We start from the raw sequence: 288,358 nt of genomic DNA on the forward strand, positions 1-288,358 counted from the left end.
TATAGTACCCAAAAAATCCATTTGCAACCTGGCTGCTCAAGTGTCCCGACAAAAACCTCATTTCTCTGGACTATTAGGCCTATACTCTGTTAATGACAGCTTTGAGTAGCTTCATAATAACTTTGTAAACAACTTTCTAAAGTCATGGAGTTTTAAGTGATTTTCGAAATAAGGTTTTATGTTAAATTTAAGGTAATCCTTATGTGTTAAATCCTATTATTAGTTTAATACATTTAAATTTTGATATTAAAATAAACTTACAATTTGTTTTTCCTCCTTTCCAACAATTCTAAAGAAAAAAGGATCTTCTTGGAATTTCGTATTTGGTACACGTAGTTTACAAGTGATGAGAATTAATAAAAATTGAACCAGCCCCGAGTAAAATTGCGAAGTTTTAGAAGTTGCCAATATACGATAAATATACAGGGCACGGTTGTCTGCTTCCCTCTTAATCGAGTCGGCAGCAGATTTCTTGACCCTGAAGCAAAACGGGGATTGGAAATCATCCTCCGTGGCGGAAGGTTATATTAAAAGCTCTATGCGCACAAACTGATATCGCAAATCACATATTTAAACCAGACAGTAACATTAAATTTTTGTGAAACGGATAAATCGTAGAAATATATAAATAATATTAGTACAGTTACTGAAGGTTTTCACCTCCGATTTCGTTGAACCTCCATCGATTTTTATGAAAATTGGTGAATAGTTAGAGGATACCTCAAGAAACAAACGTGATATGATGCTAACTTACGCTTTTACCCTGGGGATGGATGCCACCCCTTCTCGGGGGTGAAAATTATTTTAAAAATAATACAATAAATCGATAGAAGGACAAGTTCTAAGTAAAATTTGTTATATAAAGTTATTAATATAAATCAATACTTTTTGTGTTACTAAAGATCAAATATTTTATTTTTCGAAAAAAAAAATATATGTTTTAAAGCTGTTTTTCACGTATAACTCAAAAACTATAAGTTTGTGGCCGGTTTGCGGGATGCAAAGTAGTCGGGGCACACTTTAAACTATTTTATTAGTTTATTTACAACAGACTACACACTAAAACAATTAAGAAAATTATGACAGTTCTTTTCGGAGTTTCTAAAATGTCTTCTGACAGACGTCCGTTAATCCGTCTTCTCTTCTTTCCCCAGCCGGTCAACACATATGTGGTCGTAGGTTAACTGTCAATCTGCCACAGGGCTCCCCTCCAGTGAGGAACCTACTGGTTTCGAACGGCAATGTTGACCTGTGTTACTCATCAGACGGTTGGTATATACATGTTCTTCCTGCACCTGTTGGGCCGCTGGAAAATATGCTGGTTTGAGTCGGTCCATGGAAATTCGCTGAGGAATATTTTTGACATCTACAGTTAGAAACTTGTCACTGCGTTCCAACACTCTGAACGGGCCGGTATAGTGAGGTGTAAGCGGAGGCTTTACTTTATCAGTCCGCACAAAGACATGACTCGTAGTCTGCAGATCCGGATGGACAAAGGCAGTGCGGACTGAATGATTGCTCGTCGGTACAGGCCGCAATGCTCCCATGGTCTGACGTAGTCGTTGGACAAAACTATGCTCGTCGGGTGTAGCAGCACTAGGGATAAGCAGCTGTCGAGGGAGACATATTGGGGTACCATACACTAACTCGGAGGCTGTACACGCAATGTCCTGTTTGAAAGTGTTTCGAAGGCTTAGCATGACCAGAGGGAGGGCCTCAACCCACGATACTGTGTCCGCGGCGATGAGAGCAGCCTTGAGCGTTCAGTGGAAATGTTCAATACATCCGTTTGACTGTGGGTGGTGGGCAGTGGTTTTAATATGTTGTACACCTAGCAATTTATTGAGCTGGCGAAATAAGTGGCTCTCAAATTGCCTACCTCGATCCGTTGTTATGGTTGCTGGCACACCAAACCGAGATATCCATCCCTCAAGGAGCTTCTGCGCAACAACTTCGGCTGTAATTTCCGAGATAGGTATGGCCTCGGGCCATCTCGTGAAACGATCGATGATTGTAAGCAGGTATCGAAAGTTCTGATTTTTTGGAAGTGGGCAACACTGTCGACATGTATGTGTGCGAAGCAATCGTCTGGCATTCCTATAGATGTCACAGGTGTAACAGTGTGACGTCAAATTTTGGCACGTTGGCATTGGATGCGCTCTCGTGACCACTGCTTGACTTGGCGATTCATGTTATGCCACACAAAGCGTTCGGCAATCATTCGTAATGTAGCAGCATGTTCTGGGTGGGACTGCGTGTGGAACTTTAGGAAAACACCTCTCTGGAACACAGCTGGCACATAAACTCGTATACGACCATCTTGGACTGAGCAATAAATAGGTCGTTGGCTATCTGGTAGAACTATGCGCTGAAGTTGTAACAAGCTAGCTGGATCGTTCAGGATCTGTTGAAGAGCCTCATCTGTAGTCTGAGCTTCGGATAGCCGGTTATAGCCAATGGTAATGGGTGTTGTGACAGCGTCTACTTCGGGTCGTGAGAGACAATCGGCAACGATATTGGCTGCACCCTGAATGTGTCGAATATAGGTCGAGAATTGTCCAATAAATTCTAGTTGGCGTATCTGTCGTGAAAACTGCCGCTCATGTCGCTGTTGGAAGGCAAACGTTAAAGGCTTGTGGTCAGTATAAATGGTAAACGGCATGCCCTCAAGAAAATGGCAGAAGTGATGTATGCCACTGAATATTGCAAGCAGCTCTTGGTCATAAGTGCTATAGTTTCGCGCCGTCTTAGAAAGCTTTCGGGAGAAGAAAGCGATGATGGGCTGTAGGTGTTCACCTAAAAGCTGTTGCAAAACACCGCCGATGGCAGCATCTGAGGCATCAACTGATATGTTCAATTGGGCATTCGGTGCTGGGAAAACCAATTTAGTCGACGCGGCCAAGAGTTCTTTGACTTTGGAGAAAGCTGCTGCAGCTGCTGCTGTTAATGTCAGTTAGTCAGTTCTTGCTTCTTTTTCTTTTGCTGAGACAATAAGTCCGTTAATGGCATTAGTTCATTCGCAGCATTTGGTAACCAACGTCTGTAGAAATTGAGCATACCCATAAACCTTCGTAGCTATCGATAGGTCGTAGATTGTGCAAAGTTGCGAATTGCGCCTACTTTAGCCGGCAATGGACGAACGCCAGTTGGGGAGACCGTGGCACCCAGGAAGTTTACTTCACTTTCACGGAATTTTTGATTTATCCTTGTTGATTTGAAGTCCATTTGCTTCCAGAATCCGAAGTACTGATGCCAGGTGTTTCCCATGCTCGGTATCAGTCTCCGAGGCAAAAAAAAATCGTCGATGTATACATACACATATGGGCATTCTCGAAAAAGGTGATCGAGGTACCTCTGGAACGTCTGGGCAGCATTTCGCAAACCGAATGGCATTCGGAGAAACTCGTAAAGCTTAAAGGGGGTTATTACAGCCGTCTTTTGTACATCCTTCGGGTGGACTGGAATTTGGTAAAAAGCACGTACCAAATCAATACAAGAGGAAATTCTCTTTCCTTGTAGCTGGTTAGCAAAATCCTGGATGTGCGGTATTGGGTAGCTATCTGGTTTGGTCATGGCATTTAGACGGCAGAAATCTCCACAGGCTCGCCATCGTCCATTGGACTTCTTAATTAAGTGAAGCGGACTAGCCCAATATTATTTTGATGGTCGGATAATGCCTGCCTGCATCAGCTCGTTGAAATCTACTCGTGCAGCTTGAAAACGATCTGGTGGAAGTCTTCGTGGTTTAAAAAATACTGGTGTACCTCGAGTCTCAATATAGTGCTGGGCCCTTTCAATATCCTCTGGTATAGTGGCTGCCGGACGATCGTAAGGATGGGCAGTGGATAGGACTACTTCTGGTACTTTAACACGACGAGACACACAGGTAATACTGCTTGACATATTTGAGCTTACTAGTCGTTTGTTTCTCATATCAACACTAATGCCATAATGTGTCAGAAAATCGGCTCCTAGTATGGGTGTGGTGACATCTGCGACTACAAAAGTCCATGTTACAGGTTGGTCTAGACCAAGGTTTAGTGAAAGTTGTCTCTGCCCATACGTTTGGATGCACGATCCGGTGGCAGAATATAGGCATACAGTGCTGGGCCGAGTCGCAGTGCAGATTTTACGTGGAAGCACACTCAGGTCTGCCCCTGTATCAATAAGGAACTGAAGTTGGAGAACACCATCGGTAATAAAGAGGCGGCGTGGTATGTGAGGGGCTGCAGTTGCCGCCATTAATGCGCCCTTTCGTCGTTTTTTGTAAAACTGCACGGTGGTCTACATTTCTTTGCTTGTGCACCAAATCTTCGATGGTAGTAACACTGCTCGTCAGATGATGACTTGGTACTCTTGACCATTTGAATCTGTTGCCGTTCTTCATCTACAGCTAATCTGTTGGATAAACCGCTCACTTGGTCATTCAATGCAGCCACTGCTTTGTCTAAGGTAGGGCTTTCGGTAACAGCCATGACTGGAAAACTGGAACATCGGAGGTACCTATCGGCTTTCTTAGCAAGCTCTTCTAGATCTCCATCAAGAACAGATATAACACTTCGCACCGAAGGTGGTACGCGGTCCAACCAAAAATTTTTTAGAACTTGTGTACTAATGCTATCCGTGGCCAGAGCTTGCATTCTGTATAGTAGTTGGGTGGGTTTTAAGTCACCCAGAGTGAGCTCCATTAATCTGTAGATCCTTTTATCTGAGCTAATGCCATACCTTTCGAGAAGGCGAGCTTTCAGTTGTGTATAGGCACTGTCAGCAGTTGGATTCTTTACAATATCCGCCACTTCTATTAGTATGTCACTGTTTAAACTAGCAACAGTATGGTCGAACTTGCAGTTGTCAGATATGATTTTGGCTTGTCGGAACTGCGCCTCCAGCCGAAGAAACCATAGTTCTGGTTCATTGCGCCAAAAACTCTGGAACTTTTATGCCTACCCGTGCAATTATTGGGTGATCATTGCCTTCGTATGGTGTAGCATTATCGTTTGGCATTGTTTGGTCGTTTTTTTTCTCGGTGTCACCAATGTGGCCGGTTTGCGGGATGCAAAGTAGTCGGGGCACACTTTAAACTATTTTATTAGTTTATTTACAACAAACTACATACTAAAACAAGTAAGAAAACTATGAAAGTTCTTTTCGGAGTTTCTAAAATGTCTTCTGACAGACGTCCGTTAATCCGTCTCCCCTTCTTTCCCCAGCCGGTCAACACATATGTGGTCGTAGGTTAACTGTCAATCTGCCACAAGTTTTTACAAAAAAATTAATATTATCAAAATTGAACATAATAAAAAATTAAATACACTTCTCATTCAAAAAAGTAAACTAATGCTAATTCAAAGTGAGTTAGGGGTAATTGAATGTATATTTTTTTAAAACGAGCTTTTTAAAAATGCTTTTTTTCAAAATAACTTACAAATTTTTAGAGATACCAAAAATCTTGAACAATAAAAAAAGTCGGCTTCACTTTTCTAAATATTTTGTATTTTTTTGTTTTTCTGTAAGACAAAAATTGTTTAAGATTCGGTGTTTTTAATTTGCATATACCCGTGATAAGTGACTCGTTCAAGCCTTTTTAACTACAGCTCTTTCAAAAGTAAGGACTTTGAACCGATGAAACTTACAAATCATATGAACAATAGATACACGAGTAAAAAACTTGTGAATTGGTAAGAATTAATTTCATATGAAATGCTAATTAGGGGGCGGTTTTCCCGATTTCTTACCAAAAAAAGGGACCAACTTTATTTTAAGCGTAACTTATTTACTTTTGATGCTAAAAAATTTTTTTACAAAACAAATATAAGCATTTTTAAACACTTTAAAAAAGTTAAAATATGTTTTCCCCAAAAAAGTGCTTCGATTTTTGGTTATGGCACGTTAAATTTTTCGATTTGGAATTTGACGAATTTGAACCTATTTTTCATTCGCTATAACTCTGCTTCTACGAGGTATAGTGACATATTAGGTTTGCACCATGTTTTTCACTTTTTTGCGTGCTATATTTTTGATAAAAATTTTTTTCTACTAAATACTTACTTTTTGAGTTATTTGCGAAAAACCGTCTGAAAACGTGGTTATTTTGTAGAAAAATTAACATATTCTATTTTTGTAAATCGTGGTTGCCATTATGCTAAAATGCACTTAATATGGTAAAATCAACTAATATGTATTTTGTGTACAAAGCACGTCAGGTTTTGAACTGGTAATCGGCGCGCCTGCTGTAGAATTAAAGAATTACCACCCAAGAATATAGGTAGTAACTTCATTATTATAAGTTGGGTGCTATATAGTGGAGGAAATGAAGCATTTTGGCTCGCAATTTTTTCGTCCACCGTGGATTTACTTGAAATTTTCACAGAAAGTAGGGCATAGTCCAAGGATCATTTTGTATATCATGCCGCTGTACGCTAAATTCTTGGGGGTGGTTGCCACCCCATCTCGTGGGCGAGAATTTTTTAATATATTTTAACTATGTAAATCGATGTAAAAACTTATTCTAAGAAAAAGTGTTTTGTACATTTCCTTTGTAAAACAAATATTTTTCGAGTTATTCGCGCTTAAAAGTAACAGTTTTTCGATGAAAGAATCGACATTTTTAGAGGGTTTTTTGAGAATACCTCGAAAAATATGCATTTAATCAAAGAAACGGTAAATATCAAAATTGTATCTTTTAGTAACATAAACAAAATTCTTTTTCTGTAATATCTTTAAGACTAATACAAACCGAGATACGGCGTGTTAAAAGATAGCTTTTTTAGTCAAATGCATAATTTGAAATATTCGGAAATATACGGAATAACGGAAAAACTAGCATTTCTCGAGGAAAACTTAAATAATCTTTTTTCGAGTATACAGCTAGGCCTCTCAAAAAATAATAATAAAAAGTTTGTAGCCTAAAAGTTAGGCGACTTATGATCAAAAAAAATACGGTACCTGCTTTTCTTTATGAAAAAATCAGTGAAAACAACCCCCTAACTACCCTCCTAATTAAAAATGGGTCTTCACCTCTCGGTAATTCCTTTTATATTGGTATTTTCAATACACCCAAGATGTTTGACCTATTTAAAAGGCCCATTTTTCACCTTTAACTTCAAAATATCTCCGAAAATACTGGAAATACGAAAAAAATTATAGACTAATAAATTGTGGCCTTTTAATAGTTAAAATTCCCACAGATTTTCATTATAGTGAACAGTTAGCGAGATATAGCTGTTTTAAACCTCTATTTACGGGCACACCCCCTTATTCGAGCCCTTTAAACCCACCCTAATTAAAAACTATGGGATCTTAGGAATTTAGTTTACACAGTCTTATAACTCTTCAAAAATCCTACAAAGTCATTTTTGAATAAACTTTTTATCGCCAAAAATGAAGGAGGTATGTTTATAAAACCAATTTTTTTTTCAAAAAATTCGGATAGTCCGCTTATAGATAATTTTCAATGTATGTATATTACCACAGAACCGCTTCATATACTGGACGACGACTAAAAAACTATTTGTATTTGTATTTGGACATATTTGTAAATTCGTATTTTTGTGTAAATAAATGTTTTTGTAATTCTTAATTTCTACTTTTTTTTCTATATACAGGGTGTCCAGAAACTCTACCGACAAACGAAGACAGGAGATTCTTCAGATAATTTTAAGTTATTTTAACCCAATTCACTTAGTCCGAAAATGCTTCCTAAGGGAGCTAGAGCTCTTTGAAGATGGCGTCTTGTAATTAGTTTTTCTTAAATACCTCCAGAACGCTTCCATTTAGAAAAACAAAAGTTGGTACGCGTATTTATCTTCAATATATAAATCTAATCCATCCATTACAAATTTCTAGTACCGATCATAGACTTCCGTTTTGGGTAGGGCAAGGGTTACTTTATCACATAACTTTTTTATCTTTAACTTTTATGTATTTCTGACACTGGATTATTAAATTATGGAGTATTCTAGTACTAAAATATACTCTTGTTTTAAATCTGTAGGACACACCGTTTTCTAGAAAAATCAATTTGAAAATTTTTCGCTCTTTGAATTAAAAAAACTTTTTTCAAAAAAAAACTGGTTAGAAAGACCAAAACTGGTACATTTACTTATATTCCAGAGATAAATCGATTTCATTAATTGCGAATTTCTAGTACTGGTCATAGGCGTCCGTTTTGGGTAGGTCAACAGTTATTTTATAGCATAACTTTTTATCTTGAATTTTTGAGCATTTTTGACACTAGATTATTAAATTATGAGGTATTCAAGTACTAAAAGTTACTCTTACTTTATGTTGGTAAAATACTTCGTTTTTTGTTGAAAAGTTCTTTTTATTTTTTTTTTTTCAAATTCCAAAAATGAAAAATTCCAAATCGATTTTTCTAGAAAACGGTGTGTCCTACCGACTTAAAGCAAGAGTACCTTTTAGTACTAGAATACCTCATAATTTAATAATACGGTGTCAAAAATGCATAAAAGTTAAGAACAAAAGAGTTATGCGGTAAAATGCCCGTTGCTCTACCCAAAACGGACGCCCATGACCGGTACTAGAATTTTGCGATAGATGGAGTCGATTCATCTCTGAAAACTAAATATGCATACCAATTTTCGTTTTTCTAAAGCTAAGCGTTCTGGAGGTATTTAAGAAAAACTAATTTCATGACGCCATCTTCAAAGAGCTCTAGCTCCCTTAAGAAGCATTTTCGGACTAGGTGAATTGGGTTAAATTGTCTTAAAATTATCTGAGGAATCTCCTGTCTTCGTTTGTCGGTAAAGTTTCTGGACACCCTGTATATCTATTAAAATATCTACTTATAAAAACTGTAATGTTATTAAGGGTGGTTTTTCAGGGTTGAAATATTATGATATTATATCCTAAAGTAAAAAAATCATTGTTTAACCAATCAAAACCAAATTTTGCCCATATTAAACTTTACAATGTTTTTATATAATTTTTGATAATAAGGGGTAGTTTACATCCCTAAAAATAATCAACGCCCTTAAGCATAATATAGAATATGAAGTACAGGGTGAGATGATCCTAATCCCAAATTTTTATATAAATCGATGCAAGCCGAAATTATTCTTTTAGAATAAGTAAATTTTTTATATATAGCTCCACCAAGGGTGGTTTTAAGGGTTGAAATTTTATGATAGTATATCTTAAAGCATAAAACAATACAATACATAAGAACCAAATGTTGACAATATTAAAGTTTAAAATGTTATTTTATAATTTTTTACAATTAGTGGTAGTTTTCACCCTTAAAAAGCCAAAAGCGTACAACGGCTCAATATAGAAAATGAACTAGAGGGTGAAATAAGCCTAATTCCAAATTTTCGTACAAGTTTTGCCATTTTTTCAGCTTCATTTCGTCGACAAATATTGTTACAAACTTTAAACGCTACTTGAAACAATGTTGATAACAAAAATTATTCGACAATCTCGTCTATCTACATTACAAAACACAAAATAAACTAAATCGTCAAATCACATATTATGTATCACTTATATTCCGATTTTTAATAAATTAAAACAAAAAAATACAAAAGCAAAGAACAAAATAAGAAAAATTGCGAAGTTTACAAATTATTGAACACTACGTTATTTTTATACTTCAGAATTTGGACTACGTGCATATATTCAGGGTTAATTTTGAAATTTAACGCAACACAATAGAGTACCTAGCCTTATTCATACAAATAATGCATTAACATTAAATAATTAAAATTGACTCTGAAATAGGTAAAGGACTTTTAGTCATTCTAAAAATTCCCAGCTAATTTGCCTTATTTTATAGTTTCGCCGAAACAGGGACTGCTCCATACCATTAATATAGCCATTGCAATAGAAGAAGTTCAGATTTAAATAGTTTTACTTTGTAGAGGTATGTACCGGGTGTCCCAATAAGAATGGCTCTCGGCCATATCTCAGGAACCGTTTATAGTACAACTTTGAGAAAAAAATATTTATAACAAAAGCTGCCTCGGGAAAAGCCTGAAAATTATTTTCATAATTGTAGGTTCGCCGCTAGAGGGCGTAATTGAATATCAAAAATTAAAAAATCAAAATTTTACAAAACTTGCTTAACGAAATGGCACTGGAAATCCGATCATCGTATTCTTCATAAAATTTTGCGCCTATTTGATTTCACAAGTTTAATTCTACCTTTGCAAATAAAATGTGGGGGCGAGTGGGAACCTTGTTATGAAAAAATGGCTTGTAAGTCCGGTTCTGCTAAATCGAATTTTGCAAACTTGGTTTTGCTGAAAACAGCTCTTTTCGTCAATGTAAGAGTTATAATTTCGAAACAGCCTGTTAAGCAATATGCCAGCTAGAAAGCGTTATTAAATTATTTTCAGAAATCTAGTTTTTTTTTGGAAAATTTTAAATACAAGCATGCATTTTTAATCCTGTATTACAAAATTAGATCAAATTAGCAACAGAATAGCGAAAACCGCCTGTCGATACCCTTTTTTTTTATCTCGAGATATCTTAACAAACGTGTAAATTTTAAACATAACTGTTACTGTCACCGGTAAAAGAAGTTAAGGAAAGGTAGTGTGCTGTGGAAAAAAACAAAGAAACATTTTCCTGATCTCAACATATACAGGGTGTAACAAAAATACAGGTCATAAATTTAATCTCATTTTCTGGGACCAAAAATAGTTCGATTAAACCTAACTTACCCTAGTACAAATATGTACATAAAAAAAGTTACAGCCCTTTGAAGTTACAAAATAAAAATCGATTTTTTCCAATCAATCGAAAACTATTCGAGATATTTTATTGAAAATGGATACGTGGCATTTTTATGGCAGTAGTATCTTAAGAAAAAAGTATAGTGAATTTTAGACACCCCATAAAAGTTTTATGGGGGTTTGGTTCCTTTAAACCCCCCCCCAAACTTTTGTGTACGTTCCAATTTAATTATTACTGTAGTACCATTAGTTAAACACAATGTTTTAAAAACTTTTTTGCCTCTAATAGGTCTGGATCCCGCGTATGAAAAAAAAGTTGATTAATAGCAAGCTGAAAATTTGTTAATAGCTTAAGGGTGTCTAGTGGGATAAACTTTGATATATGGGAACACTGGAACAGGGGCAGTTTTAATTGTGGAACAGCTTAAAAATTTGGAACGGTCACACCACGAAAACGGCACATTTCTTTTGTCCGACAGAATAGACTTAAACTCTCCGAACAAAGATTAAACTCTCATGCAAAAATCAGAGTTTAATCTCTGTTCGAAGAGTTTAAGTCTGTTCTGTCGGACAAAATAAATGTGCCGTTTTCGTGGTGTGACCGTTCCAAATTTTTAACCTGTTCCACAATTAAAACTGCCCCTGTTCCAGTGTTCCCATACATCAAAGTTTATCCGACTAGACACCCTTAAGCTATTAACAAATTTTCAGCTTGCTATTAATCAACTTTTTTTCATACGCGGGATCCAGACCTATAAGTATTTTTTCGAAAAGTCGAGTTTTTATCGAGATATTTTGAATATTTTTCAAATCCACCACATATTTGTATATGGTTAAGTACGATTATGGAGACTTAGTAATATATGAAAATTTATTTATGATTTACATCTTTAGGTATATTTTGAACCATATTAAAGAAGAAGCCCCATCTCGATAAAAGGTAGTCGTAAAAATACAAAGAGGCAAAAAAGTTTTAAAAACACTGTGTTTAATTAATGGTATCGCAGTAATAGTTTAATTGGAACATACACAAACATTTGGGGGGTTTAAAAGAACAAAACCCCCATAAAATTTTTATGTAAACATATTAAAAAAGAAGCCACAACTCGATAAAAACTGCCTGATCGAAAACATACTAAGAGCCAAAAAAGTTTTAAAATTATTGAATTTAACTAATGGTACCACAATAATAATTTAATTGGAACATACACAAAAGTTTGGGGGGGGTTTTAAGGGAACAAAACCCCCATTAAATTTTTATGGGGTGCACAAATTTCACTATAATTTTTCTTTAAAAAGTTCCTGCCATAAGATTGCCACATGTCCATTTTCTTTTAAAAATCTCTAATAGTTTTCGATATATTTTAAAAAATCGATTTTCATTTTGTAACTTCTTTTATGTGCATATTAGTACTAAGGTAAGTTAGGTTCATTCGAACTATTTTTGTTCCTAGAATATGTGATTTAATTTATGACCTGTATTTTTGTTACACCCCGTATAATTAATTAAAACAACAATAGGACAAACAACACTATAAAATTTAACAAAGAAATAAAAACAACTACTTAATGATGTCTTAAATGTTCAAATTATGGCCCATAATTTTCGATGCAAGTATTTACTCTTTAAGAGTATATGAACAGCAGTCTCAATTTCTGCTCTCGCAATGCTTTGCTTGGCGTTTCCTACCCCCTGGTCATGGTTTCTCGAATAGTGGGTCTAGCCGCAAAAAAGTCTTTAATCCGCCTCCATAAATAAACGTCTAAAACAGTTAAATTTGGTAATATGGCTAGCCAAAAAATAGGCTTCCACGTTCTATCCATCTATCAGCGAATGACTCATCTAAAAAATCTCTTGCTACTCTGGAAAAATGCGCAGGACAACCATCGTACTCAAACAACATGGACCTACAAACTGCTAGCGGGACACCTTCCAGAAAAAGAGGTAATTCATTCCTTAAAAAAATTAGATAGCGTTTACCAATAATAGCATTATAGTGAAGAAAGGATCCAATTATCGTCTATCACCAGATTTAACTGTTTGGTGTGGGGACAGTTTGGTAGTTCACTTTTATTTAGGTATGGGGAAGGATTAAAAACCTTGTTTTTGCAGCTAGGCTTACTCGAGAAAAAATAATCCAGAGAATACGAAACCACATTCAAAGCATTTCGACAGCAGAAATTAGGACTGCTGTTTAATCTACTCCTGAAAGAGTAAATGCTTGAATAAAAAATGAAGGGCAATAATTTGAACATTTAAGTCGTCACTAATTAGTTGTTTTTATTTCTTTGCTATATTTTTTAGTGTTGTTTGTATTATTGTTGTTTTAATTAATTATATATGTTGAGATCAGGAAAATGTTTCTTTGTTTTTTTCCACAGCACACTACCTTTCCTTAACTTCGTTTACCGGTGACAGAATTCCTGATCCATTGTGGGAAATTTTCAAAAACCTAGTTGTCTAAATTCTATACAGATATACTCAAAACAGGTAACCTACCAAACATCTTTAAACAAACAAAAATCATAGCCATTCTAAAACCTGGAAAACCAACAGACAACCCAGCGAGTTACCGCCCCATCGCTTTACTCAGTTCAGCTTACAAGCTCCTCGAAAGACTGATCCTGAACAGAATCGGCCCAAAGCTACTTCAAAAAATACCAATTGAACAAGCAGGATTCAGGCCTCAACGAAGCACCACTGACCAAGTGCTCTCTATAACTACCTACATAGAGGCAGGTTACCAAAGAAAACTGAAGACGTCTGTGGCATTCATCGATTTATCGGCTGCATATGACACGGTTTGGAAAGATGGCCTCATCTATAAGCTCCTGAAAATAATCCCCTGCAAAGCAACCGCCCGACTCATAAATACTATGCTGAGCAGTAGAAACTTTCGTGTAACCATGGGAACTACAGTGAGCAAACAGAGAACGCTTAACAACGGCCTCCCCCAGGGCTCCGTACTTGCACCGCTGCTATTTAGTATGTATATAGCTGATATGCCCCCTACCAGATCTAAAAAATTTTGATATGCAGACGACTGGGCACTTGCAACTCAAAACTCCTTAATACAAAACTCCGAGGCAATCCTAACGGAAGATCTGGAATGCCTGGTTAAGTACTTTAAACAATGGAGACTTAAACCTAACCCCAAAAAAAAAAACCGAGGTTAGCTGTTTTCACCTGAACAAAAATATGGCCCACACAAAACTTAAAGTGTACATTGATAACCAACTGCTCACGCACAACTATAATCCCAAGTACCTCGGCGTCACCCTGGACAGAACACTCTCCTTTAAGAAACATCTTGAGAACATCATACAGAAGCTTTGCTGGACTACATGGGGCTCAACAGCAAGTACACTTCGGTGTTCAGCCCTTGGACTCGTATACTCCGCAGCTGAATACTGCTCCCCTGTTTGGCTGAACAGCGTTCTCACAAAAATTATAGATACTCAGCTCAATGTCGCCATGCGTCTCATATCTGGAACGATTAAGTCTACACCTGTGGAGTGGCTTCCACTACTGAGCCACATACCTCCACCTAACCTTCGTCGTCAGCATGCTCTGCTTAGAGAATTCCAAAAGCTGCTTAACAACCCGCAGTTACCTATACACACATATGTCGCCGACGCTAACTCACATCGATTGCGCTCTAGAAAACCTCCGACTAGAGATGCAATAAACTTGAGTTCCAACAACTTCCAAATGAACTCCCAGTGGAAGAACATGCAGAGCGACAGACCGAACCTAATAATGAGAAACACACCATGCATCACAGAAACTCCACCAGGTTTTGACCTCCCCCAAAAATCATGGTCAACTCTTAACAGGATAAGAACGGATCACGGAGTCTGCGCAGATTCCCTTTATAAATGGAAAATGAGAACCTCTGCTGAGTGCGACTGCGGCGCCGAGAAACAGACCATCCAGCATATGATTGCCGAATGCCCTCGCAGAAAGTATGATGGAGATCCTCTGGACTTCGCCTCTGCAACAACAGCGTCGATTGAATATATTAATACATTAGATGTTAGACTATAACATATGTGTGATAATGTTGTGTATCAAATTGCCATATGCTAAATAAAAATAAAATAACCGGTGACAGTAACGGTTAGGTTTAAAATTTACACGTTTCTTAAGATATCTCGAGGTAGAAAAAAGGTATCGACATGCAGTTTTCGCTATTCTGTTGCTAATTTGAACTTATTTTGCAATACAGGATTAAAAATGCATACATACTTGTAATCAGTATTTTCCAAAGAAAACTAGATTTTTGGAAATAATTTAATATACGACTCCTGGCTGGCATATTGATGAAAACTCTTACATTGATGAAAAGGAACTGTTTTCAACAAGACCAAGTTTACTAAATTCGATTTAGCAGAACCGGACTTACAGCCATTTTTTCATAACAAGGTTCCCGCTCACCCCCACCTCTTATTTGCAAAGGAGACTGAAACTTGTAAAATCAAGTATGCGCAGAATTTTATGAAGAATACGACGATCGGATTTCCAGTGCCCTTTCATTGGGCAAATTTTGTAAAATTTTGATTTTTTAATTTTTTATATTCAATTACGCCCTCTAGCGGTGAACCTATAATTGTGAAAATAATTTCCAGGCTTTTCCCGAGGCAACTTTTGTTATAAATATTTTTTTCTCAAAGCTGTGCTATAAACGATTCCTGAGATATGGGCGAGAGCCATTCTTATTGGGAAACCCGGTACATACAATTCACGAGCGAATCCGAAGATATACCAGTCCACACCATAATTGAACCCCTATGTACTTAAAAACTTACCCTTTGACTAAAATTGCACTCCGCATATCGTTCATAAGCGTTTCTCCAGACTTTTTCGCGGCCATCCCGTGAACGTAGGCAAAATCTAGACTCATCGGTAAACATTACATTTCTCTAGTCGTCTGAATTCTAATCGCGATATTCCCTAGCGAAATGCAATCTAGCTCACGATGTTCCTTGAAAAGTTCGGATCCTGTAGCGGATCTTCGAGGAGTCATATCACAAGTATACATTTTTTTTCACGAAAAAGTGTTGAGTTTTATAGGTCCTATAATAAATGGGGTGTTCTGATCACTAATCTGTGCTTAGTTTGTTTACCGCACGTCAGATTTTCAAGAGAAGTGTGTTTGAAATGTTTCATAGAAACTGCCAAAAACACTGAGAAAAAATTTATTGAAACTATATTTTATACCAAATTAGACCGCAGAATTAAGTTTTTGTCAAGGTTGGCCAAGGAAAGTAGTCCACCTCGATATTTGGCAGTAGTTATTAAATTTTAAGGAAATGCCTAAACAGGTCGATTTTTATTTTTAAATTAAAGCGTTTATTTGAAAAACAACACATGTCCAATTATACGCAAATTAGACTTTATGTATTCTTCTCAGAGAATAGTAGTTTCTTTATCCATCTGACATATTCAGTTGTGTAAAAATCTCAGATGTCCGGAGTAAATTGCATAGAACTTTTGGATAGTATTAGAAAAACAACAGATGTATGGAAATTTTTTCTGGAATTGGCAAACTTTTAAAATTTTTGGACAAGTGTTGTTTTCTAAATAAGAGCTTCAATTGAAACTTTTTGACATATATTTCATACTAGTAATATTATCCATCTGGTCGTGATGACGTAATCGATGATTTTTGTAAATGGGAATAGGAGTCGTGTGGCAGCTTATTTGAAATGGTGTTCAAGTCTCTATTCAGTAATATAAACATTAATATTATTATTTATACAGGGTGGCCAAAAAATAATATTCGAATTAAATTTATTGACGCAAAAAGAAGAATGTATGTAATTTATTTAACTCAAAATACATTGTGCTGCTGTCAGAAAATAGAAAAAAATGAATCTCACAAATAAACATTTTATTTCGCTTGAATATAGCCTTATGGATTATAGCCTTAAATATATCCTTGATGGGTAATGAACTAAGGACGACAACGCCCTGGGAGGATGCACAATGCGTCCATTGTGACCTAAGTGCTGTGGGACTTGACTCACCCTCCCTACTCTACAGATACCCAGATAGATACATAACCTACTTAGTTCACACTTTGATGACATTGATTTTTTCAATAAAAATAAAATCGTTAATTAAACCGTATTATAGATTATACAATTTTGATAATAATTCTCTGGTAGAATTCTCATGTTTTGATCATTCAAAAATTATATTGTTTAATTCTCCCAGTGAAGTGTTAATACACTGACAAGTAAGAGTTCCCTAATATTCCTATTTTAAAAAGATATGAAGCAAAAAATCCATCGGTCATTTTTATTGTAATATTTGCAGAATAAGAATTAATGGCGAATAGGTCAGACCAGGAATGCTCTGAGGCAGATTTAGATGAAGGGAATAGTAGTGCGGCAGATTCGTGCAAATATTATAAGAATCATTTAATGATAGAAACATATAATTTGTACCACATATAACCGTATAAAGGTTCAAATTTAGATAAGAGGCCATCTTCAGATTTTGCCTTTTACAAAAATGGCGGGGATTCAAATTGGCGACTATACATATGTGACTAATAGCACCATAACTTTTGAACGAGACTTCAGATTTCAACCAAATTTGATTTAGAGTTTCTTTTCTTGATGTATAAGATCGAGTTCTTGAACTGGAAGAATTGGTTTACCAACATTTGCGTGTTTACTGTTTTTTTTATGTAAAACTATGTTGTTTTTTTTTTAATTCTTTCACTCTGTATATATTAATTTTTCAAAAAGGTGGTACCGGCGTTGAAAAGAGCGTACAAATATTTTTTAGGAAATATTTTGAACTCTTTAGTTATATTAATTACCATTTAATACATCCATAATAGACCAGGGCGCATCTGTAAAAATATTAGTACATTTGGACGTTGAGAGGTGACTCAAATTTTTTTGCAGAAATTGCTTGAAAATAAATTAAATAATAATATTTGAGTTATCCTCCCTCTCAAAAAGGTCCGGAACATTGTTTAAATAATCAAAATGTCAAAAAATAAGGAAAAATTCGATTTTTTTCTTGGTTTTTTGATTATAACTTTAAAAGTATTCATTTTCGAGAAAAGTTGTACTGACATAAAAGTTGCGTAATTAAATTTTCTACAATATAGAATTGGTTAAAAATTTAAGAAATAGTCACACTGGTTGCAAAATAGCAATAATTGTGAAAAAAACATACAAAAACAAGTATTCGAATTTTACGTTTTTCAACCATTTGTGCTACACTTAGGACCTTCATATTTCACCCTAAAAAATTATATGATACATTAAAACAATATTGTAAATTTCATTAAGATTGGTTCAATAGATTTTGCAAAATAAATTTTGCAATCCAGCTTTCGTAAAAAAAATTCATTTTTTCAAAATGTTACAGGACTGAAAATAAAGCAGATAGCAAGTTAAAAATTTTTTTGCATATAGAAGTGTACTGTACCTTTCATTTGCAATTTTGCAAAATGAAATCGCTTAACACCACGGCGTCAGGAATTTTTTTTAAATAAACATTAATTATTGGTGCTACGCGCAGGACAGCGGATAGGTTGCTCTGATTGGGCATTCCAATGACCTTTGATAGTGATTGATACATTTTAATTTTTATGACATTTCGATATAAATAAATAAATTTGTTTATTGCAAAATAAAAACACGTACTCTATCCTTTGAAATAACACTTTTATTAGCAAAAACTTTCTTTGTTCATATATTTTAACTTAAATAATAACAGTTTATTATTTTTAAACATATGCAATTGTTTAAACAATATTTCACAAACAATAATAAAATTAGTTTGATTTTTGTGGAATTAAAAAATTAAAATATAACAAAATATAGAGTAAGAAAATAATATATTAGATAAAGACTTGAAGAAATTTTGGTGGAAATCAGCCTGTGTAAATCGAACACCGCTGTCCTGCGCGTAGCACCAAAAATTATTGTTTATTTCAAAAATTTTCTGACGCCGTGGTAATTAATCGATTTTAATTTTGAAAATTGCAAATGAAAGGTACAGTACACTTCTATAAGCAAAAAAAAAATTCGACTTGACATATGCTTTATTTTCAGTCCTGTAACATTTTGAAAAAATTATTTTTTTTCTGCAAAAGCTGTATTGCAAAATTTATTTTGCAAAATCTGTTGAACCGATCTTAATGAAATTTACAGTATTGTTTTACTGTATCATATAGTTTTTCTGGGTGAAATATGAAGGTTCTAAGTGTAGCATAAATGGTTGAAAGACGTAAAATGCGAATACTTGTTTTTGTATGGTTTTTTCGCAATTATTGCTATTTTGCAACTAGGGTGACTATTTTTTAAATTTTTAACCAATTCTATATTGTAGTAAATTGAATTACGCAACTTTTATGTCAGTACAACTTTTCTCGGAAATGAATACTTTTAAAGTTATAATCAAAAAACGAAGAAAATAATCGAATTTTTCCTTCAATTCTTGACATTTTGATTATTTAAACAATGTTCCGGACCTTTTTGAGAGGGAGGATAACTCAAATATTATTATTTGATTTATTTTCAAGCAATTTCTGCAAAAAAATTTGAGTCACCTCTCAACGTCCATCTCAAAACAGATCCGCCCTGGACTATAACGTATCTTCACATGTAGGTACCAATGTACGGCAGATTCGTGCAAATAATAATATAAGAATTATTGTGCATTTAATGGTAAAAGCATATAATTTGGACCACACATACTACACATACAAAGATTCAAATTTCGATAGGAGGCCATCTCAGATTTAGTCTTTTACAAAAATGGCGGGCATTCAAAATGAATCTGACGCCCATAGGTACATGTGAACATAGGTTATGAATTTATTAAACATTAATTAACACAACTGAGAAGTTCAAAATATTTCCTAAAAAATATATTTACACTATTTTCAATGGCGTTATTACCTTTTTGTAAAATTTATATATACAGGGTGAAAGAATTGAAAAAGAACCAACATATTATTACTTAAAAAAAAAAACAGAAAAAACACAAATTTCGGTAAACAGATTCTTCCAGTTCAAGACCTAATACCTAATATTAGCTAAGACCTAAGACCTAATATTATTTATTAAATAAAGAACATATATACCAAATTTGGTTAAAATCTGACGTTTCGTTCAAAAGTTATCGTGCTATTAGTCACATATGTATAGACGCCATATTGAAGGCACACCATTTTTGTAAAAGGAACAAAAACTGAGATGGCCTCTTATCTAAATTTGAACCTTTTTATGTGTAGTATATGTGGCATCATTAAATGAACAATAATTCTTATAATATTTACACTAATCTGCCGCATATAGGTACATGTGAAGATAGGTTTTGCATTTATTAAATGGCAATTAACATAACTAAAAAGTTAAAAATATTTCCTAAAAAATATTTTTACGCTCTTTTCAACGGTAGTATTAACTTTTTAAAAAATTAATACATACAGGGTGAAAGAATTGAAAAAAAACAGCATATTTTTATATAAAAACCAGGAAAACACAACTTACGATAAACCGATTCTTCCGATTGAAGATCTCGAATATTGTACATCAAAAAAATAACCTACAGAACAAATCTGGTTGAAATCTAAAGTCTCGTTCAAAAGTTATCGTGCTATTAGTCACATATGTCTAGTCGCCATTTTGAATCCCCGCCTTTTTGTAAAAGGCAAAATCTGAGATGGCCTCCTATCTAAGTTTTAACCTTTATATGTGTAGTATATGTGGTCCAAATTATATGCTTCTATCATTAAATGCACAATTGTTTCACATGTCGGCTGCACTAATAGTTAGTAGGGACCAATATGAACTTTGGAGTAATATTTTTATATAACGTTTACCATCTTTCCATGACCGTTTAATCTTTAATAATGGCAAAACATCATAATTATTCTCTCTCTCTATGTGTGTGTGTTCACAAAGAGGGGATGGCGTTAGATAAACTTTTTGCCACAGATATAATTCTCTCTATGATTGGGGTTAATGAGCGAAATTACTTGACATAAAACGTGCAAATCATTCCATTTGTTCGAAATATTATCCCGTAGGTTCAAAAATACGATGATTGACGATCATTTTTTGACATTCTACTCGAATCGAGTCCGTAATCACTTTTTGGCTTCGATACGTATTCGCATCGAGTTTGCCTACGGTTCGTTTTGTCACTTCGCATCGAGTGTTGGTAATCCCGCTGCAGATCTTTACACTACGACAAATCCTCGAAAAAGTGTAATAGTTTAACATACATTTGTACCATATTTTTGTCGATTTTAAAGCGACATATGACAGTGTCTTAAGTCCAAGCCTTTACAGCGCTATGAATAAGTTAGGAATTCCAAAAAACTCATATATAATAAAAGTGACAATGGCGAAGATGCTATCAGCAGTAAAAATTCAAAACGACTCGTCAACCCCATTTGAAATGCATAGGTGTTTAAGGCAGGGAGATGCGCTGGCGTGTTAGCTTTTTAGTGTAGCCTTAGAAAAAGTCATACGAGACGCTAATTTATATAGCAGGGGAACAGTAGATCAGTCCAAATTCTAGAGTATGCAGACGACGTGAACATTATAACAAGAACCAGGGCGAGAACTGCGGAAATCCTAACCGAGCTAGTAGCAGCAGTAGAACGAATGGGGCTACATATAAAGCAAAATAAAATCACATTCAGGACTATCACAAACACAAGAGTTTGAAATATTGACGCAGATCTAATCATCAATGACCAAAACTTCGAAGCGGTCAGAGACTTCATATATCTAGCGACATCGGTTAATCCCAATAATAACAGATCAGGGGATATAAAAAGGCGAATAATAATTGCAAACAGGTTTTATCATGGTCTATCAAAGTACTTAGCTAACAAACGTCTGTCTCAAAAAACTCGCATAAGACTGTATAGAACATTGATATTCCCCGTTCTCACATATGGATCAGAGGCATGGACGCTAACTAAAACAGATGAATCCGCTCTATCGATTTTTGAAAGAAAGGTGCTAAGCAAGATAGTCGGAGCGGTCTCTGAGAACGGAATGGAGGCGTAGATATAAGTTTGAACTGCAGAATATCTACAAACATACGGTTGGTGGAAAAATATTACCAATATAATTAAGCGAAACCGCCTGTAATGGGTAGGACATATAGCCCGGGCCCCTGAATCGCACATGATAAAAAATATTCTAACAGCGCAACCTGTGGGAATATATATTCCCTGTCCATCCACATCTGAGGTGGATGGACAGGGAAATACAAGATGCCGAGAAGATCGGAGTCAGCAACTAGCCGCTTAACGTACACATTTATTTGCAAGAATACGTCAAAAAATTACCTATTTATTTTATTACAGTAAAATAAACTACGAACAAAACTATTGTCACTAGATATAACCTAAAGCAAAAAATCGCATATTTTTTTAGAAAAATACAAAATATCAAATACCCTCATGCGCTCACCCGAGTTAACTCGGTCGTAACTTTTTACATACAAAATACTACAAGTAAGAAGAAAATCGCAATTATTCAAGTATAATAATGTTAAATATTCCTAACAGTGTGATACACTCTAAAACAAGGGTTTACACACAGAGGTACGTCACAGTCAGGGCAGATCGTGACAGATCGTGAATAAAATAGAATTCTACTCATCGTGATCCGACCCCAGTCGGCAGTCGATCGTAGAAAGTTTAGAATTAGAAACGAAAAAACAAGTGGGCACGGGCGCCCATATAAAAATTTTTAGGGGTGGGGCCAGACGTGAATATGTTGCAGATTACATTTCGTATACTTTGGATAACCATATATAGTTTAAAGCACCCGAAAAGCTAGGGGGGCCACGCCCCCCCCTTCCCATAGGTATGGCAGCCCATTCAAGTGGGGATACCGTTATTTAGCGGTGGAGGAGTTAAAACATGTAGGCGCCTTTATATATCGTACAAATATTTTAAACACGAGTTAACTCGGTTAAGCGAAAATAGAAACGTAGTTTAAAACCGAGTTAACTCGGGTAAGCACGTTAAGCGGCTACAAAATGCAAGAAATGGACAGAACAAAATGCCGTAGGAAGCTTGAGAAAGTCGAGGCCCTCTAAGGGCTGTAACACCAAGATGATGATGATGATCAACGTACTCGTATTAGCTAAGAATACTTGTCAACTTCAAAACACCAAAAATCATGTCAGCCTGTGTATTAGCTTCATGTAACCTTCTGATAACGGTTCGTTTACTAATATTTACATTTCTGACATTTTAAGGACTATTTATTATATCCTCTCGAGAAGTTTAATAACAATTTCATAGTACTGAAGATACGATAAAACGGTCGTCCCGATGAGTAGTTCTTCTTTGGTAACCTCTTACAGGATGTTGGGTGTAAGATCCTGTCTCTATAAAATGTACACACTCTATAAAACGTAAAAAACAAACACACATTGCACTGTGCTGCGTGAAACTCCGATCTATTAGATACGTAATCTTAACTTCTTCCATCCTGAATAAGAGCAACATTAGTTGCAACAATGTATGCACTCAAAGACATCTTCAAATAATTGCACAAGAATTGACACAAACACGATCATAGTAGACACTTTTGACATCAATAAACAGTCATAAATTCATAATAAAAACAATGTGCAACAAACAAGTGCACATCCTTCTTGTAGAACACTTTCTAACACTGAAGTAAGAGTAAGACGATAAGTTCAGTATCGTTGAGAATTTTTAACAATAGTATATGGAAAACTTTCATTTAAAAGAGAACATCAGCGCTCGGAAAATGCGTTCCAAGATTGCAGTTTTAATTTTGAATATTTTGTCGAGATATTTGACACACATATTCGTAATGTAGTAGAATGTGGCGGCACAGAGCCCAATATGAGAAATAGATATGTGGACATTGGACGAGCTAATGTAGCCTCTTAAAAAACATTTCTCGTTAAAAACTGTCCTTATTAATTTTTGCTAAACTGTGTTCATTGTTTGTCTTTGTAAAAATAACCCAAAAATAAATAAAGATTTCAGGCTATTTCGTCAGTAATTATTAGGATACCCATTTTTAGTGCTCGTGAGTGTATACTGGATCTAAAAACTGAATAAAAATATATTTTTTTATTTATCAACCAGCAATTTTCCGGATTTTAGTGTTAGGTAACACGTTTAAATCCATAAACTAAGAAAAATTCACTCATAAAACAGGTATTATAACGATGACGCCCGCTCTTTGGTAAGTCGCTTTTTTAATATCAATAAACTAACCTTTTTTATATCGAGAGTATAACCACGACAGCGCGATTAACCAGACAATAGAAAATATAAAACTTTTCGCACAAAAGAGCCGATTGGCCAATAGACACAAAACACAGAGCCCTTAAAAAGACAAAGTGCATTGTTCGGGACATTCATTTGACTTTATTGAGTTGGTTTTTCGTAAAAATATAAAATTGCCCCGGTCAAAGCAGAAAGCGAACTCTTTGAACAAATATATAAATCTAGTTTTTGTTACAATCTCTTCTATTCTCTTTAAGTCGCCAGTGGAAGTAAGAAAATCGAATTCAATTCAGATTTTTCCGGTGAAAGAAAAGCCCTCTTGAAGATTTGTAATAAGTTACGGAAATAGAGCAAACAAGATATATTTATTACGTTAGAAACATCAAAGGAGATTGTTTTTCAAGACAATGAAAAGGTAGATGGTTTGTCTAATATTGTTTTGTTAAATAGAAATGAATTTTCTTTTCTACAAACAAAAACTTTATTAAATTTTGGGACACAAGTATCATCCATATTACTAAAAACATTGCTTTGCAGGGAAAGTTTGTTTGAAATATTTCATAGAAACACAAATTATTGAGATAATATTTATTGAAACTATATTTAATATAAAATTGTACTGCAAAATTGAGTTGTTCATACAGAAAAAAAAAACAGTGCAGTATAATCCACGTTAGACAATCGTGGGTTTTTTTGAAGAAATCGGTCTCTTGTACCGTGAAAACTGCAACCACTATAAACTCTATTCTGTGGTTTTCGTTTTGTTGAATTTTATAAGGAACTCAACGTGAGAATCAAGAAAATAACGTTTGACGCTCTTATTGCATCCAGTTTTTTATACGTACTTTTCCACCATATTGTCTACAATTTCTTTATTGTTTGGAGACTTGTTGTTTCCAAAGAAACCATATATGACATCCTGAGTCATTGTCTTCTGAAATATTCTGTCCGATTTTAAGATTCAAATTTGAGGGCTTACAAAATTTCTTTCTTTAAGTTAGCTCCAGAATATTTTTTTACATCCATCTTATTGTGATCTATTTTACAAAAAACAATAGACAATAGGATGTGAGTATTCAGAAAGTGACATAGTCAGTATTCACCCATTGATGAATACAATAAAAGTGTAAAATTATAATTGAATTAATTTAGTTATTAATTAGTTGAATTGATTTGAAGAGTACAGTAATATGTAATTGAAATAATTAGTTAATTTCTATTGCTAAGTTGAACGCGGACAGTGTCTGGTCTTTTAAGTCTTCGGTTCTGTAGGATTGTCAGGAAATTGGTGATCGGTATGTTTGTATGAACCTGCAGTATTGAAGTGCTTGAACCAGAGAGAAATAATTTCGTCTTTGTCGGTTTGGACTGGGAAATCGCTTATAGTATTGTTAAAAATGTACCAAGGAGCTTTGCAAAATTGCCTTATAACTTTTGATTGAAAGCGCTGAATCTTGTTTAGATATGTTTTAGTGGCAATGCCCCAGATTTGGATGTCATACAGACAGATGGGACTCAGTACACATTTGTAAATAAGCAGTTTGTTATCAAGATTTATGCGTGATTTTTTATTCATGAACCAGTAAATATCTCTATATACGAATCACAGTTGCAGTCGTTTGTTCCAAATGTGCTTATGCCATGTTAAGCGGCTATTTAGGTAAATCCCCAAGTATTTGACGACACTTTTTATTGGTAGAGGAGTGTTGTAAACTGGAGGTACAGTGTGGGTCCAAGGATACTTCTTTGGAGTAGGCCAGAGTGGATGCGATGTATGTAGTGGATGCGGAGTAGTGAGAGCCTCTCCAAGTTTTATCTGGAACGATCTGCCGGTCAGATATGATTATAAGAGCATGCAGATTGGATGTGGCTGTTGTCTATTTTGTTTTGCTATTAGACCTTTATGCCATAAGTACCGTATCAAAGGCTTGCAAGACATTAAGGAAGGATGTTGTACAATATTTCTTGTTCTCGGGAGCACCTCTTGTTGTTTCTGACTACCCCATGATGCTGAAAAAATTGTGCCGCGTTGTTTTTGAAAACCGAATTGGTAATGTGGTATTAGCGTTTTTTGGGTGATAACAGTGTCTATTCTTTTCAGGTGAAGCCTTTCAAATACTTTGAAGGGTAAAGGCAGTAGGCTAATATGGCGATAGGATAAAGATTGGGTCTTTGTTGGGTTTATGGATTCTAGTTGAATAAATCTAATTTTTTTATACTCTCTTCTGTTCCTTTTATGTCGCCAGTGGAAGTAAGAAAATCAAATTCAATTCAGATTTTTGCGGTGAAAGAAAAGCCCTCTTGAAGATTCGTAATAAGTTACGGAAATAGAGCAAACAAAGTATATTTTTTACGTTAGAAACATAAAAGGAGTTTGTTTTTCAAGAAAATTAAAGAAAAAAAGTAGATGGTTTCTCTAATATTGTTTTGTTAAATAGAAATACTATTTTTCTATGTACAAGCAAAAAATTTATTAAGCTTTGGTAGACAAGTATCACATTCATAGCACGAGCACCCATTTTTTTTTTCATGAAAAGTGTTTCAAGGCTATTAAGTGCCTAAGACATAATAAAGCCTACTACTCCTAAAGAGGTAACCAACGTAATCAAAAACAATATCAATCCCAAAAAGGCTCCAGGATTGGACTTAATAACAGGAGAAATACTTTACAAGAGAAAAACAATTACCTAGAAAGGCCATCGTAAAAGTCACAAACCTTATAAATGCAATATTCAAGTTGCAATATGTACCAATAACGTGTAAAACGTAAATATAATAGGCATAATTTGTTAATGTGGTTTGAAAAAATTAAAAAAAAAAATAATATAAAAAAAAACTTATAATAAAATAATAACAAAAAAATAATAAATAAAAACAAAGAAAAAAAAAATAGAAACAAAAATAAAAAAATAATAGAAAAAAAAAAGAAGTAAAAAAAGTGTTTAGCACAAATTAAAATATATATTAAAAAAACAGTAAAATAATTAAAAAAAAACAAAACAAAAAAAGCTACACAATGTACCAATGTATCTATAAAAATAATATTGTAGAATGTACTTACGTTTATAAGAAATTTATGACTATGAATCTGCAATCAATCACAAACAAGTCTGGCTAATGGGCTCTGCCAAAGCCATTTTTCAAAAAAAAAACGTGGAAAACATCTGAATTAATCATGATTCCCAAACCAGGGCAACCCATCAATAATGTAGAATCATACAGACCAATATCTCTACTACCAATTATATCGAAATTATTTGACACGATATTGCTAGCACGAATGCAACCTATACTCGACCACAGGGAAATTGTTCCTTTCCACCAATTTGGATTTCGCAATAAACATTCAACAATAGACCAAATTCATCGAATAACAGATATTATAGAGAGATCTCTGGAGGAGAGTAAAATATGCCCAGCTATTTTTCTAGACATAGCAAAAGCATATGACAAAGTGTGGCACAAAGGCTTGTTACTAAAATTAAAAAGATATCTTCCCATCTAATATGTACATCTAATACAATCATATTTGGAAGATAGAATTTTTAGAGTTAAACAGGAAGGCGAATATTCAGAATTACGACCAATTAAAGCAGGAGTCCCACAGGGCAGTGTTCTGGGGCCCATACTATATTTATTATATACTTGTTACCTACGTGTTACAGAAAATATTAAACTGGCAACATTTGCAGATGACACTGCAATACTAGCAGTCGGTAAAACATTCGAAGAAACAACTAGATACGTCCAAAATGCAGTGAACAAAATAAACACTTGGAATAATAAATAGCGCATAAAAATCAATGAAGGAAAATCTGCTCATATCGATTTCACTTGCAAAAAAATAAATAGTCACCCAGTTAGAATAAACATTAAAATCGTTCCGTACAAGAAAACAGTTAAATATCTAGGGCTACATTTGGATAGCAAATTAAAGTGGCAGGGACATATCAGAAGGAAAACTGAAGAACTAAAACTGAAGTACAAGAAGTTATATTGGTTATTAGGTAGAAGCTCACAACTTACAATCAAAAACAAAGTATTAGTTTACAAACAAATGCTCCAACCAGTATGGTCCTACTGTTTACAGTTATGGGGCTGTACTAGTGAGAGTAACTATGCTTGCCTTCAAGGAGTCCAAAACCAAATACTAAGAAACATAGTCAACGCTCCATGGTATATCCGCAACAAAGACCTACATCGGGAACTTCGTATACTAACAATCAAAGAAGAAATAAAGAAGATTGCCAAGGGTCACGAAAAACGAATTCACAGCCATACAAACAGGGAAGTGTTAGAAGACCTAGTCCGCAGGCTCAAACGCACCAAAACTTTTGAACTTGTGTGATAGTGATAAATCTATAAATGTCAGTGTCAGTTTAAATTCGGTCAGTGAACCTAGCCACAATAGTGATGTGTGCAACAATAATTATTAAACTCTAAGGTAAACCGTTGGGAATACCTAGGACAGTACATTAGTAGATTAAGTTAAATATAAAATGCTGGTTAGTCTTAGGATTAGGTGCATTGTTATTTTAATAAATAATAAAAAAAATTAAGTGCCTTATAGTAAATGAATCTCTTATATTTTTTCCAGTACATCAGTTTTTCGGGGAAAGTGAGTGTGTTTGAAATTTTTCATACAAACTGACAAAAATACTGACAACATATGAAACATGTATTGAAATTCTATTTAATAGATTATTTCATTCATAGGAGATTCTGACCAATAGAAAGCTACAGAAATCTGAATTAAATCGATAATTTTTGATAATCTCCCGTCGTTAAGTATATTACATTAGATGCCCTTCGTTGCTACGACAAAATACATTCAGTGACATTAATGACAATTAATGTTTTAAAAATTATAAAAGTGATGACTTTCAATCGTCAAATATTTATAAAAACTGTGTGTTTAATGGTACTTACATAAAAAAATTACAAAAAATTTTGGTTTTGAACAGTTTTATCCATGAAATAATCGCAACAGATTGCACTCGACCTCTGAAATTAATATAGAATTTTTGCTCTCGTGACACTTTGACATAATTTCACTCGCCTTCGGCTCGTGAAATTAAAACTGTCAAAGTGTCACTCGGGAAAAATTCAATAATTTCAGAGCTCTTGTGCAATTACTACTGAAAATTACACAGTAAAATTGAATGTTACATAAAAAAGTGTAGTATAATCTACGTTAGACAATTTTTTTTAATAAAATCGTTCCCTTTTACCGCTAAAACTACGTTTTGTAATTTACTGTTTGTGGAATTTTGTCTGTGAGTTGGTGACAGCTCCAATATTTTCGGAAAATTAGTCAACGTGTGAATCCAAAAAATGAAGTTTGACACTCCTATTGCATCCCTGTATAATTTTCGACCGTATTGGCTACAATTTCTTTGCAGTTTGGAAATTTGTTGTTTCTAAGGAAAACATCCTGTGTCATTGTTTTCTGGAACAATCTGTCCGATTTTAAGGTTCGAATTTGAGGGCGTACAAAGATTCCTTATCTAATTATATCTTCAGAAATTGCAGGAAATTTGTCGCACAAGTATTTAAATCAGTAACACTTGAGTCCACGTGTCTTTACCCGTGCGTCATTAATACCTGGCGACATAAAACACATACTTTTTATCTAGCATCATTCTCTTCCACGCGTGAAACTAATGACAAACCAGCTACTGCTTGTTATTAAGTAAAAACACATGTTATTTTTATGAACGATTTAGACTTAGTACATTAAAAAGAGATAGGTACCAAAAAAGATGATTGGGGATGTTTTCACATATTTCAAGTACAATTTCTGACGATATGGTTTGTTTAATTTTGTGGCTGTCATTTTGTTCAATTTTTTGCTGTTATTTTGTCGATACAAACAGTTGTTTTAGCAACTAATTTTTTATTGGAGTTTGAAATTTTTTGGTACGTTTATGTTATTTTGCGATTAATTTTGACAACGTACAAAGCTAACCTCATTGACACAGTTAAGGATGTGTTTAATTTTCCGCCCAAGTTAATAAAATAACAAACAGAAAATATGGTATTGAATGTTTTTATAAATTGTTTATTTATTTATTAATCAATGATAATAAAAGAATTTATTAAGCTACTTCAGATGTAGCTGTAATTATGCACCAAAATTTTAAAGCAAAACTTAAATTTGACATTCTTTTTATTTGATAACGTCAAATTTTATACTATAACCGTGATCGAAGTAATACCTACTTTCTGTCACTTGCTGTTGCGTTTAGTAAATTTCCGACTTATTACATAGGCTTTAAATGATGACGCATGGGTAAAGACTCGTGGACTCAACTGTATATTGGTAATATAAAGCTTTTAAAAACTTATTTAAAAACGGGAAGCCAAAGAACTCATTTTGGGCCAATAATGTAATGCATCACGCTGCACATTTTTTGTCCCGGTACAAGTCTTTCTTTAAGTGGGCATTCTTTCTTAACCTTCCGCCGGTAACGTGAATTCTTGTAACATAGTTGGTAACGTCGCTCTACGACACCGACTTTTTTAATAATGAATATCTTAGGTTGTGATTTTCTGTTAATATTTTGATGTGACTAAATGTTTAATATAACTATATTTAAATAACCATATAGTAAGAAATGATCAATATTTATTTATATTCGGAAAAAAATGCACATTAAAAAAATTGGCATCTTTTAGATACTAACAAAATTGACAAACAATTTACAAAAACATGTCAAGTTTTTGAATACAAAATATCAACACACATATCGACAAGGGTTGAAATGTCACAAAAAAAATAAAATTATTCAACAAATTTCCAACACAAACTGAAATTATTGTCCGTTTAATTCCTCATTTTTTTATACACTCCACTGCACCGCACTGTACGGTTCTGGTTCGGAATTAGCAACAATTTCGTCACAAATTTGTTGCAACCTGATTTTTTCTCTTTCATAATCAATATTCACATACAACTCCTAAAATTAATATCTGTTATTTAAACTGACTATGGACCAAAAACGACAAAAACTTACCGTTAAGTATAACATAAATGGTAACCTCGGTCTCTCACACCGTCAGGTCAAATAACATATGAACTATCTACACTTGGCCACAGATTTTTCAAGACTAAATAGTGTGATGAGAATTTGAAAGCTACCTGTCCGCGCGGACAAAAAACTATGCACATTTGAGTTTTACCGCGAAAAATCCATTACGTCGGTGTCAGGGACCGTACGTTACCACTCGAAGGTTAACATAATATCAATATCGAGTTTGAATATCTCATTCGCATAAAAAATATGGACTCTTTGGGTATCCAGACTGCTGACCCAATAGGATGGATATTTTTTGAGGTCTCCGCAGGGTTACAAACAATATTTGTATGCTTTATTTATTTTAGCAACAGCTCCGAGACCTAAGTATTACCATTGTGCAACAAAGTAGCCTTTAGACTTTTCTTAAAAAAGAATCAATAAATAATCGCCATGTTCATCATTATCAATGGCGCTACAACTCTGCGTGAATCTTTGCCACGTTTACTATTCAGTTCCATGTTTGTTGTTCTTGTGTCACTATTTTCCATTATTTCACTCCCATTTTCTCCAGACCTCCTCTGACTTCATTTGTCAACCTTTTTCTAGGTCGTCGTGCAGACCTTCTTCCATCTGGTCTTTCTCAAAATACATACATTGTTTTTAAGGCAATTATTATGGTTTGTGCATGTCATGCCCTGACCACCTTAGTTTATTGGCCTTTATGCACTAAACAGTAAAATTAACGCACCACCTTAAAAATGGGATGACATTTTTGATGTCTCGAATTTACTAAACCTGCTGTCCGATTTTAGTGATTTCTTTGGTGCGTTGAGGCCCTATTCTTTAAGAATAAGCCTTTTGTGCCTTATTTTTAAGAATATCGTTGTGTTAATATTGTTGCTGGACAGGTAAACCGGGTGTAACAATCATTCTGTATTTTTCCTTAAAGTTCGGAACAACCTGTGGAATATTCTGGCGTATGAAAATTATTGAAATGAAATCTAAATTGTAGCCTTAGGCTTTCTTAACATTCTGTTTTTTTATTGATTCGCTTATGTTGCATAATAAAAAAGTTAGGTACGTTAACAACTATACTAAATTCACAATCAAGATACAGTAGAAATAAACAAACCAAGACACTTTAATGTTACGGAAAGCGCCCTCGAATCATGATTTACAAATGTATATACATTAAAAATCATAATTTGGAAGTGCTTCTCGTAACATTGAAGTGTCTTAGTTTGTTTATTCCTACTGCATTTTGATTGTCAATTTAGTATAAAATCGTTTTTCAACAATAAATCCTCATTTTACGCTTATTTTAATAAACAAGCCTAAAGTAGGCTGTAAGAAATTAACAATTTGATAAAAGTCAAATTGTTTTGTTGTTAACGGTCAAAAAGTGTCTGGTTAGTTTTAAAAATTAGTTGATTTATTATTTAGTTTCAATTAAGTATTTGTGTTCAATTATTTAGTGCAATTTTTATTCTTGTTTGGTGTAAATGGAATGTGCTATAAATAATTTGAGCAGTGATGAATTGGTTCAAGCAGTGTCCTTAAACAGCGAATGACTATGCATGGAAGGTTTTTTGCATAATAAAAGTACAATCTTTTTTGCTTAAACCCACTCACCACGAGTCAAATTCCTTGTAGCACGTTCCATTTCCAGCAAACACGAAAAAATAATTAAGGACTTATTTGAAACTTTAAATAATAAATCTACTAATTTTCACAACAAACCAGACACTTTATGACTGTTAGTAATTTGACATCTATCAAATTGTTAAGTTCTTATAGTCTACTTTAGGCTTGTTTGTTGAACTAAGCAGAAAATATGTATTTATTGATGAAATACATGGCTTATTATTAACGTCCCTAACTTTTTCATTATCCAACATAAGCGAATGAATAAAAAAAAATATTAAGAAAGCATAAAGCTACCATTATGTTTTAATATTTTCTACAAGCTGGAATATTCCCCAAAGTGTTATGAACTTTGAGGAAAAAACACAGTATGATTGTTACACCTGGTATACAACGACGTTTACCTGTTAATCAACAATATTACTACGTCGATATTCTTAAAGAGTAAGGCTATAACATACTTAAAAAAAAAACAACAAAAACGGCCAATACCATTGAAAGGACAGAAATTAAAAAACCAAAATTTTATATAATTTTTTTGGCTTCTTAACAATAAACTGAGTAAAATAAAAGAGTTCTAGTATAATGCAATATTAGTCCTTATAAGAATAGACTAGCAAACTGTAAGAATAGTTTCCTTTACCTCTCACAGTAGGCATAGTTTCAAGTTTGAAGCAAACTGTTGCATAAAAATTTACATTCTAGTCAAGATAAAGGATGCTACGGCAAATTTATCTGATTGCACCCTTTTGTTTTGTATCTTATTGGTTTTATAATACTTTTCTGTATTTGAAAACAAAAAATTTCCAATAGAATTAAAATACTTTATATACCTACCTTTATATACCTAAAATACCTAAAATACTTTAAATATTCATCTTTTAAGTTTTTTGAGGAACGCCTATGTTCTGAACCAAAATGTAAATAAATGTAATCAATAAAACAAACTGCTTGCCTTGACAGAAAAAAGGCATCATAGAAGTGTTAAAAAATAAAATTTATTCAGTACGGTTTAGCATTCGATAAGAATTGTTTAGAGGGGAAGAAAATATTTTGCTTTCGTTAGTAATATTCCAGGCTATTTTGTTTTCACATAGTTACAAAAAGATAATATTCAAAATAAGTATAATAAATTAAAAAAAAAATATAGTTTGTTTATAAAATTTCTTGATATAATGAAATTATTTTAGATTTGTTAATTATATAAATGAAAGAGCAATACCTTTTAATTAATAGTATTAACCTTATTTGCGTGGTACGTCTTTCCAGACCATTCTCTTGCGTGCAGCCATCGTTTCTCTTTCTTTTAACGATGTTTATCTCATCGCTATCAGAACTTCCTCAAAATAATCCCCCCCCCCCTTCTCCTACTGGCAAAAAATTGCGTGTTCCAAGGATACTTACTCTAGCAATACAGCTGCGTTTTTTCGTCATTTGCCTTACTGCATTAGAACACAGTGTTATACCGTGTCTTTCATTTCGCAGTCCACATAGCCTTGACTATCCTCTTAAGATATGCTCTACATCAGGGGTCACCAATTAGTTTCCCTGAGGGTCCGTTTAGAAAACCTATGACACTTCCGGGGTCCGGATTTATGCTGCCTGTGTCTGACTCTTCTGATTCGGTTTCTTTGTGGATTATTATTAAAAAAATATCCCCTATAAACCAATCAGAAGAGTGCCGGGCGAAATTTTTGGGCAGAAATTGTTTAATATATTTTTTTAACAAATTCAAAACATCACCTTTTTTGCCAGCGAAAATGTTTTTAGCATTTTTGGGTTATCTTAAATAAAAAAGATCTGTAATTTTATTAAAACTTTCACTGAGTTTTCAAGCATCGCAAATGCGTATTTTCGCATTTTTCAGATTTTAAATCGCTTATAACTCGAAAATTATCAACTTTTCAGAAAAATGACAAGAGACCTTTACTGTTCATAATTACCCAAGAAACATAAAAATACATTTTTCGAGGCAAAAAAGTAATTTTGAATTTGCTTAAAAAATTGTTTCACCCGGCACCCTTCTGATTTGTTTAAAGGGGACATTTTTGAACAGGAATCCGCAAAGAAATCAAGTCAGAAATATTTTTCATACGAAAGTGGCCTCACACATGGACTAATATGGAAAGGAAAGCTAATATCTGATTGCTTTTTGGTTACTGTATACTTTTCTGTAAGTTTTCCTGGTAGAATAAATAAAATATAAATTCATTGTGTATTGTTTTTATGTTATTATCAGTATATTTTGAAAACAGAAGTATTATAAATTGTTACTGAGAATATTTTAAAAATTAGGAATTTATATTTTGAATCCTAATAAAGTTTTTATTAATCTTCAATTTTGTAGAAAAGAAACAGGAATTTAAAATAAATAACCATAGTACAAAATGCTAATTAACATGTTATCTTTTCTACATTAGTTTCAATGCAAGGTGTTTGTTGCAAACTTATTAAATCTGAAAATTATTTGAATTAAATGCACATCTGAAATGTACTCCTACTTAGCATATAGTAGACAGGAAATGAATATAAATAAATGCACATGACAATCTTATATTACAGCTTACTTAATTTCAAAATTAATTATTAGTAAGTATAACAATAAGGGGGAAAACTCTTTACAAAAATATCAGAGAGAAAAATGACATTTTTTTATGTACAACCTGTCTGAAGTTTGGAGTGAGTTTAGTGCAACTGAGTGTCATTAGGGAGTTGGGATATTCATCTGTTGTGTGTTAGTGAGATCTCTACCGATTTTTAATAAAGTTCATTCTTGATAAAGCGGCTTCGCACACATAAGTTGAGCCGAAAATCGTACACAATTTCATGGCCAAACATTTTCAAAATTGCCAAACACTAGGTATATTCGAATTTATTGACGGTCCGCACAAAACTAGCTCACGGTCCGGATGCGGACCGCGGTCCGCTAATTGGTGACGCGTGTCACGCCCTGCTCTACATGACGCGTGTCCCGTAAGAAATTGCGTGAAGAAGTAGATCGTGCTTTTATATTAAGGCCCAAACCAGACGGGCCACTCTGCGGCGCTACGCTGTGGATTCACAAAGCATCTTTCGATGATTTACCGTGGGTTCTTATGAGAAGTGGACGTCGCACTCCAGACGAGCGACTGTGGTCAGCCACAGTCGCCGAGCCTCACTGTTAGTGGCGTCCACTAGTGGTAAACGCCATTCAGACGGACCACTTTTGTAGCTGCCGCAGATGTTTACAAGAATTTTTCGGGTGAGCGCTTAAAATGAATTTCGATTCGGAACGGTTTTTGATTGAAGTGCAAAACAGACCGGATATATGTGATACAAGAACCCGAGGGCATATTTATAGGACATTAAAAGGAAAAGCGTGGGACGTCATCTTTGAATATTTGTTTCTGATTTTAAAGAAGGTAGCCCTATCGAAAAGAATAAATCCCATAAGCAATATTTTCTGTATTTACATTTATATTTTATTATACATTGGATGCATTTGAAATGAACAAAACAAATAGTTACAATCTTGTTTGTTTATTTATGTTAAATAGTGGGGTCCCATCCTAGGTCAAAAAAGGTTTTATTGTTTGTTGTTGAAAACAAAACGATAAGATATCAGTTAAAAGGGGATTACAAGCTAACATATTTTTCACTTTCATTAGGTTGTCAGGTTGTATCAAACTATTTTACGCCTGTAGGATACCAGATGTACTGGTTGATTTGTTATGTGCTTCTTTCTCTGATATAGCTGTTTTTCTCTGGTTCTTTTTAATTCCATTTATGTATTTTATTGGTATTTTTTCAAAAGCGTGGAAATTTTATAAAACACTTAAAACTATGGACATTACAAACGCTGATTTTCACGAACACACTTTAAAAAAATATATTAGCCGGCAAGTTTTTAATCATTTGATTAAACTTACTGGTTTCTCTCACCCATTACATTAAACGCCGCACCCTTCCAAACGATCCACTTCGCAGCGTAGTCGCCGGCGCTAGAAAATCGCCTGTTTCAGCCACTCTGTGGATGCACAGAGTAGCGCTGCAGAGTGGCCCGTCTGGTTTGGCCCTTAGTGTGCAGTCCTTCACTTGTTTACACACTATTTCTACCATTTTCTGATGGTTTCTGTTCTTTCTTCTGTCTTTTACTAATTGCTCTTACCGCATCTTGCCCGCAGGTGTATAGGGCTATCGTCAAGGTCATTGTATAAATGCATACAATCCTTACTAGATATTTTCTTTGGGACTTCTCTAATATTTGTTTGTTACTTGATGCTTCACTGGTACCGCATATATAATTGCGGAATGCACCACTTCCACCAGAATCGTACCCGGTCTTCTTCTATTTGCCATAATTTTTTTTCCAATGTTGTTACTCTCTATTCGACCTTGGTTGCAACATAATATTTGAACATGTTCGCCAAATATCTGCTTACTGTTCATCGTCCCCAAAATATCTAACCTGCTTGCCGTCATTATTTTTATTATTTCCCGGGGCCCAAGAGAAGTGTGAACGTGAACTCTTCCTCTCTAGGTCTTTTAGTATCAGTGATTTCGTTGTATGCGTATCTATTGTCAATGCTCGGTCTTACAGTCTCGTTTTCACGCTTCCCGAAAGGGTTTTCGAAAGGGTTTTAACATCTGATTTTATAAAAAAATATATTACACTACATAACCTTTACCGATTTATCAATTGACTAAGTATCAAAATATTCCAACTATACATTAATGAGTTTCAGGAATAAAAACTCAAAATTTTACGAGTATTAATGCACTTTAACCCGGCAACAGTCGCGCTCACTTATGTAACGTAAGTAGTCGCGCGTACAGAAAAATCTCACAATATAGATTTTAAATCAAATTTTTGAAGTTATACTTCTTTACGCGCGATATGAGAGTAAATTTCTATATGTTAAAACCTACGATCCGGGCGCATGCGCATTATAAATTGGATGTTCAAATGGCATGTCAAAAATTATTCAATATGGCGGCTGTGGCACAGCTGTGGTTTCATAGAGAAATAAAAAAATGTTGTTTTTATTTCTCTATGTGTGGTTTGATTATTTATGGTTGTTGCGTTTTGAAATTTGTGGGAAAAGAAACAACAAACAAAAGTTAGTTAATAGTTATACTGCCTTTTTAAATAGTTTTCATATATATTTTTGGACTTTTGGACAAGGAAAGCTCATTCTACTTTGGTAAGTAGTTTTTATTATAATCATATTGTAATTATACATTTGGATTAGGTTGGAATAAATTTATTTTCTCAAGAATGGGGATTTTAGAGAGAAATCCGAAATTAGGTCCGATTTTTATTTTTAAATTATGATTTTTTGGCGTAGATTTATTTATCTAGTAGGTATGTAATGCTTTGATTTACATACTTAATTTGATTACCAACAAAAGTTCTACCAATCTTCATCGAATATATTGTTTTCTTATTGCTTTATCATATTTTAATATTTTCTTCCACAAAAATCAAACTACATAATTTGATTAGGTAAATTCAGAAAAACTGTCAAACAGTAACACGTTCAGTTGCCCTATTTTTTCACATGACAAATAATGTGTAATTGGATGAGTGAGTCTAGGCTTCGATTACGAATCAAAGCGTCCCCAAATTCGCGGGTTCGAATCCCGATGCAAATTTTGATTTTTTTTATTTTTTATGCATTTTATGATTGTAAGTAGGTTTGTTATATAATTTTTTTTAGAAAATGCGTATTTAAAATTTTTGCCAACAATTATTATTAGTACGTACTTTGAAGGTAAAATATTGCAAAACCTCTAAATTTTAAACAACTGCTTGGATTGACAGGAAATTTGGCATACACATAGCTAATAAGTCAAAGAAATAAAGTGATATTGTGCCGATGTGTGCTTTTTTCCTAGGGGTGAGTTACACCCCCTTTTGTGGGTGAAAAATATATGTTCTAAATAAGTCCGGAAATGGATAAAATGCCTAATTCTAAGCAACTTTTGTTCTATATAGTTTTTTCACCAAGTTAATATTTTCGAGTTATTTGCGAGTAAATATGTTCATTTTTCCTAAAAAATAACTACGTTTTCAAACGGTTTTTCGCAAATAACTCAAAATGTAAGTATTTGGTGGAAAAAAAATTCTTATCAAAGATATTGCACGTAAAAAAATGAAAAACGTGGTGTATATGTTCGGTCACTGTATCTAGTAAAAGCAGAGTTATAGCTAATGAAATATAGGTTCATATTCGTCAAATTCCAAATCGTATATTTTAACGTGCCATAACCTAAGAACGAAGCACTTTTTTGGGGAAAACTCATTTTAACTTTTTTAAAGTGTTTCAAAAATGCTTATTTTTTTTTTATTTTAGCATCAAAAGTAAACAATTTACGCTCAAAATAAAGTTGGTCCCTGTTTTGCTAGATTTTTTTGGTAAGAAATCGGGAAAATCACCCCCTAATTAGCATTTCAAATGGACTTAATTGTTATCATTTCACAAATTTCTTACTCACGTATGTATTAATCATACGGTCTGCAAGTTTCATCGCTTCAAAGTCCTTATTTTTGAAAGAGCTGCAGTTAAAAGGGCTTGAAAGAGTCACTTATCACGAGTGTATGCAAATTTAGAAACACCAAATCTTAACCAATTTTTGTCTTACAGAAAAACAAAAAAATACTAAATATTCAGAAAAGTAAAGCCGACTTTTTTTGTTGATTAAAACTTTTGGTATCACTAACAATTTTCAAGTTATTTTGAAAAAAATGCATTTAATTTAAATTTGTAAATTAACATTTTTAAAAACTTTACTTTAAAATCAAATTTTATTTAAAAATAAGCACTTTGAACCGATGAAACTTACAGATCATATAAACACAACGTAAGTAAAGTAACTTGTGAAGCGGTAACGATTAATTTCATTTAAGTTTCTAATTAGGGGGTGATCTTCCTGATTTTTCTTGCCAAAACAAAAGGGACCAACTTAATTTTGAGCGTACCTTGCTTACATTTGATGCTAGAAATTTTTTTTATAAAAACAGAAATAAAGATTTTTTTAAACACTTTAAATAACTTGTAACATGTTTTTCCCAAGAATGCTTCATTATTTGGATATTTCACATTGAATTATTCTATTTGGAATTTTTCGAATATGAACCTATTTTTCATTAGCTATAACTCTGCTTTTGCTAGGAATAGGGACCTAATATATACACCATTTTTTTTTTACCTTTTTATAGGCTGCAATTTTTCTAAGAATACTTTTTTCGACAAAATGCTTAGGTTTTGAGTTATTTTCGAAAAACCGTCTAAAAGCGTGGTTATTTTGTTGAAGAATGAACATATTCACTTGCAAATAACTCGAATGTATTGATTTGGTGAAAAAACGCTATAGAACAAAAGTTGCTTAAAATTAGTCAGTTTATCCATTTCGGAACTTATCTTGAACATATATTTTTTCACCCCCGAGATGGGTTGAAACTCACCCCCAGGGCAAAAGCACACATCGGCACCATATCACTTTTTTTCTTTGATATGTTAGCTATGCGTATGCCAAATTTCATATCAATCCAAGCGGTTCTTTAAAATTTACAGCAAAAACCGTGAAAGAATGGACTATATTGTTCAGAAATCATTTTTTCTTTGTGGCATTTTTCAATGTGTTTGTGTGCGTTTTATTCTTTTATTTTTTAAAATTTTTGGTATTGTCTTAATAAAAATTTTTGGAAAGTAGCAAGTATTAAAATTCGTTTAATATTTAAACGACATATAAATAAACTGTTTAAAGTACATTATATCAATTTCGTTAAAATCACATAATATGTAATAGAAGTATAACTTCTTACGTGCGTACAAAGTACACACACATTCTTTTTTATTTTATATAGTCGAACCCGCTTATTGGAATAGTCTTCGTGCCAAGCAAAAATATTCGTATAACCAGGATATTCTATTAACCGATCATTGATAGCTAGTAGAAATGTTTCGGGACCTCAAATTTTTATTCCTTAAACCGGGATATTCTTATAACCGGTATTGTAATAAGCGGGTTCGACTGCAATATTTTTATTTACTTCTTATGTTCATCATATCTATTTCTAACAATTTTAGAGCTAATTGGTTCTCACCAAAGCCATAAATTTCACAATACGCATTACTAAGATCTTTCTCGAAGCACTTACGAGTGGAAAGCAATGTTGAAAAATGTTTCATCAAGTTATCACGAAAAAGGATAAAGTGAGATTTTTTTCCCACGGCGCGACTGCTCCCGGGTTAAGAGATTTGGCTTGGAATATGTTATTATTTGAATATGTGAATAAATTATTTCAAGACATAAGGATAATAAAAATTCTTGGTGAAATCTTCGTCAGCTTTAAGTGCCATCTCAGTGACGATGGTCGACAATCATCATAGCTGTTTGGACTTTAGAGTCCCCCCTTTTGGCTGCTCTGAAAAGCTTATTTGTTATACCAATTTCTTGGACCTTTTCCTGTATAATCAGTTTTAGCAAGATGTGTTCTCCTCTACGTCTAATATTTTTAATATATTGCCACTTCCTACTTTGATTGTACATATTTAAAATTTCCATTTCTTCGTTCGTCCTCCTCAGGGCCTCTTTGTTTGTGATGTGCTCTTCCTACGATATTTTCAGAATTTTTGAGTACGCCCACAACTCGACTGATTCCAGTTATTTTATCGATGTCGCATCGATGGTCCAAATTTCCATTCCATAAAACAAGAAAGCACCTTTGTAGAGGAAAAACGTAGTACTTCGCCAACCTAAATCTTAGCTCCAACTTTAAGTCTCGTGTACAGAACTTCATTAATAATTGTTCGTGTCAATTTTACTACTTTATCGAACACTTCACTAATATGGCTATCTTTTTGGAAGCATTTTCATAATATAGGCATTATTTGTATTGGATATTAAGCAGAACTACATCTATTCTTAAAATTCGTTTATTAGTATGGTATAACTAGATCCAAACCCAGACATCCAAAGTGAAAGTTATCCTCCAACACCAAATTGTTCTATATGGTCCACATAATGTTCAGAAAAAAGTCACACCATTTTGAGCGTCGGGTTTGGGGGGAAGAGGGGGGAGAAATCGGTAAATTCGTAGTTTTTTAAGTTTTTCGTCAATATTTCTAAAAATATGCGGTTTAGCATGAACAACCTTCTATACAAAAATGGTCTACATTAAATTTTAAACAAAAAAGGCCCTATGCATAATCCTTCTAAAATGAACGGTTCCAAAGTTACAGAGGTAGTATAGTATAATTTTGGTCCAAAAAAGGCCTAGCCCAGACATTAAAACTAAAAGTTTTCCTCCAACACCAAATTGTTCTATATGGTCCAGATATTGTTCAGTAAAAAGTTACACAATTTTGAACGTCTAGTTTGGGGGGAGATGGGGGAGAAATCGGAAAATTAGTAGTTTTTTTAGGTTTTCGTCAATATTTCTAAAAATATGCTTTAGCGTAAACAATGTTCTATACAAAAATGTTCTACATCAAATTTAAAACAAAAAAGGTCCTATACATAATTGTTATAAGATCAACGATTCCAGAGTTACGGAGGGTGAAAGTGGAGGTTTTTGATACTTTTTATATTTTTTGGGCAATTTGTAATATTTTTACTGATTGAAAGAAATTTTCTTTAACAGGATTTGCTATTTCAGTGACCAATGGTATGTTAGTGATAAGCCCTTGAAGAAACGTCAACCTCACCATCCAAAATCATCATCAATTGCCCAAAAAATATAAAAAGTACCGAAAACCTTCACATTTCACCCTCCTTAACTCTGGAACCGTTGATTTTAGAACAATGATGTAGACGGGACAACGATGGATGGGACCATTTTTGTTTTAAATTTTATGTAGAACGTTTTTTTATAGAACATTGTTTACGCTTAAACATAGTTTTAGAAATATTGACGAAAAACGTAAAGAAACTACTAATTTACCGATTTTTCCCCCATCTCCCCCCCCCCCAAACCGGACGGTCAAAATGGTGTAACCTTTTTCTGAACAATATCTGGACCATATAGAACAATTTGGTGTTGGAGGAAAATTTTTACTTTGGATGTCTGGGTTAGGCCTTTTTTTGACCAATTATACTATACTACCTCCGTAACTTTGGAACCGTTCATTTTAGAAGGATTGTGTATCGAGCCTTTTTTATTTCAAATTTAATGTAGAATAGTTTTTTATAGAAGGTTGTTCATGCTAAACCTCATAGTTTTAGAAATATTGAAGAAAAACGTAAAAAACTACGAATTTACCGAGTTCTCCCCCTCTCCCCCCCAAACCCGACGCTCAAAAAGGTGTGACTTTTTTCTGAACATTTTATTATGGACCATATAGAACAATTTGGTGTTGGAGGATAACTTTCACTGTGGATGTATGGGTTATGTCATTTTTTGAATCAACTCTATCATACTATAATTTGATGTTTCTATTTCCACTTGGAAAATCGTTCTCAAAATAGACATTTTATATTTTGTGAACGATTTCCGAAGTGGAAATGGTAGTATTTAGCACCTAGTATAGAGCGAGTTCAATTAATTATTTTTAAAATCACTTTAACCATTTAACGGATACGTCAATGCTAAACCTGATCCTTTAAAAGTTTCAGTCACCCGTGTTGAGCTGCCCCCCCCCCCCCCACTTGCAAAAATTAAAAAACAAATAGCCCTGATTTATGAGCTATTTATGAGCTCTCATATTCCGCAAACTAAAAATTTTGAGCTCGTTCCACTGAGCAGGAATTTAGTACCCTAGTGGGGGTAGTTTATGAGCTCTTGAAATTATATAGTTTCGATTTTTGAGCTCATCCCCTTCACCTCCAAACAACCCTTTAATTGATTTAACTTAAGAGAAAGATGCTGAGAAAACTTAAAATATATCGTATTGCGAATATAATTCCTATAGCTTATACACTCTAAGAATAAACTATTAAATCAAGAGCATTTCGATTATTGAGCTACAACCCCTTCGCCAGAAAACCACCCTATCTTCCCGGCTTAAGAGAAAGTTGTACTTAAAATGCGTTAAACTAATTATTTGGCGACTACAAATCATTTAATAATTTATAAGCTTCCAAATTACGCGCATTTAGATCAGTAAATTGCAATTTATTTTGTATAGTGCAGTCAGTGAAGGTAAAAATAAACGATTACCTTCAATTTCGGTGAACCTTCATCGATTTTCACGAAAATTGGTCAGTGGTTAGAGGATACGTCAAGAAACAAAGGTGACATGGTACCACCTTGCGCCTTTACCCTGAGGGTGGATACCGCCCCTTCTCGGGGGTGAAAATTATTTTATAAAAAATAACTGCACAAATCAATAAAAGAACAAATTAAAAGCAAAATTTATTATATAAAGTTAATAAAATAAGTAAATACTTTTTAAGTTATTAAAGATCAAAGATTTTAATTATTTGTGAAAAAAATGCATGTTTTGAAGAGGTTTTTTTTAATCACTGAAAAACTGTAAGTTTTTACAAAAAAGTTAATAGTAGTTTAATTCGTATAGCTTATATTCTAAGAATAAACTCTAAAATCACGCGCCTTTCGATTATTGAACTACAACCCCTTAGCAAGAAAACCATCCCATATTCCCGGCTTAAGAGAGGGTTGTACTTAAAATAATTTAAATTAATTATTTGTCGACTATATATTGTTTAATAATTTATGAGCTCGCAAAATATACGCATCTCAATTATTGAATTGCCATTTTCTTCCTATAGTGCAGTCACTGAAGGTAAAAATCAACTATGACCTTCGATTTCGGTAAATCTCCATTCATTTTCACGAAAATTGGTGAGCGGATTTTGATACTATCAACTTTTCCTGGATCTTATTTTTCATAGGTATTTCTAAGTACTTTGACAAATATTTAGTACCTAAGTGTTATAAAATGCATCTCTTTCCCGTTATTTAAGCTTGAACCCTTAGATTTGAACAGTCGCGGAAAAAAATATACATTTAATTACCAATAACTTACTTTAAATTACCATTAAGGGGTTTTTCAAGTAAGCAATTTATTATATTTTTTATTAGCTTCAATTTTAGTGATGAAAACTTTTTTGTAAAAACTTACAGTTTTTGAGTCATTTATGAAAAATCGCTCTAAAGCATGCATTTTCTTTCCAAAAATTAAAATATTTGATCTTTAATAACTCAAAAAGTATTGATTTATTTTAATCACATTATATAACAAATTCTGCTTACAATTTGTCCCTCTCTCGATTTGTGGGGTTATTTTTAATAAAGTAATTTTCACTCCCGAGAAGGGGTGATATATACCCTAGGCTAAAACCCCAAGTTGTTATTGTCAATTCGTGAAAATAAATGGCGATTTACCGAAATCGAAGGTAATAGTTGATTTTTACCTTCAGTGCACTATAGAAAGAAAATGGCAATTCAATAATTGAGATGCGTATATTTTGCAAGCTCATAAATTATTAAATGATATGTAGTCGCCAAATAATTAATTTAAATTATTTTAAGAACAACTCTCTCTTAAGCCGGGAATATGGGGTCGTTTTCTTGCGAAGGGGTTGTAGCTCTATAATCGAAAGACGCGTTATTTAAGAGTTTATTCTTAGAATATAAGCTATACGAATTAAACTACTATTAACTTTTTTGTAAAAACTTAAAGTTTTTCAGTGATTTACAAAAAACTTCTTCAAAACATGCATTTTTTTCACTAATAATTAAAATCTTTGATCTTTAATAACTTAAAAAGTATTGACTTATTTCATTAACTTTATATAATAAATTTTGCTTTTAATTTGTTCTTTTATTGATTTGTGCATTTATTTTTTATAAAATAATTTTCACCCCCGAGAAGGGGCGGTATCCACCCTCAGGGTAAAGGCGCAAGGTGGTAACATGTCACCTTTGTTTCTTGACGTATCCTCTAACTACTGACCAATTTTCGTGAAAATCGATGAAGGTTCACCGAAATTGAAGGTAATCGTTGATTTTTACCTTCAGTGACTGCACTATACAAAATAAATTGCAATTTACTGATCTAAATGCGCGTAATTTGGAAGGTTATAAATTATTAAATGATATGTAGTCGCCAAATAATTAGTTTAATGCATTTTAAGTACAACTTTCTCTTAAGCCGGGAAGATAGGGTGGTTTTCTGGCGAAGGGGTTGTAGCTCAATAATCGAAATGCTCTTGATTTAATAGTTTATTCTTAGAGTATATAAGCTATATGAATTATATCCGCAATACGATATATTTTAAGTTTTCTCAGCATCTTTCTCTTAAGTTAAATCAATTAAAGGGTTGTTTGGGGGTGAAGGGGATGAGCTCAAAAATCGAAAGTATATAATTTCAAGAGCTCATAAATAGCTCGTAATTCTGCCGCAAAAACCGATTCAATATTCCTATTTTTAAGTAGTGGGGGGGGGGCTGACTCAGCCCCCCCCCCCCCACTAGGGTATTAAATTCCTGCTCAGTGGAACGAGCTCAAAATTTTTAGTTTGCAGAATATGAGAGCTCATAAATAGATCATAAATCAGGGCTATTTGTTTTTTAATTTTTGCAAGTGGGGGGGGAGGCAGCTCAACACGGGTGTTTCAGTCATTGTGGGACTAAATTATTTTCAGAAATTCCGCCGTCTCCTACTGCCTCTTCCGGCAGATTACCAGTTAAGAGTATTATCATTATTTTTATAAAAATTTAATGTGCTTGATATAGTATCTTTTCAATGAAAGCTTTTTCCTTTATGAGTATTTTATGAATAATTTAATCTTATATGTAACATGTCAGATTATATTACAATTTTACCAATTATGTTGATTCTTAATTATACAGGGTGAGTCATAACAATAGGGACATAGACTAAGGACAGCTTATTTGGACCAAAATATGGCTATTGGGCCAAATATGCCTTAATAAAATGTTGCTGAGAAAAAAGATACAGGGTGTTAAAGTTAGTATTGGTTTTTCCTTTTGTGCTAATTGTTTCCCTGTATATTTATAAATTTCTATCAAAATTGGCACAGAAGCATAATCTTAGACAAGAAATACTATTTTATTTACAATTTTACGTTTCGTCATAGAGGGCGCCACGTGGATCATTCCTGATGATCAAATTGAGTCTAAACTTTTTCTGATGAAACTTTTTAGTAATTTTTATTAGAAAATATGACGTAAACATCATTTTTACGTAAAATTGGTACTCTTGTTTAAACACGATAATTTCAACCGTTTTCGATAAAAATGCAATTGAAGATTTCAGGAACTCAGAAGTGGCTATCAAATACCAAACTAATAAACAAAGTTGCAACTAACGTAAGGTTTCTGTTTTGACGATAAATCAAAAATTAAACACACTTTAACTTAAAAGAACTCACAAAAACTCAAACTAAATGTTCTACATGGTCTCCTCCGATTTCTATGCCTTTTCTAATTCTTTTTATAAAGGATTTTCGGACGTTAAAAAAAATATTATTCTGTCCCCTTATAAGATAAGCTGCATTTTGAATGCATCTCCAAAGTTCGTCTCGTGTATTAATTTCATTGGCATAAACTAAGGACTTCATATGTCCCCAAAAATAAAAATCTAGCGGGTTATACTCAGGACTTCTTGGTGGCCATTGAAAATCACTGCCTCTGCCAATCCATCGTTGAGGAAATACGTCATTAAGTTTATTTCTAACAGCTAATGAAAAATGACTCTAAGTAGTTCGACTGCGTTTTTATCGAAAACGGTTGAAATTATCATGTTTAAACAAGAGTACCAATTTTACGTAAAAATGATGTTTACGTCATATTTTCTAATAAAAATTACTAAAAAGTTTCATCAGAAAAAGTTTAGACTCAATTTGATCATCAGGAATGATCCACGTGGCGCTCTCTATGACAAAATGTAAAATTGTAGATAAAATACTACTTCTTGTCTAAGATTATGCCTCTGTGCCAATTTTGATAGCAATTTATAAATATATAGGGAAACTATTAGCAAAAAACGAAAAACAAAAGTTAACTTTAACACGCTGTATCTTTTTTCTCAGCAACATTTTATTAAGGCATATTTGGTCCAATAGCCATATTTTGGTCCAAATAACCTGTCCTTAGTCTATGTCTCTATAGTTATGACTCACACTGTATACATGTTACCGTTAAAACCCGATTTCAGTTAAAGCCCGAATTTACTAGAAAAAACTAGTTTTTATAGAATTGTAGTTTTAACTAGTCAAAACTAGATTTTACTGCTAAATTCAGTTAAAACTAGAAATCCCAAACAAATTTCATTTAGAGTAGTTTATACTAGTTTAAACTAGTTTTTACTGGAATTACTAGCGAATACCAGTTAAAATCGTTGCGAGAAGAGACAAATACGATTTGGCGTTTTCGGGGTAGGGATACAAACGGTAACAAACTAGTGTGTGCAACTGTTGATTTTTCTGCATCGTTTATTGGATATATTACCATTATTACACTACTGTGTATTATTCACTATGAGTAATAATGTCGAATATTAGGTTGAAAGCAGAGATATAAGAACTTGAAAAGAAGGTTTTTGGAAAAGATCTTACAAAAGGAACAGACCGAGAAGAAAGAAAGTCACTACAATGTTGTGACCAAAGCATGTATAATAAATTAATGCCCGAAGTGCAGGATGCGGAACTGTCTGCCCAGAAAAAACTAAATCGACTTAAAATTGTTGACGTTGGCGAAATAAAAAAGTTGGCTTCTAGAATTAAACACATCAAATATTATGTACCTGCTGAAGACAGTTTTGACATAATTAAAGCAGCCCACGTTGCTATTGGTCATGGAAGTTGGGATAGGTTGAAGACTGAAACCGCCAGAAAATACGCAAATATAAAATTGGTATGTTCAATAATTTTATATCAAGTTGTGAGGCCTGCCAACGGAAGAAGAGTAAAGCGAAGAGGGCTCTTGTGTCGAATTCAGAAATAAATAGGCGCTGTTGGGTAGATTTCATCGATATGGAATCACAAGAGGATCACGGCTATAAGTTTATTATGTTTTATCAAGGTCATTTAAAATTTGTTTTGTTGAGACCATTACAAAGTAAGAGGGCGGACGAAGTTGTTTATCAATAATTAACGGATATATTCTTGACTTTTTACATTCATGCATTTTACTTTCAGATAATGGCCGAGAGTTCGGTAATGCAGTTATAAATGCGATAATGTCATACTGGCCTAAGGCGAAATTAGTTCATGGAAAACCAAGGCACAACCAGAGTCAAGGTTCAGTAGAGCGAGCTAACCAAGACATCGAGAAAATGTTAGCAGTCTGGATGCAAGACAATAACAAGTGGTCAAAGGACTTGCGTTTTTTACGTTAACGATCTTGTCCAGTATTTTACGTTTTAGAGAAATTATTTACAAACAACCAGAGCAGCAAATTATTTACCGAGTTTTAGTTGAATCTAGAAATTACTGAAAAGTTTAGTAAAAATTAGTTTTGACTGAAATATGTTTAGTCTTAACTAGAATTAACTGAAAATATTTAATAGTTATAGTTTTCACTAGTAAAAAGTATAATTGTCTAAAGCTCGTAGTTGAAACTAGTTATTCCTAGTAAATTCGGGTTTTAACTGCAATCGAGTTTTTAGGGTAACATATATACGTACATTTTTAATGATTATACAGGGCTTAATACAAGAAGCGGTCTAATATTTCACACATTAAACATCGGATTGAAGAACTCAAAAAACGCGAGTTCAATATTTTTCCAACCCACGCAATCATAATCCCACTTTAGTGCGTTCTTTAACGGTAAAATATTGCAAAACCTCTAAATTTTAAAGAACCGCTTCGATTGAAATGAAATTTGGCATACACATAGCTAACACGTCACAGAAAAAAGTGATATTGTGCCCATGTGTGCTTTTACTCTGGGGGTGAATTTCACCCCTTCTTGTGGGTGAAAAATACATGTCCAAAATAAATCCGGAAATGGATAAAATAACAAATTTTAAGCAACTTTTGTTCCATAGAGATTTTTCGCCAAGTCAATACTTTTCGAGTTATTTGCGAGTGAATATATGTTCATTTTTCAACAAAATAACAACGTATTTAGACGGTTTATCGCAAATAACTCAAAAAGTAAGTATTTTCTAGAAAAAAAAAATTAACAAAAATATAGCCTGTAAAAAATTGAAACAAATGGTGTATCCGTTTGGGCTTTATACCTAGCAGAAGCAGAGTTATAGCTAATGATAAATAGGTTCATATTCATCAAATTTGAAATCGAATATTTCATTGAGAAATAATCAAAAAATGAAGCACTTTCTGGGAAAAACTCATTTCAACTTTTTTTAAATTGTATAAAAAAAGCTTTATTCTGCTTTATCAAAAAATTTTTAGCATCAAAAGTAAACAAGTTACGCTCAAAATTAAGAAGGATTTTGACGAATCACTAATCGCAAGTGTATGCAAATTTAGAAAGAACAAATCTTAACCAGAATTTGTCTTACAGAAAAACAAAAAATAAAAAATATTCAGAAAAGCATAGCTGACTTTTTTTGTTCCTTAAAATTTTTGGTATATCTGACAATTTTTAAGTTATTATGAAACAAAGAATGTTTGTAAAAATTAAAATTTTTTAAAAATTATATTTTAAAACCAAATTTTTTCAATAATAAGCACTTTGAATTAATGAAACTTACAGATCATATAAAAACAACATAAGTAAAGTAAGTTGTGAACCGGTAACGATTAATTTCATTTTAGTTGATAATTAAAGGGTGATCGTCCCGATTTTTTTTTGCCGAAACAAACTTTGTTTTGGGTCTAAATTATTTACTTTTGATGCTAGAAATTTTTTTATAAAATAAAAATAAAATTTTTTTTAACACTTTAAAAAGTTGTAATGTGTTTTCCCCAAAAAATGATTCATTTTTTTGATATTTCACGATAAAATATTCGATTTGGAATTTGACGAACATGAACCTATTTTTCATTAGCTATAACCCTGCTTCTGCTAGGTATAGAGCCCTAACATAAACACCATTTTTTTCATTTTTTTTACAGGCTATATACTTGCTACGAATATTTTTTTTAGAAAATACTTACTTTTTGAGTTATTTGCGAAAAAAACATCTAAAAACGTAGTTATTTTGTTTAGTAATGAACATATTCACTCGCAAATAACTCGAAATGTATTGACTTGGTGAAAAAACTGTATAGAATAAAAGTTGCTTAGAATTAGTCACTTTATTAATTTCCGGACTTATTTTGGACATATTATTTTTCACCCGCTATAGGTGGTGAAATTCACCCCCGTGGCAAAAGCACACATCGGCACAATCTGTGTATCACTTTTTTCTTTTACATCTTAGCTATCCGTGTGCCAAATTTCATGTCTATCCAAACGGTTCTTTAAAATTTAGAGAAAAATCCGTTAAAGAATTTACTACTTAAATAAGCAACTTTTATCACGAACATTTTTTCGAATTGTTGATAGATAGCGCTATAATGAGAAAAAAAAACGATTTATCGTGATATCTTAATAAAATTGCGGAAACGGTTTAGTATCGCGTAAAATACGCTTCCAAATAAAAACCCAAAAAACCCGTTTTTAATATTTTTCCAAAATCGGTCGCATGGCAACAAACACGACCCCACACCTCTCACATCCTTCGGGTGGAATTGGGTGCAATTTTGAAATAGTAAAAATACGAACGCCCATTTTTTTCTGCAGATTCTGTTTTTACATATCATTATTAAAAAACTGTGTTCCGTACTGTAAAAATTAGTTGGGAGACTAATCTGTACATGCTTTTCTGTGATTATAGCGCCATCTATCTCGAGTCGTAAAAAAATTCACATAAAATTTGTTCACTTTTGCACTTAGAATGCTGATCTGCAATAAAAAATGTGGTTTTCCATTTAAAGTTAAACCCCGCCCACCCACAGGGGTGAGAGAGAGAGTCGTATACCGATAACTGATTTTTTTCAATTATAGCGCCATCTATCGACAACTCGGAAAAATAGTTCTCTGTAAAAGTAACTTATTTCTTTTTTGATAACTTTAAATATGCAATAAAACATGGGGATCTATAACAAATAAAAATTAGAAAATTATAAAATACGTTTTTAAAATAAATTAAAAATCATAATATTTCACAATATTGGAAATTATTATTATGAAAAGTTATTTTCAATCATTTTTGTATATTCCAAATATTATAACTCATCCCTTCTGATAAAAAATGATAGGCAAATTTTCACAAAACAAAATACATCAAAAATGTAATGAACATTGAAGACATAATAATATCCTTCTTTCTATCGAAACGGAAGTGTTATATTTGTAATAATGGTGCAGTCACTGAAGGTTTTACCTCCGATTTCGTTGAATATTCATGGATTTTAATAAAAATTGGTGAGTAGTTAGAGGATACCTCAAGTACTTAACAAACGTGATATGGTGCCAACTTGCGCTTTTGCTCTGGGGGTGGATGCCAGTGCCTCTCGTGAAAAATTTCGTTATTAAAAGTAACCCCACAAATCGAGAGACAGATAAATTCTAAGCAAAATTTGTTAAATCAAATTATTAAAATAAATTTATATTTTTGAACTGTTAAATTTCAAAAGTTTTAATTTTTTCTTAAAAAATGCAAGGGATACACGAAAACGGAACAAATTCGAAAATAAAAGAATATACGGAACAACCACTAAAATAGAACCACGGTATGTAATCCTGCTTTTATATAGGGCTAATTTTTACGAACAGTGCCCACAACTGTTATTATGGTTAATATAGAGATTCTTTAGATACGAGGCCCATAGAAAAAAAAAGGGGTGTAAGTGACAATTTTTAAGAAATTGGGTAAAATACAAAAATGAACATGGACACATAGAAAATATGGTGGCTTCAAACTTTTTACATAAACTATCAATAAATTGATCAAAAATGACATGTCATTGAAAACATGCTAAGTAGTACCTTACCTAGATTTTTAGTCTAGAACTGTGAAAAAAAATTTCTCAAAACTTGTCACTTACACCCCTTGTGTTCTAAGGGCCTCATATGTATAATGTATACATATCTACAATACAAAATTAGAAAATTATACTTGAAAATTTTGACCTAAGCTTTCAGTCGCGTCCTTAGATTTTATCTAACATAAGTCAATTCTGCTCATATTTAGTTTCGCTGTCATTCGCATTTTTTCATCTAGTTGTCACGGAAAAGAATAAAGTGTTATATTTTTTTAAAAAACTCGACCGATTCCGGGTTAATTCAAAATGAGTTGTAGGCAATTGAATGTATATTTTTTTTCGCCGGGTACTCAAATATAAATATTCAAGCTTAAATAACGGGAAAACGATGCAATACGTATCAAATACTTAGTGTATTATACGTGTCAAAGTTTTTTGGAATACCTATCAAATTAGCTCCAAAAGAAGTTGATAACATCAAAATTAAGCAAGTTATGACGAAAATTAGATAAGTAATATCCTCAATAGACAAGGCAAAACCGGCGGGTTCGTTGGAAACAATATTCCCATGACATTTTTTTACATAATCATATTCGTGAGATATCCCAGAATAAGGTTCAAGAAGTCGCCCACGTAAAAAGTATTCCAAATTTTTTTTTTTAAATTTCTTTAATCAAATTGCAAAAATCAATATTTTCGGCCCAGACACATTTTTTTTTGTTTTGTTGGACCATTCTGGACACAAAAGTGTCTTATAATTTTTCTCTAAAGTTGCTCGATTTCGAGTTATAAGCAATTTAAAATTGAAAAAAAAAAAACGAAAAATGGCGATTTTTAAGGCTTAATAACTCGGTTAAAAGTTATTATTATGAAAGTCAGAAAATAATCAAATAAAAGTTTAAAGCCCGCCGTACAAGATCCTGAAGAAGTTTTGTCATTATTTTATCACTAAGCTGTTATTTTTAAGTAAAAATAATGAGCGCCATGCACGTACTAGGCGGCCGGCAATGATGAGTGCGAGAGAGATGCCATTCCGGCAGTCAATGGTGCATCTTACTCGCACTCACATTTACAGCCTCGTCAATACTATCTTACGGCTCATTATTAATAATTAAAAATAACAGCTTAGTAATAAATTAATGACACAAGTTTCTTCAGGATCATGTAGTGGAGGCTTTAATCTTTGATTTAGTCACTTTCTGAATTTCATAATTATAATTTTTAACCGAGTTATTAAGCCTTAAAATCGCCATTTTTCGTTTTTTTTTTCAATTTTAAATTGCTTATAACTCGAAAACGAGCAACTTTAGACAAAAATTATAAGAAACCTTTTTTGTCCAGAATGGCCCAAGAACACATAAAAAAATGTGTACGGGCCGAAAATATTGATTTTTGCAATTTGATTAAAAAACAAATAGAAAGAAAAAAAATTTGGACCACTTTTCACGTGGGCGACTTCTTGAACCTTATTTTGGTATGTCTCACGAATATGATTATGTAAAAAACCTCATGGAAATATTTTTTCCAACGAACCCGCCATCTTTGCCTTGTCTACAAACATTTTGACAGGTTTAGAATGCATATTTTGAAAAAAAAAAAAAATATGATTTAAAAAAATCAGTTTAAGTTTCCGGAAATTTCATTTTTTCTTTGGATAATAACTCCAAAAAATGATACAGAATGAACTTTGAGTTTATTCGTTAGCAACGATTTTATTTGTTTTTTTATAGTTGGTGGATAAAAAATACCCGAGATAGAAACATTTAAAACATAAATTTTACTGCGAAAACCGTGTAAGGCCCTTTAACCTTTTTCCCTACAAAAAATGAGGTGTATAAAAAATAAATTTCATTACAATTTTATAGCTATAAACAGTTATAGGATATTACCTTTCAAACGGTTTTTGGATAAACCCAATATCATAAAAAATGTCAGAGTTATTCTAAATAAATCAATACCATTTTTTTGTAAATATGTTTTGTCATAAATTATGATGCTATCAACTACTTCTAGAGCTCATTTGACAGGTATACCTGAGTAATTTCACAAGTGTTTGATAAGTATATTATGACGTTTTAATATGCATCGTTTTCCCTTTATTTAAGCTTGAGTATTTAGATTTGAGTACTCGCCGAAAAAAATTATACATTTAATTATATGTAACTCTCTTTTAGTTAACATTAAAAGTTTTTTCGAGTAAAGAGTTTGTTCAAATTTTTATTATCCTGAATTTTTTTTGTAAAACATGTACTTTTTTACGAAAAATTAAAATTTTTAATCTTTAATAACTCAAAAAGTATTGATTTATTTGAATAATCAGTTATATCTATTTTTTTTAGAATTTGTCCCTATATAGATTTATGGGTTTAAAATTAACTTTTCTCTGAGAAGGGGTGGCATCCACCCCCAGGGTGAGAGCTTAAGTCAGCACCATGTCTCTTTTATTTCTTGAGGTATCCTACTCCCTATTTTTATGTAAATCGATGGAGGTTTAATGAAATCACATAAAATAGCTCATATTCACCTTCGGTCACTGCACTATAAGATAAGTAAAAATTATGTTCAGTATTGGTACTTTGAGAAAATTTTTAATAAGAATTTCATTGTAAAATATAGTTTTTAATTCCAAACAAATTTTGCAATTTTCCATATATTATGAAATATAAAAGTACTCTACTCTTGAGGGAGATTCATATTTTTTGACATAACTTTTTCGTAAAATAATTAAAAAGTTTCCCATATTATTCTTATATAATATAATCAATATAGTAATAATATGTTATATATACGTAGTTAAAATAGAAAAATCGCTGCGTTAAAATAGTTTTACATGATATTGTTTATACATCCATTACCTATTGTTTGATCGTTTCTAAAGTTACCAGATTTTTATTTACACCATACTCTCGTTAGTTCGCTGAAGTCAAATTATCAAGCAAAAAAACACTTAGAACACAAAACATTATATAAAAAGTATGGAGGGCTGGTATGTAAATTTCCCTTTTATTTTTAAAACTTTTTTCCACGCCAATGAAAGGCCAAGTTTTAAGTCAGTACTTTTTTTTGGGTCATGTCGTTTGTGTTGGATAATGAGAACGAGCAGATAACAACGAGAAAGCCGAGGCTCAGATTTTCTCCTGTTTATCTTTAAATTTGGGTTTCAACGGATTTTTACGACATAAATAGAAATCCAATAAAACAGTTGAATATTTGGCCTCGCAACATTTCTGATATATTGTCAGTGTGTCGCTTTATAAGACAAACGTTTCATTTGCTACATTTTTGCTCCATTTTTAGATATCTGGAAAGATTTTAGATGAATTTCGGAAAGCTAGTTTATTTTATTTCCTATATGGAGGGTTTCTAATATACAGTGTGGAAGGGACTTATGGAATAAAATTATTTCTGTCGTTGTTTTAAAAAATTACAAAAAAAACTCTGAGATCAGTCGATTTTTATATATAAATATGCACTTCCTAAACATAAATTTAAATGTACAGGGTGATTCACGCAAGCCTAGCAAAGTGCATAAGCTTTATTTTTAATGGAACACCGTGTACATGTTTATATTTTTTAAAGCTGCTTAACAACCTGTTTTCAACGAACTATATTATGTAACGCGTATCCCAGAGAACGGTAGTTCTCGCCGGTAGCACACAACCCTTGTAAGTAGTTTTACTACAAAACCAAGATTACGTAGGTCAAAATTTTTGACGTATGAGCACTGTCAAAACATTTGAATATGACTTTTAATCATGGCCACGTGTATGTCATTACTTGTCAGAGATATTTTTCTTTGTTCTTGTTTACTATAAAAATAATATCTATAATTATTTATTCTAATTAATGATGTCAATTGGTTTTCATTACTTGCCAAAATATAATAAGTAGCAACAATATTATCATAGTGTAGGTATAATCATTAAAATAGATTATTTCACAGCTCACAGCACAATTGACCGCAACCAGCAACACTGAACTGTCATTTGCGTTTGAATGTATGAGTAGTGTACGAATGTCTAAAATATTTAACTAAAATTATTATTTTTTGGAATATTGAACTTAAATAATTGTTTTAGAAAATGTATATTATTGACAATAATAAGTGTTTTTGGTTATTTAATTAATATAATTCTAAAATTCTCAATGTAATCGCGATTACGTTTTTCTTAATAAAATACGCATGTGGACGCTTATACAAGATCGGGCAGTTCCCTGTTGGTGTCGTATTTTAGCTGTGCTACACAAATTTCAATTCTAGAGTTGATGTTATAGTAGAGGATACGATATAAGGTCGAACTGCACCGATCTGTTTAATGGAAAAAAATTATTTTATATGTAAATTAGTATGTTCAACATTATAAAAAACAAGGGGTGCCTGATATAATCCTGTTCTGACTATAATTAATTAATAATTAAAAAATGATTTTTTTTTTATAAATTTGACTGACGTGTTTAAAAAAAATTAACACTATCGGTAAGTGCAAAGCCTATAGGATATGTAAAAATAGGGGTGCCTGTAAAAAGCCTGTTCTAAATGGGGATTGTCTAATTTTTAAAATTTTACAGCGTCTACTTATGGATAATTGAACATGTGTAAAACTTTGTTATTACTAATTTTACGAAAAAAAAGTTATTCTTTATAAAAAGTTCTGCATGATGTAAATCCTATGATTCAACCATCAGATGTCAAATTTTGTCAATTTTATACGAGTTATGTCAAAAAATGTTTATTTCGGCCAAGAGTGATTTCGGCCTTTCGAAAATTGTTATTATAAAACGGTATTAACCCGGCACCTGCCACGTGGGGTGCTACCAGCACCCCATAACACATTTTTATCAAATATTTGGTATTTCAAGTTTGGTAACGGAGCTGTGCGTCATAGTAGCTTTCTATAATATTATATAGCATAGATGTGTTAATGTCTGAAGTGGTTATTTAGTGTCACTCTGAACTTATAGCTCTAAAATCGAATCGGGGTGTCATCATCTGGCACTTTAAGCTTTAAATTTTTTTTTGTATTCTTGATAAACCCTTTTAAGTTTACATTTTTTATTGAAATAACTGATTTAAATTATTAATATAGAAATATACTCAATAAATCTTAATTTTTTTAGATATTTTAGTTGACTTCATTTATTATGGCTTGGTACTTGCTAGTTTGCTTATAACACCATTTTCATTTTATTTTTTAACTGTTATAACATGTTAGTGGCTAATAAGTTAATAAAACATGTTTTTTTATATTCTTGTGTTACTCAACACATTATTTTGTTTTTTAAACAAGTAGATCACAGAAAATTTTTAAGGGGTGCTGTGAGCACCCCACGTGGCAGTTGGCGCCTTCCAAAGCCACGTGGAAAGTGCCGGGTTAATAATCAAAAGATATGTTTTAGTGCGGAATTACATCATTATAATTAAAAAAAAAATTGCAAATTTTTCTGAAATTAGATTCTAAACTTCATTTTTATTTTTTACAAGTATGATAACTCTTTTATTATCAATTTTACAAAAAAGCAATTGTTCATAAATAGCTTTGAATTGTCTAAAACCTAGGGTGCAGCCGTCATCAATTTTATATACTTTATACGAGGTATATAAAAAAATTTTGAATTTCGCTCCGGAGAAAAGTTATTCAGTATTAAATATATGATGCAATATAGAAGAATATCCTAATAATTTGAAATATTCTGAAATATATAAAGATATAAAAAATCTCTTAAGCGAAATTCATTAGCTAAATCGGCCAACTTGTCAAAATTGGCAAAAAGGGAAAATCACTGCCAAGAACTCGCAATATATGTATACAGTGATGAGCGTGCTAATAACCGGCTAAATAGCGCAAAAGATGGAGAACATATTAAATTGCGAGGTAAAAGGGAACAAAACTAGTAGAGTTGTTAAATTTAGCGATAGTAACTTATAGATTGACACTGTATTGATTTTTTCCCACCTTTAGACGTATCAGATGAGTATGTCAACTAAAACTATCACAAGTGCGCTCATATATTATTCATTATAAATAAAGCATTTAAATATCGTTATAAATTGCAACCAGAAAGCAACACATAGTTACTTGAAACGTTTATCATTTTCAAGGATGTAAATATAAATGAACAATATCAGTTGTCAAAAATTTCAAATTAAAAAATAAAAAATAATTATTAAAGATATTTTATTCAGTACAAGAATTTTTTTATTCAAAACCATAAGTTATGGACCATGGACGTTAAATTTGGAGACAATGAGACGACTTAACGCCTTTGAAATGTGGACCTATAGAAGAACTGTGAGGGTTTCTTGGGTAGATAGAGTTACGGACAATGAAGTACTGAGAAGAATAGGTAAACAGAAGGAAGTTGAACTTACAATTAAAAAAAGAAGGCTACAGTAAGTCGGAAATGTGATGATTTTATTTCAATTTGTTCATATAATACACCTAAAAGCACCTCAACTATTAAATTTTGAGGTTTGAACTTTTGACAAAACCGCATCCGTAGAAAAAGTACAGTGTACAACACATGAGAAAATTACATATTTCTCCCTCGCTTGATTTACGGTCCTCGCCTAGTTCCTCGGCTCGTGCCAACAAATATCTGCGCTCGTGAGAAATATGTCGTTTTCTCTTATTTGTTGTACAGTATACTATTCCTTACAGGAAATTCCTGTAAGGACATAAGATTTCCATACAGATATTTTTCGTTTCCAGGCAACAGCTAAATATATGGAAATATCGAACGTCCCTTTCAAAAAAGTTGTCAAAAATGTCTAAATTCCTGACCGATTTTAGGATTTGTATTGAAAAGTATAATATATTTTAATATTTAATGTTTACAGTTTTTTTTAATTAATCTAATGTAAATATATTTCCAAATTATTGGATATTTCATAGCGGACTGGGACGTTTCGCCGTCGCCGTTTCGCCGTCGCCGTTTCGCCGTCGAGCCACTTCGCCGTCGGCCGTTTCGCCGTCGAGCCAGTTCGCCGTGGGCCGTTTCGCCGTCGCCATCCGGGCATTGGTTAAGTTTACAAGAACGTAATAACATACTAACTTTTTTATACTAAGTGTCGCAAGAACGTGATAACATAGTAACTTTTTTTATACTAAATGTCAGTGTAAATAAAATGCTGATGTTGCTAGTAAAACCAAAAACAAATCATTAAATAGATAAATATGACTATTATCAGATTCCCGGAAATAAACAATATTGAGAAAAGGGATTTCAATTTCAATTGTTTTTACTGTATCAAAAATATAAAACTTAATTATGCAAAAGTGATAGTATATAATCGTTCGAAAACCATTCAAAACTTATATACAAGTAATGATCATCCCGAAATTATAAGTACGAAATCTAACAACGAAATGGCGACTGCGAAATGGCTCGACGGCGAAGTGGCCCGACGGCGAAACGGCGACGGCGAAATGGCTCGACGGCGAAACGGCGACGGCGAAATGGCGACGGCGAAACGGCGACGGCGAAATGTCCTAGACCCATTTCATAGTACTTGTAATTATATAAGTACCTACATATATTGCGAGCTTTTGCCAGTGATTTTCTTTTTTTGCCAATTTTGCCAATGAATTTCGCTCAAGAGTTGTTTCATACTTTTATATTTCAAAATATTCCAATTTTAAGGATATAATTCTATATTGCAACATACTTTTAATGCTGAATAACTTTTTTCCCGAGCGAAATTCCTATTTTTTGACATACCCCGTATACAATTTATAAAATTGATGATGGCTGCACCTTAGGCTTTAGACAATTCAAAGCTTTTTATGAACAATTGTTTTTTTTTTTCGCAAAATTGATAATAAAAGAGTTATCCTACTTGTAAGAAATAAAAATGAAGTTTAGAATCTAATTTCGGAAAAATTTGCAATTTTTTTTAATTATAATGATGTAATTGCGCATTAATACATATTGTTTTATTATTAATACCGCTTAATAATAACAATTTTCGAAAGGTCGAAGTCACTCTTGACCGAAATTAACATTTTTTGATATAACTCGTATAAGATTGACAAAATTTGACATCTGATCGTTGAATCATAGGATGTACATCATGCAGAACTTTTTATAAAGAATAACTTTTTTTCGTAAAATTAGTAATAACAAAGTTTTACACATGTTCAATTATTAAGTATATTTAAATGGGAAATAAGCCACAATTTTACCTAAAAATGATTTTATTAACGTTTCGACGCCCAAGTCGGGTGTCGTTGTCAAAATACAAAATAATACTAAATAAATAAAAATGTTGTTGCTTAGTAAAAAATTCTTCTAATAATTTATTTAATCTGACTCATTTATATCGGCAATTCAGACACGTATTATACATTTTAAAGTAGACGACTTTAAAATGATATTGCCAATATTGATGAGTTGCGTTCCTGGGACGACTTTACTAAAAGATAGTTCATTCGATTACATGAAATCAATCCCGACTCAAGAATATCCGCCACAAAAAATCATAGCATGTAATCTGTCTTTAAAAAGACAACCAAATGCAACGGTGGCACTGAAATTCTCGCGTTAGAGATTTCATAGTAAATCACGAGGGAAAACCAGGAAAAACCTCGTGATACTATCCCGACATCGTAAGTATTTGGGTTTACATTTAGTTTACTCTCAAAACTAATACCAAATTCTGACTTGATATTTTAAATTTTAAATAATACTAAAATACTAAATATGTACTAACTCGATATGTTACTGATTTACTAATTGTGGTATTTTCTTTCTATTGACTTCCTCCTTTATTATGGGTAACCACATCCTACTGCATTCTACCGAGGAATTTGCGACACAATTGGTTTCATTTAGCATAATTAGAGCCGCTTCTTTGATTTTTCTCTTTTTACTATCTGCTTCTTTTAGGACTATACTTGAATCTCTCCACTGAACTCTATGTTCATTATCCCATGCGTGTTGACATATTTGAGATCTATCAAATTCTCTATTTTTTATATAAGACTGATGTTCATTTACTCTAACGTCTATTGGTCTTGACGTTTCACCTATATAAAACTGTTCGCATTCACAAGGTATTTTATAAATACAATTCTTTGTTCTTTCTTGTTCACTGTTAGGTTTAGTTTTAGATAGAATAGATCTCAAAGTGTTTGATGTTTTGAGATCTATTCTATCTAAAACTAAACCTAACAGTGAACAAGAAAGAACAAAGAATTGTATTTAAAAAATACCTTGTGAATGCGAACAGTTTTATATAGGTGAAACGTCAAGACCAATAGACGTTAGAGTAAATGAACATCAGTCTTATATAAAAAATAGAGAATTTGATAGATCTCAAATATGTCAACACGCATGGGATAATGAACATAGAGTTCAGTGGAGAGATTCAAGTATAGTCCTAAAAGAAGCAGATAGTAAAAAGAGAAAAATCAAAGAAGCGGCTCTAATTATGCTAAATGAAACCAATTGTGTCGCAAATTCCTCGGTAGAATGCAGTAGGATGTGGTTACCCATATTAAAGGAGGAAGTCAATAGAAAGAAAATACCACAATTAGTAAATCAGTAACATATCGAGTTAGTACATATTTAGTATTTTAGTATTATTTAAAATTTAAAATATCAAGTCAGAATTTGGTATTAGTTTTGAGAGTAAACTAAATGTAAACCCAAATACTTACGATGTCAGGATAGTATCACGAGGTTTTTCCTGGTTTTCCCTCGTGATTTACTATGAAATCTCTAACGCGAGAATTTCAGTGCCACCGTTGCATTTGGTTGTCTTTTTAAAGACAGATTACATGCTATGATTTTTTGTGGCGGATATTCTTGAGTTGGGATTGATTTCATGTAATCGAATGAACTATCTTTTAGTAAAGTCGTCCCAGGAACGCAACTCATCAATATTGGCAATATCATTTTAAAGTCGTCTACTTTAAAATGTATAATACGTGTCTGAATTGCCGATATAAATGAGTCAGATTAAATAAATTATTAGAAGAATTTTTTACTAAGCAACAACATTTTTATTTATTTAGTATTATTTTGTATTTTGACAACGACACCCGACTTGGGCGTCGAAACGTTAATAAAATCATTTTTAGGTAAAATTGTGGCTTATTTCCCATTTAAATATACTTGATTATAAAAATGCCACAAGAAAATAGCTTCAGAACAACATGTTCAATTATTCATAAGTAGACGCTGTAAAATTTTAAAAGTTAGGCAACCCCCATTTAGAACAGACTTTTTACAGGCACCCCTATTTTTACATATCCTATAGGCTTTGCACTTACCGATAGTGTTAATTTTTTTTGTTAAACACGTCAGTCAAATTTATAAAAAAAATCAGTTTTTAATTATTAATTAATTATAGTCAGAACTGGATTATATCAGGCACCCCTTGCTCTTTATAATGTTTAACATATTAATTTATATATAAAATAATTTTTTTCCATTAAACAGATCGGTGCAGTTCGACCTTATATCGGATCTTAGACTATTATGGAATATCATTATTTTCGTTAACATTAACAAATATTTTGACACATGATTAATATATTTCGGTAATTGATGAAATCCGATTGACATCATTAATTAGAATAAAGAATTATAGATATTATTTTTATAGTAAACAAAACAAAGAAAAATATCTGACAAGTAATGACATTAACGTGGCCATGATGAAAAGTCACATTCTAATGTTTTGACAGTGCTTTTACGTCAGAAATTTGGACCTACGTAATCTTGCTTTTGCAGTAAAAATACTATACATGCGACAATATGTATATACACGAAATTTTTGATATTCTAAATCTGACTGAATTGAAGATAAGGCCAAATCCCATCTTAAAGTATAGGAAAAGACTCGCCCATCCATATATCAACCATCCAGTTTGGTCCAAGGGTGTGAATTTTACGGGTCTACCCCAAAATCCCGACAGCCAAAATCCCGACACGCCAGAATCCCGACAGGTTTGATAAGTTTCTTTTTAACATATAATTACATTTATTTTTGGTTTTTGGTTTATGGCCATTTTTTTATTTTTTGTTACTAAACAAAATTATTTATTAGGTATTTAATATGAACTAATTTTCTAAATAAAATTTGTAACATGGGTATATAAATTAAATTATTTTTTTTGCCAATGTGTAGTCCAATAATATACACTCTTGGCCAAAAAATCGGGACACCTTAAAAATGGGTCATTTTTGATGTGTCGAATCTCCTAAACCTGTTGACCGATTTTAGTGATTTGTTCAATTTGTTATAGCCATATTCTCTTAGAATATGGATGTAGTAATAGTGTTGCTGAGCAGGTAAATGTCATTCCACCCTGTGGAATATTCTAGAATTTACAAAATATTTAAATTAAAACTCATGTCTAGCCTAAGCCTTTCTTAACATTCTGCTTTTTGACTCATTCACTTATGTTGGATAATGAAAAAGTAAGGTACTTTGACAGCTAGCCATGCTCTTCATCAATACAGGGTGTTAAATACAGGGTTCTAAATAAGTGCGAAAAACTTTAAGGGTTAATTCTGCATGAAAAAATAATGACAGTTTGCTTTATAAACATATGTCCGTAAATGCTTGGTTTCCGAAATACTGGATGTTGAATTTTTTCTTACACACTGACGAGTTATTTATTGCTCTAAAACCGGTTGAGATATGCAAATGAAATTTGGTGGGTTGTAAGAGTCAGTTATTCACCATTGGCGTGCATACGGATCATATTACCCGGCCATATTACCTATATGCACGCCAATGGCGGATATAAAATTTTTAGTTGTATGTCAAAAATGTGAAATAACTACCTACTTCTCAAAACCTACCAAATTTCATTTGCATGTCTCAACCGGTTTTAGAGCAATAAATAAATCGTCAGTTTGTAAGAAAAAATTCAACATCCAGTATCTCGGAAACGAAGCATTTACGGACATATGTTTATAAAGCAAACTGTCATTAATTTTCATGCAGAATTAACCCTTAAAGTTTGTCGCACTTATTTAGAAACACCTTGTATTGATGAAGAGCATGGCTATTTGTAAAAGTACCTAACTTTTTCATTATCCAACATAGGTGAATGAGTCAAAAAGCAGAAATTTAAGAAAGGCTATGGCTACAATTGAGTTTTAATTTCAATATTTTTTAAATGCTAGAATATTCCACAGGGTGTTGGCCCTGAACTTTTAGAAAAAAAAAAACACAGTATCATTGTTACACCCGGTATACAATGACATTTACCTATTCAGCAACACTATTACTACATCCATATTCTTAGAGAATAGGGCTATAACATATTGAAAAAATCACTAAAATCGGTAAACAGGTTTAGGAGATTCGGCACATCAAAAATGCCCCATTTTTAAGGTATCCCGATTTTTTTGGCCAGGAGTGTATGTATAATCAAATCCTGAATTCAAGTTTACTTTCATATAATAGATATTATCATGTCACTTATAACCTTCCATTTCAGTAAGTATAGCTTTTATACTATAAAATGAAATTTAATATGGATTTATTAATTGCAAAGAGACAAATTAATGCTAAATATGTTTTTTGTTTAATAAGAAGACACAGATCTGGGACACACAGTATTGCCTTCCAATATAAAAATGATGAGAATGCAAATAGGACGGTGATTCGCACAGAGAAATTTAATGCTGGAGCGTACGAGCCAATATCCGAAATAAAACTCCCCAAAATGACACCAAAAACGCTTTAAGGCCTAATATAACGGGACCTCATCTATAACATCGCAAGGAATTTTATGAAATATAGTAGGTCAGATGTCAAAAATGCGGGGGTATATAAGAAACCTTCTCTCTCTCCATACCACTAAAGAATGAACTTGGTTTTAGACGTTACAGCTTTAAAGCTCTCGTTTTGCAACAATAATTTCCCTAATACAAAGTTTCCTACAGGGAATAACTTTTAAAGGGTTTCTACTTAATTGTGTTAATTTTAGATGAAAAAATTATTATATTTTCTTTATTTTTCTTCATTTGAGCTTTCAGTTCTATCTTTTATAACTTATTTCTCTATATAATAATAATTATTATTAGATTGTCTCGTTGCACTTTGGAACTATGTACATAATATATCTAAACTATGAATTTAATATATTAGAAACTGTACCAACAAAAAGCTGATTAACAGCAAGCTGAAAATTTATTAATAGCTTAACGGTATCTAGCCGGACAAACTTTGATGTATGGGAACACTTAAACAGGAAAATTCTAATTGTGAAACAGGTTAAAAATTTGGAACGTCAGACTACGAAAACGTTCCATGTATTTTGTCGGACAGAACTTCCAAATGATTTGTTACCATTTCATTAATCTCTCATGCAAAAATCAGACTGGTGTTTATCACCAACTGGGCATTTTAATGAGTCGAAGAACATGTCAAATGACAGGAATCGTGTTGGTTAGTAATAGCAGACTGATTTTTGCATGAGAGTTTAATGAAAGGGTAACAAATCAATTGGATGTTCTGTCCGACAAAATACATGGGGCGTTTTCGTAATCTGAGGTTCCACATTTTTAAACTGTTCCACAATTAAAACTTCCCCTGTTCCAGTGTTCACGTACATCAAAGTTTGTCCGACTAGACAACTTTAAGCTATTAACAAATTTTCAGCTTGTTATTAATCAATTTTTTTTTGGTACGAGGGATCCAATATATATATATTTTTAACGTTTTTCCATTGTATATTAATTACATTTCTTTAAATTATTCAAGGTTTACGCACACTACATCACTTTTGTCAAACCAGTGTTTTTTATTTCTTAATATTTGACTTTTTTCTTTTTGAAGATTTTTTAGGACTTGGAACTTGGACCTTGCTAAGACTATTCAGACTTGAAACTGTACGAAGAATTTTTCCATTATAAAAGTTAAACTCTTTGTAAATTACATTTGAAATATTGCAAACATATCTGATTATTTTCAAGTTTACTTTTTGGCACTCTTCTTTCCTAAGATTCTTTTCGGACATCTCATTGGCGATGTTCTTCATTCATGTTGTTGCTGGTCGTCCTTGTTTTCGTCTCTTTGTGCAAGTCCGTGTCTAATGTTTTTTTTTTGGAACACTGTTTTCTTTTTTCATCTGACGTGTCCGTACCAGACGACTTGCCGTTTTTCTATGTCTTTTACTTGTTTTTAACATTTAGTCTGCTTTTTTTTTATAGGTACATACCTAATATATCTAAATTTATATGTATTTTGACTGTTAGTTTTATTATTAGTTTTGTTATAAACATTTTTTGAATATCCCATAGCTTGGCGCACCCTGTATAATATATATAATATATACAGGGTGTTTCTTTGTTAATTAGAAATATTTTAACTGTAAATTCTTGGGCTCAAAATATTAAGATTTAATCCAAATCACTTAAATAAAATGTGGCTCCTTACTGAGTTACAGGGTGTTTTATTTAAAAATTGAAAAAATATTTGTACCCAGTACCTTAAAACTGTTTGACATATCCTGGTCATACTTGGCAGCAAGTGTAGGTACTGTACGCTCTACTAAATTATGTTAAACAAATGTTAATTGCTACTACCCGAGGCATACGACGGGGAAAAGTCATTTGTTTACCCTTCCCAAATTCTACGCCACTGGGGGAATATCTATTGTAGTGCAATTTTTTGATTTTCCAATATTTTTTTTTTAACTAATATACTCTTCATTCGTAACGATAAAGTCATTAGTTTTCGAGATATCTGAAGTTAAAAATGAAACGGCACAGTTATTTTGTATTATGCAACTCATTAAAGAACCACATTTTACTTAAGTGATTTGGATTAAATCTTAATATTTTGAGTCCAAAAATCTACAGTTAAAATATTTACAATTATTAAGGAAACACCCTGTATATAAGTAAGTATATGATAATTTTAAATAGTGTGACATTTTATTCAGCACTTTCACGTGCAATTAAAAATTTTCTGTTAAATGTTACCGTGGGTTTTTGTAAGGTAATATAAAAAACTCATTATGGAACAAATTGACCATGTATTTATTAATTATTATTAGTTTATTATGTCACATGGTCAAGTGATCAAACATTGTTTATATTGTAAAATAAATATCGACGAAATAACGTGGCAAATTAAATTAAATTTGAAACTTGCTTCCATCAACTTTTTAGGGGTTATTTTTAATTATTATACAATTAATACTTTGCTTTTAGCTGGTAACGAAAAGACCCTTGCAACAACGGTAGGCTTGTTATAAGGAGTCCTTGAAACTACTTTTTCTATAATATCTATCTTTATATGCACTCCTTTTTACGAAGCGCATAGACACCAGGGTATCGGGATTGATAATGTAGCAAGTATTCTTCTCTTAATTACTTTGACGATCTTGTGATCTTTTGTGACGCACGACATTATCTCTTATAGAAAGAATATGTATTAAACTGAATATTTTTTAAGAAATAAACTGTTAACATATCTATAACCAAAGTAACACTTTTTCAGTAAAGATACATATTTTTCATACCAATCCTTAACTTTTTATTATGGTAATCAAAAGTTAAAATTATCTTTTTATCCTCAGGTTTTCATCCTTGACCGACTTATAGAAGTACTTAAAAACAAGAATCTGAATATGAGGGATGTAACATTAATATTAAATGTATACTATGTACAGCCAACGATTAAACATAAAAATTGAAAGAGAAGTGTCAGAAGAAATGGAGATAGGGAGAGGGGTCAGGCAAGGTTGCATACTGTTGCCGTTATTGTTTAATGCTCATTCCGAAGAAATCATACAAGAAGCGTTGGTAAAGGAGACAGTCGTCATAAAAGAGAATGGAAGTTTAATTATTAACCTTAGGTATGCCGACGATACAGTCATAATAGCCGATAACTTGGAAGGCTTAGAAAGAGTAATGAACAAAATATTAAGATATAGTGGAGAATACGGGCTCTCTCTTAACATCAATAAAAACAAATTTATTAAAATTAGCAAGGACAACAATACAAACGAAATATTAACTGTAGGAAGATTAAGAGAGTAAAAAAATATACTTACTTGGGAACAGTAATCACAGAAAATAACGAATATACTGCAGAAATAAGAGTGAGAATTGAGCAAGCACATGTCAACTTCGTGAAAATGAAAAAAATTGTATGCAGCAAAGATTGGACATTGGTCCTCAGACTAAGACTAATTAAATGTTATGTACAAAGTGTGCTTTACTACGGAGCAGAATCATGGACATTAAATCAAAATGCAATGAATCGACTTAACGCGTTTGAAATGTGGACATTTAGAAGACTGTTACGGATTTCATGGGTCGATAGAGTCAGGAATATAGAAGTGTTAAGGAGAATCGGCAGAGAGAGGGAAATTGCAATTTTCCTCGTAAAAGAAAGGAAATTACAATATTTCGGACATGTGATAGGAGGCGAAAGAGTGAGGCTAATAATTCAAGGAAAGATAGAGTGTAGGGGAAGCGTAGGAAGGAGGTGCGTTTCTTGGTTGACGAACCTGATAGAATGGTTTGGTTGCATCTCAAGGCAACTGTTGAGAGCAGTTGCCTCCAAGGTTAAAATAGCCATGATGATTGCCAACCTTCGTCGCGGAAATGAAACTTAAAGAAGAAGAAGATATCTGGGAAAATATCCAATATCTTTCACTAAGGATAAATTAGCTTTGAGATCAGTTGTTATGTTAAGGACATTACGATTTGATTCAAACTTAAAATTGTGATCATAATTCAATAATTATATCTGTTATCTGTACTGTTATTACATAGGGGGAAACAAAAAGGCAGGTCATTATCACATATTCTGGGACCAAAAATACCTAGTTCGATTGAACCTAACTTACCTTAGTACAAAAAATGTGCACACAAAAAAACTTACAGTCCTTTGAAGTTACAAAATGAAAATCGATTTTTTACAATATATCGAAATCTACTAGAATGTTTTATTAAATATGGATATGTGGCATTTTTATGGCAGGATCATCTTAAAAAAGTGAAATTTGTGAACCTCATAAAAATTTTATGCGAGTTTTGTTCCCTTAAATAATCATATTATATTTCCATCAAGAATGAAACGATAACATTGGCAAGACTTTTTATTGACATGTAATCAAAAAAAATAATAATGTGTTTGGCGCCCCCTAGTTGAATACACTCCTGTACACGTCTAGGCATTGACAAAATGAGATGATCGATGTCTGCTTGTGGCATCTCCTTCCAAGCAACTTAAATTTCGTGAATTAACTGAGCCAGATTTTGTGGGGAAAGGTGCAAAGTGGACAGTCTCCTCCCCCTCCTATCCCACACATGTTCGATAGGATTTAAACCCAGTGAACGGGGTAGCCACAGCAAAAAATTAACGCCAGCTTCTTGGAGAAGGTCCAAAACTCGTCGAGCAATATGGGGACGCGCGTTGTCTTCCTGAAAAAGGGCGTTTCGACGGCCGTCTAGATAAGGCAGTAAAGTGGTTTGTAAGATGTCATCAACATAACGCGCATCTGTCATACTTCCTCGAAAAAACAAAAGTGGTGATGGGCTATCATATTCAATAACCCCCCAAACCATTACTACAACTTTCCTGTGTAGATACCTCTCAACAGCAAACGTGAGATCTCGTCGTTCTCCACGGTGGCGTCTTATCATCTTACGACCATCAAGCGTCTCTCTTTCTCTTGTCGTTTCCCCATTACTGAGGATCGTGATTTCTTCCAACATCCTAACAATGTTTCTCCATTGGTCTCTATCTTCAGCTGCTCTAAGAACTTCGCAGAATGAGTTTCCAGCTGAATGCTTTATTTGGTCAGATCATCCAGTTGGTGATCGTCCTCTTGATGATCTTCCTGGAACGTTTCCAGAAACAATTAATCTCTCTAAACTGTCGTCACCTCTGCGAACCACGTGACCAAATTTTTTTTAAAGAATTGCAGAATTCGTTGCAGACATATTGTGGACAGCCTTTTTTCAATAGTGAGTTGGTTTATAATGGAAACGAATGGTAACGAATCGAAACAATCAAGCATACCTAAACAAAATCTCGATTCATCGCTGAATGCTGTATTAAGCCATTTTTCCACCTAATGCCGGCGTTCTCTGGACCAGTTCAAACGTTGATGACCGTGGTCGGCAGTCAAAGGAAGCATTCGTCGTGGGCGGAATGAAACCAGTCCAAAGGCTCGAATGCTACGGTGTAGGGTACGTATAGTATCAAGTCTACCTTCTACTCCTAACCATTGGACAGCGATTTGACGCGTACTAGCAAAACGGAGTCTAAACAGGAGTCTAAAGAACCTACCTTGACGACCTGTGGTACGCCTCGGTTGACCAGTTGGTCTTTTTCGTATTTTTCTACCTTCGTTTGTTTACACATGACGCACTCGCATAACTGTCATTGTTGTACAATTAACACGAGGGCCAATTTCGCGATACGACAAACCCATATCTCTATAGGCAATAATGCTACCCCTGTCAAAATCGCTAAAATGGTGGTAATTTTGGTGTCTTCGAACTCGAGGAATATTCTTGCACTGGATACAATTAGCCTGAGGAATAATAACTAAAAATTTCTGTACCAACCGGTCTTCATAAATTGGTCTTTTCATAAATCTGCCACGGTGATTTCAATTTGGGGTTTGCCCGTAATGGACTGAACTGTACCATCTGCAGTAGATACTTGCAAGGATGAAATGGGCATAATGGGAATACTAGAACTTTTCAATAAATTTAATGAATGTGCCCCTATCAGTGAAATATTAGAGCCACTATCTAACAAAGCTAAACACGATTGTCCTAAAATTTGAATAGGAAGATATGGCCTATTATCATTTTGTTTCCTAACTAATAATGAATTAATATCCAGATCTAAAGTATTTGGTTGTCTAGAACCGTTATATGGACCTAACCTAGAGGTATCATCATCATTAACAAAACTAGAATCTAATACAGATAATGGAACTACATCACTATCACAATTATTATTGTTACGTTGAACACTACCAATCAAAGAAGAATTTGTAAATGAACATCTGTGATCATTTGAATCAAGCGAATCTAACGTATCATCTATAGAAATTAATTTCTGGTTTAATTTTGTTTTGTGGTGTGTGCTGTTTTCTTGAACGACACCCCCTTCCCTTTTCGTGAAGGTGGGTTTGGGTTGCTGGATGTGCTTGGTCCAGCAGTTTCGTTTGACGATGGGGTTGGATTCCCTGATTGGGTGTTGGACGGAGAAACGTTCAGGGGACGGACCTCCGAAGTCTCGTTTCCCGAACACTTCGAACAGTTTCTTTTAAGGGTGTTCTCTCGGCCACAACCATGGCAGAAAATACGATTTTGAGGAATCCCACAATTGTAAAACGGATGACCAGGCTGATCACAATTCCAGCAGACAAGAGAACTAACAACCGAAACATTATGATCATGGCCCTTATTTGGCCAAGAACGTTGCCTAAAGGAAGTTGGCTGAGAAGAAGAGTTAGAAGAGGATCGAGATGTGGATGGAGGTTGAGAAGACCAGGATAAAGTTTCCTCCAAACGTTTGCACTTTATAGTAAGGTCATCAATGTTCTGAATGTCCATAAGAGCTAATTGTTGATGATAAAAGGGTAATAGACATTTAAGGATGATTTTAATTTTAGCTAAATCTGACAAAGGAGTGTCTAAACGACTACACATACCTAATATATTATTAATAAACATAGTAACAGATTCCCCAGGTTTCTGCTTATGATTCTTAATTTGATCTAGTAGGTCGTCCTGGAACGAGTACGGAAGAAAATCTGACTTCAACTTTTTAATCAGATCAGACCAACAAGAAAAATTACCCCTATTATTCCTAAACCAGGTAAAAGCTGTCCCGGTGAACAGTTCAGCAGACGCAGCAAACAAATCCTCTTCAGAAACACCTCTAGATACTCGAAGACATTCAACCCTTTCCAAAAAAGACATCACATCAGTGTGCTGTTTTTCACCTGAAAAGGAAATACCCCATTTGTGTATTTGCACAGGTTTGGAGTAAGTGAAACTAGATACATTGACTGGAGCATTAGGAGTAGAGGTAGCTATGGGGTTAACTCTAGAATCAAGTTCACCCTCTAGTGTTAATATTCTAAGAGAGACAGATTTCTTGAAAGGTTCCTGTTCTTCTGTAGGACAGTGTAACAAGTGTACACGGGCAGAAATATGGCCTAGACGAGATGTTAATCGCGCATACTCTGTATCCTTTACAGTTCCCCTAAACTTTTCAATTTTTTTAGACAAGCTGTCCAATGTTTCAGTGATTCCTTTCTGTTGTTCCTCAAAAGGAATGGATACAGCTGAAATTTGGAGAAAACTCCTATTGCCTTCTTCTTGTTTCAAAGCACCCCTCAGAAGATTGCGTTTTTTATCGACAGTTGTCGACTCCTCGGGCATTATGTCCCTAATCTTTAATTTATAATCCAATTCATCCACCAGAAGATGTTCAGCTTTAAAAGCACACATGATGAGAGCAAAATTATTGACAAATAGTCCAAAGAACAGAAGTATGAAAGATACCTAAGTTTGCACGCAAAATATATATAATGTATACCGAGAAAATATTAGCAACACACCAACAAAATCAAAATGGCCAGCAAAAAAAATAATATATATATATATATATATATATATATATATATATATATATATATATATTGATGTGATCTTGATTATTTATATGAGATAATATTCTTATATTTTATATCTTATATTTATATCTTATATCTGAAATATATAATATCTGAAATATATATTTAATATATCTTATATTTGAAACAATGGGGTTACATCAAGTCATAGATCAGCCGACTAGAATTACATCTAGTACGGCAACCCTAATTGATTATATTTTAACTACAAAACGAAGAACAATTCTTGATGTTGTCGTGGAATGTGTTGATTTTAGTGACCACGAGTTGTTGATATCTAATATAAATATAGAGATTAAAAAGAAAGAAATTGTTTATAAGACTGTAAGAAACTTTAAGGCGATAAATCAGACCGTATTCTATGAGGAATTACAATCTCTACCGTGGCGAAATATTTTTGATATTGAGGGTCTTGATGATAAAGTCGAGTTTCTTACAAATAATATAATATGCTTACTGGATCGTCATGCTCCCTATGTAACCTATAAAATTTCGAAAAATTATGCACCATGGATGACTGACACCTTACGTATTATGAAAAAAGAAAGGGACAAAGTATTGAGTTTATACAAGAAATACAAAAACATCCAAACTTGGGAGGAATACAAATCAATTAGAAATATGTTTACTTTAGCTGTCAGAAGAGAAAAAAAGGCTTTCTATTCAAAAAAATTGGATAATAAAAACGGGAAGGATCTTTGGAAATCCTTAAAAGTTATAGGTCTTGGTAGGGAAACTCAAAACAATACGCAACTGTCAGAAAATTTAAGTGATATTTCGGCAATGAATGACTACTTTATAAATTGTGTTCCCAATATGAATCCTAATTTAACACTTAAAAACTTTTATAGTCATAATTGTCGTGTGGACGTGGAAGCAAATTTTTCATGTGTTGAAGAAAGTGACGTTTTAAATGTCATTAAAAGTATAAAGAGTGCTGCTACCGGATATGATAAAATAAATATACTAACAATTAATATGTGCCTTCCCTTTTTATTGCCTTATTTGACACACATTATTAATGCTTGCATTCTAAGAGCCGAGTTCCCGTCAATGTGGAAAGTTGCAAAAATTATACCGGTACCGAAAACAACTAATCCGACAGGATATAACGAAATCCGACCAATTAGTATACTGCCCACTTTCTCAAAGATACTAGAGAAAATTCTAAATCAGCAACTACAGGTTCACTTGAGTCAACATAAAGTTCTACCAGAAAATCAGTCTGGTTTCAGAAGGGATCACAGCTGTACTAGTGCCTTGTTAAAGATAACTGATGACATATTTGATGCCTGCGATAATGGTTTAATCACAGTGCTGATACTTCTGGATTACTCGAAAGCATTTGATACGCTTGATCATTCGCTATTAACTTCAATGTTTAAGTATATTGGTATGTCTCAGCGGGCATCGGATATGATATCTAGTTATCTCAGTAATAGAAGTCAAGCTGTTCATTACAACGGTAGGACATCAAACTATCTTAATACAAATAAAGGGGTACCACAGGGCTCTATTTTGGGTCCCAAATTGTTTAGTATTTACACTTCAAACTTTCCTGCAAACTTTCTCTCTTGTAACCAACACTATTTTGCTGATGATACTCAAATATATTTATCTTTTAAGCCTGATGAGTCTGAACAGGCAGTGGCAGCAATCAACTATGATTTAGAAAGAGTTTATCAGTTTTCGACTAGCCATTGTCTTCGACTTAATAACAACAAGTCGGTAGGCATAGTGTTTGGTTCAGCGGCGCGGAGAGAAATCTTTCTGAGAGACTTTGCTCACATGATCACCATCGATAATTCTTCAATAGAGTTTAAGGAAACTGTGAAAAACTTAGGTTTACATATAGATCAAAACCTAAGATTTGGTGGTCATGTGGCCAAGTGTTTGCAGAAAAGTTATTTGAACCTGAAGTTTTTATTCCAATCTCGTCATATATTTACTAAAAAATTAAAAAAATTGCTCTGTGATACTTTGGTGTTATCACACTTTAATTACTGTGATACCATTTATAATTCCTGTATCACAGAACGTGACAGTTATCGGATACAAAAAATGCAAAATTCTTGTCTGCGTTTGATACATGGTATCCGTAGATATCAAGCAATTAGTTACAAACTTAAAGAAACAGGGTGGTTAAGTATGAAACATAGAAGACATGTACATTCAGCTTGTCAATTCCAAAAAATTATTATTTTCAAAACCCCCCCGTATCTCTATAATAAAATAAAATTCCGTACTGATGTACACAATATTAACATAAGACATAAAAACACCATTTCTATTCCTTATCATCGTACACAGCAATACAAGCGGTCTTTTACATATCAAATAGCCCAAGTTATGAATAAATATACTACTGGTACTAATTTTACTCAAAACAAATTTAGAAGGTTCGTTATTGAAAAATTAGGAAATATTGCATAGGTAGAGTTGGCTGACATGGTATGAGTAGAGCTTACATTCAAAGCGCATATTGGTAAACTAAAGTTAATTAATGTTACATTTTGATTTATTTTTATTTAAATGTTAGTAGGTAACCTATTATACATAATCCTAGATATTTTTTTTTATTATTTGTTTTGCCCAGGTTAGCTGAACAGACAGGACATGTATTCTGCCCCGCATTATACATCTCCTGAACTGAAACTCGCCTGGAGCTTTTTTTTAAACTAATATTCATTATGTGAATAATATTATAGAATGAATAAAGGCCTTTATTATTATTATTATTATTATTATTATTATATGTTACTTAATTTAATCAATGTATTAATACTAATCCAATTAATTAACCAGATCACATATCAATATGTTTTCAATCTCAGGGCGAATTATAAATTAATTACTTACTTCTGTGGCTTCTAAATATTTCTTAATGGTTCCTAATCGGGATAGAAAAGAAAAGAGTAAAAAAAATACACATATGGTTTACAATTATAATCAAAATATTTTTTATTTTATTTAAAAGGCAATCAATGCTTGATATTTGCTATTTCTTATTATTCTTAAACATAACATTTACAAATGGGAATCTTATTTCCTTTTGGTTTTCAATTGAAAGTTTTTATTAACATTTAACTATTAGGAGTTATTAGGAACAACTCTATTTAAGTTTGATGAAGCTTTTCTGATATTATTGATTATGTTATTCAATTTTTTATGTGGAATTTAATACGAAAAACCCATACATTCATGTCCAAACAAATGAGACTGACCTTTTCTTGGTGAACTGAAAATGTCCTCACACAAAACCCTTTCCTGCTATCCTTGGCTGCGATCAAACCTCGTCCTGGCTTCCAGTGATGTTCTCCTTTGAAAAACTAGCTCGAATAGCTCTCGTTCCTGCTTTTGTCGTGATGCTGTGTTCTACCTTTTTCGAAACTGCTATCAGCTACCGGGACACTCTGGGCTCAAGGAGGTTCTTTTACTCTCGACCTGGCCTACTTCTCGTTCCACGATAGATACTCCACACTCACGGAACTACACCGGCTATCTCACTCCTCGAACACTACCGTCTACTACTCGACTTCACTTCTCGACAGCTCAAAACATTCTGATCTCACTTTGTCATCCATTCCCCTACTTTCTAAATATCCCTTCCAGATTCACAAATCAATCTTCCACCACCAACTCTCATTCGTAATATTCCTCAAAACCAATTTTTAATCTTTCTAAATATGCTTAATGGATTTCAAAAGAAAATATTTAATTCCCATTCTAAATTTACTTTCTAACTATTTACAAATTTTAATGACCTATTCTCTCTTTCAAATGAGTCTTATTTAGCATAGGCTAATGATCGAAACCTTCCGCGAAAAACGATAATGAACTATCATCTATTTCACTGAGTTTTATTTAGCATAGGCTAATGATCGACCTTCCGAGAAGAACGATAATGGTACGCGTCATTCACTTTGTTTATCTAAGCACATTGTTCCGAGTTTCGTACGCTTATTCTAATCACTTCTTAAAATTAAATATAACAATTTGTTGTATACAGGTTGTTCTAAATTTATATGCCCGTGGTTGAGAAAATTGAAAATATTTTATATTAAATTGAACTCTGTTTATAATTATCAAAATTTAATTTTCATATCAAATAGAAATATAACAATATATATATATATATATATATATATATATATATATATATATATATATATATATATATATATATATAATGCAGTATATAATCAAATAATAAGATCAAATAAATATATAAGATCAAATAAATGGATAAATAATCCAATAAATAATGTATACTCAAGTAAACCTACTACCTAAATACTGGAAGTAAATTTTTATTTATATGTAACTTACCACCACTCTAGAAAAAATATATATATATATCTAATAATAATAATCAACACTTAGTTGTACCTCCAACTATACCACTATTGACTGAAGAAATAAAATTACGTTATATGAATTATATTATTAACAGCAATATTAAATATAAGTTCCCAATAAAAATTCAAATTTAACCCAGAATGTAAGTTGCACAAACCTATACTAGTGAGGTCCATGAGGGACCATGAGGTCCCAAAATATAAACAAAAATCAAAACAGCGTATAAGAATACCTGATATGTATCAGAAATTAAAAATAAAATAAATAAGTAACAAGATGTGTATAGAGATACCAAACGGAAATAACAAAGAAACTTGAGATAAAAAGAGAAGAATTGACCTAAATGAATACTGTCTCAGACCAAAAATAAGGCCACCACGTTGGGAAGCCGATGTAACCAGAAAGAAGAAGATTTTCTGTTGGAGTGAATGCACAGAGAGTGATAAACTCCAACAGAAGTAGGAAAAAGGGGATCTACTTAATGTAGCCAAAGGAACAACAATATGGCTTCTGCGTTGAAGAAGCTGAAGTCTCAAATACTACTTTTTTTAAATGGGAAAGTACATCACATGACACCTCATTTCAAAGCTCTTAAAATACTGATTTCAAAAATGTATAATACTTTAATCCTGTTTGAAAGCGTAGGCGCAAAATTTCGGTCGAATTCTTTCTAAATGCAATCATTTTTTTCGAATCCTTAAAAAACTAATGAATTTTTTTGAAAAATTTAAACGCAGAATGAAAGATTAGATTATTACCGATGGCCTACAGTTCCTTAGAATAAACAAAAAGTTTCTTTTGAGTGATATATTTGAAATTAAAAATCACACTAAATTTTCTCTTTTTTCATCACTGTGACTTATTAAAATAAACATTATAGGAGTTCTCAGGGATTTTGGACCATCGAGAATGCTGTAATATTTCATTCTGCGTTTAAATTTTTCAAAAATATTTATTAGTTTTTTCAGGATTCGAAAAAATGATTGCATTTAGAAAGAATTCGGGGATTATTAACGGAGAACAAGTTCCGAAAAGCTGGAAAGAGGGCTGGATCTCTTCAATACACAAAAAGGGAAGTAAAAGTGATGTCAACAATTATAGGGGAATAACTGTAACAAGCACAATGAGCCGTTTATATGGCAGAATACTGAAAACCATTATTTGCGAAGAATATCAACCCTATGAATCCGAAGAACAGTGTGGTTTCAGGGCCGGACGATCTACGATCGATAATATATTCTGTCTAACACAGGTTATGGAAAAAAGACTAGAACGTGGACAAGACACACATATACTTTTTGTCGACCTAACGAAAGCATATGACACAGTGCCCGTGAAAAAACTGTGGGAGGTTTTGGACAATACACACATATCTGCAACTGTCATCAAAGCCATACAATGCCTCTATAAAGATTCTATGTCAAGAGTAAAGAGAGGTAACCATCTGTCATCTAGCTTCCAAGTAACAAAAGGCCTTAAACAAGGGTGCTGCTTATCTCCCATTCTTTTCAATATATATACCGACGGTGCTCTCAGACTTTGGAAACAGAAATGCAGTGGTATGGGTATACCAATCGGAGACATAACATTATACACTTTGAACTACGCAGACGACCAGGTGGTAGTTGCCCAAGATAAGGAAGACTTAGAATATATGACCAGAAAATTGATGGAAAAATACAGGAAATGGGGTTTAGAGGTAAACATAAGGAAAACACAATATCTACACATCGGTAACCAAATACAACAGGAGGACCTAGATCTTGACGGAAGTGACTACATCAGGGGTTGTACAGAGTATATATATCTAGGGATTAAATTAACAAATAGTGGAAGAACGGAACCCAGTATAGATGATAGAGTGACGAAGGCTAGAAAGGTTACTAGAGCCCTAAACCCTGTCTTATGGCAACATAACATAAATTTAAATACAAAAATGAGGATGTACGACGCTATTCTGAAACCAATTTTAACGTATGGCTCCGAAGTGTGGCAAATGACAAAAAAATCCGAAAATAAGCTGCTTACCACTGAAATGGATTTTTTTAGAAGATCTGCCAGAATATCGAGATGGGACCATGTTCGAAATGAACAGATCAGAGAAAAAGTAGGTAAGCAGAAAACAATAGTGGACGAGGTACAACGAAACCAACTTACCTGGTATGGACACGTCCAACGAATGGGAAATGAAAGATTACCAAAAATTACAATGAGATGGATACCGCCAGAAAAACGGAAAAGAGGAAGGCCACCGACCTCCTGGAAACAAGGAATTACAAAAGCCATGTCAGAAAGAAATCTTCAAGAAAATGACTGGCTAGATCGACAGGCTTGGCGATTGGGTACCGGAAGGCGTAGAACGCTATAGAACCGGTTATATATATATATATATATAAAGAAATAATTCGACCAAAATTTTGTGCCTACGCTCTCAAACATGATTAAAGTATTATACATTTTTGAAATCAGTATTTTAAGAGCTTTTAAATGAGGTGTCACATGATGTCGTTTCCTATTTAAAAAAATCAAAGTTATGGCTGTCACCTGAAGAGGATTCGCGTAAAGTTCGAAACGTTAATGGTATAATATACTATGGTTAGTTTAAAAATCGACCTGTCTGAGTGTTTTGCTTATATATTCTTAAAATAAACAAGTTAACAGGGAGGGGCAACACTTATTCCACCGCACTGTACATTTTAAATCATGATTTGGGAGTGCTCCTCGTAACATTTAAGTTTTAGTTTGTTTATTTATAGTGCATCTTTACTGTGATTTTGGTATAGATCAACCCTTCAGACACCTGATTCTAGAAATGTTAAAATTTACAAATTTTTATAGCCTTTTGATTGTCACTATTTTTAGTAATTTACACGTCTATTTTTTGTAATTCACAACCCCGTCTAAAGCTTGGTAACCAGTATCCAACTGTAGACGGGGATGTGAATTGCAACTTTTTAGAATTCCCTCTTGTCTTCAATGCAGCATCCATCTGGCTTGCAATTTTTAGAAGCCATGGAGGTGTCACCAGGAAAATGATCCAAAAAGTTTTTCAATTAAATATCTTTTAAAACTATTTAATAAATATTTTTCTTAGGTTGAAAAACTTGGACTTTCATTTAGCAGATGCCGCTACGCACCTACAACCTTCACGTCAGTTGCAATGGGGGGACTAATAAATGTCGAAAGTTTTTACCTGGAGTAGAGATAGCAGCCTATGCATTCTCTGATGAGCCTCTAAAAAGAGGTGAAATCGTCGATAAGAGTGCTGGCCGCGCTCTCTAACCTAAGTAAAAATTAAGACAGTTTTGGCTTCGCATTGCAACTGAATAAAAATGGTATACATTTTTATTTAATAATATTGGAGTTAAACAGAATGAATCAATTGCAAAATTTAAATAAATTGCAAATTGCATATTTAGTCTAGGCGCCAGAGGGGTCACCGTGTCCCTTTCAATTCTGATAGACAATCTCAACGGTTTCTTATAGATTTTTGGATGCTAATTACGAATTTCGAGGGTGGATTTCGATCCGAGTGGTCAAAAAATTGTTATAAACAATTTCATTGTTTATAAATTGTTTATAAGGCTCTGTCTCATAAACTAAAAGAGATAAAAAAGGATCTTTCAAATAAAATTTGTTCGCTAATATAAAAATAAGAAAAAAACGTTTACTAAACTTAAATCCAGCAGTTAGAACTCAAGATATTGTAAAATTTGTGCACAATTCAAATTGCAAATTGCAAAATAAATATTTTTCGAAGCTTTATCGATCCTAACTCAGCTTGTACGCATGCAAATGAGCCTTAGAAGGTTTTATTTTAAAGCTCCGTTAATAGGCTTTAAAGCAAAGTTTATTAAATTACTTTACCTTTATTTTTTTAAGTTATACCCATTTGAAGTTATAATTTTCTTAAAAAAATTGTATACTAATTTGTTTATAAGGGTTTCAAGTAAATTTGAGCTGTAAACATTTAAACTTTAAATAACAATAATGATAGAAAAACTCAAAAGGAACATTTTGAGCTTTTTAAAATGTTCGTAAGTTTATTTTTGGTCAAGGTATCGATATTTTAATGGCGCGCTATGAGGCGCAAAATGGGCTCACGGTCAAGTATGTATTTTTCGACGCTTTATCGATCGTAACTCGGCTTCTACGCATGCAAATGAGCCAATATGTGATATCCATATACAAATGCATCTAGTTCTTTTACAGCATCATCATTGCATATAAAACGAGCATTTATGTTGTGGCGGCATACCCACAATAATTGACGTGCATTGATGATGTTGCAAAAGAACTAGATCCACTTTATATGGATATCATATAGGCAATTATTAGACTCTGAAGCCCCAGAAAGTTTTAGTTTTACTGCCTATAAGAACAGACGTAGTACCACCATGTTACTGTAATAAGAACTTATGCAGATGTAAAAAATCTGAGATTCTCTGTATATCTCGATGCAGATGCATGAAAGATAATGTTTTTAAAAATAGTAATAAAAATAATATCAACTTACTTACTTTTTAGTTATATTTCTGAAATATTAGTTTTTAATGTTTTTTTTCACATTTAGTACAAAAAATAGAAGACAGAGTAAATGGAATAAAAGGTGATACGAGGTACAGTATGATGATTTAATTATAAGAATTATATGATAAAATTTTATTAGGATCTTCAAAAATGAAAAATGAAGATAACGTAAATATACATAGAAATTATAATTTGCATCGAGAAGTTAGCGCGTGAACCTTTAAGCGGTGAGCCAATCTCGCGCCTCAGAGCGCGCTATTGAAATATCGGTATCTTGCCCAAAAATAAACATAGGAAAATTTTCGTAAGCTCAAAATGTTACTTTTGAGTTCTTCTATCATTATTGTTAATTAAAGTATAAATGTTTATAGCTCAAATTTGCTTGAAACCCTTACAAACAAAATAATGTAAAATTTTTTTAAGAACATTTTAATTTCAAACAGATATAACTTTAAAACAAATGAAGACAAAGTAATTTAACAAAATTTGTTTGGAATCATATTCATAAAACTTCAAAATGAGACTTCTGAGGCTCATTTCTATGCTTAGAAGCCGAGTTACGATCTATAAAGCTTCGAAAAATACTTATTTTGCTATTTGCAATTTGCATTGTGCACTTATTTTATAATATCTAGAGTTTTAATTATTGGATTTAAGTTTAGTAAACGTTTCTTTCTTCGTTTTATACTACCGAACAAATTTTATTTGAAACATTCTTCTTTATCTTTTTTAGTTTATGAGCCAGAGCCTTATAAACAATTTATAAACAAAAAAAAATGAAATCTCATTTTTTATTTACATTTACTCTGTATGGAGTATGGAGGGAACCATTCTCGTTGGAACTTTACCGCTCTGAGCAGATGGGACGTGAATTGTAAATTGTAGAATTCCCTCATCTTCCTTAGTCTCAGTATCCGTATGGCTTGCAAATTGTAGAAGCCTCGGAGGTGTAACCAGATAAGGTTCCCATTGTTTTCATTCTGGTGGGATGTAGAATAGCATTATGTTGTTTTATATGCCATTAGAGTGAAAACTTAGTCCTTTTTTTAATTTAAAAACAATTAAATTGTTTATAACAATATTTTGACCACCGGAATTGAATTCCACCCTCGAAATTCGTAATCAGCAGCCAAAAATCCATAAGAAACCGTTGAGTTTGTCCATCAGAATTGAAAAGGACACGGTGACCTCTATTTGGCGCCTAGACTAATTCTACCTAGTAGGTACCTAATTCATAAGTCCAAAAGTTAAGCTGCTGCATATGACACACAAATATAGGTAAATTAATTATTACTTAATTATTGATCAAGAAAGTCTTCTACTGAATAATAATATGGTCTTTCAGATAGGTATTCTTTTGTCAGTTTACGGAATTTGGGGAAAGATGCTGCAGATTTAAGTTGTAGAGGAAGATGGTTGTAAAGCTTTTTTGCGGAATATAATATAGATTTCTTTACTAACTCAGAAGACGGGGTCGCTAAATAGACGTCAAAGGTAGAATTTCTCGTGAAGTAGTCATCATTAGGTCTTGGTGGAAGGACATGTAGATGTTTACGAATTAAGCATACCGTTTCTAAAATATACAAAAATGGAAGGGTTAAAATTCCTTGGTCTTTGAAGTAACTTCTGCAATGTATTGTTTTTCAGAGGCCAAACAGGTATCTTATTGCTCTTTTTTGTAATTTGAAAATAACATTGAATTGGGCAGCTGTACCAGAACCCCAAAAAGAAGACCATAACCAAGATGTGACTCTTCTTATCCTTTATCGTTAATATCTCCGTTTAATTTATGCGTTAAAGGTAGTTTGTGAAGAAAACTAGTGGATTCATTGTTATTCAAGTCGTCTGTATAACATCTCTTTGTATCTGCTTCCTTAGGCAAATTTCCAATTAATCTCATTATACAAGCAAAATTATTATTTGTAAATAGTACATGATACCCAGATATCAAAAATTTAAAGAAAACATCAAAACCTAAAAGGCAACATTAACTGCTGCTACTAAAAAAAGGGTAAATAAGCTTGGATCGAAAAGAATCCATGAATTGTGGAATTAGCAATTAAATAGCAAATGATTTCAAATTTATACGTACTATATTATTTTTTGGGTTAGTCACCTATCGATTATATTATCGGGGCGCGCTATAGCTCTTTCCGAGATGATGTTTATTTAGACTAGATTACGTTTATTTTACATATAGAGTTTTTTCTGTTTTTAGTATCACTCCATCGGTCTATAAAAATATATTTATGACAACGACTAGCAGTGTCGCTTTTTACAAATTTTACATTTAAAAAAATAGTTTCCTGGCATCAATAATATAATAATTTCCAGGGATCTCTTGGTATATCTGATTGGTTCATTTCAAGAATTGAATATATTGGGTACATAAAACGGGTAAAAAGACATACCTATACCCCATTTTATTAAAAAAACGATATGCGTCAAGATTGCCCCAAAAGTGGACAAAGCCATTCTCAAATAAATTATTTCATTAGAAGAAAAGAAAATATGCATGAATATAAGGATTGGAAGGTAATCGCTAATGAGTCAGTAAACCAACAACGTAAGTTGCTTCTGATAGACATCGAATTAAAAAAGCGAAACTAAACCATAGTATCAGAGAGGATTACAACAAATTAAGTAACTTATGTCAAAAAATGAGAAGGAAACATAGTGTGGTGGAAGATGGCCAGTATCGTTAGAGATAATTCTATCGAAATACTTGTAGAAATGTCAGGAAAGAAATTTGAAAATAATTGCAATCGGAAAAACTGTAACCATACCTATTCCCAGCGTTGATAGAGCCAAGTGAAATGCTCGAAATATTTTGGGCACCACACAAGAAAAAATGGTTGACGGTTCGTACAGAGTAGGGACAAATCACGGAACAATAAACACACTGTTTTCGAGGAATCAAATAAGATAATAGGGGAGTGCAATTAGAACGAAAACATGCATTGTTTCGGAAACATTCAAACACGCTCATATATTTCTAAAACTTTTTTTGTTAGTTTATACACATGTTAAAGTAAAAAGTTCGACTCGCAGATTTAGTCGCTAATTGTTTATTAATTGTTTAAACGATAACAATTATTTTGTATAAATAATTTTAAAAATATCGATAAATTAATTATTTTATATTATTTTGTTTCTATTTTGTTTTTGATTATGCTGACTCCGAATATGGCATTGCAATTTGAAAATTCATATACAGAAGCTCTTATACAGTGTGTCTGCGTAGCTAGGAGCCACACGGAAAGCTTTTTTATTATCAATTATACGAAAAAAATTTATTCTCAGCAAAATGCTCTGGATAGTCAAAAATCTAAAACTCAACGATCATATATCAAATTTGATCAATTTTATACGAGTTATGTCAAAAATATGAATTTCGTTAAAGAGTAAAATATCATTATATTCCAGAATATCAAAAAATGCTATTATGAAAAGTTGTTTGAAATTAGAAACTGTATCTAAATATATACGCCAGGGCAGATAAATAAAAATGAGCGATTTCAGGGTAAAAATCAATACAGGTATTTGAAGGTGCTAAATCGTAGGGGGGACATAGTTAATTCAAAATACATACAGAGGTACTCGCAAATCAACCTCAGTTTTTTATAAACAAAGGCTAAAGTCAGAAAATATTGTTTTTTGTCTGTAGCATTTTTTGTATCATGTTTACAGCAAAAGTTGTATTATGAAAGTTGTGTATCATAAAAAAACGATTAAGTTTAATTTTTATTAGTTAAAATTGATAAATAATTAACCGAGATAATTGCAAAAAACCACATTTTTTGCACTATTTTGTAAATGTTAATAACTTTTACTAAATATGCCCTAAGGAACATATTGCACCTTAATTATGAGGTTATTATGTGCCTTTATTAGAGTGCAAAGTATCAAGAAGATCGTTTTGTTAGTTTACGAGTTACGTTAATTGTTTATCCAAAACATTGAATGTTTAAACATCTATTGTTGCCCAAGGAGTATTTTCAGAGCTTTTTAGCAAAGTGAAATGAGTTTTTAAAGACTCAAACTACTAAGAAATTAAAAAAAAAACGATACATTTATTATTTAAATGTTCTTAAACAAGTCGTTTAATAAATAGTGAGTTTTTTCCTGATAAACAATTAGAATAACTTTGTTGTTTTTCACGACAAATAATTATAATTAGTTGTATCAGAAAAGTGGTAAAAAAACACACATTAAAAACTAAAAATAAACTTTCTATGACCAATAATACCCAAGGTAGACTTTTTTTTTGAAAAATCTTATCTGTATTGTTTATAAATATTAAGAGTCGAAATTTGCAAAAAATCATAATAAAATCACATTTTACATTGCAATTAATAACTACAGTATATCTTCTATTTAAAATGAGTAATAACCCTTTAAAATGAAGGTACTCGAGCTGACTTAACTGGGACCGTGTGATGGGGGAAGGATCTCTGAGTCCGGTTTCGCGCGTCGAGATTTTGGTATTGAAAGTTCAAATTGGAGCGCTTGAAAAATTTTACAATATCTCAGCTTCCAGAGAACGTAGAGCCTTAAATTTTTTTTTTGGGAGCTCGACGAAAGAATAACAACTAGCTAATTTTCATTGGCCGAAAAAATCGGAAAATTCTGGAAAATGGATTTTTTATTCAACATTCATTTACAACGTTAACACTAATATGTTTTGATAAATATTTTCATAAAATGTTATAAATTTGTGAATAAATATTAAAATATAATTATAGTATGTATACAGGGTTGTTCATTTTATTCGCATCGGTGTCTGTACGGAAAACGAATTGATTTAAAAAAATTCTTCATAGAAATATACAGGGCCATTAACACTACAATTTAAAAATAATATGAATTACACAGGGTGTTTTTTATGGGAAATAAGCCACAATTTTACTAAAAAATGAATTTATTTATTTATTTATAAGTAAAATTGTGGCTTATTTCCCATAAAAAATACGTAATTATAAAAATGCCACAAGGAAATAGCTTCAGAACAACATTACACAGGGTGCTTCAAAAAAGAGTGGTATATCAAAGATATATTTTTTATGAAACACCCTACACCTGATGAAATTTTTGAATTTGACCTTAAACAATAAGCTAGAATATACCTAAGTACAGGGTGTTTTGATTTATTTCAATTTAAAAAAAAAATGTAATGTTTTAGAAAAAAAAATAAACAGGTATTTATCGTACAATTTCAGATTTAAAAATTAATTGAAAACAAAAACGTTCTCAAATTGAAAAAAAATATGTATAGATTATAATTATTGCTCTTCGTTAATTCTACACAGTTTTTGTACAGGTTCATCAATTTCTTCCACATTATCCATAATTTCTTAAAATAAATTAATTGTACCGAGCTGTACATAAATTGCAAAGATGATACTGACGAAAAAAGATGCTACAACCTTTTGACAGTTATTATAGATGACAAAAGTGAAGTTGAAGAAGATTTGTTTAAAAAAATTAGGGATAATGTTGAAGAAATTAATAAATCTGTACATAAACTATGTAGAATTAACGAAGATCGAGAATGTTTTTGTTTCCAATTAGTTTTTAAATCTAAAAATGTACGATTAAGTAATTATAAATTTTGTTACAATAAACATCTATTTAAATATGCTAAATAGTCTATTATGAAGATTCAAGGAAAAATTTGTCACCGATTCTTAGATTCGGAAACATTTATTTTTTTCTAAAATTTTCCATTTTTCTAAAAATTTAAATAAATTAAAACACCCTGTACTTAGGTATAGTCTAGTTAGCAGCTAGCATATTGTTTAAGAGCAATTCAAAAATTTCATCGTAGGGTGTTCCATAAAAATATATATCTTTGACATACCACTCTTTTTTGAAGCACCCTGTATAATTCATATTATTTTTAGATTGTAGTGTTAATGGCTTTGTATATTTCTATGAAGAATTTTTTTTAATCAATTCGTTTTCCGTACAGACACTGAGGCGAATAAAATGAACAACCCTGTATATAACTAAATATATACATACTATAATTATATTTTAATATTTATTCACAAATTTATAATATTTTATGAAAATATTTATCAAAATATATTAGTGTTAACGTTGTAAATGAATGTTGAATAAAAAAATCCCTTTTCCAGAATTTTCCGATTTTTCCGGTCAATGAAAATTAGCTAGATGTTATTCTTTCGTCGAGTTAACCCAATTTAAAAAAAAATTGAAGGCTCTACGTTCTCTGGAAGCTGAGATATTATAAAAATTTTCAAGCGCTCCAAATTGAACTTTCTATAGCAAAATCTCGACTAGAGAAACTGAACTCAGACATTCTTCCATTTCACACGGTCCCAGCTCAGTCAGCGTGAGTAACTTGATTTTAAAGGGTTATTACTCGTTTTAAATAGAAGATATTACGTACTTATCAATTGTCATATAAAATATAGATATTTATTACCATTCTATGAAAATTTCAACTCTTAATATTTATAAACAATAGAGATGTGATTTTTCAAAAAAAAAAGTATAACTTGGCTATTATTGGTCCTAGAAAGCTTTTTTTTTAATTTTAATGTGCATTTTTTTACCAGCTTTTTGACACAACCAATTAAAATTATTTATCAGAAAAAATGGCAAAGATATTCTATTTGTTTATAAGGAAAAAATTTACCATTTTTTTATCGACTTGTTTAACAACATTTAAAAACAAATATATTATTTTTTTTTAACTTTATTAGTACTTTCATTCTTTATGTAGTCACTGCACTTTGCCAAAAAGCTCTGAAAACACTCCTTGGGCAACAATGATTGTTTAAACATTCGATGTCTGGGATAAACATTTAACATAATTTGTAAACTAACAAACAGATCTTCTTGAGATTTTGTAAACAAATAAAGGCACTTACCTTCCTCATGATCAAGGTGTAATAAGTTCCTTACGACCTATTTGGTAAAAGTTATTAACATTTCCAAAATAGTGCAAAAAACATGGTTTTTTGCAATTATCTAGGTTAATTCTTGATGGATTTTAACTTGTAAAAGTTCAAATTAATCGTTTTTTTGTGATACACAACTTTCATAAGACAACTTTTGCTGTAAATATGATACTAAAAATGCTATAGGCAAAAAACAATATTTTCTGACTTTGGCATTTTTTTTTAAAAAAAATGAGGTCGATCTACGAGTACCTCTGTATGTATTTTTAATTAACTATATCCTCCCTACGATTTAGCACCTTCAAATACCTGTATTGATTTTTTTCCCGTTTTTATTTTTCTACTCTGGTCTAATACAATTACATCATTCTACTCGAAAAAAAATTTCAATTTTTTCTCAAATTACGGATACTCATCATCATTTTATTACAATTATGATAACTATTTTATTATCACTTTTACGAAAAAAAGTTATTCTTCATAAAATGCTGTCCCTGGTGTAAGATCTAAGATACAATCATCAGATATCAAACTTTTTTAATTTTATACAAGGTACCTATGTAAAAAATATATGAATTTTTCTTAAGAGTTAAGTGCCTTTATTATTCACAATATTTTAATTAGAGGGATGTAATTGAACACTAAAACAAATTTTTTAATTCCAAACAACTTTCCTTAATAACAATTTTCGATATTGTGAAGTATAAAGATACTTTACTCTTGGGTGAAATTTATATTTTTTGACATACCTCGTATAACATTAATTAAATTTGATATTTGATGATTGCTTCTTAGATTATATACGATGCAGAGTATTTTATAAAGAATAACTTTTTTTCGTAAAACTGATAATAAAAAAGTTATCAATAGGTTCCAATTTACGAAGTATAAAAGCTAAAAAAATTTTTTATGAACATTTATTATTGTTGAAGCTTATTAATAAATATATTGTAGGTAAGTTTTACAGAAAAGGGCCGGCGTAGCCGAGTGGTAGTGTGCTAGGCTAGCGTGCCGGTGGTCTGGAGTTCAAATCCTAGTCAAAACTAGACATTTTTAAAATGTTTATAGGCCCCAGGTCGACTCAGCCTGAATAAAATGAGTACCTTGGGTAAAACCAGGGGTAATAATAGGCGGTTGAAGCGTAGCACTGGCCCTGTTACCTTCCTTGTATAACGTAGGCCCTAGATATAGCAGACTACCTAACCCTGCTATACTCCCAAAGCCACGTGAGCGGTATAAAACGGGAGACTATTATTATTAAGTTTTACAGAAAAAAGTTTTGATCACTTTGAATAAACATTTTTTTAGCTGGTAATTTTCGGTTTTTGTATTACATTTTTGTTATCTTTCTTAATTGTCTTAAAAATAAATAGTTTATTTAATTTCTAAAGTAAAATGGTTTAGTGCATATTAAAGATTACATCCTAAGCTTTAACAAAGTACTTATAAAACTGTAATAGATCTTTTCAAACTTGAGTAATACCGTCTTAAATTGGTGGTAATTTTATAAAACTACGAAGATTTCAAAAATTACAATTTTTGAGACGTCATATCATTTCAATTAAATGTTTGGGATTTTTTTAAATTAAACACCATTTAGTAAACTCATTGAAAGGTAAGCTGTGCAAAATTGAACGTTTCATAAGAAAATTTATATTAGTTACCCATTTTTAAATCATTTTTAAACAAAATGCATGTAAGGCTCATTTTCCGCCCACACCGTACTTGTGCCCATACATTTTATTTTCTTCTGTTATAAGCATAAGATAGCTTAAATATTCTTGTTTCATGTTCAATTTGTAAAATTTTATTTGATCAATTAGTTAAAGTATTACATTAAAATAACTCGACCGTGCACTTCGCCGTACGTTAGTTTACAGTGCGCCAATGTTTGTGAGAATGGTGACTTTAGCGTTATAAATAAAAAATTATAGAAAATACAGATTTAATTTTAGAAAATTCCTTATATAAGGTTTTTTTTTGTAAAATTTTTTGAATTTTTCAATGGTCTAGTCAGTTCTTTCCAAAGTTTATATTTTCGGAGTTATTTAAAAAAACATCTAATTTCGTAGTTCGTTTGTTTAATAAAAAATGAAGCACCGACTTCTCGAGTAGAACTTTTTGATATGTTGTTTATTCAACATTTCTTAGTAAAATTACAAAAAGTTCTATCTTGTTTGATTTTTTGCGAAGTGAAAATCTTTATGCACTCCCCTATAATGCAAAAATGTTTTTCTTAATTTCGAAGATGAGACCGACGAGTTGTCTCTATGAGAAATTTGTGCAAAAAGTTATAAATTTGGTGTGCAAAACTTTATAAAATTCTACTGAAATAAAATATGCTACTCAAAAGTATGTAAAAGTTGAAGGTCTAACGTATTGTGCAATTCTAAATGATACAATGCTTCACCATGTGAGAATTAAAACTAACTTTTTAATATTATTTTAATTAAGACAGTATAAAAACGTTAAATATTAAAATCTAAAAAATATTTTTACATATATTAAACCTAATCTAACAAAATATGACATTTTATTACCTCATCTGATTTTGACTGGTCAAAGGCCGATTTCATGAAATTAAGTTTCGACGTTTGTCTGACCAAATTAGTCTCTCTTAGATTTAACGAAAATTCTTTAGTCAATGGCCGAAAATGAAATTTATTTCGGACCTTTAAGTCAGACCTATATGACTAGTCAAACCTAGGAGCGCCAGCACTTCGAGTTTTAACTATAACATATTAGGTCTGGATCCCGCGTACCAAAAAAAGTTGATTAATAGCAAGGTGAAAATTTGATAATAGCTTAACGGTGTCTATTCCGACAAACTTTTATGCATGGAATCACTGGAAAAGGGGAAGTTTTAATTGTGGAACAGGTTAAAAATTTGGAACGTCAGACTACGAAAACGTCCCATGTATTTTGTTGGACAGAATTTCCAATTGATTTTTTACCCTTTCATGAAACTGTCATGCAAAAATCAGACTGCTGTTACTATCCAACATGATTCCTGTCATCTGATATATTCTTTGTGTTGCACTCATTAAAATGTCCAGTTGGAGATAAACACAAGTCTGATTTTTGTATGAGAGTTTAATGAAATGGTAACAAATCAATTGGAAGTTCTGTCCGACAAAACACATGAAACGTTTTCGTAGTCTGACGTTCCAAATTTTTAACCTGTTCCACAATTAAAACTTCCCCTGTTCCAGTGTTTCCATACATCACAATTTGTCTGACTAGACACCGTTAAGCTATTAACAAATTTTCAGCTTGCTATTAATCAAATTTTTTTTTGGTACGCGTGATCCAGGTTGATATATTATATTTGATGACCTGTAAAATCTTTATATATAGATATATTTTGCGGGAGCTCTGCTCCCCAATCCAAATATGTAACAACATCGTGCCAATTAAATGCATAGCACCGGGGAAAAATATTGCAAAGTGGTGCTCCAGATTTCTGGTAAACTTTGAAGGATATCCTTGGCACACAATAACCTCACATCGTGACAGCATTTCGTTCCCACAAGTGGGCATAAAATAGACACCTTACATAAGAAGATGGTCCAGAAGAGTACTTAGGAATGAGTGACTTTTCTATCATCATCAGTCAGCCAATCGCGTCCACTACTGGACATAGGCCTCCCTCAGTTCTTTCCAGTGTTCTCTACACTGAGCCGCTTGTAGTCAGTTTCCCGCTAATCTTTTTATGTCGTCGGTCCATCTGGTCGGTGGTCATCCTCGGCTTCTTTTGTAGTTTGTGAGCCTCCATTCCATGATTCTTTGTGTCCGCCGTCCATCTTGTGTTCTAGCTGAGTGCCCTGCCCAGTTCCACTTAAGCGTAGTAGTATTTTCAATGACATCTTGAACTCCTGATCTTTGGCTGATTTGTTGGTTTGGTCTCGAAGGCTCACGTTCAGCATTGCACGTTCCATGGCTCGTTGTGTAACTCTGAGTTTATTCGCGGATTTTTGCGTCATTGTTAAAGTCTCTGTTCCATAAGTTTGTATAGGCAAAACACATGGGTTATGAACCTATCGCTTGAGACACATGGGAATTGAACTTCTTAGAATATCCAAATCTACAGACAAAAAAGTAGAGGAAACCAAGTTAGAGGTGGCTCTCACCGTAATTCGCACTTTCGATACCGCTGCTCTAAACAGATCAGCAGAAGTGCAATTAAACCAAGCTCTCAAATTGTTTAACCAGGAGATGCGTCTTCTTCCGCGACTCCTTCTACCCTGTATTCTTTCTTGCATTATTAATTGTAACAAGTTATAACGCTCGCCCCTCATAACATGTCCCAGATATTGTAGTTTTCTGACTTTAACTGTATTTAAAACCTCTATATCTTTTCCCATTCTTCTCAACACCTCGATGTTCGTGACTCTATCCACCCAAATTATTCTTAATATTCTTCTGTAGGCCCATAACTCGAAAGCTTCTAATCTGTCCGAAACATCCTTCTTTAATGTCCAAGCCTCCAACCCATAGAACAATACGGAGAACACGTAGCATCTCAGAAGTCTTATCTTATCTTATTATTATTATTATTATTATTATCCTTAAAGAAATTGTAATGTCCCTGCTACAGAGTACTTTTTCAGCTTGTTGAAAGCATTTCTTGCCTGTCCTATTCTTGCTTTAATCTCTTCTGTGTACTCATTAGTTTCATTAATTATTGTACCCAAATATTTATATTTTTCAACCTTTTTAATTTGTTCTCCATGTATTGTTATGCTTTCTTGGCGCTGCTGAGCTTTTGTGATTACCATAAATTGTGTCTTTTTTGTGTTTAGGGACAATCCGTTTTCTTGGCTGACTTCTACCACTCTGTCAACCATTTGTTGTAAATCTTCAAGACATTCGGCTAATAAAATAGTGTCGTCGGCAAACCGTATATTATTGATTGGTCGGCCATTTACTTTTATTCCCGTGGTTAGGTCTTCTAGTGCTTCCTGGATTATTTCCTCTGAATACAAATTGAACAAAGTAGGAGACAGAACACAGCCCTGTCTGACGCCCCTCTCAATCTGTATTTCATTTGAAAAGGCGTTGTTCTCTTTTACCACAGCGATCTGATTATAATAGATAGCACTAATGATCCTGATGTCCCTCATATCTAAGTTTTTCTTTTCAAGTAATTCGATAAGGCGGTTATGTCTGACCTTATCGAAGGCTTTGTTGTAATCCAAGAAACACATATATACTGGCTGATTAACATCCATGCACCTTTGCACCAGTACATTTACAGCGAACAGGGCTTCCCTCGTTCCCATTGCATTTCTAAATCCAAATTGCGTGTCGCTTATGTCCTGCTCAAGTTTGTTATGTATTCTCCGGCGTATAATTTAATCCGTAAGCTCTGCTTCTGTGCAAATAGATTTTAATGACTCTAATCGGGGTCCTAACCCATCGTTTTACTAGCCGATGTATAACTTGTTTGTGGGTGGTGCTCGAAGAATTGTTTGATGGTATTTTGTACCTACTTGTCCGTCAGACTGAAAACTACAGTAAAACCTGTATTAACGGACACCTGTTAAAACCGGCCACCTGAACTAGCCGGCCAATTTCAAAGTTCCTCAAACCAAAATTTGTTGACTACAAAACCTGGTATTAGCAGCCACCTTTTTATATCGGCCAATAGTTCTGTCATTTTTAGTGACCGTTATTGACAGGATTTACTGTATTACATTTTAATGCATCAGTGGCCCAAAGACATGAAAATCTCAAGGCGATAAATCGGAACTATACGGTGAATGCTCTAATGTTAAATTTATTTCGTTATAGATTATTTTTACCACTTTTGCAACATAAGGCTGAGCACTATCATGTAGAATAATGACACCATGTGGGAGCTTCTTTGGATGTTTTCGTCTTATTGCTTGATGGAGCGTGTTCAAACGTTTATTATATAGGTTTACGTTTCTATACACTCTAGTTTCTGTAAACATATAAGCAGGTGTCCCGAATAGTGTTTACCGCACGTTGATTACATTTGGACGTAGGGCTAACAACATAATTATACCATTTTTAAGTCACAATACTTGAAGTCGCAATCTAATGTGAATGATAGAAATTGATCAGTGTGACGTTTACAAACATTTCAGACTATCAGTGGAGCGTCTTAATTGTTTCCAAGGCGAACCTGCGAAAAAGTGGGTTTCAACGAATTTACAATGAATATAAACAAATGAATATCATATATGGCTTCCAGTCCAAAGGATATGTAGTTACACCATTTTTACGAATGTTTGTTTAAGTTAATATCTTAAAATTTTTTCTTTCTCCCACATTTGAAATCATATATATATATATATATATATATATATATATATATATATATATGTATCGGTTTTAGAACGTCTTTCAACGTTGTCCGATGCCTAATTTCCACGTCCTTCTATCATCCCATTGGCCATCTCTAAGATCCCTTGCACTCATTGCTTTGGTTACCCCTTCTTTCCATGTCTTTTTGGGTCTTCCTCGTTTTTTGCGGTTTGGTGGTACCCACTGCATGATCTTTTTGGGCAATCTTGTGTCTTCCATTCTTTGAACATGACCATACCAAATCAACTGTTTCCTCTCAATGTCTGTTGTTAAGTAGCCATTTATTCCAATTCGTCCTCTTACTTCCCCATTTCGAACTCTTTCCCTACGGGATATACCTAACGATCTTCTAAACACATCCATTTCTACAGCTTCTAATTTTTTTCTGTTGTTCTCGGTTATTCTCCAAGTTTCTGCTCCGTAAAGTAGGCTGCTTTTAATAAGTGTTTCATAGATATTGTATTTTCGCTGTATTCCTATTTCGGAGCTCCAAAGTATTCCATTTAGGGAGCCAATTGTTCTTCTAGCTTGTGTTACCCTTTTCTTTATTTCCTCATCGTCTTTTCCCGTTCCATCGAATATTACTCCCAGGTACGTGTATTTGAAATCATACTTTGTAAAATCTCTCTACTAATAGTGTAAGATACGATATAAGGTCGACTTGCACCGATATGTTTAATGGATAAAAATTATTGGATATATAATTTAGCATAGGGGAGAGCAGGGTAAAGTGGAATAGCTATAAATTTTGAAATTAAATAAATTTTACATTTTTCGAAATAACATTTTTTAAAAAACGTATTTTATTTACGCAACGTTTAAGATCATTATCTGGAAATATAAATTAAATTAAGTAAGTAAATTTTTTGTTATGCGAGGGTTTGTCAGGCATTGTCTTTTTCCACTTTGCCCCGCACGGTTGGGTAAAGTGAAATAGTCGGTGGGGTAATGTGAGATATAACTAGATATATAAAAAGTCTTTAGAATGAAAAAATAATTAAGAAAAATAACACAAAAGTACCTATTCTAATATTAGTTGCAAATGATAATTTAAAAATAAAAAACAATTATGAAAATTTAACTATTCCATGGCGAAGTGAAGAATAATTGATGAGAATGCCTACAATTTCACTTTATAAAATTACATTGTCGTCAGGTATATCTGGAAACACAAATGAGTCCTGGTGGTTTCTGTAGTTTCTCAGGTAAGTTATGTCATATGCTTCTTCGTGAATGTCTTCTAAACACTGTTCTTTAATTTTTCCAACAAATTTCATGACTGTTCCCTTTCTTATCTCTGTTAAAGTTACCACGACATATTCATCTTTTTCAATATTCTTCTGTATTAAAGTAAATTCCCTATCTATTTGACGAAGTAACTGTTGTTTCGAGTTCATTCTCTAGTGAAATAAGATCTTCTGAATATGAATCCTGGCATATATTCGTGGACCCTTCCGAAGAGCTTTTAGATTCCATCGATTTTTTTCGGGATTTCATTTTTTTTAGCTTTACTTTTAATATTTTCTTGGCTCAAATTTCGTTTAACATTTTTTGCGGCTTTTGTATTTGGTTTTTCCAAACTTTGCTTTAGCTCTAACAAATACAAGGAAGATAATATTATAGCATGCCTACGTTTTCCACCCTTTTTTGTCAGTTTTGGTTAGGCTAGTTTTGGTGTTGCTTTTGGCAATGGAAGAATATCACTTGGAAATCGCAATTCTTTTAAAGGAGATGTGTGTGAGCTGTCGGAAGTGTTCTTTACATTATAAAATGAACGACAAGAAATTGCTAAATCACTCTTGCTCGGAGTTGTCTGGTCGTTTTCATTATTGTTACCTGCTGAAGTTTCAATATTAGGTTCAACTGTTTCTTTAGTTACCTGATTGTTTGAATCACGAGAAGCCGAAGCTTCACAACTCATTGGCTCAGGATAAATAGAAGCTATTACTGGCAAATGATCTGGGGTTTTTTCAAAAATATTTTCTCGTTCTGTTATTTGTGACGGTGCAAAATCTATATCTGAAAATTTGGTAGTATCGTATGAGACAATATCTGCTGACTTAAAACCATTTTCTGCGTTTGAGAGTGTGGCTGCCCTTGCATAAGCTTTACCAAATATTTGGCCTACATCTTGTAATTCAATAAGTTTATTCGATTTGTTTTTCTGACAGTTTCTAACCTCTTGGGTTTAATAATTGTTAAAGGATACATGAAACTTACGTCAAGTGGCTGTAGCTTGTGTGACGTATGTGGAGGAATTACTAAAATGTAAACATGGTGTTGTCTTGCTGTTTCAATTAAAGCCAAATTTTTGACGTGAAGTGCCCATCTAATATTAGCAGTACAGGATTGTTTTCAGTTAGCCCAGTCGGGTTAGCATTTGACCTTGCATTAGGAGCTGCCCCAAATTTTATTTTTCTAATCTTTAGGGAGGGTCAATATTAGTATAAATTTAAAATCTCTACTGAATTCCACCGTTGCGTTAGCCGCCATCTTGATTTAAAGCAAAAACCGTTTTTGCTCAATATCTTCGCCATTTTCAATTTTCTGACAAAAAGTGTATACACTGAAATTGTTGAAAATATGATTTTCTATAATTTCATTTATTATATTTTTTTTCATGCGGTCGATATTTTCCGAGTTATGAGGGGAAAATAGTGACAGTTGTAGCATAATTATTTAAATATTGAATTATCCCGTTTATTATTAGTTTTACAACAAATATATTTCTATACAAAAATAAAGAGAATTAAATTTTGTACAATTAAGATGCCATTTATTTTTTTGATAAAATCAATATTTAAGGTAGTGCGTATGTGGTAAAGGTGCGAGCGTAAGACCTGATTGGTTTTGTAGCAATTGTTTTTGTTCAATATCTCCGCCATTTTCAACTTTTCGACTAAAAGTGTAAGAACTGAAATTGTTGCAATTACGATTTACTACAATTTTTCGAGAGAACCAGTGGCGGGTCTACAACGGGGAAAATGGGAAAATCCCCCCAACAGGGTCCAAAATTAAAAAAAAATTATTGAAACATCACGATATATTAGCTGACATAAAACTTAAAATATCGACCGACAAATTCAACCAATAAAACCCGCTAGTTAATAAAATTAAGTGAACTTATGCATATAATGTTTTTTATGTCTTTTATACATATACTTAGTTTGGTTGATGTTTCATTGGAAGTTTCAAAAATTGTATAAAATATAATTCTCTTTATTTTTGTTTATGTACAATTATGTCGTAAAGTTAATAATAAATGAGACAATTCAATAATTATACTTCCCCTCCGCTTCCATTATTTTCCCCCTTAACTCGGAGAATATTGATCGTATAAAAAAATTGAACCAAAGAAATTGTAGGAAATTGCATTTCCAACAATTTTCTTTCCCACCATTTATGTCGAAAAGTTGAAAATGGCGGAGATATTAAGCAACAACAGTTCTCACTTTAAATCAATATGGCGGCTAATGCAACCGCGGAATTCAGTCGAGATTTTAAATTTACACTACTATTGATCTCTCCTAAAGGATATAATTATAAAATTTGGGGCAGCTCGGAAACAAAATTCAATTCAATAATTATGCTCCCCCCACAACTTTTTACTATTTTCCCATGTAACTCGGAAAATATCAACCGCATGAAAAAAATTGTTAAAAAGAAATTGTACAAAATTATATTTTGAACAATTTTAGTTGAAAATGGCGTAGATATTGAACAAAAACAATTGCTATAAAATCAATCCGGTCTTACGCCCTCGCCATTACCGCATACGTACTATCTTAAATATTAATTTTAGCAAAAAGATGAAAGAGATCAAAATTGTGTAGAATTTAATTCTCTTCATTTTTGTATAGGTACATATTTGTTGTAAAACTAATAGTAAACGAGATAATTCAATAATTAAATAATTATGCTCCAACTGTCACCATTTTCCCCTCATAACTCGGAAAATATCGACCGCACGAAAAAAAAAAACGAAAAAAATTATAATAAATGAAATTATATAAAATCGCATTTTCAACAAATTCAGTATCTACACTTTTTGTCAAAAAATTGAAAATGGCGGAGATATTGAGCAAAAACGGTTCTGGTTTAAAACCAAGATGGAATTCAGTCAGCTAACGCAACGGTGGAATTCAGTCGAGATTTTAAATTTATACTAATATTAACCCTCCCTAAAGATTAGAAAAGTAAAATATGGAGCATCTCCTAATGCAAGGTTATCCCAGTATTCGTCTAACCCGACTGGACTAAGTTGGATGTGTGTGTTTCAGAAAATGGGGGAACCAGATATTGTTTATTATTTCTGTCTGCATCCATCCAGATTTATGAAAAGTCACAATATTTCCTGGAGGCAAGTTTATCTCCTAAACAGGATTTCTTCTCTAACGAGGAATAATAAGAAGAGGTGGAACGTAATGACCTGCAGCACTAACACAAATTTCGGCTGTAATTAGGGTACCTCTCTCACCAGATGTCAAGTTTCCCACCTGCTTTTTACCCTTTACGGATATAATTTTTGTTGGCTTATCTGGGACCGTAGTTATACCAGTTTCATCACAGTTGTAGGTTCTGCTGGCAGAAAATGCATTATTTATCTTGAAGTTCAGCCAATAGAGCAAAAAATGTGTCGACAGAAACTTTATTAAAGCCAGAAGCTCTAGCTGCTGATGTGTTTTCTGGTGTTCTCAATGTCAGTTGGGGATGCCTTTTTAAAAATAGGTACAACCAGTATTTACCAGCTAAACAGTTTTGTTTATAAAAGTTGTTTAAAATTTTATTAACTTTTGCACACTGGAAAGCTAAACTTCTTAGTTCTAAATAAGAAAGACCAAAAAATAACTTATTATCCGTACCAATAAAGTGGTCAACTAATGCTTTTTCCTGTTCCGGACTGAATACGGTTTGAAATCGGGCTAGCTTCTTTCTTGACGCTTCTTCCTCATTTTTCCGGATTTGATTCTCCGATTTAACCCAGCAACATGAATTCCGTATTGCCTAGCAGCTTGGTTTTGGCTAAGGATACCCGTTCGCACAGACCTGATTGCAGCTTTCATTGACTCCACTGACCATTGTTGTTGGGTCGTTTTTCGTGTATAATTTCGCATTTAACATCTGAAAAGACCAATATATTTTTTTTAATAATGGCAATCAAGTATAATTACATGTGGGGCAAAGTGAAACGATATTTCAGTTTGCCCCATCTATTAATATTTCACATTGCCCCAAGTGGATTTAAAAGCAACACTGGTCCAATAAAAATATTTATCCTTAACCTAACAATCTATATTTTGTGTAATAGACAGTTAACTGCAATTGTTTTGTGTGTTAGTTTCAAAAATATGTTTAGTTAAACAAGATAGAAGAATTAGCAATTACACTCACCTGCAGATATTACAAATTGTCGACCAAAAATGTATAAACAGTGATATTTTCAATAACACCGACAGACGACTGCAACAAAATGGTCGACAGCACGTACTACTCCTAAACATTGACTGGATTGTAAACAGTGGCGACTCCGTTCTCGGAAGAATTTGAAAACGTGCTATTTCGCTTTACCCCACCATTTCACTTTACCCTTCCCTCCCCTACTAGTAATTACAAAAAACAAGGGTTGCCCGATCTAACCTTGTTCTAACTAGATATAATTAATTAGTAACTAAAAAATTATATTTTTTTTATAAACTAAAAGAAAAGTTTTTTGATCCGGCCGGATATTATTTCAGATTTTTTAGGTCACTCTAAACAAAAAAGCTTGTTTGTAATTTTTCTCTAAAGTTGATTGTTTTCTAGTTATAAACAATTTAAAACTGAAAAAAAAGAACAAAAGATGACGATTTTCAAGGCTCAAAAACATAAGTATAAAATATCATCTTGTTTTTTAGTTGTTAATGCCCGTCTCCCCATCAGGAACCTTCCGTATTAACAATTAAAAAAATATGTTTTAGAATAAAACATGCCTAAAATTCTTATCGAGACCCGATAGAAAAAGGTTTGAACTTGAATTTATGTACTTGATCATTACAAAAATTATATATTTTTTACTTGTGTTTTTGAGCCTTGAAACTTGTCAACTTTCTTTCTTTTTTCAGTTTTAAATCGTTTATAACTCGAAAACGATCAACTTTGGAAAAAAATTAAAAAGTCTTTTTTGTTTAAAATGATCCAAAAAATTTCATATAATTTTTGCCCAGGTCGAAAATAAAATTTTTTAATTAATTATTAATTAATTATAGTTATAACAAGATTAGATCGGGCAACCCTTGTTTTTTGTAATTGATAACATGCTAAATTACACATCCAATAATTTTTATCCATTAAAGAGATCGGTGCACATTGACCTTATATCGGATCCTCTACTATAAAGATATTAACCCTTAAACGCTCAAGGGTGGGTAAAAAATGTCCACCTAATGCGTATTCTCTTGTAACATATTTATTACGTGTTTAATTTTTTTTAAAAATATTTATTGTTAAAAAGACAGCCCATTATCGAATGTTAATTTGGTTCTACCAATATTTTTGAAAATAAAAGCAGCATCTTGAGTTAAATATGGATGGGCATAAAAAGTACACCCTTGGCAAAACTTGTTACTAAAGGTTTCTATATAATTTCTCGTTGGTAGGAAGATAATCCATATAATTATCGATGTATAATTACATAATCTACATAATTATCCGCCAATGAGGAGGCTGAAAAAAAGAATATGGAGAAAATCGACAAATCTGAATTACTGGTATGTTAATTTTGATGTACATTGTAATTTTGTTGTAAGGTTTGTAAATTGTTTATATTAATATTTTAGAAGATGCTTTGTTTATTAAGCATAAGATTCTTAAGTTTGATCCATTTTCAACAACTCTCAATAAATATATTAGCTATTTTCGAGGTGGACATTTTTTACCCACCCTTGGGCATACATGGAACCTAAAAAAGGTTGGGCGTTTAAGGGTTAATGAGCCAAACGATTTTACATTAACTATACAATTTTTGAGATTTCCGTAATGTTTATTTCACAGAACAGGTATTTTCTCCATAATTGGGTTTACTAAATTGAGTAACAAGATATAAGGGCTTTATTCCCTAAAGCGAAATGAAAAATAACTCAAAAATATTAGTATATTTTATGTTTATTAATTATTTTGTCCAATTAGGCGAGACATAAAGGAATATAATTTGCAAAATGTATACATTTAAAAATCCATATTTTGAATTTAACCTAAGCGTTTCGTCTATTAATGATAAGTAGGTTACTTGAGAAATTTAAAAGTGCTTTATAATTGCACTTACTTTTTAATTTACCCAATATGTTCATAGTCGTGTTATAGAAAATTTTAATGGGTAAAATTATATTAATTTTTCTATAACTGTGCGCTTTATTGCACGGGATATCTTCTACAATAGACTAATTTCTCTTTTTATGAAGATCTTTTAGACCAGAGGAATGAGGATTTTCTCAGGACACTCAAAGATCCAGGTATCTGACTACTTTTTTAGTTATTGTAGACCTATAGAAAGAAAACCTATCTGTTTCCTGCCTAGAGTTCGCGTCCGTTTTTTAATTATTTTAGCAATATCAATTTAGTGCAAAAATCGCGATTTTTTCGATTCTTTGTACCCCATTAAAAAGCTAAATAATTGACATAAAATTACAAAATTTGATTTTTTAAAACATTGAAAAAGCTTCAAAATACCGATTTTTGAATTTTAAAAGTCAATTTGTTGCTTCGCTAGTTGCAAAATAAATGAAATTTGATATTTGTTAATAACTTTTACTAAATTTAACTTAAAATTTTAGGGTTTCACCCAATGTTGAGTATTTTAGTACTTAACAAATCCTCAAAATTTAAGACCGATTCAATAATTAGTTTAAAAATTATTATATTTGTTTATCCCAGAGACCTTTATTTTGTAATAACATAAGACAGAAAATAATAAACATAGCGCAATTCTGAGTATGCCAAATGAAAGTAGAAGACGGATGGTATCAAAATGTATTAAAAAAAGATAAAAAAATTAATTAATATAATCACAAATCCTAATGCCATATGTTTGAAATTTTGTAGTTTATAAACATTTAGAATAACTTTAAAAATATTATCCAACCCCCTGTGTGGCTCAGTGGTAAGAGCGCCTATCTTTGGATCGAAAGGTCCGAGTGGTCATGAGTTCGAATCTCACCAGGCTTAGAAATTTATAGTTTATTATAAATTAATAAAAGAAGATACTTTCTGTCCTTGTGGGATCGGTACTCACCGGAGGGACCGCAGACGTTCGGATACAATTAGCGTCTCTTTGCAAAGACAATGACGTTGACTTTGCAAAGTACACAAGACACTTACTCAACACACACACTATACATGGCAATAGGTACCTAACTGCAAAAATTTACCGTACCTACCATGCCAATGGCCATTTTTTGTCGATGCATTAACTATATAAAAAAAATATTTTCCGTAGGAACAATCTTTTTATATATTCGAAAAGTTAATTTCAATATTTTAACACGACTATTCAAATAAAAAAAATTAGCCTGGGTTCATTTGGGAAATAGTTAGCCATGTGTATTTTTCAATTCATAGCTAATTTGTTTATAATAATTAAGGAATTTCATTGATGCCATTTTAAATAATGGGATTTGTATTTTTTGTTTAAAAATTTTTCACAAACATTGTATCTTCACAGCACCCTCTACGATTTTTCAAAAATATAGTTCAAACGGTTACTAGGTGGAACCTACGAATCCACCGAGATAAAATACCGAAGTAGTTATTTTCCTAACTAGTGCGGAAAGTGATACTTTCACGCACGAGAATGCCGTTGACCCGAACGACGCGATAGCGGAGGAGCAATAGATTAAAGGTAAAATTTGTATTTCATGAATTTTTAAATGAATCTAGAAGGGCATTAATAGAAAGAAAACAAACTTTTCACTTTTGAATTTTCATTTGCCAAGAAAAGGGTTAAAGGACGGGGCGATGACCCAAAAAATTTCAGTGTTGTGTATGTTTTATGGATGTGTCATTATTATTTCAAAACGGTTGTATAATACTTATTTTATAAAGGTTTTGACATTTCACAACAACAAGAAGAATAATTCAGGTTTTAGTGGTTGGAATAGTTTATACAGGATTTTAACAAATACAAAGTTTAACAAAATTTGTAGATTTATAAAAAAGGTTTTTTGTAAATAATATTTTTAGAACTACATCTTATTACTAAAAATAGTTATTTATGAAACAGTTCGTGAAGTAAGCTTTTTGCGAACGCACGCGATGTTTAGAGCACGAGCGACAGCGGAGCGAGTTTTGCGTAAGTTCGCAAAAATTACTCCACGCACAGTTTCATGCAATATTTTATCTACGAAAAACAAATAAAAAACTGTTCGTGACTGGAATTAATTTTTGTTTTACAATTTTTAGTACTTTGACATCTAAAAATTCTAACTTCTTTCAAACCATAAAGCTGTCAAAACTTTTGTTGTAATTTATTGCTTACATGTCATCACCATGACAACGAGAAAGATTAGGATATTTGATTATATGTAAGTGTGTCAAAAAACAGCGCGAAAAAGCAAATCCCGTTTAAAATACATTGTTACTTCACGCACCCTTTAAATCGTTCACGTACTGCTATCTATAATGACAGTTTTCACAAACTAAAAACTTATAAATAATATGATATAGAGTAGATGAAAGTTATTACGCATTAATCCAACGCGGCTTTTTCTACCGTAACTAAATACATAAAAGGTATGTAACGATTCACTTTTTTAAAAAACCTCCGGGTTAGTATGTTACTCTTCCATTTACATGTTTGTTTGTGGACTGGATTTGCATTTTACCTAGTATTTCACTTGATTTCTAGAATTGTACGTGTAAAAATTTCTGTATGAATAAAGATCAATCCCTGTTTTAAATTGTTAATTTTACCCACAGTTATGGCATTAATTTTTATTCTTGATTTTAACGTTCCGTCATGTTTAAAATATTCAACCATAAATATCTTGTTGAACATAAAGCAAACAGGGCCGTAGGTTGCCTGAATGAAACAATATGGAGAAATAAAAACATCGGAAAAGAAGTGAAAGGCAGAATTTACAAAACAGTCATCAGACCAATAATGACATACGCGGCAGAAACACGACCTGATACAAAAAGGACAAAAGGAATGCTAGAAACAGCAGAGATAAAAACATTGCCAAAAATCGATGGTAAGATGCTGTGGGATAGAGCTAGAAGTGCAGATATACGAAAGAGATGCAAGGTGGACAACATTAATAACTGGGTGAAAAGTAGAAGAGTAGAATGGAACGACCACATAAGCCGAATGACATCAAATAGAGTAGTAAGGACGGCGAGAGGCGGTTCCCCAATAGGAAGACGATCAGTGGGAAGACCACGAAAAAATGGAATGACAACTTACTGGAGGCACGTTGAAAAACAGACAGAGTAATGTCTATATAAAAAGGAGAAGAAGAAGAGAAGAAATATCTTGTTTGTTTCCGTAATAGACTAAGAGCTAGAGCCGATAAATCATCGTCATAAGCAATATGGAGTTTTTCGTGTGAAATGCGTCCATTGTACATATTATATTGTTAATTATGATCCCTTGCAGGCTGATACTTCAGTGGATACGAGTAGCAATAAGGGGCAAAAGTAGAAAATTAGTGCAGTCACTGAAGGTTTTTACCTCCAATTTCATTGAACATCCATGGATATGCATGAAAATTGGTGAGAAGTTAGTGGATACCCTAACACCGGATTACTCGCGTAGCAAAATGTTACATGAGCGCTCGCGTGGGATACACGTGTGTCCCACGAGACATCAAGTCTAAAATTTATATTAAATTGCTATTTTACTTACTTACTTAAGCCGTCCTTTTGTACCTTACGGCGTCGAGGTATTGCTGTTTTAATTTTAAACAAAATTTGTTTTAAGAAATATTTATTACCTTATACTTTTTTAAAAGCGAATAAATATATTTCAAAAATTAAAGTTAAATAAGATGGTAACCATATCACCCCCAGGGTAAAAGCGCAGGTTGGCACCATGTCACTTTTGTTTCTTGACGTTTCTCTAACTATTTACTATGTTTCATGTAAATCGATATAGTTTTAACGAAATCGGAGGGGAAAACCTTTAATGACTGCACCAATTTTCCATTTTCACCCCTTATTGCTACTTCCTGTACCCACTTATGTGTCAACATGTAAGGGATCATACTTATCAATATACAATGGACGTATTTCATAGAAAAAGCTCCATATTTCTTATGGCGATGATTTTTCGGCTCCAGCTCTCCGTCTATAATAATATCTCGCTCCTGTAATATCAAACCAGACGTAAAAATATAACGCCTTTTTAATTTTCATGGAATATCGGCAATTTAAATTGTTTTACTATAACCTTTGCGATATTGTGTGGAAGTTAAAAAACAGTATTTATTTTGCATGCGGTCAGTTATTAATAAATATGAATCTCCATCAACTAACCGTCAATTCCATACATAAATATGTACTGGTCTGTAGCAAACAATTTACAATTTACAACAGAAATTTCTGTCGGTTATATATTTTCATCAAAAAAAAAACAAACAAATTGAATTACATAATATAGTAAAAATGTGAGCGTAGAAATATTTTATGAATATAAGCGCTTCTACTATTTATACATGCTATTTCTGGCATAGTTTGAGCATTTTTGGCATATTCAACAATGAATAAAAAGTTAGTAGGTAGGTAGGTTAGTAGTCAATATTTATTTATTTAAGAAATAGTGATATTTTTCGAAAGAAAAAAATAGGTTGCTTTATAATTTGAATTACATCCTATTTTAATTTATATTTTTCAGATTTAATTGCATTACTCTTAGTGTAATTTTGTTTTGATCGGGTGAATATATTTATAGTCTTAAATATTATAGTCAGACTTATTCAATTTTAATTATTATACTCAAGTAAATGTGCTGGGTTAATATTTTAGCTTTATACGGGGTATGTCAAAAAATATGAATTTCTCTCAAGAGAAAAGTAGCTTTATTTTTCAAAATATTTAAAATTTTGAAATCACACGTAATTATGAACAGTTGTTGGAATTAAGAACTATATTCTAATATGCAATTACATCCTTTTTATTGAAAAAAAATTGAAAACTTTTCTTAAATTATGGATAACCAACAATATTTTCAGTTATTTTCACTCATTTATTATTAATTTTAGAAAAAAAAGTTATTCTTTATCAAATGTTCTGCATGGTTTAAAACCTAATATACAACCATCTTATATAAAATTTTATTAATTTTATACGCTTTCGAAATTAAACTATTAGAATAATTTTTTACTAGGCAACAACAATTTTTTAATTTATTAATATATTCTATTTTGATCACGACGTCCGAAGTGGACGTCGAAACGTTATTAACATTATTTTTTAACTTAATTTGTGGCTTGTTTACCAATAAGAACAAGTAATTGGACTTCGTAGGTCCTAGGTTTTCACCCAAAGTAATCGAAAGTAGGACTGGAAGTCGATATTTGAAGGTTTCGTGTAACTCTGCGCCGATTGATAAACGATTTTGCTAATTTTGAGTCATTTTGCTAACCTTTGGGTCATCATTGTTTTAACAAAAATGACTTCAAAATCGAAATTAAAGATTCAAACTCAACTTTTAAATAAGCTTCGATTGACGTGTTACATGTAATATTTCTGCACTTCTGGTTAGAACTTTTTAACCGGAAATGATATAAAAACCAAAATTTTACATTTGTTCTCATCTTCCTAAGACACGCCGAATGATATATCGCTTATACTATTTCGGTGACTTTAAAACAGTTCATACGGTTGCAACTCTAAAACCGGAAGTCCGATGTCAAATTTCTCATCTTTAATACCATCCTTGGGTTATAAGCTTTTATTCGACACCTCATCTGTCATTCTATCTGTATTATTAACGGAGGAGATAGACATACGGGCAGACAGTCATGAAACCGGAAGTATATATTTGTTCTCTTTTTGCGAAGTCGCGCCGAATAATATATCACTTGTATTATTCCGGTGACTCTAAAACAGTACTTCTGGTTGCATTTCTAAAACCGTCGACTTCTATGTCAAGTTTCTCAACTTTCTTGTCATTCTGCAGGTTAGCAAACAGCAGAGGACTTATATTCGCAGTCGGACGGACAGACGGACAGACAGCCTAGGTCAAATTTCTCACCTTTAGTACCATTCTTGGATTATAAGCTTTCATTTGACATCTCACTTGTCATTCTACCTGGTAAAATGACTAAGGAATTATATTCTAAGTCGGACGGACAGACGCACAGACAGCCTAGGTCAAATTTCTCATCGTTATTACCATCCTTGCATTATAAGCTTTCATTTGACACCTCATTTTTCATTCTACCTGATACAATGACGTAGGAGTTATATTAGCGGTCGGACAGACACACAGACAGACAGATGGACAGACAGCCTAGATCAAATTTCTCACCTATAGTAGCATTCTTGGATTATAAGCTTTTATTTGACACCTAATTTGTCATTCTACCTGGTATAAGGTCGGAGGAGTTATATTCGCGGTCAGACAGACCGACGGCCAGACAGTCTAGTTAAAATTTCTCACCTTTATTACTATTCTTTGGATTATAAGCTTTCATTTGACATCTCATTTGTCATTCTACCTGCTACAATGACGTAGGAGTTATATTCGCGGTCGGACAGACAGACGGACAGACAGCCTAAATCAAATTTCTCACCTTTAGTACCATCCTTGGATTATAAGCTTTAATTTGACACCTCATTTGTCATTTTAACTAGTATAAAGACGGAGGAGTTATATTCGCGGTCGGAGAGACCGAGGGAGAGACAGCTTAAGTAAAATTTCTCACCTTTAGTACCATCCTTGGATTATAAGCTTTCATTTGACACCTTATTTGTCGTCATTCTGGCTGGTATAAGGACAGATGAGTTATATTCGCGGTCGGACAGATCGACGGTCAGACAGTCTAGGTAAAATTTCTCACCCTTAATACCATCCTTGGATTATAAGCTTTCATTTGACACCTCATTTGTCATTCTAGCTGGTATATTGACGGAGGAGTTGTGATTACAGACAGACAGACAGACAGACAGACAGACAGGCAGACAGACGGACAGACGGACGTGGATAATTCGAAGTTTTAACGTTTTTTTAAAATTGGGTGAAAACAGTAGTCAATTACTACAATATTATTGGTATAAATACATAGATTTCTAAGTAGATATTCTAAAACACCTTGATGAGTAGTTCTTCTCTGTGGATCGGTTCCAGGGCATCAAAGGTAAACTACTGTCCCTTTAAAACAAGTAAAGTCACCTTAAAATATATTGCGTGAAACTCCATATCTGTCATAACTACGTAACTTGTCTTCTTCCGTCCAGAATAAGAGCAACAATAGATTCAACAATTTTTGCACTCAAAACACATTGTTACATTGTACATATTGCTTAATTTCTATTATATAGTTATTACAAAATGTGTCGTTATTTTGAATAAAATTGTAATTTTCGGAATTTTAAACTTTGCAACTTTTAGGGCAGTAATTATTAGTTTATCATGTTTGTCATCATCAGTTATCACCCGTTTGCAGCAGTAGAAAAACAATTCTACTTGCACCTTAAAAACCGCCACTGAATTTCATTCTCCGAGAATACTCGAGATAAATGTTAATTGCCTCATTTGCTCATTTATTAATCGTATTTTGAAGTAACCTTCTCCACAGTTAATTTTTTCTTGGTAGTTAAACCCGCTCAGTTTTATAAAAATAAATGACTTTAATATGTTAATAGGCCATTTAACTGTAACAGTTTAGGCTACGAAAGCAACAATGGCCCTAAACAGGGCTATTGAGACTGGTAAGTAGGAAAATATTGCCGTTTAATTTCATTCTCCTTCTATCTGAAAAAAGAAGGTAATTTAGATTAGATTTAGGACCACATTTAAATACAAGGTGGTAATGCAGTGACAGTTAAACATAATAATACTTGCTTGTTTTCGTAGTGTTTATATAATAGACCATTCCAACATGCTGTCAAGATTATGTCAATATAGCAACTGGGAGGGAAATATATGTAAATGTTATAGGTCTGGATCCCGCGTATGAAAAAAAAGTTGATTAATACCAAGCTGAAAATTTGTTAATAGCTTTAGGGTGTCTAGTCGGACAAACTTTGATATATGAGAACACTGGAACAGGGGAAGTTTTAATTGTGGAACAGGTAAAAAATTTGGAACGGTCAGACCACGAAAACGGCACATGTAATTCGTCCGACAAAACAGACTTATACTCTCCGAACAGAGATTAAACTCTCATATAAAAATCAGACTCTCATTTATTAGCCCAGGGCGCATCTGTTTTGAGATGGACGTTGAGAGGTGACTCAAATTTTTTTGCAGAAATTTCTTGGAAATAAATCAAATAATAATATTTTAGTTATCCTCCCTCTCAAAAAGGTCCGGAACATTGTTTAAATAATCAAAATGTCAAAAATTGAAGGAAAAATTCGATTTTTTTCTTCGTTTTTTGATTATAACTTTAAAAGTATTCATTTCCGAGAAAAGTTGTACTAACATAAAAGTTGCGTAATTAAATTTCCAAATTTCCTGCAATATAGAATTGGTTAAAAATTTAATAAATAGTCACCCTAGGTGCAAAATAGCAATATTTGCGAAAAAACCATACAAAAACAAGTATTCGCATTTTACGTTTTTCAACCATTTATGCTATACTTAGGACCTTCATATTTCACCCAGAAAAACTTTATGATACAGTAAAAAAAAACTGTAAATTTCTTTAAGATCGGTTTAATAGATTTTGCAAAATAAATTTTGCAATCCAGCTTTCGCAAAAAAAATCATTTTTTCGAAATGTTACAGGACCGAAAATAAAGCAGATAGCAAGTTGAATTTTTTTTTCTTATAGAAGTTTACTGTACCTTTCATTTGCAATTTTCAAAATTAAAATCGATTAATTATCACGGCGTCAGAAAATTTTTGAAATAAAAAATAATTTTTGGTGCTACGCGCAGGACAGCGGTGTTCGATTCACACAAGTTGATTTCCACCAAAATTTCTTCCAATCTTTATATAATATATTATTTTCTTACTCTATATTTTGTTGAATTTTAATATTTTAATTCCACAAAAATCAAACTAATTTTATTATTGTTTGTAAAATATTGTTTAAACAATTGCATATGTTTAAAAATAATAAACTTTTATTATTTAAGTTAAAATATATGAAAAAAGAAAGTTTTTGCTAATAAAAGTGTTATTTAAAAGGATAGAGTAGGTGTTTTTATTTTGCAATAAACAAATTTATTTATTTATATCGAAATGTAATAAAAATTAAAATGTATCAATCATTATCAAAGGTCATTGGAATGCCCAATCAGAGCAAACTATCCGCTGTCCTGCGCGTAGCACCAATAATTAATGTTTATTTAAAAAATTCCTGACGCCGTGGTGTTAATCGATTTTAATTTTTCAAAATTGCAAATGAAAGGTACAGTAGACTTCTATAAGCAAAAAAATTTCAACTTGCTATCTGCTTTATTTTCAGTCCTGTAACATTTTGAAAAAATTAATTTTTTTTACGAAAGCCGGATTGCAAAATTTATGTTGCAAAATCTATTGAACTGATCTTAATAAAATTTACAGTATTGTTTTACTGTATCATAAAGTTTTTCAGGATGAAATATGATGGTCGTAAGTGTAGCATAAATGGTTGAAAAACGTAAAATACGAATACTTGTTTTTGTATGTTTTTTTCACAATTATTGCTATTTTGCAACAAGGGTGACTATTTTTTAAATTTTTAACCAATTCTATCTTGTAGGAAATTTAATTACGCAACTTTTATGTTAGTACAACTTTTTTCGGAAATGAATACTTACTTTTAAAGTTATAATCAAATAACCAAGAAAAAAATCGAATTTTTCCTTAATTTTTTTACATTTTGATTATTTAAACAATGTTCCGGACCTTTTTGAGAGGGAGGATAACTCAAATATTATTATTTGATTTATTTTCAAGCAATTTCTGCAAAAAAATTTGAGTCACCTCTCAACGTTCAAATGTAGGTACTAATATTTTTACAGATGGGCCCTGGTCTATATCACCAAATGGTCGTTTTAATGAGAGGAACATGTAGAATATGTCAAATGACAAGAATTATGACAGGTGATAAATAGCAGTCTGATTTTTGCATGAGAGTTTAATCTCTGTTCGGACAAAATAAATGTTCCGTTTTCGTGGTCTGACCGTTCCAAATTTTTAACCTGTTCCACAATTAAAACTGCCCCTGTTCCAGTGTTCCCATATATCCTAGACACCCTTAAGCTATTAACAAATTTTCAGCTTGCTATTAATCAACTTTTTTTTCATACGCAGGATCTAGACCTTATTATTCTATCAGTTTTTAATAGGTTTTAGGTCATTTTAGTTGCATTTATTTAAAATTTTTTTTGTACAAGGAATAGTTAAACATTTTTACTGAAATAGTCGATAATATTCTTCATTTATGTTGTGTTTTGAACTGTGGAATGCTAAGTAATCCTGATAAATTTTTATCGGTTACCATCAGTGCTTTATTTTAAGCACAACTAAGCAATTGACTGAAATAAGTTATGATCTGAGAGACAAAAACAATGGTCAAATATAACAATAAATCTATAAAATCCACTATACAATGCTAAATAACCAACTACTGTACGTATAAGCAACATCTGTATTGTCGGGTCCCGGTGAATTCGTAACTATTTTAATCCCCAATCCTAATTACAGGCCAATTGGTAACTCTGGCCCTCAGGTAATTTTTCGTTAACCAATCAACTACCGGTGAATTTGTAACTAAATAAAGGTATAATCTTTTAGACTTGATATAAACATATGGAAAATATCTTTGCTTTTAAATTATCAGATGGATTTAAGTAATTTATCATTGTTAAACATCTAAATATTGAATTTACAATTACTTGATAAAAACCAAGCTCGTGTAGAGCTATACTTGATGGAAATAATTTTTATAGCACGTGTTAATGAAACAGTATAATATTGTTTGAATTATTTTATTAAGATATTTCAATTTTTGCTTTTTTATAGGTACATAATATACAAATATAATGTTTTTAAGCAAACTAAGAAACATTCGGTTTAGATTTAAGGTATTAGATTTAATCAATGGTTTCGAATTCACCTGAAGAAAGTTTCGAGTTGGCAGGTCAGGTAATAGAAAAGTTACGAATTGGCAGGTGTACATTTTGACTTTACAGTTTTTGTCATTAAAAGTTACGAGTTGGCGCGTGTCAGTATTGTCGGCCAACAACTTTCGAAAATATTCACTCGTCTTTATTTATTCACTGCTTCAAACTAAATAAAGACATTTAAGTACTTCTACAACTAAAAACTATATAAATTCAACAACAAAATGTTCGCAAAATACAACTAAAAAACCAGTAAAGAAGTAAAAAATTTAACAAACAAAATATCAAAAAATATAAACAAATAAAATAAGTTTATTCGCAGACCCTGTCGCGGAGTTTTAGTCAATTTTTTGGTAGTTCTTTCTTCCTGTCTTCAAGATTCTGCACGATACAATAAAGTATTCTTAACCCTTATCCGGGCAACACATTTTATTTAAGTAACCGGACAACTCAGGTCCGATGGACCCAACACTGTTCTTGAGTGTACTGCTCGTTGTACAGATGCTTCGTTTCCGAGATAGGGATTGTTGAAATTTTTGCTTACGAACTGACGATTTATTTATTGCTTTAAAGCAGGTTACCATATGAAAATTATATTTGGTGGGTTTTAAGACGTAGTTATTGCCCATTTTTTGACAAACAAGTAATAATTTAGTATTCACCATACTGTTAAAATGATGGCTCAAATTACCCGTATGCGCGCCAATGGTGAATATTAAATTCTTAATTGTATGTCAAAAATGTACAATAACTACGTCTCACAACCCACCAAATTTCATTTGCATATCTCAACCGGTTTTAAAGCAATAAATAAATCGTCAGTTTGTAAATACAATTTTAACACCCTCTATATCGGAAACGAAGCATTTGCGGAACTATGTTTATAAACCAAACTGTCATTATTTTTTTATGCAGAATTACGGGTGACCCCAGAATTACCCCTTAAATTTTTTAATACTTATTTAAAAATACTCTGTATTGATGAAAAACATGGCTAGTTGTTAAAGTACTTATTTTATGGTCAAACATAAGCGAATGAATAAAAAAAACAGAATGTTGAGAAAACATGAGGCTATAGTTGGGTTTTAATTTCAGTATTTTACAAACCCTTGAATAGTCCACAGTGTGATGCGAACTTTAAGAAAAAAACACAGTTTGATTGGTACTTCCATTGATTTTGATATTGATATTTTGATATAGATTCTTCTCTGGTATACAATGAAAATTTGCCTGCTTAGCAACAATATTATTACAGCGATATTGTTAAAGAATAAAGCTGTGACAGTAAAAATCACTTGATTCGGACAACAGGTTTAGGAAATTTGAGACACAAAAAATGACCCATTTTTAAGGTTGGCAGTTAATTTTGGCCCAGAGTGTATATTCCTCCTCAATGTTTAAAACACGTAATAGAGTTTTTGCACCAAAAATAATAAAACCTTCCTGATATTTTAATTTTAAAATGCTTAACATTTATAAGCTTGATTTTATACAGGGTAATACAGCTTTTGCTTATTTAATAATCTTAATAACTGTATATTTACAATATATATTCTTCGAAAATATTTTAAAAGTGAAAAGTGGTTTAAGGAAAAAAATTCTTATTAATAGTTATTTATGATATGTTTTAAAAGTACACGTTTAAGGCACGCATGTGAAAGTTTGCAGAATGAGCGATAGCGGGTTCTGCAATTCACATGAGTGCCTTAAAAATGTACTTTTTAACACGCATATCATACAATATTTTTTTACAAATACGCCAGGGCAGATAAATAAAAATGAGCGATTTCAGGGTAAAAATCAATACAGGTATTTGAAGGTGCTAAATCGTAGGGGGGACATAGTTAATTCAAAATACATACAGAGGTACTCGCAAATCAACCTCAGTTTTTTATAAACAAAGGCTAAAGTCAGAAAATATTGTTTTTTGTCTGTAGCATTTTTTGTATCATGTTTACAGCAAAAGTTGTATTATGAAAGTTGTGTATCATAAAAAAACGATTAAGTTTAATTTTTATTAGTTAAAATTGATAAATAATTAACCGAGATAATTGCAAAAAACCACATTTTTTGCACTATTTTGTAAATGTTAATAACTTTTACTAAATATGCCCTAAGGAACATATTGCACCTTAATTATGAGGTTATTATGTGCCTTTATTAGAGTGCAAAGTATCAAGAAGATCGTTTTGTTAGTTTACGAGTTACGTTAATTGTTTATCCAAAACATTGAATGTTTAAACATCTATTGTTGCCCAAGGAGTATTTTCAGAGCTTTTTAGCAAAGTGAAATGAGTTTTTAAAGACTCAAACTACTAAGAAATTAAAAAAAAAACGATACATTTATTATTTAAATGTTCTTAAACAAGTCGTTTAATAAATAGTGAGTTTTTTCCTGATAAACAATTAGAATAACTTTGTTGTTTTTCACGACAAATAATTATAATTAGTTGTATCAGAAAAGTGGTAAAAAAACACACATTAAAAACTAAAAATAAACTTTCTATGACCAATAATACCCAAGGTAGACTTTTTTTTTGAAAAATCTTATCTGTATTGTTTATAAATATTAAGAGTCGAAATTTGCAAAAAATCATAATAAAATCACATTTTACATTGCAATTAATAACTACAGTATATCTTCTATTTAAAATGAGTAATAACCCTTTAAAATGAAGGTACTCGAGCTGACTTAACTGGGACCGTGTGATGGGGGAAGGATCTCTGAGTCCGGTTTCGCGCGTCGAGATTTTGGTATTGAAAGTTCAAATTGGAGCGCTTGAAAAATTTTACAATATCTCAGCTTCCAGAGAACGTAGAGCCTTAAATTTTTTTTTTGGGAGCTCGACGAAAGAATAACAACTAGCTAATTTTCATTGGCCGAAAAAATCGGAAAATTCTGGAAAATGGATTTTTTATTCAACATTCATTTACAACGTTAACACTAATATGTTTTGATAAATATTTTCATAAAATGTTATAAATTTGTGAATAAATATTAAAATATAATTATAGTATGTATACAGGGTTGTTCATTTTATTCGCATCGGTGTCTGTACGGAAAACGAATTGATTTAAAAAAATTCTTCATAGAAATATACAGGGCCATTAACACTACAATTTAAAAATAATATGAATTACACAGGGTGTTTTTTATGGGAAATAAGCCACAATTTTACTAAAAAATGAATTTATTTATTTATTTATAAGTAAAATTGTGGCTTATTTCCCATAAAAAATACGTAATTATAAAAATGCCACAAGGAAATAGCTTCAGAACAACATTACACAGGGTGCTTCAAAAAAGAGTGGTATATCAAAGATATATTTTTTATGAAACACCCTACACCTGATGAAATTTTTGAATTTGACCTTAAACAATAAGCTAGAATATACCTAAGTACAGGGTGTTTTGATTTATTTCAATTTAAAAAAAAAATGTAATGTTTTAGAAAAAAAAATAAACAGGTATTTATCGTACAATTTCAGATTTAAAAATTAATTGAAAACAAAAACGTTCTCAAATTGAAAAAAAATATGTATAGATTATAATTATTGCTCTTCGTTAATTCTACACAGTTTTTGTACAGGTTCATCAATTTCTTCCACATTATCCATAATTTCTTAAAATAAATTAATTGTACCGAGCTGTACATAAATTGCAAAGATGATACTGACGAAAAAAGATGCTACAACCTTTTGACAGTTATTATAGATGACAAAAGTGAAGTTGAAGAAGATTTGTTTAAAAAAATTAGGGATAATGTTGAAGAAATTAATAAATCTGTACATAAACTATGTAGAATTAACGAAGATCGAGAATGTTTTTGTTTCCAATTAGTTTTTAAATCTAAAAATGTACGATTAAGTAATTATAAATTTTGTTACAATAAACATCTATTTAAATATGCTAAATAGTCTATTATGAAGATTCAAGGAAAAATTTGTCACCGATTCTTAGATTCGGAAACATTTATTTTTTTCTAAAATTTTCCATTTTTCTAAAAATTTAAATAAATTAAAACACCCTGTACTTAGGTATAGTCTAGTTAGCAGCTAGCATATTGTTTAAGAGCAATTCAAAAATTTCATCGTAGGGTGTTCCATAAAAATATATATCTTTGACATACCACTCTTTTTTGAAGCACCCTGTATAATTCATATTATTTTTAGATTGTAGTGTTAATGGCTTTGTATATTTCTATGAAGAATTTTTTTTAATCAATTCGTTTTCCGTACAGACACTGAGGCGAATAAAATGAACAACCCTGTATATAACTAAATATATACATACTATAATTATATTTTAATATTTATTCACAAATTTATAATATTTTATGAAAATATTTATCAAAATATATTAGTGTTAACGTTGTAAATGAATGTTGAATAAAAAAATCCCTTTTCCAGAATTTTCCGATTTTTCCGGTCAATGAAAATTAGCTAGATGTTATTCTTTCGTCGAGTTAACCCAATTTAAAAAAAAATTGAAGGCTCTACGTTCTCTGGAAGCTGAGATATTATAAAAATTTTCAAGCGCTCCAAATTGAACTTTCTATAGCAAAATCTCGACTAGAGAAACTGAACTCAGACATTCTTCCATTTCACACGGTCCCAGCTCAGTCAGCGTGAGTAACTTGATTTTAAAGGGTTATTACTCGTTTTAAATAGAAGATATTACGTACTTATCAATTGTCATATAAAATATAGATATTTATTACCATTCTATGAAAATTTCAACTCTTAATATTTATAAACAATAGAGATGTGATTTTTCAAAAAAAAAAGTATAACTTGGCTATTATTGGTCCTAGAAAGCTTTTTTTTTAATTTTAATGTGCATTTTTTTACCAGCTTTTTGACACAACCAATTAAAATTATTTATCAGAAAAAATGGCAAAGATATTCTATTTGTTTATAAGGAAAAAATTTACCATTTTTTTATCGACTTGTTTAACAACATTTAAAAACAAATATATTATTTTTTTTTAACTTTATTAGTACTTTCATTCTTTATGTAGTCACTGCACTTTGCCAAAAAGCTCTGAAAACACTCCTTGGGCAACAATGATTGTTTAAACATTCGATGTCTGGGATAAACATTTAACATAATTTGTAAACTAACAAACAGATCTTCTTGAGATTTTGTAAACAAATAAAGGCACTTACCTTCCTCATGATCAAGGTGTAATAAGTTCCTTACGACCTATTTGGTAAAAGTTATTAACATTTCCAAAATAGTGCAAAAAACATGGTTTTTTGCAATTATCTAGGTTAATTCTTGATGGATTTTAACTTGTAAAAGTTCAAATTAATCGTTTTTTTGTGATACACAACTTTCATAAGACAACTTTTGCTGTAAATATGATACTAAAAATGCTATAGGCAAAAAACAATATTTTCTGACTTTGGCATTTTTTTTTAAAAAAAATGAGGTCGATCTACGAGTACCTCTGTATGTATTTTTAATTAACTATATCCTCCCTACGATTTAGCACCTTCAAATACCTGTATTGATTTTTTTCCCGTTTTTATTTTTCTACTCTGGTCTAAAACGTAATTACAGGACAATATCTACAAAAACTTTTACTTGAACTTGACTGACATTCCAATTTTATATTTTTTGACATTACATCAAAATTGCCTGTACGGTCAATACGAACTGCAGTGCCATAAAAAATTTTTAAAGCACTAGTGCCTTAAAGTAGCATTTTTAACGCTCGTATGGAGTGCTAAAAATTGCATTTTTAACACGGTTGTAGAAAAAATAATTTTAGAGCAATATTTTCCTTTCACCATTGTGAGGGAGGTTGCGGTATGATTGGAAAGGTTATTGTTAAGGGATCTAGAACATCTGAGCGTCGCCGTTTGGGCGTCAAGCCAAGTGGACGTCAGCCGTTTCGGCGTCGGAATTAATTGGTAACGTTGTAGTTACTTCTGTCAGTTCAATAATAAAAAAGTTGACTTTGGACTTTAATAAAGAGGAATCGTACTTCAGGGTCAATACAAATTATTGCTGTTAGGATATATTGATTTCTCAACCCAAAGAAAGGTTTGAAAGCCTCTGTGACTTGAGTAACATATTTTGAAGTATTGCAACCCGAAAAACTTCTATAATTTCCAAAAGAAATTGTAAAAGAGTAAATCGAAAGACTAACTACTAAATTCGATCATCATCATCATCAACCCGTACTTGTCCACTACTGGACATTGGTCTCCCTCAGCTCCTTCCATCTTTCTCTGTTTTGTGCGGCTTGCATCCAGTTGCTGGCAATACGCTTCAGATCGTCAGCCCATCTGGTTGGTGGTCATCCTTTGCTCCGTAGTACTTCTTCTCGTGGACTCCACTCGACAATACGTTTTGTCCATCGGTGGTCTGACAATCTGGACACGACATTTTATACCTAAATACGATAATAGTTATTTATGAAACAGTTCGTGAAGTATGCTTTTTGCAAACGCACGCGATATTTAGAGCACGAGAGACAACGGAGCGAGTGCTATACATCGCGTAAGTTCGCAAAAAGTACTTCACGCACAGTTTCATACAATATTTTATCTACTCTTCGATAAACAAATAAAACAACTATAACTCTTCGTCACTGGAATTCATTTATATTCTACAATTTTTAGAACTTTGACATTTAAAAATCCTAACTACTTTCAAACCACAAAACTGTCAAAAATTTTGTTTTAAGTCATTGCTCATATTGTCATCACCATGACAACGCGAAAGTTAAGGATATTTGTTAAGGATTATATCAAAGTGTGCCAAAAACCCATTGAGAGTGTGCGAAAAAGTAAATCCCATTTAAAATACATTGTTACTTTACGCACACTTTAAGCCCTTCACGCACTGCTATCTCTAATAACAGTTTTCACAAACTAAAAACTGATACATAATATGACATAGAGTAGATAAAGACATTTTATTTAATCTTTATGAACAGTTACTTGCTTTACTTTATTACTTTTTAATTTATTTTAATTTATATTTGTTGAATAATTTTCGTAGGTTGGACATAAACACATAATATTATGTAATACGTGTAATACTGTATTTACAAATAAAATATTTTTTGAAGTGGTACTATTTTTTGTTTATTAAAACAACGCTGTATAATGCGTAAATCGAGTTTTTTTCTAAACCGCGCTTGTTTTAAAGTGATTATGGCATCATCAGTAACCCTAGAAACGTAAAGTCTAGAGTCAACTTTTTAATTATTGAACTGACAGAAGTTACCTATAACGTTACAATTAATTCCTACGCCGAAATGGCCGACGCCGGAACGGCTGACGTCCATTTGGCTCGACTCCCAAACGGCGTCGCCCAAATAGACCCGCCGAAACGGCCATGCCCAGATGTCCCATTGTTGAGAAATGAGCCAAAATATGAAAATTATAAATGTAATTAGTTTTGTTGATACGAGAATGTAGATTGTACTTTGTGTTTACATTTATTGCATTCGCATACACATCACATTAAACACACCAATTTTGTTTCAGGTGTCCTCTTCCATCGTGCCATTTTGATGTCAGGATCAGCACTATCACCATGGGCACTGATACAGGAGCCTTCAAGATTTGCAGCTCAAGTAGCGATCCACGCAAACTGCTCACCCGAATTGCCCCATGCTCATTTACTCAAGTGCCTTCGAGAAAAACCTGTAGAGTTATTACTGTCGACCCCAATTTTACATCAGCCAGAATTTGCCTTTGCCTTTGGCCCGAGCGTGGATGGTGTAGTTATAGATACTGGAGATCCGCCAGGTAAATTTTCAGTAGTAATTACGCGAGAGCTCTAAAATTATCGATTTGTGTCCCGAGTGACACTTTGACAGTTTTAATTTACTTGACCCGAATTTTAATCATGAGCAAATATTTAAAATGGCAGTTTTTGAATTTTGGTCCGATCATTTGTTGCTTCGGAAATTGCAAAATAAAACGAAAATTTCGGAAATAAAAAATTTGCTATAACTTTTCCAAAAATGATCTTAACCCGCGAGTGGTCGCTATAAGAAATTTTCTCTCACGGTTTCAGAAAATTGCGCACAACTTTTTTTCTGGGAAATTATACGCGCTGTAGTTCCTTCTAGTCACCTAGCTATCATCCCTCGACAATCTAATATACTCGTCCGCTCAGATAGTGACTCAGTTTATTCAGTATCAACATATTGTTGAGTCAGTGCGCTTCATGTGAGAGATTCTCTCATCAAGCGACCACCGGCGTCACCAACTGTGTATAACAATTTATTTTATTTTTCCCTTTAAAACCTAAAATAATATTCTTTCATGATGTAATAAAAGGCGCCAAAATGCGCCGTGGATATGGTCGATGATATGAAAATTCTCTATTCTGTTTCACGGGTTAGTTGTAGATGGTCACTAACCATAATATATTTTTCAATTTTAAATATTGGCGGCATAATAGTCACATTTTATCTAAAGATAATAATAATAAAACAGAAAAACGTCGTGTCTTTTTAAAGCAAATGGCTTTATCGTTGATGAAACCTAATCTTTTTTGTAAAAATTTGTAAAGAAAGGCAAAAGTTGGATATGTGAGAGAAAATCTCATGCGCGACCACTCGCGTAACAAACTACCTAGCGACCAATGCCGGGTTAAGACTTTTATATTGCACGAAAGGCTGAGTCAAAAAGTCCATACAATTCACAAAAATTTTAAGACGATTTGTCAACTAGTTTAAATTTTATTCAATTTCTTTATCCTTAAAAGCTTTTTTTTTTAAATATCATTGTTCAGAAAATAATAACGATATAGCAATACCGTGGAAACTACATGAAAGAAGAATAGTTATGTTTTCAAGGTATTTAAAAAAAATCATCAAAAAGTCATTTTTATCATTCCGAAAACATTTTACTAAAGTAGTCATTTTTAGTTCATAAACAATTTGAATTATTTCGTTAAGAGTAAACAGTAGCGATCAACAGGTAGCAATAAAATATAACTTCGGGAGATAGTATCATAAACTTTGGCAACATTGGTAATCTTTGACATTATGTAAGATTAATATTATTGACAATTTAACTCATAGGCGCGCTAAATGGAAGTAACCGAAAACAATTTTGTTATTAGTAAATAAATATTTATAAAAATAAACCCAAATGGGTGAAAATTTTATGTTAACATAGGTATTTGTACGAAAAAATAATAATAAATAATAATTTCATTGTGAAGCGAAACGAGAGCAGTCTTATTTTATTTAGTTCATAGAGCGCCAAAGGCACTCTAGAACACCCTTTAACCCTTCTTAGGGTCCCATCAGAGGTGCATATTTCATTCTCTTTGAACTACTAAAATTCGGGCTACCGTTATCGGTTCACAACGAAATGATCGCATGAATGCCGTGGCGGTATCTGCTAAAGACGAACGAAAGTTTTACTTCTAATATTAACAATATCAAAAATAAAATAAAACTTAGAACTAGTCTTCTGGTTAAACCAATCGTGGCTTGTGGCTTCTAAAATTTGCAAGCCAACGAATTGCCGGAGCTAAGAAGGCCGAGGGAAATCTACCAGGTTAAGTCGTACTTCATGGTGATTATTTATTATTTTGATTAGTTCTACTCGTAATCTGAGTATTCGGAACTAAGCTTTGTTGGAATTTTACCGTGCTGGACAGGCGGGAAGTGGGATGCAGCCTGATAGATCTTCCTCGGCATTGTTAGCTCCTGCACTTTTTATAAAAGTACACTTTTTTCAATTTTTTTATCCGATGCCTAGATTTTGTGTCATTTTGGAACTACTAATGAAATAAAAAATTTTAGTAGTTCCAAAATTACACAAAATCTAGGCATCGGATAAAAAAGTTTATTTGAAGAAATTGTATTTTTTTGTTCTTCTTAATGGCGGTACAGGCTCGTTTTTTTAATATTGTTTTTAATTACAGAGTAATTTCCACATATTAATATATTTTTCAAATTGGGCCCTGTACCGCCATTCTTTATTTTATTACGAATACGTGTGCCAAATATCTCGAAAAAATATTCAAAATTACAGCCGCAATCTTGGAACGCGTTTTTGCTACCTGTTGATCGCTACTGTATCACCTTTAGCAAAAATAAATTTTTTCGGGTTCAAAAATTGCAATTTTTCGATTTTATGTTCAACCGCGTTTATCTAGAAAACTATGCATCCTACGGAAAAACTTGTCAGAACAGTTTTTGCTTAGAATGACCCAAAAAATACAAAAAAAAAAATGTTTTGTTTTGCGAGAAATCGCTGTTATGTAATTCCTCAAGTTCTTTGTTTATAACAATCTTATCGACATCCGGATCAACTGTTACCCATCAAATTCGTGTTCTACGGGTCAAGATACATAAAAAAATCTTGGGTAAGACCATCTGAATAAAGGAGGCCGTTGTACCCCCTTGGCGACAGGACTATGAATATCTACCTAAAAAAAATTGGCATTTGTACTGTAGTCAGGATTTCTGTACCTAAACATAGATTTATTACGAATTTCATTTTCATGGGAAACAACTTTTCACACTTTTTTTATGTATGACAACAGTAGATTACTTCTCATAGGTACTTACATTGTTAAAATTTGTGGTGGCTCCAATTTCGATGTTCTCATAATTTTGGCACGGCTTTTAATGGACTTTTTCTTGGAATTATTCGCTTTATTTGTCGTTTGATTAACTTTTCCCATTTCTTTAAACTATTGATAATATGTTAAAAATAAAGTATCCTCCTAAATCTTTATACTCGCATTAGAATTCGAAATGTTTTTACGTAAAATATACTTACCTACCTACATGGAACTGAACTAAAACACAATTAACAACAATCTATTATTTCAAACAGGCCAACAACTTATACAACAACAACAAAAATATAATAAATAACTATCAATAAACACTATTTTCCTATGAAACAACTATAACGAATTCTTAAATTAACACACTACTGCACTGGACTGATATCAATAAAGATGACAGAACAAATTAGAGAAAATCTGACGCAGGTTTGTCAAAATGACACTGATAATTTCTCTATGTAGCCTAATTAGTTATTTAGTTATAATATGTTCGATTTCTTGTTAGAAATAAAAAATTTTAGTAGTTCCAAGATTACACAAAATCTAGGCATGAGATAAAAAAGTTTATTTGAAGAAAGTTTATTATTTTTTTCTTCTTAATGGCGGTACAGGCTCCTTTTTTCAATATTTTATTTAGTTATAGAGTAGTTTCCACGTACTAACATATTTCTAAAATTGGGCTCTGTACCGCCATTCTTTATTATATTACGAATATGTGTGCCAAATATCTCGACAAAATATTAAAAATTAGAGCCGCAATATTGGAACGCGTTTGCTGCTACCTGTTGCTCGCTACTGTAGCCTCTTAATATTGACTGTATAGGGCTTTTCATCGATTGTCATTTGTTTCGAGCTTTTGTCATATGTTGTATAATCTGTGTATAATATTAATATACACGGATTACACGACATGTAAAAATGGTATTTTTACACGAATTTTCAAGAGAAAACTTTTCGCTTAAGTTAATTACGGTCAAGGTTAACCACTTTTTTTTATTTAATTCGCCGCTACCTTGTTTATAACAATTAAGCAACCTAACTTGCGCCATTTTGAAGTTAAAGGTACCTATATAGTTTATATCTAAACGTTTATGTAACTTTAACAGAGTGGTTAATAAAGCTTAAAAAATTACATCCTAACGAAATCGATTCGTGGTCGGAGGAGGGGAAATATTAAAATCCGTGCACTCAAAAATGAAATTAATTCTTCAAACGTATGCTGCGATTAATATCTCCGGAAGTTGTTGATGGATTTTGATCATATTTTTTTTTAATTTGCAGGTACTCGTAGTCTTGTAGAGTACGTTGTATACACATCCCCACTAAACATTACAAAATGTTAGAGGCAACCACCCTTATCACTCAGTGATATGAAAAATAGATTACTACCGATTTTAAGACCTACCAAATATGCACATATAGTTTTATAAAAATCGGTCAAGCGGTCTCGGAGGAGTATGGGAAATAACACTGTAACAGGAGAATTTTATAGATGTAAATATATGGCTATTAAAAAATACTGATTGGGGATACACGAATGAAAATTGAGGGTTGAAAGTATTTTTAATGCTACATAATATGAAATTAAGATAGACAAGTTTGTCCAAAAAAAATTAAAAAAAATGTCAGGGGGGCAACCCCTCCTACAACGTATGGGTATGAAAAATAGGTATAAACCTATTCTCAGTCCTACAGGATATATGTGTAATATTTCATGAAAATCGGTCAAGCCGTTTCGGAGGAGTATGGTAGCTAGCACTGTTACAGCAGAATTTTAGTTATACAGAAGTAACTGTGAACTAAATAATAAAACTGGCTAACTTTGACCGTAATTAACCTAGGTAAAAAGTTTTTTTTTGTAAATTCGTGTAAAAATACTAGCTTTTTAAATCCCAAAGTAGATTTACTCTACAGTCAATATTAACAAAGTTTTTCAAATTGTTTTTAAGCCAAAAATGACTCTACTTTAGTAAAATGTTTTCGGAATGAAAAAAATGACTTTTTGTTGATTTCTCTAAACAATTTGAAAATATAAGTATTCTTCTTTCATGTGGTTTCCACAGAATTGCCGTATCAATATCATTTTCGGAACAATAATATTGAAAGAAAAGCCCTTTGGGATAAACAAATTGAATAAAATTTAAACTAATCTGGGCATTATATGTACTAGTTGAGTCAACTTTTCGTGCAATGTAAAAGTCTTAAGTTAATTTTCGCAATAGTTATTTTCCTAACAAGTACAGAAAGTCATTATTTTCCGCACGCGAATGCAGTTTGCCGAACGACGCGAAGCGGGAGTTCGGCAAGCAGTCGAGTGCGGAAAAGAGACTTTCTGCAAGAGTTAGGAAAAATATTTTTTCTACGAGTCTTTAAAAAATTACTAAATCTTAATCAATTAATTTAATTAATATGAAAATACATACACAAATTAATTCTTTGACAAGGTTGTCAAAACCAAACTTTCAATATAATTAGTTAGCATGACGACGATCTTGGTTTCCATGACGATGATTCAAAACGACTGTTATTGTCTACCGATTTGACTTTCGAATGTTATGTCAAAATATTTTATTTTATCGAATTGTCGCGTTAATTTCATTAAAACAGGAACACACTAAGGTATATTTGAAATAAATTGGTAAATAATATCTAAATATTAGTTTATTGCATGTATTATAATTACTTTAAGGCCATATTAACATATCTAAATTAACACGCGTGCGGAAAATTAAAAACCGCGTGCGGAAAAGTAACACGCGTGCGGAAAAGTAACACGCGTGCGGAAAAGTGAAACTTTCTAAACTAAAATGCGTGCGCGAAAGTAGACATTTTTGCACGCTCGTAGAGAAAAGTTATAGCAGCTTTTTTATTTTTGAAATTTTAGTCTATTTTGCAATTAGCAAAGCAACAAATGATCGGCTCAAAATTCAAAAACTGCCATTTTACACCTTTGCTCATCTACTAAAATATTAATACTATAAATAAGATATTTAATAATACTACTTTTACCGGTAGCGATTTAAATGAAAAAACTGCCATTTTGACCCTTATTTGTTAATAACTAAAATTCTCGTCCGAACTGTGACGGGCATTTTTGTATTTATAATTTATTAGATATATAGTACCCAAAAAACCCATTTGCAATCTGGCTGCTCAAGTGTCCCGACAAAAACCTTATTTCACTGGACTACTTAGAAAGCTTGCAGCAATATATGCACCTTTTTGCATATTTTCAAAATAATATCAAGAAAAAAGGCTACTATGGAAAAATGGGTTTAAATGCATAGTTGCATTTTAAAGTGCATAAAATACATCTAAAAGTGCATAAACTGTAAAGAGAAGTGTGCTAAGGGCCAAATTTTGGTAGTCTGGGGATTTTTGGCGTTGCTGAACGCAACTACGCCATCAAAACCGACCCCCCGGAGCACCTGGTACCCATGGTCACTTCTAAAGCACGTTATCTGGAAGTTCGGGGGTTACCGACACTAAATTTATGCAACCAGATTACTTGGAGGATGTTGTGGTCGCTGAACACGAATACGCCATCAGTACCTACCACCGAAGCACCTGGTGCCCAATGTCACTTCTAACACACGTCATCTCCTGGAGTTTCGACGTTTTTCATTATTGAATTGATGCAAACAGATTTCTCCATTTTCCTTTGGTATAGTGCAGACTCTCCATATATGTTTTTAGCGCTATATAGTCTATATTTGGATTCACTACTTTTTTACCGATAACTTTCATCTTTTCGATCAATGTCTTTAAACGAATATGTACTTAAATCTAAACTGTTACCATTACCTCATCATGGGACCTCAGAGCTGTGTATTAGTTATGTTATGAAATATTTACACAAAAATAATAGTTATTATTATACAGCATGTCCAAAAAGTCTCTTGACAAAGGAAGACCGGAGATTCTTCAGATAATTTTAAGATAAGGGAGCTAGAGATCTTTGAAAATGGCGAATTGTGATTAGTTTTTCTTAAATACATATAGAACGCTCTAGTTAGAACAATTAAAACAGGTACGTCTATGTATCTTCCAGAGATAAATCATTTTATATCATCAATTGCGAATTTCTAGTACCGGTTGTAGGCGTCCGTTTTGCATATGGAACAGGTAATTTCTCTCATAACTTTTTTGTCTTTAACTTTTGAGCAATTCTTGATACTAGATTTTTAAATTGTGAGGTAGTCTCGTAATAAACAGTATGTACTCTTATTTTAAGTCTGAAAAAAAGATACTGTGTATTTTACCGACTTAAGGCAAGAGTAACTTTTAGTACTAGAATACCTTATAATTAATAATCTAGTGTCAGAAATGCTTAAAAGTTAAAGACAAAAAAGTTATGCAATAAAATATCTGTTATCCTGCCCAAAACGCACGCACATGACTGGAATTAAAAATTCGCAATTTATGGAATCCATTTATCTGTAAAAGATAAATAGTCGTATCAGTTTTCCTTTTTCTAAATAGAAGCGTTCTCAGAGGCGGCTTTACCTATTTTGCGGGGTGTGCGGTGCACACGGGCGCCGGGATGTTAGGGGCGGCGAGCACCAAAGAGTCCTTTACTTTGTTTCAACATAAAATATGAAAATTTTTTAAATAGGAGGCGGAAGATAAATCTGTAACTGACGCGAAAATATATTTTAAAGTAAACTTTTACTATTACCTATTAGATACAGCAATTACTAAATTTGACAAACGCTTCGAACTTCTAAAGCAAAATAATGACACTTTTTCGTTCCTTCAAAAATTGAAACACTGGAAGGATAAAACACTGCAGTAAGTGGAGCGCCGCATACTGCAGACTTTTTATCGGCCGATAATTTAGTCGGGATGGGCTGTTAGTTCGCACACCGAGCCAACTACTTAAACAGTCGGGTTGGTGAAGAGGGCGCACCCTATCAAGAGCCGACCGAATTTTCTCGAACGATTTAGTACTAATGTTCTTATTTGACTGTTGAAGTTAGTAGTACCACAATGAAAAAATTATCCAGAAATGTTATTATCGCTCTCAAATAACGGAGGAGGAAATCCAAGCAGAGATTCCGAGAGTATTGAGTGTATCCAATTTACAGTGAAAGAAATAAGACGACGCAACGGTTAAAAGTAACAGACGTGATCCAGAAGATTGTCATGTTAAAATGGAACTGGCATGACACATAGGAAGAATGGAGAACAACCGTTGGACAAAGCAAATTCTTAAATGGCGACCAAGGACTAGCAAAATAAGTAGAGGCAGACTTCAAACAAGATGGACTGATGACATCAAGTTAATGGCTGGTAACGAATGGATGCAAAAAACAACAAACTAAAATGAATGGATACACCTAAGGAAGGCTTTCTTCTGGCGATTGATGGAAAGCTGCCAATGATGCTGGTGATGAATTCTCAGTGATAGATTATTTAGTGGAAAATTCTACACAATGTATTCTAAATTACTTGATTACCCAAAAAAGTTTTTCGCCTTTTATCGGATGATTTTTGTCACCTTCAATGAACTAGTCATGCTAATTGGGCCATGTAGGTTTCTACAATTAACGATTGTGCATTAGACGATGCCATTTTCTCGCAAAATATTTAAAAAATATTCGCATGGCACAAGTATTGGATACCAAAACTAGGAGAGAATTGAACTATCGACCGATAAACAGTCGTCGTGTCGTCGTATCGTCGGCCGATATTTGGCCGACAAATTAGTCTGGAAGCAAACTATCTGCCGATAAAAAGTCTCCAGTCTGCGGGGGCTCTTTTGGGTAGGTTGTTCTGACGCCGTGAATACCTATTGGCTCCCGACATCATTTAATATTGGACTATTTACACCTGGATTTTTGTTTACAATATAAATGTACCTAATACCCTAAGTACTAGTACTAGGAATAGGTAGGTAACTATTATTCGACTATTCCATTTTGACTGCGCGTCTACCAAAGGGCGTCAGAGCATCGACTGCACACGGGCGCTACATGAGCTAGAGCCGCCTCTGAGCGTTCTGGATGTATTTAAAAAAACTAATTACAAGGCGCCATCTTCAATGAACTCTAGCTCCATTTGGAAATATTTTCGGACGAGGTGAATTGGGTTAAATTGTCTTAAAACTATCTGAAAAATCTTCGATCTTCGTTTGTCTGGAGAGTTTGTGGACACCCTGTATACATTGCATTTACCTTACAATAATTAATAATCTACGTACTTAATAAACGTGATGTGGAGTTCTCTTTCATGAAAAATTTGCAAGTCAGAGGTTGGTGCTGTGAATTTGAATTTTTTTGGTTTTTGGATTTGAATTTTGTGAGATGTGGGTGGGGGAGTAAGTGAAGCTTGTGGATTATTTTCTGCCGACAAAGTTTTAGTGGAAACTTTCTCAATGGCAAATTTAGTTTTTCCCCATTTCAGTGGGTGGTTGCAAAATTTCTAGAGGAGAAGAAATTGAAGATGATTGTGGAATATGTGTGTGGTTTGGATTACCAAATTCAACTTGATGTAAATTAGATACCAATGAGGGTAAGAGTTTGGTGTTGAAATATGACTGGTATAGTTGATTGTTGATCTACTGTTGATGTTTGGACAATTATTTGAAACATGGCCTAATTGGTTAAACGTATAAAATATTAGATTGTCTTATTACATGAAATTCCATAATTTATTTCAATAGAATCTGGGACAGTGATACTATGTGGGCTGACCAATACTTGTTTTCTAAAGTTTCGTATGTGGTTATACTCTGGTAGAGTAGCATTAATATTTGAGAAAGTTATAGGCGAAACGAAGTTTAGGCCCATATCGTTTGGTTCCCGGATAAGTACATCATGTGGGATTGATGGAGAGACTTTGGTTAATACTATTAATACTATTCTTTTTGCTGGCGTTATAAGTTCTCTAGCTTTTAAGGCTCTTCTTTGTACTATAACAGAAAAATTATTTTTTTATAACTGAGAAGTAAGGGAGTAACTGAGAACAACAAGTAAGTTTACTGAAGATAGCCGTTCTTTACAGCACTGAAAATTGTCGCTTGATATTAAGTAAGAAACTGCTGCGGTGAGGCTGCTAAGGAATTCGCAAAATTAAATTCCGGCAGAGGGCGCTCAAAATTTCAAAGATGGACGATAACTCTAGAAAAACAATTCATTTTGTCATTTGACCTCACAGTTCTAAAACTTTAAATTAAAATCATTTACACGAGTGTTTTGCCAAAGTAACCACTAAGTTTTACCACTAAGAGACCTTATAGGGGAAAGACGGCTCAAAACTTGTTTCATCTGTAAACATTCATTAAAATTTGATGCTAACTACTGATTTCTTTTTACCTTTTTTTCATAAAAATATCTGGCCCCCGATAATCTCACAGCGTTTTAAAAATTATTAGTCTATCTTAGAATTTCTATTTTTGTTTTTAATATAGTTAATAGGTACACTACAATTTGTTTTACACCAACAGATAACAATTTTTAATTTAATAAAAACTGGAAAATAAGTAGGTGAATTTATTTTATAATAATTATGTTCTGGAAATTATGAGGTGGTCGGAATATTTTGCATAACAATGTACATTCTATGTACAGAATATATACTGCATTTTATTTATTTAATTTTTCAGAATCTTAAACATTAAAAAATACTACGTTTAATACAAACGTTTATTTTAAAAAATGTGTTATTTCTGTGATTTGGCATTGGTTAGTTTACGTCATTACGTAGAGTATAATAGGAATGAATGCTGAGGAACATTGCAATAGTATTTTTAAGTCGAAATCATTGTTAATTACAGCATAAACTGACCGCAAATATGTACACAGACTAATGACAAAGTCAATGTTTTCCTAGAGTTAGGATTTGCTCTTTTAGTCGAGGCATTGAAGCACAAAAAAGACCTTACTGTCGATTTTTGGCGCAGTAAGACGGATTTTAATGCAGTTTGGTGCGTTGGATTCGTGAGAATGTCAGGAAATTTTGTGAACTAATGTAATGAATAAGAAATCTCAAATTGCATTTGTGCATAAGAAAAATGCATTTCAAAAATGCGTTTCGCTAAATAGTGGGAAAAATTTACTCAATTTTCTTACTCGGGGGTTTTTGGGGTGGCTAAAAACGAATATGAGGTCGGCGCTAGTGTGCAAACTACCTGGTGCCTGCAGCGAGTGTAATAAAAGTCTTCCTCTGGAGTATTGTGGTAATTTATCATATAATTGGCTTAAACTCATTACTCGGGGGTTTTTGGGGTCGCTGAAAATGAATATGAGGTCAGCGAGAGTGTGCAAACTACCTGGTGCCTGCAGCGGTTGTAATAAACGTCTTCATCTAGAGTTTTATGGTAATTTGTTAAATAATTGGCTTAAACTTTTTACTCGGGGTTTTTGAGGCCGCTGAAAATGAATATGAGGTCGACGAGAGTGTGAAAACTACCTGGTGCCTGCAGCAGGTGTAATAAACGTCTCTTTCTGGACTATTATGGTAATTTGTTAAATAATTGGCCCAATCTTGTTACTCGGAGGTCTTTGGGGTCACTGAAAATAAATATCGGAACGACTAAATTCTAATTTCATATCATGTAAAGCAGTTTGAGTTAAGGCGCAAGTGGATGATTTGGTCTTGGCTTGAGAGAAAATTACTAGATACAGAATGTACTTAATGGCTATTGTCAAAAATAAAAAGATTGTAATTGGAAAAATTCTTTTGTCTGTTGATGCATTTAGCCAGCATTTAAAAAGGGTATATTTACCAACAGAAATTTGGCTGCATGGTGAGGACAGTAACATGAACCCAACCGATTGGAGGTGGGAATTACAAAATTATGTATTAATTCCAGTTAGAATGACTCAGCCACCTGGTCCTTCAAACATTTTAAATTTAATATTATGTAGTTGTCAGTCAGACTGCGGCAACTCATGCGGGTGCAGGAAGCATGGGTTAGTTTGTAATTTAGCCTGCAAAAATTGTGCAGGCTCTGATTGCACAAATATTGCATTGGACTCGAGAGAGGAAGGCAATAATGAAGAAGAAGATGATAATGATGAAGAAAATGAATTTTAAAGATAAATTACGATAAATTTTATATAATGAACTTTTTTAACCATAAATATAATATATTAATTAAAATTTATGTTTATTTATAATAAAAATACCACCCTTTTCGATCACTATAGTTACATCGAAGAAAATAGATTATCTCAAACACCCCACAGTAACTTGTTTACACTAATTATATGATAAATTACCATAATACTCCAGAGGAAGACGTTTACTACACTCGCTGCATGCACCAGTTACTTTGCACACTCTCGCCGACCTCATATTCATTTTCAGCGACCCCAAAAACCCCCTAATTACAAGTTTGCACCAGAGGAAGACGTTTATTACACCCGCTGAAAGCACCAGGTAGTTTGCACACTCTCGCCGACCTCATCTTCGTTTTCAGCGACCCCAAAAACCCCCGAGTAAGAAAATTGAGTCAATTTTTTCCACTATTTACCGAAATGCATTTTTGAAATGCATTTTCCTTATGCACAAATGCAACTTGCGATTTCTTATTCATTACATTAGTTCACAAAATTTCCTGACATTACTGCAAAAAAATCGACACTTCAATCCTTCAATGCCTCGACTATTTATAGAGACGTTCTATATAGTGACATCGGACACCATGGTAATTAATTATTTTTTGTCACAGCACATAGAAGAAAAATGCAATCCTAAGTTTGAATAATAACGAATATACAAATTTAATGTCTTATACAATCATGCAAAGGCAACTTATATCTTTCAATATTATTCGTAATTAAACACAAAATTTCAAAAGCAGGTACAAACGTACCGTTTGCCGTTGTTAAATTAATTTACCTAATAATCAATATTATCTTAGATTTTCTGATTTGCTTGAATGAATAATTATTTTTTTGTATAACTTTTATTTTTTTGAAAAGGATCAAGTATATAATTTTTTTGCCGATGCCTCAATTTTGCTTACATTTTACATTTTTACATTTTTATTCAAACAAGGTGGAATGTATTTTTTAAATTTATATGCAAAAGAGAAAAATTCAATTTACCACAGTTTTACGAGAATGAACCTAATACTTCTTTATCTTTCGTTGGACTACGCTAAAATACAAGCGTCTAAAATTTCGCATTATCGCTTTAGGGCAATAAGCTCCTTACAAGCTCAGTCCGCAGATCCATAAAATTGCAAAAGGAAAAAACCGGGTCGGATTCTCTAAGACAAGGTGATCTCCTGGTAGAGCTTAACCGAAACACATGCCGAAGAAATGGTTTTCTTTTAATAAGAAAAAAATGTTTTAGCATTAAGGGTAACATAATACCATTATCTATGTATGAAAACCGAAGTGACAAATTAAGTATATTAGGTATTTTGTGTAAAAATAAATGCTAAATAGACTATAATATGGAATAATAATGAAGGGAGGATATATAGAAAAAAACAATAAGTAATTTAGATAAAAGGCATTATATTTAATTTCGATTCAGAGATCATTACCATCTTTCTATGGACCATTTCGAACTCTTTTGTTCTCGTCAGGAAAGCATATATGCAATGATGCTCTATTAGAGATAAAGATGGTAATGATCTCTGAATCGAAATTAAATATAATGCCTTTTATCTACCCACGGTTTTACTCACGTATCGAGTACTAGGAAGTAGATTTGCTGATCTTTACCTCGGTGAATTGATATGTTGTGGAGTGCAACTATGTAGACTCCCCATGTCTCTACATTCATCACCCTTTTCCTTGCAATTTTTAGAAGGATGGGGAAAAGGTATACTATACCTTATTAAGAGAGAATATAGAGAGGTATATTATAAAGAATATAGAGAGGTATATTATACCTCTCTTATTAAGAGAGAATCTGCTTCCGAACCAAGAAATCCAAAGATTTTATTATTTTTAAACATTTAGTTGTTTAAAGATGGAGTCTTTTGGGTTTCGACAGTTTAATAATTAAATTATAAAAAAGTCTTCAAGAAGGAAAAGAATATAATGAAAAAGTAATTAAAAAATAAAGAAGAAATTGAAAGAAATTTAATATGCCAATCAATGGGGAAAAACGTGAAAAAATCATTAAAATGTATTTAGGGGTAGCTGATGACAATTCCATGAAGACGTGCAGATAATAATTTTACTTTGATTTTTTTAAACAATAATAGAGTGAAAAATATTTTGTTTTCTATAAAACGTTGCTTACCCAATTTATACAAAAATGATTTAAATAAATTTTGTAGACCATAAAAAGTTATTAGAATACAATATAGTACATTAATTTAAGCAATTCACCTCGCAATTTTAAAGGTCTTTATACAGGGTGTTTCATTAATAATTGTCCATATGGTAACTGGAGAAACGTTAGCACAAAATACGAAGATTTAATCAAAAACACTTAAATAAAATGTGGTTCCTTACTGAGTTACAGGGTGTTTTATCTAAAAATTTAAAAAATATTTTTGCTTAGCCTTTTAAAACTATTTGACATATCCTTTTCATACTTAGCAGGAAGTATAGGTACTGTAAAAACTACTAAATTATGTTAAACAAACATTTTTTGCTATTACCAGAGGCGTACGACGGGGTAAAGTGAATGGTTGACGCTTTCCAAATCCTACGCCACTGGCGGAATTGCTATTTTAGTTCAATTTTTGGATTCTCCAATACTTTCTATGAAAATAATATACTCTTCATTCGTAACGATATGGTCATTAGTTTTCGAGATCTTTGAAGTTAAAAATGAAACGACACGGATATTTTGATTAATGTATTGTGTCGCTTCATTTTTAATTTCAAATATCTCGAAAACTACCCATTTTATCGTTACGAATGAAGAGAATATTATTTACATAAAAAGTATTGGTAAATCAAAAAATTACACTAAAATAGCAATTTCGTCAGTGGCGTAGAATTTGGGAAGGGCCAACCAGCCACTATTCCCTGTCGTACGCCTCTGGTAGTAGCTAGAAACGTTTATTTATCTTAATTTAGTAGGATGTACAGTACCTACACTTTCTGCCAAGTATGATAAGGATATGCCAAATAGTTTTAAAGTACTGGGTACAAATAATTTTTAAATTTTAATCACATGAATCATATCATAAATTAATCAAAATATCTGTGCCGTTTCATATTTAACTTCAAATATCTCGAAAACTAATGACTTTATCATTACCAATGAGAGTATATTATTTACGTAGGAAATATTGGAGAATAAAAATGGCACTAAAATATTAATTCCTCCAGTGGCGTAGAATTTGAGAAGTATCAACCATTCACTATCACCTGTCGTACGCCTCTGGTAGTAGCTAGAAAAGTTTGTTTATCATAATTTAGTAGGGTGTATAGTAGTCGCACTTTCTGCCAAGTATGAAAAGGATACGTCGAATAGTTTTAAAATGCTGAGCAAAAATAGTTTTTAAATTTTTAGATAAAACACCCTGTAACTCAGTAAGGAACCACATTTTATTTAAATGTTTTACGTTAAATCTTCGTATTTTGTGCTAAGGTTTCTCCAGTTACTATATGGACAATTATTAATGAAACACCCTGTAGATTCATTTGAAATTTTGACAGTACCTCAAAATGACGCAAATAACAAACCTGGGAATTCCGGGAATTGATAGAGAATTGAACTGTATGAATAAAATGTAGAATAAATTTTTTTACTTAACTAAAGAATTTCTGAGTTATTGGCGATTGAAGATTTAAAAAAAAACACGTGTTTCAATAGTTTTTCGGGAATAATTCGAAAATTACGCATTTTCAGGAAAAAAATATTCTTATTAAAATTGAAGCTTGTAAAAAGCAAAGACACTAGTCAGATTTAATTAAATTTTTTAGGTAATGTTAAGCAACTTATGAGTCATTAAAAACGAATTTTTTTTAGTTATTTATTAGTTAGAATTTACATTAAAAAAAAAAATTGTTTTTGAAAAAACTTGTGTTAGGCGCGCGGTTATTACTGACGAGCTTAGTCGCGCGGTCTACGATTGTAGACCAAAAGTTTTTTGCCGTATAATACCAGATTTTTACAAAATTAACAAATTAATGTTTAATAGCATGTTTATTTATGTCCGTACTTTGATATTAGATAGTTTTTTTCCTTTGCTTTTCTCATTTTGACAGTGGCAAAATTAAAAACGAGGTTTTGAATTTTTGGGTCTTTATTCGCAAGTAAATGAAAATGGTCACAAATATAAGCTCAAAAACACAAATATTTTTTTATCTTTAAACTTATAGAATGACCAATAGGGATGAATAATAAAGAATAGAACTAAAAAGTAAAAAAAGAAAAACTATTAAATGGTCAAAGTGGCACAATTTTAGTCCGTCAAACATTCAGTGCAAATATCCCCAAAATGATCCTTGAATGCAAAGTTGTCACATCTTTGACATGCCCTTCTTGTTGACATATTGCTAATTCATGCACAAATACAACATTGTCTCACGTAATTTGTTGGAATATGAGGGGGAGGGGGTACGACTTCTTGAACTCCGAGCAGTATGTGAGTTCGTCTTCTAAGTTCTCTTAGCAGGGAAGGTATAGTTGATTCATATTCAATTTACCGTTTGATTAGTTCCCATGCTAAGTTTTCAATGAAGTCGCTTCTTGAATTATATTTTCGTTTATGTTATTAGCTTTATATTCAAACGGATATACTTAAAACAGATTCTAGATTGGTCACCACATGGAAAGAGAAAAAGGGGCCGACCCAGAAAGAGCTGGAGAGAAAGAATAGACAGAGAGATCCGAGAGAGAGGTTTAGACGAAGACCTTTGGGAAGATAGAGATGCATGGAGATTGGGCATCGGAAGACGTCGGAGGACGTTTTAAACTGATTATATATATTAGCTTTATATGCACAATTAGCGTATATAGGCTATATATTAGCTTTATATATACAACTAAAAACTGGGACGCGCTTAGTCGCGCGGTCTACGATTGTAGACCAGTGCTCTTTGAATAATGGTAAAAAAATAATGCAAACAGATCGGCGGCGTTTAGCAAACTGAAGAGTAAGTTGGAAGTATTAGTGCCAGCTACTAAGCGGGATGGGGGCGTATGTGCAGTTTTTTGCAATTGGCGACCACTTAAAGGAGAGTGGTCTACGATTGTAGACCGCGCGACTAACGGAGGGTTAAGTAAATTTCTTTTTTTTTCGATTTTTCAAAAAATACGTTATTTTTTAAATTGTCACAAAAACTATGGGATTTATGAAAAAAAGTGTTCTATCCAAAAAAACTTAGATTTTTTTATACTGAAAACTTTGCTTTTTCTATAACTCACGTAGCTTATAAATTCAGCGAGATATAAGCGTTTAAAATATGATTTCAATGCAAATGAAGCGTCTTTTTAGCCCCTTAACATTAAAATTCTGTGAACAGAAGGGTTAAGAAGGATTGCAGCTCTCATGATCTTATAGCTTTTGAAATTTCCTACGAGATGATGTGAGAGTGAGTGCAAAGAGCTTAAACGGAAGCCGAGTTATTGTTAAAAAACCAAATACGTTTTTCTAGAGGTAATGTTTGAAAATTACAGAGCGGCTAAATTTTGATGTTTCTAGAGTATTTATTCTTTTATACATGCAGTGTCTGTTTGTATTTACGTATCAGGCAACAAAACTCTCAATTTTACTGATAGGGGATAGGCAAAAGTGAATGGCATCTTGGTACCAAACAAAATGACGGATGTTCCTGCACCATAAGAAGACTTTAAACGATATTTTGCAATTGCAAAAAAGGATGTGGCTCAACTTGTGGATGTCGCAAATTTGGAATATATTGCAATCAATCTTGCGGTGGTTACTCTGGTGATAGCGGTCAAAATTGTCCTCCTGTCGACCAAGAAGAAAAGGAAGTTGATGCAGAAGGAATAGACGAAATTGGAAGTTGAAGTTAAGTTATTTTAAAAATCATATTAATTTTATACTTAGTTTAATGTTGTAAAATAAATATTTATCTTTATCATCAAAATGTGAAGTTTAAAAAGTTTAATTTCCCTCAAGTATATTTTTATGAGATACAAATTTTTGAAATATATCATTATATCATAAGCAACAATAATTCATTTTCATTTTCTTAAGGAATTCCATTACCTCAAGCTTTCAAAAAGTTTTTTTGTCCAATTTTTATGAGAAGGGGTAGTTTTCAGGGGTCGATTCAAATTAAAAACTTGAATCAGGTTTTTTTTTATTTATATAATATATATTTTTTCTATTTAAGATCCAAAAATAAAATGATTTCATAATCTCAGCCATTTTTTTAATAACTATATGAGGGGTAGTTTTTAAGGGTAGTTATATATAAAAATATCGAACTATTAGTTGCATTGTAAAAAAACAACAAAAATTAATATGTTTAAACAGCCTCATTGTTAGGGGTGTTATTTGGTGGTTGCATTATTAAAAAATTAACGGTCAGATTTGTTGTACTTGAAGGAAAAAAATTCTCCTATTACGATCCAAAATAAAAAAAATTCATGTTTCTTGAACATATTATTGAAATAATCTTTGTTTGAGGGATTATTTTTAAGGGTTGTTAGAGCTGTAAAATATCATAATATTAAAGTCATGTATTTTTTATGGGAAATAAGCCACAATTTTACTAAAAAATGAATTTATTAACGTTTCTAAGCCCAAATCGGGTTTCGTTGTCAAAATACAAAATACTATTAAAATAAAACAAACATGTTGTTGCTAAGTAAAAAAATTCTTCTAATAATTTATTTAATCTGACTCATTTATATTGGCAATTCAGACGTATATTATACATTTTAAAGTAGAAGACTTTAAAATGATATCGCCAATATTTATGAGTTGCGTTCCTGGAACGACTTTACTTAAAGATAGTTCATTCGATTACATGAAATCAATCCCAACTCAAGAATATCCGTCGCAAAAAAATTATAGCATGTGATCTGTCTTTAAAAAGACAACCAAATGCAACGATGACCGTAAAATTCTCGCGTTAGAGATTCCATAGTAAATCACGAGGGAAAACCAGGAAAAAACCTCGTGATACTATAAATTCATTTTTTAGTAAAATTGTGGCTTATTTCCCATAAAAAATACGTAATTATAAAAATGCCACAAGGAAATAGCTTCAGAACAACATTAAAGTCATGATTAAAAACAATTAACATTTAATATATTTGAACATAATTATAGCCCATTTCCGCTTTAATTCATTAGTTTTAAATTTATTGGAGTAAGGGGTAGTGTTTACCCCTTAAAAATAAAAAGTATACTTTGCGATCAAGTCAGGTTTGAAGAGGAGGGAAATACGAACTTAATGCCAAATTTTCAAGAAGATCAATGAAGGTAATTAGAATTGCGAGGTTTGGATCCATTTTAAGCTTGAATGATTGTACATACTAATAGTAGGGTGGTTCGAAAAAAACTTTTTTTATTTCAAATCGCTATAGTGCGCAAAAATTTCCATTGGTATAGACTTGAAAAAAGCACTAATTATTATTTTTTTATTAATTTGTCTTCCGGTCGCGCAATGCCATCAAAATTAGCAAAAATTGTGAAAAACCTTAATTTTTCATATATTTTTTTTAACAGGCCAGATGGTTTTAATTGCATCCTATACCATGAATTAACTACTAAAAGTATGTAAAATCAATATAAAAGCACTTATTATACATTTGTTTCATATCTTCCGGTCGCGAAATATAATACAAAATGAGTAAAATTAGTAGTTTTTGCAAAATTTCAAAGTTGGACTGTTTGGTACGATTTAATCAAACGACTTTTAGAGATGGTAGAGTTTAATTTAATTACAATAATATATTTAAAATCCAAGCATATAAGATAAATTTTGATATTCAAGTGGAATTCGGTCGCGCAGCTTCGTCAAAACAGCAGACTACCGAGAGACGAGGCGCAAGTGACGAATGCCAGCGAAGCGCGCGCTGCCACAAATAAAGATACATGTGGGAATACCTCTACAATGGAGTATTTCTCTTCTCCATTACAACGAACGGCCATTCCACCACCTTTTCCAATACTTAGATGAAAATATAACAGGCCCAATAGGATATTCCGGACCGATTGGAAAGGCCCTACCTGATTGTGAAAGACTACCACTTGTTGATTAAAATCCTATTGATTGTGAGATTCCAAAAGTTGACAAACGTATTCTTAGCAAGCACCAATAATTGTACTTGCTTGAGATATCAGAAGTCATCAAGTCAGGACATTGTTCAGAAGCCTTTGTAGTGGGTACGTGATCCTATCCCAACGTCACATTCAAGATGGCTAACTAATAACTGCAAACCGAGTTTTGCGTTTCTATATCAGTGTGTCCAACCCTTCTGAAAATCTGAGAGAGATTGTCACATTCATTCTCAAATGTTATAATATGCCTATGTGGTTTGCCACAAAAATAAACCACAAATTTACAAATGAGCCTAGACATGATTACAAAATCATTGAATATTCAAGGTACTTACCGTTTTAAAACGGAATGCTTACTTTGCCCATCCCGAAAATTTACTTTTGGCTATAGTAACTGCTGACAGAAACCATATCCGAGAGCTGGGCTTTAGGCGTATCATGAAGAAAAAGCAAGCAATATCTGAAAGTGACTCTATCAGAATCTTTAAACCGCCAAACTTAAACATTGAAGCTAAATAGTATTACGAAATTATAAAATCGAACACCAGTACACTGACTCTCCTCTACTGCTAAGAACATTGACTAATGAAGAGATAAAACAGTATGTGAGCAATGACTTCAAGCCTGTTATGAGTATAGATACTTTGTCATGCCATACACATGCAGTTGAAAGATGCATTAAGCTAGTGACCGTAGCTTCAAGTAAAGTGTGTGGACACAGTTCCAGAGACTGCTATATTAGAACCACATTGTTGAACCGCTCAGAGATGCCAACGATTAAAATCAACAACTGGTAGTCTTTCACAATCAGGTAGGGCCTTTCCAATCAGTCCGGATATCTTATAGTGCCTGTTGTATTTCCATCTAAGTATTGGAAAAGGTGGCGGAATGGCAGTTCGTTGTAATGGAGAAGACAAATACTCCATTGTAGAGGTCTTTCCACATGTATCTCTATTTGTGGCTGCGCGAACTTCGCTGGCATTCGTCACTTTCGCCTCGCCTCTCGGTAGTCTGCTATTTTTGACGAAGCTGCGCGACCTAATTCCACTTGAATATCAAAATGTATCTTAGATTCTTGGATTTTAAATATATTATTGTAATTAAATTAAACTATATCATCTCTAAAAGATGCATGTCTAAAACTTCAAGGTAAAGTGCATGGGAAAAGAGGTCCAGGACGAAGAAGAGTATCCTGGCTGCATAACCTGCGAAAATGGTTTAACTTAACCACTACCGGACTTTTCAGGGCAGCAGTCAACAAAGTCAGAATAGCAATGTTAGTGTCCAACATCCGTAACGGATAGGCACCATAAGAAGAAGAAGATCTCTAAAAGTCATATGATTAAATTGTACTAAACAGTCAAACTTTGAAATTTTGCAAAAACTACTAATTTTGCTCATTTTGTATTACGTTGCGCGACCGGAAGATATGAAACAAATGTATAATAAGTGCATTTATATTGATTTTACATACTTTTAGTAGTTAATTCATGGTATGGGAACGCAATTAATACCATCTGGCCTGTTTAAAAAAAATTTGAAAAATTAAGGTTTTTCACAATTTTTGCTAACTTTGATGGAATTGCGCGACCGGAAGACAAATTAATAAAAAAATAATAATAAGTGCTTTTTTCAAGTCTATACCAATGACAACTCTTGCGCACTATAGCGATCTGGAATAAGAAAAAAAGTATTTTTCGAACCACCCTAACTAATAGTATAGAAATAAATATGCTTTATTGTCGTTGAAAATTGTATAGTTTTATAGACTAAGCTTACAAACGGCCAGAAAACAAAACAATAACAAATACAATTTACTAAAATTATTACATAAATCGTCAATATAAATAAGAATAATATAGAAGTAAAACAAAAACAATATATTTCAAAATTTAAATAAATTGAAAATAATCAACCGTAGGAACTAATAAGTTTAATAAGTTAAGCTGCTACATATTTTTTCTATTCTCATACTATAATATATCAATTATTATGATTTCATTACCTGTATCATAATGAACTTCATTATGATACAGATTTTCATTACGATTCTGATTTTTAACCAATAGAATCGAGATAATAATATGGCATTCGCGATGAAGGTGGCACAAGCGCAGTGACCAATGGTAAGTAAAATACATACGCTTTGACAGTTCGCAATATCGCCGGTCTGGAATAAGAATGACGCAACTGCAAATTTTGTCAATTCCTGTTTATTGCGTAACTGACTTCTAAAATACTTGATACAGGTGATACAAAAGCGACAGAACTGTAACTATGTTCTGAGCCACCACAGGGTAGTAGCGTCATTATTAAAATATGCACCATTTTAGACCTTGTTTCAGATGAAGAATGACGCAACTGTAAATAAGGTTGAAAATGGGGGGACTAAATTAAGATAACGAAATTCGGACCAATATAGGGATGAAACTAAAAGCCATCGCTCTAAGAATAAAACGGCATAATAAATATATAAAAATAGTTTTTATCTACTCTACGTCATATATTATGTATAAGTTTTTAGTTTGTGAAAACTGTCATTATAGATAGCAGTGCGTGAAGGGTTTAAAGTGTGCGTAAAGTAACAATGTATTTTAAATAGGATTTACTTTTTCGCACTGATTTTGATACGCTTTCTTATAATCAAATATCCTTAACTTTCGCGTTGTCATGGTGATGACATATGAGCAATAAATTAGAACAAAACTTTTGACAGTTTTGTGGTTTGATAGAAGTTAGAATTTTTAAATGTCAAAGTTTTAAAAATTGTACAATAGAAATGAATTCCAGTGACGAAGGGTTACAGTTTTTTTATTTGTTTATCGTAGATAAAATATTGTATGAAACTGTGCGTGCAGTAATTTTTGCGAATTTACGCGATGTATAGCACTCGCTCCGATGTCGCTCGTGCTCTAAACATCGCATGCGTTCGCAAAAAGCATACTTCACGAACTGTTTCATAAATAACTATTTTGTACAGAAAAATTTTCAGATCAAGAATGACGCAACTGTATGTGTGTGTGTGTGTGTGTGTGTGTGTGTGTGTGTGTGTGTGTGTGTGTGTGTGTGTGTGTGTGTGTGAAAAAATGGCTTGGATGCGGGTCCGTTAGCCACAGATTTTTATTTTATTTTTACCTCAATTTATTAGTATTGTTATATTCCCACCTATCTGACTCAAATGACTATATTTGTTTCTTTCAAGTAGTTTATGAGTAATTTAAATATTTCCATTTTATGACAACTTAGTAGATATTCTATACTAATTGGAAAATGAACTTGTGTTTGTCGTAAATTGTAATACAATTGATTTATATATCTCTCGTTAATTTTGCATTCAAAGAAAATATGGTTCAAATCTCTAATCGAAACCTTATCACAAAAACAGACTGATGAATTAACTATTCCTAATTTGTGCAGATGTGCCTCATATTTTCCGTGTCGAGTTTTTAATCTGACGATAGTAGAAATATCTTGCTTTGGCAGGTTATACTTAAATATGTATTCAGGTGGCGGAGGAAGTTCTTGATGTAAAGAAAAATATAAATTTTTTGATATGCTTGAAATATTTTTCCATTGTTTTTTCCATATTTTATTTATTCTATCTTTGACGTCATTTATTGCATGTGTCGATAAGATCTGAGTTAGAATCTCACCATTTTTTATTGCATGTTGGGCCAACACATCCACTTTCTCATTACCCAGTATACCAACTCTAGATCAGGTTGAAAATGGGGGAATTAAATTGAAATAATGAAATTCGACAAACTGTCGAAACCCAAAAGACTCTATCTTTAAACAAATAAATGTTTAAAAATAATAAAATCCTTGAATTTTTTGGTTCGGAAGCAGATTATCTCTTATACCTATTCCCCATCCTTCTAAAAATTGCAAGGAAAATGGTGATGAATGTAGAGACATGGGGAGTCTACATAGTTGCACTCCACAACATATCAATTCACCGAGGTAAAGATCAACAAATCTGCTTCCTAGTACTCGATACGTGAGTAAAACCGTGGGTAGATAAAAGGCATTATATTTAATTTCGATTCAGAGATCATTACCATCTTTCTATGGACCATTTCGAACTCTTTTGTTCTCGTCATGAAAGCATATGCAATGATGCTCTGAATCGAAAAATAAATATCTTTGCTATTCATGCCAATTACAAAATATAATTAACATTTAGACGCTATAGCGACCTCTATTAGCAAAATGTCGAAACCCAAAAGACTCCATCTTTAACTAAATGTTAATTATATTTTGTAATTGACATGAATGGCAAAGATATTTATTTTTCGATTCAGAGCATCATTGCATATGCTTTCCTGACGAGAACAAAAGAGTTCGAAATGATCCATAGAAATATGGTAATGATCTCTGAATCGAAATTAAATATAATGCCTTTTATCTACCCACGGTTTTACTCACGTATCGAGTACTAGGAAGCAGATTTGTTGATCTTTACCTCGGTGAATTGATATGTTGTGGAGTGCAACTATGTAGACTCCCCATGTCTCTACATTCATCACCCTTTTCTTTGCAATTTTTAGAAGGATGGGAAATAGGTATAAGAGAGAATCTGCTTCCGAACCAAGAAATCCAAGGATTTTATTATTTTTAAACATATTTGTTTAAATATGGAGTCTTTTTGGTTTCGACGGTTTGTTAAAAGAGGTCGCTAGAGCGTCTAAATGTTAATTATATTTTGTAATTGACATGAATGGCAAAGATATTTATTTTCCGATTCAGAGCATCATTGCATATGCTTTCCTGACGAGAACAAGTGAGTTCGAAATGGTCCATAGAAAGATGGTAATGATTTCTGAATCGAAATTAAATATAATGCCTTTTATCTAATGAAATTCGGACAAATGGGTATGATACTAAAAGCCATCATTGTAAGAATAAACGCCATACCGATGACCCGGATGACCTCTTTATTTAATCACTATTTTAAATATTTAAAGCTTTTTAGATGAAGAATGACGCAACTGTAAAAAGGGTTGAAATGGGAAGATTAAATTAAGATATTGAAATTCGAACCATTTGTGATAAAAATAAAAGCCATAATTGTAACAATAAACGTGATTCTTATTATGGACCGGCGATATGTAAACACACTGACAAACTACTTAATTTATTTGCGTTACAAAATGAATAAATTTAAATATATTTTTTGTTGTAAATGATCATAGAAAAATCGTGTATACAATTGGCATTTAATTATCATTATGAAGCTCGTAATCTGTACGAAACTTGCCGCTAGGCTGCTCGTTTCGTATCCCTCATACTCGCTTAATAATGACCATAATTAAATGCTCGTTGTATAATATACTATTATGATACTCTAATATAGATAAAAATACTACTTGTACGTAAGGGTAAATTATTATTCTTTTACTGAATAATATGGTCTTTAAGATAGCTGGTGTTTGTCATTTTAGGGAACTTGGGGAGAGATGTTGCCGATTTAAGTTGCAGAGGAAGATGGTTGTATAGTTTCTTTGCAGAATATAATATACCCAGATTTCTTTACTAACTCAGTGGGCGGGATAGGTAAATAGACATCAAAGGTAGAGTTTCTGGTGGAATATATATGATTAGATCTTGCTGGAAAGACATGTAAATGTTTACGAATTAAGCAAACAGTTTCTAAAATATATAAATAAAGAAGGGTTAAAATCCCGTGATCTTTGGAGTAGCTTCTGCAATGTGTTGTTCTTCTGAGGCTAAGCAGATATCTTACTGCTCTTTTTTGTAATTTAAAAATAACATCAGACTTGGCTGCTGTACCAGTGAAACCATAGCGACGATGCGACTCTAACAAAGAAAAATATGTTATTTTGAAAGAGGCTAAATTTATTTCCTTTAAAACAGATATTATTTCATAACAAACTGGAGACAGTTTCTTATTTAACACATCGGTATGAAGGGACCATTAAAATTTTCTATCTAAAAAAATACCGAGAGATTTTATAGAATCAACGATACTGATCTGGCTGCTATTAAGAGGTAAGGGTTGAAGAGCTCCTTTGTAGGATAATGCTACTGTTTTAGCTACGCTAAAAGAGATTAAATTAGAATCGGACCAGGTTTTTATTGTGAATAGATCAGAAGTTATAGTAACATGAAGAGTTGCAATGTTTAAGTTGCTTTAGGTAATACTGGTATCATCAGCAAGAAGAAAAATTGTTCCATCTATTTTTAAACTAGTGATGTCATTAATAAGGATAAGAAAAAGTAGAGGACCCAATACTTAACCTTATGTTCCACACATGCAATTTTTTTTGAGACTAGAGTCTATATCATTTGCTCTAACCAGTTGTTTCTTATTATCCAAGTAAGATTAAAACCAAATCAAAGAAATATCTGGAATTTCGTAGAAATATAGTTTTTTTTTATTAAAATATGATTTACACAAAAAAATGACAGTGTGAGGATTATTTTTCAGTTCTTGATAGACCTCATGTAGTACAGAAAACCTGCGATCAGTGGTGCATTTGTATGACCCAACAAAATGTTGTTTTCAACAAAAAAGCACAAAAGTCGGGCTTTTGTGAGTCTCAATAATTTTGAAGGGTACCTACCGATATTAGTGCAATGGGTTTATAATTGCAGATATTAGATTTTTCACCACCCTTATGAAGAGCAATAATGATGACTGTTTTTAGGCACTCTGGGAATTTACCTTTCTCAATAGAATCATTAATTAGTGAGATGAGGACTTCCAATACATCCTCTGGGAGATTTGAGAAAATTATTTTGGATAGTCCATCAGGACTACAGGAAGAGCTTCTTTTTATACTATTGATTGTTTGGATCAGTTCAGATTTATCAACTGGTCTTATAATAAAAAATGAATTTGAGACATTTCTTAAATAATTAGGGAGATAGGAAATGGGATCTTGTTGTGGAAAAATAGTTCATGTTATATTTTTTTCATATTAACATAGTATTAATTTAGATTTTTAGGGTCTGAAATGGAAATGTTTTAGCTGTATGTGTTTTATTTCGAAGATCGTTTATTATGGACCAAGTTTATTTTGCAACACTTTTAGAGCTTCTCAGACGATTTTGGTAGTACAATTTTTTAGTTGATTTTATAAGTTTTAGTTAGGTTGCCCTGTACTTGGTGATATATTCAGTGACATGGACGTTGGTAGTAAATTTCTTGATGTACAGTAGTGAACGCATATTCTTGGCTGATATGCTTGGTAGTCCAGGGTTTGCGATGTTTTGGCTTAACTGTAATTAAAGTAAATGCTTTACTAAAGATACAGACAAGCTTATTTAAAAAATCATTGAAATTATAGTCCACGTCCATAAAAGAAAAATGCCACTCAGAGGTAAAGAATACATTTTGGAATTTACGAAAGTTCCGAGAGGAAAAAATACTGCCTGAACGTCGGGTTTTCGAGGAGGGTTTGATGAATACGTTAAACTTCGTATAAACTGCTTCATGATTAGGTATTCCCGCAATAATAATTTTATAGCGAACATTAAAAAGTGAGAAATTTGTGAAAATATAATCAATTATGGTAGATGTAGTTTTTGTAGTCCTTGTAGGAAACTTACGTGTATTGTTAGACATTCAAATATGTTGACCAAGGACACTTGTGTAGCACAAGCAGCAGCTTAATCAATGTTGAAGTCCCCGCGTAAAGTTGCTTATATATGGCAGGTCATCTATAAAATTTAGCAGGTTCTAAACAAATAGTTCCATGGAAGATTCGGGTGATCTATAAATGCAAATGATGTAAAGATTAATATTATTATTCTAAACTAATGGAAACTGAAAGAAGGTTTCACTTAAGAGAAAGTCATATTTTGTTACCAGAGAAAAGTTATTATTTATAGAAAGAGTTAGGGTGCCCCCATGAGTTGAACTTGGACGATCATACCTAGTGATTGTGGTATATTTTTCTACAAAAAAAGGCTCGTCGACTTCAAGCCAATGCTCTATAACCACAACTATCGGGAGAAATCCTAATTGCTCTAGAAACAGAAATAATTCAACAGTTTTTATATCTTATAGAACGAATACGCTTAAGTTCTTTAATTTTAAAGTTTATAATCTAAAATACATAAATTCATTGACCGAGGTAATGGCACAAAACCTGTATTTTTGTACTTATTTATAAATTTTAATAACTTTGCTTTTCGCATAATGACTTGTAACACAACCTATCCAATTTTTGGGGCAGTTAATTAGTTATAAAATTGTTCTAAATTTCAAACACATCGACCAAATCGTTTAAAAGTAATTCAACTTGTTTATCCCGGAGAGCGATTATTTAAATTATTGTTTAAATACTGTACTTACCGAAACTACTACGAAATTAAGAACTATTTACTAGCGAAGTAGAAGATCCAAATCAACCACCCCAGGGGTAAGCAAAAATGCACCTTTAGAGCCTCCATCAATAATTGAAGAATTACGGGATGCAATAAAACACTTAAAAAATAATAAATCTCCAGGAAGTGATCATACACCCGGGATTTTGGGGTTAAAACAACTCCAAGGGTATATAAAAAATATATAAATAATAGTAGGAAAACGTAACTTGTCTTTCACAAACAATACAAAACAATTTCTGTGCCCAAGCCAACCCCCCCAGAGAAAAATTCTAGGTGCGCCACTGTATACCCGCGAAACTTATTAAATGTGGAGGTGCTACTCTGACTAATCAAATATATTATGAAATAATACTGAGAGCCAGGAATAAGGTCCAAATCCCGGAAGAGTGGTGTATTGGAGTCGTTTGCCCGCTACACAAAAAAGGTGATCAATGAGAATGTAGAAACTTTAGGGGAATAACCCTCCTTAATACAGCTTACAAAATATTTTCGAGTAACTTATATCGGCGCCCAAGTGCACATTCAGAGGAGCTTCTTGGCAAATATCAAAGTGGTTTTGGTCGATCAACAACAGACCAGATCTTTGTGCTACGGCAAATACTGGAAAAAACCAATGAATTCAATATCAACACATACCATTTTTTTCGTAGATTTTAAATTGGCCTATGATAGTGTCCTAAAAAATAAATTGTGTGAAGCCATGGATGAATTCCACATCCCCAAAAAACTGATAAAATTGATTAAGGCTACAATGCATAAAGTTGTTTGCACAGTCGAAATACAGGGCGAACAGTCACATGCGTTTGAAACGCATGTTATGCTGCGACAGTGTGATGCGCTGGCGTGTCTCCTTTTCAACATGGCTCTGGAAAAGGCGGTCAAAGATGCCCGAACAGACAACAAAAAAAAATATTTTTAATAAGTCATCCCAAATCTTGGCATATGCACCTTCTCAAATGCCTAAAAAAAGCCTGCAAGCAAACTAAGAGAAAACTAAGATGATGGCGTCAACACCCAACAATAGAGCCAGAAACGTCGGTCACCAATTCACGATAACTCTACCTTTGAAGTGGTGGACAAATTCACATAGTTGTGCTCACCAATCACCAAGAAGAACGTCATGAAAGAAGATATCAAGCGAAGGATAATCCCAGCAAACAAATGCTATTTTGGACTGAGTATGCATGTGAAAAGGAGGGACTTAGCCCAAAAAAATAACCATATACAAAACCCTTACACAACTAGTGTTAACATATGGAGTTCAGACATATACCATCTCCAAGGCAGATGAAAAACTTTTGCTTATATTAGGAAAAAGGATCCTGAGAGGAATATTCGGTGGCATATCTGAAAATGATGGTTGGAGGAGGAGGTACAACTACGAGGTATACCACCGAAATAACCATATATTTGGTAGTTAAGACGTAGTATCTCTTATAAGAATAGAAAACTATTTCAGTTGGCAAATGCAAATGATGTTGACCTAGTTGCCCGCACAGCACGCAAGCTAGAAAAAATGTATACCACCTTCTCAAATGCGTCAAACAAACTAGGAGAAAACTAAAATGATGGCGTCAACACCCAACAACAGAGCCAAAAACATCAGTCACCAATTCACAATTGATAACTCTACATTTGAAGTGGTGGACAAATTCACATACTTATGCTCCCTGATCACCAAGGAAAACGTCGTGACGGAAGAAATCAAGCGAAGGATAATCCCAGCAAACAAATACTATTTTGGACTGAGTATACATGTGAAAAGCAGGGACCTAAGCCACAAAACACAAATAACCAATAACCATATACAAAACTCTTATAAAACCATTGTTGAAATATGGAGCGGAGACAATTTTAAAAACGGTTTTTAGCTTACCAACGTTTATGATAACTTTGATGTTTTTTATTCCATATGCTTGTAAGTAAGCTCAATGGAAAGCTGCTGAAAAAACAAACTAAAAAAAAAAACAATGACCAACGACAAAAAATAAGCCGAGATATTGCAGCGGACCATTCTCACCTCCACTTTGCATTGCGGTATTTTTTCAAGTAACATCACTTTAACGGATTTTAACTATTTAGTCCTTCACTATATATTCTATAAGCTGAACCATAAAATTTAGATCTAAATTTAGTGTCCGTTCAATTTTCTGCTTTTAATTTTAGCAAACAATGGAAATACAATTTTAAATCTTAACCACTGACATGCGGTATGCCATACCATGCCATGAATGAAATATTGGCGAAAAACTTAAATAACTACGAATTTACCGATTTCTTCCCCCTCAACCCCCCAAACCCGACGCTCAAAATGGTGTGACTTTTTTCTTGACATTGTGTGGACCATATAGAACAATTTGGTGTTGAAGGATAACTTTCAATTTGGATGTCTGGGTTATGCCATCTTTTGGATCAACTATACTATACTATGCACCGTGCGCGAGTATTCGATCACAAAATATTGGCGCGAGTAACGGAAGTTTTATTTGGAGAAATAAAACCTCTAATGGGACAAAGGTTCTGGTTACACCTATTCGTGGTTTTTATTATGTGCAAACCTAACGAATGATGAATAAAATAAGACACGGGAAGTCTAAAAGTTGCACCTCACTACCTGTTTATTTATCATGACCAAATTCCACCGAAAACTTGGTTCCAATGCTCAGTTAGGAGTAAAACTAATATATAAAATAATTTGCTGTAAAACGAAATCAAGAGGCATTTACATACACCCTCTGAAGATCCCGAATGAGAGTAAAACATACGTAAGGGCGTTTATGGTCTTCTCTGAACAAACTAAAATATAAGATGCCTCTTAATTTCGTTTTACCGGGATGTATTTTATAATAGTTTTACTCCTAACTCATAGTGCTGTCAGTGAGGGTATTTGGCACCGAATTCCATCCTACTGCATCAATTTATTTGATAATATGTTTACTGTAAGTAGGGAATAGCTCAATAGGCACACTTTTTCTTATATCATATGGCGCTTTTATCTTGGTGGTGGTTCTACCCCTACACGGGGGTGGATAATTTTTGGTCAAAATAACTACGAAAATGGCTAGAGAACCTAATTCTGGGCAAAAACTGTTGTATAATTTTTTTTGAAAACTCGATACTTTTTGAGTTATTCGTGGTTGAACATTTGCCATATTCATTGAAAAATGACACCTTGTCGGACGGTTTTTTGCGAATAACTTAAAAACTATGCCTCCAACGAAAAAAACTACATAAAACAGTTTTGTAGCTTATGAAGAGACAAAGTGACTTGTTTCTTCATAAACCTTCTAGTGATAGTACAAAAACAGATCTGTTAGGTGAAAAAAATTTTTTTGTGCATGCTCAAATCGGTGTATTCGACTTGAAATAACAGAGAAATGGTCATTTTAGGGGTATAATGCTAATAACACTTTTGGTAGTTCTTGAGAAGGCCTTTAAAATGAGCACCGTTGAATATCGATCAAATTGAAACTAAGGGAGATATAGTGTAAAAAAATGACTAATGTATTTTAAGGAAAAATGAGAAGTATGTATAAACCCTCATCCACCAGAATTTAAATGCATCGTTTTCCTTCTACAAAACCTATTACTGGAGTATTGTTTCTTTGTTGACAAAGTTGGACAAAAAAATGAGATCAAATTACAGAGCGCATTTTTAAATTTTATGAAACATCTTCCTTTTTCTCCATATAACTCGAAAATGATAAGAAATACGAAAAATATATATATTACAAATAAGTAGGGATTTGTCAGATAACAATTCTGTAATTTCTCTATTTACTGTATTTCTTTATCATTTTCCAGTTACATAGAGAAAAATTAAGAATTTTAAGAAAATTTAAAAATGCGCTCTCTAATTTGATCGTATTTTTTTTCAAAATATATGCATTTCAAACCCGTACAATTTATTGAAGATAGAAATAACACTATATTAAAAGGTATTGTAGAAGTAAAATGATGCATTTAAATATGGTGGATGAGGGGTTAAATAACATAATTCGCATGCTATCATAAAATAAATTAGCCATCAAATTTTTTGCACCATATCTCGCTTAGTTTGAATATAAACGACATTTCTTAACAGTGCTCCTTTTAAAGGTCTTTTCAAGCACCATAAATGATATTGGTACCATTATACCATTAAAATCGACCATTTCTCTGTTATTTTAAGCTGAACACACCGATTTAAGCATGTACCAAGGACATTTCATTTTTCAGTGAAAATGGCAAATTTTGAACCACGAATAACTCAAAAAGTATTAAGTGTTCAAAAAAAATATAGAACAGTTTTGGTTAAAATTAGGTTCTCCAGCCACTTCCGTGGTTATTTTGACCAAAAGGTTTTCCATCTTCTAGAGGGGGTAGGAAACACCCACAGGATAAAAGCGCGCATCAAATAGGTTAGACTTTGAATTAGGAGATCTGTAGAGGCTATTCCTAAAATTTATATCCTGTTTTTGCTCTCATTGACTGACGAATGAGTACTGGAATCAAGTTTTTGTTGGAATTTGGCCATTATGAATAGGCACTATAGGTAGGTAGTGAGATGCAACTTTTAGACTTCCCCGTAGCTTCTTTCATTCATATTTTGTTTGATTTTCAAATAACAGAAACCACTAACAGGCGTATGAGGTGTCGCTACCTCATCCATATCAATTTACTTGTTGTAGTTGGGTATTGGGAGGCTGGATATTCTTGAGTTTGTTTAGAGGTAACCACATATACACACGTTCTCTCTAATGACAGTGAAACGTACGTAAGGGAGTTTTAGGGGAGTGCAATTAGAACGAAAACATGCATTGTTTCGGAAAAATTCAAACAAGCTTATATTTTTCTAAAACTTTTTTTGTTAGTTTATATACATGCTAAAGTAAAAAGTTCTACTCGCAGATTTGGCCGCTAATTGTTTATTAATTGTGTAAACAATAACAATTTTTTTGTATTAATAATTCGTTAAATTCAGCATTTTACTTGGATCTAATATGTTTCTATTTTGTTTTTGATTATACTGAATCCAAATATGGCATTGCAATTTTAAAATTCTTATACAGAAGCTCTTATACAGTATGTCTGCTTAGCTAGGAACCACATGGAAAACTTTTTTATTATCAATTTTACGAAAAAAATTCATTTTTCATAAAATGCTCTGGATTGTCTTAAATCTAAAACTCAACCATCAGATATCAAATTTTATCAATTTTATACGAGTTATGCCAAAAATATTAATTTCGTTAAAAAGTGTGCCTTTATATTTCAGAATATCAAAAAGTGCTATTATGAAAAGTTGTTTGAAATTAAAAACTATGTTTAAATATACAATTACATTATTCTAATCGAAAATGTTTTAAATCAAATTACGGATACTCATCATCATTATATTACATTATGATAACTATTTTATTATCAGTTTTACGAAAAAAAGTTATTCTTCCTAAAATGCTCTCCCTGGTCTAAAATCTAAGATACAACCATCAGATCTTTTTAATTTTATACGAGGTGTGTAAAAAATATGAATTTTTCTTAAAAGTTAAGTGCCTTTATTATTCACAATATATTAATTAGAAGGATGTAATTGAACACTAAAACAATTTTTTTAATTCCAAACAACTTTTCTTTATAACAATTTTCGATATTGTGAAATTTCGCGATACTTTACTCCTGAGTGAAATTCATATTTTTTGACATACCTTGTATAAAATTCATTAAATTTGATATTAGATGATAAGATCTTAAATTATATACGATGCAGAATATTTTATAAAGAATAACTTTTTTCGTAAAACTGATAATAAAAAGTTATCAATAGGTTCCAAGTTACGCAGACAAACTTTATAAGAGCTAAAACATTTTTTTTTTGCTGAACGTTTATTATTGTTGAAGTTTATTATTAAATGTATTTTAGGTAAGTTTTACAGAAAAAAGTTTTGATCACTTTATATAGATATTTTTTAGCTGATTATTTTTTTCACCTGTCAAATTCTGACGTTTTTGCTTTTTCAGCCAATCACCATGCGTCGTTCTAGCCAATGATTGAGTGTAATACTGATAAAACAGCCTCTTCCTTGATAAAACAGTCTCTTCCCTGATAAAACTTAAGGTACCCTAAATTTCACATAGTACCTACATACATATGTTTACTAACTTAATTTATGAACAGCCCTGGTACATAGGTATTTTAAAAACACTAACCACGATATACTGATTTTCTACAGTTTTTATTTTCAAAATAAATATTTCTAAACTTTTCATAAACGTCAAACAGAACCGATGTAAACATTGGAAAATCTCATATTAGTTATACAAATTGTGTTTTTAATAATTGTTCATTTTCGATTTAAACAGTTTTTTATGTATTAGCAATATAATAAATAAATTGGTTCATTTTTAAATCATAAAATAATTTATCTCTAACCTACTTAAGATATTGATCCTAGTTTTCTTAAAAATATTTCACAGATGCCCGTATTTACTAATAATACATATTGGTTCACAAAATAATCTTTTCAAATACCACTCGTCCTCTAAATTTTGCTTGATAAATTTTTTCATTTTCATACTTATGCCTGGTTGCACCAACAGATCTTAAGCTCCAGCTTAGCTAAGCTCTACTTATAGATAGGGCCTCCTTGAGTATCACTTACGTTGCACCATAATTTTAGATTCTTAGCTTATTATCAATTATATCTATTATTATATTATGGTATTCTTATTGTAATATATTATAATTATATTATATTAATTCTTATGATATTCTCGACTTAAGCTTAAAATCTGTTGGTGCAACCGGGCATTAAACTCCTTTATTTAGGGTAAAATCACTCAAACAAACCGAAATGGATAAAATCACTCGTCCTTCGGACTCGTGATTTTATCATTCGGCTTGTTTTTGTAATTTTACCAAATAAAGAAGTTTTCGTGAAAACAAAAAAAAATTATCGATAAAATTTAGAGGACTCGTGTCCTTTGATAATTTGAATCGAGGACCTTTGATAATTTTAGGTTTTTTATCACATTTTTGTTCTTAATTTTCTCAAAAAGAAATAGTCTATTTTTTCATTTCTAAAGTAAAATAATTTAGTGCATTTTAAAGATTAGATCCTAAGATTTAAAAAACCACTTATAAAATTGTAATAGATTTATTCAAACTTTATTAATACCGTCTTGAAATGGTGGTAATTCAATAAAACTACGAAGTTATCAAAAATTACATTTTTAAGACGTCATATAATTAGAATTAAATTTTCGAGATTTTTTTTGAATAAAACATCATTTATAGTCGGAGAGATAGAAGCGGATTTTGTGCGTGATAAGTAATATGGAAAATCTATACGGGGATATGTTGAATTAGTTGTGTACGTGACTTTCACCAACTACCGGAAACCAGAGTTGGGGATGAGGGTAGTTATAAGGGGTCAAAGTCGCCGTTTTTATTATTTTTTTTTTGTGACGCTCATGATCGAGAGAGTGCACCAAAATTTAGGAATAAGTAGGTCATGACGTAACTAAGTAAAATCTCCAGGGGTAGCACGCTGCGTGGCCGACAAAGGGGTGGGGCAGGGGTGAATACAAAAAATATAAGGGGTTTTTTTGCGACGTTCGTGATTGAGAGAGTGTACCAAAATTTGGGAATAAGTAGACCATGACATAACTAAGTAAAATCCTCAGAGCCGGAAACCAGAGTTGGGCATGAGGGTAGATTTAAGGTGTCAAAGTCGCAGTGTGTATTATTTTTTTTGTGACTCGGCACAACATTTGTCCCCCACGCAGCGTTCCGCCCCTGGAGATTTTACTTAGTAATGTTATGATCTACTTATTCCCAAATTTTGGTGCACTATGTCGATCACGAATGGAAAAAAACCCCCATATATTTTTATACTCACCCCTGCCTACCACCCCTTTGTACCCCAAGCAGCGTTCCGCCCCTGAAGATTTTACTTAGTTACGTCATAACCTACTTACTCCCAAATTTTGGTGCACTATCTCCATCATGATCGCCACAAAAAAATAAAAAAAACCGCGAATTTTTCCCCTTATAACTACCCTCGTCCGCCACTCTGGTTTCCGCCTCTGGGGAAATTACTTACTTATGTCATGGTCTACTTATTCCCAAATTTTGGTGCACTATCTCAATCACGAACGTCGCAAAAAACCCCTTACATTTTTTTAAATTCACTCCTGCCCCACCCCTTGGTCGGCCACGCAGCGTTCCACTCCTGGAGATTTTACTTAGTTACGTCATGACCTACTTATTCCCAAATTTTGGCGCGCTATCTCGATCATCGGCGTCACAAAAAAAATACTAAAAAACGGAATTTTGACCCCTTATAACTACCTTCCTTCCCCACTCTGGTTTCCAGCTCTGGGGATTCAAATTATTTATGTCATGGTCTACTTATATCCAAATTTTGGTGCACATCTCAATCACGAACGTCGCAAAAAACCCCTTATATTTTTTATATTCACCCCTACCCCCATCCCTTTGTCGGCCACGCAGCGTTGAGCCCCTATAGATTTTACTTAGATACGTCATGACCTACTTATTCCCAAATTTTGGTGCACTATCTCGATCAAGAGCGTCATAAAAAAATAATAAAATCCGCGACTTTGACCCCTTATAACTACCCTCGGCCCCAACTCTTGTTTCCGGCCGTTGGTGAAAGTCATGTACACAACTAATTCAACATATCCCCGTATAGTTTTTCCATATTACTTATCACGCACAAAATCCGCTCCCAGCTCTTAGACTATTAGTACGATGCTTGAAATGTAAGTTGTGCAAAATTGAGGGTTTTATAAGAAAAATTGTATTAGTTACATATTTTTAAATCATTTTTAAACAAAATTCATGTAATACTCAATTTCCGCCCCCACCAAATTTCATTTGATCCATTAGTTAAAGAATTACATTAAAATAACTCAACGGTGCACTTCGCCGTACGCTAGTTTACAGTGCGCCAATGTTTGTGAGAAGGTTGACTTTAGCGTTATAAATAAAAAATTATAGAAGATACAAGTTTGCTGTATTTTTCAATGTCAGTTTTGTTCTTAAATTTATATTTTCGGAGTTATTTAAAAAGCATTAAATTTCGTAGTTCATTTGTTTAATAAAAAATGAAGCACCCACTTCTCGAGTAGAACTTTTTGATATGTTGTTTATTAAACATTTCATAATGAAATTAGAAAAAGTTATATCTTGTTTGATTTTTTCCGAAGTGAAAATCTGTATGCACTCCCCTATTTATGGTTCTATCTGAACAAACTGAAATATAAAATGCCTCTTAATTTCGATTTAGAGCGAATTATTTTAAAAAAAATATTACTTTCCCAATCTTTTATAAAATAAAACTCAAATTTTTGTAATCTAATTACATGCGTATCACGTTTTTCCTAACGTATGTTTAAAACTTATAAATAAAATTTTAAACAGTTTATTACACATTTACAAAATACGGAATGTGCAATAATAATTGTAGTTTCGACGAGTGTCCTCGTAGAAGCGTATTTCCTGATAGACCCTATGTGTACAAGAAATCGAGCTAAACGAGTAATCCACGGGTAAGTAACAAGATTAACTTATTGATTTGTATTATTGCCAAACCGATATCATATCCGCAACAATACCGGCTGAAATTCATGACAACCCGTAAAGGTGAGTTTACCGATGTCCCAAATTTGCGACACAATACATAAATAAACCGACAGATAAAACCAAAAGCGTAATGTTTGAAATTGTTTGAGATACAACATGGTGATTGACAGAAAACGAATTTTTTAGTGTGCGCGCAACAGTTGTAATTCAACATGCGAAAAAAATAAGAGATCAGTTTTAAGATAACTTACCACAATCTTACAGAGATTACCTGAAGAATTAATCAAGAAACACTAAAGACAGATATTATATACAAGAAATGGACATGTTAACAGTATTTATTCATTTCTATTTAGTGACAGTGATAACATTCTATTAATCTAGAAACATAAAAACATTAGTAACTAAGGTAGACATTAGTAGCCTTAGATCTTAACTACTAAATATATAACAGTCCTCCGCCCCAATTCCCAACTACAAGACTAGAGGTGCTGGCAGCAGATGATCTAAGTGACGTTTCCAAAGTAGACCATCATCTGTTCGTATTTTATAATGTAAGTAACCTAAGCGTCTGATTACCTTTCCCAATACCCATCGTTAATCACTGCAGTACTTTCTAGCCTGAACTCTGTCTCCCAAGGCAAATTCCCTACCAGGTGTAGGCCTGTCTGATGGAAAGGAAGTTGTGTGTTTGCAAGGTTTTCTTAACATTGCATGAAGATCCGTTCTAACTTCTCGTCTGAGCATAAGCTCATACGGGGTGAAACCGTTAACACCTGGTGTACGGCGTAAACGTGTTCGTACTTTAAGTAGTTTATCAGCTAAGCTATTGCTCTCCCCAGATAAGCTGCGCAGGGTCCTTTCTATAGTTTGTACAAATCGTTCTGCTTGACCGTTCGTTGCTGGGTGATATGCAGCAATAGTTCTATGGGTGATACCACAATTGGATAGAAATTTGTTAAATTCTGCTGAAACAAATTGTCGGCCGTTGTCAGATACCAGCATATATGGATTTCCGAACGTGGCAAATATTTGTCTTTGCGTTTGTATACACCACGAGCTAGTTGTTACCTTTGTATATATAATTTCCACCCATTTCGTATATGCATCTACCACAATGAATAGTTGAGAACCAGAAATTGGTACAGCGAAGTCAATATGGATTCTTTGCCAGGGAACTGTGGGCTCTTCCCAGTGATGTAAATGTGTCTTTGCTGGTTCATTTTGTTCTAAACGGCATAATCTACATGATTTCACTTTTTCTTCAATATCTTTATCAATATTTTTCCAGTAGACATGACTGCGTGCTAGTTGTTTCACCTTTAATATACCAATATGTCCCGCGTGCAGTTCGTTAAGAATAAATTTACGAAATTTATGTGGTATTACGACCCTTCTTCCTCTTAAAATACAGTCATCTTGTAAAGTAAATTCATTATCTTTGTATCCACGTTGTTTCAGAGATTGACCTGTTCTTAGTGTTTTAATTATTTTCTGCAATTCGATATCATTTTCTGTCTCCTTAGCGATTATACCTGGGCTAATTTCTAATATCTGAATTTGTTGTATTGGGTATAAGCCATATTGACCTACTTCATATGTATTTGTGTTCTCAACAGGAAACCGCGACAAAAAGTCTGCGTTAGGATTTTTTGTGCCTGCTCTGTACTGTATATCATAATCAAATCCAGATAAAAAATGAGCATAATGAAAAAGTCTCATTTTAGTCAGTTCTGGTAGATTATGGTGGGGATGAACGATTGATGTTAACGGTTTGTGGTCAGTAATCAGAGTAAATTTTCGTCCATAGCAAAAATGGAAAAAAGTTTTTATACCCCAGTATATCGCAGTCGCTTCCTTATCAATCTGACTGTATTTCTTTTCGGCATTGGTTAAGGTTCTTGACGCAAAAGGTATCGGTCTTTCTGAGCCGTCTTCAACTATGTGTGAAAGAACTGCTACAAGTCCTGTTGGTGAAGCATCCGTGGCTATGATTAGAGGTTTTCTCGGGTCGGAATGTGTTAATACGTTTTCACTTACAATTTCCGTTTTAATTCTGTTAAAACTTTCTTCGCGTTTCACAGTCCAGGTAAACTTATTATCTTTCTTCAAGAGTTGATTTAGAGGATTTGATATAGACGCAAGAGTAGCAATTTTGTTGTAGTAATTGGCCATACCCAGAAAAGTTCGCAATTCGTTTATATTAGAAGGCCGTTCCATACCTATTTTAGCTTTAATTTGTCTTTGTTAATATGGAGCCCATTTTTATCAATTTTATGTCCTAAATAGTTTATGTTCTTTTTAAAAAATTGACATTTTTATTTATTCGCCTGTAGGTTATTTTCTTTTAACTTGGTAAGTACCTCTCTTAATCTTAGTAATAGCTGGTCTTCTGTTGATCCTTGAATTATTATATCATCAAAAAAACATTGTACGCCTTCTAAACCTTTTAAGTAAATTATCCATGAATCTTTGCCATAAACTGGGAGCCACTTTTACACCAAACATCAGTCTGTTTACTTTTATGTTCCCATATGAGTGCTTAAATTTTGTTTTTGGGCGCTGTCTTCGTCCATCTCCATATTAAGGTAAGCTTGTTTAATATCTAATGTGCAAAATAATTTACCCCCATTCATTTGGGCAAAAATACCTTCTATGATAGGTATCGGGTATTTTTCGTCTTTAATCTCTATTTAAAGTTATTTTGTAATCGGCACATAGTCTTATACTTCCATTAGGTTTAACAATAGGTACAATGGATGTACCCCAATTACTATAGTCGATTTTTGTTATAATACCTTCAGAACTTAGCCGTTCTATTTCTGCTTCTACTTTCGATTTTAGAGCGTATGGAATTCTTCTAGACTTCATGAAAATTGGTTGTGTATTTTCCTGTAAGTTCAAACGAGCTTTGAAATTTGGTATTTTTCCTAGATCTGACCTAAACACTGATATTGCAAATTCTTCAAGAAGTTGGTCTATTTTGGGTATTTCAACAGTTTGTAGTCTTCGTGCATCTGCCAATTCAATATTTATTTCTTTCATCCAGTTACGTCCGCATGAAGGATCAACGTATTTAGCTATAATGTATAATTTGCTGAAGAAGGTTTGGTTTTTGTAGTTACATTTAACATAAGCAACTCCAGTAGGTTTGATTACTTCTCCTGTGTAAGTTCTTAATATTCATTCCCAGTTGCACCAACAGACTGTAAATCAACTGATTTGCTAACCGTCAATTCGGCGATTTAAATCAATGATCAATGGTTATTTTTCAAACGGGTTGCACCATTCAAAAAAACTGTTGTTTTACAAACCGACAATATATAAGTGGCAACATCGTACTTCATTCGATTATTTCCTTCGAATCAGAGTGTCGTCTGTCAAAAAAATTTCAAAGAAAGTTTTGTTTGTAGTTTGTAAGGTTATGTCAATTGAATTGAACTACACTGTTTTCTTGCAATTTTGTTTGTATTATACTTATCATACTTACGATGGAAAATAAAGGAAGCCACTTCTCTAGTTTAGAGAAAGATATAATTTTAGATTTAGCAATTAAATATAAATTTATAACAGAAAATAAAAAAACAGATGGTGTGACAAATAAACAAAAAGCAAGCAAGCAAGCAAGCATAGTGATTTAACCCAGCCTGAGAGACTTGCTCACCCCTAGAGAATGACATTCGGGTGATACAATTCATTGGGGCGAGGAGGATTAACTCCCGTAAGCAGGAATCACTCCACCCCGCTTCAATGCTCCAGACCATCCACTTACCCCCCGATAGCACTCTGATGCGCTATAGGGGCTCTCAATCAGCAAAGTGCTTATCATATGGGAGTCTTGGGTACACGGACTCCCATATGAAATCCTACCCCGATCAATGCAGGCCAGCGTGAGGCGCTCTATTCCCGCTATCTCTAGTGACTTATCTTCGATCTGTTTTGCTTGCTCGGGCGCCGAGTCCCCGCTCTGGGCTATGTCCAGTTCGGCGACTCGGCGCTCGAGGATGTGGGCCCCTCATGCCCCTTTTTTGGGTTTTGTTACTAATATTTTTTTTTTGTGGCTTTCGCCTATTGTTAATATTTTATTGATTTGTTTAGTGGCTGAAGCCGTTTTGAAGTTTTTTGTATATTTTGTATATAAACAAAAAGCCATTGCATGGGAAAATATTAGCTTGTTATATGGGAAAATATACCTTGTTTTAAATTCATCTTCATTATACTTACTATACTATAAAATTCATTGCGATCTCTTACAGATCTTATATTTGGTAGCAAGTGCATTATATCTTCCAAATCCTCAGAAGATGAACTTGATGATAAATCCATTTTTATAAATTATAATCTATGATGATACTATGATACTTTATTAGATAATAGAGAGATATCGAAACCCTATTTAACCATCGATCCTTTAATAAAAGTTCCTTCTTCTTCTTACTCTCTTTGTTGGCTTGCATACTTGTGCATCTGTCAGTACATTTGATTGTATTGCAGCTCGTCTTGCTCTAATCAATGCTGCAACACTGAAATGAAAACCTAAAAATGTTGCCTTGATTTACCATTTTGTTAATGTTTAAATGAATATCACTGCCTCTAGCTGTTCATGGGTAAGATGTTGCAATATATTTTGAACATTGGAATTCTTTGGTACTCCTAATTTTGTAAGTTAGATTCTCAAATTAAACTGCTTGGATACTCTTATTGGACACTTTAGAACAATATGATCTAGATACTCAATTTTTCCGCATTCACAGTAAGATGATTATAAAGGTTCCTTTATTTTGACATAAGGTGTCAAAAATGTGAAGAAAGCTCTAACTTCACTTGTATTTTGAATTTATCTTGTTGTCGCTTCTTTGGATTAATAATTTATATATTATTGTGGGATTGATATTTGATTAAACTTTCATCATTAAAGTTGTATGTTTGGTTTTATTTATTAAAAAGAACTCTAAAGTAATATTCTCAGATATAGATTTTTGATGTTTTGACTTTTGATCCAAACGAATATAAAAAAGAACATTTTATTGAAGCTAGAGTTATTACAAAAAGTTGTAAAAAGGAATTAGTCTAGGCGCCAAATAGAGGTCACCGTGTCATTTTCAATTCTGATGGACAAACTCAACGGTTTCTTATGGATTTTGGGCTGCTGATTACGAATTTCGAGGGGGGATTTCGATCGGAGTGGTCAAAAAATTGTTATAAACAATTTAATTGTTTATAAATTGTTTATAAGGCTCTGGCTCATAAACTAAAAGAGGTAAAAAAAATGTTTCAAATAAAATTTGTCCCCTAATAAAAAACGAGGAAACAACCGTTCACTAAACTTAAATCCGACAATTAGAACTCAAGATATTGTAAAATTAGTGCACAATGCATATTGCAAATTGCAAAAATAAGTATTTTTCGAAGCTTTACCGATCGTAACTCGGCTTCTGCGCATGCAAATGAGCCTTATAAGGTGTCCTTTTAAAGCTTAATTAACCCGCCATTACACGCGCTATGAGGGAATCCCTCACCATATTTGTTTATAACCAATGAAATTGTGTAAACTAATACGATAACTTTAAGCACCCAGGAATGCCTTTAGCATGGTTCATGAGAGGGTATGAAAAAGTTATAGAATATTTCAGGCGGTCAGTGTGCTGTGTGATAGTTGAAAGAAGAGACATCCCTCTTCAAGTGAGGGAATTCCTCACTGCGCGTGCAATCACGGTGAAATCACGTTTCTGTTATCCCAAAGGAAACTTTTAGGTTTTTATTTAACATTTAGGTAGGTTTAATTAAAATATTATTGTTTGGATTAGGTTAGGAACAGTGGCACACCGAGGGGGGGTTTGGGGGTTAAAATCCCACCCAGAGCATATAGAAATATATATAAAAGAAAGTAGGAAAATGTAACTTGTCTTTCACAAATAATACAAAAAACTTTCGGTGCCCAAGCAAACCCCCCCCCCCCCAGAGGAAAAATTCTAGGTGCGCCACTGGTTAAGAACCCATTTTTAAATTTACCTATTCTAATTGGGAAATAAGCCACAATTTAACTTGAAAAATTGATTTTATTGACGTTTCGAATTCCACCTCGGACGTCGTTATCAAATACAAAATATTAATAGTTAATTACATAAATGCCACAAAGAAATAGCTTCAGAACAGTTGTTAATTTTAATTTGTATTTTTAGTAAAATTAATTCGCGTAAAGAACGTTGATTTCTTCAGTGGCTTGCTGAAATTGAAAATTAGGAAAATTTGCTTTTGATCCATATTATTTTTACTTTTGTTTTGTTAAATTAATAAAAAAATTGGTTTACGAGACTTTCTATAATATGTGAGTACAACCCATTTTATATTTATACATGTTGACATTCATTCTTCCTCGAAATAAGTCGAATTGATGTAGGTGAGGGCGACGCTCATACGCGTGCAACCACGTCACAATAGAAGACGCGTGTAACGGCGGGTTAAGAGGCTTCCAAACAAAGTTTGTTAAATTATTTGATCTTCATTTGTTTTAAAGTTATACCCGTTTGAAATTATAATTTTCTTAAAAAAATTGTATATTAATTTGTTTATAAAGGTTTCAAGCAAACTTAAGCTATAAACATTTATACTTTAATTGACAATAATGATAAAACAACTCAAAAGGAACAATTTGAGCTTAGAAAATGTTCGTAAGTTTATTTTTGGCTAAGATGTCGATATTTTAATGGCGCGCTATGAGGCGCAAGATTGGCTCACAGTCAAGTAAGTATGTATTCTTCGACGCTTTATCGATCGTAACTCGGCTTCTACGCATGAAAATGAGCCAATATGTGATATCCATATAAAAATGGATCGAGTTATTTTGCAGCATCATCATTGCATATAAAACGAGCATTTACGATGTGGCGGCATACACACAATTGACGGGCCTTGATTATGCTGCAAAAGAACTAGATCCACTTTATATGGATATCATATATATAATTAGACTCTGAAGCCTCAAAAAGTTTTAGTTTTACTGCCTACAAGAACAGACTTGTACCACCATGTAACTGTTAAAATTGCGCTAAGAACTTATGCAGATGTAAAAAAGATGATATTCCCTGTATATCTCTATGCAGATTTGCAGATGCATGAAAAAAAATGTTTGTAAAAATAGTATTAATAAATAATATCAACTTACTTTTTAGTTATACTTCTGAAATATTAGTTTTTAACGTTTTTTTCTCATTTAGTGCAAAAAATAGAGGACAATGTAAATAGAATGAAAGGTGATACGAGGTACAGTATGATGATTTAATTATAAGAATTATATGATAAAATTTTATTAGGATCTTTAAAAATGAAAAATGAAGATAACGTATGTCTACATAGAAATTATAATTTGCATCGAGAAGTTAGCGCGTGAACCTCCACGCGGTGAGCCGATCTTGCGCCTCATAGCGCGCGCCATTAAAATATCGACATCTTGGCCAAAAATAAACTTATGAACATTTTCATAACCTTAAATTGTTCCTTTTGAGTTTTTCGATCATTATTGTTCATTAAAGTATAAATGTTTATAGCTCAAATTTGCTTGAAACCCTTATAAACAAATGATTGTACAATATTTTTAAGAAAATTGTAACTTCAAACGGGTATAACTTTAAAACAATTGAAGATCAAGTAATTTAACAAACTTTGTTTGGAAGCCTGTTAATTAGGCTTTAAAACGACACCTTCTAAGACTTATTTGCATGCGTAGAAGCTGAGTTACGATCGATAAAGCTTCGAAAAATACTTATTTTGCAATTTACAATTTGCATTGTGCACTAATTTTACAATATCTTGAGTTCTAATTGTTAAATTTAAGTTTAGTAAACGGTTTTTTCTTCGTTTTTTATTAAGGAACAAATTTTATTTGAAACATTTTTTTTATATCTTCTAGTTTATGAGCCAGAGCCTTATAAACAATTTATAAACAATTAAATTGTTTATAACAATTTTTTGACAACTCGCATCGAAATTTCCCTCGAAATTCGTAATCAGCAGCCAAAAATCCATAAGAAACCGTTGAGTTTGTCCATCAGAATTGAATATGACACGGTGACCCCTCTGGCGCCTAGACTAAATATTATGTAAATAATTTTAAAGTGTTACTACTTACAGTGATCAGACATAGAATATCATTAACTCATTTATTAAACTCGATATATTTTACATTTTTGTATAGAAATATATATTTTTTATTATAGATATAAAGAGGTAAAGTCAATAAATTTTAATAAAGGTTAGGATTCGTTAAAATTCTAGATTCAAAATAGAGTTCAATTCAACAGATATATAACAACAGTTTAACAAAATAAAACAAAGGCTCAAGTATTTATATTTGAAAATTTAATCTTTTTATAGATTAGAATCTATAAAGTTTTTAGTCAAAAGTATTAGGTAATACACTTTCATTTTCATGCCATCTTCTTTTGATTCCTATCTGTTTCGAATGTTGGAAATCATATTAGCAATCATAACCTTGCTAGCTGTGATTCGAAACAGTTCCATTGATCTTCTCCCTCTACTGGGTCTTCGCTTAGCTTTGACTGTACCTTGCAATATGTACTGCATCAGGGAGTAACGGTGTTGATTTCTCATATGTGTCCCAGATACTGCAATTTTATGTATTTAATGGTAAACACAATCTCCAATTCTTTTTTCATTCCTCCTAGAACATCCTTGTTCGTGATCCATTTCGTGCCCTCAGTATTTGTTTATTTAAACACTGCCAAAAAAATTAATAAAAAACCACCATAAAGGTTAATTCTTCTATTATATTTTTGTCTATCGGGAAGTTTATCTGACCGATTAGATATTAGAGGTCTTTTCATTTCCAGATAACTAATTATTGGGAATTTTATATAGCAGTATCCTTAGTATCTGTCTTTTCAGCTCCGGATAACTAGTTTCATTTTTCAATGTGTTTGCGTGTGTTTTATTCTTTTATTTTTTTAATTTTTCGTATTGTTTTAATATAAATTTCTGGACAGTAGTAAGTATTAAAATTAGTTTAATACTTAAATAAAATATAAATAAACTGTTATATTGATTTCGTTGAAATCATATAATAGAAGTATAACTTCTTACGTGCGTACAAAGTACACATACATTCATTTTTTGGCATATATATCATACTAGTGACGTCATCTATCTGGTCGTAATGACACAATCGATGATTTTTTTAAATAAGAATAAGGGTCGTGTGATAGCTCATTTGAAAGGTAATTCAATTCTTTATTCAATAATATAATCATTAACATAATTATTTATACAGGGTGCCCTAAAAATTTTTTTAATTAAATTAATTGAGACAAAAAGAAGAATGTATATAATTTATTTAATTCGAAATACATTATATTTTTGTCCCAAAAACAGGAAAAAATATTTATTTGATAAATAAATATTGTTTTTTGCTTAAATTCAATATTAAAGCTGTCACCCACCTGCCTCTTAGCAGTTTGAACATTTAATTTAAGCGAAAAACAATGTTTATTTTTTAACTAACATTTTTTTTGTTTTCTGACAGCAGTAAAATGTATTTCGAATTCAATAAATTATACATATATTCTTCTTTTTGTCTCAATTATTTTAATTAAAAAAAAATTGGACACCCTGTATAAATAATTATGTTAATGTTAATATTATTGAATAGAGAATTAAATAAGCTTTTAAATAAGCTATCTCACGACCCCTTTCGCTTAAACTAAATGTTCAAACTGCTAAGAGGCAAGTGGGTGGCAGCTTTAATATTAAATTTAAGCGAAAAACGATATTTATTTATCAAATAATAATTTTTTCCTGGTTTCGGACAACAGTAAAATGTATTTCGAATTAAATAAATTATATATACATTCTTCTTTTTGTCTCAATTAATTTAATTCAAAAAAAATTTAGACACCCTGTATAAATAATTATGTTAATGTTAATATTAGTGAATAGAGAATTAAATAACGTTTCAAATTAGCTATCTCACGACCCCTTTCGCTTAAACTAAATGTTCAAACTGCTAAGAGGCAAGTGGGTGGCAACTTTAATATTAAATTTAAGCGAAAAACGATATTTATTTATCAAATAAACATTTTTTCCTGGTTTCGGGCAACAGTAAAATGTATTTCGATTTAAATAAATTACATATGCATTCTTCTTGTTGTCTCAATTAATTTAATTCAAAAATAATTTTTAAGCACCTTGTATAAATAATTAGGTTATTGTTTATATTATTGAACATATAATTGAATAACCTTTCAAATGAGCTATCACACGACCTCTATTCTGATTAAAAAAAATCATCAATTGCGCCATCACGCCCAGATGGATGACGTCCCTAGTATGATATATATGCCAAAAAATTGTAATTTAAAAATAAAAATCGAAATAATTTGTAATTTATTTTTACACTCGCCTTTTCTCGAGAAAATGAATTTATTCCAACTCAAACGTCCTCACTGTACCTATAACTTCAGAGGCTTATATCTTAAAACCATGATTTTTTGGAGCTATGCGCCCATTAAATCTTTTTTTCTACAGATCAAGGACTACCAGAACCCAACGTTTCAGAGCATTTCACAGAGAGCCATTGCCCATAAGGTTTCTGCGGGGTCCTTTGAAAATATGTTATAATCGGAGTTGAAACTCTCTAGAATTGTAGCAAGAAAGACCACTGGAGTAAAGTACACAGGATAGCCGAATAAAAACGAAACAAAGGCATTATCAGGATCGGCGGCGAAATTTTTGAAAAATCCAGTTTTTGATTAGGGAACACATTTTTCCGGTAGTTTCGATTATTTTATTATGATCCGTAAGCCAGCGCCAATGCAAGAATCACCTTAACATACTTTAATGTTAATTGGGATCAATTAAATCGTTTTGAAGTTCTTGGAATTCCCTAAACACTAATATTAAAATTTTCAAATTCGGTTCAATTTTTTATTTTTATTTTTTAAGGAATACATTTTAAATTTTACCACCCTCTGTGGCTCAGTGGTAAGATCGCCTACCTTTGGATCGAAAGGTCCGAATGGTCGTGAGTTCGAATCTCACCACGGTCAGAAATTTTTCGTTTATTACAAATTAATAAATGAAGATAGTTTCTGTCCTTGTGGGATCGGTACTCACCGGAGGGACCGCAGACGTTCGGATACAATTAGCGTCTCTTTGCAAAGACAATGACGTCGACTTTGCAAAGTAACAAGACACTTACTCAACACACACACTACACATTACTCCCCTGAGTTAGTGATAAGCTATAGTATAAAAAATCATTATAAAATTGACTGGCCAGTTGGTTGTGAAATCCAGTGCCAATAAAACACAAAACAAACACACATTTTAAACTTTCAATTGTATGTACCTGCCTAGTAAGGTCATTAAATTCTTAAGCCATTGATTTAATTTTTTTATTTCTTTTTCCACATAGTTTTTGTTTTTTTTTTCTTCTCATGTGTGTGTCTCCTTTAAATCGACGTCCCAGGAATTTTCATGATCATGTTTACAATTATTCTGTAATGGAAATTAAGTAAAGAGTTCAGAAAATATAAAAGATTTTATGTCTAACTGTCAAATATCATACTCTGGTAATATAGTATTGCCGACGTATTTACATTTATATTCATCGCATTGTCTCTTCCTCTTATTTGCAACTTTGGATTTTCATTTTCTTCCTCTCTTCGGAATCATGTTAGTGTATTTATTTTTATTCCTACCTGTTCGCATGTATTTTTAAGTTTCCTGTTAAGGACGCCTTGTTTACAGTTTGGTATGTTCGTTATTGCTCTTAATTTGCTCTCGCCAACTTTGACTCATGTTGCTCAACATGTTATATATTTCTGTAAGGTCTTTTGAATAAATATTTTAAATAAAATAAATTACGAGCTATATTTAAGGCCCTTTGTAACTCGAAAATGTTCTGAAAAGTTCTGTTTTATTTGTTAAAAACAGAAATTTTCTATTTTTACTAAGAAAGTCACAATAATTGTAGTTTAAAATAAATAGAATATTGTAATTTATAAAATTATGAATTTCGAAAGTGGAAATTAAAACGCCAAAACTTATATTAACGTAAAACTTTGGCTTAATCTTAGTAAAAATAGTAAATTTTACGTTATAGTTTAATACAGTGAGTAAATTTACGTTATAATTTAATACGTAAAGGTTGGAATAAATCCATTTTTTCACAAATGGGCGATGTTAGAAATAAATCCTTAAACAGGTCAATTTTTATTTTTAAATTAAGATTATTTGGCATATTGCTTATACTAATGACATCATCCATCTGGGCGTGATGAAGTAATTGATGATTTTTTTCAATAAGAATAGAGGTCATGTGATAACTTGTTTGAGAGATTACTTAGTTTTCTATTCAATAATATAAACATAAATAAACATTAACATCATTATTTATACAGGGTGAATAAGAACATTTTTTTAATAATTGCCGGAAACAAAGGATGTGTGTAATTTATTTAATTCAAAAAACATGTTACTGCTGTCAGAAAATAGAAAAAAGTGTTTATTTGAAAAGCTGCTTTTCGCTAAACTTAAATATTGAAGCTGCCAAGTGGCAGGTGGTTGGCAGTTTTATCGTTGAATTTAAGCGAAAAACTATATTGTGTAACCTGTGGTGTCTGGTTATTGACGGCCTTCTTCAGCGACTGTCCGAACAAGATCTGTATGCACAAGCCTATGCCGATGACGTAGTTTTACTGATGGAGGAACTCTTCCCGGGAACAGTACACGAGGTCACTTAGGTCGCTCTCGGGCTGGTTAAAGAATGGTGTCGAGGGCAGTCGCTCGGGTTACTCCTGTGAAGACTGCTGTGGTTCCGTTTACTCGGAGAAGGGTCATCGGATCTACTAGAAATCTTAGCTTCTATGGCAAAACATTATCGATTTCCAGGTCAGTGAAGTACCTAGGAGTGATCCTGGGTTCTAAACTGACATGGAAGGATCATCTGGACGCTAAGTTGAAGAAGGTCGCTGCAGATTACTGGGCGTACAAAAGAGCATTCGGAGCCAAAATGGGGTCTGCAGCCAAAAATTCTACACTAGATATACCAATCGATTTTAAAGCCTGTACTGACGTATGCGGCAGGGAGGAGAGCCCAGAGCTATCGCTTCAAGGTTGGAGAATGTCGGTTCGCAGGCCTCCTTAAGGATCCCTCTGCCAGTGCTTTTTCGGAGAAGTGGAAATGAGTGGGACATCTGCGCGGACTGTGGAACTCGTGCGGTTCTAGTGTTAGTGCGCGTTCGCGGCGTAGCATTACAACCTAGCCCCTTAATAAATATTACTACAATGTTGCGAGATAATTAAAAATTGGGATCAAAATTCATACATATATATTTTGTTGACTTAGTTCATGGTGCATATTAATAAAACTTCTTTCTTCTTGACTGCCTTTACAACTCGGGGTGAGTCTTCGCTGAATCCACTAGAGCTCTCCATCTTCTAAGATCTTGTGCTTCCTTTTCTCATTGTTATAAGTAAATTCCCAATCCTAAGTAAATCGTCTTTAACCCGCCGTTACACGCGTCTTCTATTGTGACGTGGTTGCACGCGTATGAGCGTCGCCCTCACCTACATCAATCCGACTTATTTCGAGGAAGAATGAATGCACAAATGTATAAATATAAAATGGGTTGTACTCACATATTATAGAAGGTCTCGTAATTTTTTTTAATGTTGTAATATTTACAATCTGTCCTCAACTAAGAACAATAGGTAAATTATTTGACAAAAATTGAAAATTTGACGTGTAGAGGGAGATCCAGTGATCACCCTCTTTACATAAATTAAATTAAAACAAATTAAAATAAGTTTAGTTATCACAGATTATTCGAATCTTCTTGCTAGGTCCACTACTTTGAATCTCTTCAGGCGTCGTACATCATTGTGGTCATCAGTGAGGTTGCTGGCTAACTCGTTTGGATGAGATTCTAGTCTCTTGGAATATTTTTTGTAATATTCTGTTTCGTAAATCAATTCTTTTTTATTAATTTAACAAAACAAAAGTAAAAACAATATAGATCAACAGCAAGTTTTCCTTATTTTCAATTTCAAGTAATTGACGTCCTTTATGCGAATTCATTTTACTAAAAATACAAATTAAAGTTAAGAACTGTTCTGAAGCTATTTCTTTGTGGCATTTATGTAACTATTAATATTTTGTATTTTGATAACGAGCTGTGGATTTCGAAACGTCAATAAAATCAATTTTTAAAGTTAAATTGTGGCTTATTTCTCAATTAGAAAGGTAAATTTAAAAATGGGTTCTTAACCAGTGGCGCCCCTAGAATTTTCCTCTGGGGGGGTTGGCTTGGGTACCGAAAGTTTTTTGTATTATTTGTGAAATACAAGTTATATTTTCCTACTTTCTTTATATATATTTCTATGTGCTCTGGGAGGGATTTTAACCCCCAAACCCACCCCCTCGGTGCGGCACTGTTCCTAACCTAACCTAACCAATAATATTTTAATTAAACCTACCCAAATATTAAACAAAAACCTAAAAGTTTCTTTGAGATAACAGAAACGTGATTTCACCTTGATTGCACGAGCAGTGAGGAATTCTCTCATTTGAAGAGGGATGTCACTTCTTTCAAGTATCACAGAGCACACTGACCGCCTGAAATATTCTATAACTTTTTCATACCCTCTCATGGACGATGCTGAAGGCATTCCTGGGTGCTCAAGAGTATCGTATTAGTTAAGACGATTTTATTGGTTATAAATAAATATGGTGAGGTATTCCCTCATAGCGCGTGTAATGGCGGGTTAACATCATACTTCCATATTTTTCTGGAAGAGCCCACAGATCTTCTACTGTCTGGTCTCTAAAAAAATACTTTCTTTAACACTCTTCCAAAAAAATATTTTCTTCCAAAAAAATACTTCCTCTGTTCTTGCCACATGACCTGCTCATCTTATACTGTTAGCTTTATTATGTCTGACGACGATTATCATCGCCAGTACCATACAGACTCACCAACTCAGCATTGCGGCGCCTTCTCCACTCAACTGTCAATTCATCTTCCTTTCGTCTGGGAACCTTTCTTTCAAATAACAGCCGCTTAATTATTTCCCGCTGATGATTTCCCGTCCATATTTCACTTCCATATTTATGTAACAACTGGGCGAATAATTGACATGTCATCATCATCATTCTCTTTGCCTTATCCCTATACGGGATCGGCTTCCCTAATTGCATTTCTCCACACAATTATATCTTGGGTCATATCAATGTCAATCCCCTTTACCAACATGTCCTGTCTTATCGTCTCCCCCAGGTCTTCTTTGGTATTCCTCTTCTACTCCTTCCAGGAATCTGCACTTCAGCTATTCTTCGTATTGGCTGATTAACGTCTTGAGGTTGAACATGACCAAAGCGTCTTAACCTGTACTCTCTCATTTTGTCATCAATTGGTGCCACACCTAGACTTCCCCTATATACTTATTTCTAATTTTATCCTTCTTTGTCACTCCACTCATCCATCTAAGCATTCTCATTTCCGCCACATGCATTCGTTGTTCCTCTTTCTTCTTCACTGTGCAATATTCAGTTCCGTACATCATAGCCGGTCTTATGGCTGTTTTATAGAATTTTCCCTTCAGCTTCATTGGAATTTTCTGTAACACAACACACCACTCGCTTCTTTCCACTTCATCCATCCAGCCCTAATTCTACTGCATGCATCTCCATCTATTTCTCCATTACTCTGTAATACCGATCCCAGGTACTTAAAACTAGCTTTTTACAATCAGTTCACCATCCAAAGATACCATTTTATGTGTAGTAACTCCATCTTTAAATGAACATTCCAAATACTCTGTTTTTGTCCTATAAGTTTCAATAATTGACATGCTGCCGTCCGTTAGCTAAAACATCGCTAAACCTCCATAGGCCGATTTTGAGTTATAGATGCCACACTATATAAAAAAAATTCTTTATCGATCTGTCCTGGATTCGTATTTCTAAGTTTTGTAGTTTCAAAGATAGCATAAGCAAAAACATCGTTATCTACAACAAAAGTTTAACTTTACACAGCTTAAACTACGTTTATCCACATTACTCAACTAAAACATCAGGAACCGCCTTCAATGATAGTATTTTGTTTAAATTTTCATTTAAGCTACCTAGCTAAAACCACGTTGCTCAAAGTTATACAGCTATAAGACCGTTAACATACTTTAACTTTTTTTTAGTCAAGGTTTATTTCACTCCATCGCGAAACAATACTTAACTAAAAACCCGTTATACACAATTACTACACTAAAATATCGATAAAATTTCTTAACGGTATTAAAGCTAAGGAACATTTAAAATATTGCTGTACGATGTTAAAAAATAATCTCCTAGAAGTTCCATAACTAAAACACCTTTAAGTAACAATACTACGCTAAAACATCACTAGGCGACCTCCCACTCACCGTCTCACCTGTCCTACACTGCGGTCATATGTCATATCGTATATAGTCGTATATCAAACAACTCAAAACTTTGAATATTTCATTCACTCGACTTGGTAATGTGTGAGTCTTTTAATTTTCATAAACAGCAAACATCACATGATTGTAATGCTGTAGTAGATTGCAATCCTTGTGTCGAATTTCGAAAACATCGCCTTAAGTATAGCCAAGCCAGGGAGTTGTATACTAAGCATAAAAATCTGGCTCAAAGTGACAGTGTAATTTATATATCTTCAGATTTAGAAAAGATCATAATGCTACCAAGATTAGAAACCTTTAAAAGTATAATCTTTTGCCCACATTTAATTACTTACAATCAAACTTTTGCTCCACTGGGAACAATAACATCTAATCAAAAACCGTTAACCGTTTTGTGGCATGATAGCATAGCTGGACGGAAACAAGAAGATATAATGAGCGCCTTCTATGTATGTTTAATGCAAAATCGCGATATCCAGAACATTAATATATGGTTAGATGATTGTACAGCGCAAAATAAGAATTGGCTACTTTTATCTAAATTAGTTCATAATGTGGTAAACAGTGACCTAATATCTACAGAAGAAATTTCCTTATTTTATTTTTAACCTGATCATACGTTTATGAGCGCTGATCAAGTTCACCATCAGGTAGAACTTGCAATGAAGAAGAAGGGTATCTGTATGACTTTACCGATTTCGAAGACGCAGTTGCTTCGATAAATAACTCCAAAGTGATAGTCAAATCTATTTCACCACAAAATTTTGTTAATGTTCCAAATTTGATAAGTGAGAGGCGTATACAAAAAAGTAGCCCAAGAGGTTACTTATAAAATATGAAAAATGTTTGTTTTAAACGAAATTCATTTGGGTTACTATATAAAAATAATTTTAATGAAGATTTTATATATCTGAAATTTATAACTGACAGCTATTTAAAAAATCCAAGTTGTGTGATTCTCACATTTCGCACTTCTCCAAAGGCGTTGAACTTAACCGAAAAACTACGTCAATTGACAAATTAACGCCTATAGTACCGCCACATAAATTGACATTTGGGAAAACATTACCAACAAAAACTGATGACGAGGAGGGGAATGAAACTAGATTTATGTTAACGTTGCTAACTTTTAAATATTGTGTGTGTGTGTGTGTTTATGTTTTATTGGCACTGGTTTAAGCAACCAACTGGCCAGTCAATGTGTTTTGAATTCTCTCTTTTACAAAATATATGCTTAGTATCTAAATTTAAAACTATTAGTACTACTGTTTTTTTTTACTCTGTTTTTTTTATTATTTTTTTTTATTATATTTTTTAACATTTTTTTTATTACATTTTTTTTTTTTTTTTTATTTTTTTTTTTTTTTTTTTTTTAGTTTTTTTTTTTAGTTTTTTTTTTTTTTTTTTTTTTTTTGTATATTTTTTTATCGCGCTAAGACCTAAACCCGATTCAACCTCGCGGAGGTTTAGATCTTAGTAACTTTTTATTTTATTTAATTATTATTTTTTTTTTTTTTTTATTTTTTTTTCTTTTTTTCTCAGAGCTTTAATTTTAAACAATTAACATGGTTGTACAAAATTTTATAAACATCTAGATTGTTTGATTGTAAAAGGTATATAAGATTAAAAGGAAATTGTACATTAATTTGAACTAGATTGGCAAAAAAGTTTGATATTTCAATAAAATGTAAAGGACATTCTAATAGCATATGTTGTAGATCAGCTAGCTCTCCACATAAACATTCATCATTATCTACAAGTCCTATTTCTCTTTTGTAGACTGGAGTCAGACAGTGATTACTTCTTATTCGACAAATAGTTTTGATAAAGCCTTTGTTGGAAACTTGATTAAACCATGTCTTGATGGGAAGTGTAGGCTGGATTTTTTTGTAATAATTTCCTTTGTCTGAATTATTGTATTGTTCCTGCCATTTCTTCCGTTTGATAGATCTCATAATAGAAATTATGTCTCCCATAGGAAGTTGATAAGTATGCAGAGTGGATTCCTTCGTTGTTGCTTTTTTAGCCAGATCATCTACTATTTCGTTGTTTTTTATACCAATGTGTGCTTTTATCCAACACAATATTATATTTTTGCCCGATTTCAAAGCTTCACTGTTCATTGCTATGATGTCACTGATGATATAATTTTCTGCAAAATTATGTACATTGTATTTCAATGTCTTTACAATGCTTTGGCAGTCTGTAAATATAACATAATTGAGTTCTTTTTGATTAATACATATTTTGTATGCTTCTTTGATTGCAATGAGTTCAGCTGTGAAAATTGTCATTTTATCAGGTAATCTGTTGTTTATTTTTATACTTTTTTGTGGGTAATATATAGCATATCCAACTTTTCCTTCCATTTTTGAACCATCCGTATATAATTTCTGATAACTCCCCCAGTTTTTTTGTACACACTGAAGGTGGTCTATTTTAGTAAGGAAGTCTGTCGCACGAATATTACTTAAATGACAGTTAACTGGAGATAAATAATCTTCATAATTTAGCTTTCGAGACGAGCTTTGTTCAATTTGGTGTATGTCGCCAATGGAATTAGAAACGTTGAGGAAGCTTTCCACAACTAAAAGCAGTTTCTTTTTTTCCCAGTAATAATGAGTTAGGTATGAGGTGGTTAAATGAACAATTTTATTTAATAGCAGTTTATCGTTAACCGCTGTTTTAACTATAAATTTCTCACTTAGGTATTCCCTGCGTAATGAAAGTGGAGGTTCATTAAGCTCACATTCCATGACCAATATAGGTGTGCTACGAAGATAACCAGTGCATAACCTAAGTGCCTTATTTTTGATCCTCTCGATTTTTTGGAGTACAGAGTTTGATGCTGAGCCATAAAAAATAGATCCATAGTCTAAGATTGATCTTATCAAATTTCTGTATAGTAATATTGATATGTTTGGATCAGCTCCCCAGTTACTGACACTTACAGTCTTCATGATATTCATTGCATTTTCCATTCTTCGTAATATGTAATTTGTGTGTTCTTTCCAATTTAATTTGGAGTCTAAAAATACGCCAAGAAATTTTATTGAAGTTTTATAAGGAATACTAGTATTATCAAATTGTAGATGGCTTTGAGGAACATATCGTTTTTTAGTGAAGGTAACAATGGTTGATTTACTCTCTGATATTGTTAAGTTATTATCGGTAGCCCATTTTTTTATAATATTCAATGTCGATTTAAGGTAGTTATTACATCTATCTATTGACTTATTTTCTGCATATATCGCAACATCATCAGCGTACTGTAGGATTTTTATGTGTTGAGGAAGTTTAGTTTCTAAGTCAGCAGTATACAGTATATATAATATAGGACTTAGGATGCTACCCTGAGGTAGTCCCAAAGATGTGTATCGGGAGTTAGATTGATCTCCATTTAATCTAACGTGAACTGCTCGATTAATGTATAAGTTAATGATGTTCCATGTTACTATCTCGGGTATTCCTATTTCCAACATTTTCGCGTATAGTATGTGAAGATTAACGTTGTCGTAAGCCCCTTTTATATCTAAGAACAAAGCACTAACTGCTTTCTTATAAGTAAAGGAACTATAAATGTCTATTAAAAAGTGGCAGAGGCTATCTTGTGTGGATTTACCTTTTCTAAAACCAAACTGACTTCTTGGTAATAGGTCGTTCTTTTCTAGCCAAAATTCCAGACGGTTTTTAATAAGTCTCTCATATGTTTTTAGTATACAGGAAGCCAGACCGATTGGACGGTAAGAATCCCAATTCTTTGATGATTTTCCTGGTTTTAAAACCGGGATAATAGTGTAAACGTGCCAATCGTCAGGAATCTTTATGCGGCGCATCCAAATTTCATTATATATATTTAGTAGTGCAGCCTTACCAATTCTTGAAAGATTTGATAGCATCGAGTAATGGATATTATCGGCACCTGGTGCTGAATTTGAGTTTTTCTTCAACGCAAAGTTTAGTTCAGTGGCAGAAAATGGTTTGACTAGGAAACGGATTGGTTCTGGATAGTCGTACAGAGCATTTAGTTGTAAATCAGGAATTACTAATTCTGCAGACGGCGGTGTGATATTTTGATGGAACTCTTCTATCCACGAAGCTTCCGACAGAATAACAGGGACTTTGTTCTTTGTTTTTCTATTTTTTATTCGGTTAACTTTTGACCATACATCTTTAATAGGGACTGACCTATTTAGGGATCCGACATAATCTCTCCAGCTATTTCTTTTAGTTTGTTTAGTGATCTTCTTGACATGTGCATCATCTTTTTTATACTTAAGTAGGTTTTCATGGTTTGGATTTTCTTTGAATATACAAAAACTTTCCTGTCTTCTTCTGACTGCTTCTTCACATTCTAAATCCCACCAGTATTTTCCTCTGGAAGTCGGTTTTTTTATTTTAAATTTGGGGATGCAGTAGGATGCAGTTGTATTTATATTGTGCAAAATTTGTTCATAAGAATTTATATCTTTAAATTGAGAGAATACATCTTCCGAATACTGTTCATATAATTTCCAGTCGACATTCTTTAAATTCCACTTTTGTGAATATGGATTATATGTATGAGTTGGTTGATCCTCTAACTCTACTCTTATAGGTGTATGGTCTGAACCAAATAGGTCTTGAAGTGTTTTCCAAGTGATCAGGTGGTTTAAGTCAGGAGTACAAATGGTCAGGTCTATTGCCGATTTCGAGAAGTTCCTAAAGAAAGTAGGAGAGCCATCATTTTTGAATATTAAATTATTATCGTCTATACAGTCCATCAAGATTTTACCTTTCATATCTGTTTGGTTGTCTAGGCCCCAGGCAATGTGGTGAGCATTAAGGTCACCTCCTATTATAAATGGTCTTTCTATAGATGTTATGAAATTGTTCCATTGTTGTAACAATAACTTGGTTCCTGGGGGAACATACATAGATATAAATGTGACAGTATATGACTTAAACTTTATTTTTATTGCTACTTTATTGACGTTTATTAAATCTACTTTCATGGTGACTTCCTCGTAATATAGGTTTGAATTTATTAAAATTGCTGAGCCACCGCCAACAGTTACTGAAAAGCGGTCGTCTCTGACAATATTGTACCCGTGAAAGTTATAATACTTTTCTGGTTTAAATCTAGTTTCTGACAATAATGCGATATCAACTTTCTGGTCTTCTAATAGGTGGATAAGGTTTTCTCTATTAGAGTTAGCCGATCTACAATTCCATTGACAAATTACCAATCTATTCATTATTATATAAGAGAGAACTTAAAACTGATTGAATTGAATTTACTAGAACTGATTTTTCTGGAATTTCAAAATTTTTGTGATTTATATTAGAGATAATACTTGTAACTATATTTGATATTAATTCTGTTAATTCTTTTGATGGTTCATGTATTTTAGATCCTTGTTCTGGATTAAATGTAGATTGATACGAAGAAGAGGTGATAATACCACCAGGTCTGTTGGACATGGGGTTTAACTTTATTATTTTTTGATGTTCCATTGTTACTTGGTCTGGTGAGGAAGAGATAGGTCGTTTGTATTTTGGTGGTTTTATTATTGTATATCTATTTGAAACTGAAGGTAGAGCGAACTGATTGGAAGATGTTTGATACGTGGACAATTGAGTAAAGGAATATGAAGAGGATGGTGCATTCATATTTGGAGTTTGATGAGAATTTATTGAGGAATTATTGGCTGCTATAGATGCATAAGTTATCTTAGGAAAGAGTTTAATTGTTTCCTTAAAAGATAAGCTGTTTTCAGACATATAATGTTTTATTTTCTTTTGGCGATCAAATTCTGGGCATATCTCCCATTCATTAGTGAAGTGTTCACCTTCACAGGATAGACATTTTTTGTTAAACGATGATAAAGAACAAGAATCGGAAAGGTGAGATTCATGACACTTAAAACAGCGAGGATTACTTTTACACTGCTTACTCATGTGCCCATACCTATAGCAGTGGTAACAGATAATTACCTTTTGCTGGTATTTTTCAACAGTGTGTAAGACATGATTAATTACTACATACTTTGGTATATTCTGGCATTTAAAAGACACAATAACTGATTTTGTTGGATTAAATATTACTTTGTCATCTGCTACTATTTTTCTTGTTATTCGTTTCACATACTCAACCGAGAATTTGCAATGGTGATCAAATTCCTTTATTCTATTTTTAAGATATTCTTCCGATATATCTGAATCTATATCCCTTACTACACCTAGTTTAAACAATTGAAATTTTGGAATGTATGCGGTCAGATTTTTTTGAATAAGGAATTTGGAAGTAACTAAAGCATTTGCGCTACTATAATTTTTAAATGAGACCCTAACTCGGTTGCGTCCGATTGAGTCAATTTTTTTTATATAATTGTCAATTTCTGGATGTAACGTAAATAGGATCTCGCCTATTTTAACAGCGTTTAATTTTCCTGTAAAATTTAAACTGGAGTTTTCAATGAAAATGTAAAAAGGTCCTAAATCAATTTTTTCGTATAAATAAACAGGCCTGGTTTTTTCTGGTTGATCTGAGTTTACTAAAGTATTTTGTTTTTCATTAATATTGTTAAGATTAATACTACTACTTATCTTATTTTGAGGCTGGTTGGGTAGAAATCCATTTAAATCTTGTAAATCACAGCTACTATCCATCGAATTCTCAATATCAGGCGGTTCGCCTCCACTAGATGACTCCATAGAGGAGTTTTCAAGTAACGTTTAACTTATGAACACTTTCAAAATGTAAACTAAATAAGGAAAAGTTTAACAAAACTAAACAAACTAAATTAGAACGGTATAAATCAAATAATCCGCCAAAAATTAATATTTTTCGGAGAGATTTCCAAATTTGAACTTTTAAATATTGTTAATGATAATATTAAAAGAGAAACAATTTCTATGATTGGGAGACGGGCGGACAGGACTGATAACAATGTTTTAAAATACGACGTTTAAAAATAAATCTAGTTCCTGATTCATGAAACAAGTATTAGTACTATTTGTTGTTTATTTGGGTTTATATGACTGGGGACACTAAATCCATTCGCCATATTAGTACTATTATTAGTGCTTTCGGATTCACGCGAAATACAGTAGGAAAATTAAAGAATACCCATGAACGAACATATAAAACACGCTGTATTTTCCTGTCACCGTGTCACACAAACTTTTTTTTGTGTGACAGGAAAATACAGCGTGTTTTATATGTTCGTTCATGCGTATTTTTTCATTTTTCCTACTGTATGTCTCATCAAAATCTTATCCATCATCTCCACTCAATCTATCCTGCGCGCCCGTCCCTTATGTGTTTTGTTATTTTTCTTAGACCAGTCTACGAAATTAAGACATAATTAATTACATTCTTTTCATCTAAAAATTTGATATTCATTTGATAAGTTTTAATTTTTGTTCGATTTTTTATTTGGCCTATGAGTGCTAATTTGTTTTTATAACTTTTTCATTTCTTTAATAATAATAAATGTTTCTTGTCCAAAGTTTGCCGTTTTATTTTGTTAGTTAACGACATTTTGCTGTATTGCTTCAAATCTAAGGCATTATTACTTAGCTTAAACATCGCTATTAAGGAAAGGTTATCAAATAAGTGATGTTTTAGTTAAGCATATAATATAAAAAATGGCTACTGGAGTAAACTATTTTAGCCAATAAACAATTAAACACCTTTAGTGATGTTTTAGACAAGGTTTTGATTTAAAAATTAAATCAAAACCTTAACTATAACGTCATTAAATACCGTAGCGATATTATAGTGTCGGAATTATTGATAATTTAGTTATGTAAAAATTGTATCAAACATTTGTTCCAAAATACTAAACTACAACGTCATTAAAGTACGGTTAGCGATGTTTTAGTAAAGGTTTTCATATGTAATAAATAATAAATGACACAGCTAAAACCACTTCTATTGTTTTTTTATACCATAAAATAAGTAAATTTTGTTTGAAACTCTATTTAATTGGAAGATAATTAAAACACGTTCCTTTCAAAGTAACATACATACTTCTACGATAAATAGTTTTAAAGTAGCAATGTCTTGAAAATTTCCTCCTCTTTTTGCTCATATCTCAAAATCGGTCTTTGTGGCTTAGTGATGTTTTAGCTAACGGACGGCAGCATGTACAATCTAAATTTAGATTTTCTTTTTAGCAGCTTAGATCTTAATAACAATGATAGAGACTAAAATGCTCTATTTCCCGCAGCTATCCTTGCTGAGACCTCTTTTTTCTATGTGGTTGTCATTTGTGAATACCGTCCCCAGATATTTAAACTCTTAATAAAATCTTTCTTTAAGTGGAAATAATTCGTAGTATTTATCATTATAATGTATAAAGATTTTCAATTTCCTCGGCATCCTGTATGATTTATAATTTTTGAAAATCTCGGGAGATTGTAACCAAAGAATGTATTCCACCTGTTGTCAATCTGGTGGTATGGGAACGACATTTATTATCGTTACTTTATTTATCATTACTTCGGTGCAGATATAATTTTCATTTTTTTTTTGTTTTCAACAAATTTGTTGAACCGACATTTAAAATTAAATTAACAAAATTAACTAATTAAACATAATTATATCATTTAAAAATCCAACCTAGAATATTATTCTTACCAGTAATGAAAAAAATATGCAAACTAAACCAGAATCTCGACTGCTTTGTATTCCGATATTGACTGATCAATACCAAGGAAATACGATTAAAATTTATTTTCAGCTTTGAATGAGAGGAAAAAGGTCCATAAGGTCAGCCTAAGTTATGTTTTTTGTGTACAAGCAATGGATCGGAAAAAAGTCGATCAGCAACAGATTTTTAAATATCGAGGCAACTCAAAACTCTTGTAATTTTCTTTCTTCGTCGATGCGGAAAACCGATTTAAGTTGACGGTTTACAAAATTCGGCACCAGTGGCGTGTATCAAAATGATATTGCAATTAAAATTACACCACATTATACATTATAGTTAGTTAGTATGTTTTAGTTTTGCTTGACTTCTTAACATCTTCAATGACATTTTTTACGTCTGTGTTTATGTGGACTTCGTCTATGTTTTTCAATTGCTATTGTAGCTTTTCCAGCTGTTTACTTTCTTCTTTCTGCAAATTCTTCTAAAATCTGTTTTTCTAGCCACATACTTTTTAATCATATTTTGGACATTTTCTCTGTCTCTTTGTAGTTTTGTCATATTTCTTCTTGCTCCACTCTTGATATGCAATTATAGAATTGAGCTAAATGGAGTTAAAATAAACGTTAGATATTTTTTAAATATATTAAGAGAGAACTTATACAGGGTGTAACAAAAATACAGGTCATAAATTTAATCGAATATTCTGGTACCAAAAATAGTTCGATTGAACCTAACTTAGTTTAGTGGAAATGTGCACAAAAAAATTTACAGCCCTTTGAAGTTACAAAATGAAAATTGATTTTTTCCAATATATCGAAAACTATGACAGATTTTTTATTGAAAATGGACATGTGGCATTCTTATGGCAGTAGTATCTAAAGAAAAAAATATAGTGAAATTTGGACACCCGATAAAAACTTTATGGGGGTTTTGTTCCTTTAAACCCCCCCCTCCAAAATTTTGGGTACGTTCCAATTAAATTATGATTGTAGCAGCATTAGTTAAACACAATGTTTTTAAAAATTTTTTTGCCTTTTAGTACTTTTTCGAAAAGTCAGTTTTTATCGAGATATTTGGATATTTTTCAAATGCACCAAAATTTGTAGGTATGTGGTTAAGTACGTTTATGGAGACTTGGTAATAATATAAAAATTTTTTTATAATTTACATTTTTAGGTATTTTTTAAACCATATTAAAAAAGAAGCCACATCCCGATAAAAGGTGCCTTCTCGAAAAAACACAAAGAGGCAAAAAAGTTTTAGAAACACTGTGTTTAACTAATGGTACTGCAGTAATAGTTTAATTGGAACGTACACAAACATTTGGGGGGTCTAAAGGGACACAACCCTCATAAAATTTTTATGTAAACATATTAAAGAAGAGACTTATAATTTCGGGAAATGTTGAAGGGCGCAGGAGTAGAGGTCGCTCACCTACTCGATGGACGGATCAAGTACAGAAAGCCAGTGGAAAAACATTCTCTGAATCCATGAGGAAAGCTCAGGACAGAAGCTGATGGAAAGAGATAGTTGCTCGTATTATAGGGAATCACGACACTCAGCAATAAGGAAACGACTGAGGAGGAGGAGGATTAAAGAAGAAGTCCCAACTCGATAAAAACTACCTTATCGAAAAAATACTAAGTGGCAAAAAGTTTTAAAAATATTGAATTTAACTAATGTTACCACAATAGTAATTTAATTGGGACGTACAAAAAAGGTTTTGGGGGTTTAATTGAACAAAACCCCCACAAAATTTTTATTGGGTGAACAAATTTCACTATAATTTTTCTTTAAGACGTTTCTTCCATAAGAATGCAACATGTCCATTTTAAATAAAAAATCTCTAATAGTTTTTGATATATTGGAAAAAATCGATTTACATTTTGTAATTTCAAAGGGCTGTAACTTTTTTTATGTGCATATTTATACTAAAGTAAGTTAGGTTCATTCGAACTATTTTTGGTCCTAGAATATGCGATTTAATTTATGATCTGTATTTTTGTTACATTCTGTATTTCAGTTCGTTCAGAGAGGACCAAAAACGCCCTTTTTTGGAGTATTTGGGCGTGTTGGTAGTCTCTGAATGAACTGAAATATAAGATATCTCTTAATTTAGTTTTGTAGTGAACTATTTCAATTTATATTAGTTTTACTTCTACTGTGTATCGGAACCAAGTTTTCGTTGGAATTTTTCCATGATGAATAGACAGGTAGAGAAGTGCAAGTTTTAAACTTCGTCGTGTCTTCTTTCATTCATCGTTCGTTTGTTTTGCAAGTAATAGAAACCACGAATAGACGTAACAAGAAACTTGGTTCCATTAGAGGTTTTATTTCTTCGGAATTAAAACTTAGAATTCAATCGTTTATTTCAGAAACCCGTCAACTGATATTTATACAGGGTGTTTGGTAAAGAGTGGACCATAGCTTAACCTTAAATGCCTGAAGTTAAAATAGGTCAATTTAAGCTAAGTTACCTTAGTATAAAAGTTGATAATAACCGAAATGCAGGGTGTCAAAATTAAACTTTTATTTTATTTATTTTTGAATATTTCCTGACAGGCATGGGACAACAACACGAAATTTGGTCAGTAATGCTGGTACTGTACACCCTACTAAATAATGTTAAACAAACGTGTCTGGCTACTACCAGAGGCGTACGACGGAGGATCGTGAATGGTTGACCCTTCCCAATTTATACAACACTGGAGGAATTCCTATTTTAGTGCAATTTTTTGATTTTCCAATACTTTCTATGTAAATAACATACTCTTCGTTCGTAACGATAAAGCCATTAGTTTTCGAGATATTTAAAGCTAAAAACGGAGGAGCATAATACACTAATACTAATCAAAATAAGTGTGCCTTTTCATATTTAACTTCAAATATCTCGAAAACTAATGACTTTATCCTTACAAATGAAGAGTATATTATTTGCACAGAAAGTATTGTAGAATCCAAAAATTATCCTAAAATAGCAGTTTCATCAGCAGCGTAAAATTTGGGAAGGGTTAACCATTTACTTTCCCCTGTCGTACGCCTCTGGTAGTAGTCAGAAACGATTATTTAACCTAATTTAGTAGGGTGTACAGTGCCTAAACTTTCTGATGGGTATGACACGGGTATGTCAAACTATTTCACAGTATTCTTTTTTTTTTAATAATTTATTCTTTATTTAAAACTTTAAGAATTATGTGTGTCCGGTACTATAAAACTATTTGACATATTGTCTTGATACTTGGGAGAAAGTGTAGGCACTCTACACCCTAATAAATTATGTTAAATAATCGTTTCTGGTTAATACCAAAGGCATACGACCGGATAAAGTGAATGGTTAACCCTTCACAAAATCTACGCCACTGATAAAACTCCTTTTTGGGCATAATTTTTAGATTCTCCAATACTTTCTATGCAAATAATATACTTATCATTTGTAAGGATAAAGTTATTAGTTTTCCAGATATCTGAAGTTAAAAATGAAAAGGCACACTTATTTTGATTAATGTATTATGCTCCTCCGTTTTTAGCTTCAAATATCTCTAAAACTAATGGCTTTATTGTTACTAATGAAGAGTATATTATTTACATAGAAAGTATTGCAGAATCAAAAAATCGCACCAAAATAGAAATTCCGCCAGTGACGTAGAATTTGGGAAGGGTCAACCCTTCACGTTCCCCTGTCGTACGCTTCTGGTAGTAGCCAGTAACGTTTGTTTAACATTATTTAGAAGGGAGTACAGTACCATCACCACTTACCAAATTTCTTGTTGTTGTCCCATGCCTGTCAGGAAATATTCAAAAATAAGTAAAATAAAAGTTTAACTTTCACACCCTGACACCCAGTATTTCCGTTATTGTCAACTTTTGTACTAAGGTAAGTTAGCTTAAATCGACCTATTTTAACCTCAGGAATCTAAGGTTAAGCTATGGCCCATTCTTTACCAAACACCCTGTATATCATTGCACTTGACGGGTTTCTGAAATAATCGACTAATTATTATATTATTATTTTATTCAGTTGTTGAAAAAAAAAACTAATTAGAGAAGATCTTCATAACAAATGTAAATAAATGCCACATAAACTAACTGGTATGTATGATTATTCTACAGGTTGAGAGAAAATTTTAATGATTGTTGTTTAATGATTTTAATTATTTTCAATCGTGTACAGTCGGAAAAATTAAAGAATACCCATGAACGACCACATCAATCACTTATTTTGTGTTTGCTGTCTTTTTCTATAAATAATAAACGTTTGTTGTAGAAAAAGACAGCAGATACAAAATAATTGATTGATGTGATCGTTCATGGGTATTCTTTCATTTTTCCGACTGTAGTAAAATTTTTCATCGCGTGTTTAATTATGTCCAATCAGATTATTATTACAGTGGGAATAATCTACTTACATTATTTTACTGAGACTAATGTTTAAGTATTTTGTTACCGTTTAATTACAGAGTTTTATAATAATGACACTTTTCACAGAAAGAAAATTATCCAAAATAAACTTTTAGTTCTGCATCTAATGTCAAGTTGTCACGAGGGCACTAGAAATCGACAATTTTAAGCGCTCGAGTGTAATTCAGTAAGATTATTTCATAAAAAAACATGTATTTATAAAAAATTTTAACTAATATTTTATTAATATCTTTGTCTGAATATTTGCTAAACGAGCTCATGCTGTTCACTTTTAAAAGTTGTAAAACATTAATTGTGATAAATGTCACTGAATGTTTATTTACAAGGACTCCAATGTTGTACGTGAGTGCTAAAACATAATATTACCAATATCACACAATAGTAAGAATAAATAATAAGAAAATAGTGCTTCAGTTTTTTTTCTCAAATTTGTTGCCGTTCGGCAATAGTCACTCGAGCCCTGGGTTTTCATGTCTATTGACGGGCAAGGAGTTTTCGAAAAATTCTCGCATTATTTTCAATTTATTCTCGCTCTCTCGTGATATTAATGTTGAAAATAATATGGTCTAGAATATGTCTAATCCCACTTGATTACTGGAATTTATTTGTACACATACATAGTCAGCAACATATAAGCCAGGCTCATAGTGCTGATAATAGAAAGCTAATCTGTAAGCTAAAAGTAAATATTATTATATTGGAGCAATCGATCGATGCAACAGCTACGAGATGTATCTTTGGCAATAAATTAAAAATTAATATATCAGGCAGGAAAGACTATAAGGAAGGTGTACACAGACAATCTGAAGCTAGCTGGTACACTGATTTCTCAAAAATTCCGGAAGTAGTAGGAGCTGGTCACTGGAGCTAGGCACTGGGATTGGGACTTGAAGACGTGTTCAAAAACATTAACTGGGTAGATAAAGGAATAAATGTAAATGGAAGAAAACTGAGTTATTTGAGATATGTTGACGACATTGTAATATTTGCTACAGGTTTCGAACAATTACAGACCATGATGACGCAACTATTTCAAGCTTCGGAAAAAGTAGGTCTTAAGATGAACTTGGAAAAAACAAAAATAATGACGAATACACCAAACATTTCAAAAATAACGTTAAAAAACACATTTAGAAACAGTAAGCGAATACATCTACCTGGAACAGATAATGAAAGTTAACAAAGAAAATCAAACTGCCGAAATTACCAGAAGAATAAGGTTAGCGTGGGCAGGATTTGGAAAACTGAGTTAGATCTTGAAAAACATTAAAATAGAACAATATTTGAGAACCAGAGTTTACGATCAGTGTATACTCCCTATACTTACGTATGGTTCACAGACGTGGACACTGACCAAGGCCAATATATATAAAATAGTTAAGGCACAGAGAGCAATGGAAAGATCAATGCTCGGGGTGAGGCTCGTAGACAAAAAAAAACAAATACATGGATTAGAAGCAAAACCAAAGTAAAAGACGCAGGAGAACATGTTGGCAAATTAAAACGGAGCTTCGCAGGACACAATACCCGATTGAAGGATAAAAGATGGAATCACGAAATACAACAATGGAGACCGTGGTTAGGAAAAAGAAGTAGAGGAAGGCCACATATGAGATGGGCCGATGACATAAAGAAGTTTGGAGGGCACAACTGGAAACAGGTGGCGCAAAATAGACAACACTGGATTGAATCGGGGGAGGCCTATGTCCAAAGTTGGATTACTGAAGGCTGAAGAAGAAGAAGAAGAAGTAGGAGCTGGTATAGTAGGAACAAAGCAAGGAATACGTTTCCCGGTAAATCTACCTAAGGGTGTCACAATTTTCCAGGTGCAAATGACAGTAACACATCACTGCATGGAAGAAACAGGAATTCAGAGAAGAACGTAACCTCCAATTGTCTTCTTCGTAAATAGTCAGGCAGCGCTTAAGGCACTTAATTCTTTTTTAGAGATCAAAAGCTAGTATAGGAAGTGTTAGTACCCTACATCCTGCAATAAACTCCAATAAACCTCCTCGAATAATCATCCTCCACTAAACTCTATTCATCCATCATTCGTTAGACCGGAACTCTTCAGTGGCGTTGCAAAGGCAGTAACACGAGTGTGTAAATCACAAATCTATGGAATGGTGGAGGAATCCACCAAGATAAAAACTGGCGAAGCTATTCATGAGTAAACCTCCACCAAAATTTACTTAAGACAGGGATGGGAAAAACCTACGGGTTATAACAATAACCTAAAACCGGTTTTTTTACTTCGCAACAACTTGTTTCACCGGTTGTTTTTTGCCACGGTTATAACCGGTTTTTTATTTTTAAAGTAATAACCGGCGAAAAACCGGATTTGGAAAAAATAATCAATTCAGAGAAAAAATGAAGAGATTTAATCATTATGTGTATTCTAAAAATAATATGCTAAGTAATTATTATTCCAAACAACTATAACTCAAATTTTATTTATAAATCAAGAACGGGACCAACAAAGTACCACATCAGGTTTTATTATATTTTGGGGAGTTGGTTTACATCATAATGTTTACATAAAACAGTAACTGATCTAGTTGAAATGGATAACCTTATAATGGATTATAATTTTTCATACTTTAAACGCCGTCTACACTCTCGCCGAAGTCGATCGAGGTTCAACAAGTACGATAGTGTTGACGGCCACCTTGTGCAACTTTGCCTCGCTTCGTTCTACTTCCGTTCCCTGTCGGTCTCGCGCGTCCGAGTCAAAGGGATCAAAGTCGGTATAGCACCGCTTGAATGTGTTCCTCGCGAAGTAGAACGAGTGTGTAGTAGGGTACTTCGGACTTTAGTCAACTTTGCGAAGTAACTTCGCCGAGAGTGTGGTGCGCGCTTTAGTAGTAGATACTTGAGACTCTTGTATGTAATGTTATGATTATATGACTACTGAAATACAATTAGAATCTCCGTATTATGTAATTTTTAAACAATACATAGTAATTATTAGGAAGTAATAAATGAATTAAAATGTATTATATAAACAAACGTATTAAAGATATGTACTAACTGAAATTTTTTTGATGGTAATAGAAATAAAAGATAAATTGCTTTATCAAATTCATTTGTAGTTTGTAAGTGCATTTTGATATTTTTTTAAACTCGGTAGATCCAAGGGGCATTTCGGTAGATCGGTAGATATTTATCTAATTCGGTAGGTATACCGAAAAATCGGTAGACGGAATATCACTTTTGGGAATTTCCCACAACTGACGAACCACAGTATCTTCCCCCATTATGATAATTTGAAAGAGTCTGGGAAATTTTTAAGTTGAAATGGTTAAGGAATTTATTGGGAGGAAAATTGGGCGAACGAAAGTGCAATATAAATGTAAAATTTTAACCTATTGGATATTGGCTATTAATTAAAAGTTCGAATACCGGTTTTTGGAATAACCGGTTTTTTCGACCGGTTATAACCGGCAGAATAAACCGTAAGTAAAAAAAACAGTATAAGCGAAAACCGTTTTTTGTCAATAACCGCCATCCCTGTAAGACCTACTAATAAGTATAAACTAAAACCAAAGAAACTGTAAGTTGAATAGTCACTTATCTCAGCCTGACAAATGTACGGTTCTCTGAATTAGGCGAAGAAAACAACCATTCAAGAGCTACATGGAAGGTTCAATTCCAAAGTTATTAGACCTTTTAAAAAGGACCACACCAGAGAATGTAATTTAGGGTTACAGTATCACAGTATAATATCCAAAAAATCGCAGCAGAATAATAGGCCAAAAACCACCTCATTAGATCTATATACCTAAGTCTTATTTGTCAGGTTTTTAATAAAATTCATAAACAAGGTCGTCATGGATTATCTAATGACGGTTTTCTAGTAAACTAATTAACCCTCGTAAGGCGGTGCTTAGATTCTTACGTAAACGACGATGCGGAGTGCATTTGCACCCCATCCGTATATCCATTTTTTTATGTGAACGTCGGGGAAATTGATTTAAAAGATAATTCGGACTTGTTTATCATACTATGAAACATAATTTTACAAAATACTCATTTCTTCTTAAAAAAAATATTATCGTTAAAACAATTATTAGCGTTGCAAAACAAACACATGAAATTTTTCACACATGAGTGATCAACACACAGTTTTTATACGTAGTACATTTATGCCGGGAATTTCGGTTTTTTTCTCTGACATAAGTAACACCGACCTTGTCCCGTAGCTCTGTTAGCTCCAGGTGGAACATCAGAAACGTCCAATTCAGGATATTATAAAATTTTCATCATTTGCACCCTACAGTCATTTTTACAAAAAAGCACATAAACGCAAAGAGTTTTAAATGCTGTGAGGGATGGAGTGCATTTAGAAGTGAATTTATTGCCAATAAAAAAATGGACAAAAATCAAAAAAATTCATTAAATAAAATAGGTGAGAAAAACAAGGTCTGGGGTGCACCTGCACTTCGCACCGCCTTACGAAGTTTAAACAAAAATAGCACGCAAACTCGTGTCAAATCAAACAAACATGTAGGTTTCGGCAAACTTTGTGAAGAGTGCCGTGTTTTGTGAGAGTTGGAGATTTGTTTACCGATTTTTTTTACCGATTTGTTGGAGATGTGTTTAGTTCACGCCATGTGTTTTCTATCGTCGCATTGCTAGTCTAATTACAAATTTTGTACCAACACACCACTCACAGGTTTTAATAAAACTTAATGGTTCCTGTCAGAAGGTAATGATAAGTTTCCAAACAAACAGTGGACTACTAAATAAATAGGTACCTTAACCCTTATCCGGGCAACATATTTTACTTACGTAACCGGGCAACTCGGGTCCATTGGGCCCACCACTGTTCTTGAATGTACTATTCATATTTACCCATATATTTCTAATATTCTTTTTTGATTTTTTATTAAAGTTAAATTTGAATTGTCTAGATTTAAAAGAAGATGCTACTATAGTATGCGGTCAACCTCGAGGGTGCGATCTACCTGAAGGATTTGCACAAAATAATGAAATGCAAGAAAACTAATTCACAAGTAATAAACATTTGGAGACAAATAAAGAGCTAATTAATAAATAAATAAAAAAACTTTTGTAAATCTACCAGGCCATTTTATTTGAAAAGAGGGATTCCCTCTTAAGTTCCCTGGACCGCAAGAATAACAAATGAAGAAATCCTGAGAAGAGTTGGTACAGAACGACAACTGATGTGCACAATTAAAAAGAGAAAAACGGCATACCTGGGTCACCTAATTAGAAATGAAAGATACCAGTTTCTGCAAACCTTAATTGAAGGAAAGATCGAAGGAAGAAGCGGAGTGGGCAGGAAAAAATTGCCATGGCTTCGTAATTTCAAACACTGGACAGGACTAAAAACATAGGAGAACTAATGCATACTGCAAGGGATAGAGAAAAATGGTCAAACGTGATCGCGAACATCCATTGGTGGATTGCATAAGAAGAAGAAGAAGCCACCTTGTCTCAGGGGTAAAATAGAATTGTCCGGAAATGGATCAACTGACTAACTCCAAACAACTTTATATAGATTTGTTTCATTCTATAAAATACTCAAAAATAATTATAAGTAAAATTACAAAAAGTCAATACTTCTGGTGTCATTTGCTAATGAAAATTTTTAGTTTTCAACAAAAAAAAAATACGTTTTAGACGGTTTCTTGCAAATAACTCAAAAAGTAAGTATTTTATGGAAAAAAGTATTCTTAGCAAAAATGTAATTTTTGCTCCTACTAGAAGCAAGGTTGAAGCTTACGAAAAATAGGTTCTTATTCGTCAAACTTTAAATCGAATATTTAAACGTGAAATAACCAAGAAATTAAGCATTTTTCGTGGAGAACTCATCTAAACTTTTTAAAAGTGTTTAAAAAGTTCTATTGTTATTTTTTATAAAAGTCTATATCAAAGCTATGCAAATTACGCTCAGTTGGTCCCTTTTTTTGTAGAAAAAATCATGTAAATCACCAACTAATTAGCATCACAAACGAAAATTAATTGTTACCGCTTTACAATTTACTTTAGTTATGTATTATTTATAAATGATCTGAAAGTTTCACCGGTTTAAAGTACATATTTTTGAAAGGTGTGTATTTGAAAGGGTTTAAGCAAAACACTAATCACGAAAATATGCAAATTTTGAACAGCCATATCTTAATCAATTTCTACTGTACAGAAAAACAAAAAAATCCAGAATATTCAGAAAAGCAAAGCCTACATTTTATACTCTTCTAGATTTTGGTATCACTAATACTTTTTTAGTTATATGGAAAAAAGTTATTTTTTTCAAAAAAAAAACGAAACTTTTAATTTAATACAAATTTCTTTCAAAAATGAGCATTTTAAACCAATAAAACCTAGAAATAAGTAACATAAACATTAAATAAATAAAGTAAATTTAACCGTAAAGTGATAATGTTTTTTTTTGGAAGCCGTATGTTGTGAATCGGTTGTATTGCAGCCACTTGGTTTATTGTACATCTTCAGAGAAAAGAAGGCTAAGAAGAAATTGGCAACAAAACAGAACAGTGAGCAATAAAAATAAATTTAATAAAGCAGCAAGGGAACTAAAAAAATAATACTTGAAGTAAAAAATGATTCTATACAAAGATACTTAGAAGAGCTTACACCAACAGAAGCCACCTACTACTCACTATGGAAAGCCACAAGGAAACTAAAAAGTCCTCAGACACCAATACCACCTATAAGAAAAAACAATGGCAAATGGGCAAGAAATAACATGGATAAGGCAGATGCCTTTGGTGGCTATCTCTCACAAGTCTTTCAACCAAACAGCTTGGAATCAACACCTGAAAAATTGGAGGAAATAAATAGAGTACTAAATGAACCTTTTCAAATAGAGCTGCCCATACCGAAATTTAGGTACAATGAAGTTAAGGATGTAATAATGAAAGACATTAATCCTAAAAAAGCTCCTGGTTATGATCTGATAACGGGTAAGATACTACAAAAATTAACAAAGAAAGGAATAATGGCAATATTACAAATTTTTAATGCAATAATAAGATTAAATTATTTTCCGCAACAACTGAAAATGGCAGTTATAATTATGATCCCAAAACCAGGAAAAAACTAGAGGAATTAACATCATATAGGCCAATAAGTTTACTGCCTGTGCTTTCCAAAGTGCTGGAAAAATTTATAATAAAAAGCATCAAGCCAATATTAGATAGCAAAAATCTCATACCAGAACATCATTTTGGGTTTAGACAAGAACATGGATCTATAGAGCAAGTTCTTAGATTAGTAAAACATATCAGCAATGACTTTGAAAATAAGCGATATTGCTCAGCAGCGTTTCTTGACATAAGCCAAGCGTTCGATAAGGTCTGGCACAAAGGTCTACTCTATAAACTAAAAAACCGATTGCCTCATCCATATTATGAACTTCTAAAGTCTTACTTATCTGACAGATTCTATTCAGTTAAATACCATTCAGAATATTCAGAATTATACCAAATAAAATCAGGAGTACCGCAACGCAGCGTGTTAGGGCCAATGTTGTACCAGCTTTTTACTGCAGATCTGCCAACTTCAAGAACTACAATAACAGCAAACTTCGCAGATGTCACTGCAATACTCGCCTCACATCATGATCCAGTAACTGCCTCAAGAAACTTACAAGCCAGCCTTAATAATATCCAAGCATGGTTAAAAAAATGAAAAATTCGAGTTAACAAGACCAAATCAATCCATGTTACCTTTACACTAAGAAGAGGTGTATGTCCCGCAGTGTTATTAAATAATCAAATGATTACTCAGAGAAATGAAGTCAAATATTTAGTGACAGAAGATTAACGTGGAGAACACATATATTTACAAAACGAAAACAATTGGGTCTCAAACTAAGACAACTGTACTGGCTTATTGGCAGGAAATCTCAATTAAATCTCACAAATATAATCTTAATATATAAAGCCGTACTGAAGCCAATATGGACGTAAGGAATTCAATTATGGTGTTCTGCTAGCAATTCAAACCTAGAAACCCTACAAAGACTTAATAAACAGATTTAAATAAAATTAGTTAACATTTATTACTACATTATTAACTTTGTTTGTTAATTATATGTTAAAGGAAGTCTTTCACTGAAGAGAATGCCTACAAGTCATTTCTTCTTCTAATTATTGTCATAAAATTTACTTATTGTTACGAGTGATAACAGATTGTAAATTAAATGGAGTTAAATAAGAAAAAGAGGTAAGTAACATAAACATTAAATAAATAAAGTAAATTTAACCGTAAAGTGGTAATGCTTTTTTTGGAAGCCGTAGGTTGTGAATCGGTCGTATCGCAGCCACTTGGTTTATTGTACATGTACATCTTCGATTCCTTTATAAATCCCATTCTAGACTTCTGGAACCCCTTTACCAGCGTATACAAGTCTAGTGGTTAGGTGCCATATATATTTGGAGTCACTTCGATATCTCCGAAAAGTCTTTGACGCCTACGATCCAATGCCTCACAGTCATGCAAGATATGGTTGACGGTTTCAGGTTCTCTGTTACAAAGTCTTCAGCTCAAGTCTCCATGAAACAGCCCCATTGTATGCAGGCGACCCTTAACTGGCGCATGCCGAGTGAGGAAACCTGTTATGACTCTGAGCTTATTCCTGCTTGTTTTTGGCATTATAGTCGGAGAGATAGAAGCGGATTTTGTGCGTGATAAGTAATATGGAAAAACTATACGTGGATATGTTGAATTAGTTGTGTACATGACTTTCACCAACAGCCGGAAACCAGAGTGGGGGCCGAGGGTAGTTATAAGGGGTCAAAATCGCGGTTTTTATTTTTTTTGTGACGCTCATGATCGAGGTGCACCAAAATTTGGGAATAAGTAGGTCATGACGTAACTAAGTAAAATCTCTAGGGGCGGAACGCTGCGTGGCCGACAGAGAAGTGTGGGAGTAGGGGTGAATATAAAAAATATAAAGGGTTTTTGCGACGTTTGTGATTGAGATAGTGGACCAAAATTTGGAAATAAGTAGACCATGACATTACTAAGTAAAATCCCCAGAGCCGGAAACCAGAGTGGGAGACGAGGGTAGTTATAAGGGGTCAAATTCGCCGTTTTTATTATTTTTTTGTGATGCTTATGATCGAGATAGTGCACCAAATTTGGGAATAAGTAGGTCATGACGTAACTAAGTAAAATCTCCAGGGTTGGCACGCTGCGTGGCCGACAAAGAGATGGGGCGGGGGTGAATACAAAAAATATAAGGGGTTTTTTGTGACGTTCGTGATTGATAGAGTGCACCAAAATTTGGGAATATATAGACCCTAACATAACTAAGTGAAATCCTCAGAGCCGAAAACCCGAGGTGGGGGACGAGGGTAGTTCTAAGGGGTTAACGTCGCCGTTTTTATTATTTTTTTTTGTGACGCTCATGATCGAGATAGTGCACCAAAATTTGGGAATAAGTAGGTCATGAGGTAACTAAGTATAATCTCCAGGGTGAAACGCTGCGCGGCCGATAAAGGGGTGGGGGTAGGTGTGAATATAAAAAATATAAGGGGTTTTTTGCGACGTTGTAGATTGAGATAGTGCACCAAAATTTGGAAATAAGTAGACCATGACTTAACTAAATAAAATCAATAGAGCCGGAAACCAGAGTTGGGGATGAGGGTAGTTTTAAGGGGTCAAAATCGCAGTGTGTATTATTATTTTTGTGACCTGTCACAACATTTGTCCCCCACGCAGCTTTCCGCCCCTGGAGATTTTACTTAGTTATGTCATGGTATACTTATTCCCAAATTTTGGTGCACTATCTCGATCACAAACGGCAAAAAACCCCCATATATTTTTATTATCACCCCTGCCTACCACTCCTTTGTACCCCAAGCAGCGTTCCGCCCCTGAAGATTTTACTTAGTTACGTCATGACCTACTTACTCCCAAATTTTGGTGCACTATCTCCATCATGAGCGCCACAAAAAAAATTATAAAAACCGCGAATATTACCCCTTATAAATACCCTCTTCCGCCACTCTGGTTTCCGCCTCTGGGGATATTACTTAGCTATGTCATGGTCTACTTATTCCCAAATTTTGGTGCACTATCTCATCACGAACGTCGTAAAAAACCCCTTACATTTTTTATGTTCACCCCTGCCCCACCCCTTTGTCGACCACGCAGCGTTCCGCTCCTGGAGATTTTATTTAGTTACGTCATGACCTACTTATTCCTAAATTTTGGTGCACTATCTCGATCATGAGCGTCACAAAAAAAATAATAGAAAACAGGAATTTGACCCCTTATAACTACCTTCTTCCTCCACACTGGTTTCCGGCTCTGGGGATTTTACTTACTTATATCATGATCTACTTATACCCAAATTTTGGTGCACTATCTCAATCACGAACGTCGCAAAAAGCCCCTTATATTTTTTATATTCACCCCTACCCCCACCCCTTTGTCGGCCACGCAGTGTTGCGCTACTAGAGATTTTACTTAGGTACGTCATGACCTATTTATTCACAAATTTTGGTGCACTATCTCGATCATGAGCTTCATATAAAAAATAATACACACCGCGATTTTGACCCCTTTATAACCACCCTCGGCCCCCACTCTGGTTTCCAACCGTTGGTGAAAGTCATGTACACAACTAATTCAACATATCCACGTATAGTTTTTCCATATTACCTATCACGCACAAAATCCGCTCCCAGCTATTATTATATATATACTATTAATTCAGCCCTACTAGCACATGTCCGTCCGATATACATCTTGCCATGTGTTTGACCCGGTATACTCTCCCAGTGTGAGTTAGAATAGAATAGAAATATGCTTTATTGTCACTGAAAATTATACAATTTTATGGACAAAGCTTAACATAGATTCACGAAAAAGATATACATAACAATAACAATAACAAATACAATTTTATAAAATTAGATAAATCGTCAATAAAAAAAATATATAAACAAGTTAAAAAAAAGTGAAGTAAAAAAACAAAAACCAATATATTGCAAAATTTCTATAAATTGCAAAATTGAACCTACAACATAATATAATAAAACACAAACAAAGGAACTAATAAGTTTAAGCTGCTGTATGTGACACCCAAATATAGATAAATACACTTTAGTTACTTGTACATTACTGTGATTTCTTAGTTAGACATTAAGAAACTCTTCTACTGAATAATATGGTCTTTTAGATAAATGAGCTTTTGTCATTTTACGGAACTTGAGAAAGGATGTTGCAGATTTAAGTTGTAAAGGGAGATGGTTGTATAGTTTTTTTGCGGAATATAGTATAGATTTCTTTACTAACTCAGAAGACGGGATCGGTAAATAGACATCAAAAGTTGAATTTCTGGTGGAGTAGTCATGATGAGGCCTTGCTGGAAAGACATGCATGTGTTTACGAATTAAGCAAACAGTTTCTAAAATATACAAAGATGGAAGGGTTAAAATTTCGTGATCTTTAAAGTAACTTCTGCAATGGGTTGTTCTTCTGAGGCCAAACAGATATCTTATTGCTCTTTTTTGTAATTTGAAAATAACATCAAATTGGGCAGCTGTACTAGACCCCCAAAAAGGAAGACCATATCGAAGATGAGACTCGAATAAAGAAAAATATGTTATTTTAGAAGATGCTAAATTGAGTTCCTTCGAAACAGATCTTATGGCATAGCAGGCCGAGGCGAGTTTCTTACTTAACAAATCGATATGAAGGGACCATTTGAGGTTGCTGTCTAAAAGAATACCAAGAAATTTTACAGAATCAACGGTAGAGATCTGGCTGCTATTCACAAGCAGGGGTTGAAGAGCACCTTTATATGATAATGCTACCGTTTATCCACGTTAAAGGAGAGTAAATTAGAGTCAGACCAGGTTTTTATCGTAAGAAGATCAGAAGTTATAGTTGCATGAAGAGTTGCAATAGTTGAGTTGCTCCAAGTGATACTGGTATCATCAGCAAAAAGAAAAATTTTTCCATCGATTTTTAAATTAGTGATGTCATTTATAAAGATCAGGAAAAGTAGAGGACCCAATACTGAACCTTGTGGTACTCCACATATAATGTTTTTGAGACTAGAGTCAGTATCATTTGCTCTAACCAATTGTTTCCTATTATCTAAGTAAGATTTAAACCAATTCAAAGAAATACCTCGAATTCCATAGTAATTAAGTTTTTTAATCAAAATGTTGTGATTTACACAATCAAAAGCTTTGGAATAGTCACAGAAAACAGTGGCAGTATAAAGATTATTGTTTAGTGCTTGGTAAACCTCGTGAAGTACAGAAAACATGGCATCAGTTGTACATTTATTAGTTAAGAAGCCGAACTGATTTTGTGATAAAATATTGTTATCAAAGAGAAAGGACATAAGTCGGGTTTTTATGTGCCTCTCAATAATTTTGGATAGTACCGGTAGTAGGGCAATAGGTCTATAGTTGCAGGCATTAGATTTTTCGCCACCTTTATGAAGAGGAATAATAATGGCTGTCTTTAGGCACTCTGGAAATTTACCATTTTCAAAGGAATCATTAATTAGTGACACGAGGAGTTCTAACACATTATCTGTGAGATTTGAGAAGATTTTTATAGATAGTCCATCAGTACTACAAGATGATTTGCTTTTGATACTATTGATCGTTTGGATCAATTCAGATTTATAGATTGGTCTTATAAAGAATGAATTCGAGACAATTTCTGAATTAGGGAGATAGGAAATGGGATCTTGTTGAGACTGAATAGTGGATGTTATATTTTTACTCATGTTAATGAAGTATTCGTTTAGATTTTCAGGGTTTGGAAGGGCAAATGTTTGAGCTGCGTGGGTTTTGTTTCGAAGATCGTTTATTATGGACCAAGTTTCTTTTGCAACACTTTTGGAGCTTCCCAGACGAATTTGATAGTAGGCTTTTTTAGCTGATTTGATGAGTTTTAAGTATGTGACTCTGTAATTGGTGATATATTGAGTGACAGAGACGTTGGTAGTAAATTTCTTGATATAAAGTAGTGAACGCATATTTTTTGCTGATATGCGGATACCTTTGGTAGTCCAGGGTTTGCGACTTTTGGCTTAATCGTAATTAAAGGAAATGCCTTATTGAAGATACAGACAAGCTTCTCCAAAAAATCACTGAAATTATCACACAATTAAAGTTGTGTTGGCTTAGGATCCAGGATTTTTTTACTTTCGCGCACGGTGCTTTTTGGCACTTCCACAGCCGGCTATGGACCCAGGTATTTTGTAGCTGATGCTCTCCTGGCAAGTGCATAAGCTCTTTCATTTGCGTATATGCTCCAATGACATGGAACCCATACCAGTATACCACTGTTATGTTGCGTCAGTCTGTCAAGTTCTTGTCGACATTCCCACACTAGCCTAGAGTTCACCTTACGGCTTATAAGAGCCCCAATGGCTGCTTGGTTATGTGCATATTATGTTAACCCGCTGCAGTACGAAGGCCCTTAAATTGTTTTCTCTTGCACACTGCAAGATTGCAAAAATCTCTGCCTGAAATACGGAGGTGTGTAATCTCTCTCAATAAGTGGTAATGCATAATTTCATTTGATGTGCTAATGAGAGTGTGATTTTTTCGATTTTGTTTTACCAAAAAAAATGGGGACCTACTTTATTTTGAAGGTAACATGCTTAGTTTTGATGCTAGAAATTTTTACAACAAACATAAATAAAACTTTTTTGAATACGTTAAAAAAATTTTAATGAATTTTTCCCGACAAATGCTTCAATTTTTGGTTATTTCCCCTTGAAGTATTTGAAATTTGACGAATAGGAACCAACTTTTCTTCAACCCCAACTCAGATTCTGCTGGATCTATAAATATACTTCAAAAATACGCCAGTTTCATTTCTTTATAAGCTACTTTTTGGCTAAGATATTTTTTAAATAAAATTTTTAATTTTTGAGTTGTTTGAAAAAAATAGTCTAAAAACGTGTTTTTTCTTGTTGAAAAATAAACATTTTCACGGACAAATAACTGGACAAATATTGACTTAGTGAAAAAACTCTAAAGAATAAGAGTTGCTTAAAATTAGACAATTTATCCATTTCCGGACTTATTTTGAACGTTGGATTTTGCACCCCTTAGAAGGGGTAGCCTTCACCCCCTAAATTAAAGCATCCCTGGGCTTAAGTCCAATAACGAAGTCGAGGCTAAGAAAAACCTATCTCCAAATTGACATGTAGTTCTGTGGTGACACGCAAAATTATACGGTATCGTTTATTTCATTTGCCATTCATTTACGTTAATTTACTAGACTATATAGGTAAATAATTTTTTCTAAATGTGTCTTTCTGTCCGATTCTTTTTAATATTTTTATAAGCTCTGTTGTGTTGATTTATTTTAGCAAATATTTTGTTTTTGTTTAATAAGATCTTTTGCAGCGTTTTTCGGAGCAGTTACTATTTGATGAGTCATTTTTTGAAAAATATTATCCAAGTGTGCATAAATAACTTTTAGATGAAACCAATGTCTAATATTTAATAACATAATTTTAATATCCTCAAACACGTTTATTAAGGTTGTAAACCCTTTAATCTATGTTCTTTATCTATAAGCCAAAACTAATTACATTATTGACGAAACTGTTATAGGTATCTAAAAGTAATAACATATAAGAAATGTGATATATTTTATTCTTATTATTGGATTAACGCGAAAGTTTTTGCTTTTATTTCTCTTCCCTGGAGACGAACAAAAATAAAATAACAATAAAAAACCTATACCGTCTCGAGAATGATCAGAAATCGCATTGATCATGTTGTCCTTTCGAAAATATAGGTTATATTGTTCTTTTTATTTTTTATATCTCTCGCTTCCGGATGGAAACAAAAACCCACAAACTTCCCGAAAACAATCAGTGATGTTTCAGTCCGTTACTGTGGCACCCGGCTTTCAGCTGTTTTTACTGAATGTATAAGGATGCATAAATAATTGATTTTCCGTTTGTTTTTAATTGCGCGTTAGTGTTTTGTTGAGATATTTATGTCGTATTGTATTTGCACCTTTTTTACATATTTTATTTTTAAATTTATCTCTGGATTATGTTGTTAGATAATATAACCTTAGATTAAAAACCCACCAATATTGAAAAAATCTTATGCACAGCCTTGTTGGCAAGAACATAATGGACCTGCCGCAGGACTAGTGACGCCAGGTCCGATTTGTTTTAAATCGGTACATAAGGTAAATCAAATCGGGATTTACGGTCGTAGATCGGGACAAATAAACAACAAGGTGTTTGTGTAATCTGAATTTAATCCTACATACTAATAATCAAACGAAATTACGAAACAAAACCGTAGATTAAGTAAATTATTTATTTTATAATAAAATTATATTTTTCATTCGATTTTGCCACCTTTAGGAGTGCCTTTTTGTTAATATAGTTATAAAATTCACTACAAGTTATGCTAAAATTTGTTTTAATTTGAATTTCTGCTTTGACATGCTCGAGTGTCTTGGTTGGCTTTAAAAATGTTGTGCCATTTTTGTAGCGGTGCCAAGTCTTGGCTTGCATTGCTGCCTTTACTAATTATTTAATTTTACACACTTCTTTTTCAATTCAAGAACGTATCAATTTTTAGATTTTCAATTATATTGACCATTGACACGTAGGTAAAGGAGTGATCTGGAGATAAAATGGCCTAAGTAAGTCCAATTTGCTATCACTGAAGTTTTGAAATCGTATCTACTTTCTAAGTAATGTAGAACATTTGTTACCATGCACAACAGTCTTTTTTATTTGAGTAACTTTAGCCGCAGACAACTTTTTAGATACGTTGCTACACGTAAATCCCACAAATTCATCTTCAATTCTCTGCCTCAATTTTTAAATTAGTTCAATCATTATTTTGTGACCTTCAAAACACAGAAATGTTTCGTTTTCAAGACATACTAATGAATCTTGTAAGACTTTCAGTATTTTTGGTAAAATGGCAGATAAAGATTTAGTTTCGTCAGAGTTAAAGAATTGCCACAGCGCAGTATGATACTCGTCTTCTCCCAATGATATAAAATAATCTTTCAGGATATCGAAAGATTTGGTAGCGCGATCCACGGCAGACAGAAGTGACAACCATCTCGTCTTAATATGTCTTAGGACAGGAACAAATTCAGCTTCGTGGATCACATAAAAATCTTTCAGAGCGTCAACTCGTTTTATATAATATATGAAAAATGGTTATGGAGCTTCAAAATGAAATTCTCCAAATCAAAATTACTCTTATCCAGCCCATGGTTTACACTATTGGGTAAGATGTGTGCAGGGCATCCCACTGTTAAAATTTTGTCATTATCATGGTGCAATAATTGAAAAACTGAATTAGGTATGACAGCTAAAGTTTACATCTGCATTATCTACACAATAACTGGTAAGTTGTTTGGTATTAATATTCCACTCTTTCAATCGTGTCACTAAATCCATATGGATGTTTGATGCAGTTTCATTTGCATCTTTATAAAAGTCAAGTACACACATATGTTTTTAAATTTTTAGTTGTGGCACCATAATTGGAAGCATCAGTACCTACACTAAAAAATGTATCATTTTTCAAAGTTTCGACGGCCTCTTGAGTCGATGGTGGACCTAAATCTTTGTGTGCAATGGCACGTGTCTTAGTTCGTCCAAGTGTCAATTTATCAGCTACTTTAGAATCATCATAAAAAGTATGGTCGAGTTTTGTATCGCAATCAAGTGAATTGAACGATAAACCATGCTTGACCGAGTCGTACGTCTAGTGAATTCAGCGGCTATCACTTTTTCTTCTTGGGTGCTCATTTGATCGGTTTTTAAAAAAATTTTAGCGATGTAGATAAACTAGAACTTTTTCTCTTTTTTGGTGTTCATTACATTTTTTGTGTTTTCTATAACCTTTTTGCCACCATGAGTCATTAGATATGCTAAACTCTTTTTGGCACAATGTACAAAGTGCGCTTAACTTATTATTTGAAACGAATTTTACGAACGAGTAATTTTTCGTCCAAACATCAAGGAAAGAAAAATAACACATTCTTCTTTGTTTCTTTTTTTTTCGGACTTAAATGTGAAGCTGATTTATAGGTAAAATTTTGATTTGTCGATACATTTTTTTTAGTCCCGATACATTTTGATTTATCCGGATATTTAGTGTCCCGATCAGGTACAAATCATCGGAACGAGTCCCCAGACCCCTGAAAATCGTGATGGTCCGCGCAAATCGGGACAGCTGGTAACGCTAAGCAGGACATTATTTGGAAAGACTAGGGCCTAAAATCGAGAATGACCCTCTGGTTATATAAAACGATTAGTATGGCGAAAGTCACATACTCATCACTTATATGTTTGCCAAATACACAAAAAATAACAGATAACGCTGAGTTACAAAAAGTGCAGTGGTTAGCTAGGAATCACAGGGGCAATGTCAACATGCCCTAATGCAGCTCTAGAGGCGATGCTGAACCTTCTGTAACCACCGCCTTAAGGCTACGATAGACACAAATAATGAAATCTGTAAATCTAGTGGGTTATCTTAAAAAATCTTGGAAGAAATTCCATAAGATTCTAAGGAGAGGCCGACAGATGCGGTGCAAGTTAAATTCGACTTTGACAGATCCTTTCAAGTGGTCATAAAATACCACCAAATGGATAAAGAAGTTGAACCGACGCTTGAAGAAGGTTCACTCGTATGATATACGAATGGATCTGACATATATTGAGATGACAGGAGTGGGAGTTACTGGGCCCAATTTCAGGCTATCCAAATCTTTTGGAGACGCTCCATCGTTCAGGCAGAAACACATTCCATAGACAGCCATACACACGAAGGTCTCAGCCGAGATACTAGTAGGGCAGAAGTATTTATTTAGTCAGACAGTCAAGCTGCCTTAAACACTCTAGAGTTATTTACTTGTGAGTCAAAGTTGGTTTGTGACTGTAAACCATTACTCCAGGACCATTCGGTAGACTATCTAAAAGCCACATCAGTGAGGATCTCTGGACTTGGGAACTGTGTCAACTACATTTATATTGGTCTTACACACTAAGACAAAGGCAAGCAAAAAAGCTCATAAAAATGTCGCTTACTGCAGTAAACCGCCTTCTCAAACTGATAAAAAAGATCAAAACGGGAATTGGTGTATTTTTTCAAAGACTGATAGTGTGTAAATAAATTTATTAAAATCAGCTAAGTACTTTCAGCATTCTTAATGCCATCATCAGAGCTATCCTATAAAAATACTAAGTTGAAGAATCTTATTCATAAAAAATTATAAAGTGAAACTTACGTCTTATAGATGTAAATACCTCAATTGAAGAGAAAACTTCGAACAAACACATTCTATTATTAAAAATTAACCCAGGGATCTAACCACTGCTCAGGGCAAAAATCCTTGAAAGTAAAAAATATCACATTTAATGTGTTTTTAAAAAATGGCTACCACCTTTACAATCAACATCTGTTACTGACAATATTCAAACACGACAGGATGCTGACGGAAACAAGAGTTCCTAGCGGCATCTGTGTTATTAAAACTATTTAAAAATTTGAAAATGACTTAGCTGTCATATGTAGGTTACTAATTTGTTTGAAGTTAGAAGTTAATATGAAAATCTAAAGTTAAATTTAAATAACAATTGTTTAATTTAAAGTAAAGTTAAATGTGAAAATAATCAAATTATCAAAGTATTATTAATTAATAAAAAACAAAATAAACAGTCAGTTCTGACCAAATATAGAAGTGAGATAAATATAAACCAAGGAGATGCACCGCTGGACAAGCTCACAGTTCCAAAACTGTTTCTTTAAGAACAATATTATTATTAAAAAAGCCAAATCGAAAATATATATTTATTTGTAATCAATGAAAGAAAAATCAAATATATTATAAAGTAATGTTAAAAAAACTAGAGCAATTGTTGGGCATGCTGAATATAAAAGTATTAAAGAAACTTCTTAAAGATTGGATCAAATTTACAATTTAATTGAACCTGGGTGTTAACACAATTTTGAGGGTTTCTTTTTAGTTCCCTGCTAATTTCTAAGTCTTCTAATAAATTCATTTTTGTGTAGTTGGTAATGGGTATACTATGTAGAATTCTACTATGTCTTTGAGGACTGAAGTTATGTTTAGAAGCATGTAAGTGATTGCCAAAACTAGATTTGTCAATCTTAGACAAATGTTCTTTGATGCGTGTTTCCAAAGGTCGCATAGTTCTCCCCACGTAGGTAACAGGGCAGTCTCCACAGGACAATTTGTATATAACACTTTTTGATGTTTTTCCAATTTTATCTTTGGTGTGAGAACAAATAGATTTGATGTTTTTTAACAATTGTTATTTAAATTTAACTTTAGAATTTCATATTAACTCCTAACTTCAAACCAATTAGTAACCTACATATGACAACTTAGTCATTTTCAAATTTTTAAGTAATTTTAATAACACAGATGCCGCTAGAAACTCTTGTTTCCGTCAGCATCCTGCCGTGTTTGAATATTGTCAGTAACAGCTGTTGATTGTAAAGGTGGTAGCCATTTTTTAAAAACACATTCTTCTTCTTTAAGTTCCATCTTCTATCGAAGGTTGGAAATCATCATGGCAATGCGGACCCTGTTGACTGCCGCTCTAAATATCTCTGCACTACTGCATTCGAACCATTCCCGTAAGTTCTTAAGCCAGGATGTTCTTCGTCTTCCCACATTTCGCTTTCCTCGGATTTTGCCTTGCATAATAAGTTGTAATAATGAATATTTTTGCCCTCTCATCACATGTCCCAAGTACTCAAGTTTTCGTCTTTTGATAGTTAGTATTATTTCCGGTTGATTTCCTATCCTTCTAGTTACTTCCACGTTCGACATTCTTTGAATCCATGATATTCGTAGGATTCTTCTGTAACACCAAAATTCAAAGGCGGCCAACTTATTCAAATGGACTTGTTTCAACGTCCACGCTTCCAAGTTATAAAGAAGAGTAGAGAACACGTAACATCGAAGCATCCCTAAGCGTAGTTCTAACCTTATATCCCGACAACAAAGAAACTTTTTAAGTTTAATGAATGATGCACATGCTATTTCAATACGTGTCTTAATTTCTTTGGTTTGGTCTACATTTAATGTTATCCATGTTCCTAAGTATTTGTAGTTATCCACACTCTCAGTCACAGTATCTTCAATAGTTATTTGGACCTTTACGTGTGCTGATTTAGTTATGATCATGCATTTAGTTTTATTTAAATTCATCTTCAGTCCTTTCTCATGACAGCGTTCATTAAGGCGTTGAATTACGTTCTGTAAATCATTGTTGTTATCTGTTATTATTACTATATCGTCTGCAAAACGTAAGTTGTTCAAAACTTCTCCATTGATGGATATACCTTCTATTGAATTTGAGAGCGCTTCTTGAAATACCGCTTCACTGTAGACATTGAAAAGTAGTGGAGACAGCACGCAACCCTGACGGACTCCTCTCTGTCTTTTGATATCTTGGGTGTCCTGGTTGTCAACTCTTATCTTGGCAGTTTGATTCCAATATATATTAGATATAACTTTCATGTCACGACTGTCAATATTTTTGCTTTTTAATATATCTACAAGCTTTTTATGTTGAACTTTATCAAATGCCTTCTCAAAGTCTACAAAACATAAGTACATATCCTGATTCATGTCCATGCATCTCTGGGCCAGCACATTCAAGCCGAACAAAGCATCTCGTGTGCTCATACCATTTCTAAAGCCAAATTGTGTGTCACTGATTGCATATTCGAGAGTTTTAACAATTCTACTGTGTATTATTTTCAAAAATGTTTTAAGTGTATGACTCATTAAAGATATTGTTCTGTGATCCGAGCAGGTTATTGCACTTGACTTTTTGGGAATTGCTACAAAGGTCGATTGCAGCCATTGTTTGGGGATTGTGGCAGTCTGATATATTAGATTAAAGAGTTCAACCATTACATCAATACAATCGTCAACAATAAGTTTTAATAATTCGATGGGCACATCATCTGGTCCAGTAGCTTTACCCTCTTTCGTGTTTTTAATGGCATAGATGACTTCGTCTCTTAATATTGGTGGTCCGGTATCCTCTGTGATTTCTAATGAGAGTTCTCCTCTTTCATCATTAAAGAGTTGTTGGATGTAATTGGTCCATTGACACAATCTCTCCTTCACGTCAGTAATAATATCCCCTTTTTCATTTTTAAGGGTATTCGTTCTTGTGCTTTTTCTAGAACCTGTCATTTCTTTGATTTTTTTGTGTAAATTAAAGCTGTCATACTTTTTATCCAGGTCTTCTATTTCTTTGCATCTGTCGGAGAGCCACTTCTCTTTTGCCTCTCGAATTTTATTTCTGATGTTTCTCTGAATTTCTTTGTATTTATTCGGGTCTTTTGTTTTATGTTTTCTTCGTTCTTCAATAAGTTCAAGAATTTCTACTGTCATCCAAGATTTTGTTTTTTCTCCAAGTGGTTTGAGTGTTTCTTTTCCAACTGATACTAAGGCATGTTGAATTTTTCCCCATTTTTGGTCAACAGTCAGAGTTTTCGCACTATCTTCTTTGACTTTCTCGTTTATTTTAAATTTTGTTTCCGCATAGGTCTTGTCTTGTTTAAGCCGCCTTGTATCCATGATTTTATTGGAGCTAGGGCTCTTTACCTTCTTTAGTTTCACTCTCATAGACAAAACAACCGGGTTGTGATCGGAGGATATGTCCGCTCCTGGATAAGTTTTAGATGATATTATAGAATTTCTATATCTTCTGTTGACGATAATATAATCTATTTGATTTCTGACTATTTTGTTGTTATTGTCAGCTGGTGACTTCCATGTATATAGTCTACGTTTAGGAAGTTTGAACAATGTATTTGAAATTATGAGTTCCTCATTGATACAGAAATCAACAAGCCTATCGCCACGTTCATTTCTTTCCCCGAGTCCATATCGCCCCACACAATTCTCCACTTCTCCTTGACCGACTTTAGCGTTCAAATCGCCCATTATAATATTTATGTCATGTCTTTTAGTTAGCTTTAAAACATTGCCAATTTGTTCGTAGAAGGCTTCTATGGTGTCTTCATCCTTGTCTGCAGTGGGTGCATATACTTGGATCATATTTATTTTACGATTTAAATGAGAGTTGAGAGACAGCATTAATACTCGATCAGAGTAAGGAACAAAGTTACAAACGGCTTTCCAAGAATTGTTATCAACTATAATTCCAACTCCCTGTTTGTGATTGGGGTCGTTGTTTCCGGAATAATACAGTGTTCCATTTCTTGTGTTACATTTTCCTGATCCAGGCCATTGTATATCGCTAAGGCCCAGTATGTTAATCTTCATTCTGCACATTTCCGACACAGCGTTATCGAGTTTGCCTGATTGGTATAAACTTCTTACGTTCCATGTTCCAATTTTCAATGCTATAGAGTTATTCTTCTTTGTTTGACAGGGATTTACCTTGATGACGACCTGAGAGGCCCTGTCGTCTAAATCTGATTGTCCTCCCCTGCCGGATCTTGGATTCCAAGCTCCATGATCATTAAGTAAATTATCAATTAGTGGGTCCATGATGATTTTTACTAAGGATATCCACGCGGATCTTTAATGTGGTAGTCATCCCGTGGCTTTCCACATCTCAATGCCGTTGACTAATTTAGCTCTTCCGCCTTCGGAGTTAATTTCTCGACTCCAGGGCAATGAAGTGCCCTACCACGTGTCGGTTCTTCCACCCGTAGCTGTTGACCAACAAGTGGGTGATTACTTATACCGGCAATCGTTCGGTTATTTTAACAGCTCCAGTATCCAATAATAGACCGATCCAGGATCATTTCCCTTACGCTCTATGTTGGTTCTGATGCTGCTGTCTGACAGAGTAGGATATGGAAAGGGAAACTTTGGTAATTAGGTGGGAGAATGGGTTTAGGACATAATTTCTCCCAGGTACCAGGAGATTGGGAGATAATTATGGCTCACGTGGGCAGGGTCGCATCCCTGAAGTAGATCGATCTTCCACGGGGAACATAAAAGAGTATCTACCGCTACCGCTAAAACACATTAAATGTGATATTTTTTACTTTCAAGGATTTTTACCCTGACCAGTGGTTAGATTCCTGGGTTAATTTTTAATAATAGAATGTGTTTGTTGGAAGTTTTCTCTTCATTTGAGGTAGTTACAATTATAAGACGTAAGTTTCACTTTATAATTTTTTATGAATAAGATTCTTCAACTTAGTCTTTTTATAGGATAGCTCTGATGATGGCATTAAAAATGCTGAAAGTACTTAGCTGATTTTAATAAATTTATTTACACACTATCAGTCTTTGAAAACATACACCAGTTCCCGTTTTAATTTATATAGAGGTGTGTACAAGTCAAACAGTCTGTTTCTATTTATAAAAAAGATACCAAAATGGTCACTTACATTTTCATTGGTGACTGTCTTCTGAGATATTCCAAAAAATTTGCAAATGAAATAGTGAGAACTGTCGTGTCGTTACTGTGACAATGAAAAGAAAACGTCAGAACATATTATACTGTGCAGTGAAACTGCATAGTCCTTCTGCAAACGACGCAACTTACGAAAAGAGGTCAGTCTAACTCCCTCTGACCATCTCTGACATAGGTAACAAGTCACCTAGGAGTCTAAGTATGGCATCCTAGAGTTTAACTAATAGTCTAAGAGCTGGGAGCAGATTTTGTGTGTGATAAGTAATATGGAAAAACTATACGGGGATATGTTGAATTAGTTGTGTACATGACTTTCACCAACGGCCGGAAACCAGAGCGGGGGCCGAGGGTAGTTATAAGGGGTCAAAGTCGCGGTTTTTATTATTTTTTTTGTGACGCTCATGATCGAGATACTTCACCAAAATTTAGAAATAAGTAGGTCATGACGTAACTAAGTAGATTCTATAGGGGTTAAACGCTGCGTGGCCAACATAGGGGTGGGGGCAGGGTTGAATATAAAAAATATAATAGGTTTTTTGCGACGTTCGTACGTGAGATAGTGCACCAAAATTTGGGAATAAGTAGACCATAACTTAACTAAGTAAATTTTTTTTGTGACACTCATGATCAAGATAGTGCACCAAAATTTGGGAATAGGTAGGTCATGGCGTACCTAAGTAAAATCTCCAGGGGTGGCACGCTGCGTGGCCGACAAAGGCGTGGGGCAAGGGTGAGTATAAGAAATATAAGGGGTTTTTTGCGACGTTCTTGATTGAGATAGTACACCAAAATTTGGGAATAAGTCGACCATAACATAACTAACTAAAATCCCCAGAGGCGGAAATCAGAGTGGGGGACGAGGGTATTTATAAGGGGTAAAATTCGCGGTTAATATTATTTTTTTTTGTGGTGCTCATGATGGAGATAGTGCACCAAAATTTTGGCGTAAGTAGGTCATGACGTAACTAAGTAAAATCTCCAGAGGCGAAACGATGCTTGGGATACAAAGGGGTGGTAGGAAGGGGTGACTATAAAAATATGATGGGTTTTTTGCCGTTTGTGATAGACATAGTGCACCAAAATTTGGGAATAAGTAGATCATGATTACTAAGTAAAATCTCCAGGTGCGGAACGCTGCGTGGGAGACAAATGTTGTGCAGCGTCACAAAAAAATAATACAAACTGCGACTGTGACCCCTTATAACTACCCTCGTCCTTCACTGTTGTTTCCGGATCTGGGGATTTTACGTAGTTATCTCATGGTCTACTTATTCCCAAATTTTAGTGCACTATTTCTATCATGAAAAAACGTCGCAAAAACCCCTAATATTTTTTATATTCACCCCTGCCCCACCCTTTTGTTGGCCACGCAGCGTTCTACCCCTGGAGATTTTACTTAGTTACACCATAACCTACTTATTCCCAAATTTTGGTGCACTACCTCGATCATGAGCGCCACAAAAAAAATAATAAAATCCGTGTCTTTGACCCCTTATAACTACGCTCGTCCCCACTCTGATTTCCAGATCTTGGGATTTTACTTAGTTATGTTATGTTCTACTTATTCCCAAATGTTGGTGCTCTATCTCAATCATGAACGTCACAAAAAACCCCCTATATCTTTTTTATTCACCCCTGCCCCACCTCTTTGTCGACCACGCAGCGTGCCACCCTGGAGATTTTACTTAGTTACGTCATGACCTACTTATTCCCAAATTTTGGTGCATTATCTCGATCATGAGCGTTACAAAAAAAAAAAAATAAAAACCGCGAATTTGACCCCTTATAACTACCCTCGTCCCCCACTCTGGTTTCCGGCCATTGGGGAAAGTCATGTACACAGGTAATTCAGCATATCCCCGTATAGTTTTTCCATATTACTTATCACTAGAGAGCGGAATATATGCGAAGTTCATATAGATGCATATATTGCATATTTTCAGACAACAAACACAACATTGCATATTTAAGCTAAAGACGATCTATTTTGCATATTTTAAAAATAAATTATATAAAAGTTTAAAATTTTCCTCTCTTAGTTGGAATTTTATAACTTCGATATGAACGAGCTCGTTATTTATCTATCTATCGCTCATCTGGACTTTCCCATTACTACCTGTATTTAACAATTATGGGTTTTCCCAGAAAAATATTATTTTATTAGCGTAGCAAGTCGTAGGTACCTACCTGCTTTTAAGGGTCTAATAATTATTTTGTCAGTTTCCGGCCAACATTTGTTTAAAGTAAACGTTGTATCGTATTTAGTGTTTTTTAAGTGATTGGTATATATTAAATTTAAATATGTCTACCATTCAAAAAAGTGCTTGGATAAAGTGTTTTCCCGAGTTAAAGCTAAGTGGAGACAAAGTATTTTGCAACGCCTGTTCCAAAATCGTAAGTTTCATTCATTTTCACATTTCATTTTTTAAATGAGGAACTGACAAACAAAAGCATCGTGTCCCACAAAAGAAATTTTTCTGGAAAGAGTGTTTTTATTCGACAAATTCGCTTTTACTTCTATAAAGACGTACATAGAGAAAAGCATCAAAATACAAAAATCCATCAAATTGTAGACAATTCCGCGTTTGTTCTTCAGCTTAAGTAACGTACTTTGTTCTTTAAGTAACGTACAAATTGCTAAAGAACTTATGTTCATAAAAGTTAATTTTAGTTTTTTACCAGAACTAATAAAGTCATTAGAACAAAGGAATTTACAATTAAGTGATTCGGTTAATCTTGTTAACACTTTTTCTGCTCATTGTCAAAAAATTCCCGGAAATACAGGGATTACAATTATAAATAAATTAAAAAATGTTTTAGAAAAAAATGAGGGCTTCGATTGTTTGAGGAAAGTTGTACGTATTTTTGAAGGCAACTTTTCTGAAGATCTTACGACTTAATATATTGTTTTATTTTTAGACAAATAGATTTAGACATATTTAGACAAATTTAGAAAAAATACCTACATATTTGAGGTAAAAGTAATGCATATATATGCGCATATTTTGGTAATGTTGTGTTGCATATATTCCGCTCTCTACTTATCACGCACCAAATCTGCTTCTTTTTCTCCGACTACAAGTTAAGGTATGCACACAAGGTCTCTATAGTTTGAAATGATAAGAGGCTACATGACCTTAACAACGTCAACTAATCCAATCTAATCTTTAATATTATTATGTTAGAAACGAAAGAGTTACCTAAAATACTGGATGATTTAACACCGAATGTTAGCGCGCCAAAATAAAGCAGAATCATGCGCATAGAAGAACAAACACGCCAGCAATTGTTGAATTCTTTAAGGATATAAAACAGATAAAATATATCCACAAGAGAAATAAAAGAAAATTTGAGACTAAACGGCTCGTAGAACTAGAAGCGTGAAGAAATCAAAACGAAAGAACGAGACAAGGACTTTATATAGTGATGCGTGCGCTAATTGCCGGAAAAATAACGGAAAAGTTGGAAATAACAATAAAATTAAAAAACTTTGTGAAATAAAAAGAGATGAAACTAGTAGAGGTGGGAAATTATTAGTAGTAATTGCACGAGGGCTCTAAAATTATCGATTTGTTTCCCGAGTGGCACTATGACAGTTTTAATTTCACGACCCGAAGGGAAGTGAAATTATGTCGAAGTGGCACAAGGGCAACAAGTCGATAATAATTTTAGAGATCGAGGGTAATTCGATGAGATTATTTCATGATTAAAACTGTATTTTTAAATAATTTTAACTAATTTTTTATTGATATCTTCACCTGAATATTTGCTAAACGTGTTTCTTTGCGTTCTCTATGATAAGTTATAAAACATTAATTATCATTAATTAATGTCACCGAATGTTAATTTTTGCATAGTGACGAAGGGCATCTGACGTAATACTTGACGACGGGATTTTATCAAGAATTATTACTTTAATTTTTATTTCTGTAACTTTCTTCTATTGGTCTGAATCTCCTATGAATGAAATAATCCATAGAAACCTATTGGCACCGTGCAAGTTCGGCAAAGCGACACCTACTTCTACGCTCTGCAACTTTATTCGCACTTTTAATTATATTGGCCAATTATATTAGTCCTGGGTACTGGATAATTGTCAAGGTCATAGTCCAAAAAAATAATAAGAAAAAAATAAGATTCAGGTTATGTTATTAAAATGTAAACAATTGTATCTAGTAAATAAAATTTTTCTAAGACCGTTTAATAACATGCTCATTATTCGCTATTTTTTCATAGATAATAGCGCCCATTACTGTACCCGTGAGTAATAATTCATTACTCACGGGCTGAAGTTACTCACGGGTCATTACTCACGGGCTGAAGTTAGATTCAAGTGGCGCATGCCACTTTTAATATTAATCGTATATAAACGGCAAATAAAATTACTTAAACTTGTTTATTTAATACAATAATTATTGTAATTTATACCAATAATTAACTTCGAAAAATTTTTAAAGGAATTTTAACTGAAACAATGTCAGTATATTTTGTACGTTTATATCTTGTTTACTAAAAATTTTGACGTTTATCATTTAATTTAGTGACAGTGACATTAGCGGATTTTGTTTATGTTAATTGGAATTTACAACTAATATTTTGTTTGTTTTTCAAGTTATATTGTGTTAAATATGTTATAACATATTATGTATAGTTATATATTATTATATTATATATAGTTAAATGTAAATATACATTGTAACTATATATTATGAAATACGTCCACAGACAACAGCCATTTCCTATTTATTAGATTCACTGACAGTAGTTACAAATTTAAGCTTATAATTTTTCGGAAACGAATAGAACTTATATTGACTATTTCTAGTTGTATTTTTACAATAAATAAGAATTTAGTAATAGTAGGCAACCAATTATTCAGCCACGTCCTAGGGGTAAATAATATTTAGGTATTTCTGTAAATTATTATAATTTAAATCTCGAGTAGTTGATAATATAAAAAAAAGTCGTAGAAAAAGTATAGTATTCTACTCGCATGTAATGGCTATTACTCACTCTGATGAATTACGACACTCGCCTACGGCTCGTGTCGCAAACTTCATCATCGTGAGTAATAGCCATCATTACATGCTCGTTGAATAATATACTATAGTTATTAAAATGCAGTACTGCAAGCAAAATACAATTAATTAAATTGACCTTTATATAATAATTGCATATCACATCAATATTGTGGAGCAACATATAATTTTTCTTCTTCAATGACAGTAGATATGGAATGTACGTCAGTTTGACAATTTCAATTGACAATATGAATTATTTAAGAAAGTTGCAATATTTCTCCGCTATTCGCACACGATCGTTTAACGTATCTCTTTTACACCGCAATCCGTAAAATACTTGCACACTGCGAATATTTACGTTATATTGATAGTTTTTCACCTCTAGACGTATGGGAGTCAAGCTGTCACTGGAAAATTTAACAAAATTCTCCTGTCACATTGACAGTTGTCAAACTCCTCCGATACGTCTAAATACGGGAAGTATCAATTTACTGTTTTATTATTATTGATGATCTCCCACATCTACTAGATTCATTTCTTTTAATTTCACAACGTATTACGTTTCCATCTTTTCCGTTATTTTGTGGGTTATTAGCACACTCATCACTGTATATAAATCAATAGAGCAAAACTGTGGCACCCGGCTTTCAGCTGTTTTTACTGAATGTATAAGGATGCATAGATATAATTGATTTTCCGTTTGTTTTTAATTGCGCGTTAGGAATGTTCATTTTACTTACATAAATGAAATAAGGTAATTAAGCTTTAATTATAGGTTTCAATAAAATACATAATGTCATATAATTTCCTACAAACAAGACGTGTTTATTGTTATTATTATGATCCAACTTTTATAGTTTACAACTGTTGATAAATCTTCTCGTTATTCCCACTCCTTAAAATCTCATTAACTGCGTCATCACAAAAATATAAAGGTTTGTTATGTTATACAGGGTATGTACAAATTTATAATCAGTTTTATATGAAAATCGTAACAAGTTCAACATCCTGTATAAATGAAAATAAGCACAACAGAAATGGTTTATTGGTGCCATTTTTTTTTGTTGATTGTCAAAATTTTTAAAACTGACTAATATTGCTAATTTTCTTTAAACCGAATACAGGGTGAGTCAGAACGCAAGTACATTATTTTCTCAGTAATTTTAAATAGAACACCCTGTATTTTATATTACTATTGAAAAGTACCATTACCGTATTTTAATTTATATATAATATTCCCTATTTCTAAATTTATTAGTTTTTGAGATATTTTCATTTTTCACAGCAAATTATTAATAAGTGTCTAAATTTTTCCAAATTTTGCAATCACTGAGTGGTCGAAAACTGGCAGTTCATCGTGATAAAACTGTTATTGTGTTTAGGGGAGTGCAATTAGAACGAAAATATACATTCTTTCGGAAAAATTCAAACAAGCTTGTATTTTCCTAAAACCTTTTTTGTTAGTTTATATACATGTTAAAGTAAAAAGTTCTACTCGCGGATTTGGCCGCTAATTGTTTATTAATTGTTTAAAGAATAACAATTGTTTTGTATTAATAATTTTAAAAATATCGTTAAATTCATAATTTTACTTTGATCAAATATGTTTCTATTTTGTTTTTGATTATACTAAATTCGAATATGGCATTGTAATTTGAAAATTCTTATACAGAAGCTCTTATACAGTATGTCTGCGTAGCTAGGAAGCACATGGAAAACTTTTTCATTATCAATTTTACAAAAAAAGTTATTCTTCATAAAATGCTCTGGATAGTCAAAAACCTAAAACTCAACCATCAGATGTCAAATTTTATCAACTTTATACGAGTTATGTCAAAAATATGAATTTAGTTAAAGAGTAAAGTACTTCTATATTTCAGAATATCAAAAAATGCTATTATGAAAAGTTGTTTGAAATTAAAAACTATGTTTAAATAATATATAATTACATTATTCTAATCGAAAAATTTTTTTAAATTTTTTCTCAAATTACGGATGCTCATCATCATTTTATTCCAATTATGATAACTATTTTATTATCACTTTAACGAAAGAAAGTTATTCTTTATAAAATGCTCTACCTGGTCTAAAATCTAAGATACAACCATCAGATATTAAACTTTTTTAATTTTATACGAGGTATGTCAAAAATATTTTATTAAGAGTTCAGTGCCTTTATTATTCACAATATTTTAATTAGAAGGATGTAATTGAACACTAAAACAAATTTTTTAATTCCAAACAACTTTTCCTAATAACAATTTTCGATATTGCGAAATTTAACGATACTTAAATTCATATTTTTTGACATACCTCGTATAAAATTCATTAAATTTAATTTTTGATGATTGAAACTTATACTATATACGATGCAGAGTATTTTATAAAGAATAACTTTTTTTCGCAAAACTGATAATAAAAAAGTTATCAATTGGTTCCAAGTTACGCAGGCATACTGTATAAGAGCTAAAAAAATTTTTTTGCGGAACATTTATTATTGTTGAAGTTTATTATTAAATGTATTTTAGGTAAGTTTTACAGAAAAAAGTTTTGATCACTTTATATAAACATTTTTTTAGCTGGTAATTTTCGGTTTTTGTATTGCATTTTTGTTATCTTTCTTAATTTTCTCAAAAAGAAATAGTCTATTTCATTTCTAAAGTAAAATAATTAAACGCATTTTAAAGGTTACGCCCTAAGATTTAAAAAAGCACTTATAAAACTGTAATAGATCTGTTAAAACTTGAGTATTACCGTCTTAAAATGGTGGTAATTCTCTAAATCTACGAAGATTTCAAAAATTACATTTTTAAGACGTCATATCATTTGAATTAAATTTTTGAGATTTTTTTAAATAAAGTACGTCATTTAGTATGATCCTTTAAAGGTAGCTTGTGCAAAATTGTGGGTTTTATAAGAAAAATTGTATTAGTTACACATTTGTAAATCATTTTTAAACAAAATTCATGTAAGGCTCATTTACCGCCCCCACCGTACTTATGCCCATACATTTTATTTCTTTTTATTTTAACTAAAAGATAGCATAATTATTGTTCTTTTAGGTTCAATTTGTAAAATTTCATTTGATCCATTAGTTAAAGTATTACATTAAAATAACTCAACCGTGCACTTCGCCGTACGCTAGTTTACAGTGCGCCAATGTTTGTGGAAAGGGTGACTTTAGCGTTATAAATAAAAAATTATAGAAGATACAGATTTAATTTTAGAAAATTCTTTATATAATGTTTTTTTGTAAAATTTTCTGAATTTCTCAATGGTGAAGTCAATTTTGTTCCAAAATTTATATGTTCGGAGTTATTTAAAAAAACATCAAACTTCGTAGTTCATTTGTTTCATAAAAAATGAAGCACCCACTTCGCGAGTAGAACTTTTTTATATGTTGTTTATTAAACATTTCTTAATGAAATTACAAAAAGTTCTATTTTGTTTGATTTTTCCGAAGTGAAAATCTATATGCACTCCCCTAGTTATTAAATAGTTGAGATGAATTTTACTGTTGATGAATTGGTAAATCTAGCCGGATATTTGGGGAGTGCAATAAAAATGCATTATTATCAGTAAGAATTTATCATGAGCGGTTTCCTGGAAGACGACAACCTACAAAAGCAATTTTTGAAAGATTGAAGGATCGGTTTAATTGCACTGTTTCAGTTAGCGATGAAAAACACGAACGAACAAAAAGTACTGTAACAGAGTAAAAACGAAATAGATATGTTGCTGGCACTTACTAAAGATCCATATATACATATTCAAAATATTTCCAAAGAAAAAGAACAAACTTACTACTCTGTGCAAAAAATTCTTGCAAAAAACAGAATGCACCCATACCGAATTCAAATGCACCAAGAATTAATTCAAGAAGATTTGAAAACAGAACGTTATTTTGTGAATGGGCCTTAAATAAAATCAATCAACAGATAGATTTCTTGGATAATGTACTATTTAAAGATGAAGCTACGTTTCATAAAATCGGTTCAGTCATAGCTTACTTAAAATTTGGAAATATTTAGACACCTAATTAATAATTTGCTCTGAAAAATTAAAATATCTCAAAAACTAATAAATTTAGACATAGGGAATATAATATAAAATATAAAGTACCGTAATGGTACTTTTCAATAGTGATATAAAATACAGGGTGTTCCATTTAAAGTTACTAAGAAAATGATGTACTTGCGTTTTGACTCACTCTGTATTTGATATAACGAAAATTAGCAGCATAAATCATTTTTTAAAATTTTGACAATCAAAAAAAAAATATGGTACCAATAAAACATTTCTGTTGTACTTATTTTTATTTATACAGGATGTTGAACTTGTTACGATTTTCATATAAAATTGGTTATAACTTTGTACATACCCTATATAACATAACAAACCTTTATATTTTTGTGATGGAGCAGTTAAGGAGATTTCAAATATAAAATAAAATACAGGGTGTTCCATTTAAAAAATCATAAATTTGGTCTGCAACTAGGTTATCGAACACCCTGTAACATTTTAACTAATTTTGTAATATGACTCTCAAAGTTGTCTACAATTTTTGTTATTAACTTTTGTTGCTATCTATTACTATAGCGGATCTATTGAGGTTTACCCCACTAATCAATCACCCTGTATATTTGTACAAGACCAAGCCAGATCCTGTAATGCACAGATTAATACATGGTCAGCAACACATAAGCTATGCCTACAGTTTTGACAATAGAAACTAGTCGAGGAGCTGAAAGCAGATATCGTAATGTAAATACCCATTAATGCAACAGAATATGAGATGTAGTTTTGACAATTAATTCCAAATTAATATACCAGGCAGGAAAGACTGTAGGGACATACAAGCAGAAGCTATCTGGTACACTGCTGGCTCAAAAACGTCGAAGGGTGTAGGAACCGGTATAGTAGGGACAAAGCAAGGGATACATTTCCCGGTAAGTCTAGCGAAGGATGCCACAATTTTCCAGGCTGAAATAACGGCAATCCATTACTGCGTGAATGAAACAGAAATATAATATCTTGGCCATCTTATCCTAGAACATTCGCCAAAATTTACAGTACACCTAATGAGCAAAGACAAGAAAACAGTAAAAGCCGCAGTAGGTTTGTTTATAGAGCAATCTAAGCTGAATAGGTGTTTGAAGATGATATGATTGGCAAACGATGATCTATGCAGATTTTGTCAGCTAGAGGAGGAAACAGCGGAGCACATTCTGTGTCAGTGTGAAAGCCTGGCAGATGTGCAGTTCTTATCATTAGGAGAGGAAAAGCCATTGACAGACACCTACATGGAAGGTTCGGCCTCGAAGCTATTAGACCTTTCAAAAAAGGTCAGGCTAGAGAATGTAATCTATGATTAGTGTTCCACAATAGAGTTGAAAAAGTTGCAGCGAAATAGGCCAACCTTATTGAATCTAGATATCTATCTATTAGCACAGAAGAACAAATACACGAGCAAATGTAGAATTTTATGAGGAGATTATAACAGATAAGAAACATGTTCGCAAAAAAAAATAAAAGAAAATTTAAGACTAAATGGCTGAAGAACTGGAAGCGCGAAGAAATCAAAACGAGACAATAAACTTTTATATGTAAATCAATAGTACAAAAAACAAATAATTATAAACAAGGCGAAAACAGCGGGATCTTTGGAGAAAATATTCCCATGCGATTTTTTTGCATAATTACATTCGTAAGACAACCCAGCATTAGTTTCAAGAAGTCGCCCACGCGAAAAGTGGTCCAAATTAAAAAAAAATTAATCAAATTGCAAAAATCAATATCTTCGGCCCGGAAATTGTTTTTTAAGTTTTTTTGACCATTCTGAATAAAAAAAGGTCTCTTATAATTTTTCTCTATAGTTGATCGTTTTCGAGGTAAAAGCATTTTAAAATTGAAAAAACGAAAAATGGCGATTTTAAAGGCTTAATAACTTGATTAAAAGTTATTAATATGAAAGTCAGAAAGTGAGTAGATGAAAGTTTAAAACCCCCCTTCAAGATCCTGAAGAAATTTTTGACATTATTTGATTACTAAGCTGTTATTTTTAAGTAATAATAATGAGCGCCATGCACGTATTAGGCGGCCGTCCATGATGAGTGCGAAAGAGATGCCATTCAGGCAGTCCAATGGCGCATGTCACTCGCACTCACATTTACAGCCGCGTCAATACGATCTTACCGCTCATTATTATTAATTCAAAATAACAGCCTAGTAATAAATTTATGACACAAATTTCTTTAGGATCATGTAGGGTGGCTTTAAATTTGATTTAGTCACTTTCTGACTTTCATAATAATAACTTTTAATCGAGTTATTAAGTTTTAAAAATGACCATTTTCGTGTTTTTCAAATTTTAAATTGCTTATAACTCGAACACGATCATTTTCAGAGAAAAATTATGACAGACCTTTTTGTCCGGAATGGTCCTAAAGATCTAAAACAAAATGCCAGGGCCGAAAATATTGATTTTTCCAATTTGACTAAAACAAGCTGAAAATATGAACATTATCATAACCAAAAATTTGTTTATTTGCGTATTTTAATTCATAATACGAAAAATTGCTATTATGAAAAGTTGTATAGAATTAAAAATTATTTTAATGTGCAATTATATCATTCTAATTTAAATATTGTGAACTATAAAGGTACTCTAATCTTGATAGAAATTCATATTTTTTATATACCTCGTACAAAATTAATAAAATTTGATATAATATGATGATCTTAGAGCATGAAGAGCTTTTTATAAAGAATAACTTTTCTTCGTCAAATTAAAAATAAAAGAGCTATAAATGAAAAGTTGTTGGTATCCATAATTTAAGAAAAATCTTCTAATATTGTTTTCCATTAGAAGGATGTAATTGCATATATCAGACCATAATTTTTTATTCCAAAGAAAGTTTCATATAGGTAGTCGGTTCGCTAAACTCAAACACAACTGGCTAGTGATTATAGTCAGTAAATTTGCCAATTTGTCAAAAAAAATTACTAAATAGTTAATAATTAATAAATAATTAGGAAATTTTGCCAATTTTGGCAAAATTGGCAAAAAACAAAAAAATTACCTACTAAAATTACTAGCCAGTTGTGTCTGAGTTTAGCGAACCGAATATAACAATTTTCATTTCATAACAAATAGAACAGTCCATTTATCATTAGTTACTCCCATTAGAGGGGAGGTCGTATAAACCTTTTTAAAATTGTTAAAATAAATTATTGGTTTTAAAATATACTTAAATTGTATTTTTGAACATCTTATTTATTTTATATAATAATTAAGTTCACTATCAAATTTCATTGATATTTTATTAATACTTAATTTAAAATTTAGTTTGACATTCAAGAAGTGTCAAGCTCAAATATAAATAACCTATGCTTTGCTTAACAAATTCAGATTAAAAATGTAGCCTACTTACTAGCAAAGATTTCAGCTGACGTTTAGTGTGTCGGCAGAAAATAAAAGGATTGTGACGTCACATTTTAGACTTTGAGGTCGATTATCTCGAAGACTGTTAGAGATATCGAAATGCCGTTTTTAGATTTGGATTCAGAGAACAAAACTACATAAGAATCCATCAATAAATCTGCTCTAAGTATTTCAGGAGCGGAAACGCAATAACACACAGACTTTGCGAATTTATAAACGTTTTCGTTGAACATTTTAATCAATTATCAATAATAAATTTTTAATTAATTGTTAAAAAAATTCGGACCACTTTTGGCGTGGGTGACTTTTTGAAGCTTATTCTGGGGTGTCTCACGAATGTGATTATGCAAAAAAATCTCATATGAATATTGTTTCCAACGAACCCGCCGTTTTCGTCTTGTCTATTAGAATTATTATGAAACTCTTAAGAGAGGGATGGAACATTTTATGGATTTGTTAGGCTAAGTGAGAATGAAGTCGATCCACCTACCTATAGGAATCTAGAAACTAAAGGTCAACTTCTTCTTTATGTGTCATCTCCGCGACGAAGGTTGGCAATCATCATTGCTATTCTCTTTTTTGATACTACAGCCCAAAAGAGTTCAGTTGAGCTGCATCCAAATCATTCTCTGAGATTTCTCAGCAAGGACATCTTTCTCCTACCTATGCTGCGCCTTCCTGGAATCTTTCCCTGCATAACTAATTTTAGGATTTCATATCTGTCATCACGTTTTATGACCCAAGTATTGAAGTTTTCTTATTTTGATGGAATCCAGTATCTCCCTGCTGTTCTGTATTCTCCTTAGTACTTTCTCATTGGTTATTCTAAAAGTCAACAAAGGGCCATAAAATGATAAAATATTCGCGGAGTCCCAAATAAGGAACCGAACACTTAACAGAAGTGGGTTTTATTTGGTGAAAATGATAATATCAAAAGTAACTTTAATGTAAACATTTAAAACAACTTTTTCAACATTCTATAAAGTACCTTGTTCGGTCTTTCCCCGACGTTGGCGATCACTGTAATAGCAATACTTGTTTTATTTTATGCCATATAGAAAGGCTGCTGAGCATCTTTTGTATTGAAACAGAACTATTATCAAGAATTGAATGCCAACAGAGGACTGAAACAGGGGTTGAAAGCTATAAGAATTGAAGAACTAGACAGCGGATGTACTCCATTTCATAATTCTACCCAGATAGTGGTCCATGCAAATATCTTAGACCTTGTCGCACTCACAACCCGTAACTCCATTATACATCTATAATATAGATGTATGGGCAATAAAATCCAAACAGAACCTGATAGACTAGCTAAACATATCTTGAATTATTGAAACTAATAGAAGAATTTACATGGTACTTTGGTTGTATCACCGTAATGGGTTCCAGGCCCGAATAAAAATGGAAGATGTTTAGATTACCCTCTAAGTTAAAGTAATAATCAAAATTTTACAAACTTCTAAAAGCCTCATAAAGTTGTTGTAAGTTCTTGAGTTTTTTAAACCTATTAATTAAATCTTCTTCATTAAGTTTGCCGAGAGTACCGAAGTAACTGTCATTTGAGTAGAAAGGACAGTTACGATAAAGCATATCAATAATAGTAGGGGAGGAAAGTATGCTAAATGTGCAGTCACTCGAGCGCTTTGGCGACCTATTGGGTTGTGAAGAGTAGGTCAGAAAACCAAAAAAGTTAAGTAAAGTTTTCCATTTTAGTGGGGACTTTGCATTTTTTAATGAAATTTTCCATTTCCAACAATCTTTTTTTTCGATTATAGCGCCATCTGTCCATAATTTTAAAAATATTGCGAATAAAAGTTACCTATTTTTACGTAAGGAATCCAAATCTGCAATAAAAAATGGGGGACCCCATTTAAGATTTTAAAGTAACTTTGACCCCACCTCCGTGGGGGTCGTGTTTAATGCCATTCGATAAATGTGTCAAAAATATTGAATAAGTGTATTTTTTAGTTTTTCGGGCTGATGTTTATTTCGCGAAATATCGCGGAATTCGTTTTTTAAATTTTCAATTTACCCCCCATTTCTTTCCCTGGAGAATCGCGTTTGGTATCATTCGACAGATTTTTGAAAAATAGTTTTTTAGTTTTTCGATCTGTCGTTTATTTCCCGAAATATTCGCGTTTTTCTTGTGAAACTTTGTGACTCACCCAAAGGTTTACTCAAACTTTTTTTTGTACTTATACCGGGTGGAAAAAAAGAAATGTTTTTCTTATGTTAAGTTTGAGACGCCCTGTAGGGAGGACGAGGTACAAATGGGAGTATATATCGAAATCGTATTGTAGTCTTATGATTTGTGAACATTTGGTTTTTTGAATGTCCCTGATATCTTTGGAAATAAACAAATAGACGGTTTTGTAATTTAACATGTGTTTTAACCGAAACAAAAGTTTGAGACACCTTGTAGGGAGAAAAAGGTACAAAGGTGAGTATCCCTCAATATTTTGTTATAGTCTCATATTTTGTGAATATTTTATTTTATTAATTTCTTTCATATCTTTAATAACAAAGAATATAGACGATATTACTCTTTAATATGTGTTTTAACTGACGACATGCATCACATCACACATGTAAAACATAGAGAAACTTATTAAAGAGTAATACCGTCTAGTTTCTTTGTTATTTAAGATATCAGAGAAATTAAAAAAATAAAATATTCAAAAAATATGAGACTATAACATAATATCGGGGTATACTCACCTTTGTGCCTTTTTCTCCCTACAAGGTGTCTCAAACTTTTGTTTCGGTTAAAACACATGTTAAATTACAAAACCGTATATTTTTTTGTTTCTAAAGATATCAGGGACATTCAAACAACAGCATGTTCACAAAACATAAGACTACAATATTATTCTGATGTATACTCATATTTGCACCTCGTTCTCCCTACGGGGTGTCTCAAACTTAACACAAGAAAAACATATTTTTTTCTTCCACCCGGTATAAATATAAAAAATAAGTTTGAGTAAACCTTTGCACAATTGTGTAAATACTAAAGCAAAGGCTAAATTAAAAAAATAGCGGAATCCGTCTGTTCGCGAAAAAATCAATTATGAAAATCAGCACAATTTTCTATATCCCTAACTTTTGACGAGCAGTTTATACACTCCTTTGCATGTACTTAACTTACCTTATCTTAATCTGACGATCTGGAGTTTTTCTAAGGATAGATTTTTTTTTCGCCCCCCCCCTTAACGAACTCGCCTGCATTAAGGGCCAATATATGGTAGAGGTACACAAGGTTTCTCCCCATATAATAATATGACGCGCTCGAGTAACTGCAAAAATCTCCGCTTGGGCTTCCCTACCATAAGGAACTTACGGCATGTCAGTAAGGGGTATGGTAGAAGAGATGGTGATGGATGAGCAATGGTGAGACAAAATCCACAACTATGTGAGAAAAGTGATGTGGATAAAAGAGAAGGACGAGTGGGAGCTAGATGCAGTTGTAGCAGGGATCGAGGAGACAGAATTCGGAATTGGGCCCGCAGACGTAGGAAGAAATAGAGTTTAATAGCATAGGGGTAAAGGATGTGGTGGTCTGATGAGTGCGAGAAATGTAAGCTGATGTGTGATGGCGAGCGATTGAGGATCGGGCAAAAAAAAACATCGGGAAGAAGTTATGCTCTAACGAACGATTCCACCTCGATGTCCTATTTTAAGAGGGGTGGGGTTTAGCTGGTCTCGGAGTTATAGAGGGTGTACAAGAATTCATCTGTACTCAGTAGATATATCTTAAAAACACCCTGTAATTATATACGATAATTACTTTCAGTTATTTATGTCATCATAACAATATTACAACCTTGACAGTATAAGTGATCTTCCCAATAAGCTGTCAGCTGGTCCTGATGGTGTGCCTAATTATCTTTTGAAAAAGTGTGTCTGTACTCTAGTCATACCTTTGCATTTACTGTTTAACAGGTCTTTAGCGACATCTATGTTTCCGGCTGCTTGGAAGGAGAGCTACGTTATACCTGTATATAAAAATGGGCAAAAGGATAACATTGAAAATTATCGCAGCATATGCATTCAGTCTGCAATACCCAAGCTTTTTGACAGCCTGGTGGCCAAGCACCTTTCTTGGTTGTGTAACGGATTAATTTCCGATTCGCAGCATGGCTTTCGCATAAAAAGGTCTGCTGCGACGAACTTGGTCGAGTATCAGTCTGACTTATTGTGTCAAATGGAGGATCGTAAACAGATAGATGCCATATACACGGATTTTTCGAAAGCGTTTGATCGTGTTGATCACCAAATACTCTTGGAAAAGCTGGTGTCTGTGGGTTTTGATGTTAACTTTGTCGAGTGGATTAAGAACTCCTCATCGGGGCGTACTCAACGAGTGAAGATTGGTAGCTATTTATCTGACATTATTACAGTAAGCTCCGGAGTTGCTCAGGGTGGCCATACTTCTCCGCTTCTATTTATCATCTTTGTTAATGATATAAATAATTGCTTTTTGAATAGTAAATGCTTAATGCTAGCTGATGATCTGAAATTCTGGAGACCAGTGGATGGTTTGTTGGACCAGGCGTTGTTGCAGGAGGATCTTGATAGACTGCAGGAGTGGTGTGTTCGAAACAAACTTTTCTTGAATGCCAGGAAATGCTGTTTTATAAGCTTCTTTCGGAAAGTCAGTAGAATGGAAACAGATTACATCATTAATAATCAGCCACTTGAATATGTATCTTCCGTTAGGGATTTGGGTGTTGTTTTGGATGAGAAGCTTTCTTTTGTGGAGCATATAAATGCTGTATCTGTGAAGGCAGCTAAACTTTTGGGATTTGTTACAAGAAATTGCAAATTCTTCTCTATTGAATCTACTAGGCTTGTTTACTGTAGCTTAGTAAGGTCCCTCTTGGAGTACAGTTCTGTGGTTTGGTCACCCTATTTCCAGACTCATATTGATACTATCGAGAGAATACAACATAGATTCTTGAGATCATGTGCTTACTATACACAAACTATCATTGTCAATCACGATTATTCTTTTCTTGAACAACAGTTGTCCCTACCTCCACTTAAGGTACGCCGTGACATAGCAGGTGCTGTTTTCATTTTTAGGATCATAAATGGACTTATAGATTCTCCCAATCTTTTAAGTCAGATTAATTTTAATGTTCCTTATCAAGCTCTCCGTTACCATAATATGTTTAAAATACCTTTCCATAGAACATTGTATGGCGTTCACAACCCACTTGATAGGTATATGGGATTGTTAAATAATTACGAACTTGATTTATTTAATATAACTCTAAATCAATTAAAAAGATCTCTTGCTCTGTGATGTTATTTTTATACTCTTAAGCGTTATGTTTGTATGTTGTATATTTTTTTGTAGTCAATATTTATGTTATATATTAATTTTTGTGACATATGAAATTTTTCAGTGTTTTTATACTTTTCTAATTCTCTATTTTTTAGATTAATTAAGTCATATTTAACACATTGAATTTATTATTACCTTTTGGAAATGTATTAATATTTAACTGTAATTTTTCTGTTAATGGGGTTATCCCGTATAATAAATAAATAAATAAATAAATAAACCTTCATTCGATTATATAAATATTGTTATCCTAGATCACGATTCACTAATAATTGCAGAGTCAATTATAAACACTTTTCATGGTCGATGCTGAATAGGCATTTCTAAACATATAAACAGCAAAACTATAACAAGGGAATTCTTATTATTATATTAGACATTCGTCATTCTATTTTGGTGATCAGACGTAATATTTCCACATTAAAGATAGTGTCTCTTTCTACACGAGACGTTCTTTGGGTGCGGTGCTACCAGCTTATGCTCATGCGAGTGTAAATAAAACAACTCAACAAGTAAAAGCGTATCAATTATTCCACCCCTCGGATAAGGGATAACCACCCTCACCGGGAGCAGATAGCCTTAATGCCAGGGCTGTCATAAGGGCATGGACGGCCCTCCATGACTTAGGGCCAAACTGGTCGACGTGACTTTGATTAGGTTTTATTTTAGGCCCAGCACTGTTGGAAATGTTTACCTCTGGTGTATGTTTGCAATTTACCCACTTGGTGATGAAAAAAAAAATTAAGAAGAATGCTTAAGCAAGTCATTATTATACTGTATGAATATAAATGTTAAATCAAAATTGATATTTTGAATATAAATGTTATGTAAATCGACATTTTAGATATTACATAGACAGCTTAGACCTGATCCCTGTGGGAGTCCCGGTTTATATGAGAGATCCCAGGATCTCTCAGTTTATTTTCTGTTTTTAGATAAATTTTTCTGTAGGAATTTTTTATACACAAAAAACATCTAATACTAATGGCGGTAAATAATTATTACTTTCCATAATATAGTAATATTGGATATTTGATATTATCTAAACGTAGATTAGACTTAACTATTTTCAATGGAAAATAAGCCACAATTTTACCAAAAAATTATTTATTATCGTTTCGAAGCCCAAATCGGGTTTTGTTGTCAAAATGCAAAATTCTACCAAAATAAACAAAAATTTTGTTGCTAAGTAAAAAAATCCTTCTAATAATTTATTTAATCTGACCCATTTAATAGTGGCAATTCAGACGTATAATATACATTTTAAAGTAGAATACTTTAAAATGATATCGCCAATATTTTTGAGTTGATTATAAAATGTCACAAGGAAATAGCTTCAGAACAACTAGATTAGACTAGTGTTCTATACTAAGTATATGTACCTACTGAGAAATATTTTGATTTTTTGAGATAAATTTCTATTCATAAGTATCACGAGATTTTAAACATATTCAGAAAAAGTACTGCCTACAAATTTATAACAAAATAAAAACTCAATAAGAACTGAATAAAACTAATTTGCTAATATATAGTGAAATGTCAGTAGTGCGTCTAAGGAAAAAGCATTATAAGCATAAAAAGCAAATAGATAAAATTAATTTTTTCTTCAAACGTCAAATAATGATGACATTACTTATCTAACTTGATCCTGTCAAAGTTTGATGTCTCCGCCGGCAGCAGTTTTTTCCCATTTCTTTACGGCGGAGGGAAAAATGTTGTCATGGCAACAATATGAAACATGTCACAAAGCAACAATACAAATGTCATTAACAACAATTAAACATCATTTTTATTTATAGTAATATTAAATGTACAATTAGTTAATGAGGCATTTTCAAAATTGAAACCGTGCAAAAATGTTCCCGACTCTTGATACGCATTGGTAATTTTTGATGATACTGATGGTCGAGCACAACTTTCAGCAATCATTCCCGATGTTGGCGAACCATGAGGGTTTAAAATTTTTTGAGCATTATCGTTATTATTTCTTATTGAATCCTCTATATATCCTTCGGCAACCGTGCTTGATTTCCAGCCCCCATGTCATTTGAGGCATTCTAGATTTCCGCCTCCATCAATTAAAAGTGTTGCTGAAGTTCGTCGTAAAGAGTGACCCGTGTATGCGCTTGCATCGTTTAAATTTAAATAACTAGCTACTATTTGGGCTACTGCACTGATCGAATGTATTCCCATGACGCTTCGGTAACACTTTCCATTTTGGTACTTGATAAAAAATCATATTTCTGTGAAATTTTCAGGCCGCAGTGATGCATACTTATTATCAATTGTACTATTTATGGTTGAAAATTGCTACGTTTGAAGAAAAAATAGTATACTTTATTCGGCAAAGAAGCGACTTTTCTTGACTTGCCCTCTATTACGCGCCTCACTTCGTTCGACGCGTAATATCGGGCGCGTCAAGAAAAGTCATGCTTCTCCGCCTCATAAAGTAATATACTATTTTCTAAGAGCGTGCAAAAATGTCTACTTTCGCGCACGCATTTTAGTTTAGAAAGTTTCACTTTTCCGCACGCGTGTTACTTTTCCGAACGCGTGTTACTTTTCCGCACGCGGTTTTTACTTTTCCGCACGCGTGTTAATTTAGATATGTTAATATGGCCTTAAAGTAATTATAATACATGCAGTAAACTAATATTTAGATATTATTTACTAATTTATTTCAAACATATCTTATTGTGTTCCTGTTTTAATGAAATTAACGCGAAAATTCGATGAAATAAAATTATTTTGACATAATATTCGAAAGTCAAATCGGTAGACAATAACAGTCGTTTTGAATCATCGTCATGGAAACCAAGATCGTCGTCATGCTAACTAATTATATTGAAAGTTTGGTTTTGACAACCTTGTCAAAGAATTAATTTGTGTATGTATTTTCATATTAATTAAATTAATTGATTAAGATTTGGTAATTTTTTAAAGACTCTTAGAAAAAATATTGTTCCTAACTCTTGCAGAAAGTCTCTTTTCCGCACTCGACTGCTTGCCGAACTCCCGCTTCGCGTCGTTCGGCAAACTGCAGTAGCGTGCGGAAAAGAATGACTTTCTGCACTTGTTAGGAAAATAACTATATTGTATATCTCTAGTTTTATTGAAATAATAGAAAAAAATTATGTGATTATAGATAAATAGTAATTAATGATTGTATTTTAGTACATTAGTAAGAGGTCAGATACATTACTAATTCAGACCTAATCTAATTTTGTAACACTAGTATAATTATAATTTGTAGGTATATTATTTGAATGAATATAATATTATGAACTGAAAAATATTCTTTTCTTCTAGAGTCATTACATCTTCTTCTTTACGTGCCATCTCCGCGAGGAAGTTGGCAATCATTATGGCTATTCTGACCTTATATGCTGCCGCTCTGAATAGTTCGGTTGATGTGCATCCGTACCATTCCCTCAAGTTAGGCAACCATGAGATTCTTATCCTTCCTACACTTCTCTTGGCCTGGATTTTCCCCTGTATAATAAATTGAGGTATATTGTATCTCTCATTACGTATAATATGCCCCACGTATTGCTGCTTTCGTATCTTGATGGTTTCTTAGGCAAGGCGCACATCAAAGAAACATGAAACGTAAATTACGTTTCATGGAAATAAACCACTGCTAAACAAATATATATCCGGCCATTTATGAGACTCTCCGAAAATAAAAATGTGTCATGAGCATGAATCACACTCGTTTCATTGGTAGGCGGACTTTGAGATTTGTTTAGCAGTGTTTTCTTTTCATGAAACATGTTTTTCGTTTCATGTTTCATGTTTTTCGTTTTATGTTTCTTTGGTGTGCGGCTTGGCCAATATTTCCAGTCTCTTGTTGACTCTTCTCATGACTTCGTTGTTTATTACATGCTCGGTCCCTGATATCTTCAGGATTCTTCTATACACCCACAGTTCAAATGCTTCCCAATTTTTATTAGTCGACGAGTTAAGTGTCCATGCTTCTATCCCGTAAAGCAGAGTCGAGAAAATTTAACACTTTGCCAGCCTAACTCTCAAGACTAATTTCAGTTCTTTTGCACAAACTTCCTTTCTCATTTTATTGAAGTTTGTTTTTGCTTTCTCTATTTCAACTTTGATTTCTTTGGAGTAATCGTTTGTGTGATTAATTATTGTGCAAAAATAGTTATAATTTTCAACTTGTTCCAAAGGTTTACCTTTAATTGTAGGCTTTCATCATTATTTTGGGTTTTTGATATCATCATAAATTTAGTTTTCTTAATGTTTCTTGATCATCCATATTCTTCTCCATACTCAACTATCTTGTTCATTAGCTTTTGGAGGTCTTGAAGGTTGTCTGCTATTATGATAGTCTCATCCGCACATCCATTGTTATTAATTGGCGTTCCATTTACCTTTATTCCTGCTGTTACTCCCTCAAGAGCTTTTTTTTATAATTTCTTCAGAGTATGCATTGAATAGTAGTTGTGACAATACACACCCCTGTCGCACTCCTCTTTTAATTTCGAACTCTTCCGATGTGTGTTCGTTAATGAGTGTGTGTGCTTGCTGTTTATAATATAGATTTGTTATAATTCAAAGGTCATTAAATTAAATTAAGTTACATTAAATTTATAACATTATTTAAATCCATAAATAACTGTACAAACTATAATTAAATTAGAGTACACAAGTCATGAAGTCAAGTAAACTAAAGTGTTTTGTTTTGCTTTCCAGGTGGGGACAATTTACATTATAACGAATTCGACAGCAACAGCAATATCAAACCATCTAATCCAGAGCCCCAGAACGCAATCACCATTCTAAATAACGTCCTGCTGCGAAAATCAGTCATTTCGAAGCTCTCCAGATACGATTTACTTTTAGGGGTGGCAAAGGCCGAGGCTTATTTCGCATTCAACGGAGAAGACGTTCAATACGGCATCGAAGCAGACCGTCGATCGAAAATACTGAGGACGTTCGTTCGAAATACTTACAGTTATCACTTGTCGGAAATACTAGCGACGATAGTGAACGAATATACGGACTGGGAAAGGCCGGTTCAACATCCGATTAACATTAGGGACGAAACCCTTGAGGCTTTGTCAGATGCACAATACGTAGCTCCCGTTGTACACACGGCAGATTTGCACTCTGCCGAACACAGGAACTCCTATTTGTATGTGTTTGATTATCAGACTAAGTTTGGCGACTATCCACAGGTGAGTAATTCTCAATGTTTATGTTTGAGGAAAGCTGAGGTAGCTGCTTAAAGTTTACTTAACTTCCGTTCAGGTGCACTCTATGTGCTGTTTGGACTCTATTATGTAATAGACGATTAGGAGTTAACTGTTTGGCGCCAATATTGATTCCTAATTGAAAATTTAAACAAATGTATACAGTAACCTGATCTCATTTCCGTGAAAACTGGAACATAATAATAGTATACTATTTCTATTTCATAAATATATATTTCTACATATTTATTTGTCACTTACTTTTAATGGAAAATAAGCCACAATTTTACCAAAAAAAATGATTTTATTAACGTTTCGAAGCCGAAATCGGGTTTCGTTGTCAAAATACAAAATACTACTAAAATAAACAAAAATTTTGCTAAGTCAAAAAAATTCTTCTAATAATTTATTATATTTATATTTATTTGTATTTATTTATTTAGCGTATAGCTACATGACAATTTTTGTACATAACTAAAAAGGACAATACATAGTAAATAATAAGTAATTTTTACATACAAAAATTTAGTTGACATATTCAATAGACTGCCATTGTAGGATATGATCGGACACTCCTCCACTAAATGTTTGCTCTTCTCATATATTTAGGAGTTTTCTCATCTTTAATTACTTAATAAACGGTGATATCTTTCTGCCAGTAGTATGGTATAACTAGACCTAAACTCAGACATCCAAAGTGAAAGTTATCCTCCAACACCAAATTGTTTTATATGGTCCACATAATGTTCGGAAAAAAGTTACACCATATTGAGCGTCGGATTTGGGAGGGAGAGGGGGAGAAATCCGTAAATTTGTAGTTTTTTAAGTTTTTCGGCAATATTTCTAAAACTATGCTGTTTAGTATGATCGAACTTCTATACAAAAATGTTCTACATTAAATTTTAAATAAAAAAAGTCTCTATGCATAATCCTTCTAAAATAAACGGTTCCAAAGTTACGGAGGTAGTATAGTATAATTGGTTCAAAAACGGCCTCAGCCAAACATCCAAAGTAAAAGTTTTTCTCCAACACCAAATTGTTCTATATGGTCAACATATTGTTCTGTAAAAAGATACACCATTTTAAGCGTCCAGTTTGGGGGGGGGAGATGGGGAGAAGTCTGTAAATTAGTAGTTTTTTAGGTTTTTCGTCAATATTTCTAAAACTAAGCTTTAGCCTAAACAATGTTCTATACAAAAATGTTCTAAATAAAATTTAAAACAAAAAAGCCTAAACATAATTGTTATAAAATCAACGGTTTCAGAGTTACGGAGGGTGAAAAGTGAAGGTTTTCGATACTTTTTATATTTTTTGGGCAATTTATAATATTATTACTAATGAAAGAAATTTTCTTTTTAACAGGATTCTGTTTTGTAAATAAAATTTGCTATTTCAGTGGCCGATTGTATGTTAGTTATAAGCCCGTATGAAACGTCAACCTTACCACCCAAAATCATCATCAATTGTCCAAAAAATATAAAAAGTATCGAAAACCTTCACGTTTCCCCCTCCGTAACTCTGGAACCGTTGATTTTATAACAATTATGTATAGGACCTTTTTTGTTTAAATTTTATGTAGAACATTTTTGTACAGAAACTTGTTTACGCTGAAGCATCATCATCATCATCATCATCATCATCAATGGTGTTACAGCCCTACGAAAGAGCCTCGACCTTCTCAAGTCTATTACGCCAATCAGTCCTATCCACTGCCAACCGTTGCCAGTTTGCTGCGCCTATTTTTCTCCCATCGTCATCTACAACATCCTTTTATCTACGTTTTGGCCTACCCCTATTTCTACTTCCTACAGGTTGTGACATAAGGATTCTTCTAGGAGGGTTGTTATACTGTGATCGTGCTAGGTGTCCTGCCCATCTTAGTCTTCCTATTCTTATAAGAGATACTACGTCTTTACCACCAAATACATGTTTATATCTGTTGTATACCTCGTAGTTGTATCTCCTCCTCCAAATACCATTCTCACAGATGCCAGCGAATATTCCTCTCAGGATCCTTTGTTCAAATATAAGCAGAAGGTTTTCATCTGCCTTAGAGATGGTCCATGTCTCCGATCCATATGTCAACACTGGTTGTATAAGGGTTTTGTATATGGTTATTTTTGTTTTTTCTCTTCAGTTTCTGCTTCTCATATGTCTACTCAGTCCAAAATAGTATTTGTTTGCTAGGATTATCATTCGCTTGATTTCTTCCGTCATGACGTTCTCCTTGGTGATCAGGGAGCCTAAGTATGTGAATTTGTCCACCACTTCAAAGGTAAAGATATCAACAGTGATTTGGTGACCGATGTTTCTGGCTCTATTGTTGGATGTTGATGCCAACATCTTAGTTTTCTCCTCGTTTACTTTCAGACCCATATTTTTTGAGGCATTTGAGAAGGTGGTATACTTCTAGTTTGCGCGTACTAGGTCCACGTCATCTGCATATGCCAAAGTTTGGGATGATTTATTAAAAATATTTCCTCTGTTGTCTATTCGTGCATCTCTGACCGCCTTTTCCAGAGCTCTGTTGAAGAGGCGACACGCCAGCGCATATCCCTCTCGCATCCCAACATTTGTTTCAAACGACTGTGATTGTTCGCCCTATATTTCGACTTTGCAAACGACTTTACGCATTGTAGCCTTAACCAATCCTATCAGTTTGTCAGGGATCTGGACGCTAAAGCATAGTTTTAGAAATATTAGCATAGTTTTAGAAAAACGTAAAAAAACTACTAAATTACCGACTTCTTCCCCATCTCCCCCCCAAACCGGATGCTCAAAATGGTGTAACCTTTTAGTGAACAATATGTGGACCATATAGAACAATTTGGTGTTGGAGGAAAACTTTTACTTTGGATGTCTGGGTTAGGCCTTTTTTTGGCCCAATTATACTATACTACCTCCGTAACTTTGGAACCGTTCATTTTACAAGGATTATGCATAGGGCCTTTTTAATTTCAAATTTAAAGTAGAACATTTTTGTATAGAAGGTTGTTTATGCTTAGTTTATGTTTATGCCGCATAGTTTTAGAAATATGAACGAAAAATTTAAAAAACTACGAATTCACTTATTTTTCCCATCTCCCCCAAACCCGACGCCCAAAATGGTGTGACTTTTTTCTGAACATTATGTGAACCATATAGAACAATTTGGTGTTGGAGGATAACTTTCACTTTGGATGTCTGGGTTATGCCATCATTGGATCAATTGTATCATACTACAGAAGATCTTGGGAAATATTGTCTGGCGCCTCGTGTGTTAGTCCATTTACATAGATAATACAGGGTGCACGTGCAGTATTGTCCTGCGGACGCGAATTAGCTTTACACCCCCTTTAATGTTAAAAATTAGGTATACGAATTAGATATAAATATAAAATACATTTTAAACTATTAAGTTACTTTGACATTACTTTTATTTGTACGAATATTTTAGTACTCTATATTAATTTGTGCCTCATAACGTGATCCAAGTATTCTAACTTCCTTTTCTTTATAGTTATTCCTATCTCTCTCTTTACCTATCCGGCCTAGTACCTCCTCGTTGGTCACGTGCTCCGTCCACTATATACGTAATATAGGTCGGTAAGCCCACATTTCGAAGGCCTTTACTTTTTTTATGAATTTTGCGGTCATTGTCCATGCCTCCATTCTATATAACCAAACCGGAAATACATAACACGTCAGAAGTCTCATTTTGAGAGGTAGAGTGAGGCTATTAGAGGTGAAAATTTGCTTTATGCTAGTAAACGACGATCTTGATTTTTTTATTCTTATACGTATATCCTTCGCTTGATCCCAACTTGAATTATCTGTTGTTCAATAGGCGGATATACATATGAGCTCTGCTCGGTGTGCGAGCCGCTCGCGCGCAGCGTATTCGTCAGATTAGTACGTGTTTTCAAGTGACGCACAAACGGCACGCACACGGCGCACCACGATCTAAATTCTGTCGGTTTTTCAACAAACGCTTTGATGGTTCGCAATACGTATTTGGACGGGTTTGCGAGTGGTTTGTTGGTTTTGGCGCGCATGAGTTGAATATTTGTTAGTAATGGAATGGTCGGAACTGTCTGAAGGAAATATCTAACTTATTGATGTTTACCGTGGAAAATCATTATTGTGGGATCCTCAATAAATAACCATTTAATTTAAAGAAACAACTTAAATCCGATCTGACCTATTTAAAAAATGTTAGTTCATTGTTATACTAAAAATAACATGTATTAAAAATAAGATTTACTATTTTATTTGGGCATAAGCCACAATTCGAGTTTGAAATCAAGTTTACTTGACCTTTCGACTTTCACTTCGGAAATAGTTATCAATATCAAAAAAAACATTCATAAGCAGATATATATATTATGTGTCACCGGAAAGCGAAATAGGTAACGCACGACTTGGAGAACCTATAGTTTTCTAACTTCGCTTCTGGTGAAGCAACAGAGTTGGAACAAGCAGATATATTATAATTGGGTCACCGGAAAGCCAAAAAGGTAACGCACAACTTGGAAGAGCCTGTAGTTTCCTAACTTCGCTTCTGGTGAAGCAACGGAGTTGGAACAAGTAGATATGTTATAATTGTGTCGTCGGAAAGCGAAAAAGGTAACGCACATATTGGAAGAGCCTATAGTTTCCTAACTTCGCTTCTGGTGAAGCAACTGAGTTGGAACAAGCAGATATATTATAATTGGGTCACCGGAAAGCCAAAAAGGTAACGGACAACTTGGAAGACCCAATAGTTTTCTAACTTCGCTTCTGGTGAAGCAACGGAGTTGGAACAAGCAGATATATTATGATTGGGTCACCGGAAAGCCAAAAAGGTAACGAACAACTTGGAAGACCCAATAGTTTTCTAACTTCGCTTCTGGTGAAGCAACGGAGTTGGAACAAGCAGATATATTATAACTGGGTCACCGGAAAACGAAAAAGGTAACGCACAACTTGGAAGAGCCTATAGTTTCCTAACTTCGCTTCTGGTGAACAACGGAGTTGGAACAAGTAGATATGTTATAATTGTGTCGTCGGAAAACGAAAAAGGTAACGCACATCTTGGAAGAGCCTATAGTTTCCTAACTTCGCTTCTGGTGAAGCAAGTGAGTTGGAACAAGCAGATATATTATTATTGGGTCACCGGAAAGCGAAAAAGTTAACACAGGGCTTGGAAGAATCTATAGTTCTCTAATTTCGTTTCTAGTGAAGCTACGCAGTTGAAACAAGCAGATACATTACAATTGTGTCACCGGAAAACGAAAGGGTAACGCATGACTTGGAAGTACCTATAGTTCTCTAATTTTGTTTCTGGTTGTAGGAACAAGCAGATATATTATGGTAGGGGAGCAAAGTATGCTAAATGTGCAGTCACTCGAGCGCTTTAAGGACCTATTGGGTTGTAATTATTGGGTCCTAAAACCAAAAAACTTAAGTAAAATTTTCCATTTTAGTGGGGACTTTAATTTAATTTTCCATTTCCAACAATCTTTTTTCCGATTATAGCGCCATCTATCCATAATTCAAAAAAATGTTTCGAATAAAAGTTGTTTATTTTTATACAAACAATTTAAATCTGCAATAAGAAACGGGGTCTACCATTTAAGATTTTAAAGTGACCCCCCACCTCACCTCCGTGGGGGTCGTGTTTGGAACCATTGGATAGATTTTTCAAAAATATTGATAAAGTGTATTTTGCAGTTTTTTGATATGATGTTTATTTTGCGAAAGATCGCGGGATTTGTATTTAAAATTTTAAATTTACCCCCCACCCCTCTCCGTGGGGGGTCAAGTTTGGTATTTTTCGATAGATTTTTGAAAAATATTGAACACGTAGTTTTTAGTTTTTCAATCTGACGTTCATTTCGCGAAATATTCGCTTTTATTGTGAAACTTTTTGACTCACCCATTTCCGTACGCCCCGCTCAAATCGTCATATTTTTGAAACGTAGACTCTTTTGCATGTACTTAACTTACCTTATCTTAATCTGACAATTTCGAGTATTTTTGAGGATAGATTTTTTTTCGGGCCCCCCTGAACGGACTCCCCTGTGTTAAGAGCCAATATATGGTGGAGGTACATCTGCAGGGTACCACGTTTCTCCCCATATGATATCTGACGCGCTCGAGTAACTGCAAAAATCCCCGCTTGGGCTCCCCTACCATTATATTTGTGTTGCCGGGAAGCGAAAAAGGTAGTTCCCGAAATGTTCCCAAACTGTGGCTTATTCCACATAAAATAGTAAATTGCATAAGATGACACAAGAAAATAGTTTCAGAACAATACCAAAATAAGATGTAGTAGAAGTACAGGACAGAGACATGATTATCTACAATTAATAAACGTTCGTAAGTTTCCTCTGGATCGCGGAAGGTTCGTCAAAATGAAAAATTTTAACGAAAAATAACCGCGCCACGAACGCGCGGCGCACACACGGCACGGAGTTCGCGGCGCGGATATCTGTCTCCGCCTTTAGATGTACGAATCCATGTGTTCAATTCTTTGATTGTCTAATAGCAGTTAACTTAGTCGTTGTTGGGTTTTGCTTACTAACATTCATTTGATTTGTGTGATGTTTAGTTTGAGTTTGGACTCTATTATGTAATAGACGATTAAGACTTAACTGTTTGGTGTGAATATTGATTCCTAAATGAAAATTTAAACAAGTGTATACACTAACTTTATCTTATTTACATGAAAACTAGGACATAATAATACATAATATACATTATTACTGTTTCAGAAAAATATATTTTTACATATTTATTTGTATGAATGTAATATATCTACAGGGCGAGTGGGGAGGAACGCAACAAATTTTAAGAACGTATGTATAGGTATATTAGTAACTATAATGGCTTCATTTGTTTCCGAGCTATCGTAATAATAACACAACTTTTTAACTTGACGTTAATTTAATGTTAAATGTTCATATAATTATTTACGCATTTCCGAAATGCATTTTGTGCTTCGACTATGAAAATTCAATTTTCCTCTCCTGATTTCGTCATAGCAATATTGCACAAAATTTGAATTTACACCATTAGGACGAATGTACATGTCACATATATTTCGAAGTACTAGAGAGGTCCGATATCCTTCAAAAGAAAAGCGAAAATTTTGGAAAAATAGCGATTTCTTTAGTTCAATAGTTTGCGTCAAATCTTTAGACGTTAATTTGACTGCCTTTTCTCCAATGCAAATAAATGAAAATTTGCAGACATATGCATTCGCGGGAACAATACACGAATAGTCAATAAAAAAAATTTTTATGTTTATCAATTGTTTAAATAAAAAAAAACGATTTTAATGGAAAATGCTTAAATTCTCTTGTTTTTTACAATGTAAAAACTTGAAACTTTTACGGATTGTAGCTAATAATATGAACTACACATAATTTCACTTTTACGTTAATTGTTTACGTTATGCTTCATAAATAAACAATAAAGTTTCAAATTCTTAATGCTCATATATTTGTTTATATAAAAATCAGCACTATCAGAAATAAAACTTCAACCAAAACTCTAATTTAAAAAATTTGTGTTTTTATCGTAGTCTAAAGGCGGAGACAGATATCCGCGCCGCAAACTCCGCGCCGTGTGTGCGCCGCGCGTTCGTGGCGCGGTTATTGTTCGTTAAAATTTTTCATTTTGACGATCCAGAGGAAACTTACGAACGTTTAGTAATTTTGTAGATAATCATGTCTCTGTCCTGTACTTCTACTACATCTTATTTTGGTATTATTCTGAAACTATTTTCTTGTGTCATCTTATGCAATTTACTATTTTATGTGGAATAAGCCACAGTTTGGGAACATTTCGGGAGCTACTTTTTCGCTTCCCGGCAACACAAATATAATGGTAGGGGAGCCCAAGCGGGGATTTTTGCAGTTACTCGAGCGCGTCAGATTATCATATGGGGAGAAACGTGGTACCCTGCAGATGTACCTCCACCATATATTGGCTATTAACACAGGGGAGTTCGTTCAGGGGGGCCCGAAAAAAAAATCTATCCTTAAAAATACTCGAAATTGTCAGATTAAGCTAAGGTATGTTAAGTACATGCAAAAGAGTCTATATTTCAAAAATATGACGATTTGAGCGGAGCTACGGAAATGGGTGAGTCAAAAAGTTTCACAAAAAAGCGAATATTTCGCGAAATGAACGTCAGATTGAAAAACTAAAAACTACGTGTTCAATATTTTTCAAAAATCTATCGAAAAATACCAAACTTGACCCCCCACGGAGAGGGGTGGGGGGTAAATTTAAAATTTTAAATACAAATCCCGCGACCTTTCGCAAAATAAACATCATATCGAAAAACTGCAAAATACACTTTATCAATATTTTTGAAAAATCTGTCGAATGGTTCCAAATACGACCCCCCACGGAGGTGAGGTGGGGGGTTACTTTAAAATCTTAAATGGTAGACCCCGTTTCTTATTGCAGATTTGGCTTGTTTGTATAAAAATAAACAACTTTTATTCGAAACATTTTTTTGAATTATGGATAGATGGCGCTATAATCGGAAAAAAGATTGTTGGAAATGGAAAATTAAATTAAAAATGGGAAGTCCCCACTAAAATGGAAAATTTTGCTTAACTTGTTTGGTTGTAGGACCTAATAATCATAACCCAATAGGTCCTTAAAGCGCTCGAGTGACTGCACATTTAGCATACTTTGCTCCCCTACCATAATATATCTGCTTGTTCCTACAACCAGAAACAAAATTAGAGAACTATAGGTACTTCCAAGTCATGCGTTACCTTTTTCGTTTTCTGTTAACACAATTGTAATGTATCTGCTTGTTTCAACTGCGTAGCTTCACTAGAAACGAAATTAGAGAACTATAGGTTCTTCCAAGCCCTGTGTTAACTTTTTCGCTTTCCGGTGACCCAATTATAATATATCTGCTTGTTCCAAATCAGTTGCTTCACCAGAAGCGAAGTTAGGAAACTATAGGCTCTTCCAAGATGTGCGTTACCTTTTTCGCTTTCCGACGACACAATTATAACATATCTACTTGTTCCAACTCCGTTGCTTCACCAGAAGCGAAGTTAGAAAACTATAAGCTCTTCCAAGTTGTGCGTTACCTTTTTCGTTTTCCGGTGACCCAATTATAATATATCTTCTTGTTCCAACTCCGTTGCTTCACCAGAAGCGAAGTTAGAAAACTATTGGGTCTTCCAAGTTGTGCGTTACCTTTTTGGCTTTCCGGTGACCCAATTATAATATATCTGCTTGTTCCAACTCCGTTGCTTCACCAGAAGCGAAGTTAGAAAGCTATTGGGTCTTCCAAGTTGTGCGTTATCTTTTTGGCTTTCCGGTGACCCAATTATAATATATTTGCTTGTTCCAACCCAGTTGCTTCACCAGAAGCGAAGTTGGGAAATTATAGGCTCTTCCAAGATGTGCGTTACCTTTTTCGCTTTCCGACGACACAATTATAACATATCTACTTGTTCCAACTCCGTTGTTTCACCAGAAGCGAAGTTAGGAAACTATAGGCTCTTCCAAGTTGTGCGTTACCTTTTTCGTTTTCCGGTGACCCAGTTATAATATATCTGCTTGTTCCAACTCCGTTGCTTCACCAGAAGCGAAGTTAGAAAACTATTGGGTCTTCCAAGTTGTTCGTTACCTTTTTGGCTTTCCGGTGACCCAATTATAATATATCTGCTTGTTCCAACTCCGTTGCTTCACCAGAAGCGAAGTTAGAAAACTATTGGGTCTTCCAAGTTGTCCGTTACCTTTTTGGCTTTCCGGTGACCCAATTATAATATATCTGCTTGTTCCAACTCAGTTGCTTCACCAGAAGCGAAGTTAGGAAACTATAGGCTCTTCCAATATGTGCGTTACCTTTTTCGCTTTCCGACGACACAATTATAACATATCTACTTGTTCCAACTCCGTTGCTTCACCAGAAGCGAAGTTAGGAAACTACAGGCTCTTCCAAGTTGTGCGTTACCTTTTTGGCTTTCCGGTGACCCAATTATAATATATCTGCTTGTTCCAACTCTGTTGCTTCACTAGAAGCGAAGTTAGAAAACTATAGGTTCTCCAAGTCGTGCGTTACCTATTTCGCTTTCCGGTGACACATAATATATATATCTGCTTATGAATGTTTTTTTTGATATTGATAACTATTTCCGAAGTGAAAGTCGAAAGGTCAAGTAAACTTGATTTCAAACTCGAATTGTGGCTTATGCCCAAATAAAATAGTAAATCTTATTTTTAATACATGTTATTTTTAGTATAACAATGAACTAACATTTTTTAAAAAGGTCAGATCGGATTTAAGTTGTTTCTTTAAATTCAAAATCAAACCAAAAAGCAAAAATAAAAAAAAAATCTAACACATCCGTTAAAGAAAAGCGTGGGGCGAAAACCGTTCATTCGATGAAAACGCGCCACGCTTTTCTTTGACGAATTTGTTAGATTTTTTCAAAATTTTTTTTTTTTGCTTTTTGGTTTGATTTTTTTATAATATTTTTAATTTTTGTCACTCGTAATTAAAGAAAAGCGTTTCTTAAAAAATTTTTTTTCATATTTTTTTATTAGCTCCATACACTTGACTCAGCTATGCTCCACCTTCTTTAACCCGTCTGAAGAATACCTTTTCTCGAGGTCTGCAAAGTAGTCTTCTGTGGCGGTGATGAACTCCTTATTCGACTTAAATTTCTGCCTGCCGAGTGACTTTTTTAAGTTAGGAAACAAAAATAAGTTCGACAGGCCTAAATCTGGAGAATACGTTGGATGAAATAGCAGTTTTTAGCCCAATTGGAACAATTTAGCTCTGGAGATGGCGGAGGTCTGAGTCGGAGCGTTGTTATGGTGGAAGAGTATTTTTTTCTTCCCCAATTTTTGGGGCTATTTTTTTCTGAAATTTGGCGTCGACTCGGACCAATAGTGTGGCATAGTAAAGCCCTATGATCGTTTTGCTCTTTTCCAGGAAGTGGATATAGATCACACCTTGTGAATCCCAGAAAATGGTGGCCATCACCTTTCCGGCATCACAAAGGCGATATCTTAATAGTGATGGGCGATATGAATGCTAAAGTTGGAGAAGACAATATTAATTTAGAAACCGTAATGGGCAAACATGGCCTGGGAGTGATGAATGAAAATGGAGAGCGCTTTACAAATTTTTGCTCCAATCATCGTTTAGTTATTGGTGGAACCATCTTCCCACATAAAAATATTCACAAGCTAACATGGACTGCACCTGGTCATACAAGAGAAAATCAAATAGACCACATCGCCATATCAAAAAGATGGAGATCATCCCTTCTTGATGTACGAAATAAAAGAGGAGCCGACATCGCAAGTGACCACCATCTGTTAATTGGTACCATTAAAATCAAGATGGCAAAAAACAAAACAACAGGAAACACCAACAGACCCACATATAATCTAAACAAATTAAAAACGCTCCCAGGAAAACACATGTTTAGGGAGGAGCTTCAAGTAAAAACAAGAGAACGTGAAGTAAATAGCTGGGAAGACTTGGCAAATATTCTGACAGAAATAGCTGAAGACAAACTGGTTAAAAAAGAGAAAGATAGAGAGGAATGGATATCAGATGAAACTTGGAATCTTATCGAGGAAAGAAAACAACGAAAAAAAGATATCTTGCAAGCAAGAACTGTAGAAGAAAGAACGAACCGACAACAAGAATATAAAACACGAAATACAGCAGTTAAAAGAAATGCAAGAAGAGACAAAAGAAGGTGGGCTGAAGAACTGGCAAAATAAGCAGAAACAGCTGCACAACACAACAGGACTAGAGAGCTGTATCAAATTACTAGACGATTAACAAAAAATGGGCCTAACGGCCCATTGTACGTCGAACATTGTAAGATCCAAGACAGGTGAATTACTTACTACAACGGACGACCAAGTAGAGAGATGGAAAGAGCACTTTCAGGAGATGCTAGGCACGCCCAGGGATAACGCAGATGAAATTGTTGAACACCCTCAGAATATAGACTTGCATATATCTTGCGAGTCCCCTTCCAAAACGGAGATAATAACAGCTATCAAATCTCTGAGAAATAACAGGTCCCCGGGAATCGATAACATTGCTGCCGAACTACTTAAAACTGACCCGCATCTAACCGCTGAACTTTTGCTCCCCATAGTCCGAGAGGTGTGGGAAACAAACTGCATTCCAGCGGGCTGGAAAAAAGGTAACATTATTAAGCTTCCAAAAAAGGGCAACCTCACACTGTGCAAAAATTGGAGAGGAATAACCTTGCTTACCGTCATAAATAAAATTTTTACGACCATCGTACATAAGAGATTAACAAACAAGGTTGAATTTCGAGCAAATCAAGCAGGTTTTAGACCAGAATCTTCCTGCATAGATCACATTAATACTGTGAGGGTAATAATGGAACAATCGGTTGAATGGAACACACCTCTATACATGGTTTTTGTTGATTTCGAACGTGCCTTTGACAGCCTATCTCATGCTGCTATATGGAAAATTTTAGAGCTAAGAAACATTCCACATAAAATAATTTCGATTATAAAGTCACTGTACACTGAGGCGACGTGCAGCGTGAGACACAATGGGATCAACAGTGACGAATTTGACGTACTTACTGGAGTCAGACAGGGATGTGTGCTTTCTCCGTTTCTGTTTAACATAGCTCTAGGCTATGTTCTCTCCAAACTAGACTTCGACACAAAAGGGATACGATGGACTTTAACCACACGTCTAAGTGATCTGGAATACGCCGACGATATCTGCCTGTTACGACAAAGGTTCCAGGATGTGGCCGACCAATTGGAAACACTATCCACTGAGGCCAATAAAATAGGTTTAAAAATAAATATTAGTAAAACCAAATCCATGAGAATAAACGCAAGGAACAACACGCTATTTAATATTGACAATATGCAGATTGAAAATGTGGAAAACTTCACGTACCTTGGAAGTGTCATAACAGAAAGCGGAGGTACAGAAAACGATATTCGTATGAGGATACGAAAAGCTCAACAAGCATTCAGCATGCTTAACCCTGTTTGGAGGTCTGGGGAATATACTACAAAGACAAAGATCTGAATATTCCAGTAAAATGTTTTATCTGTTCTACTCTATGGATGTGAAACCTGGAAAGTGACAAAATCCCTTACAGACAAATTGCAGGTCTTTGTTAACAAATGTCTACGAAGAATTGTGCGTATTTTCTGGCCAAACACCATCAGAAACGAAGATCTGCTACACCTGACCCAACAAAATAGGGTAGAAAATGAAATAAAATCCAGAAAGTGGGGGTGGATAGGTAACACACTCCGAAAAGATAGTTCCAGTATTGCAAAAACTGCCCTAGAGTGGAATCCCCAAGGAAAAAGAAAAAGAGGTCGCCCAGCACAAACTTGGAGAAGGTCCATCATGGACGAGATAAGAAGTCAAGGAAAGTCTTGGAATGAGGTGAAGGCCCTAGCGCAAAATAGAACCCGATGGCGCGTTTTCACTGAAGCTCTATGCTCCACTTAGGAGTTCAAGAACATTATATATATATATATATATATATATATATATATATATATATATATATATATATATATATATATATATATATATTGTTATATTTCTATTTGATATGAAAATTAAAATTTGATAATTATAAACAAAATTCAATTTAATACAAAATATTTTCAATTGTCTCAACCACGGGCATATAAATTTAGAACAACCTGTATACAACAAATTGTTATATTTAATTTTAAGAAGTGATTAAATAAGACTCAAGTGAAATCGTTAATAGGTCATTATCGTTGTTCGCGGAAGGATCGATCATTAGCCGATGCTAAATAAGACTAAGTGGAAATAGAGAATAGGTCATTAAAATTTGTATATAGTAGAAAGTAATTTTAGAATGGGAATTAACTATTTTCTTTGAAATCCATTAAGCATATTTAGAAAGTTTAAAAATTGGTTTTTAGGAATACTGCGAATGAGAGTTGGTGGTGGAAGTTTGATTTGTGAATCTGGAAGGGATATTTAGAAAGTAGGGGAATGAATGACAAATAGAGAGCAGAATGTTTTGAGCGGTGGAGAAGTGAAGTCGAGTAGTAGACGGTAGTGTACGGAGAGTGAGAAAGCCTGTGTAGTTCCGTGAGTGTGGAGTATCTATCGTAGAACGAGAGGTAGGCCAGGTTTGAGAGTAAAAGAACCTCCTTGAGCCAAGAGTTCCCGGTAGCTGATTGCAGTTTCGAAAAAGGTAGAACACAGCATCACGACAGAAGCAGGAAACGAGAGCTATACGAGCTAGTTTCAGAGGAGAACATTACTGGAAGCCAGGACGAGGTTTTGATTGCAGCCAAGGATAGCAGGAAACGGGTCTTGTGTGAAGACATTCTCAGTGCACCAGAAAAAGGTCAGTCTCATTTGTTTGGACATGAATGTATGGGTTTTTTCGTAGTAAATACCACATTTAAAATTGAAGAAACATAATCAATAATATCAGAAAAGCTTCATCAAACTTAAATAGAATTGTTGCTAATAAATCATAATAGTTAAATGTTAATAAAAACTTTCAATTGGAAATCAAAAGGAAATAAGATTCCCATGTGTAAATGTTATGTTTAAGAATAATAAGATATAGCAAATATTAAGCAGTGATTGCCATTTAAATAAAATAAACAATATTTTGATTACAATTGTAACCCATATGTGTTATTATTTTACTCTTTTCTTTCCTATCCCGATTAGGAACCATTAAGAAATACTTAGAAGCCACGTATGTAAGTAATTAATTTTATAAAAAGCCCTGAGATTGAAAACATATTGATATGTGATCTGGTAAATTAATTAGATTATTAGTAATGCATTGATTAAATTAAATGACATATAAAATTATCATCTCATATCAATAATCAAGATCACAACAACTGTCGTCCAACGTGGAAAGCATTTTGAAAGTATTTCTAGTGGCAAATTTGAAGGATAGAAAGAGTAAAGCCGGTATTTGAAAATTTATATGCCTGTGGTAAAAAGTGAGATACTTACATTTGATAACATAAAATTTTAGATCTCTTTAGGTACAAATTTTACATGACTGATTTAATATTTTATTTTTACGATATTTACATTTGATATATTTATTGACAATTTATAATATTTGGGTGAGAAAAAGTCGTCTTGGTAACATATTAGTAAAATTTCATATTTGGCGGGGACAGTACTTCTTGAAAACAAATGTCTGTGACAAGAAGCCAAAGCAAAGACAACAAAAAACAAAAAGAACATTCAAATCAAGAGAATAATTCAGACCAAGAAGATATTTTAGACACGACAATCATGGCATCAGAACAGCAAGAATTATCAGGAATAGATAAATTATTACAAATGATGCAACTCCAGTCACAAAGAATAGAACAGAAAATGGATGAAACACAACAAAAAATGGATAAAAATCAGGAAGAAACATCAAAGAAAATGGATAAAGTGGATCAAAAAATGGATGAAACACAACAAAAAATGGATGAAACAAAAAGAATAATGCAAGAAAATCTGAAGGAAACAAAACAAGCCATAGAAGAGAACAACAAGAAAATGGAGGAACGCATAGAAAAGTATGAAATGAAAATTAAGGATCACATGAAAGAACAAGAAATGAAAATTCAAAATAAAATAAAGGAGATAACGAATTGCCAGAAAAAAGAAATGGAAAGTTTGGAAAACAAGTTGCAAAACGCTATTCAAGCAGACATAGAAGAAGTGGAAAGAAAGATTGCGGAAATCAATACTCAACAAAATGTCGGAGAAAGAAGAGAAATGGTTATACATAGCACAGATGACGTGAAGATAAGGTTTGGCGGGGATGTAAGAAGATTACACCCAGTGCCGTTCATAAATAGCCTGAAAAAGAAAATACAGCACATCGGAAATTTCGAAACAGCAAAAGAAACTATCAGAAACCATCTAAAATATGAAGCAAGCCTATGGTTCGATTGCAAAGAAGAAGAATTTGACAGTTGGCAACAATTTGAACAAAAATTTTTGAATTATTTCTGGGGAAAAGTCCAACAATTGGAAATTAACAAGGAATTGCAAAATGGGAAATACAATGATAGGATGGGTATATCAGAAAGGACATATGCATTACAAATTTACTATAACGCAAAACATCTACAATATAATTACTCATCGGAACAATTAGTCGAACTGATTGCAAGACATTTCGAAGAAACGCTGGAAGACCATATCACATTGCAAAACTACAAAGACATAGATAGTTTATGCCAATTCCTACAAATAAGAGAATCACGTCTAAGAGAAAGAAAATCAAGAAGGTCGCGAGAAGATTACAGGTTCCGAGAAACACAGGATTACAGAGATAGAAATCAAAATAGGAGGGACTATACAAGACGAGAATTTAATCCCAGAAGGGAAAACGAAAATAGAGACAACGGAAGAGGAAATTATGAACAAAGAAATAGGCAATGGAATGAGGACAGAAATCGAGAATACCAGAATAGAAACACCACACTCGCAAATCAAGAAAACAGAAATAATGGTAGACAAAATGAACAGGGATATCGAGAAAACCGAAACAGATCCGACAGACCAAGAGAAAATAGAAGAGAAGTAAATAATACCCAGACAGATGAATATGACGGAGAGAGACATTATGACGAAAATATAAACTACGATGAGCAACCGGCGTTTTTTCACGACGGCGCTCACTAAAAACCAAAAATCAAACAGGAATCTTTTGTAACCCCAAGGAGTTTATTAAATTGGCAAGAAACAACGAAAAGAAAAATGGAGTTAATTTAAAATTTGTGGATGGATTTATCAACGAGAAACCAATTAAAATTATGATAGACACTGGATCTGAAATAACATTGGTCAATAGAAAACTAATAGAAGAAGTTAACTTAACAAATTTAATTTACAAAATACCTAGGGTAAATTTAGTGGGCGCAAACAAACGGACAATGGCAACTATAAATGAAGGCATACGAGTAATGGTACGACTGGGTAAGAAGATGTATGCACTACAATGTGTAATAATGCCAAACATGTCACATGACATGATAGTAGGAGTTGACGAATTGGCAGAAAAACATGTAGTGATAGATTTTAAAAATAATACGATGAATCTAACAGAAGAAAAAGAAGAAGAACAGAACAAGGAACAGGAGAAACAAAATACGGACGAATCAGGTAAAGAACAAACAGTGGAAATGAATTTGGCAACGAAGCAAGGACAAAGAAGAAAAGGGAGAAAAAGTCAGAAAAAGACAAAAGAAAATGAAACCTGTGGCTCCTCAAAAGAAGATTTGAGCCCAGAAGAAGAAAAATTGAGAGTATCAAAAGCAAAAGAAAACTGGGATTCCTCAAAAGAAGAGATGAGCTCAGGAGAAGAAGAAATAAAGCTAACAAATGAAAGCGAAAAAGATATGATCGAAACAGTGGCATTTGAAGAGGAGGCATATGAAAACGAGGATGCAGAATACACGGTAAAAGTATGTGAAAAATCTGAGGAAAAAGACAGAAGATTGATATGGGAAAAAGGGAAAGACAACATAATAGCCGACACTCTAACACAGGATGAGGACACTGAAAATAAGGAAACAATTACTCTACAGGTGGGACTAATTAGAGTAATACAAGAAGAAGGGGTATAAGACGTAGATTAAAGTAAGGAAATATACAGGAAGTTGGTTTTGCCTCGAGAAAATTTATTTAAAAATGCAGATAAATTTTATCGAATACAAGGCGGGGATTTGTTATATTTCTATTTGATATGAAAATTAAAATTTGATAATTATAAACAAAATTCAATTTAATACAAAATATTTTCAATTGTCTCAACCACGGGCATATAAATTTAGAACAACCTGTATACAACAAATTGTTATATTTAATTTTAAGAAGTGATTAAATAAGACTCAAGTGAAATCGTTAATAGGTCATTATCGTTGTTCGCGGAAGGATCGATCATTAGCCGATGCTAAATAAGACTAAGTGGAAATAGAGAATAGGTCATTAAAATTTGTATATAGTAGAAAGTAATTTTAGAATGGGAATTAACTATTTTCTTTGAAATCCATTAAGCATATTTAGAAAGTTTAAAAATTGGTTTTTAGGAATACTGCGAATGAGAGTTGGTGGTGGAAGTTTGATTTGTGAATCTGGAAGGGATATTTAGAAAGTAGGGGAATGAATGACAAATAGAGAGCAGAATGTTTTGAGCGGTGGAGAAGTGAAGTCGAGTAGTAGACGGTAGTGTACGGAGAGTGAGAAAGCCTGTGTAGTTCCGTGAGTGTGGAGTATCTATCGTAGAACGAGAGGTAGGCCAGGTTTGAGAGTAAAAGAACCTCCTTGAGCCAAGAGTTCCCGGTAGCTGATTGCAGTTTCGAAAAAGGTAGAACACAGCATCACGACAGAAGCAGGAAACGAGAGCTATACGAGCTAGTTTCAGAGGAGAACATTACTGGAAGCCAGGACGAGGTTTTGATTGCAGCCAAGGATAGCAGGAAACGGGTCTTGTGTGAAGACATTCTCAGTGCACCAGAAAAAGGTCAGTCTCATTTGTTTGGACATGAATGTATGGGTTTTTTCGTAGTAAATACCACATTTAAAATTGAAGAAACATAATCAATAATATCAGAAAAGCTTCATCAAACTTAAATAGAATTGTTGCTAATAAATCATAATAGTTAAATGTTAATAAAAACTTTCAATTGGAAATCAAAAGGAAATAAGATTCCCATGTGTAAATGTTATGTTTAAGAATAATAAGATATAGCAAATATTAAGCAGTGATTGCCATTTAAATAAAATAAACAATATTTTGATTACAATTGTAACCCATATGTGTTATTATTTTACTCTTTTCTTTCCTATCCCGATTAGGAACCATTAAGAAATACTTAGAAGCCACGTATGTAAGTAATTAATTTTATAAAAAGCCCTGAGATTGAAAACATATTGATATGTGATCTGGTAAATTAATTAGATTATTAGTAATGCATTGATTAAATTAAATGACATATAAAATTATCATCTCATATCAATAATCAAGATCACAACAATATATATATATATATATATATATATATATATATATATATATATATATATATATATATATAAAGTAGTTTGGTATTATTGACTGACAATATGTAGATACAAGTTTTTATTGAGGTTGCAGTCAGTGTAAGGAGCAGGATGAGAGAAGCTCTTTGTTACAATCGAGCTTTCGCAAAATTTATTTGCTTCGTCAAGATTATTTTATAAAGAGTTTCTCTCATCCTGCTCCTTACACTGACTGCAACCTCAATAAAAACTTGTATCTATATATATATATATATATATATATATATATATATATATATATATATATATATATATATATATATATATATATATATATACCTTTCCGGCGTTCATCACGTTCGCGGGGTGACGTCCGCTGTATCGACTGTTCCTTGGCTATCGGTGTATTCCAGTGGAACCATGTTTCATCGACGGTTAATAAACAACGTAGAAACTCATTTGGATTACACTTAAACAGCATCAGACACTGTTCTGATGTGGTCTGATGCTTTAGTTTATTGTTCTGAGTTCAAAAATGCGGCAGCCATCATACCGACAGCATTTTTATGCCCAAAATTTCATGCTGGATATGACCAATGAGATATTTTGAGATGCATAATGTCTCAGCTTTCTCACACATCTTTATTGGGCGGTCTACCTATACGAGATCATGGACTTCTTTCGCGTTATCCTCAGTGGTAGCCGTTTTTGGGGAAACTGGGGTGACTTACTAAAAACCAACGTGTCACCACGTTAAATTCGTTAAACCAATTTTTGACGTTCTTCATCGAAGGAGAAGAATAATTGTTTACAGAATTTAAGCGCTTTTTGATTTCGCTGCTGGATTTCACTTCCAAAAACCAGAGTCGAATCACCGACTGATATTGCTCTTTTTTATGTTTCTAAAATCCACAAACACGCCCGCTTACACACGCGGTTAAAACAAAACTACGAGTTCGATTGGTCTGATACTTTGACATAGGCCGTCTACAAGAATATGTTACACAGAAAACCCATCCCCCCATTACATGGAGAAAACGGCATGGTATATACCATAGAAGAAAAAGCAGAGGTGATGAGGTCCACACTCGAAAGAGAATGCAGGTTAAACTACTACCCAGACTAGGACATAGACTTCATGGAACCGATGTACGTCGCTGAAAGATCCTGTTCAGAGAACTACAACAGGTGAGAGTCACCGAAATGATGACAGACAAGGCGAGGGTCAAATTCGCGGAACTAGAGCACCACCCAAGTCCCATACTAAGAGATATGTTAGGGTATGACGCTTTCCACCGATGGAAGCACAAACGTCCTAAACAACAAATAGTGGAATAAAGTAAAGAAAATAAAGTGAAAATAAAGAAAAATCTATAAAGTAAATAAAGAGAAACATAAACAGAAAGCGAAAGTAAAGTGATAAAGAAGAAAAAATAAGTAATAGTAGATAGTTTGTAGCTCGAAAACACCAAGTGCCGAAGAAACACGTAACCAAAGCGTAGGTCCAACATCACGATCCGGTAAAGTCAGCCCATATAAAAATAGAAGGCGCACGCCCCAAAAAAATATAAAAAACAAAAAAGGCATGAGCCACCAAAAAAAAAATATAAAAAACATAAAATCAAAAAAAATACTTGAGCACCAAGCCATTGGACTGAGCTCAATGGGGCTTGGTAAAATGACTTGGGGCCCAAGCAAGCAATTTTTAGTTCCGCGGATAAGTAATTAGAAGATAAAGGCCTAGAGTGCTTCACGCTGGCCTATTTTTGAATTCGATTAGGGCACCACATTGGTTTCTGATTACCCAGGATTCCATTGTGAAGAGCATTTGGCTACGATAGTTTTGTCCCCATCGCGCATCAGCGTGCTATGGGGGGAAAGGGATGGCCTGGGGCATTGGAGCGAGGTGGGGTGATCCCTGTTTTTACTCGGGTCAAAACACCTCGCCCCAATGAATTGTTAAACCCAAATGTACTTTTTTGATGGGGTGGGCATTTCCCACAGGTCGGGTTTAATCAAATTGCTTGCTTGCTTGCAGAATTTGTTACACGATGGTAGATTTCTTTTGCGCCAGTGGCAGTGGTGCCATTGGACGAAGATGTTAAGTACTTATCGGAACACCCACTATGTACCTATTTTGGATTGATTCTAGTTGATTTGAAAAGAGACTGTATTTACTTAAATATGGAAACAATTCACTAAATAGAAAAATAAATTGTGCTTAAAAAATTTTAGAAGAACCTAATATCAGCAGTATTTTTAGTTAACCTTCAACATTTAGCTGATATTTATCATATTATGATAATCAAACGAATGTTTCTATTTCAAATATACAAAATTTCAATGAAGCTTTATTCATGAATTAAATAGTAACACATGTGACTGAATCACATATTGCCTAATTGTGACTGAATTAGCCTACTAAATAAGTGCGTTTCCAGTATTCACACTGGGAATTCAAATTAATGTTCATAATTTAGTTGTCGGTTTTTTAATAAATTGTTGTCTATAATTTTCAATCCAATCATTCCGGTATCGGGTTTGCCAAAAGATATTTAAGATATTTTTTTAATCTATCGACCACTAACAGAAAATATGTACTCCCAACTCCACCCTCCATAATCGGAAGAACTTGTATTCTGATACCCTAGGAAAATTATGGAAACGGTTTAATATCTTGAAAAATACCTTGCTTAATGCAAAACCAGAAACGTGTTTAATATTTTTCAAAAATCTACCGAATGATACTAAATATGACCACCTCCGAACTCCCTGGTTGTGGGACGGAGGGCATTGTTTAAAGTTTAAAAAGAAACTTTTGTAGATTCGGATTCTACAAATAAATTGTATTCACTGCCATAAAACTTAGTTTGTAGACTTCTAATCTTCACTTATTTTTCTCTAATTATAGTGCCATCTATCGCGAATGAAAAAAAAATAGATAAGGCGGCGGTTACATTGGATGCGAGTTCGTACGAAAAACCGATCGTACGAATTCGTAAGAATACGTACGAAATCATCAGAACGAAACAAATACGTACAATGTTATATGCACGGTTACATTACTTGCAAATATTTCTTACGAATTCCTACGAACTCGTACGATTTTCTGATGCGACCAACATAATTTGTTTTTTCTGCGATTATTCGTACGAGAAGTCGATTGTATTTAATAGTTTTGTTGTGTTTGGCTGATTATAGTTACAAAATGGATTTTGAAAAATTAATAATACTGGTACAAGAAAGGCAATCTTTATGAGACCAAAAAAGTAAACAATATCACAACCGAGATTTGAATAAAAAATTATCAACCCAAACTCTGGAGTTTTCTAATAAAAGTAACTTTAATAATAACGGCGTTTTAAAAAAATATTACTTCGCACCGTCATTCATTGTTAATAAATACACACCACAATGTAAAAACTCTAATAATATATCTACTGCGTTTGGTACGCGACTTCCAGATACGAACCTTCTCCAAACATAAATAATATGTCTCCCACAATTAAACAAAAAATTTTAGAAAAACGACAATTACGTAAAAATTGGCAACAGTCAAGAACGGCAGAAAATAATAAAACACTTAACAAAGCAACAAAGAAATTAAAGGATCTTATCCAAGAAGAAGAACACCATAGAATACAAGAATATTTAGAAAATTGAACACCAACTGAAACTAGAGATTATTCACTCTGAAAAGCAACGAAAAAACTCAAACGGCCCCAACAGCATAACCCACCAATCAAAGATGAAGCAAACACCTGGGCTAGAAGCGACAAAGAAGAAGCTGATTTTTTGGCAAGCACCTTCAAAAAGTATTTACGCCATATCCTTCCACAGTATCTACAGAGGAAGAAACAGAATTAACCAGATTTCTAACAGCACCGTTTCAAATGGATCTGCCCCACACGAAATTTACAGTCAACCAAGTAAAACAAACAATAATATATGAAATCAACATCAAAAAAGCCCCTGGATTTGACCTAATCCCTCGCAAGATTCTAAAAGAAGTCTCGGATAAGTGCATAAAATTAATCACCATTATATTTAATGCAATTCTGCGCCTAAATTACTTCCCTAGTTCATGGAAAGTGGCACAAATCCTAATGATCCTTAAACGTCTTTGAAAAAATGTACGTAAAAAGGTTGAAAATGGTAATAGATGAAAATAAAATAATTCCAGAACATCAATTCGGTTTCCGAGACAAACGCGGAACCATAGAACAAGTGCATAGGCTAGTCCAGTGGTTCTCAACCTTTTTTACTCAGCGACGCACTAACGTACTCCTTACAGATTCGCGACACCCTTAATTCTTAATATGTACAAATTTTTGCTAGTGGTAGGTAAGTGCAGATGAATATATGTAATAAGCATATTATTTTTTATTTCGTAAGAACAAAACAAGCAAAAAACAAAACGGAAAGAATACATAAAATTAGTGTGAAATTTGACCCTGATGACTTTTGCAAAGTATATCTACCGGAGGACGAATTGTTGACCGACTCACTCTCAGCTATTGATTGGTATAACGTGGTATATACCTAATAGTTAAAAAAATGGTTGAATGCATGATTGGTATATTATAACAAGTAAAAAAATATAAATAAAAATGTCGTATTCGTAAATCTCGCGACACACCTGATAGGTTCTTCCGGCACACCAGTGTGTCGCGACACGATGGTTGAGAACCGCTGGGCTAGTCAACCAAATAAACAAGGATTTTAACGCCAAAAGATACTGTTCTGCTGCTTTCCTTGACATATCTCAGGCTTTTGACAAGGTATGGCACATAGGGCTACAAATAACATTAAAGAAGCTCCTACCCTATTCTCACTTCCAGCTCTTAAAATCCTACGTAGAAAATACACTTCCTTGTGAAGCACGGTAACGAGCACACTAAGATATATCCTACTCACTCATGCATCCCATAAGGCAGCGTTCTCGGCCCAATTCTATATCTTTTAGACACAACGGACATTCCAACATCTGGTACAACTACAGTTGCAACGTATGCAGATGACACTGCTATCCTGGCATCCCACAGAGTTCTAACAACAGCATCAAGGAATCTTCAATCAAACCTAAATAGAATTCAGCAATGGATGAAAGTATGGGGCATCAAATCTAATGGAACTAAATCATTGCATGTAACATTCACGCTACGCAGAGAAACATGCCCCCTGTATATATTGATAATTGTCTAATTCCTCAATTCGAGGACGCTAAATATCTTGGCATGAACTTGGACCGCCGTCTAACTTGGAAAAAACATATTTTTACCAAACGAAAACAGCTTGGACTTAAATTGAGAAATATGTATTGGCTCATTGGACGCAATTCCAAAACTATCTTTGGATAACAAAATTTTACTCTACAAGTCCATCCTCAAGCCTCTATGGACTTATGGGATTCAGCTATGGGGCACTGCTAGCGTCTCCAATACAAACATCTTACAGAGATTTCAAAACAAGGTGCTGCGTGCCATAGTCAATGCGCCATACTATGTATCCAAAGAGGTGATTCAACACGAGATCCCCCAAGAGTCCGTGAAAGAAACCATACAACGTTTTAGTGTTAAATAATGTGAACGAGTGTTAGTGCATCCTAATGCGTTTGCCAGACAATGTGCGGGATGTGCGGGACGTCTTTGAAGTGCGTAGACTAAAACGGCAACTGCCGTCTGACTTGACCCACTGAATGTAATCAAAAGTGTATTCAGACTGATAAAATTTTTGTGTTAAAATTGTAAAGAGGTTACTTACTGGAGTAACTCTCTACATGTCTGTATTTTTTTACCATAACAAATGCTTAATGCCCAATGAGCAGATTGTTGTACTTAATGGAGTTAATAAAAAAAATCTACTGCGTTTTTTCGTTTGAAGTCGCATCCAATATAACCAATCTGTCTTACGACTTAAATTAGTACGAATTCGTACGAATAAAGTTTCGTACGCACTCGCATACAATGTAACCGCCGCCTTACACATGTTTACTTTTCAACGCAAAATCCAAATCTCTAATAAAAAATAGAATTTTCTTTAAGATTTTAAAGTTACACCCCTTAAAGTTACGCATATTTCCTAGTAGTGGTTGTCGTATTTGGTGTCATTGGATAGATTTTAAAAAATATTAAACATGTGTATTTTGGACATTCACTTCGCAGTCTATTTCTTAGGATATTAGATCATTTCTATAATTTTCTTAGAGTATCAGGATCAGGATAGATTCAAAAAAATATCACAAACAAATTTAATGTTACTTATTTTCCAAAAGTAATCAAAACCTTGAATAAAAAATGGAAATTCCTATTTAAGATTTTAAAGGCTCCATCCTAACACTGAGCGGCTGGGTATAGGGATTGCGTTTGGTATCTTTCGATAGATTTTTGCAAACATTGAACACGTGATGTTCAGATTTTTAGTCTAATGATTTTTGTCCCGTTGAAAGTTGAGTCCAACTCTCACAGACGCCACCTGCAAGAAAATTGGTGCTTTCAAAATGTTTTTTATCGTCGAATCCTGAAGATATCTTATATCTCGCTACTAATCAGGGCGTTTTTTTGAGAACGCAAAAAGAAAAAGAGCTGTTATAAATAATAAAAAAACAGCCAAAATCGAAGAACTCGGTCACATCTAAAGGAACAGCGAAAGATATCGACTACTGCAACTATCTTGCAGGGAAAGCTAGAAAGAAAACGTGGACCAGGAAGGCGAAGGATTTCCAGACATAAAAATCTACGTTCGTGGTTCAACACAACAACCACAAATATTTTCACAGCAGCAGTATGTACTGCTCAAGAAGTATGCTCAAGATGTTCACTACAACAAGAAGAAGAAGGTCCAATGTAAATTTTGCAAAAAGTTCGATCGTCCCGCTTCTTTTGGCATACCTTATAATATTCTTCACTAAATGCAACGTACTGAAAAATTTAATTAAAATATTCGTAATATCGGTTTTTATTTTATTACGAGTATATTAAATTTTCAGATGAATAAGGTGTCTTTTTTCTATAATAAAGTGAATGACGGAGATTTTGAATTTTTAGTTTTGATTCGTGAAAAAGAGTACCACTTGCCACATAAGCTACTTTTATTATATGATTATGTTGGGTAGATTAGGCCTGATATGAAACTCCTTTTTTGGCTTACTGCAGCCAATTGGCATAATGGATATTGTATATGTATTTTATTCCGTATGTGTGTTGAGTAATTGCCTCACTGGCGAAGCGTCCATGTAACCACTGTTACCACTGGTAACAGTTAAAATTCTTGCAAATTAATATTTTGTGACTACTGTGAAATAATTCCATTTTATTTTTTTTTCAATAGAAATATGAGTGTTAATAGTAATTCACTAAAAAGCCAACTAGACGCACTAAAATATTGGCGAATTTATGCGACTCGGTTGCAGGTTAATGTTACCACTTTTAAATGTGGATACAAACGAAGGTCCATCGGCTATCGGTCGGACGGTCGAAGACGGCTCGTGTCTGAAAATTTTGCAAGGCGAAGGCGTAAGCGCGCTGTGGATATTAGTATTCTTGTTACCATTTTTTGGAATGGTTACAATACTTACCTCTTACAGTGTGCGTGCAATTAAACATGAACGAGTGTCGTTGACGACTTTTTTTTTAATATTTGACATTATGATTATCCAACTTAAAAATAGGTTTTCTAATTTAAAACAAAAAATTTTCAGATGGGCCTTTCATCAATTTGTACGGCTATTATATGAATGAACAAAAATTTGACACATTAAAGTTAAAAAACATAATTGACATTTTTTTATAATGATCCAGATTATATTAAAAAAAATGTACAAGAATTGTATCAATATTTAACGTCTTCAGAATTTGATAATGCATTTCAGGAACCTTTTAAATTGGCAAACCTATTTTTAATAATTCCAGCTACAAGTGCATCCGTTGAAAGAAGTTTTTAACAATGAAATGGAATAAAACGTGCCAAAGAAGTACCCAATATGAAGATCGAATGTCGTCATTTTCTTTAATTTTCATTGAGTAACGCTTTTTAAATGAATTAATGACAGAACCCTCTTTCTGCGATTCTGTTATTAACATTTTTACACATAAAATAAACAAAAACTTATATTTGCAAGGTTCTTTTAAACAATATTTTTTACATATGGGTTTGGTAACACTTTAGAAAAAGTCACGCGCCGCCACTGAATTGCCTATTTACTAAGTAAAGTCGGCTTTATTTTCTTTACATAAAATCGCTCATTATATCAAATTCTCATCTCGATCGTACTCGAACTCACGACCCCTGAGTTTTTCGGTTCCGTAGGTTTAAACTATTAGCAGCTCGTACCTACTCAAGGCATTTCCATCCTATTTAGGATAATAATTAAGTCAAACTTAAGTTTAGCCAATAAACATAGGTAAGTTCTATACATTTTGAAATGGATTTTTTTTATTGTATTTTACAGTATTTTCTTTGGTAAACTTTTAAATTTTGCCAGATGTTGTTTGATGTTATTGTACCCTCGGAGATCTCTGCGAAAACTTACACCCAAAATAACAAAATTCAGTTTGGCAACACTGTGTTAATGTTGATAGTAATATATCTCTTTTAAGATAAACATAACTGTAATTTAGTCCAGACAAATTAATATACTTTTTGCCAACAAAAATGCGATTTTTCAACCAAATGATGCGAATATGATCTGCAAGATAATTTTTAATTGGGTTCTGCTAATGAGCTTGCCTTTTTACTGTTACTAAAGTAGAAAAAACTTATTTCACTCATTAAATCATTATCGTCTCAATTATTTTAACTGTACTAATATCCATCCACTAATTCGGAATGATTAATGGGTTGTTAAAACATTTTATCTGTAGCGGATTCTGGAATGTCTTAAAAATATCGAATTTTATTGATAAAATGCGCGTATCCTACCAATCTTCGCTTCGATCATACCATCTTAATCCCAAAATAATAAATATGACTTTTTTTTGATGAGCATTTTTCAGTGCGTCACAAATGATATGAAAAAGGTAAGTCCGTGATAATACACATTTATGACATTTATTCTAACATGACATTTTAGTTAAATCTGACAGTTGTCACATTTTATTTGCAATTTGGCTTAAAAACAAATCAATTGTTTATTGCATTTATAAAATGGTATTTTCTTTGATGTGTATGTGTATAGTCTTATAAATTGGACAGATTATATTCGTAGATATATATTATATAATTAGTAAATAATTTTTTTTTCGATTATAGCGCCATCTATTGACAACTAGAATAAATGTTATAAATGTCACTGACGAAATGTAATCACCGACGTGCGTTTTTTCTGTCACATACAATTTAATGCGTTAGAAAGAAATCGACAAACTGTGACGCACTGAAAGATCCTCATGAGAAAAAGATTACTGCTTGTTACAGCATATCTAAATATATCTAAATATATCGATAGACTGATATCGCTAATAGTCCATGGTAATATGGTTTTTTCCATGACACTTGAACAGCCAGGGTACTGAAGCGTTTTTTCGACAGGTAATACCTGTAAGAGCAAATTCTAACTATTTCCTGCGTAGGATCTGGCGGCCATTTTTATTTATAAACAATTAAGTGTCAAAAAATGGCATTTTTCACTTTTTTTTCAAATCAATGGAAAACAGGGAAACTTATGTTTTTTTTAGTAAAAACATCTTCTAGATTATGGAAAAAGCTTTAAAATGACCTATTACCAAAATTTGATATGCCCATTTATTGTTAATATAATTGCGAAAATAGGTCGGAATTGCAAAAAAAAATATTTTCGCAATAACTGTTGTAAAAATTAGTGTACAGCTTTGAAATTTTTATCAAATAAGGGTTCTTTGCTGATAATATGTGATAAAAATTTCAAAGCGATTCATTCCATCGTTTAAATTTTATTCAAATTGTTTATCCCAGAGAGCATTCCTTTGAATAACATAAGTCAGAAAAAAATTACGTTAAAACCATTCCACAGGTGTGAAATTAAAGATCATGAGCTATATTTTCAACTTGGTTTAAAAACAGTGAATAAAAAATGCATTTATTAGTAATAAGTAATTATGCAAAAGTATCGTAAATCTTTCCTTATAAATTTTTATTTTGTTATATAAGAAATTATATATTTATTACAATTTATTATCAATTATGATATAAATAACATTACTTGGTAGTTGTACACTTAAAACAGGGTAAAAAAGTTAATTTTTTTGGAAAAAGCTATTCAAAAAGTTTTAGAGAAAAATGGACGATATTTTTCCATAATTATTTATTACTTATAAATGTATTATTATTCACTTTTTTGAACCACTTTCAAAATGTAGCTCATGCTCTTTCATTTGACGCCTGTGGAATGGTTCTAACATCATTTTTTTCTGACTTATGTTATTGAAAAAAATGCTCTCTGGGATAAACAATTTAATTAAAATTTAAACAATTGAATGAATCGCTTTCAAATTTTTATCACATATTAAGCACCAAAGATCCCTCATTTGACAAAAATTTCAAAGCTGTAAACTAATTTTTACAACAGTTATTGAGAAAATATATTTTTTGCAATTCCGACCTTTTTTCGCAATTATATTAACAATAAATGAGTATATCGAACTTTGTAATACGTCATTTTAAAGCTTTTCCATAATCTCGAAAATATTTGTACTAAAAAAATCATAAGTTTCACTGTTTTCCGTTCATTAAAAAAATAAAGAGGAAAATGCCATTTTTTGTCAGTTAATTGTTTATAAATAAAACTGGCCGCCAGATCCTACGTAGGAAATAGTTATAATTTCTTCCTATAGGTATTACCTGTCGAAAAAACGCTTCAGTACCCTGGCTGCTAAAGTGTCAAGAACAGGGTATATTTTTGTCTTATTACCCTGACCTATAAGGCAATATAATGATGAAAAGTGTGTGATTTTACAGTTAGGTTTGGTAAACCAAAATCAACAACACATCGGAATAGAAACTAGAGAATATTTTATCTACAAGACGATGTTAGACAGAAAGTGCTAACCAACAAGTCATGGGTTTTCAGTATTGCAATTACTCAGAAACAGACGTTAAACAGCAGTTAGCACAAGAAACGGCGTAGAAGGAGTTTGCGAAATCAGAGTAAATAAGCATAAAATTAAGGGTTCATAAAGTTAGATTGAAGTTTAATCCAGTCATCATCCAGTACTTTTCGTCCAAAGTTGAACATAAAATTTTTTACCGACGACCCCATTAAACATATTATATTTCATGTGCCACTATCGAGATAGAAAAAATGCCTGGAAGGTTTAAAAGTAATATATTTCAAAAACGAAATTTTTGGCCTTTGTTGTACAATACATTTAGCGGGGCTGAAAAAAGATAGAGAGAGTTGATGTTGTACAATGTCTAGGAAAACTACGGGTATCATAAAATATTAAACTTGCTGAGTCACATACGAGGTTTTCCAAAAAATATGAACATAAAATTAATGTTTTTGACAAATCGCGTATATGACTAAAAAAATTAATATCTGTTGGTTGACTTTTACATTTTAGATCATTCAGAACTTTTTGTAAAGAATAATTTTTTTTAATGAAAAACAAAAATGTTTCCCATATCCAAACAATTATAATGTCGTGTTTCGCATCTCTTTGTATTCTATATTGACATACACATTAGACAAAGTTTTAAATAGAACACCGTTTTGCCGGCAGGTTATTTCCCTAAGTAGCCTCAAAAAGATATTGTACCTATATTGTATGCATAATTCTATATCCATCCATTAGTCGCCTGTAATAATTTTAACCGTTGTAATACATAAAGCTGACATTTGGTTTGCCATGCACTTCTACAATAGGATTTGGTCTAAAGACCCGCCCCATTGTTTGATCGTTAGCATAAGGCCGAGATAACACGGACAAAACAATAATAGATATTGTTTCATTATACAGATTGACTAATATTGACTATAAATTAATACCTATGCATAATTTCATATGTACATTCATATGTATATAAATATACACTCCACTTCCAAGATATTAACACAGTATCTTAAAATTAAGACATTTTAAATGTCTCGAATTTCCTAAACCTGTTGTCCGACTTGAGTGATTTTTTAAGATGTTGTAGCCTTATTATTTAAGAAAATCGATGTAATATTATTGTTGCTAGACAGGTAAACGTCATTATAAGGTGTAAAAATTATACTGTAATTTTTCTCAACGTGAGGTACACCCTGTAAAATATTCTAGCAGTTATAGAATATTGAAATTAAAACTCAATTGCACTTAACATTTTGTTTTTTGTTCATTTGCTTATGTTCGATAATAAAGGAGATATGTATTTTTATATTACAAATAAGGTTTGCTATTGCAGGACAGCTACTGTTTCTACCTCTTGTAAGGTTCTAGAAGGTGGCAAACGTAGTCGTAGTCTTCGGCCAATTATGTCCCACAAATGTTCGATAGGGTTAAAATCTGGCCTATGCCTGTTGTAAATATTCGGTTACATTTCGTGCAACGTGAGGTCTTACAGTATCCTGCATCAGCAAAAAATGGTTACCAATATAAGGAGCCGATAGCATGATAGCTAAGTCCTTCGCTATGTAAGGTCACACACTCCTCGTGGGTCAAATTCCTTGTAACGCGTTCCATTTGAACCAAACAAAAACAAAAATGGGCTAAAGTGAAACTATAAATAATAAATCTACTAATAATTACAACCATTCCTAAACATTTTGACTGTTAGCAATTTGATAATATTTATCAAATTGTTATTTTCTCATAGTCTACATTAGGCTTGTTTAATAAACTCAGTAGAAAATGAGGTCAAATTGATGAAAAACATGGCTCATTAAAATACCTAACTTTTTCATTATCCAACACAAGCGAATAAATAAAAAAAATGTTTGGAGAATCTGAAGCTCTAGTAGGGTTTTAATTTCATTATTTTAGAAGTGCTACAATATTTCCATAGGGTGTTGTGAACTTTGAGAAAAAACGCACTTTGATTGGTACATCCGGTATACAATGACAATTAAGCTGTCCAGCATCAGTATTATTATAGCGCTATTGTTAACACATTGACGAACAGAACGTCTATAGACGTCTACTCTCGATTGATGTAATGTGACACAACGTCCATAGACGTTATATTTTCCCTGGTTACAGCTGGTTGACGATCGAAGGAGTATCTATGCTGGCGGATCCCCTCTACATATCGCACTAGGTGAAACCGAAGGAGAAATGACACGGAGGGCTTATTAAAGACGAGGAGGAGAATCATAAAATCAGTTATTCTTGACTTGTTGAATTAAGAATAGCTCAATGGCAGAGATGCGGTGAGTTGAGCTGGTACTTTGCCGAGGTAGACGCCTCAGTATTGACGTGGCGTCCCACCGGAACCGTTACCGCAGTGAGCGGTAGTCACGATGGACTGCTGACTGTGTGCCGCTGTTTAATGTTATCGCATTGGATTAAAATGTGATGGCTCCCAGTCTGAATGTGTAGTTAGGTTGATTCCGTGCAGCAAGATTGCTATTGTTAATGTTGTGTTGTGTATTGTATCGTTTTAACATTTAGTCCAAGCTGTGGGTAAAAAATAGGTCGATTTCAGGATATAATTCAGGAATTTTTGAAACCTATCAGGTGTTGTGAAGGACGATGCTAGGAATAACTTATACTAAAATGTAACCAAAAATATTGTGCGGTTTTTTATTTATGACGATTTTCATTTGTTAAATTTGCAATTTTTAAAGATTTTTAATTTTGCAGCTTAGGATATTCATTTTAGAGAAAAACTTTTAAATAGAAAATTGTAGCAAATTGAAAAATCTACAATTTGAGCTATTGCAAGTTTAATTTCGTTAATACGTTATTGCAAAACAGCCTGCGAAAAGTCCAAAATGGCCGTTTATTGCAATTGCGTTAGTTATTGTAAAAATAAATTTTATGTATTTTTTAAGGCTTTCAAATAAAGATCTTTCAATACTAAATATAAAAAAAAATTGTAGTGCCCGATTTGTGAACTTGTTGCTTAGATATTATAATTTGTTTATCCCAAGAGGTCAAATGTCCAAGGCTATAACTTTCTGAAAAAAAAAATCGTACAGATTTAATCCACGATCCACTCTCCTTCTAAAGACTTAGATTTTCATATTCTGATGTAAATAAATACGTATAACATTTTTCAACCTCTTATTTCGAGTTTGAAAATAAGGGGGCAAATTTCGTTATAAACATTTAGAACTGAAGCCGCCCCTGTACATCCTATGAGTATCTAACTTGCAGATTATTGTTTCTGAAGCCAAAATAAAGATTGAAAACAAAATAAAAATATTCTACGACCAACTGAAGCCGAGATAATTGTTTTTGTTTTCTTAAAGCGTAGTGACTTTATTTATAACAATTAAGAAATTATTTCACAGTCATTGACTAAAGAAAGACTGATGTTATCTTAAAATAAAAATTAATTTAACCCAAAGGTTACATTTAATTATTAAAAATGATTTTTAAAGTGTAGTGGAGATTTATTTTTCGTTTCGACCGTGATTTATTATGTCGGTTGCCCTTAGCAACGGCTAGCAACTTATAATAATACATTGAATCACGGTTTTTGCTTTAAATTTTAAAGCACCGCTTGGATTGACATGAAATTTGGCATGGGCCTCTGTGTGCTTTTGTCCTAGGGGTGAGTTTCACCCCTTATAATGGGTGAAAAAGTATATGTTCAAAATAAGTTCGGAAATGGATAAAACGTCTAATTCTAAGCACCTCTTGTCCTATAGTATTTTTTCACCAAGTTAATACCTTTCGAGTTATTTTCGAGTAAATATCTTCATTTTTTAACAACAAAAAAACACGTTTTTAAGTTGTTTTTGACAAATAACTCAAATAGTAAGTATTTTATTGAAAAAAAGAGTTTTAACAAAAATACAGTAAATTAAAAATTGAAAAAAATGGTCTACGTGTGAAATCTCTAGACCCAGTTGAATCAAAGTTCTAGCTAATGAAAAAGAGGTTCATATTCGTCAAATTTCAAAGTGAATTATTTCAACGTGAAATAACCAAAAAATCATGCACTTTTTGGAGAAAAGTAATTCCAACTTTTTTAAAGTGTTTAAAAAAATATGTATATTTGTTTTTAAAAAAAGTTTATAGTATCAAAAGTTAGCAAGTTACGCTGAATATAAAGTTGACCTCTTTTTTTGGCAAAAAACTCGGGAAAGTCATCCCCTAATTAGCATCAAAAATGAAATTAATCAATTTTACTTCAATGTTGTTTTACTCGTGTATGTGTGGTTTATGTTGTTAAGTTTCATCGGTTCAAAGTGCTTATTTTGGAAGGGGCAGTAGCTAAAAGGACTTGAACTAGTCAATAATCACGAGTGTATGCAAATTTAGAACAGCCATATCTTAACAAATTTTTGCTTTCCAAAAAAAGCAAAATATCCAAGCTATTCATAACAGCAAAAACTAAAATTTTTACTCTTTGTGATTTTTGGTCACATTAATAAATTTTAAGTTATTAAAAAAAACATTTTTTTTAAATTAAAAATTAAAACAGATTTACTTTAAAACCAATTTTTTTTAAATAAGCCCTTTGAACGGATGATACTTACAGATCATATAAATAATACATGAGCAAAGTAACTTGTGAAGCGGTAATAATTAATTTGATTTAAGATGCTAATTGGGTGTTGACTTTCGAGATTTTTGACCAAAAAAAAGAGATCAACTTTATTTTCATCTTAACTTGCTTACTTTTGATGCTATAAACATTTTTTGAAAACAGATATACATATTTTTTTAAATACTTTAAAAAATGATTTTTCTCCAAAAAGTGCATGATTTTTTGATTATTTCATGTTGAAATAATTCACTTTGAAATTTGACGGATATGAACCTATTTTTCATTAGCTAGAACTTTGTTTATACTGGGTCTAGAGATTTCATGCATACAACATTTTTTTCAATTTTTAATTTGTTATATTTTTGTTAAAACCCATTTTTTCAATAAAATACTTATTTTTTGAGTTATTTGTCAAAAACCGCCTAAAAACGTATTTTTTTTGTTGTTGAAAAATTAAGGTATTTACTCGAAAATAACTCGAAAGGTGTTAACTTGGTGAAAAAATGCTATAGAACGAAAGGTGCTTAGAATTAGACGTTTTATCCATTTCCGAACTTATATTGAACATATATTTTTTCACCCCTCATAAGGGGTGAAACTCACCCCCAGGACAAAAGCGCACAGAGGCCCAATATAATTTTTATTCTTTAACATGTTATCTATGTGTTTGCCAAATTTCATGTCAATCCAAGCGATGCTTTAAAATTTAAAGCAAAAACCGTGATTCAATGTATTATAAGTTGCTAGCCGTTGCTAAGGGCAACCGACACAATAAATCATAGTCGTAACGAAAACTGAATCTCCATTAAACTTTAAAAATCATTTTTAGTAATTAAATATAATTTTTCGGTTAAAATAATTTTTATTTTAAGATAATATCAGTCTTTCTTTAGTCAATGACTGTGAAATAATTTCTTAATTGTTATAAATAAAGTCACTACGATTTAAGAAAACAAAAACAATTATCTCGGCTTCAGTTGGTCGTAGGAAATTTTTATTTAGTTTTGAATCTTTATGTTGTATTCAGCAACAATAACCTGCAAGTTAAAAACTCATAGGATGTACAGTACAGGGGCGGCTTCAGTTATAAATGTTTATAACGAAATTTGCCCCCTTATTTTCAAACCCGAAATAATAGGTTGAAAAATGCTATACGCATCTATTTACATCAGAATATGAAAATATAAGTCTTTAGAAGGAGAGTGGATCTTGGTTTAACTCTGTACGATTTTTTTTTCAAAAAGTTATAGCCTTGGACATTTGACCTCTTGGGATAAACAAATTATAATATCTAAACAACAAGTTCACCAATGGGCACTACAATTTTTTTTGTGTTTAGTATTGAAAGAGCCTTCATTCCAAACCCTTAAAAAAATACATAAAATTAATTTTTAAAATAAATAGGGCAATTGCAAAAAACGGTTATTTTGGATCTTTCGCAGGCTGTTTTGCAGTAACGTATGAACGAAATTAAACTTGCCATAGGTCAAATTGTAGGTTTTTTAATTTTCTACACTTTTTTATTTAAAAGTTTTTCTCTAAAATGAATATCCTAAGCTGCAAAATTAAAAATCTTTAAAAATTGCAAATTTAACAAATGAAAATCGTCATAAATAAAAAACCGCACAAAATTTTTGGTTACATTTTAGTATAAGTTATTTCTGGCATCGTCCTTTACAACACCTGATAGGTTTCAAAAATTCCTGAATTATATCACGTTTTTTCACCCACAGCCTGGAGTAATTGCAATTTTATTATGATGACAGTAATAAGTATAATGTTATTTTTACTTTGCAGACGATAGAATTTTATTTTATTTTATTTATTTTGAGCTATATATAAATATCTTAAATGCACACAACGCAAAAGTCTAGGGATATTTTTATAAATAGACGTATTTTGTATATCTGTAATCAACTTAAAAAAAAGTAATACAAAATTTGTAGTTTAAATTGATGTTTAATATGTCAAAAATCATAAATTGCAAAAAAAAAACAGAAAATTGGAACAAAAAAAAAAGATATTGCACACCACCCATGTTTCACATACCACCATAAAATGTCAAAAATACGAAATATAAACTTAAATTAAGTATGGTAACCACGTTGGTTTATCACAGCTCTACATCTACTGTTCATGCTCCGAATCATATTGTTAATGTCTGCTTAAGGTAGTTGAGTCCATTTTTCTCTCAGAAGTTCTTTTAATTGAAACTCATTGTAGATATTGTCCAAATGTGAAGTAATTCTTCGTTGGAGCATGTCCCATACATGTACAATGGGATTCAAGTTCGGTGCTTGTGCTGGTCACGGCAATACATCAATACCCTCGTTATCCAACCAGTTTGTTACAATATGTGCAACATGTGGTCGAACGTTATCATTCATGAAGTAAAAATTTTTTCCAACAGCAGCAGCAAGCGGGCGCACAACAGGTTCAAGAATAGTGTCCAAATATTGCTTCTGAGAAAGCCACGTGGGAAAATGAGGTCAGTTCTTCCGTCAATCATGATTCCGTCCATACCTTTAATGTACCACCTCTGTATGAATACACTTCTTGAAGATGTCGTAATCGTTCTCCATTTCCGGGTCGTCTCCAAACTCTTGTCCTACGAGAATCTGGATGGAATCCATATCTAGACTCGTCACTAAGCAAAACTGTGGCCCAGTCATTGTCAGTCCAATTCTGAAATTCTTGACACCAGGTTAATCTTGCAGCGCGATTGCCTCTAGATAGAGGTGGACATCTCAGTGGTCACCAGCTACGAAGATTGGCTTCATGGAGACGATTCGCCACAGTACTGCGGCTAAATATTAAATTATGTGCAAGCTGTAATTCATTAACCAGCTCGGGTGCTGTGATTGTTGGCTGCCTTCTGGCATTTAAATTAAATATCGGTCTTGAGCGACGGTTGTATAGCGACCACGTCCTGGATATTGCTCGGCTGGTCTCCCAGTGTCTCTAAACTGACGCCACAAACGACCTACGACGTTTTGAGAGACACCCAGCTGGTCAGCAACTTGAGTTTGTCGCATAGGAGCTTGAAGGAGGTACCTCGGCTCTATTCAACTCGTCCAACGTTAAATGTTATCGTTGCATGGTCAAAAAAATACAATATCTTTAACTCACCTATTAACCCCTTCGTGCCAGACCGTCATTTGGCAAGTCGGCTCCTATATACGGATTCGAGCACTTACCGAGCGGCTTCGCGCGGTCGGTTAAAATACAGTATCACACTACAACTAATTAAAGTTAATCTAAAAATAAAACTAATTTTAGAATTAAATTTATTATTCTACATAGTATGTAAGTTGTATTAAATTTTATCCATAAAATACCATTTTAAACAAAAATTATTAAAAACGATAAACAAGATAATTCGGATAGAATTCCCCAGATTATTTTGTGGTTGATATCGTCCCAGTCTCCTAATCTGGGAAATTTCATCCGAATTATCTTGCAAGGGATAGTAAGGTAAGTTGTAAACAGCAGCACACTAACTTGACCTCCCACACAATCCCATCAGCTAAACATCCAAACAACCTTATCACCAATCAAATTAACTAAATCTAATCTCCTTCTGGACATTACCCACTATTTAGCGTGGTTTCCCCACTTTTAGATTTGAATAAGGTAATTCTGACGGAACAAAAATATCTGAAATATGATGCAGATGGTGGCACTGCCGTATGAACGAAAACTCATGATGCACCCGTGTGCATCACCGTACTGAGCGGACAGTCAAGCATGATGCACACGCGTGCATCATCGTACCGAATGGGTTAAGCAAGAATGGTATAAAGTGACTAAAATTAAAAATAACCAAAACAAAACAATGTCGATTTTTTTGTCCCTTATAAAAACCATTTTAAAACACGTATTACTATCAGTTTTACAATTCTTTTTTGATAAGAAGTGAGTGTCTGTATCAACAAATGTTATAGTACAAGCAAATTTATATGGTCATTGAATTTCTGTCATTGGTATTGTCAAATTTTTAAAATATCCTTAGACTTTTGCGTTGTGTGTATATTTAGGTACTTTGTTTTTAACCTGTGTTTTACTGAGTCTGTCGTCTTGAAAGAGCTACCCGTTACAATACAACTATAATATAGACAGATCATTCGAAAAAAACTCGCAAATAGGACAATAAAAGCTATAAAATTATAATTAAAATGTAGTGTACAAACGCGGTATAAAAATATTTACCAGAAGTAGGTATACATGTAAAATTATAACAGTTGATACATGTATTTTTAACCAATCATGTTTTATATGTCCCAATTCAAACAAAGTCTACACTTAATTACTTTTCAATTATATCTGTTTTAAAAGTCGGAAATATATTTCTCTCCACAATACCGTTGTATTTCTAGCGATCCCTTAAGTCCCGACAGAGCGATATATACTTAAAAGTTCTAAAAAGTTAGTCACCAGAGCCTAATAAATGACCGCATACAATTCGAAATAACGATTTATTTTCTTTTACATAAAGTTCTCAATGTACAAATATTTCAATAGGTATGTACACAGGAAAATATGTAGGTACGTATTGTACCTAAGAAACAAACTTCGTACCAACAGACTTCATATTCAGGAAGTAATTTTATGGCGATTCATCTAAACCTTAAAGAAACTTTAAAAATAATATTATGTTTGGTTGGTAGATGACGAATATACACTGCGCGCCAAAATTAACCCAATATTTTTAAAGTATAATTTCAGTCGTAATTAAAAAATATTTCAAAACTAAGTAACCATTTTCAATTTCATTGCAACACGAAACTACAGCCGCATCATATTCTAGTAAATAAGAGAGTGCAGCAAGCACTTCTACCGGTTTCGAAACTTATTAGTCTTTCATCAGGAGGCACATATGCTGGTCTTTCTGACCCAACCAGGACAAACCCTGGCGTGCAGTTTAGCATTGCAACGAAATGGCAGGGATGCCCTAGCGGTTACTAAGTTTTCAATCTAATAGCACATAAAATAATACTAAAAATATTACTCTACATCCCACCAGACTGAAAACAATGGGAACCTTCTCTGGTTATACCTTTGAGGCTTCTACAATTTGCAAGCCATAACGGAAGTCTCAGCATCCGTTATGGCTTGCAAATTGTAGAAGACACGGAGATGTAACCAGAGAAGGTTCTCTTTATTTTCAGTCTGGTGGGATGTAGAGTAATATTTTTAGAGATGAAGGACTCAATACGGAATCCATGGAATACTTATACAGAAAAATAATATCGGAGAAGATTGCTGATAATGGAATATTAGAAAACGATAACATCGAGGAAAGCTAGCGAAAACTCAAAGATAACATAATGAGGGCTACAACAGAATCACTTGGAAAGAGGAAAGTAACGAATACTAACATTTTAAGAAAGAAAATCCCGTGGTTTAGGAAGGAAGTGAAGATAAAATGCAAAGAAAAAAAGAAAGCGTTTTTACAATACAGAACAAAACAAACACAACAGGAATAAAACCACTACAAACGAATCAGAAACGAAACGAACACTTTAGTGAGACAAATAAAATGGGAACACTGGTATTGTTTTTTTTTTTAATAGATGGAACACGACTTCTACGGAACAAAAAAGAAGTATGGAGAATGATCAAAGGAAAAGGAAAGAAGACGAACGAATTAATAAAAATGAAACACATTAAAAGGAAATATAGGCAGACTATTTCTGATCTTTATTTGCTAAGGGCGAAGATAATGAACCACCAACACCTAAAGTTACGACAAACGAAGAAATAAACATCGAGGAGGGAGAGGTAAAGGAAGCATTAAGAAAATTAAAAAATTGAAAATCTCCAGGCGAAGACAGAATATCGAAAGAACTCCTAAAGTACGGAGGACAAGATCTGACTAACCAAGTATTAAAACTAATACAAAAAATAAAAGAACAAAATATAGTACCACAAGAATGATGGAGATCAAGCTTCCTAATACCTCTCTTCAAAGAAGAGATAAATCGGACCCGGAGAATTACAGAGAAATTAACTTATTAAACGCAACACTAACATCCACATTAACATCCAAACTGATAACAAAAAAAACTAAATAAATTAAATTATAATATTAGCTGAAGAACAACAAGATTTTAGGTCGGGAAATTCATGCACCGACGCTATATTTATAATATTCATGTTTCGTGCACCTTAAGAAAGCATTTGACAGGATCAAATTAAAAGACTTTATTCATTTGTTATGCTTAAGAGAGGTTAACTTCTAGGAATAATTAAATCGATCGAAAACATCTACCAGAACGACACAATAGAAGTAAAAGTAGAAGATGAACAACTAACTGCCCCAATTGAAGCTGGCAACAGGATAACACAAGGGGATTCCTTAAGTCGTTTATTGTTTAACCTGATCATGGATGAAATAATAAAAAAAATAAGAACTAAAACAGGATACCTAATGGGAGAAAAACAACTTCAAATAATCTGCTATGCAAACAATTAAATACTAATCTCTCAAAGTGAAGATGATTTACAACGTATGCTGCACCAATTTAGCATAACCGCCAAAAAATTTAACATGTTAATTTCCCCCCCAAAAAAAAACAAAATGCATGATTATAACAGCAAATCCAATAAGATGACAATTGGAGCTGGAGGGTAAGATAATAGAAAAACTGATGAAGTTTAAATATCTAGACTATCTATCTACGGAATGCTCGAAACAAAAGTGGAAGATCAAGTGAATAGAGCAAACAGAGCCGCAGGTTACTGAATGACACAATATGGAGAAATAAAAATATCGGAAAAGAAATGAAAGGCAGAATTTACAAAACGGTCATCAGACCAATAATGACATATGCGACCGAAACACGACCCGACACAGAGAGGACAAACAGATTGCTCAAAACAGCGGAGATGAAAACTCTTCAAAAAATCGATGGTAAGACTCTATGGGACAGAGCTAGAAGTACATATATACGACGGAGATGCAAGGTAGACAACATTTTCTAACTGTGCAAGAAACTACAGCATACAGTGGAATGACCACATAAGCCGAATGAAAACAAATAGAGTAGTAAGGACAGCGAGAGATAGTTTCCCAGTAGGAAAACGATCAGTGGGAAGACCACGAAAACGATGAAACGATAAAGTACTAGAGGCATATTGAAAAAACAGATAGGGTCTGTTGAAAAGTAGAAGAAGAAGAAGAAAAATTATAAATATAAGTATTTATTCCATCATATTTATTTATTATATGTAGTTAACCTATTCCAAGGCTTTCAAGCATTATTAGATAAAAGCATATTATTCTCTTTGTTTAAATGCTTACCTCCCTGTATTGTTTAGTTAATAACTTTTTAATACGTTTAAAAATGAGGGCTAACGTTAATTTTATACTAATATGTAGTTTCTACTTGCCACTTCTAACAAAAACAAACTCATGTCGATGTGTAATTTTGCAACTAAGATTTCAACAATGAAATCCATCAAATAAAAATACATCTGCAAGTATATAGTCCTGTCGCCAGTGGGGGTACAACGGCCTCCTTAATTCAAATGGACTTACCCAATTCTTTTATGTATTTTTACCCTTATAACACGAATTTTTTGGGTAACAGTCGATCCGGATGTCGATAAGATTGTTATAAACAAAGAAATTGAGGAATCACATAACAGCGATTTTTCGCAAAACAAAACATTTTTTTTGTATTTTCTGGGTCACTCTAAGCAAAAAATGTTTTTAGAAGTTTTTTCGTAGGATGCATAATTGCAATTTTTGAACCCGAATAACTTTTGATTGAAAAATAAAATAACAATTCTGCTTACCGCATTTGAAAGTTCAAGACAAATTGTATCGGTTTTAATTACTTTCATTGCTAAAAAATCATTTTTTTATTGTTAAAGAAAGCTATAAACACATAGTTATTGAATGATGTTTTCAATGCATTTCTCATTTGAAATCCAACGAGTAGGCGCGCATACAGACAATGTCTACGTAGATTACGTACATTAAAACGCATGCATTGGGCACGGGAAACGCTATGTGTTTGTGGCTTTGTTTAAGAAATAAAAACTTAATTTTTGGTAATGCAAATAATCAAAACCGATAAAATTTGACTTGAACTTTCAAATGCAGTAAGCTATTTTATTTTTTAATCAAAAGTTATTCGGGTTCAAAAATTGCACTTTTTCGATTTATTGAAAGCTCAACCGCGTTTATCTCGAAAACTATGCATCCTACGAAAAAACTTGTTTTCTGAGAATAACCAAAAAATACAAAAAAAAATGTTTTGATTGGCGAAAAATCGCTGTTATGTAATTCTTCGAGTTCTTTGTTTATAACAATCTTATCGACATCCGGATCAATTGTTACCCAAAAAATTCGTGTTCTACGGGTCAAAATACATAAGGAAAGCTTGGGTAAGTCCATCTGAATTAAGGAGGCCGTTGTACCCCCCTGGTGACAGGACTAATATAAACAAAGATAGCGGTACGGCGGTTTTTGGCGTTTAACCTTTATGTTACCGGGAAGGTACACGTGTAACTTAAAAATAGATCCAGGTGACTGATGTCTTAGGAGAACTCAAAATAGGGTACAAAAAATTTAATTAGATATCTTTAGACTTTTTCAATTAATCCAAAGTGGGAAAAAACCTAATGATATTTTTAGTGACGTGAATTACCGAAAAGGTACGTACCTAGGTATAGATTACATTGTATGGTATTTACAACTAAAAATTGGTTAGATCGTCATCATAATTAGAAATCTGGGCCAAATGAAACGATATAATGGGACGCATTTGATGATGTGAAAACTCAAAGGCAATATATAATACACGCGACGATACTCGAAGGCAAAAATTTAGGGTTGAGGAAGTTCGCATTTTAAGAATTCCGATGATACCAACCGATATGACATTAGAATTTAGAGGAATTTAATATCCGATTCGTTTTGCATTCACCGTGCCGATAAATAAGTGACAAGGCCAATTTTTAAATGTTTGTGGACTAAAAAGTAGAAAACAATAATGGTTTCTTTCCTTGAATCAGCTCCTTTTTAAAAGTCTATTAATAGGGGGGTGCAATTAGAACGAAAACATGCATTGTTTCGGAAAAATTCAAACAAGCTCATATTTTTCTAAAACTTTTTTTTGTTAGTTTATATACATATTAAAGTAAAAAGTTCTACTCGCAGATTTGGCCGCTAATTGTTTATTAATTGTTTAAACTATAACAATTTTTTTGTATAAATAATTTAAAAATATCGTTGAATTCATCATTCTACTTTGATCAAATATGTTTCTATTTTGTTTTTGATTATGCTGAATCCGAATATGGAATTAAAATTTAAAAATTCTTATACATAAGCTCTTATACAGTATGTCTGCGTAGCTAGGAACCACATGCAAAACTTTTTTATTATCAATTTTACGAAAAAAAGGTTATTCTTCGTAAAATGCTTTGGATAGTCAATTTAAAACTCAACCGTCATATTTCAAATTTTATTAATTTTATACGAGTTATGTCAAAAATATAAATTTCGTTAAAGGGTAAAGTACCTTCATATTCCAGAATATCAAAAAATGCTATTATGAAAAGTTGTTTGAAATTAAAAATTATGTTTTAATATACAATTACATCATTCTAATCGAAAATTTTTTTTTCAATTTTCTATTATACAAAAAAAGTTATTCTTCATAAAATGCTCCATCTGGTCTAAAATCTAATATACAACTAACATATATCAAACTTTTGCAATTTTATACGAGGTATGTAAAAAATATGAATTTTACTTAAGAGTTGAGTGCCTTTATTATTCACAATATTTTAATTAGAGGATGTAATTGAACACTGAAACATATTTTTTAATTCCAAACAACTTTTCTTAATACCAATTTTCGATATTGTGAAATACAAAGGTACTTTACTCTTTAGTGAAATTCTATTTTTTGACATACCTCGTATAAAATTAATAAAATTTGACATTTGATGGTTGCATCTTAGATTATATACTATGAAGAGTATTTTAGTTATTTTTAAAGTTATCAATAGGTTTCAAGTTACGCAGACATACTGTATATAAGAGCTAAAAATTTTTTTTGTTGAACATTTATTATTGTTGAAGCATATTATTAAATGTTTTTAGGTACGTTTTATAGAAAAAAGTTTTGATCACTTTGTATAAACATTTTTTTAACCGGTAATTTTCGGTTTTTGTATTACATTTTTGTTATCTTTCTTAATTTTCTCAAAAAGAAATAGTTTATTTCACTTCTAAAGTAAAATAATTTAGTGCATTTTAAAGAATACATCCTAAGCTTTCAAAAAGCACCTATAGAACTGTAATAGATCTGTTCAAACTTGAGTAATACCGTCTTAAAATGGTGGTAATTCTCTAAAACTACGAAGTTTTCAAAAATTACATTTTTTGAGACGTCGTATCATTTGAATTAAATTTTTGAGATTTTTTTTTGAGAGAAACATCGTTTAGTAAGAAGTCTGAAAGGTAAGCTGTGCAAAGTTTAACAAGAGAGAAGCTGAGTTTAACAAGAAACATTGTATTAGTTACACATTTTTAATTAATTTTTAAACCAAATTCATGTAAGTCTCACTTGCCGCCCACACCATACTTATGTCCATATATTTTATATCTTTTTATTACAACCATAAGATAGCTAAATTATTCTTCTTCCATGATCAATTTATAAAATTTCATTTAATCCATTAGTTAAAAAATTACATTAAATTAACTCAACCGTGCACTTCGCCGTACGCTAGATTACAGTGCGCCAATGTTGGTGAGAAGGGTGACTTTAGCGTTATAAATAAAAAATTATAGAAGCTACAGATTTAACGGTAGAAAAATTTTTATGGAAGGTTTTTTGTAAAATTTTCTTAATTTTTCAATTGTCAAGTAAGTTTTTTTTTCCAATTTATATTTTCGGAGTTATTTAAAAAAACATCTAATTTCGTAGTTCATTTGTTTAATAAAAAATTAAGCACCCACTTCTCGAGTAGAACTTTTTGATATGTTGTTTATTAAACATTTCTTAATGAAAATACAAAAAGTTCTATCTTGTTTGATTTTTTCCGAAGTGAAAATCTATATGCACTCCCCTAAAAATATAATTAATTTAATCTTAATGTAAAAAAGTTAAAGGAATTCGGCTAATAATTTATCGGACTATTTATTAATTCAAAGGTAGTACGAAGATTTCTGGGTCATTTAGTTTAACATAAAATATGTTAAAATAAAATAGCATCCCCCATCTCCCCATCTTCCCATTTAATAATTAGTAGCATATTGTTTACGCTTTTGAAGTAAACTGTTAAAATTAATTTTTGGTATATAAATTTCTAAAATTCACACCATAAGCATAAACTACTATTACACTTAATTAGTTTTTATAAAAAAAATGCCAACGCTTCGCTTATTGACTTTATATAATTCGATTCTTGGTTGATTTTATGGCAGGGGAGCCCAAGCGGGTATTTTTGCAGTTACTCGAGCGCGTCAGATTATTACATGGGGAGAAACCTTGTACCCTGAAAATGTATCTCTACCATTATATTGAGTCTTAATGCAGGGGAGTTCGTTAAGGGGAGGCCGAAAGAAAATCTATCCTTAGAAAAACTCGAAATCGTCAGATTAAGATAAGGTAAGTTAAGTACATGCAAAACAGTGTATATTTCAAAAATCTGACGATTTGAGCGGGGCATAAGGAAATGGATGAGTCCCAAAATTTTACAAGAAAAAAGCGAATATTTCGCGAAATGAATGACAGATCGAAAAACTAAAAAATTCGTGCTCAATATTTTTCAAAAATATATCGAATGATACCAAACACGACTTCCCACGAAGACGGGTGGGGATTAAATTTAAAATTTTAAATACGAATCCCGCGATATTTCGCGAAATGAACATCAGATCGAAAAACTGAAAAATACACTTATTCAATATTTTTGATGGAGAAGGAGAAGAAGAGAACAGAGAAATAAACATTAATGAAACCCACGATAGAGTACTAATATTAGAAGAAGAGCTACAAGAACGAACAAAAAATTAAAAAATAGAAAAGCACCTGGTCCTGATAAGATAAATAATGAACTGCTAAAATATGGAAGAGGGACACTACTCAAATGGCTCCTAAAATTATTTGTCGATATAATAAATATCGGAGTAGTTCCAGCGGAATGGAAGAAAAGTCTCCTGCTACCGAATACGTAAAAAGGGAGACTCGAAAAATCCTCAAAAAATTATAGAGGCATTAGTCTGATGAACAGCACATTAAAATTGTTGACGGCAGTCATAAAAGATAAAATCGAGGAAAAAACGAAAATAGCAGATGAACAACAAGGCTTCCGGAAGAACCGCAGCACAATAGATGCAATTTTTATTATCAGGCAAATATTAGAAAAGTCTATTGAATGTGGAAAACCAGCATACATGTGCTTTGTAGATTTAAAAAGTGCTTTTGACAGGGTGAGGCGAAATGATATCTTAAATTTATTAGATCTGAACAAATATACCACCAGATAATAAAGCTAATTAATGAAATTAACAAGAACAACAAGACCAGAGTTATGATGTCAACAGGAGAAACAAAATGCATAGAACTAAAAGGAGGAATCCGCCAAGGATGCTGGCTCAGCCCGTTGTTATTCAGTATGGTGATGAGTCAAATAATTCACGAAGTAAGAAAACGACATGGATACCACATGAGAGCGCATAAAATCACGATATTATGCTATGCCGATGATGCAGTACTAATTGCTAATAACGAGGATGACCTACAAAGGCAGCTCCACACTTTCAATATCACAGCAAATAAACTTAATTTGAGAATATCAGTAGAAAAAACTAAATGTATAGTGATAAGTAAAGAGCTGCGTAGATGCAAGTTAGAAATAGACGGCAAAATTGTAGAACATGTAATCAAATTCAATTACCTAGGAGTAGAGATCACTAGTGACAGGAAAATAAGAACAGAGACCACAACACAAGCAACAAAAGCGGCAAGAGTAAGTGGTTGCCTCCGAGAAACCATATGGAGAAACAAATATCTGAACACGAAAAGCAAAATAAAAGTATACAAGACAACAGTACGACCTATCCTAACATATGCAGCTGAGACAAGGACCGATACAAGAAAGACGAAACAACAAATCAACAATATCGAAATGAAAGTATTAAGATCAATAGCGGGCATATCATTAAGAGACAGACAAAGCAACAGAAGTATACGAGAACGATGCAAAATTCAAAATATTAACAGGTGGATCAAAAAAAAAAAGAAAAACTGGAACGAACGTGTAAACCGGATGGAACCAGATAGACTAGCGAACATCTGTAAAAACAACAAGCGTGTAGCAGAATACCCGTTGGAAGGCCGCTGAAAAGGTGGAAAGACAATGTACAGTCAACAACAACTGAAACAGAATAAGAGGCAGACAAACAGGAGTAATCCTAGTCGCGCGAAGAAGAAAAAAAGAAGAAGAATATTTTTGAAAAATCTATCGAATAGCACCAAACACGACCCCCCACGGAGGTGGGTTGTGGGGTTACTTAAAAATTTTAAATGGGGTCCCCCATTTTTTTGCAGATTTCGATTCCTTTAAACAAAAAATAAGTATAAAACAAAAAATATCTGGACAGCGTACCTCATAAAATGTTTAAAGAAAATATATACAAAATTCCAGGTGGATCGGTCGAAGTAGTTTTTGAGTTACAGTATTTACCGACTCTGAAAAACGCGTTTAAAGTTTTGTCAACTTTTATTATCAATTTATATTTTGTCTGTCAAATCGTAAAGTGATGCACACCAAAATATGTTCTTGAATCGCGGAGGAATTTAGTGAATAACGTTCAACAGCTGTATTCAGTCTCTTTTGTAAATTACTCCGAGATTCAAAAACATATTTCGGTGTGCACACGTTACGATTTGACAGACAAAAAAGAAAATAAAATAAAAGTTGACAATACTTTAAACATGTTTTCTCCAAAATTGCTTTTTTCAAAGGTGGTAGATATTTTCACTCAAAAACTACATTACCGATCCACCTGGAAGTTTGTATATCGATGGCTTAGTGTGAAAACCTCGTATCTCAATTTTTTTCGAAAATGACTTTTTGTGGTTTTAGTTTGAAAACTTTGTCTCTCGCGGTTTATAGCTGTTAAAAAAAATCCAAATACACCATGTTTTTTTCTAGAGCCATAAAAAGAAAACACGTATATCAGGTGATTTCTTGATTTAGTGTGAAGACCACGTATATAATCAAGAATGTGGTACTTAATTTGTAGTGTTTGTTTGAGGGTTTTGACTTGGAGAAATGTTTTTTGTGAACAATGATAAGTTGTCATGCAAGTAGAAACATTTTATTTATCATAATTCAAAAGATTTGTACTGTAATAACCTTGTATTTGGAGGTGTCCACTAAGATATTAAAAATTAAAACCTCGTAAATAACCATGAACACAGCATAACTATCTATGAAAAACACGTATATCAAGATATACGAGGTTATCATAATTACTTGAACAACGTCTATATGTACTGCAAGGATAATAATTACGAGTTTTTCATAGTTAATATTTGTTGTGTCTTAATTTTAAAAGCAATATTTGAACCATATAACAAAATATTATCTACAATAGACCAACTTTTACAGCGCCTAATAAACGCCAGAGGTCTAAGCGCAGCTTAAATTGACAACGGACCATATAACAATATTTTTTCTGTAATAGACCGCTTGTTACGGTACCTAATAAACCCTAGAAATTTAAACGCATTTATTGTAACTAAATATTAACCGACCAGAAAGAAATAAAATTTAATTTGGATGGTTCAGATGTTGACAAAACAATTATAATCTTCAAACACAACCGGAAACTCAATATAATACAGTAATATAAAAACCATCACCAATTCGATATAATTCAATACCTAAGCTAAATCTCCGAACCTATAATAACATCCTTTTCACAATAATCCCATTTTACAATCATTGGAACATTTTTAAAACGTAAACTTTATCTTAGTGTCGATAGTACCTGATTAAGAATACGGGAGCTGTGTCAGTTGACTTGTGTTCGTTCAGAAATTAGATTAATTTATAGCCTAGATTCAGGAGGGAGTAATAATATATGAAGGTATGTTACTTGTTACCAGAAAAATCTATATGCTCTAATCTAATATTTTTGTTATAGGTAATAATGTCAAGAGGAAGCTTAATGTTAAACCTTGCCCTCAAAGGGAAAACAGTTAACGCAGATCGTATTCGTAGCAGTTCTTAATACATTCCAGTTAACAAAAAGTTTACTCAAGGTAAGTTACAAACTAATAGGCCCAGTACTAAGCCTACTTATGCACTAAATGTGTATGATGTTATCAAAAAAAAAATCATAGGCTATTTTGCTACATCTTAACCTTCCAATGACCAAGGGGGTGAATTTTGACCTAAATCCAAGTTTTTATTTAATTAATTCAGACATATTTTCAATTTTAAACTCATCATTTTTTTATTTGACTTTAATATCATTCTAGATACCCTCATATTTTGTAATAAAAAATATTTTCTTTATTTTACGAAAAAAAAAATATTTTCTGAATTTGAGGGGAATGAACTCCTTTGGCCTTCCATGTTCCAATTTTATATTAAGTAAATACCACTTATTATGTAGAATTGTATTTAAGAAACATTCCAATATTGAAAAAAAATTGTTTGTTAAACCTGTGGCGACGTAAATTAGTGTATATTTTAAATCTCCGTTAGTTATAAGTTCAGAATGATGATTCCTGTTTTTGTTCAATTGTAATTAAATAGTACATTGTTTACCGGGTAGGAAAAGCTTAACATTCCTGGAAGACTGTGAAGATTGCTAAGTCGAGGCGCAAGCCGAGACTTAGCAACACAGAGTCCAGGAATGTGGCTTTTCCTACGAGGTAAACATACTATTTTTCCGCAAATCGTTTAAAATTCGACAGATATTGATTGATTTAAAAAAAACGCGATAATTTTATTCCCAAATAAATGGTGCTTTGAAATTCCTAATAAAATTACTTGGGTTACTATGGAAACGTATTGAGGTTGAATTATCATTTATGTAGAACACTAACAACTGTACGGAAATATCATTTCCTTACAGTAAGGAAATGACATTTCCTTACAGTAAGGAAATGACATTTCCTTACAGTAAGGAAGTCCTGACTTTTTCTTCAAGAAATTTTGACAGGAATGTCAAAATTTCCTGGCGATTTGCGGAAAAATATATTTTACTAATGTTTATTTATGATTTATTGATACAATAGTAACATAAAAATTACGAATACATACATTATTTTATTTTTAAAAACAACTTAATTTTTTTGTCAAATGTCATTTTTTACTGGGGGTCATTTTTTACCCCCATTGTTCATCCGTGTAACAAAAAAGGTTGGTCATCGGAAGGTTAACAGAATAGTTATATTCCTTATTATTATTACTATAGTTTTTTAATTGTTTCAGACCAAGAAAATCAATCCTACTATGTAGCGCTAAAAAAATAATGAGTGCGCCTGTAATCTTCAGGTAAGAGTGGACTCTAAACAAAGTACAGACTGACATAGTTAAGAAATTATTAAAAGACTGAGATAATTAAGACATTTTATTATGGCATTGAGTTTGTTATTCAGATTAAAAGTCAATGATTTTATTGTTTCAAAAGTCAATATATAACAATTTCGTTGTTTAATGTTAATTTTGTAAAATATGTCAATAAACTAAATAAATAACTTATTTTTATTTTTTTATATAACCCTTTTAGTATTCAAAATTATGTTAGACAGATATACATGAATCAATAATTAATATGAAAAAATCGTATAATATATTTTTTAGACATTTCTTGAGGTAACGCTATAGAGATATTTTTTGTTTTATTCGTATTTTTTGTTTAACAATAATAAATATTTTAATTTTACTCCTATTGCAAAAAAATCGTTGTTTTGATTGCTCAGTGATAACAAAAAGTCAAAAATCGTTAACACTAAAAAACTCGAAAGCGTTACCTCAAGAAATTCATCAGCTAATAAAATCTTTTTGAATTTTTTGTTAACCATGATACCATTTTGTTAACCAATGATGAGTTCTAATGTCCACCGCAAAATCCATTGTTTTTCAGATGTCTTTAAAAATTTGTCACCGTGGGCTTATTTTTTAATATTTTTTCTTGATTTTTTTATTATTCTAAGAGTTGTACTAAATAAGCATATTTAAATAATAAAATAATTTTACCATATTTTTAAAAACCTTGACAAAAATGTGCTTGGGGTGTTGATTTCAAACTCTACGGCTCCCCTTAAAGATAGCTATAATAGGATTTTGAGAGGCAACCCATTCAAGTAATATTTGTCTATGTATGAAATTCAATAAACAAAATTTTTCATTCGAAAAGCTGATGGGTGTAGGTCGACCTAGATTCGGATCTTCGACTACTGGAGGTGAATGCCACTCTTTCTAGGGGGCGAAAGTTATAATATTAAACACAACCCCATACATCGATATAAGGACGAATTCTAAGCAAAATTTGCTATACAGAGTGGGCCAACGAAAACAGTCCACTTCGATATTTGGCAGTATTTATTAGATTTCAAGGAAATAACGAAACAGGTCGACTTTTGATCTAAGAGGTACACATTTCTACGGTACATACATCTGTCGTTTGTCAACCCTCTCCTTCCACGTTCCCTACCCCTTATTTTTATATAGGGAATAGGGGTCGTGTGCTAGCTCAATTAAATGGTTATTTGTCCCTTTCAGCCCTGCATTCTTTATTAGCTAAAATTTTTCTGTTGCCTTTTTATTCAATTGGACGCCTAATTACTACTGAAAATATTTTTTATAAAATTTTTGCCCCCCCCCCTAACCCCAAATTAGTGGCAACTGTTATCAAGAGGTTATTACGGCATAAATAAATAAAATTATATATAATATTTAACTACAGAAAAAAAGCATGTATAAAAATATATTACGTTTTATTGACTATTATGATAATTTTTAAAACAATTTCTGGCCTTTATAATATTTAGTCTAACAGCTAGTGAACCCTCGGACTAACGTTCGTCCTGTAAGGCTAGAAATTTTTCTAGTGATAATTCATAGCACACCAAGGCTAAAAACCATGGCCTGTCAGGCATCAGGGGTGCACGTGTATCTACCAGGTGAATCGAAAAGTGCAAATTTAGGGGGTAAAATAAACTTTCTCCTGTAAGGTTTAAATTTAAGTATGTGTTTGAGTAAGTCATTTAGAAGAAATGTGTACAATAACAGGCGATTCTAAAGAGCATAAGACCTTGCTAGGCGAGGGGAAAGATTAGGGGTTTTTCCTAAAATTATTCTTTTTGCATCGAACAAATTTTTTTTAAACTAAAAGGGAAGTTCCCTAGGTTGGCTGTATACCATATAGGTAAAAAACTCTAACAAGAAGTAAAACCGCTTGTATGTAAATTGGTATATTTATTAAAACTTAAAAAATCCCAATGGATTGAATAAAAT

General features: G+C 32.9%; 2 protein-coding genes across 2 annotated transcripts; one reads left to right on the forward strand and one right to left on the reverse strand.

Annotated features, from left to right (window-relative positions):
• Positions 1-4,241: 4,241 nt before the first annotated feature.
• LOC126880855 (uncharacterized) lies at positions 4,242-96,737 on the reverse strand. The gene is made up of 2 exons (XM_050644923.1): positions 96,486-96,737; positions 4,242-4,928 (listed from the first exon to the last, which is right to left on the reverse strand). The coding sequence occupies exons 1-2, from the start codon at positions 96,735-96,737 to the stop codon at positions 4,242-4,244; spliced, it is 939 nt and encodes a 312-aa protein (XP_050500880.1).
• Positions 96,738-110,216: 13,479 nt separating this feature from the next.
• On the forward strand, positions 110,217-235,224 carry LOC114334521 (neuroligin-1-like). The gene is made up of 3 exons (XM_028284581.2): positions 110,217-110,244; positions 121,099-121,362; positions 234,689-235,224. The coding sequence occupies exons 1-3, from the start codon at positions 110,217-110,219 to the stop codon at positions 235,222-235,224; spliced, it is 828 nt and encodes a 275-aa protein (XP_028140382.2).
• The last annotated feature ends 53,134 nt before the right edge of the window (positions 235,225-288,358 follow it).

Source organism: Diabrotica virgifera, chromosome 2 (assembly GCF_917563875.1).
Source record: "Diabrotica virgifera virgifera chromosome 2, PGI_DIABVI_V3a".
Taxonomy (NCBI): Eukaryota; Metazoa; Arthropoda; class Insecta; order Coleoptera; family Chrysomelidae; genus Diabrotica; species Diabrotica virgifera.

Bases quoted from the DNA above. Each gene is read 5' to 3' on its own strand.
- LOC114334521 (XM_028284581.2), top strand. From the start codon at position 110,217: ATGGCCCTAAACAGGGCTATTGAGACTG. The intron at 110,245-121,098 runs GTAAGTAGGAAA...ATTTTGTTTCAG, and splicing joins AAACAGGGCTATTGAGACTG to GTGTCCTCTTCCATCGTGCC. The intron at 121,363-234,688 runs GTAAATTTTCAG...TTTGCTTTCCAG, and splicing joins AGATACTGGAGATCCGCCAG to GTGGGGACAATTTACATTAT.
- LOC126880855 (XM_050644923.1), bottom strand. From the start codon at position 96,737: ATGAACTCGAAACAACAGTTACTTCGTCAAATAGATAGGGAATTTACT. The intron at 4,929-96,485 runs GTAATTTTATAA...TAAAAGTTCCAG, and splicing joins CAGATATACCTGACGACAAT to AGTTTTTGGCGCAATGAACC.